This window comes from Lytechinus pictus, chromosome 4 (genome assembly GCF_037042905.1).
Source record: "Lytechinus pictus isolate F3 Inbred chromosome 4, Lp3.0, whole genome shotgun sequence".
Classification (NCBI taxonomy): Eukaryota; Metazoa; Echinodermata; class Echinoidea; order Temnopleuroida; family Toxopneustidae; genus Lytechinus; species Lytechinus pictus.
This window is the reverse complement of record NC_087248.1, coordinates 15,891,233-16,179,099: the sequence shown is the minus strand read 5'-3', so window position 1 is coordinate 16,179,099 and position 287,867 is coordinate 15,891,233. Positions and strand designations below refer to the sequence as shown.

General features: G+C 36.4%; 5 protein-coding genes and 1 pseudogene across 8 annotated transcripts; 5 read left to right on the top strand and 1 right to left on the bottom strand.

Annotated features, from left to right (window-relative positions):
- The first annotated feature begins 8,714 nt into the window (after positions 1-8,714).
- On the top strand, positions 8,715-17,079 carry LOC129259449 (monocarboxylate transporter 12-like; annotated as a pseudogene).
- A 16,822-nt stretch (positions 17,080-33,901) lies between these two features.
- Positions 33,902-42,154, top strand: LOC129258935 (monocarboxylate transporter 13-like). The gene is made up of 4 exons (XM_054897182.2): positions 33,902-34,182; positions 35,338-35,478; positions 38,624-39,526; positions 40,616-42,154. The coding sequence occupies exons 1-4, from the start codon at positions 34,011-34,013 to the stop codon at positions 40,777-40,779; spliced, it is 1,380 nt and encodes a 459-aa protein (XP_054753157.2). The 5' UTR covers positions 33,902-34,010; the 3' UTR covers positions 40,780-42,154.
- Positions 42,155-66,990: 24,836 nt separating this feature from the next.
- LOC129259451 (monocarboxylate transporter 12-like) lies at positions 66,991-74,877 on the top strand. Its single transcript, XM_064098955.1, has 4 exons — positions 66,991-67,359; positions 69,342-69,482; positions 70,923-71,786; positions 72,211-74,877. The coding sequence occupies exons 1-4, from the start codon at positions 67,155-67,157 to the stop codon at positions 72,333-72,335; spliced, it is 1,335 nt and encodes a 444-aa protein (XP_063955025.1). The 5' UTR covers positions 66,991-67,154; the 3' UTR covers positions 72,336-74,877.
- A 21,675-nt stretch (positions 74,878-96,552) lies between these two features.
- LOC129258936 (translocation protein SEC63 homolog) lies at positions 96,553-123,264 on the top strand. The gene is made up of 20 exons (XM_054897183.2): positions 96,553-97,368; positions 98,722-98,836; positions 99,383-99,498; positions 100,358-100,419; positions 101,486-101,544; positions 102,256-102,306; positions 103,619-103,727; positions 104,803-104,897; positions 105,495-105,633; positions 106,683-106,781; positions 107,732-107,874; positions 108,346-108,398; positions 110,538-110,632; positions 111,091-111,173; positions 111,795-111,878; positions 113,422-113,634; positions 114,864-114,931; positions 115,584-115,821; positions 116,735-116,836; positions 118,546-123,264. The coding sequence occupies exons 3-20, from the start codon at positions 99,467-99,469 to the stop codon at positions 118,681-118,683; spliced, it is 1,863 nt and encodes a 620-aa protein (XP_054753158.2). The 5' UTR covers positions 96,553-97,368; positions 98,722-98,836; positions 99,383-99,466; the 3' UTR covers positions 118,684-123,264.
- A 1,373-nt stretch (positions 123,265-124,637) lies between these two features.
- Positions 124,638-185,849, top strand: LOC129258937 (cilia- and flagella-associated protein 47-like). Of its 4 annotated transcripts, XM_064098494.1 has the most exons (53): positions 124,638-124,917; positions 126,946-127,100; positions 128,674-128,881; positions 129,311-129,357; positions 130,100-130,328; positions 130,887-131,196; positions 131,997-132,277; positions 132,737-132,896; positions 133,459-133,681; positions 134,697-134,849; positions 135,460-135,563; positions 135,957-136,139; positions 136,407-136,510; positions 138,951-139,063; positions 139,805-139,938; positions 140,597-140,707; positions 141,371-141,501; positions 142,173-142,295; positions 143,121-143,330; positions 143,824-143,974; positions 144,344-144,685; positions 145,469-145,702; positions 146,402-146,600; positions 147,174-147,395; positions 148,611-148,885; positions 149,504-149,753; positions 150,327-150,371; positions 151,491-151,721; positions 152,086-152,311; positions 152,474-152,666; positions 153,853-153,882; positions 156,285-156,382; positions 156,838-156,954; positions 157,974-158,108; positions 158,584-158,847; positions 159,393-159,666; positions 160,256-160,513; positions 161,032-161,496; positions 161,981-162,186; positions 163,621-163,764; positions 166,396-166,514; positions 171,934-172,140; positions 175,392-175,564; positions 176,109-176,334; positions 176,898-177,117; positions 178,012-178,116; positions 178,669-178,825; positions 179,221-179,479; positions 180,445-180,713; positions 181,202-181,373; positions 182,498-182,659; positions 183,161-183,329; positions 184,115-185,849. In XM_064098494.1, the coding sequence occupies exons 1-53, from the start codon at positions 124,768-124,770 to the stop codon at positions 184,331-184,333; spliced, it is 9,945 nt and encodes a 3,314-aa protein (XP_063954564.1). In that variant the 5' UTR covers positions 124,638-124,767; the 3' UTR covers positions 184,334-185,849. The 4 variants fall into 4 exon arrangements, with proteins under 4 accessions (XP_063954564.1, XP_063954566.1, XP_063954565.1 ...); XM_064098496.1 differs by lacking the exon at positions 150,327-150,371; XM_064098495.1 differs by lacking the exon at positions 153,853-153,882.
- Positions 185,743-197,075, bottom strand: LOC129258394 (transcription initiation protein SPT3 homolog). The gene is made up of 7 exons (XM_064098498.1): positions 196,991-197,075; positions 195,573-195,759; positions 194,788-194,994; positions 193,361-193,473; positions 192,446-192,814; positions 189,703-189,816; positions 185,743-188,693 (listed from the first exon to the last, which is right to left on the bottom strand). The coding sequence occupies exons 1-7, from the start codon at positions 197,000-197,002 to the stop codon at positions 188,652-188,654; spliced, it is 1,044 nt and encodes a 347-aa protein (XP_063954568.1). The 5' UTR covers positions 197,003-197,075; the 3' UTR covers positions 185,743-188,651.
- Positions 197,076-287,867: the final 90,792 nt, after the last annotated feature.

The following is a 287,867-nucleotide window of genomic DNA, read 5'->3' as shown; positions in this document are numbered from 1 at the left end:
GAAAATTCCTCGAAGGCTTGATTGCCTACATGGCGGCTCGGTTACAGCCAGTGTAATAATAATGATACCAAGTGTTAAGCGTAGTAGAGTATATCATATAGTAACTGCGCTATTTCTATCTGTCTTCTCCCAGTTTCACTCCTCGATCCCTGTGCAGTTGTGCGTATGTATTTATTCGTCTCTGGTGTGTGGGGATGTGCGCATGTGAGGGGGTGCACAACTGTGTGTGATCGTGCGTGTGCACTTTTCCCCTCATTTCTCCAATCACTCTTTCCCCATTTTTTCCTTTATATAACATGTGAATCAAAAGAGCCAAGAGGCGATAGACGGGAGTATGCCCCAACCCCCGTTTCTCAAAGATCTTAAAGTTTATCCTCTTGGTTGTTCTACTTCTCGCAAGAAAAAAAAGAAGCGTTTGGAAGTCGACAAACATGAAAAATGTTAACTATATTGCAATATTTCAAGCAAGAAATTAAAAAAGGGTTCCCTGTAGTTGGAGCCAGGGGACGCCCATTTCCCCCACTTCCTCATTCGCTTTGCTAGCTCGGTCTCTTCGTTCCCTTGCTGATGCCACCCCCCCCCCCCCACACACACACACACACGCACACATTTCAGAACAGCTTGAGCCCTTTCTCTGTTTGAGTCAGTTTGTTCTTCTGGGACATAGATAATTCGAAATCATATTCCAAGGTTCATCCATTGTCTCCTATATGCAATGCATTAGACATGTTCTCTCTTCATTATACAAGTCTTAACATGATATTTTTTTATCAAATATGCATGGAGACAGAATAATAAACTGTCATTCATTCACTGCAGGTTCAAAAACATGAAAATGAAAAGGCTACAATTTGAAACGTAGAAATAGAGACCCTCATTATTCGTTTAAGTAATGAACAATGGCAGAAGAAACGTGGAGACTGTCCGACACCATACGAACAGGAGAATATCATTTCCTGATCGGATCAAAAGATGACCACACTGTGGTTCTGAAGGAAGGTGGAACTAGTAATATGCCTATTTTTACCACTAACATTAAAAATAGAGAAACGGCTAGAGTGGTTAGCACGACAAGAGAAACAACGTCTCAGGCTGAGCTGAACATATTCCGTTGTGTTCCTCTGCCCCAGATAGGAAGAGATGAGATCGTTGCATGTGGCACCGTTGATGGCAAAGTCGTTATCATCAAAAATTTCAGGCAGTTTGAATGGGAAATCATCAAAACCATCCAATTGCCAAATGCTACGAAATCTATCTTCCTAACCGTGTTGACCTTGGACACCGATGACATGCTGATTGGAGCTGAGTATCAGTCATCTACTATCTATCGAATTGATCCAAGAGATTGGAGCCTTACCATGGTCACTGAGAGAATAGCTGATCCTCGCCCTGAACATGGAGCTGGACCTTTGGAAATCCACGATATGCATGCCATGAAAGATGGGCGCATCGCAATCATGACAAAGTGCAGTTCTGAAGGTAAAGACATTTGTATCTTCAGCCTATCAGAAGCTACAGTCAAAACCATACGACACCTTCACCCGCCTTACTTCAATGGCAGGGATGTACGAAGCATCTATGTCAACAAGGCCGATGATACCATTCTTGTCCTGTACAGTGATCAATGCCGTGATGACTATGCTGTGGATACCTTCAAATATGTCGAACCAACTTTAGAATTGTCGGCGGAGAGGATTCTGAGTTTCCGCAAGGCTGCAGTGACTCACCCAACCTTTGTTTGGTTGAACTCGAATCGCATCGTAATCCATGAAGACGCTGAAGGGGATGTCTACATATACAGCCCCGATGGACTGGACCTACTATGAACATGGTGAAACATTACAGAATATTCCATGGTCATGAAGTTAACTGTATAATTTTCATTTGACTTTATTTTTATTATTACATTTGTCCAAGTCCGATATGTTAGATGACTCAACCTGCCAAATGTCCACACGAAGGGTACTTTGTCTGGGCCATATGGTGATTTCAAGAACTTTGCAAGTAATATTTCATATTTAAAAAAAAGGGTTGTCAGAGCAGTCAGACATTATTAAGAAACAAAATCTTCATAATTGCCTGTACTATTTGGTGATTATATATTGAATAAGCGTAGAGGGAAAATGATGTTTATACTGTATATATCAAAATAAATTCTAAAAAAATAACATAGGATTTGTATAGCGCACGTATCCACCTTGCTAGGTGCTGAAGACGCTCCTATATTTCGGAAAGACATTTTCTGAAATGTTAATTAAACAACCCATTTGCAAACAAAAAATCGAATGAGCTTATTTGGTAAAACTGTCACAATTTGTATAAAATTCATCATATTCTATGTTAATATTCTATGTTCCATTTATTGTAAACCTCATATTTGTAGACATATATGAAAATAGTACGACCATTGGATTTTCCTCTTTTGTCTCATGATATTTTAGAGATACTTTTCATGCTTTTAGAATAATGTAGAACCACCAATTCGTCACGAGTAGATTAACAATGAAACAATGCGACACCAGGAGCTCCTAATTACTTTTGTGACAATATTTTCATCGTAGCCTGTTTTGTTATGTCTTTTTCTTTCGCACATGAATAATTGAGAAATCTTGACTGAAAGAGGGACAGATTAACGTGAAGAATTTCAGAAGGCGAGAGTGGCGGCTTTGACCATGCTTCTGCAAAGTGAGCTACGACGAAAAAACACTTTCTGAAACCAATGACGAGTTGTTGCTGTTGGTGGGTTTTGGACCTCCTTGGTCTATTATTTCCGAAACTATGACCTATCGTATAGACTTCTCTAAAAGCTATGGGGTTTTCTTTATTCTATTTCAGGATTAGTGTTTTTCTCTTCAGTACTATTACGCTGCTTGCAGATCAGAACAGGCTTCAGTATGCGATATGGAATAGAGATAGGGAAGATCACAAAAGACAACTCCCTCTCTTCTGGTTTTTTTTTTTTTTTTTTGGGGGGGGGTCTAAGTAAATGAAATATACATGATATAGGCTATATTAAAGTGATTGGCTAACATTGATTTGACTTTAAAAAATCTGAGCTAGAAGGTCACACTTGTCACCTGTGTCTGTGATATGTTACAAAAATGAAGCCCAGAAAAAATTGCGTTCGAAAATAATTATTTAGTGCTTCAAAAATTGAAATATAAAGTGACCGAAAACACCATCTTAATTTCATCCCATACACTTATGTGTACTATTTAGGCGTCTATTAGACGCCTATTTACAAAATCGGGGTTTGCCTTGTAGTTTTAGCTTTTCATTCTCAATAATGGTTGTTTTCAGGGTTTATTAGTTCTAATACATACATTTGTACACATGTTTCATCTTGCTTTGAGAATTTTTTAAATCGGCTGCTCACAAAGTTAAACAATACCTTTAAGAATAGACATGTAAAGACATGAATATGCTACTTAAACATAATTATCATAAACTATAATACAAAGATGATAAAGGAGTGCATATTTCATATCTTTTGTCAGATGTGAGTTTGAAACATCAGCTGGAAAAATATATCATCTAAAAGAAAATGTTTATGTTGACACCAGTTTTGGTATATTGACCATGTTGACTATTAGATAGTGTTCCTGATTTCATTGGCTGATATGATTAAACAATCATAATACATCATTGGTGTAATTCATTCGCTCCTGTATTATTCGCTTATACTTTTGATTTCTTTGTCTAGTAGGTCATTGGTCTAATGTTGACTTAAAGTATATACCTGTATATCACCAAGATCGGGTTTGAAATGAAATAGATACTGAATTAGTTGTATTCAAATATATTTTTTAAACTTGGCAAAATGTAATGTTAATAATCATGAACTGTCATGTCGTGTGACTATGTACAGAAGAGATGAAAATGATAAAAAAATGTTGGTACCGTTAATTTACAAATATATTTGTTAGATGTTTACATAATATTGTTGTGTTACGATGTAGTATGTACAATATACGGAATACCTACGGTTCAACGTGTCCAAACAAGATTTACTTAGAACTTGGTGATCAAAAGTTAAGCAAATATTTAAACAATTTGCAATCATCAACTTAAACAGCTGAATCAATTTCAAATCTAGAGTCATTAAAAATTGATAACGGACAATATTTTATATCGACGTGAATAAAAGTTTATTTGCTTTCCAAACTGGAAACAAGAAGAAGCTAGATTCGAAGAGCACATTATGGATTGTCGATGTCTGTGAAGTAATATTAAGGTCATAGATCCGGGGTTCAAAAGCTATAAGTCCTTCCAAGGACTTCGTTGATCATGTTTGCCATCATGTTCCAGTTGACCAATGCCAAATTTTTCATGATAACTTCGACATTGTCTCTCCACATTAGACTAACCAAGCCTGCATCACGACTAGTTGGACATATCATATATGAGTTCAATTTACTATACAACGTGTAGGCCTACACATTTCAGATGAAAGCCGAATCAAACTGAATGAAACGGGGTAGCAATTAAGCGAAATCGATATGAATTTTGACGGATGGTATAAAGGGTGACGAGTGACTGTGGTAATTGATAGTATGAGTCATAGTTCTTAGAACTTTTGTTCCTTGAAGTTAGATGACGTCACTGAGGGTTGGTCTTCATGGTCAGTGTTTTAAGTGTTAAATGGTAATCGGGAGGGGGTTACATTTTTAGACCCCGTTCTTATTACCTTCCTTAAACTAGCTCATATCAGTGAAAACTTGTTTAACGTGTAATGAGAACACTCGAAGCGGTCTTGGAAGCGATTGATCTTGCAAACCGGTTCAGAAAGGAGAAAAACATATCGCGAGGTAGATTTTAAGATCGCTTTGCCTCGTTTAACTGGGTTTAGCGTAAAGTGAGGACACAACCGTTCTCCAGGAAGAAATCTTCGCACATTTTGAGCGCGCTACTCCACACACTGTAGCTGTGTGTGGAATGTAGACATTGCAGTTGCGAAATTTCGCGCGAAACGTATCACCCCGTTGAAAGCGTTACCGTAGCAACAAGACCGCTTTAGGTGAAGTGGAATTGGAAACCACTTTCTGGCGATCAGGTGCATGCGACCGCTAGCAAAGTGATCTTCAAAGCTGCTTTAATTCCTGAACCGGATTCCAGTAACCAAGCTTTAGAAAGTATGAGAATGGTAAGATGACATTAGGGGATTTTGTAAACAAGTAGAGGGGAATGACTGAAAGTGTTACAGGAATTTAAATACATACTACATAAAATATTATAAAAAGTAATCAACAAACTCAGAGATTCACACGCTCGCATTTTTCGTAATTCGAATGATCATCAAGGTGCTTTCCAGTGACGATATTCCAGAATGACGGAGCGAAACAGCCGTATGAATGCTTTGACCTCCAAAACGTAATTCTGGGGCGGAGCTTACGGTGACCTTTCAACCACTTCCGCAGAAAACCCGCTATTTTCTGCTCTGTTGGCAAATTTTCGAAGCACCCATCATCGGTTTAATGCTTTTTCTCCTGCAACACAGGGCCAAGTTCACAGAGTTATCAAAGAATCTCGTTCAACTTCCACCCGACTTTACCCAATACCTACTTGGCTACAATGAGTTAACTCCTGTTATAACAGCTATTGTGAATGCTTCCCTCATCAATGGTCATTTTCCTGATTCACTCAAGCATGCTCATGTAACTCCACTCTTGAAGTCCACAAAAATGAGTTCTGATGATCTAAAGAGCTACAGACCTGTCTCCAATCTTCAGTTCATGGGAAAGACTGTAGAGAGACTTGTGTTAAAACAACTCCAGGAGTATTTGTCTGAGCATAATATATATTCTGAGAAGCAGTCAGGATACCGACCACATCATAGTTGTGAAACTGCCTTGCTTAGAGTTTCGAACGATATCCTTCTTTCCCTCGATAAAGGCGATGAAGCGATTCTGTTGCTGTTGGATAATTCTGCAGCCTTTGACACGGTGAGTCATGATGCCCTTCTAAGTCGTTACACGAAAGATTTGGACTTGACAACTCAGCCCTGGAATGGTTTCGTTCTTACCTCGCTAATAGAACCCAGTCTGTTTTTGTTAATGGCTCTGAATCGATTGTCAGCTCTTCTAACTTCGGAGTGCCTCAAGGGTCCGTCATCGGTCCGATAGCATTTACACTCTTCTCATCTCCATTAGAGGATGTCATCAAACACCATGGAATATAATGTATGACTTATGCAGATGACACTCAAATTTTATCTAGTGTTGAGGAAGGAGGACCACGCTGTGGCGCTACAAAGACTCAGTGCATGTTTTTACAGACATTAAGAATTGGTCCATACAGAATGGATTAAAGATAAATGAACGTAAAACAGAATGTTTACACTTTGTGAGCAGGCATAGGACTTGTAGTCCGATTCTTTTGATGGTACTGATATAGAATGCTCTGCGGCTGCTAGAAACCTAGGGGTCATGTTTGATAATGATATGTCTCTAAAGACCCATGTGAACAACGTATGCAGATCTCCCTCGTTTGCATTACATAAAATCGGTAGCATCCGTCAATTTCTTACAAAAAGACCATCCAGAGGCTTGTTCAGGCACTGGTCATGTCTCGCATTGACTTTGGCAACAGTCTTCTGTATGGTCTACCTGATACACAGATTAACAAACTGCAGAGAATACAAAATTCAGCAGCTAGGCTTATTGCTAAACGTCGTTCACGTGAGTCTGTCACTCCACTGCTAAGGGAGCTTCATATGCTAAGGGTTCGTGAACGAATTGATTTTTAGATCATCTTGCTTACTTTCCAATGTTTGATAAAATCAGCTCCAGTCTATCTTCAACAATTAATATCAGAATACTCACCCTCCCGCAACTTGCGCTCATGCAAAAAATCACTCTTAGAAGTTCCTGCCATCAACACCCAGTCTCATGGTTCCCGATCTTTTTGTTCAGCATCCCCTCAACTTTGGAACAACCTACCTCAGAGCATAAAACAAGCAGACTCAACTGACAAATTCAAATCTATGTTAAAAACTCATCTTTTCGTTAAATAGACCGTCCTTAGCATATGCTGCTTCAACTGTCTACTTTCAACTGTCAACATGTATAATTTGATTTTAGCTGAAATTTCTTGTCTTCCTATGTATTTTCCTTAAGCGCTTAGAGACATTCTTTGTGATAAGCGCTATATAAATGATGATAATTATTATTATCATTAAATTTCAACAATGCACGAGTGATTGACGGGGTACCAAAAAGAAGCCACACCATTTGTTATCGGTGCGAAACGTAATTCCGCAGAATTCCCGAATCCTCCTGAGCCGTGTGAATAGAAGATGATTCTGGCGTCATTACAATTTGGCATTCTAATTAATGCAAGCATTCAAATGGCGCAAAATGAGAGCGAGTGAAACCCATCTTAAACAAGTCAAAAATCTCTCCTCGATAATACTTGGACCTACTTCTATAAGTATATAATTGTTTCAAATTTCCTTTTTCGCCATAAATTAAACATTTTTAACTTTTTAGCAAAATTATTGCATATAGCTCTTTGGTTTCTTTTAAATTGTTTTGTTACCTATCACGTCTACACGTGGGTCGTTAGCACAGTTAACTACTGGATACTGTGATTCCCCTAGGCTATACATGAATCACCATGTTCAAGTAGGCAATGGGTTAAAATTCAGCATAATGATTAAAACTTTTGAACCACAAGGTTTACAATCACAATCATCTAATAAAAAAATTGCTCAAACGTCAAGAAAAGAAATATTTGTTATCATATATAATAGTATCAATCATCAAAACCCTTCTGTCGTCTGAAGAGGAAAGCAAATCATGGACCTACTATGAGCAAATCAACAGTGATTTGTGTATTATTTTTCAATAAAGTCTACTATGATTGCTTCCAAATGAATGGAAAGTTTTACCATTCCAGTATCTTCCGACAATATCCTCAAGATCTTTTGTGAAAACAGTTTCCTGTGAGAATATAAAATCTGCATAATTCTTCAAAAAATTACAGGGTAACCCTCTCTTTACTTTATTTCTTATGACACGAGCAGCATTTCATCACTAGCGCACGACTAGCCTACGACTATTCACGACTTGTTCACGACTAGCTCACGAATAGTTTACGCATAATTCCCGCAAGGCTCAGAATTGTTCGCCGAATTCACAACTCATCATCGAGTCCGAGTTTATGCAAAAATGAATTATGTAACAGTGCGTGAACTATTCGTAAATACTGCGTAAACATGTCGTGCCCATGCGTAAACCTTTCGTGAATATGACGTGAACATGTCGGGACCATGGCACGAATCACTGACATACTTCGTGCCCCGCATTGCCACGAGTTTGCACGATCGAAATGTGCCACTGCAGGAACCCAAAATCATAGAAGTGTCATACCAGCAAATTTAGGGGAAAGGTTGCCTCACCCGATTTTGGCAAATGGTAGCTGTGCAGTGAGCCTTTGGTGTTCAGTAGGTCTATTCATATTTTCTATATATATTCATTTTTTGTGTGTTTGTTTGTGTACAATGAAAAATGTGACCTATTCTTCTTTGGATCGTTGAACTAGGAATTGTTGGGATTCTTGAACTTGTGGTTCTCCACCGCCGCGCTCTCGTTATACACAGTCAAACGATTTTTGTAATAAAAATATGTTGAGTGTATAGTGATTCCCTGGAGGAAAAAAAAAACAGTTGAACGAAGAAAGTGATGCCAATTCAAGGAGACAAAGTGAGAAGAAATATGACCAAAAAAGTCTTTATCCTTATTGGTAATTGGTTGGTTCATTTTCTGGAGGTGGGAACATTGAAATCCTTTTCTGTCCTCCTCAATCATATCGCCAGAGATCTTGAATCCACAACGGGACGAGTAGGAATGTTCGTTGGCATGCACCATGCTGTCACTATGATGTCAGGTAATACTGAATAAATTTACAGTCCGATTATTCTTTTATAAGAACCTTAATAGTAATTGCATACATATATGTTGTTGTCTTTGAAATCTGTTGAAGTACTGTAATGTAATGTGCGGCCCAGTTTATTAAGTTCGGAATCAAATGAGTTTTATTTTTCATTTTCTCGAATAACCTTTAAGGTACTTTTATTTTTTTTAAAATCCTCGTGTAGCTTTCAAACAAAGATAAATCTATCATTGTGTAAATGTCAGGCGAAGATGAATTTATCCTTGTATCAGCATGCAAGATGAATTAATCCTAATGAATTGTAATTAATTTGTTCATTTGTATTTAACAATGCTGTTCCCATTTGTCTCATTCATTGTTTAAGAATTGTAAACATACATTGAATTCCCAAAATGAAATAAAGTGATCGGAGAGAATATGTAGACGAGGGAACAACTTAGATATGTTGTGAAATATTGTGGAATGATCTTGATGAAAATATAAAAAAATGAACGAATTCTAAAAACATTTATTGTTCATTAAAACACCATAAAGTAATTAGTGCAAGTGACATAGATACCCGAATTGTCACTTTGTTGTACAGGTATAGGAATAAATTTCGGCACACATCGAATAAACACAAATTCAAATTGAGAGATATCCCAAATTTTGCCTATGGGGGGCGTGGCCTGGGTGTCCTTGGTCACAATTGTGGCATTTTCAAAATAGAGATGGCCCATAAAAAACAGCAATCGACACAAAAAAATTAACATTGAACCCGTTTATTATGCAGCTTACAAGTGACTAATATTGGTGATTTTTTTTTATTACAAGCTTCAAAAAAATAAAAAAAGCAGATGAGCGCTCGCTCTACATTACCTGACATCATTTCAATTTATCTGTCAGTTAACCATAATATACACGTATGGTCTTCATAATTGTTGTTTAAATTGAAACGGTGTTTCCGTTATTAGTCAGACGGCGATGTGAATGGCCCGATTGCCTGGTTGATTGATCCGTGACATAATAAATACCAGGCTTGATATGTACTTTTATAAATACTATTGCAAAACAGTAAAAAAAAATAGCTCAGCGTGATATTCATCGACCGATTCAAGCGCCATTAAAATCGCTACTACAATTCTATGGATATAATAAAATATTTATTTACATGATATACTTTGTGACGTAGAGAAAGCAGTTTATATACGTGTCTGCCAGCCCTTCTTCCTGTTTGGAAGCGTCCGATCAGATCCTTCTGTTAGTATCCCATAATTAGTAACCATCTGAAATGAAATTATTGGAAATGGTTTTTTGACTGATTTGAGTAGGTATGAGTGTCAACAAGCAATTTTTGCAAGAAGATAAAAGGAAAAAAATAATCATAAAGAATAATGCTTCACCTTTGATATCCAAAGTCAAAGGTCAAAAGTTAATAAATATTTATATCCATGCATGATTCCCCCCAAAAAAAATTAATCCATTATATTCACATTTTATTTTTGAATGATATAAAGAAAGATAGCTATTTGTAATGAAAACTTTGATATTTAATAATTACACTCTGAAATAAGGATAAAATGGCCATTAAAAAATATATTTAGGGGTTAGAGGTCAATCAACTATGTCAATAACGTGAGGGAATTTAAGTAAATAGGTCGATTTAACGTGATTTAGGCATGTAGGTATAGTGATTCTGATGGGAAAAAGACTGACCTGCGTGGAAAATGAACACAAATTTAATAGTTGAATCCTTGACCAATGATGATGTCAAAATACAAGTTCGAGGTGAAATTGAGATCAAATAGCACTTTTTAATATGTTGTAGTAATGCATTGCCAAAAGTGTTAAAAAAATCATGTATGATATAATTTGAAATGGTGAAGTTGTCTAAAGTAGCAGCATTTAGATATGCATTTTATAAATCTAAATCAAGGTACTTATTTCTCTGTAGCCATAGGTCACTAACATCAAATGCTATACAATCAATACTATAAAACTATAGCTTAATCTGTAAATGGAAAGGATATGCCTAACTCTTATGGCAAGCATCATCCAAGAACATTTTCATATAGCCAGGGACAATGATGAATTAAAATAAGGCAATCATTAGAGCTGCAGCTTTTGTCATAGTAAATGAAGTTAAGTGTCTCAACTTCAGCAAAGAGTAATTAAACTCTTGAAAACCTTCTGACATTTTCAGGACTTTGATCTGGCCCATTCAATGAAAGCCTAACGTTCTGTCAAGGGATATCAGACCAGGATCTATGTTATTACTGATATGTTGCACAGCTGGAAGTGGTGCTGTAGGAGTTTTGTTAGGTCGATGAATGTGTACTTGTAAGCTATTATCTCCTTTTGAATTTCATTATTATATGCCTAATTTGTGCATGATAACAATCAGTTGTTCTGGACCAAATACATGATAATTGTACAAAGTGATACCTAGTAGAAATAGCATCATGGGTGATGTACGGCAGAGAGCAGATATGAAGTTTTGTCCTGCAGCATTAGCATCTCAAGAGATTCTGGCAGCTTGCATTGAAAGGTAATTAATAATAATACCGGAATTCATCTGTATTGAAGTTGATATACATGCCATTTACTACATGTATGACGGAAGCTGCAGCTCTAATGATGGCCTTCATTTCATTTTCATCATCATCCCTCCGCTGTTTGGAAATGCTCTCAGATGATGCTAGCTGTGACATGAGAGTTAGACCTATCCTATCCATTTTCAGAAGATTAAGCTAATATTCTATAGTATTTATTATAGCATTAAGGTGAGTGGCCTATCGCTGGTGAGAAAAAGACACAACCTTGATTTAGATATTATGATGCATTAAATGCTGCTACTTAAGATAAAAATCATTTCAAATTATATACTTGATTTCATTTATTATATTTATTGCTTTTGGCAACGCATCGCATTATATATGAAGAAGTGTTATTTGGTTATCAACTTTTTTTTCACTTAACTTCCACTGATATTTTGGAAAGGTTCATTGACCTCTGACCCCTAAATACATTCTCCATGACCTTCATTATTTCAGACTGAAATTATGAAACCTCCATGTTTTCATTACAAATTAGCCATCTTTATTTACATTATTCACAAGTAAAATATGAACACAAAGGATAAATTTTGGTTATTTTTATGTCATACAGATTATATTTCCTCTGATGTTGGATTTCAAGGGTGAAAGTATATTCTTTATACTTATTTTGGTGCTGTACAAATCTTTGCATTTTGACACCAAGATCACCAACCTGCGGTGTTGTATCTCAGAGATACCATTATTATTATCTAATGTTAAAAAGGACATTGACCTTTGTCCTTGAATTTACGGGTGAATGTGCATTCTTGATGCTTAATTTTACTTTTTTTAATTATTTAATCTTGCTGTAAGAATCTGTGTATTTTGACACCAAGCACACCAACCTGCGCCATTTTATCTTAGAGATACCATTATATAATATGGAATATAATGTATGAAAGGTCATTGACCTTTGGCCTTAAATTTTATGGGTGAATGTTCATTCTAGGTACTTAATTTCATTTTATTTGATCTTCTGGTAAGAATCTGTGCATTTTGACACCATGATCACCAACCTGTGCCTTTTCATCTCAGAGATACCATTATACAGTATGGTATATACCGTAATTTAAAAAGGTCATTGACCTTTGAAAAGCTTTGACCTTGAATTTTATTGGTGAATGTGCATTCTAGGTACTTAAATTTATTTTATTTGATCTTCTTGTAAGAATCTGTACATTTTGACACCATGATCACCAGCCAGTACATTATCATCTCAGAGATACCATTATACGGTATGGTATATAATATAAAAAGGTCATTGACCTTTGAAAGGCTTTGACCTTGAATTTTATCGGTGAATGTGCATTCTAGGTAATTAATTTTATCTTATTTGATATTCTGGTAAGAATTTGTGCATTTTGACACCATTACCACCAACCTGCGCCTTTCCATCTCAGAGATACCATTATACATTATATATGAAAAGGTCATTGACCTTTGACCTTGAAAAAAAAAACCACTTTCCTCAACCCGTTTTCCTCCTAACTTTTTTTGGTAAATGTTGACACCCATACCCACTCAAATCAGTTGAAAAACCATTTCCAATAATTTTTTTATTCCAGATTGGCTAGTTTGGGGTCTAATTTAGGGATACTATATAACAGTGGCTCCATTTCTTTCCGATTAATTATTCGGATAAAGAACATGAACATTTCTTACAAATAAAATAATTTCTTCCAGCAAATATACTTGGAATTTTGTACTATCGATATGACCGATAAGGTTTTATAGTCATATATATATATATATATATATATTTACAATCTCTAAGTTCCATACTCTTTTGACGAACCTTGGTCTTTAATTCCCGGAGAACTTGACCCTCCGCCTTCTGGGGAATAGTAATCTTTAAAAAAATATTTTTTTTAATGTACATGTTTATGTATAAAAATTCTGTAATTCTGATACAAGAAAAGTACCATGCCCTATCTAATCAGGCTTTTAAATGATAGATGAGTAACACAAATGGTGTTTCTATGAAGCTTAAACGTGCTACGTATTTCCCCAAATGAACTTATCTTATAATGTATTAATTACCCTTTTTATATCCATGTTGAATATTATCAATTTCCTATGTATGTTCAAGTAATTATATTTTCGTTATATTCCAAACACACAGATGAACGGAACAATGGCCAATTTTACCAATTATGCCTTTATCCTATTTTGTAACAATGCCCCATTTATTTTGAAACTTTAATAATAATTTGCTGAAAGATGGTTTTGTACCCCCCTTCCATATATCTTTATTCCCATTATGTTGAACCTTTTCGATTTTTTGTTCAGCAGGACCGTTTTTTCCTCTTTATGTTCTACTTGTAAACGCTTCCTTACACACACACTCAACTCATCATTTCTCTTATTTTGGAATCATTATTGTCCATTGAAATTATTATGGTTAATCGAAATTAGTATTGCAAATTAGAATCATTATTTTAGTAAATTTGAATTATCACTGTATATTTGAATTATTATGGTTAAATTGAATTAAGATTATTATTGTGATTGAGATTTTATTCATGTTTATGTGCAATTTATATGTTTTTATTGTAAATTCAGTGTCAATTCAGCCTTCGTAGCTGCTAAATTGAGTAAAATATATCTTGAATCTTGTATCTTGTAATTACTTGTTACATGTAAATTGAATAAAATTGAAATAAATCTAAGCAATGAGCAATCCAATATTGATTATAAAATAAATCTTTTAGCTGGATTTGAAGTGCAAGGAGATTTCAGAACAAAAGAAAATTCACTCGATGTGAGTATCCAAAATGTCACGGGGCATGACCTCATAATGACAATCTACAAACAGTATAAGGACTGTCTACAGACCATCCATAAAACTTTATAGACCTTTCTCTATGAGAATTATAGCTCTAATTTTCCGTATAAGATTGAGGATATCCTATTCTTAATTGCACACAGGTGTTATTGCAAAAGTGCTTCTCCGTCGCTATTCCCCTCGTTCCTTGGCTATTATTGGTGGAATTACAGGATCGTTAGGACTCATGGCAAGTTCCCAAGTCAATAACGATATTTACTTTGCGATCTGTCTTATTTTCTCAGGTAAGGAATGGAATCTTAGCATTAAGTCTAAGGGAGCCGGTCGGCAATTATCTCGTGTCAATTTCCCAGTTTTGCTTGCCTTAAGCGGTAAGGGGTGTAGGCCTACATGTCGTCATATACACTGACTTACACAAAGGTCCCCTATCATCAAACATGCCAAAGGCACGTCTCCGCAATGTCTCAGAGAGTAAAGTGGCGCGCCGTTTCCAACATAAGAGGGTTTTTCGTTCTTTGCCTAACAGTCGCGTGGACCAGTCTCCAAGTAGCCACTGCGACATCTCTGATACTGCTATCAGTTGCAGCAAGCTTAGACATGCTTCCGAGACATCGCAGCGACTACTTGGATAGTTTGCAGTAACAGCCCCGCGACAGTCGAGCAAAGTGCTTGTCTAGAGACAACTCTTTGGTTAGACCGAAGAAACTTTAATTTGAAGACGTCTCCTCGACGCTGAGACATCATAGATAGGGGCCTACCTCTAAGAGACGCAGGCCAAACACCAAGTTGACGTCTCAATTATGTCCCATGGGCTTTATGGTCTGTAGAGGTCTTCAGGCTCTTCAGGGGGGACATTAAAGGTCTTCAAGTTCGTCAGGGGGGGCAAAAAAGGTCTTTTAAGCTTGTCAGGGGGGGCAGGTATATGTCTTTTGTATGGGTTGTGGCTCGTCAGGGGGGGGCAGAGTGCCCCCTCTGCCCCCCCCCCCCCCCCGTAGGTACGCTAGTGCATAGGGTTGTACTCTGATGGAAACACGAGAACGATGCAAAGGAGCGGGACCACCAGAAGCCCCTCCCCACTCCCTAGTAGTTGATAAATTTTGAAAGGCAATGGTCGACTTGGCAGAACCATGCTTCCTCTCAACAAGAACCAATTTTTACAAGGCGAACCCGGCCCCTGCAAGAAATATGCTTGTACACGCCGGAGGAACCTGCCAGTTGGTTTAATTCATGAAAATAAATGTATGACTTATCTCCTCCATTTGTAACAAAATTTTAATTTGCCATCAATAACCAATTTTATGAAACAAGTTATCCGCATATCATACACCAAATTATAGATATGTAATAGTCTTGAAATCAACGCATTTGCATGAAATGGATAAGCTATTATATCCTTTTCTTTGCAGTACTGGGGATGTCCTTGACGTTCATCCCGAACGCGGTGTCATTGGTTTATGCCTATGAGGATCAATACATGTTGCCTTTCTCAGTTGGCTCAATGGGTGCCGGGATGGGTATGTTGATCCTACCATTGTTGACACAGAAACTTTTGGAGGCCTACAACTGGCGAGGTGGTGTTCTCATCCTCGGAGCATTAAATCTTCACACGGTTGTTTGTGGAACATGTCTGAACCCAAATACTTTGAACAGCGGTAAAACGTCACTGCCGACTCGGTATGATTCTTCGGCTAAGCGTGGCTCTATAAAGTGTCAGGAAGATGACGATCAGGTCCAAAACCATGCTTTACACAACGACGCAATGTTATTTCGGTGTTTCCACAGTGTTTTGGATTTGATCAGAACTGCTTGTCGTGAAGTGGGCCTGCATGTCTTCAGCGAGTACCCTCTAATCTTTTACGCATTACTAGCAGCATGTCTCGTATGGGATCTCGTATTCCGGTTGGACTGTGTTCGTCATCCCCAATGCAGAAGCGAAAGGCGTTGCTGAAGCAGTTGCTGACATGTCTTGCTCTCTATTGTAAGTGGAATAGCAAATACTGCAGGGCGACTAATGCCAGGACTCTTTAACTTTTTAAATGAGGATGTGTTTTCGTCAACGATCTTGTTCATCTTGTTTGGTATTATTGGTGCACTACCCCTTTGTTTGAATTGGATAGCAACTAGTTTCTCAACGTTATGCGTCTTTACTGCGATCAGTGGTTTTGCTTTGGGGGCAAAGACGGTCCTGAAGAGTACCAATGCAATACAGTATGTTCCACGATTTCTATCTCCCACGGCTCTCTCTGTCGCTTTGATAAGTGCAGGACTTGGTGAAATAGGAGGAGGGTGGATAACAGGTAGGCTTAATGGGAGTAACAAGAAAACATTGATATACTACTGGGTTTGGGCAGCTGCCCATGACCGCAAAATTTTCTACTTAATATCTAAAAAAAATTGAGATGAGTTTCACTCGCTTTTCACTACCATTTTCCTACTAGTAACGTCAATCAGTCAAGCTGGAGTGATTTCCGAGTGAAAGAAATTATAGGGATGAATCTTTCATACAAATTTCACTTATTTAAAGGGTTAAATTCACTCAACAACAAGTGAAAGCCTCTCTTAATCTGGTGAACTCCGAGTACATTATTTGCTGATATTTCTAACTAAAATTTTATGTTTGCATTAACACGACAATATTAAGATACGAAGTCTGTGTATATTTGACATTCTTCCATTTCATTTTTCGTGTTTCATACTTCAGGACTCATATTTGACGTCACAGGTTCCATGGACACGGCTTTTCTTTTCCTTGGATGTGCAGATATTTTCTGCGTCATTATCCTCGCCTTAGGCATACTACATAAAAAGATCCTATCGTCGAAATGAGTAACTTCGCCAATGGTATACCTAGCGTAATGTGAATTTTAAAGTTTAGCAATATGTCAGGTATAGACTTTTTGAAAATTGACTAATTTTCGAACGGAAACTGCAGATTTTCAACATCTCCCCAATAATATTCATACATGGATTTCTTTCATAGGATATGAATAAACAAGCAATACAATCACCGATGACAACTCAATAGCAACTCAATACATGAGACTGTTTCTGGTAGATGTTTACTTGTGAACATAGTGTCATTATTAAACAATCATGGTTTGCCGGGCTTCCAATTAAGTCTCTCCAAATGTCAGGTATACACTTCCTGAAAATTGACTAATTTTCGAACGGAATCTGCAGATTTTCAGCATCTCCCCAATAATATTCATACATTGATTTCTTTCATAGGATATGAATAAACAAGCAATACAATCACCGATGACTCAATAGCGACAGAGTTTAATTCATTTTTTTTTTTAAATAATGACAACAATCTGGAAAGAAAAGTCATTGTTACTCAAATCTTTCAACAGTTTTCTTGACAACCCAAGCCCAAACTCTATATTTTTCAATCCTACTAACACAAGAAAATTTATTAAAGGGATGCTCCGGGCTGAAAATATTTAAATATTCAACTAAATAAAGTAAAATTCACTGAGCAAAATTTTGAAATTTCATCAAAATAACGAAGTTATTGAATTTTAAAGTTTAGCAATATTTTGTGAAAATAGTTATATGCCCGTCATCATTGATATTCATTAGGTGGGCTGATGATGTCACATCACCACTTTCCATTTTCTTATGTTATTACATGAACTCATGGTTGTTTCATTTTTTGATAGTGTAAAAAATGTGCCTCCTTTATAATGAAATAAGTTACAGCAATGAATATCTAAGGCATTAAATCAGTTGTCAATCCAATTTGTTCAGTTCTTGGTATAATATATTTAAATAAATCTAATTTCTTATAATGAAATACAAAAGAACAAGTGGGGATATGAAATCATCAATATGCCCATTGAATATTCATGAAGACATGCCTGGAACTGTTTCACCGGAATAATGCAAATCTTTAAAATGCCAAAACATTGTTATTCCTTGTCCGATTTTGATTATTGGTTTAGTGTTTTGTTTATCTGATGTTTCTTTATCTTTTTATGTCATATTATTTTTAGCCCGGAGCATTCTTTTAATATTAAAAATCTACAGACCAAGAAGAGCCCATGTTTCGATGGTATTCCTAAATTTATACTTAAGATATTTTTTAGCTATAGTCGATCCTCTGGTGCACATATTTAATGTTTTAGCACAGGGAAGGTACCCGATTTCATGTTAATAGCTAAAGTCATCCCACTTTACCAAAAGGTGATAATCAAATTGTTTCTAACCACCGTCCTATTTCATTGCTTACCTCGTTATCTAACAATTTTGAAAAACTTGTACATACACGTACAATTAAGTACGTTCTTTGATAAACAATAGCGAGTTTTCGATTTGCACGTCGACTAGTGGACTGCGACGAAAGTGCGTCATAATAGTCTGCTTTGTGTTTAAGGTATACAGAACCGCTGGAGTTAATCACCACGTGGCTTCAATCAATGGGCAAGGATGTGATTGCTCGTTTACTACATTTCGAACGAGCGTGATCTGAGCGAAATCCACGGTCGTCATCATGAAGTTGACGTGTCAGGAATGGCTTGCACATATCATGTGCTCGACTGACTTTGTATACCATCAACACAATCAGACTATTATGACGTACTTTCGTCGCAGTCTACTAGTCGACATGCAAATCGAAAACTCCCTAATATCTTTTCGAATTTGCATTTGGGTTTTGTGAAAATCATAGCACTACGCATGCGATTCTGTCTTTTGTTATTAGAATCACTACTTCCATAGATAAAGGTTAATGACACCGATATTCTATTTAGTGATGACAATTTTAGCAACTTAAAGAAAACTATGAACGTTGAATTACAATATGTCTCACAATGGTTTAATTGTAATAAGTTATCACTTAACACATCGAAGTCCAGTTTCATTTACTTTGGTTATAAGCAAAATTTTTGAAATTGCATAAGAAGTTTGTTAGAATATGTTGCATGTCTGATTTTAGTGATCCCTCAAAACCACATAAAAAACCCTTTTATTTCCTTAATGTATATCAGTTGAATCAATATTGTATCGCATGAATGGTTTTTAAACATAAACAAACTGAAGTGCCATATAATCTTGCCTCTATGATCGAAAGTAAAATATTAATGCAGTTATAACACTAGAAATCCTTAAAAATTATTACGTTGTAAAAATACAGCATCTTCCTTTTCTTTTAAATTCAAAGGACCTTCCCCGTAACATCAAACAGAATTCATATTCAAATTCCTTTAAATCCAACCAGAAAAACTTTCTTTTTAATCATTCAACATCTTAATTTAATTTATCCCATCATATTTCCTAATTATTTGAATTTACAGTTAACTGCCCATTTGGACTGTCTGGACAGAACCTTTGCTTTGTTCTTTTGCACTTTTCCATTTCATGTTTATTTTCATGCATGGACTGTAAATAACCTTGTTCAATCTTAGCCTCTATTTTTTATCTTAATTGCATCTTACTATGTATCTTTGTTTCTTTTGTCATAATGTGTTTTTGTATTTTTTATACGCTCAATGTATTTTGATTGATTTGAATAAATCAGTAAATGAAAGAAATAAATCTTTAAAAAATGTTGGTATTTCCCTGGATTTCTTCAAGGCCTTCGACACCATTACCCACAAAATACTTCTTCATAAACTTTCTTTTTATGGTATTAGGGGGAAGGGCCTTGGAGTGGTTCAGGAGCTACATAACACACAGGTCTCAATTTGTATCAGTTGACAACGTTATATCATCTACTATATAAATTACATGTGGACTATCACAGGGTAGCTTACTTGGTCCTCTTCTTTTTATTACTTATAGTAATGCCATTTTAACATTCATACTGTTTGCTGACGATTCGAACATTTTCTTTTCCCATGAAAACGTAAACCAACTTATAAGAACTGTAAACTCCGAACGTATGTGGCTGATTGGATTAAGGCTAATTAAGTATCCCTTCACCTGCAAACGATGAATTTTATGTTTTTTAGTAACAAAATACCTAACTTGCCAGACAATCTCATTTTCGATAACACTGTTCTTGAAAACGTTTCTGAGACCAGAATCTTGGGTGTTACTCTTGACCATAAACTATAATGGAAACCACACATCGATGATATATGCAAGATAATTTCAAGAAACATAGGAATTATCAACACACTCAAATATTTTCTTCCATCTCACACTTTCCTTGCACTAAATCACACATCAATATTACCTTACATTAATTATGGTATTTTGGCATGGGGTTGTGCAATCAAAACGCATTACTGTTGTTGCAGAAGCAGGCCCTTGAGATCATTTTATTTTTCAAACTCAATTAAGGTTGCACACAGATAACCTATTTTTCAAATATGATATTCTTAAAGTGAATGGTTTACTTTTTTCCAACTCGCCCAATTTGTGTGTAAACTCAGTACAATTTGTTTTCATTTTTTTTATGTAAGAACTCCTCTAGACATGATTACCCAACGAGACAACGCAAATGTTATCACCTACCCCCAACTCGTATTATATTGCCCCAAAACACTCTTTTGTCTTTTTTGGACCAGTGTATTGGAAATCCCTGCCCAACGGCTTTGAAGAATCTTTCAAACAGGACCTTTTTGAAGAAAATTGGAGTGATATTTACAATGAAAATAATGTGCATATTGCTTATGAGAAATTTAACAATAAATTGCAATATTATTACGATAAATATTTTACACTTGTGAGGAAGCGTCAAAATTTCCGAGAGGCCAAAACCCGTGGATCACAAAAGGGATTCTAAAATCAATACATACTCGAAACAGTCTTTACAAATTACATTTAAAGAAACCATCACCCATAAACGTGCAAAAATATGGCTGATCTTCAGAGGTATCATTTAGTTTCCGTGAATTCGAGGCAACCTTGCCTCTTAACGAAGATATCCTTGATCTACGAGGATATTCTTCACATAAAGCGTTTTACAATAGCTGGATTTATTACCCTTTCTTTATCGCGAGTATATCAGAGAACATGATGATAGAGGGAGAAGAGTTTCAACATATGGGGGAAGATCCAAAATTAAGAAGGAAAATCGATGGAAAATCAAGGAGTTGCAAAGGAAGTAATTTGGGGAGATCACAAAGACATGCTGGACAGGTTTGAGGATTGTGTTCCATCGATGTCTATCTCAATCACATTGCAAGCACGAAGATTCCAGCAGCCTCCTTCTACGGAAATTCTATACAAAGGAACCATAAACGGGATCTTGCCTATAGTTGAAGTCGATTAATTTTCCATAGAATATGACTTGTACATATGTATAATAGTGCATCACTTAATCTTCATTGTTGTTGTTTCATCATGACTTTATTCAAGTTCAAAGACACTGATATACAATATATACATAAAGAGACCAGGTCCATCGTTTCCATTCCAAACAAATGGCAGGTCAGTACATGGATTACAAGACAAGTAATACGTATATATACCAATATAGAGAATTATTTAGAGTAACATAAATGCAGGAAAATAATTGGTTAAAGCTGTCGTTGATATCATGTTGGAAAAAAAACACTCAATCAGTCTTCTAAATCAGAGCTGGATATGTAAATGGAATTAATCAACTACTGCATACAACCTAAAATGTACAGACAACCTTACGAAAGGTGTTTTGTACCCAATTTCCACAACAGTATCGTCTTTATTATTATCATTATATACGGATGTGATCATTATAAGTTTTTGTGTATTCAAATTAATTTAATTAGCTACTGACATCACAAATTTATGTAAGTAAGTAAGACATGGGAAACAAACTAGGTTTTGCATGACAATGTTAATATGGACAATATTTTGGACGATCGACGCTCGAATGGAAATATTGAAAGGGTAAGTCAAACTTTGACATTTTTCCTTAAACTCCTGCCTTTTTCTACATTGTTAGTATTTTACCCAAAATCTACTTACTAACAATTACACTCTTTTAATCATTCCATTCAATTTTTTGTTTGTTGATTCGTTGCCAAAGAAACTGCGCGTCCCTTCCAACAGATAGTAACATTACTACGTCACTGCGCTCATTGTTATTTAAATGATCCCTATTCAATGGCCATCCTTCCAGACTACTCTTCCATTGTTATGCTAATCGACCTCCTATTCAATGGCTATCTTTCCAGACTATTCTTCCATTGTTATGCTAATTACCCATATTCAACTCTTCCATTGTTATGCTAATTTCCCCTATTCAACTCTTCATTGTTATTCTAATGATATTACGTAATATTCTTTTGCGCGCGCGTCACGCTTGAGTGAACCTTTAGAATGGCCATATCGCCGTCATTATTCTCTATCCATCAATCTAATCTGCTTGATGAGAACGTGGAATTGTTGATATTAAGGCTTGGAAACTGGACATTTTAAGCATTTTGTAATTATGAATAGGACGCATGGGTTAGTACATTTTTAACAATAATGCGAACGCAAATCGCGAGCCGATTTTATTTCATAAACTGTAATGAAAAGGTGATTTTAAGTAGCTTGTTGTAGAATATAAATACATGTATACATAAACCACCAATCAAAATGCGAGCGCGCAACGCTACTTGATAGGCCAACGTTTTTACAATCACATCTGAAAAGGAATGTTTTGAGAACTTTATGAAATACACGAAGACAATAGGAACTTGGCAAGTCCTTTAATTACCAATCAATCAAATTGCTTTATTGGCCACTTATAATAATTGTATATATTTTTATATTCGCTATTATTTTTGGCAACCATATACCAATTATGAATCACCTTATAATGAAATTAAAAGGCTTGGATGATAGAACACTACAATATGTATACAGAAAGTCTTTCAGATATAAATAAACTTACAAATGTGTTGTTGAAGTATACTTTATTACGTGTTATTTTCAAGTCGTCTAACTCAACTGGTATTCTACTTTTCAAATGGAAGATTGCAAAAGGTATAATCATCGACTGATATCCAACTCCGCAATGATTTATTTTTTTGTTTATAGGAGAATATCACAATAGGGGCTTTATTCGACTTAAGCAAAGATTTGACACCATGTGCATTTCAATACCGTCAGTCTTCATAATTATGGAATAAGAGCATTACCTATTCAGTGGTTCAAAAGATATTTGTATGACGGAATACAGTATGTTTCTTTTGTAAACGATTTTTCTGACATGATAGATGTTTCATGTGACGTAACCGAATGGTCAATTTTGGGCCACGTCTTTCCTACTGTATTCATCGAAGAAGAGAAACATTATGTTAATGCTCTGAATAGAATTTTAACATTCTCTTATTTAACTATTCAATTCTTAATGTTTGCATATTGTTCATAGTTTTTGTCTCACCTGCATAGCAGAATGAGACCATAATGTGCCGCTTTTCCGACGGCGGCGGGGCGTCGTTAACATCAAATCTTAACCTTAGGTTAAGTTTTTTTTAATGACACCATAACTTACAAAGTATATGAACCTAGTTCCTGAAACTTCAACATAAGGGAAATCGACTATTACGAAAGATCCTGCCTTAGTTTCAGGTCACATGACAAAGGTCAAACGTCACTTATGGTTAATGAACTCAGACCATAATGGGGGAATCAATATCGAAATCTTAACCTAAGGTTAAGTTTTTGAAATGTCATTGCAACTTAGAAAGTATTATATGGACCTAGTTCCTGAAACTTACACATAAGGGTAATGAAGCATCACTGAACATCCCGCCCGATTTTCAGGTCACATGACCAATGTCAAAGGTCATTTAGGGTTAATGAACTTTGGGCATGTGGGGGTATTTGTTGAATTTCCATCATAACTTTTAATGTTTTTTAAGCTAGTTCATAAAACGTGGGCATAAGAGTAATCAAGTATCTCTGAACATCCTGTGTAAATTTCAAGTCACATGACTAAGGTCAAAGGTCATTTAGGGACAATATCATTCGTATATATAAAATTCGAATTTCTCTTGTGCGTTTATATTTCAAATCCGATCTATGGACACTCATATTATGGTATATTGAACTCCTTAGCATGCACTATGTATAATATTAAACATGAAATATCTTAATATTCTCCTCATTGTCATGTGAAATAATGATTTATTCCTCCCTGAATTTTGAAAATTACCATTCTTTAAACATTTTGTGGTTTAGTCAAATTGGTCATTATTGTCAAATCTGTAAAAATTGAAATATTGTATAATTGAAAAAAATAGTAAGTGATGGACATATTTTACTCTCTCATTTGTATATCATTGAGTTGTGCATATAACTGCTTTGTGAAATATAAGCGAAACTTTAAAATGGCATAACTTTTTATTTTACATCCGATTTTGTTTTCAGTAATATGCTTGTTGGATTTTTCTCTGTTGAGTCAAGTCAACATTTTCTGGGGTGGACAAGACCTTTAAACAACTAAATATTTAGTAGGCATACTAATTAAATATATCTGTGTGTAATGCTTAGTAATTTTTCAAATATGTATTCACTAAACACGAATATATATTATAGGGATTATAGTGCAATCCGTGATTAAATTATATACATTATATACAAATTATGCATAGAGAGTGCATCGAGAGGGGAGTTTTGTAGAACAGTGGAATATTTCTAGAAGGTATCAGCATCATAGGTGAAATGTGCAAACAGAATTTGCTTTTTACTTTTCTGGTTATTCACCAATAGGTTTAGCTTTCCTTTCTCTTAATACAAATTTTATTTTTTAACAGTTTCAAGCGCCGATTAATGTGTTTTTTACAAGCACCTTACGTTTTGCTATGAGTACAGGCTAGAGGAGGCATGACCTTGTTTTTTTCATATATCTTTATACAATATTTTTTATTAGTTTCGTGTCAATTTGAAGGTGCTGATTCTAAATCTGAATGACGCCACTCGTGTAACCTTGAATATTTTCCGTAAATTTGCAAAATACAATATGGCCGCAAAAAATAAAAATTTTGTTAAAGAAAAATCATTTTTTCAAAGAGTATTTCACTCCTGCAAAACAATAAAACGTATTTCATATCAAATGTGCGGACAGTTTTATGATTTCCATGGATTTCCATGGGTATTACCCATCCAAGGAAATTTAAGCTTTTCTGTACCACCCTGAGGGGGGCACTTGCATTGATTAGTGGATACCATGCGCGACCAAAAAAACACGTAAAAATTATGTCTTTTTCAAAATACGGCACGTTACGTACGTATATAGTATATATATATAAATCATCTTTATTTCATAATCAAATAGAGAAGTTACAATAAACCCAGGTCCTCTGCCAGTGATGATGGGACAAACTCTCCTTCACTGGTAATAGGCAGGGTGATAATGGGGCCACTTACATTGACGAGTGGATACCATGCGCGACCAAAAAAACACGTAAAAAGGATGTCTTTTTCACGATAGGGCACGTTACGTACGTAACGTGATAAGTGTGTCAAAAACACAAAAATAATGAAAAAAGGGTATCTATTTTGCTAGGAAAATTACGTGTTTAGGGTCGAATTCGCGGGGATGATAAAACAAAATTAAAATGTTTTATAAAGGATGTCTTTTTTGCCCCAACACTTCGTGTTTAGAGTCCGATTTGCGCGAGATGTAGAAGGTGGGGTCGTACTAAACCTAAGGTAAAGCCGACGACCGAAGGACCAGTAACAATTGGGACCTTTCGCAATCCTCACGGACGCTAATATTAGGGTCCCCTAAGACAAAAGTTAACGCTTAATCATACACTTGATTTTAAGATTGATTGTGCATTATAGTCAATAGAATCAAACGTAGAAAACTGCTCTACAATCAATGCTAAACTTTGTGTTACAGGGGGGTTACAGGCCCTACAGATCTGCTTTTCGTGTGCAAAATCCTTTTCTGCGACACTCGCACCATACATGCATGTATATTACGACTGATGGCTTGAGATATTCGAAATGCAGACCTAAAATATATTATGACATGGATAAGAAAGTGGTTTTTCAAACAAATCGAGTACATATTGAGTGAGGAAAAACTTACTGAATGAAGGCTTAGATATAGATCATTACAGTCCATCGAATCGATATTACATTTAATGTGGATTATTGGTGTATCACTGGCAATTGATTTCATGGGTCAGATCAACCTCTCCAGCCGAACATTTCGCGTGAGTTGATATGTGCACACCATTATGTAATACGTTTGAACTCGTTTCTTTTTGTTTCTTTTGTTTATTCCTTCAACACAAACGATATGCCTCTCGCACACGATGTAATGGGCATTATGTTTTACTTCCCCCAGAAATGGGGATTAGATTCAAATTCCGGGGGGACCACTTCCATTAATGAGTGGATACCAGGCACGACCATGGGGTTTCGAAAAGTACCCTAAACAAGCTGGGAAGTAATTCTTTTCCAGATTATGAAAATGCATCTCTTAACAAGAATTTGGCTTGTGAAACCCTACAAGTATTGGATATCCCTTTTTTGTCAGCATTTTAAACATCGTTTTGACACCCTTATAACGTTACATAGGCCTATACGTAACGTACCTGCCCACTCTGTCCCCTTTTACGCGTGGTCGCTCCTGGTATCCACTAATCAATGGAAGTGGGCCCCCGGGCGACCTCTCGAGCTCTAGGAGGAGTCAAATGTGGCTTTGGAAAGTCGTCCTCAATGAGATATATCGCTGTTACCATAGTAGCAACCAAGATTTTGCACACGAAACGCATATTGAATGTTTCCGTCGCAGATGCGAAACGAAAAAAAAATCTCATGTCACACAATTTGCATTGCAGGACAAGTTTTACGACCATGATGACGGGCCCAAAAAGTCTCTTCCAAAATCAACTAACGTCGTAAATAAGCGTGCACGTCCTCAAACGAAAGGTCGAGAATAAAACATTTATGTACGTGTTTAGGGGTTCATTTCAGGGAACATTTGCCAAGAGTATCGTTTTGTTTCCAATACTTGTTAAGGGTAGGGTTTCACACGCCAATACTTGTTAAGGGGTGCATTTTCAGAATATGGAAATTACGTGTTTAGGGTGCTTTTCGAGACCCCATGGTCGCGCATGGTATCCACTCGTGAATGGAAGTGCCCCCCCCCCCGGGGTGATAATACGTGATATTGATTGAACAGGTACAATTCAAAAGGTACAATACATCAGAGTTTTAACACATAATTTACATAAGAAAACATAATATATACTTGACTAAATGGAATGACGTAGAGTATGCGTAAAGTGACAAACATATTAAATGAAAAAGAAAGGTGACTGTATCAATGAAAGAGAGAATACTAAAGTGAAACCATCACTTTGTGATGAAGATATATACATTCATAATACAAGTACGCGTCGCCATAACGAAAACAGTGTTTGTAACGTATTATATACTTTATTCATAGAATCTTGTTATGAGAAATATTTCCATTATGTTAACTATTGCAATTATGATATTTTAACTATGGCAAACTAATAAATGCGAAAACTAAAATATATACGAGTTAGCCTGATCAAGTTTAAGTCGTTTATCCTGGTTGACATTTGGAAGTTATACATATTACAGATAATCCATTTATTTAATTAAATATTGTTTGAATGATTCACATTATATGTATGTTATTATTAGGCGGTAAGTATATACATGTAATTGTTTCATCAACGTCTTAATATAGATTATAATTTAGAGATAAAAATACCTATATCTTGAGAAAAAATAAGTTGAGTTACTTTTCTTCATAAGGGTCAAAATCATCAAGCAAATAAAGTAGGCTAGCTTTGGTTGTTTTCCGGGACACCGAGCAATGGAGGCTCGGTCCAAGTTGGCTGGTCTTTTGCAAGGAACAAAGAATAGCTAGCCATAATGCTGAGCTTGCTTATCCTATTCAACATCATTTTGTTTTTCTTCCCTAGTTTAATCGTTTTGAGTAATGATTTGATTCTAACTATATTTTGCTTAGACACATAACCTCTTGAACCTACTTCTACACAGAAAAGTTTGCATGAATATCCCTGGTCAACAATGTTATTAATTGGAGGTGCATATTTATAGCATTTGCTCACATGACGTGAATCAATGTTCTGTTCGAAGGGAACTGTGAGCTCAACAACAATGACTTCTTTATTTTGGACAGATGAAAGAACAAGATCGGGTCGTAGAGGAGTCGGTAGAATGTTCATAGGAATCGTGGTACGTTGATTGGCTTTGTCAGGAAGATCTACTTGGAGAGTGTACAATCTCCAGATATTGATGACATGGAGACACTCGTATATCTACCTTGTTCTAACATGATTTTGCATCCATAGAACATGCAGGAAGGTCTGTTTATTTCCGCACAGTTTACAATTTGCCGAGAGTTTTTTACCACATCTTTGAAGGTTCCTTAGTAGGGAGACAGTCAACAGATGACCTGACTGCAAAACTAAGAACTTTGGATGTAGGTCGTATATAATACTTTTCCAGGTGAGATCTTCCTGCTCAAGCCTCATGAGCTCCAAGAATTTACCTTGGAGCAGCAATCCCTCAACCTTATCGGTCCATATATCTTGATATTTATTTTTAACAGCACATGTGATATTTGATTTCACTTTTGACCATTTTCTATGAGGCGTGGTATTCATTGCAACGTTTACCATATCTTTAGCATCAGTATTACCATACGATTTCCTAGAGTAAGATTCTTCTCTTGCTATACATGCCGTCATAGCGGCCTTCACTCTTTCATCGGAACGAATAAGGCATGTGCTACTGTCTGTGCATGACATTCGCTATAGACTTGGGAGATGGTAGGAATATCCATACCTTGTTGGCAGTGAACAATTGCAAGTGTTGCCCCTTGTGGCATATTCAGCCACTTCTTTAAGAATCTTGAGCTGCATTTGTCAAGAATGGATCTTTGCGTCTAAGTGAGGTCATGCACAGAAAGCAGGAATTTAACTGCTTTAAGAAAATATTTCGTGTATACTATGCATACTATGCATACATGCATACTACATACATAGATACTACATACATGCATACTACACCCATAAGGGTGCATACTACCATAGGCGGATCCAGGTGGGGGCCGAGGGCCCGCCCCCTATTAAAGGACCAAAAAAAGAAAAAAGGGAAAGAAAGAAAGAGGAAGGAAAAGAAAAGAGAAAAAAGAAGAGGAGGAAGACGAGTGAATAAAATTAAATGAGAGGAAGACTTGGAAAAAAAAATTTCATGTCACTATATAAAATTTTCGCTCGCGCTTCGCGCTCGCATTGCCTGTTCAGGGATTAACATATTTTGTTCGACATGGAGCTTGAATATCAAGTTTGGAAGTCAATATACAAAACATATTTCTTCTCGGAAATCGAACTTTCATTAATTTGTGTGGTATACAAATTGATTTTTCAAAAGTGTTCTGTAAAAATGTCAGTTTTATGGTTTGAATATTAACATTTTCCGCTGGCGCTGCGCGCTCGCGAATATTTATTTATCAGGTGCCTATTATTTTCATGTATTCCATAAAGTTTTCAAAATATCCCTTTCAGGTCTGATTGTCATAACGTATCAGCTAGCGCTGCCATGCTTGTATTTTGATTGGCGGGTTATGTATGTCTCAATATTGATTATATAACAAACTACTTAAAATCCCCTTTTCATGACAGTTTATCAAAAATTTCGGCTCGCGATTTGCGCTCGAATTAATGGTTAAAAATATATCAACTAATTACTGATGGATCCTATTCATAATAAAAAGTGCTTGAAATGTACAGTGTTCAGGCCATAATATGCATTAATGAATCGGAAGATATCTAGTCACCATATTCATATGATAACATGTCCTAAGGATATCACGGTCCTATGTCTCAAACTCAAAGTAATAATGAAAAATATCAGCTCTTTATCAAGTGCGATTTATATCCATCTTACAATTTTTCTGCAGTGTTTAATATATAAAACTGAAATTGACCCCCTTTTTCAGATCGGAATATCAAATATTTTAAGCTCGCACTTCGCGCTCGCTTTTATTTTTATGATAAAAAATGTATTTATAATGCCTAGATTCTAGGTCTAAATCTGAAACACGCGCGCGCATGTTCATTCAGTTATCCAGTTTCAGATCAGAATATCAACAATTTTCAGCTCGCCCTTTGTGCTCGAATTATTAATGTAGAAAGATCCCCCTTTCATGATTTACAAAACATGAATAGAGTGTCCCGTTCCAGGTCTAAATCTCGAATTTTTCCGCTCGCGCTTCGCGCTCGCATCATTTGTTTATTGAAATATGTAACGTCTTAATGGCTAAGTGCAAACAGTCCTTAAAAGGCACTTTTCGATCAGTTCAAAACGTATACAAACATTTTCTGCTCGCGCTTTGCGCTCGCATTATTAATGTAGGAAGATCCCCTCTTATCCTTTTCATGATTTACAAAACATGAATAGAGTGTCCCGATCTAGATCTAAAACTATATTTTTTCCGCTCGCGCTTCGCGCTCCCATCAATTGTTTATTTATATAGCTATCTTGTTCATGATTACAAAAAAAGATTAAAGTTTTCCATTCTTTATGTAGAAATGTCAAAAACTTTCAGCTCGCGCTTCGCACTCGCATTATTTGATTGTTGAAATATGTAACGTCTTCATGGCTAAGTGCAATCAGTCCTTAAAAGGCACTTTCCGATCAGTTCAAAACGTATACAAACATTTTCTGCTCGCATTATTAATGTAGGAAGATCCCCTCTTATCCTTTTCATGATTTACAAAACATGAATAGAGTGTCCCGTTCTAGGTCTAAAACTATAATTCTTCCGCTCGCGCTTCGCGCTCGCATCAGTTGTTTAGTTTTATAGCTATCATGTTCATGATTACAAAAATTGATTAAAGTTTTCCATTCTTTATGTAGATATGTCACAATTTTTCAGCTCGCGCTTCGCGCTCGCATTATTTGATTGTTGAAATATGTAACGTCTTCATGGCTAAGTGCAAGCAGTCCTTAAAAGGGACTTTTCGATCAGTTCAAAACGTGTATCAAAATTTTTTGCTCACGTTCGTAGTAATTATTGCACTTATTTTTTTCCAGAATGTTCAAATTTTTAGGAAAAAAATTACATACAATTTCAAAAAAAAATTGCTCGCGCTTCGCGCTCGCATGATAAAATAAGGATTATGATATTATACATTTATGTTGATTTAAAGAATAAAGCTAAGAAGTGATTTATAGGACTACCCCCTTCAAAGAAACAAGCAAAAAATCATCTTCGAGCGGCCGATCGGGGAAAATAAGGCTGAAAAAGAATTCCAGCCCCCCTCCCCCTATTGGCGAAGGATGGATCCGCCCCTGTACTACATACATAATAAGGGTGTCAAAAACACTAAAATAATGAAAAAAGGGTATCTATTTCGCTCGGAAAGCTACGTGTTAGCTACGTGTTAAGGGTCAAAATTTATAAATATTGGAATTGTGTAATAATTGGAGGAATCATTATTTTGGAGGATTGCCTGTCGGATTTCTTTACACGCATAAAGTCGGTAAGTAGAAATTGGATTCATTGTCATTCCATCAAAATAACCAACCTCCACTCCATCACAGAAACCAGTACCGTGCTTGTCATTTATGTGCAGTACGTATTTTTCTTTCATAATCGGCAGAGGAACGGAAATGGGCTGAGCTGAGACATATCGTCAAAAGCCGCACGTTTGAAAGTGGCCTGAACAAAGATCTGTCTTGGCTCAACGCATTCACATTCTATAGATAATCATATCTTTTTCCTCTTTGCCTTAATTTCCTTAATTCAGCTATCTTGTTTATTATGATCTCTCTGTGCAATGTGCAGCGTGCGCGGTCTCAGTTAGACACTCTTATTATTACGAAATATTTTTATTGTTACGAAACCTAAATCATACTCTTTTATTATAACGTAACTTACGTCATTAATGGTCTGTTACCCAAAAGCGCGCACTATACATTCATAACAGCATTTTGCGCAGCTAGCAGTGGTTACCCTAGTCCCGCTGAGATCGCGCACGCTTTAATAAAAACAACTGTCATTCAAACTTGTCACAATTCACGAATCTTCCCTGAAGAAGGTAGATGTCTACCGAAAATTTGGAGATTGAATAAAAGAACTTAACTGTTGGCACTTCAAAAACTGCATTACTCGTGAATTTGTTTCGCATTTCTGATGTCTTATTATTATTATTGCCAATACGTGGAAAACCAAGATGCTTATATGTATATATATATATATATATATATGTATATGATTCATGAGAAAGAGACACATATCTCACCAACAAATTAATATGCGAGCGCGAAGCGCGAGCTGAAATTTATTTATATTCTGACCTGAATTAAAGCTTGATATTCTAAGCGTTTTTGGTACCAATAATTAAGATTGGTATCTAAATGAACAATAGATGCGACCGCGAAGCGCGAGTTTAAAATTTTGACATTTCTATCTGAAAAAATGACAGTTTAATGGACGTTTTTGATAAAGAACAAGATATATATCCAACAAAAGATTGTTGCAAATCGAAGCAGGAGTTCTTTTGAGGTTTAGAACCGAAAAGGGGACAATTTCACCTTTTTAATAACGAAAAGTATGGGTTTTTGCTACAAAAATGATGCGAGCGCGAAGTGCAAGCTGAAAAATTTTATATTCTAATTTGAAAAACAGACATTTTGAGCACGATTTTAAAGGAGAATGAAAATCTTGGAGCAAGTTAGCTTTTGTGAAAGCAAAAAAAATCAAAGAATAAGATCAACAAAAGTTTGAGTAAAATAGGACTAGCAATAGAAGAGTTATGAGCATTTGAATGTCGAGATCACTAATGCTATGGAGATCCTCCGATTGGCAATGCGACCAAGATCAATGATGTCACTGATGAACAACTCTCCCCTTTTGGACACTGAAAATATACCCCAAAACATCTCTTTTTGCTCATTCTATCATATGACAAACGATTCATCAATGATATAATGTTGTGAAACCTCTGTACTTGTCCTCTCATAAAGAGAACACTTCACCTTGGGATAGACTCTATAAAAGTGAGAATTTAAGTGAAATAAGTACTAAAGTAATGAGGGAGTTGTACGTGTGTGACATCACAGATCTTGGTCGCATTGCCAATAGGAGGATCTACATGGCATTAGTGATCTCGATATTCAAATGCTCATAACTTTCTTATATTCATCCAATCTTCTTCAAACTTTCAACAATAAGTTTCTTTGATTTTTCTCTTTGATATGGATTCAGCTGGTTTCAAGGGTTTCCTTCTCCTTTAAATAAAGAACGAGTTGTGTATTTCAATTTCGCTTGCCGATTTCTGTGTAACATTATAATCTCATTATTTTATTTTTGCCGATGCGGAATTATTGGGGGGGGGGGGCAAAACGATATATTTGCCCCCCAATATTTTCATTGGTGGGGCGATCGCCCCACCCCCTGCCCACCCCCCCCCCCCCCCCCCCCCCCAGGATCGACGCCTCTGATTGCATTGTATATGATTTGTGATACTGGATTTTGAATTATTAATTTTACGAAAATATGCTACATAGCGTTTTCAACATCAATCTGACAAAGAAATTGTATGGGCCCATATGCACAAGCATAATAGAGTCGGTCATTGGCGGCGGAGCAGAGGATTATCTTTTGTGTTTGGGGGTGCACTATTGTTGGTCCCGTATTAACCACAGATAATATTTGGCCCACGTAATGCTCTGTCGGATCTGATGTGAGATACGCTCCTGTACATCCTCTATAAGCACAACTTGAACTGCAATGTGAGTGACTACATGGGAGAGAAATCAAATTTCGGACTGTTCAAAACAAGCAAAAAAATTGTGATGAAAGGATTAACATGGCTAACAAGGTCCTTATCTTAGTTGGAAATTGGTTGGTTCAGTTCCTCGAGTTGGGAACAATAAAGTCTTTTGCTGTTCTTCTTGTACATATCGTGAGAGACCTTGAATCCACCATCGGACGAATTGGGATGTTCGTTGGCATGTACCACGCCATTATTATGATGTCCGGTAAGTTTGGAAAGCTATGAAAAGGCTCAGTCAGCCTTTTTTCACAAGACATCACGGAAAAAATGGAATATCTCATATTATTATAAAATGCAAAAGAAATATTGAGTGTGTGATGTCATCAGTCGCCTCATTAGCATACCGATTAGGATGTGAATATAGAAAATGTTTTGTGAAATTGAGCGAAACTTTTAAATGTTATAACTTTCTTATTTTACACCCGATTTTGATGACATTATCAGTGTTATGCTTGTTAGATTTTTTTCTTTTTATTTAAATCAACTTTTTGTTGGGGGACTTGTCCTTTTAGAAGATGCAAAAAAATTCACGAGTTGTGACTTTGTACAAAAGTTGCTTAGAATGTCCAGTTTTAGGTCATAATGTTAAATATTTTCAGCTCGCGCTTCGCGATCGCATTATTTGATTGTTGATATATGGATCGTCTTCATGGGTCACTGCAAACAGTCATTAATTAGGCCATATAATAGGTCCCTTTTCGATTAAGCACAGAACGCACATTAAAAAATTATGCTCGCCTTGTCGCGCTCGTAGTAAGTATTTGTTACATATCACACGATCACGCGCATTGCTCAAAAATAAACGTTCAATTTTCAGGACAACATGAAATATGTGTGGGGGAGGTGCCCTTGCATGTGTGGGTGTGTATATATTATTAAAGAACAATGGAAAACTCAATTGCCCCCACACCTTTGTGGAGAGATTTCATTCCGTGTCAGCACCTCCAATGAAAAAAAATCGTTCCCAGTGCCCTGGTTATTTTAGCCCGCGTCATTCATAAACAAAACGTCTTCATGGCTAAGTGCAATCAGTCCTTAAAAGGCACTTTCCGATCAGTTCAAAACGTATACAAACATTTTCTGCTCGCGTTTTGCGCTCGCATTATTAATGTAGGAAGATCCCCTCTTATCCTTTTAATGATTTACAAAACATGAATAGTCTAAGAGTGTCCCGTTCTAGGTCTAAAACTATAATTTTTCCGCTCGCCATGCAGGGCCTAGTCTGGACCAGTCTGGACCAGCGATCGAGTTACTGAAAGCGGTATTACACAGTCCTCGTAAAATACTGAGTGAGACCAACATGAAATAAGTTTTCGCATCATTGATTTGTTGTCAATGTCTTTGATTTGCCTAATCCCAGGTGTCATTGTCAAAGTGCTTCTTCATCACTACTCCCCTCGTTCCGTGGCTATGATTGGTGGATTGCTCGGATCCTTAGGACTCGTGGCATGTTCTCAAGTCAATAAAGATACAATCTTTGCAATATGTCTTATTTTCTCAGGTGAGAAATGCTATCCTGTGGCTTTTTTAAATGTTAGAATCAAAGCACTAGCACTATCAGTGCTAAATCACCATACACATCCTCCCACACACACACCCATGTGTATAAATATATATGTAAACTATCGCATTCCACTGATTTCATTTACAAGTTTTTATTTGTAGGGGATTGTAAAATGCCCTTCATGTCTGACAAAGTCAAACCAAGAAGTCTTTGTCGTCCAGAGAAATGCAATCCTATAGTTTTTTGTCTCACCTGCATAGCAGAGTGAGACTATAGGCGCCGCTTTTCCGACGGCGCACAGTGGGCCAGAATGAGTTGAAAGTGCGCCAAAATTATATTCCGTGTTAGATTTTTACTTTAACATGTTGCTTAAGGGTAATTTGGGCCGTAGAATCGACTGAACATAATTTAAAGCCGATATGACGTCACCTTGATACCAAATTTTGATTGGCTACTTAAAACCTATCTGTGAAAAGACAAATTACGCTAAACAATGTGTAGTACATAAACTTTGTGTTATGTGCTACTTTAAGATTGACCAGAGTGAATAGTGGTTTATGATTCTCACATGCCTAAAAAGTGTGTATGAGATGCCGAAAATAATTTTATGGCATCAAAATGATCAATAATTAGATTTATAAAAAATAAAATAAGATCTGAAAAATATTAATCGTGCTTTATCAAGCTGTGTGGACTTATGTAAAACGCAGAGTATATATAACACCACGAATGTATCACTATGAGGAGGGGTTTTGGCTGAAATTATTCTACAAGTAAGTTTTATCTCTGGAAGAGTTGTGGGTATAGCCCTTATTCGCGTTAGCAACCTTTATTTTGTTTATATTATGCCCAGAATTCATGTCATGTCACAGTCATGGAATGGAAGGGGAATCGATCGTCCTCGCCGTGCAAAAGCGAACGGCAATGTACACCCATACGGTGCGCTACGATGACTGCGCGGTATAAAAATGACAGTTTTTAACAGGTTTTTGGGGTGTTGTGTCAAGTAAAATCGGCTCTAACATGAAAACGGGCAAAAACGGGCAGCTAAATTTGGTATCGACTTAAAGCTGAGACATCAGAGAAAATGATGCTTATAGAATTTAGACGGAAATCCACGGAAATCTAAACGTTTCTAATGTAAATGCAAAAAACATGGATTTTCAGTCTATTTCGAGGAATAATCATCCTATAAACCTCCCGAAAGGTGTCTTTTATCTACTTTGAACCCTTTCACACGAAAAAAGAATATATCAGGATTATGTGGGAGTCATTTCAGATTCCTACATGAAAAACCTCCTGTGAAATGGCCTGTTTTTCAACTAGGTTGTCATATACGCGACATTTCGCAAAATGTCACATTTTACGATTTGAGGTAGGAAATTAACCACCTTTATGCAAATTCCGGAATGAAATATTTTGCTGAAGTATTCTTCAAAGTGTTATCTGTCAGCTGGGCATGACAAAAATTAAAAATCTGAAATTGCCAAAAATGACTTTTGGCGCACTTTTGTTTCGCCCCGGCCCACTGTGCGGCGGCGGCGGCGGCGGCGGCGTCAACACCAAATCTTAACCTGAGGTTAAGTTTTTGAAATGACAGCATAACTTAGAAAGTATATGGACCTAGTTCATGAAACTTGGCCATAAGGTTAATCAAGTATTACTGAACATCCTGCCTGAGTTTCATGTCACATGACCATGGTCAATGGTCATTTAGGGTCAATGAACTTAGACCATGTTGGGGGAATCAACATCAAAATCTTAACCTAAGGTTAAGTTTTTGAAATGTCATCATAACTTAGAAAATATATGAACCTAGTTCATGAAACTTATACATAAGGTTAATCAAGTATCACTGAACATCCTGCATGAGTTTCACGTCACATGACCAAGGTCAATGGTCATTTAGGGTCAATGAACTTTGGCCGAATTGGGGGTATCTGTAGATTTACCATCATAACTTTAAAAGTTTATGGATCTGATTCATGAAACTTGGACATAATAGTAATCAAGTATTACTGAACATCCTGTGCAAGTTTCAGGTCACATGATCAAGGTCAAAGGTCATTTAGGGTCAATGAACTTTGGTCAAATTGGGGTATCTGTTGAATTACCATCATAACTTGGAAAGTTGATGGATCTTTCTCTTGAAACTTGGACATAAGAGTAATCAAGTATCACTGAACATCCTGTGCGAGTTTCAGGTCACATGATCAAGGTCAAAGGTCATGTAAGGTCAATGAACTTTGGCCACGTTGGGGGTATTTGTTGAATTACCATCATATCTCTATAAGTGTATGGGTGTAGTTCATAAAACGTGGAAATAAGAGTAACCAAGTATCACTGAACATCTTGTGCGAGTTATAGTAGTTTTCAAAATCAGCACTGCTGCTATATTGAATCGCGTGATGCAGGTGAGACGGCCAGAGGCATTCCACTTGTTTAATGTTAGAATCAAAGCACTAGCACTATCAGTGCTAAATCACCATACACATACCTTTTTTTTCAACAAACACTTTTTTTTGCACACCTAGTTACCAATAATGCATATAGCATTTCCATTTATTTGAAAGCAGGATAAATGAGCATCGAAGATTAAATACCTTGCTCACGGGCATAGGTGCCGCGGCCGGGGATCGAACCCCAGACTTTCCATGTATAGCCAGGCGCCTTAGACCACTCGGCCACGGCACCTCCACACATCCTCCCACACACAAACACACACACACCCATGTATATAAATATATATGTAAACTAACGCATTCCGCATTGCGACGCAGAACGCTTTGAAGAACATAATGTATTGTCCAATGCCCTTCATGTCTGACAAAGTCAAACCAAGAAGTCTTTGTCGTCCTGGACTCTGGGCCAACGACATATAACAATTTTTCGTTAGCACCGAAGCTTAGAAAAAAATCTCTTGTTCCGGTTCACATAATTTCGACAAAGGCCTACAAGCTGTTGATCATTGCGATTTGACCTGCATTTTTTACTTGCATTTTTAACACATTTTCTGTGTTATTGAATTTGTTCTGCGTCGTGGTTCAAAACTTCCTCATGCCATTTTGATGAAAAAAAGTCGATGTTACCATTTGGTGTGCTAACGCATTATTGACCTTTCTTCCCTTCTTATTTTATTCAGGGCTTGGATTATCGATGACGCTCATCCCCACCATGTTGTCATTGGTGTATGCCTTCAAGGATGAATATATGTTACCTTATTCAATCGCATCAATGGGTGCCGGGATGGGAATGATGATTCTTCCTCTGCTGACGCAGAAACTGTTGGATGCCTACGACTGGCGAGGTGCTCTGCTCATCCTTGGAGCAGTTAACCTCCACCTAGTCGTATGCGGGACATGGCTTCGTAAAACGTCATCTGAACAAGAATGTGATCCTCAAGAATCCTTGCTGAATCATGGCGAGTCGCACAATCTGGCCTCTTCCTCGGAAAATCTAAGGGATCTGGAAAATGCAGACACGGTTCAACAAAATGCCTCACATCGCGATTCAGCAGCAGTCCGATGTTTCCATGGTTCCTTGACACTGCTAAGAGCTACTTGTAAAAGAGTGGGTCTACATGTCTTCAGTGATCATCCTTTAATCATATACGCATTTCTTGCAGCATGTCTTCATGGGGTCTCCTATGTCGGTTGGACTGTGTTCGTCATTTCCAATGCAGAAGCGAAAGGTCTTCCGGAAGCCGTAGCTGTGTTGCTCTCTATAGCAGCTGGTATAGGAAACATTGCAGGGCGGTTGATGCCAGGACTCTTTAACTTCCTAAACAAAGATTTGTTTCCTTCAAGGACATTGTTTCTTCTATTCGGTACCATTGGTGCCTTGCCACTTTGTTTAAATCGGATAGCAACTCGTTTCTCAACGTTATGCGTCTTTGCTGCGATCAGTGGCTTGGCTTTGGGAGCAAAGACAGTTGTCAAAAATACCAGTGTGATAGACGCGGTTCCCCAGTCTCTATCCTCCACAGTTTTACCGTTCGTCTTAATCTTTACCGGACTTGGTGAAGTAATAGGAGGATGGGTGGCAGGTAGGTCTCTGCAAGCTGAATAAATCGTTTAAAGAAGGGACAAACTATCACTCCCGTGTCTCTTAAGGACGTTCCACAGTTAAAGTGAAATCCATGTCATTTTCACCAAACTTTGCACATAGATACTTTAGAACCTTAATATTCGAAATATGCAGAAATTAACATAGATCCATGTGCTTGATTTTTTGCTATAGAGCTTCAAAGTTCACCCAAATTGATGTTCTTAAGAATTGCGCATTCAAAAGAATTTGGCATTTTTAGACCGCCCAAGATTACTACAATGAGTTTAAGCCTCTATTACTCAGTCAAAATACATGAAAAAGTCATCAAATTTCGCAAGAGAGTTAATAATTGTATCGTTAGAATGGAGAATCTATTTATAGTGCTATTTGTTTGCAATTTTAAGTTTAACAGCACTGTCAGTTCTTAAAAATGGCGTAAAAGATAACAAAATCCCAATCTAAAAAATGTAAAATTTCAGTAACAAACTACAAACGTACAATAAATGCTGCACTTTATTCAAAATCCATGTCATTTTCACCAAAATTTGCAGAGTTGTAGAGGAAGGTATACCGAAGAGGTAACAACATTAAAAAATAGGGGTTCATGCGCTTGTTTTTAAACTATCAGCATTTTTATTAGAGCAAATGTGCTTTTTAAAACACCAAAAATGCGCCGAATGCTTAGTATCTATGTGAAGAAAAAAATCAAAACCACTCTACCATTTATTCAAACTCGGGGTAATATTCGTGATTCTTGGCAGCACTGCAGAGTAAAGTATTTTGAAATTGTAGAGAATATTTTTTTGAATGGTCCATGGAATAATCCAATTTTTTTAGCTTCATGAAATAACGCATCGGATCTGCAGTTAAAGTGCAGAAGATGAGAAAAATCAGCTCATACCCGCAGCTAATTAATCACCTGTTCATCCATTGTGATGTCAGCGCGCAGAGTGTAAACTATGCGCAGATCATAATGCGCACAAACATAACTGTGGAACGTCCTTAATTTATTTTTAGGGGGTGTTTTTTCCAGATCTTAACAGTGAATCACCTCCTCACATTCTACGTTCTTTTTTTCTATTTACAGGACGCATATTCGACCTAACGGGTTCAATGGACACAGCTTTTCTTTTCCTTGGATGCGTTGATATTTTCTCCGTCATAATCCTTTTCCTGAGCCTACTTCATGAAAAAATTGTTCATCTTCGATCATCTTATAATGACATGAGTAGAGCAATGAACTTAACATAAGGGCATCGACATTAAGTAAGAAAGGAGATGGGAAACCAGTTACAGTAATAACAATTTTATTACGCCAACTTTAGGGCAAACCTCATTTAACGTGCGCGGCCATCGTAAGGGGCGATAAGACATCATCCCTCGCAGAGGGCGACATTTTACAAGACACATCAAATACAATAACATATTGGCGCAACCACTTTTCTCTATCTTTCCATTGGAATTAAGTCAACCTCTAACCAATTGGCTCAGGGAACAATTACTTTCTAAACAACAAACCAATTCACTCCTTAAGAAGGTAAAACAAAACTATATCTGTAGATTTTGTGGATTCCGGAAAACATACCGGTAGACCTGCAAGGAAGGTATCACATATTAATCAAAGTATTGGCCATTACCATGGTTACTACATAACTAATTAAAAAGCATAATGTAACTTTAGCCTTTATGCAATAAGCGTACATAAATAAATAACCAACATCTTATCTACCTTTCTATCTCTAGGCAAAACACACACTAAAGAGCCTATCAACAGGTCCTATATCAAACCAACTAAAACGGGGGAAAACACTAATAACCGTCAAACATGTATGCTAAAAAGGCTACAACCTGTAAAACAGTCAAATTCATGTAGCAACATCAATATTGTCAACACACACTATGAAACAATAGGTTAAAACATGACTTAAGTATAAAAGCTAAAAAAGGCATCACTAGATAAAATACATCCATAAACACAATCATTGTGGACACTTATGAGCCCATCCACCAATACATACATAAATGTGCAAATACCGAAAATGTAAATAAAATGCAACTGACATATTTTTTGTTTCTAACGCGAAATAGAATGCAAATGAATAACATGGCTGCCTTGCATACTAAAGACAAACAATCCTATCATAGTAAGTACATAAACAAGATAATATACTGTCTAACAGTAAGAACGTGTAAGAAGATGGAGGCCCACAAATCCTGCTCAGAAGAAGGCAGTCTTTTCTCATACTAGTAATAGCAAGCACTAAACAAAATGTAAAACAAATAGACAAAGGGTCACATAAAGCAAATACATTCTGTAATGGGTAAAAGAGAAAAACATGAGAGTGTACAAATTGTTTCAGAAGTAAGGTACAATGGGCACTATCCAGCATCCACAGCTCAGCCATGAAACACGCAATGCCTAAAGGCAAACAAATAAAACATGACACCTAAGAGCGGATTACTGGACTACCATGAACTATGAAAAGTGAAAGATGTATTTATGGATTGCCAAAAGATTGCTAGCCTAAAATAGCTGATAAAAAGGGGCATTCAGACTCTCACTATACACCCTGATGCTAATATCTCACCATTTAATAAAAACCAGTATGACATGAATACATATAATTAAAAAAAACAATTATAAATATAGAATTACCAACCCATCAATGAGATGGAAATTACCAAAATAAACATGCAATCAATAACTTGTAGTCTTAATTTATATGCAAAAGCGAACAATCCATCTAACACCTAAATAACTGCATGGTACCCAATATAATCAAAGGGATACAATTTATTTAGCAATAATCAAACAATGATAACTTGGTCACTGGTATATTATATTGACAAATATCAGCAAAGGCTGAAAATATACAAATGAAAAACATGCACAAATCACATCACAAAAAGGCAAAGAGACAATGGTGTAACAGAAAAAGAAGAAAACAGAGGAGTCTGGAGTATATACTGTGATTACTGTCCATATCAGTATGATGAGCATCAGAACACCAGTTCATATACTGTCATAAATGAGTCCTCTGTATCAAAGTCCATAGATAGGTGTCATTCACAGAATGCGATGGAACATTAAAACAAAGTCTTTGCCCATCGACGTTCCTGAAAGGGTCTCTTGAAAAAGGGTCATATCAGTCGGTAATCTAGTAAGGGGTCCTGCGTGATTTAAAGTCAATATCCGGAGGACGACCTGGGGGGAGTCCAATGTGTTCTCCGATGGGGTGACATGGCCGACTCTGTGATATCATCATGAGGGCAGAAGTGAAGGGCACAATGGTGTCTGGCCACCTGAACCGAGGATCCAACATCTTACAGCACCGGGGATCACTGGTAGGACCTGAAGCATCACCGGGGACATCTGCAGGAGAATCCGGGGGTCGACCAGGAAGGTCATCGATCCATAGGATACAAGGATGAGGAGCCATATGATGATGCTCGGCGACGGTGATGTTGTGCATGAGAGGAACACAAGAAACCTTGACCCCAGGATTCGAAAGAGGAAGGGCATTCAGGTAGCACCTACTGTTATCATGCAATGCGTGATCCAATGACTGGCTACGATCTGGTTGAGATGCAGAAACAATATCAGATGAGGAGTCATGAGCTGCACAGTTACTATGGTGTAAAGATTCACGATCAGGAGCCGATGGCTGTTGAGGTGTTATAAGCTCACTGATGGGCTCTGTGGCTATAGGATGTCTGTCTGAGTTAACAGTAGGTTCCATGTCTCCAAGGACTTCACTCGTAGATGACTGGTCTGCAACGGCAAGATGGGCTCGTTCACGATTACGGGAGTCCAGAGTTGAAACAAGGTACGATCGGACAACGCCATCGGAAGCCGAATCAGGTAAGCCTGCAGCAAGCGCATCGGATAGCGGGATAGCCGAAGGACCGTACGGATATGATGGTCCATCACCGAATGATACTACACGCTTAGCCGGTCGCAGAAATACATCATGTAAATCCATGAATGGAATTCCAGCCTGTACAGCAACATCCAAAGACTCTACCACTAATCCTTTGAAGAGAAACTGTCTGTTGTCCCTTGTGAATGTGAGACAGGTCTCACCCACAATCGTAAGAGGGGAGGAATTGTCAGTAGGTTGAACTGATCGGGAAGTGGCGGTTATCACAGCCCCAAGATCTTGAACCGTAGAATGTAAAATCAAATTCTCCGTAGACCCACTGACAATGCTGACACGGACACACTGATCACCATGGAAAAGTTCCACAAAGGGAGTCACGGGGGCCTGATTAGGCACAACGATTGAACTAGCCACAGACCTATGTGGCATAATGTGAGAAACTTGGACCTCATCTGACTCTGAAGAAAGTCCATTGCACCAGTGAGGGTCTCCCTGAAAGGCTGACTCTGACTTCGAGTCATCAAAGCAACCAAGATGTAAATTGGGATCTACAGAGGAACGATCCAGGGCATACGATGAACAGTTAACATCTTCAGAAGGAATACAGCCTGGAACATGATCATAACCAGGGTCATGATCGACAATCAACTCATCGCAGGTATCACTACAAGTCTGGAAATTGGTGTAGCCGAGAATGCTAGCGGCCTTGCGAGCTCGAGTAATCATGCGCCTTTCATGGTCGGGCAAGAATGGACAGTCACCAATATGGTGGCGGTAACAATGCCGACTAGCATTAAGACAAAGTGGGCACACAACTTGGTTAACGTTAGGCCTATGATGAACTAAGGCGGGCCTAGGACTAGTCTGAATCGATGTATATAACTATCAGGAGCCTGGATGAGTTCAGGACTCGACATATACTGATAGTAAGGTACATTACACTGGGCATCACACTTGTGGTCATCATTCATGTCATAATAGACAGATTTATCAGACATCTCTTTACTAGACCTACTACCGATATCATCATCTCTCGATACATGCTCATCGTACATGGCTCGATGATCGTTGAGCTTTTGGCTTAAGTGTACATGTAAAACTCTAATCCGATTATGAGGATACGATTGGCTTTGTAGATCTAGATCTAGGCATGACTTTCGTTTGGAATCATTCAACTTATGACCAACTTGTTTACAATGAAAACTGTTATAATCTTCTGGTTCATTCTCATCAACATAATCATCTTCTGTGTCATTCTCATAATTATCTTCTGATTTATTCTCAACCTCATAATCAACTTCAGATTCTGGTTCATCATAATCAGTTTGTTCTTCATTCTCATCATCATAATCATGATAATCATTTTCATCACCATAATCAACTTCTAGTTCATTCTCCACATCATCACCGTCTGGTTTATTCTCATTATCACAATCACAAACTTTATGACCGGACCTGTCACCAAAAGGTTCACTATCTTCCACACAATTAAATCTACTAATTATTTGTGTACTTGTATGTCCGATTTCTTGATTTACTGAGTAATTTCCTGATTTACTGATTGTGTAATTACTTGATTTACTAAGTGCATGACTAGAAAAGTTAGAAAAGTCTGACAGAAAAGTACAAGAACCAACTTGACTTGGGCGGCCTCGCTCTCGGGCCTGGGGGCGAGGTCTTGACCTCGGTGAGGGAACAGCCATTCAAAGGACTGTATGTGGGACTACGGCACTGAGGTAGTAAAAAATTGTTACACCTATCACGACACATTTTTGCCGACCAACTGGTTGCTCGGGATAGCATGAATCTCATCGGTGTGCGGAGCAGGCAAGGTTCGAATCCCAGCTGTCACCACGACATTAAGTAAGAAAGGAGATGGGAAACCAGTTACAGTAATAACAATTTTATTACACCAACTTTAGGGCAAACCTCATTTGACGTGCGCGGCCATCGTAAGGGGCGATAAGACATCATCCCTCGCAGAGGGCGACATTTCACAAGACACATCAAATACAATAACATATTGGCGCATTTCAAGTGGTTCGTTGACTGGCATTCACACAATATGGAACGGCGTTCATGCGAATGTTTGGAATGTTTCGTTCCCACTGTTTTGCGGTTTGTTACTGTAGCGAACCAGTCCGCTACGGTTTTTGGTTATAATGCAGTAAACGTAGATGGCGCTATAGCTTTTGGTGCGTTAGAACTCAATGATCGACTTACGCAACGCACTGCGTAAGGCAGCTCTCGGAGACTATAAGTAGCGGAGTTTCGCAGTGATCTCGTCACTTCGACGGCGGCTGAGGTCGGAGTCGGACGACGAACTCCCTGCGCTCCTCTCCAACTGGGCTGAATCAAGAAAAGGTTTGGAAATGAACATTGCTCGCTTAATTTCTACTACTGCAAATACAATTCTGGATAATTGGTGACGGTGTTAATGGTGATAACCTGTACAAAATAATGCTGAACAATGATGTATAATTAAATTATGACCGTTGTCATATACCAAATGTATTCATCGTCTCCAACCTGTGTGATCTATGGAATCCGATTGACTTCTACAGTATAAGCCTTCCCATAGAGATTATACAGCCCCAATAGAAATCTTCTGTTCAGACAACCCCTCAACACTCCACCCCCATATATTTTGGGAAAACGGAACACGCCCGAGTCTCTACATAACGCCATATATACGGAAACCGCTCGCGTTAAGGATGGCTAGTAATTCATCTACAGATGAAGATGATAGAGGCAAGGGACAGGCCGGCCCCCCAGCATCCAGGACCCGTTCTAAGATGGAGGGCCGCCACACAAATGGTGTCAGAAGTGGGATGGAGAATGTGAGGACATCTGGAACAGATGGCAGCAATACTTCAGGGGATGAATCAGTTTCTACCCATTCCGGAATCAAGTTATCTACCAGTAGGAGGAGGAGGCAGAAGACCGAGGCTCTGATGGAGATCGCACAGATGATGAAAAATCAAGCCAAGCTAGCTCAGGACGAGATGATGAAACATCAATCTAAGGCTCAGGAAGAAATGATGAAACAGCAAGCCAATGCCCAGGTCGCGATGATGCAACAGGCACAATTTATGCAATCACAGATGGAGAAGCTGCTTCTATCATTCTCTAATGAACAGAGTAGGCCTACCAGACGGAGAAGAAGAAAACTGAGCACTCGGGGGAGCACAGATAGGTCTACACAAACAGCATCATCAACTGAGGAGGAGGAAGTCCAATCCAACACTACGTGGCGGAATAGTAGAGGTAATCCAATTAATTCGCCAATACAAAATGCTGCCAGGAAAACGGCATCACCAGCGGTGCAACCAACTGCTGTGCGAGACCCACCAATTGATGACAGTAGGCTCCAGGCTATAATCCATCAAGCATTGGAAGATACACTACAACACGGGCAGACGTCAAAACCAAGGTCATCACAGGACGCCCAACAGAAGCCTAGGGGTACCCACTTTATCAAGCCAGACAAATATGATGGATGTTCATCATGGATAGATTACAGCCAACATTTCGACTCATGCCGAGCAGTGAATGGCTGGGATGATGAAGAAGCAGGGAGGATCCTGGCATCATGCTTACGAGGTCAGGCACTAAGGCTGCTACGGGAACAAAGGCATATGGTAGGCTTCAATGATCTGAAGAGAATGCTGGCCAATCGGTTCTCAGACAACAAAGAGGCTGATAATCATCTACTAGAGCTGAAGCAAAGACAGATACAGGAGGGCGAGACACTCAAGGATCTTGCACAAAGCGTCAGGGAGCTCACTGCATTGGCCTACCCAGAACTGGATTTTGATGTCCGTGACCGATTGGCGAAGGGACACTTCATGGATGCCCTTGTGAAACCTAAGCTCAGAGAGGCAGTGTTCAACAACCAATGTAAGACATTGGATGATATGGTACATGCTGCAGTGGTAGCAAAGGCCTTCCATCATTCTGAGGACCAGCGGAGCAGCAGGAAACCCAAGTACAGCAGGGCAATGACAAAGGAGGATGAGGAAGATAAATCAACTTCCGAACCAATTTCAGAAGTGAAAGCTATGGTAGCTACCTTGAAGGAAGAACTCTCCAAGCGTAATGCTGAGATGACCAAATTGGAGGAAAAATTGGAGGCTATCAGGACTGCACTACAGCCACAACCTCAGACTGTGGTACCCAGTGAAAACCAGCAGCAGAAGCAGGGAAATCCAGGCAAGTTTGATGGTAGCTGCTACTACTGTGGAAAGAAAGGCCACATGAAGAGGAAGTGCAAAAAGAGGATGAGAGACGAGGCTCAGATTCATCAAGCCGAGCAACAATATCAGAGCTCAACAAACGAAGTAAGGTCGCCCCAGGGGGGCATGGCGCGGCCGTGGAACCTGGAAGCACCAGCCCCTCAATACCAAATGCCACACAGCCAATATTTACAACCAGGTACAATGGAGAAATCAACAAAGGAATTCTGAAGGGCATGTATGTGCCAGTCACTATCAGTGGGACACAGCTGAGTTTTCTGGTAGACACAGGAGCAACAGATACTTACATCTCCAAGTCAGGCTATAGGAAACTACAAGAGAAGCCTACAATTCAAACTTCTACAGAGAAGGTTATGCTTGCAGATGGCTCACAACTAGAGGTGGATGGAAAGATCCACACAGAAGTGATAATAGGCCAGGGGAAGGCAAGGATCCCCCTGATTGTCGCTGATATCTATAGCGATGAAGTCCTGGGCATGGATAATCTTCTACAGTTAGGAGCAAGGCTTAACTTGGAGACTGCTACAATGGAAACAAAGTGGGGTTCAGTTCAGTGTCGCCATGAAGACAACACTAGAACTTGCTTCCGCATCATAGCTACTGAGATGTACACTATACCAGCAGGCCGAGAAAGTATCATTACAGGAAAAGTACTAGACGGGGTTTCAGATGACGTTACAGGCATGGTCGAAGCATCAAATGATAGACGTCAACTTACACAGAAAGGCATCATTTTGGCCAGGACCCTCGTCAGAACTAGTAATGGAGCAGTTCCAGTTAGAGTGTACAACCCTACAGGATCACAACGTGTGATAAAGAAAGGGACAGAGCTAGGATATTTATCGGTAGTATCAGAAACAGATATCCAAGCATCTCAGGTTTCCAGTGAGGAGATTGATCTACCAGAGTACCTGACTGATTTGTACGAGCGGAGTATACAAGAGGTGCCAGAGCAGTACCATGCACCTATTGCTAAGCTTCTGACTACATACCAGGATGTCTTTTCCAAAGGAGACTATGATCTGGGGAAAACCAACCTGGTGAAGCATACAGTTGACACCGGACAGACCAGACCAATCAAACAGAGGCCACGGAAACATCCATTTGGACAGCGAGATGAAATCAGGAAGCATGTCAATGATCTTCTAGACAGGGAACTCACCGAGCCTTCAGACAGTCCGTGGGCAGCCAACATCGTCTTAGTTAAGAAGAAAGACGGCTCCCAACGCTTCTGTGTTGATTACAGGCAACTGAATAGTGTTACCATTAAGGATGCATATCCTCTCCCTCGTATCGACGAGACCCTTGATGCACTCTCTGGAGCCAAATGGTTTTCAACGTTGGACCTTGCTAGTGGGTACTGGCAGGTAGAGCTTGACTCAGATGCTAAGAAGAAATCAGCTTTCCTAGCAGATGGGGGACTGTATGTCTGGAAGGTCATGCCTTTTGGCATGTGCAACGCCCCGGCAACGTTTGAAAGACTCATGGACCAGGTACTGAGAGGACTGCACTGGGAGACTCTATTGGTCTACTTGGATGACGTGATCGTGTTCGGGAAATCCATTGATGAGGAGATGGCGAGGCTGCAGCAGGTGTTTGAACGTCTAAGACAGACAGGGCTGAAGCTGAAGCCAAAGAAGTGCAACTTGTTCAAGACTTCTGTTTCATAGCTCGGGCACGTTGTCTCTGCAGAAGGCATATCAACTGAGAAGGACAAAACCGAAACAATCAGGACATGGCCCAGACCTGAGTCAGTGAGGGAGGTCTGTGGATTCTTAGGACTTGCATCTTATTACCGTCGCTTCGTTGAAGGCTTTGCCAGAATTGCTAGACCTCTGCATCAACTAACAGAAAAAGGACGGAAGTTCGAGTGGAACCAGGACTGCCAAGAAGCCTTTGAGGAACTGAAGCACAGACTAGTCACGGCCCCAATACTGGTATACCCTACCGAGGAGGAAAGGTTCATTCTGGACACAGACGCCAGCAATGATGGTATTGGCGGTGTACTCTCCCAGATACAGAATGGCCAGGAACGGGTCATTGCCTATGGAAGCCGAGTCCTAAGCAAACCAGAAAGGAACTACTGTGTAACCCGCAAGGAACTACTAGCTGTAGTAGTGTACCTCAAACACTACAGGCAGTATCTTTATGGTCGCCACGTCCAGGTGAGGACTGATCATGGAGCTCTGAGATGGCTGATGAATTTCCGGCAACCTGAAGGTCAGCTGGCAAGATGGCTGGAAGTCATATCAAGCTACGACATTGAGATTATACATAGAGCTGGAAGGATTCACAGCAACGCTGACGCTCTATCACGAAGACCATGCAGGCAGTGTAAGCGAGAAGGAGGCTGCATCTATGGAGGAGACACTGGGAATATCAACATTATCACGTTGAGGAATGATAACCTAGCTGACATCCAAGAGGCCCAACAGGAAGATCCTAACATAAATCCAGTCAGGAATGCACTGGTGGAAGGGAGGAAGCCATCCCGGGAAGAGGCGACGGTATATCCTTTTAAGGTCAAGGTTCTCCTAGATCACTGGGACCAGCTAGAGGTCAAAGATGGTGTTCTCTACAGGAGGTGGGAATCAGGAGATGTCAGGTGGCGTTATGTACTACCTAAAGCTCTGATACCAGAGGTGCTACAGGACCTACACTCTTCTCCCATGGCAGGACATCTTGGTATGACAAAGACTCTACACAAGGTACAGGAACGTTTCTACTGGGTAGGAATGAAGGAAGATGTCAGATGCTTCATTAGGCAATGTCCAGACTGCGCTCGCCGACAGAAGGCAGGACCAGGGAAAAGAGCTCCGCTACAGCAGAGGCAGAGTGGATATCCGATGGAGAGGATCGCCCTGGACATTATGGGACCATTGCCAGTTACTGATGACGGGAACAAGTACATTCTTGTGGTAGCTGACTACTATACCAAGTATGTCGAGGCATATGCAATACCAGATGAAAGAGCTGAAACAGTGGCACGGAAGCTTGTGGACGAATTCATCTGCCGCTATGGAGTTCCTAATGAGATACATAGTGACCAGGGCAGGAACTTCGAGTCCAACATCTTCCAAGAAGTGTGTCAATTACTGGGTGTCAGAAAGACAAGGACGACACCGTACAACCCAAAGAGTGATGGGATGGTTGAAAGGTTCAACCGGACACTGATCAACATTCTTGCTACTCTACTGGATCCAGAAAAGCACCAGCGGGACTGGGACAGGTACATACCCTACGCCACAGCTGCATACAGAAGCTCCACGCACGACACAATCAAGGAGACTCCAAACATGATGATGTTTGGCCGAGAGGTTTCACTGCCTATCGATTTGCAGTTCTCCAAACAGGATGGAAGTGAGTGGACTGACTATGCTCAGCAGCTGAGGGAAAGAATGGAAGAGACGTACCAGAGGGCCCAGAAACGTAAGGGTGTTGAACTGCGACGCCAGAAGAGGAACTATGATCGGAAATCAGATGGGAAACTCTATGAAGCTGGACAGTTCGTATGGCTCCGCAACAATGCCAGGAAAAAGGGAGTCAGCCCCAAATTAGCACCTAAATGGGAAGGTCCATACCAGGTGGTGTCCAGACTGTCTGATGTGACCTATCGTATCCAGAGATCACCCAAGAGCAAACTAAGAGTGGTTCACTTTGATCGCCTGAAGCTCTACAACGGATCTGATATACCAGATGCCTGGAGGACTCAGCCAGCAGACAGAACAGACGAGGTGACTACCGATCGTGAACCAGATGTTGTGGATGATGGACAACCTACTCATGTTTCTACTGAGACTACAGTGGAACCAGGAATTCCATTAACTGATGATTCTAGTGACTCAGACGTCAATTCTTCACGCTATCCAAGAAGGCAGAGAAGACCTCCAGACTATTTCTATTGAACACTCATAACATTCAATCAGCAGATAGATGTGGAACTGTACTCTAGCTGTTAACTGTTAATATATATCGTTCTATGGATCTACTGCGTGGCATAACAGAAGACGCAAGGATTCTGACTGTTAAAGAATGAACTAATCAGATAGAAGCACTAATCCACACGAACTGTTGAACCAATGTGGAAAACAACTCAATTTCCACTGGACTTGTATATATAAATGTTTCGCCATATTTATGTCGTAGTGTAAGTCATTTATTTGTTTTGTGAAACACCACACCATTATCTTTTCGGATAAGATTGTTCGAGGAGGTGTCCTAGTTGTACAAATACTTATGAAAATGATTTAAAATAGAGGCACTCGCTGTAATGTTTATATTCAGAGTTAATGTCCACAGAATGAACACGTTCATACAGCTAATGAGAATGATGATAATGTTACTATCAATGAGAGCTTACAGAAATAAGTTATGGAAGATGCAGAGAGATTGATTGTACATAGTATCCATATAAGGAGTGTATATAAAGAGGACATAACTCTCAGTATGATTAATACAGCGATGCATATATAATTCAATACATTTTGGTTTCTTTGTCAAATTGTTTGGAATCCCTCTGTAAATGTGAGGATGAAACAAATGTGAGGACACATTCCTTGAAGAGGGGGCTGTGTAGCGAACCAGTCCGCTACGGTTTTTGGTTATAATGCAGTAAACGTAGATGGCGCTATAGCTTTTGGTGCGTTAGAACTCAATGATCGACTTACGCAACACACTGCGTAAGGCAGCTCTCGGAGACTATAAATAGCGGAGTTTCGCAGTGATCTCGTCACTTCGACGGCGGCTGAGGTCGGAGTCGGACGACGAACTCCCTGCGCTCCTCTCCAACTGGGCTGAATCAAGAAAAGGTTTGGAAATGAACATTGCTCGCTTAATTTCTACTACTGCAAATACAATTCTGGATAATTGGTGACGGTGTTAATGGTGATAACCTGTACAAATGCTGAACAATGATGTATAATTAAATTATGACCGTTGTCATATACCAAATGTATTCATCGTCTCCAACCTGTGTGATCTATGGAATCCGATTGACTTCTACAGTATAAGCCTTCCCATAGAGATTATACAGCCCCAATAGAAATCTTCTGTTCAGACAACCCCTCAACACTCCACCCCCATATATTTTGGGAAAACGGAACACGCCCGAGTCTCTACATAACGCCATATATACGGAAACCGCTCGCGTTAAGGATGGCTAGTAATTCATCTACAGATGAAGATGATAGAGGCAAGGGACAGGCCGGCCCCCCAGCATCCAGGACCCGTTCTAAGATGGAGTGCCGCCACATTACGATAGGCCTTTCGTAGCTGATCGCGACAGATATTGAGCCGTCCTATTTTGTTCTATAATAAAAAAAAAGATTGCCACAACTGACCTCAAGATCCGATGAGATCTGGGGCCCGTCTTACAAAGAGTTGCGATTGATCCGATCAATCGCAACTATATATGGACGGCCAGCAACATCTATTATGTATGCTTGTTCAAAATATTTTCTAGCTATGATGTATATTCATGCATTCATTGTTTTCTTGAAAATTCACTGTGCTTTTCTTGTTTACAATGGACATTTTGCAAATTTCCTGTAGAAAGGATTCTGACACTGATGGATTTCCATAGAGTTACGATTGATTGGATCAATCATAAATCTTTGTAAGACGGGGCCCTGGCCTGATCACTATGATTACCTCACAATTTAGACCACAGTTTCAATCGTAGCGCGAATCGTCACAGTGGAAAGGTATAATTCCAATTACACCGGCGGCAAAACGGAATCTTCGCTCCACGTCGCACGACGGATTCAAGAACATAGCAAATGTATTGTCAAATACCCTTCATGACAAAGCACCAAAAAAAATTATTTGGCACAAATTGGTAATCTAAAACTTAAAAAAAGCACTTTCGTCCTTGATTGTGAACAAACGACTAACAACCTAATGTGACATTGGATTATTCGTTTTTCACTAATTTCCCATGGTATTGCCCTCCTGCGACCCCCCCCCCCCCCCCTCCGACTCCCTGGCAGTATTAGTTAAAGATAGACTCAGTGGAACAGCATGACCCTGGAAAGCGGGGGTGCTAAAGCACCCCCAGCACCCCAGGGGGTGCTGCGTGTACTATTTTTCATAGACAGCACCCCCTGGAGTTCTGGTTGGTGAGTCACATAGGAGAAATGTATGGAAAATAACCAACAACTTGCGTTAAAACCCTTTTTGGGGCTTGTCAACATTTTCACCACCAAAACGACCTTCATTTTGCAGTAAACCTTTTTTCGTTGTCAATTTTACATTGGCTCCAAGACTTATTCTGAATTGAAACGTGTACACCAGGAATGTACACTCCTTCTCAAGATGTGTTTACCGAGTTAAAATGTTTACCATTTTTAACCAACGTGTTAAATATTTCAGATGTGTCTTCATGTATAAATGTATTTACAGTTTATCTGCTGACTAATTTGGCAAGTTTGTTTTCTCCAACTCGGTGAATTTCACCAAATCATCACCAGAGAATCAGCAAGAGGCGACCTAGTTCTCCCTAAATGTCGTACAGAATACTGTAAAAATGCAATATACTATGACAGCCCTTCTTATAACAACCTACCAACTGAAATAATATCTCAAATTAGTATTGCATCGCGCCCGGGGGCCACTTGCATTTACGAGAGGATACCATGCGCGTCCAAAAAACACGTAAAAAGGATGTCTGTTTCAAGATAGGGCACGTTACGTACGTAACGTAATAAAGGTGTCCAAAACACTAAAATAATGAAAAAAGGGTATCTATTTCACTAAGAAAGCTACGTGTCTAGGGTCAAATTTGCGAGGGTATAAAAAGATTAAAAATGCTTGCCCCCAATCACAGTCAACACTACGCGTTTAGAGTCCGATTTGCGGGAGGTGGGGCCGTATGAAATGATGTAGGGAAAGGTAAAGGCACACAAGGATGTAGTTTAAGGTAAAACCTTAATTGTTACCAACAAGAGGGTAGTTATCAACAATTCGACACCATATTGCATTCATGGAATACCCCTGGTGGAGACTGATAATGCAAAATAACTTGGTGTAAACTTCCAGGAAAACCTGAACTGGAATCACCATGTAGACAAAACAACTAAGTCTGCCAACTCAGTCAGCAGCTTCCTGCAGAGAAATATCAGGGACTGTCCTCTAAAGACGAAAGTGTTGTGCTACAAAGCACTTGTCCTTCTAGTACTGGAGTATGCTGATGTGGTATGGGACCCATTTACCCAGAGGAACATCTCAAAACTGGAAATGGTACAACGCCGATACGCCCGCTTTGCTTTAGGAGACTTTCGACGTACCAGCAGCGTATCAGATATGCTAAAGCAACTCCAGAGGCCTACGCTTCAGGAAATAAGGGCACAACAGTGAGATAACATGGTCTACTGCATCATCAACAAGCTTATTGACATCCCGGATAACCAGTTTATTCCATCAACTGGACCATGTACACTTGAAAAGTTCCTGATATTCCAAATCCCATATGCCAGAACACAAATATATCAAAAGACATTCTTTCCTGATGCTATCAGAATATGGAACTCACTCCCAGCAAAGATAGTTCACACCACCTCCCTCGCGTCTTTCAAGCAGGAGGTGCAGCAAAGGAGGCTTCGTTAAGGCCTCTTCTGTTTTTAGCCGCACATAGTTTTGTAGAGATTTTTACTCGCACTATACTTGACAAACACAACGAGTACGATAATATGCCAACGGCAGTCTGTACTTTACAGGAAGAAGAAGAACCGACGATCAAAGTCCATCTGTCCGTGACGTAAAACAATTAAAATATCGCTGACCAAAGGTATCGTGTTGTTTCCAATACTTGCTAAGGGTATGGTTTCACACGCCAGTACTTGGGGTGCATTTTCAGAACATGGAAAATACTTGTTTTTGGTGCTTTTCGAGACTCCATGGTCTCGCATGGTATCCACTCGTCAATGGAAGTGCCCCCCCCCCCGGTCCATCATTCAATTTAATTTAATCGAGCATTAGCTACTCATGACCCATAAGCGTTGCTCTTTTCAAATTGTACCTCAATCACTTATAATTATGATTAACATTTTGGCCCTCTATTTTGATATATTTGTTCGACTCACTTTCTTAATTTTTACGGATTTCGGCTAATTGTAATTGTAATAATACATGTCTTAATGATTTCACATCATTTGCTCTTTGTTTATATCATTGTACTTTTATTGTTAATTATATGTTTTACTTCCCACTTGAGCTTTAAAATTCCTTCGCATGTACTTACTAATTTATTTATGCCTCTGTTATCATGATGTTATGTAAATGACTTATGTACATTGTCACGGGGCCCCATGGGAGACCAACACATTGTCGAATTGGCTTTCCTGTTTTTAAACAAACATGAATAAAACCCAGACGAATACATATATTTAGGGGACCAGAACTGATGGGACCAAGACGAAAACGAGACCTCCAACCACCCATTTGGGCTTATTATAATCACTCGGGTCGCGTTCGCGTTCGAAATCACTCGGGTCGCGTTCGAAATCACTCGGGTTTTGGATTTTTTCTAACGGAGTCTTCAATGGGACAAACACGCTGGGAAAATAATATGAAATTGAAATTCTAGTTTCGTTTTAAGCCGGCAAGTGCCTCAAATAAAATGCACTCGCCTACTGCTTAACATAACAAACAAGCAAATCAGCCATGTGGCTCAACTATCCTAGAATAGATCCAGACCTCTACTGTTTTTATACGAGGACTCCGAGTCGGAACTTGCCATATCTGCCACATCGATATTACATCGTCATTCCCATGTGCGGACATGCATGCCTGCATGCAATGGCCCCAAGGCGGGACCCGGCCACGGTCGGACACGGCGTGCATCGGTAGCATGGAGCAAGGTAACGTGAGTCTAGCCGAGTTTATAGATCCCACGTTACAGTGCCAGTCAGTCCGCAGCTCGTCCGAAAGTATTTAATTCAGCGGTATCCATAGCCAGCCATCCGTGGTTTAATGTATATGTACGTAATTAGACCAAAAGCTTCGGTCTCTGTAATGTTCGTTGTTCCGCTGAACTCCGTTAGCTCCACTCACCAATACAGAGACCAAATTTCTAGCTCGATCTGTACAGGGACTCAATGGCCATATGTTTATTTTCCTTTTGGTGCATTTTATGACAAAATGGAATAATAATCTTTATTTGATACAGTTCTTTTCATATATTTTTATGAAATAAAGACAAAAATCGATGAGCGCCGTCTGTTTTTTTTTGCATTGTTAACCTCGTAATGATGGTTGCACCATAGCGAGCCGTCTGTGTACGAGGAGAAATAAAAATGTTAAAAATGTCTTTCTGTCTCTCCTACCTTTCCGAAATTAAAACGGTCCCTCGATCGGACATAGTTATTTAGACGCAGGACAAATAATGCTCTGACAACCAAACTAACTTTTCGTCAGCATCTAGATCTTAGATCGATTTTGAAATTGATTTTGGAAATCGATTTTAACCTCTAAATAGCTAGCACCTCAAAAAAAAAATCTTGAAATATGTTCTGAACGATCACGCACTGTAACTAGATCTACGCCGATATTTTATATCCGATTTTTCCTTCAAGGGGCATGATCGAAGATTGGCAGGTGATCGCCGATTGTGGTAAAATCGGGTAAAATCGGGAGCCGATTTTAACATCGGTTAATTTGAACAGGTACAATTACGATTTTAAAATAAATTTAAAATCGATTTCCAAAATCAATTTTAAAATCGATCTAAGATCAATTTTAGATAAGTTTTAGTATTAGTTTTTAAAAGCCCATTCACATTTTTACTGATGCTGACGAAAAGTTAGTTTGGTTGTCAGAGCAATATTTGTCCTGCGTCTAAATTACTATGTCCGATCGAGGGACCGTTTTAATTTCGGAAAGGTAGGAGAGACAGAGAGAGAGAAAATTAAGACTGATCCCCGTTCAGCTCAACGTATACGTTTGGCACGCGAGCACAAAGAAGATCAATTAAGCACATCACCTAATGCAATGTTTCGAGAATTTAGGTAGGGAATTTTTTAGGTCTCCAGTTACTTAAAACATGATATGGCCATTTTATCTATAGAATAAGACAAATTTTATGAGAAATGGACAATAATTAAGAGCAGAATTTTAAAACGCCTATCGGAAAGATCGTCCTCAAAGCTCATTACGTATTAGACAGCTGGCAGCCGTCTGTTTCGAGTTTTTTAACATTTTTATTTCTCCTCGTACACAGACGGCTCGCTATGGTGCAACCATCATTACGGGGTTAACAATGCAAAATCCCCCAGACGGCGCTCATCGATAGTTGTCTTTATTTCATAAAACTATATGAAAAGAACTGTATCAAATACAGATTATTATTCCGTTTTGTCCTAAAATGCACCAAAAAGGGAAAATACACATATGGCCATTGAGTCCCTGTACAGATCGAGCTAGAACTTCGGTCTCTGTATTGGTGAGTGGAGCTAACGGAGTTCAGCGGAACAACGAACATTGCAGAGACCGAAGCTTTTGGTCTAATTACGTATATATGCATTAAACCACGGATGGCTGGCTATGCATACCGCTGAATTAAATACTTTCGGACGAGCTGCGGACTGACTGGCACTGTAACGTGGGATCTAACTCGGCTAGACTCACGTTACCTTGCTCCATGCTACCGATGCACGCCGTGTCCGACCGTGGCCGGGTCCCGCCTTGGGGCCATTGCATGCAGGCATGCATGTCCGCACATGGGAATGACGATGTAATATCGATGTGGCAGATATGGCAAGTTCCGACTCGGAGTCCTCGTATAAAAACAGTAGAAGTCTGGATGTATTCTAGGATAGTTGAGCCACATGGCTGATTTGCTTGTTTGTTATGTTAAGCAGTAGGCGAGTGCATTTTATTTGAGGCACTTGCCGGCTTAAAACGAAACTAGAATTTCAATTTCATATTATTTTCCCAGCGTGTTTGTCCCATTGAAGACACCGTTAGAAAAAAAATCGCATCCAAATAAAAAAAATCGCCAAAAATCCAAAACCCGAGTGATTTCGAACGTGACCCGAGTGATTTCGAACGCGAACGCGACCCGAGTGATTATAATAAGCCCCCATTTGGGAACCCGGGTGCAAACGCTATATGGATCCCATCCGGGGTATATGGGATTCATTTGGGTCCCATTTGGGTTAGCCACCTGGGACACATCTTACATCCCAGATGACACCAGATCAAACCCAACTGGGCCTCAGTAAGTAATTCAAAGATGATGCATTTTTATGTCTTTAGGATAAATAATCATTGTTCCACACAGAGGCGGCGGAACGTAGGAAAAATGCCCTTTCAAAATGAACTTTGCCCTTTTTCAAAGTGAAATGCCCTTTTCAAAGTAAAACATAATACATTTTAGGTTAGAAAATCACAGTTTTGGGGGGCTCGCGCTTGCATCTATTATTGTTTATTATCAAGTATTTGTTATGTCTATGGTTATAAAAATGCATAGAAAGTTCAGATTGGAATATCACACATTTTTGGTTCGTATTCCGCGCTCGCACGTTAAGGTACTTATTCTGTTCTTGGTTGAAAAACAGTGCTTAGAATATCCAGTTTTCAGGTGAGAAAATCACAATTTTCTGGCTCGCGCTCGCATCAAACATTGTTTAGTAAGATATTCACCCTGTTCATATAAAAATGCTTAGAATGTCAAATTTTCACGTTGGAATATCACACATTTTCGCTCGTGTTTTGCGCTCACACCAATTACTGTTTATTTAGTCATTCTGTTCCTGGTTAAAATGCCTAAATTGTACAGTTTTCTGGTTAGAATATCACAAATTTTCAGCTCACGCTTCGCGCTCGCATCATCGATTGGTGAGATATGTAGCACGTATATCCTATTCATGAGCAATTAAATGAAGTTTTCTAAATGTTCCTTTTCAGGTCAGAATATCAAAATTTTCAGCTCGCGCTCGCGTTAATTCTGGAGTTAGATTCACATCCTTTCTTTCATGATTACAGGGTAAACAATTACAATGGTTTACAAATTATTTATCCAACAGGAAAATTAGAACTTGTATCAATAATGGAATAATTTACTCTGTGAAGAAAAGGCGATTATGAAAAGTGTACCACAAGGTTCTTTACTGGGACCGCTGTTGTTCATCATTTCATGGCATACATGAAAATTTTGCTTTAGATGAGTGCAAGATTCATCTTTATGCAGATGACACGGTAATTCATTATTGCATAAAAATCCTGAAGTTTTGGAAAATGTCCTAAATAAAGAGTTTAAAGGCCTCGTAACATGGATGAATAATAACGATCTAAAGATCAATTACGACAAAAATGTATGCATGTTACTTGGAACATGCTTAAAAGGCATTCTCTTTTGAATTATTTACATTACCCAATTTTTGCAAATGTTAGGTCAATACTTTTGTTCATTTTTGTTTGTAATTGTATTTATGTATTTGTAATTTTTATGTGAAAAAAGGAAAGAAATGAAATAAATCAATAAATCTATAAGAAAATAGCTCTAAATGATATCTTGGTATTCATGTAAATGACAAATTACGATGGGATGTTCACATCGAAAAGATTTGAACTAAGCAAGATTAGTAAAACGGTAAGTTATGTAGTTAGATTAAGACAGTATGTGAACATGTCTGAACTTAAATTGATGTATAGATCTATCTTATTACCCCATTTTGATTATAGAGATGTAATTTGGCAGTCTACCAGAAAAATTGTTTATCAAAACTGCAGAAAATCCAAAATGGGGCTAGACGGATAATAACCAATGTTAACCCATGCTCTCATACTTCTACGAACCAAATTCACAGCCGCCTTTACTAACAAACTCTATTTGACAGGCAAAAAAAAAACATCTCCTGCTCTTCACTTATATAAAGTATTACATAACTTGAGCCCAGATATACCAGAATATTTGAAAGATAGATTCGGTTTTAAATCTCTTATCATCTTTATGAACTTTACACACTATAAGTTCTTATTAATTTGTACCTGTTGCCCGGGGGGCCACTTCCATTGACGAATGGATACCATGCGCGACCACGGGGTCTTGAAAAGCACCCTTAACACGTATTTTCCATATTCTGAAAATGCACCCCTTAACAAGTATTGGCGTGTGAAACCCTACCCTTAACAAGTATTGGAAACAAATACTATTGGCAAGTATTCTCAGAACTGAGCCCGTAAGCAAGTACAGCGATGTATTTTCCATATTCTGAAAAGGCACCCCTTAACAAGTATTGGAAACAAAACGATACTCTTAGCAAGTATTCCCTGAAATGAACCCCTTTAAACAAGTACATAGATATTTTATTGTTATGTCACGCGTCCGTCGGTCGTCGGTTTTACCTTTAGACACCATTATTTTGGTTTATTACGGCCCCACTTTCCACACCTTTCGCAAATCGGACTCTAAGCACGTAGTGTTGGGGCAAAAAGGACATCCTTTATAAAATATTTTGATTTTGTTTTTTCATCCCCGCTTATTTGACCCTAAACACGTATATTTTCCGAGCGAAATAGATACCCTTTTTTCAATATTTGTTGTGTTTTTGACACCCTTATCACGTTACGTACGTAACGTGCCCTATCTTGAAAAAAATATCATTTTTACGTGTTTTTTGGTCGCGCATGGTATCCACTCGTCAATGTAAGTGCCCCCACCCCCGACCTGTTGTTTATGTTTATATATATATATATATATTGTTCTTTACATATATGTTTTATTTTAATTTTGTTCTGTAATTCGTTTTCTCATCAATAGATTTTATTTCATGTTATGGTTTGTCATTGTCTTGCATTGCACTGGCTCCATGAAAAACAGCAGCAACAATTATAGCTGCGGCTGAATTTGGGCTATCAGCCGCAATTTTATCTTGTTTGTATATACTGTACATTTTTTATTTGTAAAATTGTATATCTTTAATCTTACGGAAATAAAAACAACAACAACAAAAACTGCTCGGAATGTTTACTTAATTCATGTCTTATTACATACAATTTCCAAAGGTTTGAGCTCGTGATTTCTCGCAACTTCTCGCAATTCCCTTTTAATAGTAATTAGGTCCATAATCACTAGCGTACCTACGGGGAGGGCAGGGGGTAGTCTGCCCCCCCCCCTGACGAGCCACCACCCATGCATGTATCCCTGCCCCCCTGACGAGCTTGAAAGACCTTTTTGCCCCCCCCCCCCCTGACGAAAATCCTGGAAAATCCTAGGTACACCACTGACCATAATAATAACTAAAAAGCGAGTTTTACAACTTCAGATTTCAATTTTTTTGCCAAACCGCTCGCTCGCTACCCTCACTCGCAAAAAATAAAACCTGTATATATATATATATATATATATATATATATATATATATATTATCAATCTGAAATCACTACAAAAAAATTACTCAACAATTACTACAAAACACACAACTTCTTAACACAAGATAATCTCATGGTGAAAATATCCGTTTAATTCCTCTCTGAACATGTGATGTGGAATTAGCATTGTTTAACCCTAATTCTCCTGGGGGCCATAATGCCCCCCCTCAACAATTTTCGCGAAATATCTGTTGCGCAAAATTTTTTGACCTCGCCGCTCACTGACTTTTTGACTCTATACACTGGCCAATCTACATACATTCCTAGTAGGCTACACAGGCCTACTAACTTTACCTGATGTAGCCCTGCTAGCCATTAAATCCATTTTTTGCACCACTTGATGACTAAACATATTGATATCAGTGAGAAATTGTTTGCTACTGAAGAGTTTGGCCAGGTATTCCATCCACTACTAGGGATTTCCCATATTACTTACAGGTGTCACGCGCGTAAAACATTCCCCATAGACTTGTGTGTTAAAATGGCACATTTAAAAAATTCATACAAAATAAATGTGAAATTAGAGGGTGGAATGTTTACTACCAATGGATAGGATATATATCTGACATTCCAAATCTGACCAGGAAAGGGTACCGTAGCCAGCTCATTTTAAAAATAAATCGCCATTTATGAAGATAACTATGAATCGATCGAATTCATCAACTGAAACAGTAAAATAGCCCTAATTATTCCGCCAGTCAAAAAATAGTTCCAAGTCACTTATTTATCTTCCCAATTTGGGCGAAGTAAGTTCAATAGTTACCATTTCTAGAATCAGTGTTAGATTTTGAATCACATTCATACATTTTTGTCAATCAGCAATATAAAATTGACAAAAATTCGAATGGGTTGGGTCGAACGAATATCTTTAGCCCTCCTGATGTAATTAGGCTCGTGGGACCTCCAGGTGATACTTTCTTTGTGTATGCAACAGGCAACACAAGAGGGCATAGTCTGAAGCTCTCAAAACCCAGATGCTTGACGAAGATCAGACAAGATGTTTTCAGTCAGCGTATCATAAACGACTGGAATTCGCTGCCCGAAGAGGTAGTCACTGCTCAGACGGTGAACAGTTTCAAAATAAGGCTAGACAAGGTGTGGGCAGACCAGCGGTACTGCTCACCCTATGATGCATAAACCACACTAATATTGAGGACGGTGCAGATTTCCAAGCTAGAGTGCTATGAAGATACCTAACTAACGAGAAGGATGAAGGACTTGAACTGGAAGCACGACTGCTGGGATCATCAGCATTCTTCCAGAATCTCGGGTAAAGGTAAAGGTAAAACAAATTGTGTTTTTACCGATACCGAAATACATTTTGCCCGTATATACCATAGATTACGGCATGGGCGGAAATCCCAGGGGGGACAGGGGGGACGTGTCCCCCCTACTCAAAATAGTAGGGGGGACACAATATCAAATGTCCCCCCTACTATTTTTTTCTTTTATGAGGGTAAGAAATACAACATCATTCTAAATCGAAATAAAACATGTATCTTGGGACGAGTTGGGACGAGATGACCGTACTTTTGGGATGATAACCTTTTTTTTGCTTGTCAAATTTTCCCGCCCCTTGTCCGTTGTCCCCATAGGCGGATCCAGTGGGCCGAGGGCCCCCCCTATTGGCGGATTAGAAAAAGGAAAAAGGGAAAGAAAGAAGGAAAAGGAAAAAAGGGGGGAAAAGAGAGGAGAAAAAGAAAAGAAGGACGACGAGTGCATAAAATAAGATGAGAGGAAGACTTGGAAAATAAAAAGAATCTTTCGTGCCACTATATAAAATTTTCGCTCTCGCTTCGCGCTCGCATTGTCTGTTAGGTGATTTACATATCTTGTTCAATATGGAGCTCAAATATCAAGTTTGGAAGTCATTATACAAAACATATTTCACCTCGGAAATCGAACTTTCATTATTTTGTGTAATTTACAAATTGATTTTTTAAAAGAGCTCTGTAAAAATGTCAGTTTTATGGTCTGAATAATTTTATCAACATTTGCTGCTTGCGCTGCGTGCTCGCAAATTTTGATTTATCAGGTACCTATTATTTTCGTGTCTTCCATAAAGTTTTCAAAATATCCCTTTTCAGGTCTGATTGTCAAGACGTATCAGCTAGCGCTGCACGCTGGCATTTTGATTGGCGAGTTATGTATGATTCAATATTGATTATACAACAAACTACTTAAAATCCCCTTTTCATGACAGTTTATCAAAAATTTTAGCTCGCGATTTGGGCTCGCATCAATCGTTAAAAATATATTAACTGTTGCATCCTATTCATAGTTACGAAAGTGAAATGTCCAGTTTTTATGCCATAATATCATCAGATTTCGCGCCCTCATTAGGCATTAATAAATATGATATTAATTTGATAATTAAATTGTCCCTTTTGTTTCATCTCGCGCTTAGCAAGAGGAATAGGAAGATAGTCATCATTTTCATGACATGGCGTAAGGATGTCCCGGTCCTAATAATAAGTAATAATAATAAAAATTTTAGCTTTTTTTTTTAGTGCGATCCATATCCACCTTACAATTTTCTTACAAAGTGCTTGAAATATAAAGCTGTAATTGACTCTTTTTTCAGATCGGAATATCAAAGTTTCATGATTTTTATGATTAAAGATGTATTTAGAATGCCCAGATTCTATGTCTAAATATGAAACACGCGCGCATGTTTATTCAAATACTCAACTTGTTCTCTGTTTAAATCATTATCCAGTTTCAGATCACAATATCAAAATTTTTCTGCTCCCGCTTTGTGCTCGCATTATTAATGTAGGAAGACCCCCTATATTACTCATCCTTTTCATGATTTACAAAACATTGATTTTGATTGATTTATTTTATTTAAACACGATAAAAAGCCCTCGATCAGCCTATGGCTGTTTACAAAACATGAACAGAGTGGCCCATTTTAAGGTCTAAATCTCGAAAAAAAATTCTGCTTGCGCTTCGCGCTCGCATCAATTGTTGAATTATATAGCTATCCTGTTCACGATTACAAAAATTGATTAAAAATTTCCATTCTTTCTTTAGAAATTATCAAAAATGTAACGCCTTCATGGCTAAGTGCAAGCAGTCCTTAACAGGTACATTTTCAACAGGTACCATTTCAAAACGTATATAAAAATTTTCTGCTCGCGCTTTGCGCTCGCTTTATTAATACTCATCCTTTTCATGATTTACAAAACATGAATAGAGTGTCTCGTTCAGTAAATATTATAGGACTAAATCTCGAAATTTTCCGCTCGCGCTTCGCGCTCGCATCAATTGTCTACTTATATACCTATTCTGCTTGAGTTACAAAAAGTGCTTAGAATTTCCATTCTTTAGGTGAAAATGTCAAAAAAAAATCAGCTCGCGCTTCGCGCTCGCATTATTTGATTGTTAAATGCTAACTGCACGCAGTCTTTAACAGGTATCTTTTCCATCAGTTCATTTCTGCTCGCGCTTTGCGTTCGTAGTAATTATTAAGTTGCATACACATTTTTTCAGGATAACAAACATTGCCCAGAATGTTCAGATTTTAGGAAAAAATACATAAAATTTCCAAAAAGTAGCTCGCGCTTCGCGCTCGCATCATATAAACAAGGATTATGATATTATATTTGAATTTATAAGAATAAAGCTAAGAAGTGACTAATGAGGACTACCCCTTCAAAGAAACAAACACTAATCATCTTCGAGCTGCCGATCGGGGAAAATATGGCTGAAACAAATTTCCGCCCCCCCCCCCCCTATTGGCGAAGGCTGGATCCGCCCCTGTGTCCCCCCTACCTTTTGGGAGAGATTTCCGCCCCTGGATTACGGTGAGGCAGACTCACCAACAAAAGCGATACGAGAAGCCGATGTAAGCTATTGTGTTGGGATTGTGTTATCTCGAATGAAATACCATTGATCGCTTTATAGTCGGTTTCGTGAGTGTGACTGTGACATAGAGGTTTGTTTTGGTCTCGTTTTAGCGCAATATCACGTTCACATTTTGACATATTTTCCCTCTTTCTAAGCAGAGGCGATGGTCGGACAGCGCTCTGCGGCCGCTTTTCACCAAAATTGCGGATCATTGGAGCAGAACAATGCGACCGGAACGGCGTAACGGAAAATATGCGAAGCCTTGGAGCGAATTTATTTATTCTTTTTCTCGATAAGAAGAAAATGCTATGCTTTGGAGCGGCTTTCTTTGTTCTTTTTCTCAATAAGACAAAAATTATATGCCTTGGGGAATGATGTGACAGTGTGTGAACTATTCGTAAATAATGCGTAAACATGTCGTGCCTATGCATAAACATTTCGTGAATATGACGTGAACATGTCGGGACCATGGTACCAGCCCAGGGATCCATGATGGTACGAACCACTGACATACTTCGTGCCCCGCATTGTCACGAATGTGCATGATCGAATCGTGCCAATGCGGTGACCAAAAATAAGTGTCATGGATGCACGGGCCTAATCACTAGTGGCAGGCCATAGATATTCATTCGAGCCAACCCATTGCTATTTTTTTTTTTTTGATATGGCTGATTGACAAAGTGTATGCATATGGTTGTCCATCTAACACTGATTCTATTTTTGGTAATTACTGAACTTCCTTTTCCCAAATTGGGAAGAAATATCACCAATTTTGGACTATATTTTGACTGCATGGCGGAAGGATTAGGGCTATTTTGCTGTTTGAGGTGATGAATCTGCTCCCCCCGACGATGTCTTCAAACACGCCAATTTATTTTTAAAATGGGCCAGTCGAGGGACCCTTTTCTGGTTAGATATGGATTGCCAGATATAAATCCTATCCACTGGTAGTAAACATTCGACCCCCGAATTTCATCCTTATTTTTTATGAATTTTTTAAAGTGCCAATTTAACACACGAGTCTATGGGGAATGAATTAGGCCTGTGATGCCTCATACCCGCAAATTGAGGGCAGAGGTTACCACACCCGAGATTGGCAAAAGGTAGCTGTGCAGTGAGCCCTATTCTTGAACGTGCAAGTGGGCGGCATACAACATAACGCCATGGCGCCGCGCTCTCGTTATACACAGTCGAATGATGTTTGTAATTCTTGTATGTTGAGTGTATAGTGATTCCTGAAGGAAAAAATAACAGTTGAACGAAAAAGGTGATGCCAATTCAAGGAGACAATATGAGAAGAAATATGACCAACAGAGTCTTTATCCTTATTGGTAATTGGTTGTGTCATTTTCTGGAGGTGGGGACATTGAAATCCTTTTCTGTCCTCCTCAATCACATCACCAGAGATCTTGAATCCACAACGGGACGAGTTGGAATGTTCGTTGGCATGCACCATGCTGTCACTATGATGTCAGGTAATACTGAATAAATGTAGAGTCCGATTATTCTTCTATAATCGCATAAATGTGTTGTTGTCCTTGAAATCTGTTGAAGTACTGTAATGTAATGTGCGGCCCAGTTTATCAAGTTCGGAATCAGATGAATTTTTATCCGGGAGTTTTATTTTTCATTCCTTCGAATTACCTTTCAGGTACTTTTATTTAAAAAAAATCCTCGCGTAGCTTTCAACCAAAGATAAATTTATCAGTGTGTAACTGTCAAGTGAAGATGAATTTATCCTTGCATCAGCATGCAAGATTAATTAATCCTTATAATTGTAATTAATTTGTATATTTGTATGAAACAATGCTGTTCCCATTTGTTTCATTTATTGTTCAAGAATTGCAAACATAAATTGAATTCCCAAACGTCATTAAATAAAGTGATTGGAGAGAATATGTAGAAGAACAACTTAGATATGTTGTGAAATATTGTGGAATGATCTTGATGAAAATATGAAAAATTAACGAATTTTGAAAACATTTATTTTTCATTAAATTACCCTTAAGTAATTATAGTGCAAATGACATAGATACTCGAATCGTCACTTTGTTTTATAGGAATAAATTTCGGCACACATTTTATCGAATAAACACAAATTCAAATTGAGAGATATTCCAAATTTTGCCCATGGGGGCCGTTGCCTGGGTGTCATTCAAAGAATGACAGTCCTTGGTCGCAATCGTGGCATTGTCCAAATTTAGTTGGCCCAAGTAAAAATCAGCAATCGACAAAAAAGAAAAGATTTAACATTGGACCCGTTAATTATGCCGCTTACAAGGGAATAATATTGGTGATTTATTTTATTACAAGCTTTAAAAAAAAGCAGATGAGTGCTCGCTCTACATTACCTGACACCATTTCAATTTATCTGTCAGTTAACCATAACATACACGTATGGTCTTCATAATTGTTGTTTAAATTGAAACGGTGTTTCCGTTATTAGTCAGACGGCGATGTGAATGGCCCGATTGCCTGGTTGATTGATCCGTGACATAATAAATACCAGGCTTGATATGTACTTTTATAAATACTATTGCATTCTAGGTAATTAATTTTATTTTATTTTATATTCTGGTAAGAATTTGTGCATTTTGACACCATTACCACCAACCTGCGCCTTTCCATCTCAGAGATACCATTATACATTATATATGAAAAGGTCATTGACCTTTGACCTTGAAAAAAAACCACTTTCCTCAACCCGTTTTCCTCCTAACTTTTTTTGGTAAAATGTTGACACCCATACCCACTCAAATCAGTTGAAAAACCATTTCCAATATTTTTTTTATTCCAGATTGGCTAGTTTGGGGTCTAATTTAGGGATACTATATAACAGTGGCTCCATTTCTTTCCGATTAATTATTCGGATAAAGAACATGAACATTTCTTACAAATAAAATAATTTCTTCCAGCAAATATACTTGGAATTTTGTACTATCGATATGACCGATAAGGTTTTATAGTCATATATATATATATATATATATATATATATATATATATATATATATATACAATCTCTAAGTTCCATACTCTTTTGACGAACCTTGGTCTTTAATTCCCGGGGAACTTGACCCTCCGCCTTCTGGGGAATAGTAATCTTTAAAAAAATATGTTTTTGATGTACATGTTTATGTATCAAAATTCTGTAATTACTTGTTACATGTAAATTGAATAAAATTGAAATAAATCTAAGCAATAAGCATTCCAATATTGATTATAAAATAAATCTCTTAGCTGGATTTGAAGTGCAAGGAGATTTCAGAACAAAAGAAAATTCACTCGATGTGAGTATCCAAAATGTCACGGGGCATGACCTCATAATGACAATCTACAAACAGTATAAGGACTGTCTACAGACCATCCATAAAACTTTATAGACCTTTCTCTATGAGAATTATAGCTCTAATTTTCCGTATAAGATTGAGGATATCCTATTCTTAATTGCACACAGGTGTTATTGCAAAAGTGCTTCTCCGTCGCTATTCCCCTCGTTCCTTGGCTATTATTGGTGGAATTACAGGATCGTTAGGACTCATGGCAAGTTCCCAAGTCAATAACGATATTTACTTTGCGATCTGTCTTATTTTCTCAGGTAAGGAATGGAATCTTAGCATTAAGTCTAAGGGAGCCGGTCGGCAATTATCTCGTGTCAATTTCCCAGTTTTGCTTGCCTTAAGCGGTAAGGGGTGTAGGCCTACATGTCGTCATATACACTGACTTACACAAAGGTCCCCTATCATCAAACATGCCAAAGGCACGTCTCCGCAATGTCTCAGAGAGTAAAGTGGCGCGCCGTTTCCAACATAAGAGGGTTTTTCGTTCTTTGCCTAACAGTCGCGAGGACCAGTCTCCAAGTAGCCACTGCGACATCTCTGATACTGCTATTAGTTGCAGCAAGCTTAGACATGCTTCCGAGACATCGCAGCGACTACTTGGATAGTTTGCAGTAACAGCCCCGCGACAGTCGAGCAAAGTGCTTGTCTAGAGACAACTCTTTGGTTAGACCGAAGAAACTTTTATTTTGAAGACGTCTCCTCGACGCTGAGACATCATAGATAGGGGCCTACCTCTAAGAGACGCAGGCCAAACACCAAGTTGACGTCTCAATTATGTCCCATGGGCTTTCTGGTCTCCTGTAGGTCTCCGCGACGTCTCTGATATTTCGTAGAGACATCGCGGAGACGTCTCAAAGGTCGAGGATGTAATTAATCTCCGCGACTTTTCTGCTACTAAGGTGTGGTCTCGAAAACGTAGCGGAGACATCGCGAAGACTGGAAAAGGTATCCTAAACGACGTCTTCAAAGAAACAAACTTGTTTGATTTTCTCGCAAATCTTCAGACACTCGATAATTTTGGGGGGATATGTCGCATACGTCGCAGAGACGTCTCTGCAATTAAACTTAAAGTCGCAAACAGGTCTCGAAATAGTTAAAATCCAAGTGAGAAAAGGCGATGCACCGAAGAAACGATTATGTTGGAGACGTCCCCGCGACTGTAGTCTCTTAGACGTAGCAGAGACGTCTCATTCTGCGAGAAACTAGGCCTACGCTCCCTTAAGATCATCACCGCATTTTAGAACTTTGTATTCCTGCGACCGCGCACCTTTTCTTTTCAAGTATGACAGTACACTCCCATAGGGTTGTACTCTGATGGAAACACGAGAACGATGCAAAGGAGCGGGACCACCAGAAGCCCCTCCACACTCCCTAGTAGTTGATAAATTTTGAAAGGCAATGGTCGACTTGGCAGAACTATGCTTCCTCTCAACAAGAACCAATTTTTACAAGGCGAACCCGGCCCCTGCAAGAAATATGCTTGTACACGCCGGAGGAACCTACCAGTTGGTTTAAGTCATGAAAATAAATGTATGACTTATCTCCTCCATTTGTAACAAAATTTTAATTTGCCATCAATAACCAATTTTATGAAACAAGTTATCCGCATATCATACACCAAATTATAGATATGTAATAGTCTTGAAATCAACGCATTTGCATGAAATGGATAAGCTATTATATCATTTTCTTTGCAGGACTAGGGATGTCCTTGACGTTCATTCCGAACGCGGTGTCATTGGTTTATGCCTATGAGGATCAATACATGTTGCCTTTCTCAGTTGGCTCAATGGGTGCCGGGATGGGTATGTTGATCCTACCATTGTTAACACAGAAAATTTTGGAGGCCTACAACTGGCGATGTACTGTTCTCATCCTCGGGGCATTAAATCTTAACACGGTTGTCTGTGGATCATGTCTGGACCCAACTACTTTGAACAGCGGTAAAACATCACCGCCGACTCCTCATAACTCTTCGACCAAGCCAGGCTCTATAAAGTATCAGGAAGATGACAATGATAGCGACTCAATGTTATTTCGGTGTTTCCACAATGTTTTGGATTTGATTAGGACTGCTTGTCGTGAAGCAGGTCTGCATGTCTTCAGCGAGTACCCTCTAATCATTTACGCATTTCTAGCAGCATGTCTTAATGGGATCTCGTATTCCGGTTGGACTGTGTTCGTCATGCCCAATGCAGAAGCGAAAGGCGTTGCTGAAGCAGTTGCTGTCTTGCTCTCTCTTGTAAGTGGAATAGCAAATACTGCAGGGCGACTAACGCCAGGACTCTTTAACTTTCTAAATGAAGATGTGTTTTCGTCAACGATCTTGTTCATCTTGTTTGGTATTATCGGTGCACTACCCCTTTGTTTAAATTGGATAGCAACTAGTTTCTCAACGTTATGCGTCTTTGCTGCGATCAGTGGTTTTGCTTTGGGGGCAAAGACGGTCCTGAAGAGTACCAATGCAATACAGTATGTTCCACGATATCTATCTCCTACGGCTCTCTCTTTCGCTTTGATAAGTGCAGGACTTGGTGAAATAGGAGGAGGGTGGATAACAGGTAGGCTTAATGGGAGTAACAAGAAAACACTGATATACTACTGAGTTTGGGCAGCTGCCCATGACCGCGAAATGTTCTACTTATCTCTACAAAAAATGAGTTGAGTTTCACTCGTTTTTCACTACCATTTTCCTACTAGTAACGTCAATCAGTCAAGCTGGAGTGATTTCCGAGTGAAAGAAATTGTAAGGACGAATCTTTCACACAAATTTCACTTATTGAAAGGGTTAAATTCACTCAACAACAAGTGAAAGCCACTCTTAATCTGGTGAACTCTGATTATATATTTTGCTGATATTTTAAACTGAAATTGTATGTTTGCATTAACACGAAAATATTAAGATACGAAGTTGCATTTGAAACAAATACTTATCTGTGTATATATGACGTTCTTTCATTTCATTTTTCTTGTTTCATTCTTCAGGACTCATATTTGACATGACGGGTTCCATGGACACGGCTTTTCTTTTCCTTGGATGTGCAGATATTTTCTGCGTCATTATCCTCACCTTAGGCATACTACATGAAAAGATCCTTTTATCGAAATGAGTAACTTCGCCAATAGTATAATGTGTGGTGTTTAGTTTGTGTGTGTGTGTGTGTTGTAATACATGAGGCCTTTTCTGGTGGATGTTTACTTGCGAACATAGTGTCATTATTAAACAATCATGGTTTGCAGGGCTTCCAATTAAGTCTCTCCGAATGTCAGGTAGACTTCCTGAACATTGACTAATTTTCGAACGAAACTGCAGATTTTGAACATCTCCCCAATTATATTCATGCATGGATTTCTTTCATTGGATATGAATAAACAAACAATACAATCAAAAGAGTTTAGTTCATATTTTTCAAATGATTGCAACAATCTGGCAAGAAAAGTCCCTGTAACTCATAAATCTTTTAACAGTTTTCTCGACAACCAAAACCCAAACTCTATATTTACAATCCTACTAACACAAGATAAATTATTAAAGGGATACTCCGGGCTGAAAATATTTAAATATTCAACTAAATAGAGTAAAATTAACTGAGCAAAATGTTGAAAATTTCATCAAAATAACGAAGTTATTGAATTTCAAAGTTTTAGCAATATTTTGTGAAGAAAGTTATATGCCCGTCATCAATGATATTCATTATGTGGGCTGATGATGTCACATCCCCACTTTCCCTTTTCTTATGTTATTACATGAAATCATAATTGTTTAATTTTTTCATAGTGTGAACAATGTGCCTCCTTTATAATGAAATAAGTTACCGCAATGAATATCTAATGCATTAAATCAGTTGTCAATCCAATTTGTTCAGTTCTTGGTAGAAAATATTTTAATCAACCTAATTTCATATAATAAAATACAAAAGAACAAGTGGGGATATGACATCATCAATGTGCTCATTGAATATTCATAAAGACATGCCTAGAACTGTTTCACCGGAATAATGCAAATCTTTAAATTGCCATAACTTTATTATTCCTTGTCCAATTTTGATCATTTTTCTTTGTGTGTGTTTTGTTTGTCTGATTTTTAAAATCTATTTATATCATGTTATTTTTAGCCCGGTGCACCCCTTTAATATTAACAATCTACAGACCAAGAAGCGCCCATGTTTCGATGGTTTTCCTAACTTCCTACATACGAAAATTATTTAAACTATAGTTGATGCTCTGTTGCACATATTTAATATTTCTATGAACACAGGGAAGGTACCTAATTTCATGTAAATAGCTAAAGTCATCCCTCTTTACAAAAATGTGATAATCAACTTGTTTCTACCTACCGCCCTATTTCATTGCTCACCTCGTAATCTTAAAAGAAACTTATACATACAGGTACAAGTTCGTTCTTTAATAAACACAGTATCTTTTCGAACTCGCAATTTGGGTTTCGCGAAAATCATAGCACTACGCATGCAATTCGGTCTTTTGTTAATAGAATCGCTACTTCCATAGATAAAGGTTGGTGACACCAATATTCTATTTAGTGATGAAAATTTTAACGACTTAAAGAAAACTATGAACGATGAATTACAATATGTCTCACAATGGTTTAATTGTAATAAGTTATCACTTAACACATCGAAGTCTAGTTTCATTTACTTTAGTTATAAGCAAAGTTTGATTACAGATGACACATTTCATCATCAAAATGAATAATGTCGCCATAAAACGTGTGCAATCGACATATTTCCTAGGGGTTGTTATTGACCAACTTTTAACATGGAATGAACATATACGAGTCATATCAAATAGAATATCAAGGAATATTGCTGTCATCAGCAAACTGCGCCTTTTCTTATATACCACAGTATATTTTGATTTTACTTTACAACTCGATGATTTTTCTTTATTTAATGTATTATAACACTGTCTGGGAGAACACATACCCACCAGGCTCCTTGGATTGTTGAAATTGCAAAAGAAGATTGTTAGAATATGTTGCATGTCTGATTTTAGTGCTCCCTCAAAACCACTTTAAAAAAACTTAATTTCCTTAATGTATATCAGTTGAATCAATATTGTATCGCATTAATGGTTTTTAAACATAAACAAAATGCCGTATAATCTTGCCTCTATGATGAATGGTAAAATAATTAATGCACAGTTATAACACTAGAAATCCTGAAAATTATTACGTTGTTAAAATACAGCATCTTCCTTTTCTTTTAAATTCAAAGGACCTTCCATTTGGAATTCTCTTCCCCGTAACATCAAACAGATTTCATATTTAAATTCCTTTAAATCCAAGCTAAAAAACTTTCTTTTTAATCGTTCATCTTAATTTAATTTATCCCATCGTATTTCCTTATTATTTTAAGTTTATTTTATCAATACAAGTCTTGAATTTTAAAGTTTACTGTCCATTGGGACTGCCTCAACAGAACCTTTGCTTTGTTCTTTTGCAGTTTCCCATTTCATGTTCATTTTTATGCATGTACTGTAAATAGCCTTGTTCAATCTTAGCCTCTCTTTTTTTTTAAATCTTACTTGCATCTTACTTGCATCTTACTTTGTATCTTTGTTTCTTTTTTCTTAATGTGTTTTTGTTATTTTTATACGCTAAATGTATTTTAATGGACTTGAATAAATCAATAGAAAAAAAATGAAAAAACTGTTGGTATTTTCCTGGATTTCTTCAAGGCCTTCGACACCATTAAACACAAAATACTACTTCATAAATTTTCTTTTTATGGTATTAGGGGGAAAGGCCTTGGAGTGGTTCAGGAGCTACATAACAGACAGGTCTCAATTTGTATCAGTTAAAAACGTTATATCATCTACTATATAAATTACATGTGGAGTACCACAGGGTAGCCTACTTGGTCCTCTTCTTTTTATTACTTATATTAATGACATTAAGAGAGTTCAAATTTTACTAACATTCATACTGATTGCTGACGATTCGAACATTTTCTTTTCCCATGAAAACGTAAACTAACTTGTAAGAACTGTAAACTCCGAACGTATACATGTGACTGATTTGATTAAGGCTAATAAACTATCACTTAACCTGCAAAATATGAATTTTATGCTTTTTAGTAACAAAATACCTACCTTACCAGACAATCTCATTTTCGATAACACTGTTCTTGAAAACGTTTCTGAGACCAGAATCCTGGGTGTTACTATTGACAATAAACTATCATGGAAACCACACATCGACGATATATGCAAGATAATTTCAAGAAACATCAGAATTATCAACAAACTCAAATATTTTCTTTCATCTCACACTCTCCTTACACAAAATCATACATATATATTACCTTACATTAATTATGTTATTTTGGCATGGCGTTGTGCAATCAAAACACAATTGCTGTTGTTGCAGAAGAGAGCCCTTGCGATCATTTTTTAAACTCAATTTAGATCGCACACAGATAACCTATTTTTCAAATATGATATCCTTAAAGTGAATGGTTTACTTTTTTTCCAACTCGCCCAATTTGTGTGTAAACTAAGTACAATTTTTTTTTTCAAATATGTTCTGTAAGAACGCCTATATACATGATTACCCAATGAGACAATGCAACTGTTATCACCTACCCCCAACCCGTATTATATTGCAAAAAAACTCTTTGTCTTTTTTGGACCAGTGTATTGGAAATCCTCGCCCAACGACTTTAAAGAATCTCCGAGTATTAATGTTTTCAAACGTAAATTTCAAAGGATTCTAATTTGTCAATACTTTTGGCCATGGGCAGTAGCCCCAACAAGTCAAGCTAACTTATGCATTAACACACTGAAATAGACGAGTTCGGGATTTCTTTGAACCACTAACCTAACTTGGATAACAGAAAAATGACAAAATGTTCTGTAATAAAAGTAATTTTTCATATTTCAACATCATAATGGATCCGAATAGATATTGATATGATTCGTATATAGTTTAATGTAAATGATATAATAATAACAACTAGTGTTCATTTTTTCAGAGTTATACCTCATTGCAGCTAGTCCAAGTGGGTACCAGGTTCCTTAATTAGTTTATATGGTAACGGGTACCGCATGAATTTTGAAATGTGCAGCGAATCAGGGATTTAAATTCATAGGTGTTTCTTAGGTACCATTATATTGACCTGTTTTGAAGGGGAAATTCACCCTGACAAATGGTTTACTGTAAAAATAGCAGAAAAATGTATTGGTGAATGTTTGCGGAAAACCCATCAAAGATTAAGAAAGCTATTAGAAGTTTGAGTTTTTGATCTGTGACGTCATATACTAGTGACTATCGCGCATTTTATGCACCAAAATGTCTATTTTTCAATTTTTTAATCAGTGGTTCATGATTGCTAAAAAAAAATCTTTTAGGAGCGGATGTGAAATTATTTGTATGTTAATATACTTAAGGTACAATTAAAACCATTTTCCTTTTTTTTTTCTTTTTTTTGAAAATGGCATTTCACTGATGTGTTTTATTACACCATAAATATGGGGAAAACTGCTCGCAAATGACGTCCCCATTAACATGTAAAATTTTAGTAGCTTTTTAAATCTTTGATGGATTCCCTAAAACCCTCACCAATATCATTTTGATAAACTTTATGTCAATGTGAATTTCCCCTGTAATGAATTAAGTACAATATTTGGGATTTAAAGTGTTCTTCAAATTTAAATATTAGAAGAGCGATTTGACATGAGAAGGTCGTGCATGTAAGTCAAGAAAAAAAAAAGAAATACCAACTCAAGTATCATTTTTACCTCAGCCATTTTTACCTCTGCCATTATTACCGCTGCAATTTATTCCTCTGCCATTTTTACCTCTGCCATTTTTACCTCTGCCATTTTTACCTCTGCCGTTTTTACCTTTGCCATTTTTACCTCTGCCATTTTTACTTTTGCCATATTTACCTCTGCCATATTTACACTGAGCCAATTTGGCAGTCTACCAGCAAAAATTGTTTATCAAAACTGCAGAAAATCCCAAACGGGGCTGGACGGATAATAACCAATGTTAACCCATACCCGGGACCCATACTCTCATACTTCTATGCGAACCAAATTCACAGCCGCCTTGACTAGCAAACTCTATTTGACAGGCAAAAATACATCTCCTACTCTTCACTTATAAAGTATTAAATAACTTGACCCCAGACATGCCAGAATATTTGAAAGACAGATTCGGTTTTAACCAAATTCAGATTATTGTAAAAGAACATTCGTGTACAGAGCTTCCTCGGAATATAAGATATTTATATATATATATATCTTTTCATATATGTTTTACTTTGTTTTATTTAAGTTTTGTTCTGTAATTCGTTATTTTCAGGCTATGATTTGTCATATTAATTGTCTTACATTGCAATGGCTCCATGGAAGACCAGCAGCAACAATTATAGTTGCAGCTGAATATGGGCTACCAGTCGTAATTTTGTCTTGCTTGTATATACTGTACATTTTTTATTTGTACAATTGTATATTTTTTATCTTACGGAAATAAAAACAACAACAACTGCTCGGAATGTTTACTTTTCATGTCTTATTACATAAAATTTCCAAAGGTTTGAGCTCGTGATTCGCGCTCGCAACATCTCGCATACAAGGATGCCCTTTTAACAGTAATTACTACTTAGGTCCGTAATAATGACTAAAAAGCGAGTTTTACAACTTACGATTTGAATTTTTTCCGAACCGCTCGCTCGCTACCCTCGCTCGCGTAAAAAATTAAAACCTAAATACAATGTATATATATTATCAATCTGAAATCACTTCAAAAAAACTTGCTCAACTTAATAACTACAAAACTGACAACTTCTTCACACAGATGATAATCTCACGGTGAAAATATCCGTTTCCACCAAAATGCCCTTTTTGGCATATAAGTGCCCCTTTTGGCTCCCCCCGCCCCTAACGAAAATACCTTCCGCCGCCCCTGGTGCCACATTTTCGGACCTGTAAACGAATATTATGTTGATAAGAACATGTCCTGTATCTTGGCAAACGTATTAATAGAGAGGAGCGTGAGAATAAATTTTGATTTGTATCAAACAACTGAGAAAAATGAACAGGCATAAGCCGATAAATAAAAAAAATACATTGCTGGTAGGTTGTAATAAGTAAGTAAGCTACTTCTTCTTCTTCTTTTTCTTCTCCTTCTTCTTCCTCTTCCTCTTCCTCTACTACTTCCAGCAGTGGCGAAGCTAGGTTTTTTTCCTGGGGTCCTTGCTTTTTAATAAGGGGGGGAGAATTTCTGTGTGTGTATGTGTCACAGGGGCATTCGCCAATATCGGGTGGGGCCGATCGGCTGCTCAATGTTGATTTTTCTTTGTTTAAAGGGGTAGTCCTACATTCACTTCTTAGCTTTAATTATTTTTATAAAAAACAACAAAAATATGAAATAATTTCATACAAGCCCTATAAAAAAAAAGTGCGAAGCGCAAGCTATTTTTTCTTTTTTTTTAACTTACATGCATTTTTTGCTGTAAAAATAACATTCTGGGCAATGTTTGTGATCCTGAACAAGATCCGTATCGCGAACCCCAAGCGCGAGCAGAAATTTTTAATAAACGTTCTGGCCTGATCGAAAAGGGGCCTGTTGAGGACAGTTTGCAGTTACCCATGAAAAATATGATACATGTTTCAAAAATTTAATTATACGAGCGCGAAGCGCGAGCTGAACTTTTTTGACATTTCGACCTAAAAAATTGTCATTCAAAGCACTTTTCGTAATCATGAAAGGAATAGGTATGTAAACAATTCAAGTGCTTTGAATTGTCATTCAAAGCACTTTTCGTAATCATGAAAGGAATAGGTATGTAAACAATTAATGCGAGCGCGAAGCGCGCGGAAGAAAATTTAGATTTTAGACCTAAAATTTGTGTTTTGTAAATCATGAAAAGGATGGGTAATTGGGTATCTTCCTTTAATGCGAGCGTGCAGTGCAAGCAGAGAAGTTTTAAATAAAGAACAAGCTGCCTATATCAATAAACATGCGTGCGCCTGTTTTAGATTTAGACCTAGAATCTGGACATTTTGTATACATTTTTTACTCTTGAAGATCAATAATGCCAGCTCGAAGCACGAGCTGAAAAAGGGTCAATTTAAGCATTATTTCAAGCACTGTTTAGGAAAACTCTGAAGTGGATGTGAAGCGAAGCGCTAGCTGATGTTTTTTATTATCATTTTGACCTAGTACCGGGACAAGGACGCTTTGTCATCATATATAAAAAAAATTATGACTATAATTTTCCTATTTATTAGTCCTACGCGAAATGAAACTTGTCGATATTCCAATAGTGAAAAGGGTTGATTTAGTTATGACTATTCATGGAAAATGTTATTTTCTTATTTGTTAATCTAATATGCTTATATAATGAGATCGTGGAATTTGTTGATTATTCAGGCTTGAAAACTGGACATTTTAAGCATTTTGTAGTTATAAATAGAAGCATGGGTTAATACATTTTAACATTAATGCAAACGCTAATCGCGAGCCGATTTTTTTTTATTAACTGTAATGAAAATGGGATTTTAGGGAGCTTGTTATAGAATATACATAACTCACCGAGCAAATTTCGAGCGCACAGCGCTAGCTGATAGGCCTAGATTTTGAGAATCACATCTGAAAAGGGACTCATATTTTGAGATCTTTGTAATACAAGAAGACAATAGGAACTTTGCAAATCAAATAATGCCGACCCGGCGTGCAGCGTGAGCTGAAAATGTTAATATTTAGACCATAAAACATTTTACAGAGCACTTGAAAAAAAAATCAATTTGTAAATTGTATATAGTGCCATGAAAGATCTTTTTTGAAAGTCTTCCCCTCACCTTATTTTATTCACTCGTCTTCCTCTTATTTTCCTCTGCTTTTTTCTTCTATCTTTCCCTTTTTTTTCTTTCTTTCTCTCCCCCCCCCCTTTTTTGGGGGGGCTCAGCCAATTTTTTCAGGGGGGGCACCTGGTGGCACACTAAATCTCAGGGGGCATGTCCCCCCCCCCCCCCCCTTCGCCGTAGCTACGCGACAGACTACTTCTCCTTTTTCTATTTATTCTTTTCATATTCTTTTAATTCTTCGATCCTGACTAAATAAACCCTCGAAAAAATACGGCACGAGTTTTCGGTTCCTTTCGTATTTTCCTTTCGCCGTAGATGGCGTTATCAATTTAGAGAATATCAAGATGGCCAAGTTTGAGTACGACGAGTCGGGAGGAACTTCCCTTTATTTTCTGGTTTCTTTCTATGCACTGGTCCTTTTTCCATTGACGTATTACTTATGGCCTTCTAAGCACAAAAAGGGTGAGTATGTAATCTGTTAATTTGAGTTGTGCTTTGCAAATATAAATTAGTTATAGAGATTGCGACTGTGACTTGAGTGTGAATCTTCCGATTGCCGTATGGCGATGGCCTTTCATTCCCACGTTAAAAGACACGTAAACTTATCGTGAACCCTAAGCGCTAGCACAGTAGCAGTAGCATGCCATAGCGTAGGGACCTCATCCCCGGGCCGATGGCTATGGCAGCCGGCTGAGTGAGCTGTTGTGACCATGACTGTCTGCAGCTGTGACGTTGTGCCGCGCTCATCGAGTCTTTACTGTAGAAACTCTATATACACCAGTCGGTGGACTATACTTTAAGTTTATCAGAAGAAGAACTCACCTATGGTCTGGAGTCATTACATTTGTTGCGCACAGCCACAGGAAAGGTTTTTTGCCAAAAATCGGACGCAGTTCCCAAATAAAGTTGTGCACCACGTCCACGATCAATTTCGGCAATTCAAATCGCGCTCTAAGTCTAAACCCCATAATAATTGCGGCCATATTAGCTAATATGCCCAGCCGCCATTAATACCGCTCATCTAAGTTAGGTACGCTACTCTAGCGCGAGAGGGCGCGATTTTCGCGTCATCATTTTCGCGTACGAAAATGGCGACAAGCTGCTTCGGGAGCCGGTGCGAGCAATAACGGCAAGCCCTACTTGAGTCTCCTGTCTAGGATGGTAAACGTATATCAATGGGAATGAAAACGATGACATCATTTTCCCAATGCATTCAGCTATACTGCACGGTAAGCTCTTGCGACGGAGGGTCGAGATCGGAACAAAAATTGCACTAAAACAGTCTGTAAGTACAGTTTATGCATCAAATCATCATTATATGTTATTTTCATGGAATTATCAGACATATTACGCTAAAAATACATATGCTACTCGAAAATTGAAGTCGTAAGCTTTCATTTCTTACCTCATTCATGGCAGCATTTCTTGCCACCATTTGCCACGGACGAATGTTAAACGCCCTTGCTATTTGTTTCGTGGGATTTTCGTGGGCCTTTTGGCGACGCGTTTCGCGGGCTAATTTATGGCGGCTGCTAGGGTTTTTGGTTGCCCGCGGTGTGTAGTCCTGCGCATTGGAATTTGTGTAGCAGACCGTCTACCGTGATATGTCTGGTATTTCTTTGATTTAAAAAAACTTTTTCTCTTTTATAAATTAGGAATTGAAAACCAGACACAAATGTAGAAATCAGAAATACATCCCACACTGACACACATTCATTTTGATTGAATAAAATATTGGAAAAAAATGGCAAATGACGCAACAACTTTCTGAATCTTCTCGAACCTAATTTTAGCCTTTACTTTAGGTAATTTACTTTAGTCTTGATTTATTATTTGATGATTATATTCTGTTGAAAATTCATGTAACATGATTTCTTTTGGCCTAATCAAACTTAAATTTTTTATTATTTTAAAAATGAATGGCCTAGATCTAATTTAATTCATTATCATTTTAATTTTCTTTTGTTTTTATATTTTTATTTTCATTCAGATTAATTTCTTACCTCCATTTGAGCATGGCAATACTTACTGATCTGAAGTCGAGGGGCCCAACAATGAACAGACTTGGGCTGCATGAGCCGTCGAATATCTGTGGTTCCAAGAAAGCGTGATGGAAATGCCGCCTTAAAAAAACCAACCCCACCTCTGCCTCTGGGCTTTGTTCTTGGCGATCCTGCATTCCATTCAGACTGCAACTTTAAGCAGGAATTGTTCTACCAACTACTTAATTATTCACAAATGTGAATTGCAGCTTTTAAATTGACAAGAAAGAAACAATTGATTTATCTCACCCCCCCCCCAACTGTCTTCTAACATTTTCTATCACCCCAAACTAACACTTTTTTTCTTGTATGTCTGTTTAAATATTTTTATTTAGACTTTATGTAATTTTTTCATGATTTATTTAAGAAGTATGAGCAAAAAAACAAACAATTTGGCACATGCAGTAGAGAAGAGAAGGAACATATAGTGTTGAAAAAGGATACACATACAGATCTGAATATTAAAATAAATTTTAAAAAAAAATGACAAATCCACACTGACACATGAAAGTATTCATTTTATTTTTTTTCCTTGTTGGCATTGGTTACATTAATTAACTCCACATAAAAATATAAATTGGATATTTTAACAGTATTAATGAAGTTGCTCAATAAAATTTAAAATTAGGTATTCTCATTGGAGGTAATGGTTGATACAGATGGGTGGGTGGACCTGCAGCCACTAGCGTACCTATGGGGGGCAGACTGCCCCCCGACGAGTCACAACCCATGCAAGGGACGTATCCCTGCCCTCCCCCCCTGATGAGCCACCGGTGGCCCCCTCCTTTAAAGTTTAAGACCGAAAGTACGAAATCCTTTATTTGTGGTTGAAGACTTTTTTGCTTGTCAAATTTTTGGGCGGACGATTTTGCCCCCCCCCCCTGTGGAAAATCCTAGGTACGCTACTGCCTGCAGCTCTATTGTTTTATTAGATTTTCATTTTTTATTGCTTGGGGGGGGGGTATTATGTAGAGCTGAAGCCAAATGATCTTATGAGGCAAGATTCAGTGTACAGCTCAATATGATGCATGTAAAGTGATTTATTAAACTTTTGAAATATCAATTAAGAACTGGAATGATGAATGATATGAATATAAGAAATATATTAAATGCATGTAAAGTGATTTATTAAACTTTTGAAATATCAATTAAGAACTGGAATGATGAATGTTATGAATATAAGAAATCTATTATATGCTAGTTCATCACAACTTTAGCTGGATCTTGCTGCAGAAAGTGCATCGTGTAGTTCTACAAATATCTCGGGTGAGAGGCAGTTTGGCAGAGCGGATGCAATGCTTCATAGGGCCCCTAACATTTCTGTGGTAAGGTCGAATCCAAACTGATGTTTTCATCAAATGATACAGCCTCCTGGCTACAAAAATTTCCTGTAGATGAAAGAGAAAACAAAATAATGAATGCAATGAAATTGGGAAAAAAGTGAGGCTAGAGGAGCAAAAACAAAAGCAAATGGTTGTAAAGTTAGTACAGGAGAGGAACAAAATGAGAAGAAAGGAACTCACAGAAAAGGAAACAAAACAGAGAGACAAACTTGAGACTAGCTCCTTTAAAAAAAGTTCTGTATGGTGTACTATGGATCTGTAAAAATATTTTAAAATTATGTAAAGTTTCAAGGATTGAGCATGCATAGGAAATCACGTAAAGGCAAGGATATCAAGTCACGAATAAAAACAAAAAATGAGGGGGGGGGAATGGGAATTACATCACCCCCCCCCCCCCCCCCCGCCTCTCTCTCAAAAAAAAAAAACGACTTTAATAACTTGTCAAAACTCTATCTAGTATCAGCTTATGTTATTATCCTTTTTAATGTTATTGTTAGGGATCGAGAGAAAGGATGAACGCGGGGGGGGGGGTGCGTTTTTCGGATTCATACTTTCAGGCATCAGTGTACTGAAGGGGAACATTTAACATAGGACTACAAAAAATTGCGGTGGACAGACAAGAAATAAGAAATGATGATTAAAATGAAAGAAAAAATTCTCGATCTCAAAACAACTTGAAAAAAGAAAGATGCAAAACCAAATGTTATCAACTCACTTACATATTATATTTGAAATCCATCCCAATGGTCTTCCATGTCGTAATTGTGCACTGTAATTCAGATAATCTAGTTAAAACATGTGAAATTAACTTCAAGTCTCAAATCAATCGTCTTGCACACTGTGCCTTGCAAAACAACAAAATACTCCGATATATGCGTATCATGAACGCACATGCATATTTATGAGCGCCGCGAAAATGACCAATCTCATTCACAAATGATGCGCACTTACGCTTCGTCACCATGCCGCGAGAAGCGTTTATGCGCGATGTAAAATCTCCGCCCCGAATTGGCAATCCCCGAATGCGCATGCGCGGTGGTGATTGATACTCGATGGTCGACAATTCGTTCGGAATGGATAATACTTAGAAATCATTTCTTAAAAAAATCATAACTTGAGTTATTCTTCATCATATGTCTTAATCAATGCATCATCGTAATGGGTGACACATTTTCTTTATGTTGAGGTAAGTTTCAACAGATTTGGATGAAGATTTGAATTATCAGTGGCGTACCTATCTAAGTAAAAAATCCGGGACGGGCGCAAAACGCACACATATGAACACACACAGACAGTGCTTCGCTTCGCGAAGCACTGTACCCGTGTGTTCATATGTGTGCGTTTTGCGCCCGTCCCGGATTTTTTTTTGTTGGTAAAGCTTTACGCGGTATATATAAATCTTAATTTCACTACGACGAGTGAATAGGTGAGCGCGGCGCAGTGCATAATACGTAGGCATCTAAGCGTTTGTGGATCGAACCTCAACATGGTTTTTTTTTTTTTAGGGGATCGGGGATGTGAAGTATTTCGGTGCTATTTCTAAAGGTCGACATTCGATCGTTTTTATTGCGTATTTCATGAACTTCAACAACTTTTCTATATTGCTTAAATCCGTATTTTCAGGAAATTTGTCACTCTATACTAGCACCTTAATATGCCCAACAATTTTTATATATTGCTTTATTCCGTATTTTCATGAAATTTGTCACTCTATACTAGCACCTTAATATGCCCAAAAGAATTTTGAATAAAATATGCCTTTCCTACTTTTCTCTTTTCGCTCTATCCCCCCTCAGACATTTCAATCCCCCTGTCCGCTGCTTATATACCCCCAAAAGAAAACCCCTTTTCTCGCCCTCCGGGCCAACACGAATTATTAGAATCTTGGCTTGTTCATCACTCTATACTAGCACCTTAATATGCCCAACAACTTTTCAATATTGCTTTATTCCGTATTTTCATGAAGCTTGTCACTCTATACTAGCACCTTAATATGCCCAAAAGAATTTTGAATAAAATATGCCTTTCATACTTTTCTCTTTTCGCTCTATCCCCCCTCAGACATTTCAATCCCCCTGTCCGCTGCTTATATACCCCCAAAAGAAAACCCCTTTTCTCGCCCTCCGGGCCAACACGAATTATTAGAATCTTGGCTTGTTCATCACTCTATACTAGCACCTTAATATGCCCAACAACTTTTCAATATTGCTTTATTCCGTATTTTCATGAAGCTTGTCACTCTATACTAGCACCTTAATATGCCCAAAAGAATTTTGAATAAAATTTGCTTTTCCTACTTTTCTCTTTTCGCTCTATCCCCCCTCAGACATTTCAATCCCCCTGTCCGCTGCTTATATACCCCCAAAAGAAAACCCCTTTTCTCGCCCTCCGGGCCAACACGAATTATTAAAATCTTGGCTTGTTCATCACTCTATACTAGCACCTTAATATGCCCAACAACTTTTCAATATTGCTTTATTCCGTATTTTCATGAAGCTTGTCACTCTATACTAGCACCTTAATATGCCCAAAAGAATTTTGAATAAAATATGCCTTTCCTACTTTTCTCTTTTCGCTCTATCCCCCCTCAGACATTTCAATCCCCCTGTCCGCTGCTTATATACCCCCAAAAGAAAACCCCTTTTCTCGCCCTCCGGGCCAACACGAATTATGAGAATCTTGGCTTGTTCATCACTCTATACTAGCACCTTAATATGCCCAACAACTTTTCAATATTGCTTTATTCCGTATTTTCATGAAGCTTGTCACTCTATACTAGCACCTTAATATGCCCAAAAGAATTTTGAATAAAATTTGCTTTTCCTACTTTTCTCTTTTCGCTCTATCCCCCCTCAGACATTTCAATCCCCCTGTCCGCTGCTTATATACCCCCAAAAGAAAACCCCTTTTCTCGCCCTCCGGGCCAACACGAATTATGAGAATCTTGGCTTGTTCATCACTCTATACTAGCACCTTAATATGCCCAACAACTTTTCAATATTGCTTTATTCCGTATTTTCATGAAGCTTGTCACTCTATACTAGCACCTTAATATGCCCAAAAGAATTTTGAATAAAATTTGCTTTTCCTACTTTTCTCTTTTCGCTCTATCCCCCCTCAGACATTTCAATCCCCCTGTCCGCTGCTTATATACCCCCAAAAGAAAACCCCTTTTCTCGCCCTCCGGGCCAACACGAATTATTAGAATCTTGGCTTGTTCATCACTCTATACTAGCACCTTAATATGCCCAACAACTCTTCAATATTGCTTTATTCCGTATTTTCATGAAGCTTGTCACTCTATACTAGCACCTTAATATGCCCAACAACTTTTATATATTGCTTTATTCTGTATTTTCATGAAATTTGTCACTCTATACTAGCACCTTAATATGCCCAAAAGAATTTTGATTAAAATATGCTTTCCTACTTTTCTATTTTCGCTCTATCCCCCCTCAGACATTTCAATCCCCCTGTCCGCTGCTTATATACCCCCAAAAGAAAACCCCTTTTCTCGCCCTCCGGGCCAACACGAATTATTAGAATCTTTGCTTGTTCATCACTCTATACTAGCACCTTAATATGCCCAACAACTCTTCAATATCGCTTTATTCCGTATTTTCATGAAGCTTGTCACTCTATACTATCACCTTAATATGCCCAACAACTTTTCTATATTGCTTTATTCCGTGTATTTATGAAGTTTGTCACTCTATACTAGCACCTTAATATACCCACAGAATATTAAATTGTGTTCAAAATTTTATATATCGCTTTATTCTGTATTTTGATAAGTTTGTCACTTTATACCAGCACCTTAATATGCCAACATTTCTGTATTGCTTTATTCTGTATATTTTGTATGCACTCACTCTATACTGCATCAAATTAATACGGACTAAAGCAATAGAGAATTAAGAATCTTGGCTCGATCATCACTTAGTACTTTATGCCCACAAACTTTTCTTTATTCCGTATTTTGGTAAAGCTTGTCACTCTTTATTAGCACCTTAATAATTATGCCCCCCCCAAAAAAAAAAATATATAGATATATATTATTGCGTTTCAACTTTACTATATCGGTTTTTACGTATTTTGTTGAAGTTTTTATACTAACACCCTAATATGCCTCCCATTTTTGTTGCCTTACTTTTCCTTCGCTCTACCCCCCGCCCAGCCAGACATTTCAAACCCAAAACACCACTTTTCCCGCCCTCCGGTCAATAGTAATTATTAGAATCTCGGTTGATTCGTCCTTATGCTCACCAAGTTTTCTCTATAAGCTTTATCCCGTATTTAGTGAAGTTTGTCACTATACTAGCACCTTAATCAATTTGCCCATCAAAAAATTCAAATTGCGTTTTAACATATGTTTTTCCTTTATTCCGTATTTGTAGCTAATCACCTTTGGAATATACATCTGTACCATTAAAAGTTCGTCTTGCTCTTTCTTGAGGAAAATAAAAATAAGCTAACATTGACAAAATCCATTTATGATAGAGTGACGATGGAAGAGTAGAAAAGATACGCAAAAATGTTGGACATAATAAGATGCCCTATATAGAGTTTAACAATAACGGAATAAAGCAATATTGCGAAGGAGGAAAATTAAGAAACAACATAAAAATACAGCATAAAGTGAAAGTTCATGAATAAATAAAATCATGAACAGATGAAAAAAAGAAGAAAAAAAACACAGAGACACGTAATAAAGCAATATACACCATAAAGAATGAAGACTATAAACAAACGTAACAAATTTATTTATTTATTTAAATATCTTTATACAGGATAACAAGCTCAGATTCACTGTTTTTAAACATGGTCCTGTTAAAATGGAATAACAATATATACAAAAAGATAAAAGTGTAACTTAGGTTCTATACAAATAGTGAATGAATTCGATATCAATAACATTAAAATCAGAATCATCACTAGTAAAACAATTGTATAAAAATAACATATTCAATTTTTGAGGAATCAATGAAATGAGAACATTTCTCTCTTGCTTTATTCCATATTTCAAGAAATTTGGGCCTGCATGTATACTAGCAACTTAATATGCCCAACTTTTCTATATTGCTTTATTCCGTATATTTATGAAGTTTATCACTCTATACTATAGCACCTTAATATTCCCACAGAATATTAAATTGTGTTCAAAATTTTCTATATCGCTTTATTCCGTATTTTGATAAGTTTGTCACTGTCTTTATACCAGTACCTTAATATGCCAACATTTCTGTATTGCTTTATTTTATTTTTTTTATGCAGTCACTCTATACTGCATCAAATTGATACGGACTAAAGCAATAGAGAATTAAGAATCTTGGCTCGATCATCACTTAGTACTTTATGCCCACAAACTTTTCTTTATTACTTTATTCCGTATTTTGGTGAAGCTTAATTGTCACTCTTTATTAGCACCTAAATAATTATGCCCCCCCCCCAAAAAAAAAAAAAAAATCTATTATATTGCGTTTCAACTTTACTATATCGGTTTTTACGTATTTTGTTGAAGATTTTATACTAACACCCGAATATGCCTCCCATTTTTGTTGCCTTATATACTTTTCCTTCGCTCTACCCCCCGCCCAGCCAGACATTTCAAACCCAGAACACCACTTTTCCCGCCCTCCGGTCAATAGTAATTATTAGAATCTCGGTTGATTCGTCGCTATGCTCACCAAGTTTTCTTTATAAGCTTTATCCCGTATTTAGTGAAGTTTGTCACTATACTAACACCTTAATCAATTTGCCCATCAAAAAAATCAAATTGCGTTTTAACATGTGTTTTTCCTTTATTCCGTATATTTGCAGCTAATCACCTTTGAAATATACATCTGTACCATTAAAAGTTCGTCTTGCTCTTTCTTGAGGAAAATAAAAATAAGCTAACATTGACAAAATCCATTTATGATAGGGTGACGATGGAAGAGTAGAAAAGATACGCAAAAATGTTGGTCATAATAAAGTGCCCCATATAGAGTTTAACAATTACGGAATAAAGCAATATTGCGAAGGAGGAAAATTGAGAAACAACATAAAAATACAGCATAAAGTGAAAGTTCATGAATAAATAAAATCATGAACAGATGAAAAAAAGAAAAAAAAGACACAGAGACACGTAATAAAAGCAATATACACCATAAAGAATGAAGACTATAAACAAATATAACAAATTTATTTATTTATTTAAATATCTTTATACAGGATAACAAGCTCAGATTCACTGTTTTTAAACATGGTCCTGTTAAAATGAAATAACAATATATACAAAAAGATAAAAGTGTAACTTAGGTTCTATATACAAATAGTGAATAAATTCGATATCAATAACATTAAAATCAGAATCATCACTAGTAAAACAATTGTATAAAAATAACATATTCAATTTTTGAGGAATCAATTAAATGAGAACATTTCTCTCTTGCTTTATTCCATATTTCAAGAAATTTGGGCCTGTATACTAGCAACTTAAGATGCCCACCGACTTTTCTATATTGCTTTATTCCGTATATTTATGAAGTTTGTCACTCTATACTAGCACCTTAATATACCCACAGAAAATTAAATTGTGTTCAAAATTTTCTATATCGCTTTATTCCGTATTTTGATAAGTTTGTCACTTTATACCAGCACCTTAATATGCCAACATTTCTGTATTGCTTTATTCTGTATATTTTGTATGCAGTCACTCTATACTGCATCAAATTGATACGGACTAAAGCAATAGAGAATTAAGAATCTTGGCTCGATCATTCATTAGTACTTTATGCCCACAAACTTTTCTTTATTACTTTATTCCGTGTTTTGGTGAAGCTTAATTGTCACTCTTTATTAGCACCTAAATAATTATGCCCCCCCCCCCAAAAAAAAAATATATATATATATATTATTGCGTTTCAACTTTACTATATCGGTTTTTACGTATTTTGTTGAAGATTTTATACTCTCACCCGAATATGCCTCCCATTTTTGTTGCCTTATATACTTTTCCTTCGCTCTACCCCCCGCCCAGACAGACATTTCAAACCCAGAACACCACTTTTCCCGCCCTCCGGTCAATAGTAATTATTAGAATCTCGGTTGATTCGTCCCTATGCTCACCAAGTTTTCCGTTTTCTCTATAAGCTTTATCCCGTATTTAGTGAAGTTTGTCACTATACTAACACCTTAATCAATTTGCCCATCAAAAAAATCAAATTGCGTTTTAACATATGTTTTTCCTTTATTCCGTATTTGTAGCTAATCACCTTTGGAATATACATCTGTATCATTAATAGTCCGTCTTGCTCTTTCTTGAGGAAAATAAAAATAAGCTAACATTGACAAAATCCATTTATGATAGGGTGACGATGGAAGAGTAGAAAAGATACGCAAAAATGTTGGACATAATAAAATGCCCTATATAGAGTTTAACAATTACGGAATAAAGCAATAACGCGAAGGAGGAAAATTGAGAAACAACATAAAAATACAGCATAAAGTGAAAGTTCATGAATATATAAAATCATGCATAAAAGTTTATGCATTATGTGCGAGATGCGGCAAGACACATCTTGATGTCAGTGGGGCACGATTGACATGGAGGGCGCAACTTTTCGCAGAGGATTAGAGTGAGGATTGTTTGAGAGGATAAGAGTGAAGAAAGAAAGGTTTAATGAGAGAGATGATTGATGAGCTTGCCGGGCGAAAAAAAAATGAGGAAATTTGTTGACTTGGAATATTTTGGCGGAAGGAGTGAAGGAGGTTAAAATTCAATATAACGGGGCATTTATATATAACCAAGAAGGATAACGCAAAAGTGAGTATATGAAATTATTTACAATTTCTTGTGCATACTTTTTTTTTCAATTTTGCCGTGCCTACCAAAATGCCACATTTATTTGAAAATATCCGAGAAGATCGTATATTGGCGGACCGATAGCGACATGATGTTTGCTGTAGAGGGGATAACTTGGGAGTTTAGAATGAAAAAAAGGAAGCTATATATATGTTAAAATAAAGTTTTAGGCCTACACGCCGACTACGAACATCAAGTGCAAACTAGTTGCGTGAGTTTTTTGTTCCATGTTTAGGCCCCCTGTTGCCTAAACAGAGAAAAGTTCCGGGTGTTATTTCAGGTGACTCAATATATTCAATAGTAAACGCACATCGTGTTAAAATACATAGCGATAATATAAACGAAGTGAAAAAAATAACAAAATCCTGTTTGGAATTATTGGTACCATTATCTATAGCCCCTGGATCCTTAAATATATATATTTTCTAATTAATTAAATCACGGATCGTTGATTCCCTGGCCTGCTAACTGCCGCCGGGGAAACCTCCGTACGACTTGAGCGCTAAACCAGTTTCGGCTGTCAGCTCATCTCATGTGGCGTGCTGACTACGATGCTGGACTGCAGATCAAAAGGTTCGAGTTCGATTCCCATCAAGGACAGAAAAAATAAGGTTAGTAAAACAGTGTTATGTAATATGATATGAAATGAAATGTACAGTATGATGAATAAATTGGATGGAATGAATGAATGAGGAATAAATCCACCCACCATGTATCATACAGAAAACACAAAAAGAAAACAAAAATACGATGCACATAGTATTTTATTGAAAACCCGCCGATTTCATATATTTTAGTGCCCCTTCACCCCCCCCCCCCCCAATCCCTAATCCCCGCCCCTCTCTCGCACAGCTGAAATACCCATTAACACGCCACTTCACTGAACGCCGATATCCCGCTGACTGAGCTTTGTTATTGTGCGGTCATGTGTGACACCGGTCGCACATGCTCTTACGCACGTCTAGCGATAAGAATTTTCACTGGGCTGAGCAGTTTTAATGGCGCTTGGGCACAATAGCGAATTTGGCCATAATTGCTTGATTGTTGAGAAGTTATTTCTGCTGCGCAAATGCCCATTTTGATTCTTATATTATTACATTAATTTTGATATAGAAATCGGAAGGCCTAAATAATAATTATTTACTTACCAAACAGACCTCTTTCGGCTCTAAACAGACGTCTTCGCTTAGCTGTGCATGCGACTTTGTTCTGAAATATTATTTAACAAATAGTCAAATTTGAAACTTGATTTTTAAAGAGAAAATTGCCCAAATGTCTGACACTTAAGTATAATTGGACCAAAACAAAAATACAATGATTGAATCAAACAAAAATCATGTTTATATTTCCGTAGTACAAAATGTTGTTGAATGTCATTAAAAAAATAGAATTAAAAAGAATTATGATAAACGGAAATTATTTACTTACTACCAGAATCTTATTTTTGCCAATTCCATGGCATGGTAACGGAATTACAAATCAGAGAATTTTGGCTGTTAATTTTGCTCACAGCATCCAGATGTCTCAATATTTTCCCATTTTCTGAACTTAATACTATGCATGGCCTCTTGTGCTATATTCTGAACCAAGATTTTTAGAAAACCCCTCACACGTTCAGATGTGAATGACGGATATGTGCTATGGTAACGGAATTACCAGATAAATGAGTCACTTTGCAACCCAAAGTTTAGTCAAAGTTTCTCTGAAATCTACAACACACTAGCTCCAAGTTAATGTCTGATTCAATTCATTATAATGTCAACTTTATTTTGAAAGTAATTTATTCACAAATATCATCAACAAATTTTCATGATTGGTCTTTCTTTTTGGGAAGTACATGGTAACGGAATTACACATAAAGGTAACGGAATTATGCCTCTGACATTTGTGAAGGAAAATGTTATTTTTAGGCATTTATAATTGAAGAAATGCCTCAATAAAGCTTGTTTATATATTCTTCTCTAATACTTAACACAAAACAAGTACTTCACATAGATAATATCAAATAAAATACAAGTATATAGTATATAATAAGTGGCTCTACCATAAAAAAAACATAATTTTACAAAATACTAGGGATCAGTGGTGATTAAATTTTAGTTCATTTTCAACTTCAGGGGTATTAGGACTTACTAGCCAAATTTTGCCTCCTGTACTGATAAAAAGATTTATGCAAAGGCCAAAAATCATCACTAATACTCATGGTAACGGAATTACATGGACTACGGCCAAACGTGTACACATCAGGAATTTTACAAAAACTGAGGACAGCATGTGATCAGATCTGCATATTTAGTCAAAAAATTGTGTAGATGGTAGTTTAAGATATATTCTAAAGTCTTTGAATATTCAAAAGAAACATGCATGTAGCTTTACATACAATTGGCATCTTAAAACTGTTAAACTGAAAACTTTCTATTTGGTTGTTCAATAAATGTACTGAAAACGAGAAACAATGCTCAAACCACATGAAAATAGTGTTGACATTCACATTTTGAAAGAATATTGTGGACAGCTAAGCAATAAACTGGTTATTAATTAGTGCACCAATTGATCTAATTTTCTTTAAAGGTAAGGATTCATTTACTGTCTATATGTGGCTCACTGAGGACTGCAATTATAGCAGATCTGAGTATAAAGTCAATATCATCTTCCGGACAGATGTATTTCCCAGATGTGACACTAAGAAACTGCAGTGGTTTGATGTTCATATTCATTACCTGAGGTGGTTTTCTTAGGTCATGATTTTTTATTTGATCTCTATTAAAAAAAATTTATCTTTCATATAAAATATGAAAATTTATCCGAGATGAATCTTTATATTCCATATCGAAAGATATGTGACAAAGCAGTGCCTAGAATGTAGAAATATAAATCGCGTATCCAACCATTGCATCACTGATGATGTGCCCGCGCCAATGTTCCTTTGAAGAAAAAAAAGAACTTCAAATTGGGTGGAGGCTATTCTCTCTATCCATTTTCAATTTCAGCAATATTTCTAGGTCAATTTGCTCAAAACTTTGAAATAAAAATAATAAATTATTTTATCATGAGAGTACTACTCTAACATTCTTGTAGATAAAAGAAATATTTCAAATAATTTTATTGACTAATATTGTCTTTGAAATGAAATGAGGTGAAATTGACTTCTAAAATAAAGTATTGTTCATTTTTTCAATTAAATCCCTGTAAGCACAGAATTTGATTGATGCCATCTCACTTGTTTGCCAAAACTCATGGCAGAAAGGCTTTTCATTGGTTGAATGAGATAGGTGCTATAGAAAAAAAACAGCCTTTCTCTTTGGAAATTGCTTCATAAATAGGCATGTGTCACAGAGATAAAACGAAGACAAAATGGTTATTACAATACCATTTCGGATAGAACTTAAGGTTATTTTATTATATCGCTTTTAATATTTTGATAGAGATAAAATATTTTATTTTATCTCAGACAAATGTATCTCAGAATACTACCACTGTCTCTTTGAATTTCTTTCACAGCAGAATGCTGTACACTTCTACCCATTTCCAATTGAGTTTGTCTTCTGTTATGTTGCTGTTCTCAGATGTTTAATTATTGATGACACTGTTGGTCTCAACATTATCACCATCCTCTCCTTAGAGGAGTGTTCATTCTGTGTATCATCCTTACTTGAAGGGTCACCGTTGTTACTCACTTACTCCATCCCTGAAGCACTGATTATTGGATGATGCTGACTTTGCATGTTTCTGAACATCTATTGCATAGGGGTGGAGAACAGTATTGGTTTGGTGCTAATTAAGACATATTGAATATCTGTCAAAATCCACCATACTTTCGGAATGTCATCTGTATCAAGATTTAGTATGATGTTTTTGGATCTCACTTCAACCTTTTCCACTCATTACTTTTTACTGCTCGCTACACTGTTCGCCAATGCCAGAGTCTGGTCCCTCACCATGGCTTGTTGCCGATGCAAGGAGAGTTACACAGAAGATATCGCTTAAATTATTCGGCAGTACCGTCTGAAAAATATAGCCACTTCTTTGAAGTATAGAACTACTCCCAGCCATCCCAGATTTTTTTTTTTACTGAAAAGTTCACTACAGACTGTCGAGGGGGAGTTGATCAGAGGCACTTACAAAAGAATTAAATGCCATTCTTTTCCAAGACACACACAGTGCACATGGTCATGGTCACTTTCGTGATTGTGCGTCCAGTATTTTGGATCTCATTTGAACTGGTTCTTGGCAGTGCCATTTTTGGCAAAATCAATCTGGATTCAAGTTTGTTTAGATCATCCTGCATATTATAATCATTCTTCTACTCCCCAAGAAGTGATTGCCCATTTATCATTTGTAAGGCATTCACCTACATTGTATGCTCCATCAATATACTTTATTAATGCCAATTTACATTATCTTGCCTTTATTCTGAATGTTATACTGAATGAGAGCTTGCTGTCAAGTAATTGTATAATCTCATCCTGATTTGGAGTGTATTTTACTAATCAGAAGGCTTTTAATGTTCATAACTATGAACTACAGCTAAGATATCAACATGCTAATGGAACAAAATGGGCTAACGCACACCCCCTCAAAGATATGATAATGGTAATTCCGTTACCATGTAATTCTGTTACCAGAGTTACAGCAGAATTAGAAATGATATTATTAAAAAATGTTAAGTCTTTAGTAAGTCACATGAAATCAGAGAATTCAGAATTATATCAAATCCAAGTAAGGATTTAGTTCATAGGAAAAACTTTTCATTTGCTTCTGGTAATTATTACACCTTCACACATAAAATTAGATGATTTTGAACCGAACATGTAAAACATTTTTTGAGTTATCAAATTTATCCCAAATAATGTAAAATATATGTTCTCTAATTGAAAATGGCCATCAAATTCAAAAGATCGTTCAGCAAAAATCGTAATAGATATTTGAAAAAGGTTTTCAGTTCCTATAAGGTTTTGTGTAAAAAGGACACTCACATTCAGATCCATATCATTAATTTTGAAATGTACTGTTTTTACCCTCTCCCATGTGGAATTGCCCTACTACGTATCAGGCGCGTGTATAAAAAATGTCCAATGCTGATGCGCTTTTGTCACATTGCGCCAAATTGATGCCTGTTAGGTTAGATACACTATTTTATTCATGAGTCCACTGTTTGAAGAGTGGACTCATGAATAACATAGCGTGGATAACCACAGCAACAGGCCTCCATTTGGCGCACTGTGACAAAAGCGCGCATCAGCATTGGACATTTTTTATACACGCACCCAATGCGCGCTAAATTAAACATAATTTATACAGGAAATCTGCATAAACCATGGACTCAACCGTGGGTTTTCAAAACCACCTTTGTGAATTCGGGCCACTGAGTTTCGGCAAACATTACTTCTGTTATGAAGCAATGTTTACCGACTTCTCAAAAATCCACTGTGTAATCATGTTCATAGTGCGAGGTTAGTTAACCTCGCACTAGTGTGAGTGTTAGAAACTGAAAATCATTTTCTAGTAAAAGATGAATTGTGGACCCTAGTTGACTTTGCTAGTCATGACATGGCTGGGCGTCCAAAATTCATGAAATAAGCGCTCTTTACACAGTCACATTAATTTACTTTTTTCAGATCTGCCAAACTTAGTTTTAGATTCTAAAAATCGTAATGAGCAAAGAAAAAGTCAAGGAAGCAGCAAGATTCGGAACTTGACACATATTGCTCAACATGAAAATAAAGTAGATTTTGATCAAGGTGAAAGTGTTTGGTAGGTATCACGATCTGAACATTCCATGAGTGTGCGATGTGCTTGAAATTATACATGTACATGGATCTCGTCTTAATAGGTTGACCTTGTTTTGTGGACAAATATTTGTCAAAGTTCTAGAGGAGAGAAAAATTGAGATATTTGTATGAAATGAAAGTTTAAAAGACTACAAAAATGAAATATTCTCATTTATTGTGTTTTTATTCTTGCTCACCACAGATGACCCAGAGAAGGTCCGGAAAGCGTGTCACTGTGACCCGTGTGAATCTAAAAGGGCCCAGATCAAAGCCCCTACCACTTCAAGCACTGTCAAAAACTTTGTCAGGTATGAATCACTCACCTTCCATTAATGCTGTTTGTGAATACTCTTAAAGGACAAGTCCACCACCCTAACAAAAAGTTGATTTGAATAAAAGGAGAAAATTCCAAGAAGCATAACACTGAAAATTTCATCAAAATCGGATATAAAATAAGAAAGTTATGACATTTTTTAAGTTTTGCTTAATTTCACAAAATAGTTATTTAATATATGCACATCCTAGTCTGTATGCAAATGAGCCGACTGTTGACGTCACCCACTCACTATTTCTTTTGTATTTTATTATGTAAAATATGAGAAATTCTGATTTTCTCATTGTCAATGAAACCAAAATTTATTCCTCCCAAAAAATGTGGAATTACTGTACATGTATTTTAACAGTTTATGGTTGAGTCAAGTTGGTCACTATTGTCAAATCTGTAGATATTTAAAGATTGTATGATTCAAACAATAACAAAACAAAAGAGACAGTGAGGGACATCATCAACTCTCATTTGCATGTCACTGAATTGTGCATATATTGTTAAAAATAAGTGAAAATTAAAAATATCATAACTTTCTTATTTTACATCCGATTTTGATGATATTTCCGGTGTTATGCTTGTTTGATTTTTCTCTATTGATTCAAATTAACAATTTTCCAGGGGTGGACTTGACCTTTAACAATAATGGCTATAGTGGTTTTTTTCAGAGTCCATGTATCTTATTTATCCTGTGATCAGATTGAATTTTTATCTCTTTCAAATGTGAACATATTTACTTACTGGTATTTTTTTCTTGCAGTTACAGAACTGTCTGTATCTGAATTTTCATGTTCAATACTATGTTTATCTTTTGCACTCATTTGCTTATGAAAGACAGTGTTTTATACTGATTCTTTTTATACTTTAGTTTTAATTATGAATGAATTATAAAGCTCTATGTAAAAACAGTTAGGCTCCCTCAAAATGGCATATCAAAGTTGGAAGAGAAAGTATATTCAGATATATATTCAGATATTCAAAATTTATTGTCATGCTCAAAAAATAAAAATTACATTGGCACAAAAATCATATTCCGGCTGTTGGTATACAAAGAACAATATATAACATATAATAAATGAATGAATAAAGTGAATGAATGTAATAATGGAACAATGATATTTTAGCTTGTCTTTATTATGATACACATTCCATACATGTTCATGAAATGTTCTTTGTGTTTATTGAATTTAGAAGAAAAAAAAAGAAAATCAGAGTAAAGTATTGCTGTTTTGATTCCATTAGCTTTACAATATTTTTTTAATAAGTATACTTACTGACATTGCACTCAAGATTGTCTTTGTTTTTTTGCTATCTTCTTCCTCTCTCTTTTTATCAGGTGGCTATTTTTGTTTGTGGCATGGGTCATCTTTATTCTATTAGCATTGAAAGCCTCCCAGGTAGAAAGGGACCATATTGAATATGATCCATTTGAAATTTTACAAGTAGACAGGGTGAGTTGATATGGATGAATTCCAATGCAATGATTTTTATGCAATCATACAGTGTATATGGGGATGACAGTCAATTATGAAAGTCCACACATTGTCCCCCCCCCCCCCCCCCCTCTCTCTTTAATTTTCAGGAAAAAAAGGATTCTCTTTTTTGATTTACTAGTAAATGGAAAATCACTGTCCCTATTATTAAGACTTAAAATGTTGAACTGACCTTGATCACATGCTGGTGTGACATCACCGGATTATTAGCTCTTTTTTATTTGAATTATTTTTCTCTAGTTTTTAGTTCCCCCAAAGGAGGTTAGAAATGAATGGAAATTTAGTTAAGATCAACCCTAGTAAGATACTTATGTAAGTTTGGTACATTTTCAATAATGTAATGAATGATGAATTATCTTGAATGTTTCAGTCAAAACTAAATACTTGCAAAATGGTATGTTGATAATTTACTTTGTGTTAGGCATTAGAGATCTAATCAGTGGCCTTTTAAAAAGGACAAAGAATGAAAACACACATTTCTCCCTCTTGTTTCAATTGATTTAGGGAGCAACAGAGGCGGAGATCAAGCGTCAATACCGTAAACTTAGCAAGTTACACCATCCTGACAAAGAGGGCGGTGATGCTTCCATGTTCATGAAGATTGCTAAAGCTCACGCTGCGTAAGTAAAAAAAATTGGACTTTACCCACGTCTGGGTCCTGGTTCATTAAAGCTTACTATCAATATCAAGTGCAAAAGTTCATCGCAAATTTGTAAGCAGTCGATCCAATGCCCCAATTTCGGTATCTTTTGGTAGTTGGCGTACCTTTTGAGATTTGCCCTTTGAGAATTATAGCCATTATCACTCCTTCCAACATGTACATGTATATAGACAACATTTTATTTGATGACTGCTCATGGTTATGGTGATAGGAGGAGGATGACGAAGATGATGATGATGATGATGACGATGATGATGATGATGATGATGATATTCATGTAATGTAGGCACACATCAATCAAACATTGTATCTACATGTAGGTAATCTTCATATTAAATATTCAATAGAGTACCGTAGTGTGATGTCATCAATTTTTGCATTTTTCAGTGTTTTTATACCATATTTTGGTAGAGCATGATGAAAACCCCCCACAACCCAAATTCGATGAGAATCGGTCAGTGGGGGCCTGAAATATGACTTCATGAATACATAATTAACCCCATTGAAGTCAATGTATTCATTGACCGATTCTCACTGGGTCCCTGAAATATGACTTCATGAATACATAATTAACCCCATTGAAGTCAATGTATTCATTGACCGATTCTCACTAAATTAGGGTTTTGGATGGTTTTCATCATGCTCTACCAAAATATGGTATAAAAAACGCTGAAATGCATAAAAAAAATTGTGACATCACTTTGGTACTCTATATATACAATGTGTAACTTTTCCAAATTTTGCCAGTCTGATAGTGATTTATGTAGGTTAACAGACTTCTCTAAATTTTGCTGTAAATGTGATTGTGTTTTATGCAGGTTAACGGATGAAGAATCAAGAAGAAACTGGGAAGAGTATGGCAGCCCGGATGGTAGACAAGGTAATTCAGGAGACATCGGGGGAGCATTTCATGAAGCATTTTATCAGTGATTTTCAATGTCTAATTTGCTCTCAGCCAATCAGATGCAAGGATTTCCAGTAGTTTTGAAACACTGACAAAACCTTTGTGAAAAATGCTCTTCAGGAAAAAAAGTTTTCTTTGTGAAGAACCTCTAAGAGATTGTTGTATTCAGAACAAATGTGTGCAATGTAATATGGAAATTGATATACATGTACAGAGTGATACACAGAAGTTAAAACAATTCAATTATACATGAATGTGAAATGAAGATGATAAAATATGAATATATCATGGATGTGGAGATATCAATGTTACAGGCAATATAAAGATTATATTATACAACTCCCAAGAATGTTCTGTAATCTGATTGGTCCAAATTGGATCACATGATATTCAGCGAATCGCACTATTGCATCCAAAATGCACTATCCTGCACTCTGATACATTCCAAAAGTACTATCCTGCACTCTGACGTCAGAGTGCAGGATAATGCGAAGTCTGGAATTATCTAGAAATATCTAGAATTTAGATCAAATATAGCATTCGGGGCAACTCTGTAACATGGGGAAGGAGGGAGTTGTATAAAACAAACAATGCTCGCATTCTTGTGCATAGAGGACCTAAATAATGAACTCTGTGCTCGACTTGCCAAATGGATATACCGCACTCAGTCCTGCGGACCTCGGAGCGGTATATTCATTGGCTCTTCTCGCACATCGTTCATTATTTGGCCCTGCATGCACGCGCTTATGTGCATTAGTTGTATGCTATTGCATAAATTAGCATAATTAATTCAAATAAAATAAAATCTAATTTTCAGAAATATTATCCATACAGCCTTGTAAGTTGCATAGCATACTACTATCATGCCAATTTTCTTGGTGCTGGCACGATCAGCTGCCAATATTTCAAGGGGGATTGATTCACTCCCCCCCCCCCCCCCCCCCCGGCCTGCTAACACCCCCAAAAAAAGCTCTGTCTGGTTAGGGTTATTATGGGTTTGATTGTACATATTTATTTAGTCTATTTTATGTCTTTGATTCAGCCACAACGTTTGGTATTGCATTGCCAGCATGGATTGTGGATCAGAATAACTCTGTATGGGTAAGTCGAGACTTACAGATATTGAATACCTAACAATTTGTCAATATTGGGATAATTTTTTGGCAAGGTGAAGCAGAAATTATGGTTAAACATGGTAAACTTATTATCTTTTTGAAATTATGTTTCATTTTCCTTCATTGATTCTAGATATATCGTTTGTCCTTCAATTTTAGATTTTTTTTTTTTTTTTAATCCTTCCCAAAATTATTAAGTCTTGTGTTAAGGACAAGCAATTTTGATGAGGTACAGGTGTATCATTATTTTGATTTCAATGAGGAAAGAAATCCAGTGACATCAGAAATGAATTGCAGTTTGAATTTTTTTAAACTGATTGTTTCCTTCTCCAAATCCATTAGGGTTTTAACCCTATGGTTTCAACAAATATTCCATGTGCACTGTTGCAAAAAATAGATTCAGAGGTATTTGTAATTTGCTCTTTTTTACTTCTATTGTATGATATTGTGGGTAGGAATCATGTAATAGAAGTTGGGTTTTTTTCAGCCTTTAAGATAATTATCTTTACAGTTTTGCCTTTGATTTTGTGCTGCACTCAACCCAGGTGAGGTAAATGGGTACCGGTAGGAAGTAATTCCTCAAGAAGCTGTGTGCGCTGCGAACGCCTAGCTTAGCCGGGTAATATAGGAGCGCGCCTTGAGCACCTAACAAGGTGGATATGTGCGCAATATAAATACTGTATATTATTATTTCTAGGTGTTAGCTGCATATGGATTAGCATTCATGGTCTTCTTGCCTATTGCTGTGGTGAGTATATATAACAAGCCTTAAATTTCAATATTTTTAGGGCAAGATCTCCTTTAAAAAGGGCCCATTGTATATTTCAACATAAATGGATAAAAGAAGGGCTCAGCAATTCTCCAAGGCCAATCTAAAAGACATCCACAGGCATGGCCTTCGATGGCTTTTAAGCCCAGATATAACCAATCAGTAGACCTAACCACTATTGATGGAAGAAGGTTTCATGTTGTGATACCACATTTGGACAGCAATCCTTTCAAGTAGACCTAACCATTATTGATGGAAGAAGGTTTCATGTTGTGATACCACATTTGGACAGCAATCCTTTCAAGTAGATTTTTACCTATTTCCCCCCTCCCCCCCCCCCCCCCCCCGCTATTAAAAATGAATGTAAATGTGCACAAATTATTTTTTTATATCCAAGAACTAGATATGACTTTGAATATCACCAATAAAGCAACAACATTGCTGGTTTTCCCTCAGGTGCCAAAGACCCAGCTCCATTTATGTTGGTGATTATCTACACTAGCAACGAGTTCGATTTTGCTTTTATCAGGCATTCTCCAGTTACACTTTACACTCCATCCCTCTGAAATAGGAAAAAAAATTATCGGCCTGTAGTGCAAACTGAAGAAAAAGAAAACAATAGGTTGTGATTGATATATTTTTCTCATAAGGTAGAGAAGTTGGCCGAAAAGTGTCTAGGTTGATGGAATCGGTTATATGTAACCATTCTCCACGAAAAGAACTTTAATTCAGCAGGCCAGGTTTTCTGTACTTAGCTAAAATAGTAATATGGATTCCAAAAATTGAAAAAAAATGAAAATTTGCTGTAAGAGTTACTACATTATGATATTTTGTCATAATTTGAATTTACAAAGTTGAACCAAACATCAGATATGAACAGGGTTACTTTGACAACATTTTATCATTTTTATTTTTGACTGCTGGAAATATAACCCAATTTGCACAGTGCATGTTCCATGCTTGATTGAACCCAAACTTCAAATCACATTTTCTCCTTATTCTTTGAAGCTCTCACTGAAAAAAAAAAGTGAAATTATTCTTCATTAAATCAAATACATTTTGTGGGTAATTGTTAATCAAATTTGACATGCTGTTCATGTATATCAAGCTATATATCATTTTGAGACTTTGGATATGCTTATTTAACTCAATTAAAAAAAAGTCATTTTGGGGCAACTTTTACAGGTTTTGAGATTGATGGTTACATCTGTATGAATTAATGTACCAGTAAGAATTATAAGAATATTGAGTTCACTTGATTATAACTTGATTGTTTGTGTTTTCTTATCAGGGTACATGGTGGTACCGCTCCATCCGTTATACTGCAGTTGAGATCCTCATAGACACCACACAGCTATTCATGCACTTTCTTTACAAGACCCCCTGTATGAACCTCAAACGTGAGTAATAATAATGATAATAATATATGAATTCATAGGCCCATATTCTGAAGTCAGGTTTAACTTAGACCACGGTATAACTCTGCTAAAATTATGGGGAGCCAAAATTCAAACATTCTCTTTATATTGTATATTTCTTTTGTTTACTATTGTAATTCCTTTTGCTTTCATAATGAAGAAAAATACTTCAGTTATCATTCCCAGACAATTATGAACAATTTGGGTGTCATATGAGTTAATGAATGGAATGTGTACTGTTAGGGATTTGCACCCCAATTGGCTCTCCATAGTTAAAGCACAACTTTAAACTAGAGTTCAGAATACAGGCCATTGAGTGTAGAAACTATTCACTAAAGTATATATTCTACTGCACTTCTTATGACTCTTAAAATGCTTGTTATTAATTAAATAGATGTGTTTTGAGGATTGATTTAAAGTTGTTTATTGGTGGTGTTGTAACATGGTGCTAGGCCCTGTAACATAAAAATATATAATCAATTGTACGAGAGATGATGCTGCTCAGTGGATAAGTCTCCTGACTTTTAACCCCAAGGTCAGAGGTTCAAATCTCACCACAACACTTGCATACTTTGGCAAGGCATTTATGTACAAATGCGTCTCTCCACTTTTGCAATTTATAGTTTTAAATACTTGAGAGATTGTTTTATAGCTTTATCAATGAAAATTTGAAGTGCAATATGGTTGCCCTTACTGTTTTGAAACAGTCCATACAGTGGGTAACTTCTTAGAAATTGAAAATGCCGCTTTTAGTTGATAACACTCAGTGACACTTTCCCATTGTATTTCATACATGCTTGGAGAATGTCTTGGAATGAATGGAATGAAAATTCAAATCATAATTCATTTCCAATTCATAAAAAGTAATTAAATGTACAAACAAATTCATAATTGAATTGGAGTTGGCAAATAGTTATAACAATAATAGAGTTTTTTAAAAATGAATTGAAAAAGGGCAAGCAATGAAAAGGTAATGAGATGCCTTGTTAAAGTGAACATACCCAAATGTATAATTGGTATTAAAGTTAACAAGTGTTTCCATGTTGACCTATTACAGGTGCCTTGATGATTCTTTCTGGATCATTTGAGTTTGAGAAGAGTCATAACAGTCAGGTCGTTAACAGACCAAGCGATAACGAAGAGCTCCCTCCGGTGAGTAATATGTGCCAATCTCCTTTTTTTTTTAGTTTGATTCACTTTGATGCTCCCTTATTGCTTTTATCTATTTTGCTTAAACTGGAGAAAGGAACCTGTTAATCACTGGGGACAATGAATTAAAGCCCTTTTTGATCAGCTTTTATTCCTCAAATTGGCAACATTGATTATTTGAGATTTCATCCGTTACAGTATGTACAAAATTGTAGTCCCACATGTAGACTATCATGTTTGGTAGATTGAATGTGAAACTGAAAATAATCTGCCAGATAGAAGAAAGAAGGAATATTCTTCATTTTCTTGATAGTTTCCAACTAAATCAAAACAACTTAAAGGAAATTTGGATATTGATGGGCATTTCATGGATGTAAAGTTGTAAAATTTGAAATTTAAATAACTTTTGGGGACGGTTCCTCCTTCTGGTCAAACGGTTGGCAAATAGGAAAACATTTATTTTTTATAACGGTCGTTGGAATGATGTTTAGATGTTTTGCCTCTGCATGGATTAGATGTTCATATGGAACATAATTTATTTTGTATTTTTATAGTCTCCATTAAATCTAGAAATTTTCTTTCTGTCTATTTCCTTTTCAGCTTGTGAGGGAGTTTTCCAATGATATCGGTCTGAAGAACAAGGAGCGTCCATTCTGTTTTCCTTACAGTGTCAAGGTCAGGACATTGATATACGCTCACCTTGCTAGATCGGATCTACCTCCTAAAACTCTGGATGTAGGTGAGTATCATTGGGTGCGTTGAGGCTTCCTTTGTGAACGCAGAATGAGCATTATAAAATGCTTATTGTAAATGCACCTACTGTATAGTTTTCACCATTTTTTTTATGTACCCCCTAAAATGCTGGATGTCGGTTCATTTAGGCTTCATTTATGAACATTTTAAAAGTCTTATTGTAAATGCACCTTCTGTATTTCTCTGCTTTTATCGATCTACCCCCTACATGTAACTCTGTATGTAGGTGAGGTGAAGGCAGAATGAGTATTTTCAAATGTTCATGGAACACACATTTCTACAGTGAACTGTTAATGATTCTCATTAGAGGCAGATTCCGGCTAGCTGTACTTACAATGCTACATTGCCTGGGAAGAGAGGTCAAGTTGAAGCGGACGCTGTTTTGATAAGAGTAGTGGGGTTACATGTACATTGCGATCTCTATCAAACCAGGAAATGGTCTGATTTCATATATCTTAAATACAGGGGTGTGAGAGTTCAGATTTTTAGCTGATTTGAGATTTTTTTTTCAGCTTTATTTCAGCTTATTTTGGGCTTTCTTCTGTAGAAAAAGCATAAAAGCTCTTTCTATTTCAGACTTTCTCAACACTCTTCAGCTTTGTTCAGATCTTTATTTGCTACCACTCACACCCCTGTACATATTTTATTTATCAATTTAAATACACAAGACCCCGAAGAATTGGTGTGGGTTTTTTTTCCTACTTACTTTTTTGTCTTTGGTTACCTGCTTGTAGATGTAGCATGGATTGATTTTAGCTAATAAGACATATAATAAAAAAGTATTGCTTTCATTTTTTAACTATTCTTGACCTCACAATACCTTTCTTGCAATAAACCTCTTGTAGATCTTCCATTGATTGTTTGTTTTTAATCACAAGACCCTGAAATATTAACTATCCTTCCTTGTTCTTTATTATTTCTGATATTACAATTACTGATTTAATCTATCAAGAGTAATGTAAGCCAATTCGTTTTCATCAGCATTATACACATTTTCATCATATGATTGTTGTTAATTTCTCCATTTGTGTTTAGATCGTCTTTTTGTCGTGAAGAAATGCCCTCAGCTTATTCAAGAGATGGTCAACACAGCAGCACAGCTTATTTTCTGGCACAAAATAAACAAAGGAAATCGTAAGTTCTAAATACTGTCCCTACTTCTTTCCGGTTGAGAAAGTGAGGTCGTTTTTCATGAAACTAACGTTAATGCAAGTTTATTTGCCCACCCACCATTGTGCATTTATTCAACGAGATCTGGAGGGTGTTTCATAAAGCTGTTTGTCAGGTACAAGTGACTTTACGAATGGCTGGTGATTCTTTCTTAGGAGCTAAATCCACACCAATTTGGTGTGCATAATTCGCCTCAAGAAAGGATCACCAGCCTTTCGTAGAATCACTCGTAACTTACGAACGGCTTTATGAAACACCCACCAAGGGAGATCTATACTGAGGCTATTTTCCCTTGCTTCTATCCATCCTAAATTAGCTTTTATAATGCTTTCCATAGGAATGCATTTGGTGCTTATTTGAAATTAAGGTGTATTTTCACAAAGCCAAGGATCCTATCACACAAAGCTTATCAAGTGATTATGCATCTGATATGATCACACATATTGATCAATTATTACCTGGGGAAAAATCAGCCTAAACAATAATGACTACATTTTGTGTAAAGGGGCAATGTGATATAACCATGGAAAGCATGGTTCATGTGCTTTGTGACATGAAGGTATGTAATCAATCACAAATAGCAAAGGTTAAACAGGATCATTGTCCACATACAATTCATTCATAAGACGACGGTGTCTGGTGATTGTACCAGATAACATTGTAACAAACACATTAAATAAAAGAGCCATGGCACTGGTTACATAAAATACATATTCTCATTCATTTAATTTTTATTGTGGTTATAGCTTTCAAAGAGCCGAGGCTTGAAACGATAGAACATAATGAAGCTGAGTCCAATGATTTTTCAGTCTACACGAGATATCATTGAAACAGACCTAGTTGATACAAGAATAATCACACTGGTTAAAGCGAATGTATTCTCATTCATTTATTCTTTTTTATTGTTGTTTTAGCTTCTAAAGAGCCGCGTCTTGAAACGATAGAACATATAATGAAGCTCAGTCCTATGATTGTCCAATCTACATGGGATAAGAGTCCACTTATGCAGCTTCCACACTTCACAGAAGAGACACTTAGACTGTGCCAGTCAAAAAGGGTAAGGTTTCACAAAAAAAGAAATACGAAGTGCCAAAATGTATTATGCTTTGAAAAAGTGGGCCTAGTTTTGTAATATAATTCAAATTATGGCTTAAAATATTTCTTTCTAACAATAGGTGTTGATAGTATAAATGGTGAATTACATCATTGTGTTTCCTGTATGTAACCTATTAATAAGAAAAGTGATTGTGAAGTTGATTTGGTTTGTCATATTCCATTGGTGTGTAAAACTACTCTTGATTATATGAAACAATTTCTGAATCACATGCAGTTGAATAATGGACCCCAAGATATGGATTTTCTTGAGAGTTTGGGAGAGTGAGAAGAGGTGTTGATGTTTTGTTTTTGATACAAAGAATGAAAGGTGCCAAGATTAAATGGTGTGAGAAGAATGAAATGGAATTGTTTTTTTTTTCTTATTCATTTTATTTTGAACTTGCTGAAATTCATATTTTGTTTTCAATTTCAGAGAAATGTCAAGAGTATATCACAGTTCATCAAGCTTAAAGACAGTGACAAAAGGTGAGTTTCCCTTAATCATCCCCCACCCCCTCCCATAAAAAAACAGAGGAGGAGGAAAATAAATTAGAGAAAAAAGAGAAAGAGAATAGAAAGAAATCAAATAAGTATTAACTAATTTCAATGCGTTACATTTGTAATTCATAAAGTAAATCCTTGCATTCTATAGGAGTGTGCACTAAAACTGTAGGTTTTCTCTACTCTGTCCTTAATTACATATGAGAATACCATCACACAATCATGTTAATATACTCCAGATCTAGGCAGAAAAATCTACAAATGCTATTTTGTGGATGTAGTCTTTTCAATGGCATATATCAACAGGGGTCTGTAAATTTGCCACTGTTTTGCTTCCTCCTTTTTTAATGCTTATTTGGTGACTGTTTTGCAGCTGCATTTCGAATGAAAAATATGGGCACAATCGTTTAATTATTACGCAATCATTTCCTTTCTAACGTACTAGTAGTTTAATGAGGCTTTGCTTTCAGGGAGATGACAAGCATTTGCTATGTAGGTTATAACAATTTTACTCAACACTGCTCATGTACCACTCAGTACAAATACCACAATAGTGCAGTACACTGAGGTGTACATGTGTATGAATTGGGGGAGGGGTTGAAAATAACCTACCAAAGTGCATCAGTAATATTCCCAAAATATTCCGGTATTGGTGATGTGAAAAGGCATTTATTAAACAACAAAGATACAAAACGTTTGTAAGCTGCTTGCAGATTAGTAACTTTGAAAAGAACTTTGAAAAGAGTCCCATGATGTATTACTCATATCAATCTGAAAATCCAAGCTCGTCAAATTTATTAAAATTTCTACAAGATTTATACTCCTGTACACTCGTAGCTTCCGAAGGAGATCTAACAAACACACTTTAGAACATGTACTGTAGTGATCAGACATAGATAACTCAATAACATCACTTCTTAAACATTTTGGTTCATAGTTTGTTAAAATAAGATCTACATCGTGAGCAGAAGAAGAAAAAACCCTCGTCAGTTTTGTAAGAAGTGTCTACAATTGAAAGATTCTATTATATTTAACCATTTCTTTGTCTGCCATGATTTACATCCCTTTAGTAAGCATATCCCAATTCCAATTCATGTCTGAGTACAATATAATTGGTTTTTAAATTGTTGATATTGCTCATGACATTTTCAAATGCTGCAAACGATTCTGCATTAGAGTTAAGCGGGCGATACCAACACACTATCATTAAAGACTTCTGATTGGCTCATTGCAAATCTATTACAATAATCCCAAGGGAGGAGTTTTCCATCAAATTGTCTCTTCTAACATAAGGAAAGTGATTCCTATATACACTAAAACACCTCCCCCCCCCAAAAAAAAAAAAAAAAAAATATGTTGTGAGACCTGATCTCAGAACAACATAGCCAGGGATTTGGATTCCAGCGTCATTTATGGCTGTATTCAGATGCGTTTCACTTAGAGTGGCAATATCGAGCCCAATGTTTAAGGTTGTAGATTTGACTTCATCAAAGTTTTTAAACAAAGATAGGCAATTCAAATGAGATGTTATTAAACCCCTTGCACTCAGAAACTCATCTGGTGCTATTTGAACCATATCATTTGGGTATAAAACATTCATGCTGATCTTCCTGGAGGCATATGAAGTAGCTAACATGAATGTAAACTATCAAATAATAGGATAACTTAAGATGGGAAAAATTACAATAAATATAGGTAATTACAAGCAAACAAAAGAATTAATAATAACTATAAGAGAATATCTTAATTTTTGATATTCTTAACAGTTTTGTGTGAGATATCAGGAAATATGTATGCAGAAGGGAAAGTCAGTTAGATGGGGCCGTAACAAAACTGAGTTTTGTTGCATCTAAGTCTGTAAGGCAAAGTATCACTCTGTTTGTTGTTTTTCCATTGGTAGCTTTGATTTTCGCTATCACCATGCCATCACAGGACCACGCTGCATCCATGTTAATTTTTCATTGCATAATTTAGAAGTTTTTTATTTGCTTTAGTTTAGTCCTGAATGACGAAATGAGTTTCTGTCAGGGCACGCCTTTGGGGGATCAGAGCATGTTGCGTTCGGTATGGGACGAATTCAAACCCCTCGTCCCATTTCTATTTCAATCCTATCATATTTTGCAGGTATATTCTTCGTCACCTAGATGAAAGGCAGTACCAAGATGTACTCAATGTCTGTGCTAGTCTACCACTCATAGATGCAGACCTCAAATTAGAAGGTACAAAAGGATTTAATTACCTCCATTTACAAATCTTGTCATTGTACTAAAGCTCATCTTCTTTTAAAAACAAAAGGACAATTGGAATGAAAGAATGACTTAATGTATATTTAATAGCTCTCATGTTAATCTTTATGTCACTCATGATTTTCGGTGAAATTCCATGACTTAATGAGATGAGTGTTATGTCTCATTTGTTATAACCCCTGTCTTAACAACACCCCACATTGAAAATTATGTTGTGTTTAATACCCAAAACAGAACTCCCTTTAGTTGTACAGGTGCATATATGTAGACTGTGTGACCAGGATTGACATGTCTTTTAGCCATGTGAAACGATGGACTAGCAAAATGAGTCTTTACCTTATTTGTGTAGGATACTAGTCATGTAGCATAATATCCTTTTCATGAAATTTGACATTTTAAGATATATTCAAAATATCTATGGTCATTCGCAGTTGTTGATGATGATGACAAGGCAACTATAACAGCCGGAGCCTTTGTCACTGCTACAGTAACACTCAGAAGAGATACGTTTACAGTAAGTACCAGTATTGTGATAAGAGCAGTAATGATTATTACAGAAATTTGTAGATATTTGACAACATTTGAAATCATTTGAAAACATTGTAATGATTTGCTTAATTGCTTTCTTCTTCTTTTTTCTTAATTGATGAATGTTAATTTCTGGATGTGACACTGAAATTCATAATTTCATTCTAATTTTACTCAGTATGGAACCCTCCACGCCTGTATATTTTGATTGAGGCGTGGGCGGAGTGACGTCACATCCGCTTAATGACGGCACTGACCTTAGTGCGATGAAAACAAAGTATAAGAAACACAATGAAATAATGTCAGAAACAGCACTGAAAATTTCAGGAAGATTCGTAAACTTCCAGATAACGAAATGGGTAAACTCAATCATCACGACATTCAGCACAAAGTATGAATGAGATGTTTGTGTATTATGCATTGTAGGCATGCCAAAACGCCGCGCTGCTGTACGGGTCGCTAACTTCATTGTTTTCAGCGACTGGTCAGTTGCTAGGGTTCGAGATTAAGAATGCTCGGCTGTTCGCCCCGGCATATTAATCATCTACACACCATCCTGTATTTAAATATCATTCCAAGACAATATTTTCTATAATTTCTTGTACAGTTACAATCAGATGGTGATATAGGCAGTAGTAACCTCGCGTTAGAAGCGGGAGGTGACACGGAAGATTTAAAAACAGAAGAAAAGGTGAGTGGATTCTGAGAAAGAATCGTAGTTCTCTAACCTCTCCATTTAATGTATGCAGGCTGTAGAAATGCTTTCCTGTTTGATTGTTTGTTTTTGCTTGTTTGTTTGTTTGTTTGTTTTTATGGTACTCACGCTAGTTATATGTAGAAAAAAGATGTAACTCTATTGTGATGATTATGATGATGATGATGTTGATGATTTAAAAAAAATTAGATCAAAATAATTTATTTTCACATTTCTAATAAACAAGATACAGTACATAGAGATCAAATCAATCAAATGACTTCATAAAAATTGAATAAAGTAAAAAAATGTATATTGTAAAATTTTGAAAAAATAACAAAATAAAGGGTAATGAATGGGATGTGAGAGAGGAGCAAAATGCCAATATACCTATCTAGGCTACTCCCTGATTAAAGGAGTATCCAACCCAAATAAAAACTTGTTTTTATAAGAAAAAGAAAAATCAGACAAGTTGATAGGTGAAAGTTTGAACAATATTGGACAAACAACAAGAAAGTTATGAATTTTTAAAAGTTGTAAATATTGGTAATCACTATACCCATGGAGACTTCAAATTGGCCGCATATGGGATGTCATAGTGATATAAGGCAAGGACTACTCTTCCATGTACTCCAATACATATTATGGCTAAAATGTCATTTTTTCCAAAGGTTTTATTTCAAGTTATATTTTTCGTTCATGAGGACATAAAACAATATACTACCTGGATTATATTTAGATTACTGCCCAAGGGGAATGGGTACTTAGGAGAAAACCACAAATCCCTGATAATAAAGTACATGGCCTATTGGAAAGTTGTCCTTGCCCCTTGTCATAATTTACTTACCCAGTTGCCAATTTGAAATCTACATTGTATTAGTGATCTCAATTTTAAAGCAGCTATAACTTTCTTATTGCTTGTCCGATTTCTTTCAAACTATCACCATTCTGTTTAAATTATTTTTCTCCTTCCCAACACAACATTTTATGGCCAAGGCTGGATTCCCCTTTAACATTTATTACTGAACATTTTGCAATCAACTTATTAGATTGCAAGAAACAAAGATTTCAAAATCAACCAAATCAGCAAGCTAGTAAACAGATAATGGTTATTTTCACAATCACAATTTCTGTGAAGAAAAATGAAGATGATCATTTCAGTTGCTTCATTTATCTGTAGAACATACAATGGTGCCCAGCTCCTTAAAGTTGGTCAAGATATGTATAATCAACATGTCAGTTACATGTAATATAGGATGTATTTAATTGGATATACAATCAGCATTATATATATCTACCTTCCAGTTTATGCCAAAGGTTGTCTAATGGCTATCATTAAAGTTATCATAATTAATTAATATTTTTGTTGTTGCTGTTGATAGTTACATGTAATATAGGATGTATTTAATATAACCTTGTATTGGATATACAATCAGCATTATATATATCTACCTTCCAGTTTGTGCCAAAGGTTTTCTAATGGCTATCATTAAAGTTATCATAATTAATCAATTAATATTTTTGTCGTTGCTGTTGACAGGATTCTCCATCTGTTAACAAAAACAAGCCAAAGGTATGGGAGAAGCAGCAGAAAAAGAAGAAAGGAAAAGGGGGTGGAGGAGGTAACAAACCAAAACCCAAGAAGCAACAACCTCAACAACAAAAGAAACCTGCCACAAAGCCTGCCACTCTTACAGCTAACAGCACCCCATCTAAAACCAGCACTAATGATGATAATCTAGAAGTCATACCTGTGAGTATACCAGTTCTTGCTTATTTAGTTCTTATTTGATGTGTTGATTATCTTTAAAGGTCAAGTCCACCCCAGCAAAACGTTGATATGAATAAATAGAGAAAAATCAAACTAGCAAAACACTGAAAATTTCATCAAAATCGGATGTAAAATAAGAAAGTTATGGCATTTTAAAGTTTCGCTTATTTTTCACAAAACAGTGATATGCACAACTCAGTGACATGCAAATGAGTCACTATTCCTTTTGTTTTTTATTGTTTGTATTATGCAATATTTCATTTTTACAGATATGACCATAGGGACTGACTTGACTGAATCATATAGTATTAAGCAATGTTAATATCACATGTTCAGGGAGGAATTGATCACTGTTTCACTTGACAATGAGGAGAAAATTAGAATATTTCATATAATAAAATAAAAAAGAAATAGTGAGTGGATGACGTCATCAGTCTCCTCATTTGTATACCAACCAGGATGTGCATATAATGTTTTGTGAAATTAAGTAAAACTTTAAAATGTCATAACTTTCTTATTTTACATCCGATTTTGATGAAATTTTCATTGTTATGCTTGTTGGATTTTTTTCTTTTTAATCAAATAAATTTCTTGTTGGGGTGGACTTGTCCTTTAACTATTCCTCCTCGTGAGTGTCTGAAACTTTTATCTTACTTATTTGAACTAATGAACTAGGAAGTTAATTCATTTAACATTTTCATTTGACAAGATGTCACATCAGACAACTTTCCTTGTTTATGATTGAGTGAGAAGTACTGGGGAGCGTTTCATCAATATTTTTATCCGACAAGTTGTCAGATCTGACATCTTGCCCTGATTTTGATTGGTCGAGAGGCACTGTTCCCATGGTAACTGTTGGATAAAATGTCCGACAAGTCCTTTCATGAAACGCCCCCCAGGTGTCCGTCTGTTACCATGGTAAATGTCGGATAAGGACAGCTTGTCATTGCAGACAACTTCCATGAAATCATCCCCTGGGCCCTGTAGCCTTAGTGTAGATCATTGAGCTGATTTCGACATTTGATTGTATTGGATATGATCAGTTGTAAAAATCAACCCCAGGATAAATCGCTCGGCTTTATGTTAGGGAGCCCTGGGTAAGCAGAGGCAAGCCAGTTTCAGTCTGTTTTTATTATAGGATATCGTGTCACATTAAAACTGCCTAGGGATATTTTATATGCTTCTGTTTCTCATCTTACATTGTTGTTTAGGTGGACCAGGATGATGAGAATGGCAGTGGTGTTGATAGTGATGAGGAGATTAGCCAAAACTCAGCTAGGTAAGTTAAACCAAGGGAGGTTATCAATAATGTGGGTTTTCAGTCGCAGATTTGCTCTCAGCCAATCAGACACGGGGATTTCAGTAGCTTTTAACATTTATTAGTGATGATTGCTGACATGACACTTTATGAAATGCACTTTGATATGCTTTTCTTTTTTTCTTGACAAGACATAGGTTAATGTGCAATTCCACATTGGTAGTGTAATTGGCTGTTCTATAGATTGCCATCCTTCTTAATGAAATCAAATGTCAATAAATAAATACACAAATTCTATGTGGCCTTTCTGAAGAATTTTATTTCAATTTTTTGTTGGTTTCAGAGATTTTAAGAAATAAATATATAGCTATCCATGTACATATTTTAACTTGACTTTGATGTTTTTTAAAATCAAGCTCACAATATTAACCATATTTATTCACATTGTGCTACACTCAACCCAGATGTGGAAAAAGGGGCCCTGGCAAGATTCTATTCCGTGAACCACAGAAGCTTCTCTTGATAGTCGGAGCAATTGCTGCATTATTCTACAGCACTCAAGCGCTTTATCAGCAATTATTATGATCATGATCATCACCATCATGATGAGCATGATGATGAAGATTTTTTTTTTTTTTTTCATATTATTTTTGACCTGATGATTATTTTTCAGTGATGAAGAAGGAGTGGAGGATGCAGGGGAAGATGAGGAGGAGTGGGATGAACTCCAATCAACCTTGACGAGGAAAGAGAAAGTCCTAGAAGGCATCACTAAAGAATCTCATGAAGTTCATTCGCCTTATTTCCCCGAGGTGAAGCACGAGTGGTGGTGGGTGTATATAGCCGATAGGAAATCACACAAGCTCATTACATCAACCGCAATGGTCTATGATCTCAAAGATAAGAAAGAGGTGAATATATCTCGTGTCTTTTTATTTTCTGTGTCTAGTTGCATTTCTCGTTCACTTGCATTTTCCTGTCTCTTTTCTTCTTTTTGTCTCCCCTGAATAAAGTTTGGCAGAGAATTAGTAACACCTTTTCCTGTTGGTTTGTTAGTCTGTTGGTCTGTTTTAAAACTGTTAGAGTTTTCTTCACCTTGCTCATTGGGTAATACCACACATGTGTTCATGAGAATCATTAGGTCAAAGGTCATCTAGGCGTCAAAAAATCATATTGCATAGTTTATTGATCACGAAATCAGGCGAGACTCGTTCATGAACCACCTTGTTTTTCTTGCATTTATCTTTTTTCTTACATTTTCCTGTCTCTTTTTTATAATCTCATTCTTTGTCTTATATCCAGTTACCTCTGATTCACTTTTGTCCGATTCTCCTTAATTGTGTCTTGTTGTCTTTCCATTTTATGTTTTTCCTCGATATTTATTATCCCCAATATGACTAAGTTGAAAAGGCAGGTGACGCTGCCTACTTCGAACCTCTGACGACCACTTTAATCTAGGGAGTGTTTCATGAAAGGACTTGTCAGACATTTTATCTGACAGTTACCATAGTAACAATCCTCAGCCAATCAAAATGAAGGAAAGTTGTCAGCTCTGACAACTTGTCGGACAAAAATGTCAATGAAACGCTCCCCTGTTTGACTTCGATGATGTATAGATTTTTGCATATTCTGGTGTTGAAAATGTTTGGAATCGGGTGATTCTTCAGCTTATCGGGCAGTGCAATGGAAAATTAAAAATGCATGCAGCATAAAATTGGTCAAATATTGAACATCGAATATTGAATATTGAAAATTTAAGCATATTTGTGTGAGTTGTCTAATCACTTGTAACCCGTTTGATTTTCGTCTGTCTTGCATTGATAGGTTCAACTGCAATTTCGAGCCCCGTCCAAGGGTAACTACCAGTTCTCTCTGTGTGTTCGTTCTGACTCCTACTTGGACCTAGATTTCATAAAATCAATCAAGGTAGGCCAATTTAAAAAAAAAACAGTGGATTAAAGGACAAGTTCACCCCCACAAAATGTTGATTTGAATAAAAAAAGAAAAATCCAACAAGCATAACAATAAAAAGTTCATCAAAATTGGATGTAAAATAAGAAAGTTATGACCTTTTAAAGTTTCGCTTAATTTCACAAAACAGTTATATGCACATCCTGGTCAGTATGCAAATGAGGAGACTGATGACATCCACTCACTATTTCTTTTGAATTTTATTATATGAAATGTGAAATATTCTAATTTTCTCATTGTCAAGTGAAACAACGATTAAATCCTCCCGGGACATGTGGAATTAGCATTGTTTAATCCTGTATGGTTCAGTAAAGTTGGTCCTTATTGTCAAATCTCTAAAAAAATGAAATATTGTATAATTCAAACAATAAAAAACAAAAGAAATAGTGAGAGAGGGACATCATCGTCTGCCTCATTTGCATGTCACTGAGTTGTGCATATCACTCTTTTGTGAACAATAAGTGAAACTTTAAAATGTCATAACTTTCTTATTTTACACCCAATTTTGATGAAATTTTCAGCGTTATGCTAGTTTGATTATTCCCTTTTTATTGAAATCAACATTTTCCTGGGGTGGACTTGAGCTTTAACCCTTTGATTACTGAATTTTGTCATTTATGTTAGCTAGTTACAGGGATCACCAGTGTTAGAAGCAACTATTAGTCATGATCACTGCTACATTGTTTTTTCTTTTTCTCCTGTAATATATAGTACATGGTGTGTAATTTCTCCAATGAGGGAATTGCCTGGCTTTTGATGATACTTTGTTTATTTTTCGGGCCTCTTTGTACAGTTGAATCCCAAGCAGATTTACTGGACAATCTTTTGATAATTATTATTATTGGTGGTCATATATCATTATTGCTGCTAATAATACATATTTACACTTACAAATATGTGGTAGTCATTTTGTTGGATTCCCTTAAAGTCACTACAACTAGAATTTCATAATTAAAGGGGAATCCAGCCTTGGCCATAAAATGTTGTGTTGGGAAGGAGAAAAATAAATTAAACAGAATGGTGAAAGTTTGAAAAAATCAGACAAGCAATAAGAAAGTAATAGCTGCTTTAGAATTGAGATCACTAATACAATGTAGATCTCAAATTGGCAACTGGGTAAGTAAATTATGACAAGGGGCAAGGACAACTTTCCAATAGGCCATGTACTTTATTATGAGGGATTTGTGGTTTTCTCCTAAGTACCCATTCCCCTGGGACAGTAATTTAAATATAACCCAGGTAGTATATTATTTTATGTCCTCATGAAAGAAAAATATAATTTGAAATAAAACTTTTGGGAAAAATGACATTTTAGCCATATGTATTGGAGTACATGGAAGAGTAGTCCTTGCCTTACATCACTATGACATCACATATGCGGCCAATTTGAAGTCTCCGTGAGTATAGTGATTACCAATATTTACAACTTTTAAAAATTCATAACTTTCTTGTTGTTTGTCCAATATTGTTCAAACTTTCACCTATCAACTTGTCTGATTTTTCTTTTCCTTATAAAAACAAGTTTTTATTTGGGTTGGATTCCCCTTTAAAGAAACCATTTTCTCTGACTCTTTATTGTTGGTCATTTTGTTTGATTTTGTAGAATTACCACAATTAGAATTTTATATTTAAAAAAACAATCCCTCTGCCTCATTTTCCGCTAGGTCGATGTGAAGGAAGCTAAGAAGATTGAAGACCACCATCCTCAATGGGATATCACTGATGACGAGAAGGAGGACGAAGCGGAGGACAGCGCCGTCTCTGATTACACCACGGACGATGAAGAAAGCGATGACGAATAGACTCAAGGAACTCTCAACATGGTTTTTATGATCAGTCCTGAAGTGCCGCATTGCATTCTTCCTGATTGTAATCCTCTCCAAATGAAAGGTTTATTATCACTCCTGGGGTCCGTTGCAGAAAGAGTTGCGTTTAAACGCAAGTCAATAAATCAATCGCAAGTCTCAAATGCGCGCTGTTGATTGGTTGAAAATCAAGTTGTGCATGATTTTTAGAGTTGCGATTGATTGCAACTCTTTCTGCAACGGGCCCCTGGGGTCATTTTCATAAAGACGTACTATTACGGATTTGATTAGATTTTATTCATTTATTTATTCATGGTAGTAGCTCTATTTAGCTGCTAGACTGTTTTACAATGGAGCCATGGTAACATAGCCATTTTGGTAACTACCAGGAAATCTTGAGTTTTGATTGATGCCTAGCTTTCTCACCATGGTATTTACCATAATGGTAAGTCTTTTCTGAAATTGGCCCCAAGAAGCGACCTTGCATTCTGACTGATTTGGATTCTCTCTGAACTAAAGATAGTGTATTATTCCTAGAACTGTTTCATAAAGATGTACCGTTATGGTTTTGAGTGGATTTGATACATTTATTTATTCATGGTAGTACCCCTATTCAGCTATGAGGCTGTTTTACAATGGAGCCATGGTAACCGTGCTATATTGGTAACTTCCCAGGAAGCCATGATTTTGATTGGCTGCCGAGTTCTGTTACTATGGTTGTAACCACGATGGTAAGTCTTTACGAAATTAGTCTCCAAAATGTTCTATTATGCTCTATTATTCTTCCTGACTTGAATTCTCTCCGAACTAAAAAGGGTTAATTACTTCATAAAGACTTTGATCATGTCAACCTTGCCGTTGTGATAACCACCATGGAAGCCTTGATGTTGATTGGCTGCTGAGCCCTGTTACCATGGTAACTTTTCTTTCAAATTGGCCTCCAAGATGCCACCTTAGGTTTCCCTGATATAAATGCACTCCAAACTGATGAGGATGTATAATCACAGGGAATAATTTTCCTAGTATCGCATTGCAATTTGCTCCACATTTTTTAAAGACTGCTACACATAAATTCTTTTGTATAACATATTTTTACATAGGACTGTACATTACTTAGTTGAGAGCTTTTCTCTTGTGACCAAAAATGCTATTCAAATTTGCCAAACAAAATTATTACCTGAATCAGTTGTAAGATTGCACTGTTACATGTTTGTTGAGGATTGGGGCCAGTGCATAATTTTTACTATGTCCGCACTAGAGAGACGGTTTAATGTCGGTCAAAGGATGTCAAATTACCTATTGGTTTTAAAAGCTATTATGAATGAATTTTTTTGAACTTCGGATTCTTGCTGAACAAGAACTAAAATGCCCTCATTTTGGCCGAAGATTGTTATGAATAACATTTTCACCTCTCTGTCTCCCCCGACAAGATAGCGTTTATTTCAAGTCATAAGATGTGCTTACGATTCACAGTAAATAGGTTCTCTATCAAATATTTATGAAAGATGAACAACCATACACATGTTGTTCATTCTTCATATGGTTCAATGTCCCATACACTTCAGCCAAGGATCATTTGAAATTTGATTATTAAGTAAATTTTAACTATTGCTTCAATTTTTGGAACATAATGTGGAAAATGAAGAGTGAAAAGGTAAAAAAGAAAATCTATTTATGTGCAGCATTTTATTGAGCTTTCTTTAAAAAGTCCAATAAGTTAGTGATTGATTCACATTTTGTTTTTTATACCAAAATGGAGTTGCTAATACCTTGTTTAATTGATGATTTGAATGGAACACTTTGTTCTCGTGATTGCACTAGATTTGTGTCACTCATTTTTCCTCTTTTTGTTTTCCTTTGTTAATTCTTCTTGTATTTCAATATTTCAATGGATTATATATCACTTTATTGTTCATTTTTGTTTTTCAGTAATTAAGAATTTAAGTTATTGTTACTATGTCTCTACACTGAATAAATTTATTGATAGTATCGATAAGATGGTAACTCATTTATGAGAATTATGCATGCAAGGTTGCTTCCAAAATATTTCTACTCCTAAAAGTCAAATTCCAGAGAAATAGTTGTAATTTTAAGCTAAAGATTTTGTAGGTAAAGTTAAAGGATTTTTTTATCCTTATCTCTCAATCAGGGGGAGTAATGTTGTCATTATTTTGTTTGGTAGAGATTATCATACTTGCTACTTGTTTGCTTGATTTTAGTGATTTAACATATATGTAATCATTGTTGTGTAGGTGCATCTGAATGAAAGTGCATTATTTATGAGGTTTTTTTTTTGTGAAATCAAATCTTTTTATCCTGTTTATATTATGTGGGATCTTCCTACTCTAAAGATTTCTAAGGTCATAATGCTTATAGAGCTGGGCCTGTGATTTTTTGAGAGACATGGCAGTGGGCTTGTAAAGGGGTTTCAAGTCTTGTTTGGGAACTAGGCATGAATTATATTCTAAGGGACCACGAGCACAACATGCTTGAAGTGAAACACTAGATAATTAATAGATGAAATCTACTTCACTTGATGAATCAAGAATTTTATAGTTGATAAAATTATATTCACATTCGCACGGTTTCAACCTGAACTGCGAAACAAACTTTTGATTTCATAAAACAGAGACGAATCCCATGAAAGATTCATCCAGAAATGATATAATGAAAAATACAGATGAAATGTTTAAAGATTATATTTGAAATTATTGTCATATAAAATCAGATATTAAAGGGAATAGGCATCAGGGTCCCGCCTTACAAAGAGTTACGATTGATCAGATCATCTTAAACTTTATGGAAATCCAACAATGTCATCATTTTTTCTCCAGGAAATTTACATGTTGTCCTTTGTAAACAAAAAGAAGCACACTGAATTTTCAAGAAAACAATGAATGTATGATTTTACATCACATCTAGAAAATATTTTGAATAAAAAAACATGCATTATAGATGTTGACGTTGCTGGCTTTCCATAGTTGTGGTTGATCGGATCAATCATAACTCTTTGTAAGACAGGGTCCAGAGCATTAGAAGTTTTCCCTTCCATGTCCAAATATGTCCACAATAAAAATCGGTTTCAATATCCGCCAAGGACCATATCTGTTCAATAAATATGCAAACCAAATTAGTATTTGTCTTTTTGATATACAATGCTGTAGACATGTACAAATTATTCAAAGTATCCAAGTAAGGCCTACAAAAAGAAGAAGTGCAGTTGTGACCGTTGTTTATTAAGTATGTAAAACAAGCCCAGCTCTACAAGTATCCAGCATTCGATTATGAAGATGATATATACACTGTATATACATTGACATTGTACATAGTGCATTCTCTTATCTCAGAAAATTTATATCTCTGTTCAAGCAGTAATTATGTTTCATATTTTTTCTATGTCTGAAGGCATGTTTTGTTGCACCAACAGGGACTGTATCACAAAACTTAACCTTTGATCGTATTGTTGATTTGTATGATTGATTGTACACAATGATCAATGCAATCAAGTGTAAAATTGCCCTTAGAATCAATCCCTAAGCTTTGTGTAACAGGGCCCATGAAGAATTATCCACTGCATATATCACAAATGTTACTGTTTTGTGTTCAGTCACTACAATATATTACAGAGCTATTTTTCTTTGTGTTGTTGTCTCTCCATATCTTTCCTCTTGCATCTTATGGAATAGATCATAAAATGACAGCATGGTCATTGTGAGCATTTACATATATAATTTTTTTTTTCAGATGTTTCATGATCTATTTGATTCTATGCTATCATTATTAAATAGGTGATTTCTAATCATCATGTATCCTTTTTATGTTACTATGATCAAATTGATTGAACTGTGAATGAAAACATGGAAATAACTCCTTAAAGAATAATGTTTGATTATACAAACATGCACTAATAATATGTATTGTTTTTCAGAAATCTTTTTTTAAATCTAGTCTCTAGTTTTGGATTAGCAATGATATTCAATGTTAACATTATATTTTGTTTGCTTTGTTTTTGTTTCATGAATACTGGTCATTGTGCATTTGTATGACTTCCACAAATTTCAAAAAGTAAAATGTAAAGTATTACCTCAAAATTCATATTTATTGCTTGTTCAAATTTTCTTATATCTTGTTGAGTCTTATTTTGGCAAGTATGCTTTTGTTATGTTTTCTGGATTTCATTTAAAACTTTGGGGGATAAGAGAAGGAATTTCAAATGGCTGTATTAAGTTTTTTTTTTAATAACTGTATGCAATATCAACTAACCTCTATATGATTACATAAGTGTAATCACACTAGAAGTATGCATTATAAATTATCATAAACTTTTTCCCTCGGTTCTATGAGATGTACAATAAGGTAATGCACACATACAGATGTACCTCCAGACTATAAATTGGTAATAAATTTGCACCATTACAATTTATCCCCCTCCTATTTTCATGATTTTTCTGATGGCATTTACTTGTACCTGTCAGTTGGTATTGCTTTATTATCATGATGATTATGATATGTATTTGTGGACTGCCTACTCTATTTCTCTTTGTCTATCTGACTGATTAAATGTTATGAATGCATCGATCCACTTCACTTCAGTGTCTTATTATTTGTTATAAAACACGGGGCATGGATGGGGATGATGGTTGAAGTGGTAGTACAGTGATAATGGTTAACTGATGGTGATGATGGTGATGATGATGATAATGGATATGATGATGATGATGATGATGATGGTGATGATGATCATCATCACCACCACCACCATCTTAAATCATCATCATCACCATCATCATTGATGATGGTGATGATGATGATACATGATGATGGTGATGATGATTTAAGATGGTGGTGGTGGTGATAAAAATGGTGGATATTAATAAGAATGATGGTGGTGGTGATCATGGTTGATGGTGTTGGTGGTGATGATGATGATGAGAATGGGGATGCTGATGATGGTGGTGGCGGTGATTATTGATAACATTACGATAAATGAAAGACGTGAAAAAGTGATTGGGTTGTTTAGCTACATAATAATGGAATGGATCGGGAGAGGTCGATGAGAGCAAGAATGGGAATTCGATAAAAAAAAGCTGAGTACGTGATACCCCCCCCAAAAAAAAAAAAAAATAGAGAGGAATGTAGTTGAAGGGCGAATTAACCCTGACGAAAAGTTTTTTTGTAAGAATTAAGGCACGAGAAAAAATTATCAAAAATATCGGTGAAAGTTTGAGGAAAATCTATCAAAGATCAAGAAAGTAATTGGATTTTTTTTTTTTTTATTTGTGACGTCATTTACGAGCAGCTGACCTGTATAGAAATGTAATTAAGGCCCTCATAATTTAAAGGTTCATGCATCAGTCACGGTGGCGACTATAATTTTTTTTTTTTCAGGAGCGAGAGAAACTATTCGTTTGTCGATACTTTTATACTTAAAGTACAATCCCAAAACCATTTTATGTTATTGATATTTTCCTCGAACTTTCACCAACATTTTTTATTATTAATAGGCCTATATTCTGTTATATTCACAATAAGCTTATCATCAGGGAAAACTTACAAGCTCAGTCTGTGAAAGCCTTTCGTCTTTCATTTTGAATTGTAAATTGAGTCTGAGACTATGTTTTAAAAAATGCAAGTGAAGAAAAAAGACAAACATTGGCCAAGAGCTAGCATGGGAACATAAGGGGAACATTACGGGGGTTGTAATTACTGTTTAGCTCAAGGTTTAGCTAATATATACGGTACGCGCTTTCATATCTCGCCTACTGTCAAGTCGTTTATTATAATTTGTTTTTGAAAAAGTATATTTTATTCTTTTATCAGATTAAAGTAGCTTTTTAAACTTATAAAAAACAAAAATTATAAATGATTAAAGCAATGTGTAATTGAATTTTTGTAGTGCAATTAGTGATATTGATTACTTTCATATTTGATAAGAAATAAATAATAAAAACGGCTGTTTGAATTTACTTGGTTACGATTGGTAGCAACGAAAATGGCAGCGTACGGGACGAAGAAAAAGGAGTAAAACAAAGCTGTAAATACATTCCAAAAAACAATTATTTATATGAAGAAAGGTTGAAAATGGATGGAGATATAGCTGGTGTGAGGATCATACCTCCAGTTATTGAATTTTTGGATGCAGAAGCAAACACCGTGCATTGCCAGACTGTGACTGTTCAAAATATCAGCAAATGCAGCAGACAGATCAAGTTCCACGGACCCAGCACAAATGTAAGCCAGCGCCGTAGGCGTAGAAACGTACGATGAGCCGATGGCAGTGACGAGATGATGGGGCGGGGGTCTCTGGCTCTGCTCGGATTGAGCCGGATGTGAAGCCAAGAATCCTTTCTCCCACCCAAATTGGTCTTAAAATTAAACATGCATTTATTCATTATTCAATTTCATATGAACATTGATCTATAGTATAAATAATCTAGACTCAATAAAATTTTTAAGGAAAATCTGAATCATAGTCATAGACCAGTCAAGTCAAGTAAGTCATGACATGATCAGTCTGACTTTGCCTTTATTAATTAGATTTCTTACAAGTTAAGTTTTAATGTTGGCGCAGATCGACTACAGTATTGAGTTTGAAAAATTTTGTGCCAAATATTTCATTCTCAATTTTACTGGGTTTTAAGTTATTAATTTAAATAAGGCTTCCTTAGTTTAATTATGATGGGGTGACCATAATTTGCGCACATGATTTTAAAAATTATCATGAAGTTGATTTTCAATCAAAAATTTCTCAGTTCACACAAAATCATATTCATAAATACCAGACCGAAGGCAAGATCCCAAAGTCAAATTCGCTTGACAGAATTATAAATTAGGTCAAGGGTTTCGCTCGTATTGTGATCTCAAAATTCTTTGCCTTTGGCAATCGACTCATGCGCGCTCGGCTGAAAGAGTGTGACCTTAATTTGCGCACGATCGTTTTGCGAAGCAAGATGATTATATCAGATGGAGGTTAAAATGCCATAAATTTGGTTGGTAAACATTTTTTACTTACTTATTTGGAGACCTCTGCTTGCAAACTGGCAATTTCTTGATGCTTGTCGAGAAGATTGGATTTTCTCGGAGCGGAAGCTAAAGGTAAAAAACTCACTGATGTTTTGCCAAGTATTTTCACGATTTGAGACCTTACCTGCAAGAAAATTACCATACTGAGTAATTTTGGGTCGCTTTTTCTGTTGGTGATATCAGTTTTTTAAGATATTAATTAGATAAAGAGATATTTGACCGTGCGCAAAATTAGGTAAAGCGCGAATTAAGTTCACACCACCATACTAGGTTGTTGGCATGTTGCATGACATGACTGAAATTCAATATTTTTCTACCATTTTGACTTTGATTTTTCAATGAATATCTGTCCATGTATTGCACCTGAACTTCAATATTTTTCTTCCATTTTTTACTTGGATTTGTTAATGAATGTCTGTCCATGTGTTGCAGGTGTAAATCATTGCAGGTTTTCTTTATCAAATCGCACCCCTGTACACGTACAGTATGTGCAGACATGCATATTTTTAGCTTACATTGATCTAATCCTGTCAATAAAAAAGAAAGGTCTCTGTTGCATGTTGCAGAAGAGAGGTTCCATGTAATTTCATTATGAACAATTTGCCTAAAATTAGTAATAAAACACTTGGAAGTGCTTCTACATACATGTATGTACATCTATGGGAATTACAATACAAAGCAAGGCCTTCTTTGAGCTGTAACTTTCTTATTACATGTTGGTCTACATTGTACATGTGCTAGAAAGGGTGATGGTAGCTCATATAGGTCAGCATCAATTGGTGCTAGGTTATTTTCATACAGAGCATGTCCAAAAGGAATAATACTGTATGTTTGCTGTTCAGGGTGAAAGCGCTCTAGTTCCAATCAAAATGAACCAGGCCAACTTGTTTATTTTGATAATGATATTGTAAAAAGTAACCTTGTTTGGGTTTTACAGAGGAAATTATTCATAGTGAAATGTACAGTCCTTGGATTCTTCATTTTATATTTTAAAAAAAACGCATTACAGTATATACTAAACCAAAAATGCAATTGAAGTTGAAATTTCAACAATTTATCAGGGGGAGGGTGAAAACATTGATACCTTTAGATACCTTGAGACAGAAATGTAACCCTTTTCAATGCTATTTATGGGTTTGGTTCCTGAGGACTATCAGAGTTGATTGAAATGAATTAATTTGTCTTTTTATTGCTATTTGTATTATATTATGTTGTGTTCTGTTTATTAACTTTCAGAATTTCAAATTGATAGTGAGTAACCCTGGTAAACCGGTAGCACCAGGGTTAGAGGTCACAGCCACGGTCGAATACCAATCAAATAAAGTAGGAGATTACCAAGATAGGCTGATTCTCCTGGTAGACGAGGATGTGATTGAAGTCCCACTATCAGCGTAAGTACAGACAGACTCCACATTTTTATTATATCATGTAATTATTACTTATAAGAATAAAGGAATACTTGTAAAATGTATTGAGGGATTAAACCACATGTGGTCTATTATCTTCTATGTTTTAAAGGAATATTTTTTTTCAATACATTGGTGGGTAAAATCATCGCTTCTTAAAGAAAAGAAGCTTCCCCTGCCCTCCTCCCAGTGTTATCATTGAGTTTTCAAAACTGAGCTGAGATTTGGTTATTTGAAGCATACAAATTAACCCTAGCTATGCATAGATGCAAGAAAAGCTTCAGTTTAATTGTACTGTGTAAATGCCTTTTCTCATTTTGCTGTATTCTGTGTGAATATGTGTATACGTGTCTGTCACTTTGAAGATTATTTGGGGGGGGGGGGGTTTCTATGCCGAATGCATCCAATTTAAGTCAGGCTGTTTGTTATCCCCTTGATATTACTGATTAGATTGCTCTTTATAAATGTCTTTTTTTCTTAGTTAGCTTTCAGTATAAAATGTACAAGCGGAATAATGCTAACTTCAGTTCATGTACTTTGATGTAGATACATGTATACAAATGATGCATGGGTTAGAGTGGGTCAGTAGGAACTGTGTGCACAAGGTAACTTTGGCATGGTTTAACCCACGAGGCGCAGCCGAGTGGGTTTAGACCATAATGCCAAAGTTACCGCGTGCACACAGTTCCACTGACCCACGAAAGAAACCCATGCATCATCTGTTTTATAGAATGGAAAAATTTTATTGAATAAACCACAAAAATTAATGATTTACCGGATGCATGATAATTTCATGCGTCCAGTAAATTCAATTTACTGGACGCATGAAAATATTTACTGGACGCATGATTTTTTTTACCGGACGCATGATTTTTTACCGGTTGCATGAAAATTCCAAAATGTAATGCAGACCCTTTGATAACCCTGGAAAACATATATATGTATGCCTAACTTGATAATATGTTGGCACAAAGGCATCATTATACCCAAAATGCCAGATACAGCTTTGCATTGAATAGATCTAACGTTACATGTATGAGGCAGCATCAGACCTCCAATAGCTGTGTGTGTATGCCCGGGCAGCGCCGGTGGCCAGTGCCTACGGCTGCCTGGGCCCGCAGTGGAGATTTGGCTGTGCACAGCCAGCCCAGGGCAGTAGATCTATAAACGTTAGATCGTATGTCTGGACTTCTCAACTAACGAGTATGCAGGCAGTTTTAATCCCTATGACAATTACGGTAACGTATTTGTACTTACAGATCATTTTGCATCCTTTATTTGATTCATTCTGCCTTGATCGAAAATTCAAAATTTTGACGTAAACAAGCGTAACAGTACATGCGCGATGACATCACAATGACCTTTTCGGACGATAGCTTGTTTACAGTGGATATCGTTTTGATTATCGGGATATCGTTCATGCAGCCCAGTAAAAATTCTTGCATAGCTCTCAACCAATCAGATTGCAGGGATTTTCCCATCCATTCTATAATAGATATTGAATATGCATTCATCAGTGTCCTGTGTCAGAATTCATTGTCTCCAATTCAATTTTCAGATATGCACCCCAACCGGTGCTAGAACTTGAGAGCCCAGTTGACTTTGGCACTGTGGTTCGCAACAGCAAGGTGTTAAGCAAAGAGATATCTCTCTACAACCATGGCTCCTTGTCTGGCATGTTCAAGATCAAATACTCTGGCAGTGAACCGTTCACAATATTCCCATTGCAAGGCATCGTCAAACCCAAGTCTGTACAGACAATTAAGGTAAGTTAAACTTTGAGAGAGTTTCATGAAGCAAGTTTTGATGATTTTCACTGACAAATTTGTTCCGATTCAATCAGATACAAGGGGTTACAATAGATCTTCTCCATAGCTTGTATATTTTGATCTATTATTCTATACATGTATATTTCTTACAGTTTGCTTAAATTAGAGAGTATTGCTATGTGAAGTCATTATTCTATTTAAATCAGTAGCACATTAGCTGAATTTATCATACTGGGAATGATAATGAAGGAAAAAGTGGTTATTACAACTGTTCAGTATAACAGTTATGACATTGTGGACGTGTAGATCATGTAAAAATATGAATATCATATTCATCTTTTTATTTAAATGTTTTAATCTGCTCTGCGCTATAGCAGTGAAAGTCATCAATGATATTTCATTTATTTTCAAAATTGTTCTTTTCAGATTGAATTTGTTTCCAAGAAGAGTGGTAAATTGAATGAAGAAGCAGAGTAAGTATTTCCTTTGATAACTTCTAGTTCTATGACTTAGATAATTAAATCATTTTATGAAAATTGAAATCCTCACATTTCATAATACAACAAAACAGTGGGGCCGAGGGAAAGATGCAGCTTTTCCATAACCCCATTATCTTGTCGTAGAATTGTGTAGATTAGCGATGAAAAGACACTTTGCATGATTCATGTGGGGATAGATTGGCCTCCAACTTTGATAAGGTACACTGAAACACGATCTAGATGTTGATTTGATGTTCAATTAACTTTTATAGGTGTACGACTAACAACTCTTGCGTTCTGAAGTTTATAGAGACAGGACACCTCATTTTATTCAGTTGCCAAATTACTAATTTTGTTTTCAGTATATCCCCTAAATTGATGTACAATCTCCCTGGTTAGCTAGTCTAAGGGGGTGTTGCAAGAAAATATTTGCGATCAATTGCAAATATTCCGTTGCAATTTTACAACTGATAGATCAACGTTAGCTGTAGCAAATCAGATTAAACTTCTTGTTTCAAGGAGCAGATTAGCAATCAATCACTAATTTACAATTAACTACAAGACATGTGATTGATTTAGGGACCAAAATAGACTTGCAATTGATCGCAAGTTTCTTGCAACACCCCATTAGAGCCTTAAGACTGAGTCCATCGTATTCTGTCATATGTCGTCTTTTTTTAAAGTTTTTTTCTACAAAAGTCACAATTCCTTGAATCCCATTCCATCTTCTTTTCAGTGTGACCCTCGAAGCTCAAGATGCTACGACCCTCAAACTGAAAGCCAATGTTGTGGATAGATGCCTTGAGCTGATAGACCCCCGGTCTGGCGATAACATCCAATGTGTGCCCTTTGGATCCACTTACTATGGCACCGACAAGACAAGACTGGCCTATCTCTACAACAATGGTCCTGATCCTATCAACTTTGTGACAGTTCTGCAGGAAGATGCTCTGGGTACTGAAGCTGTAAGTTGAAAAAAATTTATGAAATATTTTGTATTATATTTTTTATTTTTCCACTATAATGCTATTTTTATTGGGTCATTGATTCTTTACATGTATTTCATTTGTTTTGTTTTTTGTCTCTTGTTCATTACTGTGCCTCTCTGTGTAATGAAATAAGAAAAGTGGATATATCTTGGAGCTGTATTAAATTTAATCAGATAGCAGTATGAATAGTTTTTTGTGAATTACAGATTCTTGTAATTGCCATGATTGTATGTCAATGTTGCCGTGTTTGCAGTTAGTAGCTAGAGAGGGACAAGGTGATGCATTTGGAAGTCTTTCCCTATAAGTTCATCTGTAAGTCATTCTACAACTACAGTACATCATGGCAAATGATTCCTCATATTGGTTAATCTTATGAAGAATCTTAATGGAAAACCCTTGAAATTTGAAGAAAATGTTGAAAGCATGGAATATAGCAGTACCATCAGTTACTTTGTCCTTTAAATGAGCATGTATTTTTCTGCATTTGTTTTCATCTGAAGTAAAGCATTCATCTATTCTGCATTGTATTCACAGGGGACTGACCTCACCAAGACCACTGTGGCCACCCTGGCCACCAAGGGTTTGGACAAGGTCAAGGCCAACACCTGCCCGGTCAGTACACTGGTCAAGACCCTACCCAACCAGGGGCAGCTAAGACCTTACGAGAAGTGCCCTCTCTACTTCCGGTTCAGCCCCCGCTATGACTCGTCTAGCCAAGGTTGGAAGGGAACGTCTAGCCCTCCACCGAGGCAGGACTTTGCCCTCTACATGAACATCACGGTTGTAGGAAGCAGTGGTGGCTTCGGAGACGGCGAGAAGAGCGATAATTGCAGAGAGAATGAAGGTATTATTCCAAATCTTATCCCTTTGAAATATTATTTCTTGATATGTCATTTGTAAAAAAAATCATTTAAGGTAAAATATCCAAATATCTAGATGTCTGAATGAAATTCCTGCTTTGGAAATGGTGTTCTTAAAATTGTTGAGTTACTGAAATTGCTGTTGTTCTGAAAAAATGGTAGGCCTAATTTTGCTGCAGTTGCATCATAGCAATGCATTGGTTGATTTTATCTTGCAAAATTTATTGATTCATAGTATAAAAGATATTTCCAATTGACTTTTTTAGACAAATTGTTTCAGCTGATTGTGTGATTTATGTAAAAGAAGAAATTTTGATTACTTCGAATTTGCCATCTTTCCATTGCAACCTTAAATGTAAAGAAAATTAGTTACAGCAAACAACTATCATAAGAAATTTTATAAAATCAAGGTTAAATGCCAATGATAGGTCTAGATCTAGATCCGGTACATTGAAATAAACCTATCTTTCTGAAATCATAAAATCGTAGCTGATAACTGATAATTCTGATGATCACTAACAAAAAAAGGCATATGTGGGACCGTGTGTCAATAGAGTTTGGAAAAATACTAGACATTTTATGGAATCTCATGCTTATTTTGCTAATTTCTCATCAATTACACATTTTTTTCCAGAACCATTTGACACATATTTTTTTATTTATACGTACAAACACTTTGTCATTTTATTTGATTCTGTTCGAACTCATTTTGAGATCGTTACTAGAACTGATATTTATCTTTAATACCATGTTTCGTTTGTATTTTTGTTTGACCCCTACATAGTAACCACATTGGAAGTCGCCATAACAGGCACAGCACTACCAGTCCTGCTTAGTCTATCTCCTCAGACCCATCTTGACTTTGGAGAATGTTCCCAAGGAGAACACATTGATACACTATGTAGTCTGAGCAATGAGTCTACCATCCTACCGGTCTCATTCGTCTTCCAGCCGGTGGCGCAGTTCTCCGTCGTTCCTTCCTTTGGCAAGCTCAAACCAGGAGAGGCGCAGGATATCATCTTCTCATTCAAACCAAACCAGTATGGCTCCTTCAAAAAGCAACAGGTACATGTATGCTATCAATTACAGTAATGTACATGTACACCTTTCTCTATCTACCTTTTCATTCACACTTGTCACTTATTAAAATTTATGTTTCATTATCATTGCATTATAATGTGGTTGTACAGGTTGTCTACAATGGAATAAGACAGATGCTAAGTTATACAATCAATTCTGTACCAACCATGTTTTTTCATAATCATTTAATTACATTTTTCCCCCTTTGCAAAGCTTATGTGAAGTATACAACAAAATGAAAATAAGCAAATTTGCTTTACTCTGTTGGCTAATTTTGCAATGGAAGTTATGTTACATCATCTGCATTTATGAATTCAACAATCCATTTTCCATCAGAAATATAAATTCAATTTTTTAGTCTTTATCTTTGGTGATCTTAACCAAATAAATGGCTCCAATTGAAAATGCTTTAAATCACCATCATTTAATGCCCTTTCATTTTAGATGATTGATGTATTAGGATCGCTAGCTGATGAAAGCGAAGGTGAAAATGGATGGATCCAACCCAGTAATACCATCCAGGCCTCCATTCACAATCTACATGTATCTCTCAAAGGAACATGCAATGCTGTATTCAAGAAGAAAGAACCGAAATTCAATCCAGGTATGATTGAGCAGTACCTGTTAATATGAATAGTACCAAATGAATGCTTATTCTTAAGACAAACTACAGGCTACTTGATCACAAATATCAACCAAGAGACAAAAACAAAACCTTTGCTGAAATATAAGTATTTAGAACATTCCCCTGGCAATCAGAAAATATAGTGAGTTATTTCTAGGAAAAAAAATGAATCACTTCATTTATATACTGTAATTTTATTTATGAACTTTTGAAAATGATAAAGCTTGTAATTTTTTTTTTTAAGTATTAATTTTTTTTTCCAAACTTCTATCATAACTTCCTTTGAAAACTGTAAAGTAATTGATGCGATATTGTATATCCATGTTCATTAAGGTGACTTTCAAATGCATTGATATTATGATTTTATCTCCAATTACACGGACATGAAATTCATTTGCAACACTTATTGTATATCACTTAAAAGTTGACAATATTTTTTAAGAGTTTGATATAGAAAATGTTAATTGAATTGAAAGTGTATTGTATTGAATTTTAATGCACATATCATTCAAATAAACTAATCTCACTTGAATCTTTCAAGGAATCACCCCACTTGTGGTAGGAGAAGTTGGTCAGTTCATTGACGTGAAGGTGAACGAGGCAGAGGCCTACGACCCAAGGGCAGCCATGTTAGGATCCACTAGAACTAAAGGTCTTCATGCTACCAAGTCTGCTGGTCATGTGAGAGACAGCGAGGCCCTCGTAGCCTATCCCAATGATAGGGCCAGGAGTGTGCGGCCGAGTTACAGGAGGGAACAGTACAAGTGAGCAAACCTGACTTTTGACAGTTGCATAATGTGGTGTTTATTTTTAGTCTTTTTATACCTCAGCCTTATTTGCTCTATTGTCAAATATGTTTATTGAGCTCATATTTTTTTTTATAGAGTAACAGGACTTAAATTAAGAATTCCTAGGGACAAGGGAAGGCAGTGCTCACTTTAGGGACATCTAAGGCATTCCAAAAGGGCATCAATATGAACATATAATTTTCAATGGAAAAATGCAGTGGATAACCACAGGGCATCAAGGCCATTTGAGCCCTGGAGTAGACATAGTAGGCATTACTTTTTGAGAGAAATGCTTTATAATCATCAGTAATTGTTATCATACCATTCTATATATAGATCTTGTAGGTTCTTATTGTTATTTTCAACCAAACACTGTGACAGCTACTTGTATGTAAGTTATTGTTTATTCAAGAGGATGTTTAGAATTTATTCTTCATTTATATTATGCCATCAATTTCTTTATTTAATGCCATCTCTTTTTCATTTATGTCAGGTGGGTAGTTTACAAATATCTACTGCGTGATTGTCAATAAATGACATGTGTACATTGTCACTTCAGCACAACTTTAAGTTGCACTTAATAGCATTGATTTTTTGTTCACGTTTAAAATATAAACTGGAGGGCCCAATTGTTACCTGTGTATATATTTGTAAAATCAGGCCCTTAAACAATTTTACCTGAAAATCATTATTTAGTGCTTAAAAAAAGGTGAAAATGGACAAAATGAACACGTGATCTGAAACACCATCTAAATTTTATTCCATATGCTACATAGATTACAATTATTCTCCCCAACAGAGAAATTATATTGTGTTTTTCAGTCATAGATATTTTGAAAGTGTCTTCAACAATTTCTTCCTATCTTTCTTCTTGGGTTCTGTTTATCCGTATGAACAATATTAAATACAACACACATCAAAGTTCAGAACTTTTTAACAAGACCTCTGTCATGATAACTAACCAATAAACTGTTTGTGTAACACCGTCCAGGACCATCTTTACTAAGACAGACAGACACACCTATGTGGATCCCGACTATGCCTACGATGAAGAGGAGCTGGCTGATGTCATGGCTCACAAGAACAAGTACAACGATTACTTGAAAGATAACAGAGAGAAGAGGGTCAACAAACTCAAAGCAAAGTAAGTTCCCGTTACATGTATACAAGCCATGTCTCACTATCAACGTAAGATATCCCAATGAGAAACCATTTGTTCTATTTTAGATTCATTTATTTGTTTTGCCATTTATTTCCTTATTCATAAAAAACAACCAGTCATTACAACTAATAGTGCTCATACATGTACATACCAGGAAAGTAAATCTGGAAAAGGGTTATGCAATAATATATGATACGTTTCAGTGAACAAAAATAAAGAAGTGGTAATGCATACCAAAAAATTATAGTTAAAATGGAAAAGAAGAAAAGAAAGTAATAAATCTGTTCCTGAAAGACATGCAACAAAAATTAAACATAACAATGGAAATATATCTGCCAGAGAATAAATTCAGCTCCCTTAGGCTTAAATGTTTATCTTGCAAGTATGGTTCTTTCATTGCACTTATGATTTAATTTCTTGCCTTGCTGCTGCATGAAGTCTTTAATTGGAAACTTGTGACTTCAGTAAAATGCATTTATTACCCAAAACTTTATGATGTTTTGGAATTTAGAAAACTGAAGAAAAAAATAAATGTCTTTTGTGAATAGTAGTATATACCCTGTAGTAAGAAACTTGTTTGTTTTCCCCACAGAGAATTCAAAGAACTGAACAACAAGACTGAGATTGGTATAAAGCCTGCTTCTGGTCTGCGTCCTCCTAAACTCAATGCTGATGAAGTTAATGAGAAACCAAAACGTAAGTTTGCATATATCCCTTTTGCTTATTATTTTTGTATTTATTTTATACTTGGGTTTGTAAAAAAAATCCACAAAACTTTGTTCTTACATCAATTACATGTAGGTATTATTGGGAAGTTAAGATATACTGCAGGAATGTCTTTCAAATATTATTTAGGCTTTTCAGATCCAAGTCAAACAAAGAAAGTAACAAAAGAATTATTATTTCATCTTTTTTTCCTTTTTTTTTTTAAGTTGTCTTTTTATTTGCTTTATGCATACATTTATACATGTTTTAGGCAAAACGATCTTCCAATGTATGTTGTTGTTTTTTGTCATTGTCATATTATAATAGAAATCTTTTAATTTCCAACAAAATCTTACAAGGACCATCATTTGTTTTTCCCCCTAGCTGCACCTTTTGAAGAGAATGGAGCTTATGACATGCTGAGCTCTAAGAAACTGAGTGAGAGAGAGACGACATCCATCAAACAACCTAGTACAGGTGGACTCAATGCTGTACCTATGACCTCGCAGGAGAAATCTGACTGCAAGAAGATCTTATCTCCGCAACAACTATACCAAGTAGTCATTGGTGAGTTGTGTCTTTGGTACATTATTTCATCAGGCACTGAATTACTGTTTCATACAGCCATTACACTGTGCATTTATGATAATGCAATTTCAAACTGAAGGTAGAAGAATAATAGTCATTTTAGATACATTTTTAATAATGATAAAGAATTCATGTGAGAGTTGGTTATTTCATTATCCATAACAGTCATAAATCATTGAATTAGTTCTTACAAATGTACTTGCATTTAGAATTTTAAACGGCATTTATTTGTTTGTATTACACCAGGACCACCAACCATTGATTTCAAAGAAGTATGCCTGAAATCCACCAGTGTTAAACAGATGAACATCGTCAATAATCTGGATCAGTTTGTTCATGTGGTTGTAGAGGTAAGTTCAATATGTTTAATATTTAATTCACATCTTTTATTTTATGTCTGAAGGGATAGAAAGTCATGAATGTCGTAGAAAGTTTTTTTCTTATCCCATACAGGGATGACTTATTGACTTCCCTACAAATTTAGATTATGTCAAATAGATTTACTTGTTTTATGACTGGATTTATGAATTTCCTTCATTTATGGGTGTAATATTTATAGTAAGCCTGAGTCGAATCGATTTTAAAATCGGTGTTCGATCGACGTCATTGAACGCCGATGCAGATTTTGCAAAATCGGTGCATCGAAAGAAAAAGAAAACTACGTCGGCCGGCCGATTCATTTGGTTCACACAATCAAACATCAAAATAAACAGTAATATCCAACTCGACTACTACTTACTTCATTTATATTGCCCCCAAAATGAAACCGATTGTGTAATTATGATGCCTATTCACCATTAATTTGAAGTTTATTTCGATCATTGTTCGAGTCTTACTCGTCTGCACGGCTCGTCTGCTCGAGCCGAGATAATTCATGCACGATGAATTTATGAATGGAAGTCGCCATTGATCGTGCATGCGCAGCAGTACTGTGCTTTAATCAAATCAGAAAATGGCCGGAAAATTGACGCGATTAACGTATAAAAGTAAAACTTGCTTTCATGAACAATATTAATATCATGACCATAGAACATGATTTAATCCTAATATTTAACAATAATTTGCATATGATAATCATTAATATGAATTTAGAGCTTGATGTGAAACGTTTGTATTTCGTTTCAATTTTCAATGGCGGACATCACATGACGATCGACTTGAGTGAGTAGAATCGCACTTGTCTAAAAAAAAATCACGTCAGGATTGATTATCGAACATTGTCAACATGTAGAAACTCTTTTGAAGATCGTAATATCACCATATAATAATATTTTACATGACAAAACAGAAAAATTACATTTGATATTTTTTTCCCATCAATTTGAAGCTTGTTTGTGCCCAACTTTGGGCTCTGATTTCATGAATGGAAAATATGTCAGACGTCATCGAATGCGCATGCGCATTGTGCTTCTTTTCTCGTAGCTCGGAGACGTCCAGAAATGGAATAAGAAATAAAAATGCCAGTATAATACTATTAATTCTTCCATATGAACATAACATACTTTGCTGACATCGTCAATATTTTTAGTATGGCCATAAAATCTTATTAAATTGTAATTATTTAACATCCAATAATAATTTATATGAATTTAGAGCTCGATCCGAGACATTCGTATTTATTTCGATCACAAGCTCTCGTGTCTAAATAAAAAAAAATGGATTATCATTCTAGGATTAAGTCTTGAACATCGTCAGAACTCATATTCCACAATCTTTCCTCACAATTGTTATATCAGCATTGAATACCAATTCAAATGACCATCCAGAGAAAATTACGTATTTATTTCCATCAATTTATTTGGAGCTAATTTTGGATTCAACTACACAATCTCAGGCAAGTTACAGCGCTCTCCCCGCTGTTTGCACTTGTTAGATGGCGCTGGCAAGTACGCCTGTCATTTCGGGAGCTAGAGAGTGAGTGAACGGGGCTGCGGACGGGGCTGGTGTGTGCGCGTCTGGACTGCGAATGCTAGTTGACCGAAAATCATTCGGATCGACTCTGCGTGATTCATGTCTTTAATATTGTTTCATTTTAAATTTATATGTTATCATCTGCAAATATCATTGTTGAAGATATTTTGGGAAGAATTCTGCATTGCTCCCCGGCCTTTTTTGTGTTTTGTGATCATGGAAAATACAAACGAACTTTGCTCTGTCATCTGCTTTTGCAACGCTCACCCGGCCAGCGCAGACCGTCAGTACAGTACAGTGCATGTAGTGCATGCATAGCGCATGCATCGACGGCCGGCCGGAGCAAAAAAATGACTCGATTTTCCCCGCCTTCAAATTTCGATGCATCAATGTTCGATCGAATTAAAGCTGTCGAACACCGGTTTTCAAAATAATCGATATGACTCAGGCTTGATTTATAGAATTGTTTGGTTTTCTACTCCATCCTTTTTTTCACACCATTTTATCTTTGAACCTCAAATACTTGTAATTTACTATTTTTGCGGCGCGAACAGCCTAGGCTACATATTCTGTGCAGCAAGGACAGCCCCCGGCTACATTTTTCCGGCCACGGCCTTGTCTGAGTCATGTGAGAAAGTCTATTGGAGAGAATTTTTTTTTTTTTTTAGAACTCTTAGCCTTGACTCTTGCTGTAATCTACTTGTGAAAATTATTTTTGAAGCTGCATATCAATTTCTTTATCCATCCAATTAGGAGCTTATATATACTAGTCTCAAACAATGTGCATGTCTGTAATAAAATATGTCTTTGGATCTTCTTTCATTTGTATATCAAAACAATGAAGCATTGATCTTTTTTTTACTTTTTTTATTTTTCTAGATTGACTGTCGTGAGCTGAGACAGACTAGCCCTCTCTCTCAGGTGGTACCACCAAACTGTAAGGCAGAACTTCCTCTCATCTTTGAGTCTAACAACAAAGGAAAGTTTACAAGGTAAGGTATCTACTTATGATTGATGGGTTTCATAATTCATGTGCGCAAGTTGTGCTCTTATTGTGACAACTTGTGTTAATCCTGAGAGATTGGTTGACAACTGTGTACTCAACACCATGCATTAATCAGTGATTCCCTTTCAAAATGATTACAAACCTCATTTAAACATGACTGTTTTCATGGGATCTTACCTGTAGTTCTACCGATAAATCTTTATTCTTTGTGCTTGAGATTTTTTTCAATTCTCAATATCAGCATGTACTATCTAGGAAAAGTTGTCATTCCATAATATTTTTAGGCCTCTTATAATAATGAGTGCTCATGTCTCGTGTTAATTATGAAACATGCGTAACAACATGTAATACTGATTTTAATTTGTCACGAAGTGTAACATTTATTTGTGTCTTGATAAACTTGCAAAATTTTATGGCTGCAGTTTCTGGTGTTAAAAATTTAATTTAAGTTTTCATCTGATTATACAGATTGTTCAGAAATGTAATAATCTATAAATCAATATCTATATTGTGCTTTTTACATCAGACAACATCTCCCAGTGCTGTACAGATATATATATATTATTACCCCAGTCGTTGGATTTTTGCTTGCCATCACACAATTCATGTTTCTCTACTACTAAATTTATATGTATGATCACTTCAGATTGTATTCATTTTTTTCTACGATAAATGCTCATGGAACATCAATAGCTAGATGTAACAATAATAATTTATTTTTGTATAGGAATGTGAAGTACACTATCAACGGCCACCACCGCGAACATGTGACTGTGTATGCTGATGTAGTACCTGTTGCGTTAGCGCTGTCCACTGACGTGCTGAAACTAACACCTACACCAGGAATGCCAGCTGAAGCAGGTAGGGCAATCAGTGGTTACTTGGGATAGTAGGAGGGGGAGAGCAGGGGCAGAGGGAGCAAAGAAGGGGAGGGTAGACTGACAGAGGGTGCAGGAGAATAGACATTGAAACAAAGTCTGACCTCTGGGACCTTTCACAATGTATCCAGAAAAATCTAGTCAGTCATTTTCACTCACTTATTCGTACATGAGCCAAGTTTGAAGTTGATCTGTCCAATGGCTGAATAGTTATCATGAGCACGAAAACGGTACGGGCGGACAGACAACCCCAGATCAGAATGCCTCTGGCAATACCCTTGTGGATGAAGGCATAAACAATTGACAGCTATTCTGAAGTAACATGTCCCCAAAATCTAATCGATCATTTTCACTCGCTTACCCATACATGAGCTAAGTTTGAAGTTGATAATGGCTCAATAGTTTTCATGAGAACGTAAACATTATAGGCCGACAGACGACTCCCCAAACATAATGCCTCCGACAACACCCTTGTGGGCAAAGGCATATAAATTGCAAGTAATTCAGTAAATCCACTCGAATTTGAAGTGATATAAAGATCGGATTTATGTGATATAATTATGAGATTTATGTGCCTGAATAAACCAAGACTTGGTTGTACATTCAGTTGTCCCTATTTGCAATGTGTACTCTTCTTTCAGGTTTGCGAGATGTGATCCGTCTAGAGAACAAGAGGAATTACCCTGCTGAGTTTACATGGCAACCTATCCTAGGGGAGAGGGGAACAGCATTCTCTATCAGGCCAGCTACAGGTATGGAACTGATTATGATTATTTTCATGATGTTGATTATTTTCCATGATTGCTCAGTAAGCTGGTAACCTGGGGGGTGTTTCACAAAGACTTAAATGCCGACGCGTACATGATATGCAACGCGCAATCTTATTGATCAATGCGCAGTAGTGCGCGTCCTTTTGGCATGATATGACCAAAATGCGGTGATGCCTTTTATACCGCACACAACTAGAAATTTAAGTGCGACTCTTAAGTCATACTTAAATCTTTGTGAAACGCCCCCCAGGTTACCAAAAGACGAAGGTCCTCTCCAAGGGACCTGGATGAGACAGCATTCTGTATCAGATCAGCTATACATGTATGTAATTGAAAATTATCCCATCTTGATGGACAATACCTAATTGGCAAGAAAGCACAAATCCTTCTGAATACTTGTAAGTAACCTGAGTTTCATCACGGAGGTACCCAAGAGTTACAACATTTTTTTTCTATTATACCAGCTACAAGTATGTAACTCGAAATTGTTTTTTGATGGTGGTTATTTCACCAGTTTTGGTAAGGAAGCATGAATGCTTGTTCATAAAGTTTTTTTTATTGCTGAAGTCAAATAAATGGAGATTTACATATTCTTTGGTGAATCAATTCTAAATCTCTTTGTGGTACCATTTGTTTCTGTTGTAGGTACCGTGGAAGCATTCAAGGATCTTGAATGTGAGGTAGTCTTTCATCCATCCTACCACGCCCCAGAAGAAGGTGTATTTGCTCTACAGGTTCACGGTGGTGAAACCAAGAAACTCAGCTGTCTAGCTGATGTAAGTCTGACTCTCATTTCCCAAACACATCCGTGTATTCATGAAGAAATGTCTTTTGTTTCCTTATATTTCAGACAATCTCTCCTATTCATCTTCGGCAAAATTATATAAAGTATGAAGATGCACTGACGTGATGCATACTTGAATCACTACAAACAGAACGTGAAAACTTATGTATTGATTTTGCTGTATAAAAGTAAAAGCCAACGCCTTAAAGACTGGATACCTGAAAGAAAAACTGTTGATATGTCATTGAATAATAAACATAAGAATACTCATTATAGATGCAAAACCTCTCACTTTAGAACATAGTGCCATAACCTACACGTCAGTCATTGACCTTATTATAAACAATCATTAAATTTTATAAACCTTGTATTTTCTCATTTCGCAGACTATTTTTATTTTGTATGTGATTTAAATGTTTTAATCTTGAAGTGACCCAAGTGATGTTTATGGAGAGGAGAGTGTTGTATAAACCTTGCATTTTCTAATTTTCAGACTATTTTTATATTGTATGTGATTTAAATGTTTTAATCTTGAAGTAACCCAAGTGATGTTTATGGAGAGTAGAGTGTTGTATAAACCTTGCATTTTTATATTTCAGTTAATTTTGTATATTTCACATGTATATGATCAAAATGTTTCATTTTCATTTGTGATACATTTAGCTTGGAGTGACTCAAGTGATGTTTATGGAAAGGAGAGTATTGTTTGGTCAAGTTCCCCTTCATCTTACTACTACTAGGACAGCTGTACTTCACAATAGCAGCATCAACCATGCATACTTTCAGGTCAGTACCACTAAACCAAATAATTTTGTTGAAGAAGAATGAATTTTTCAACCTCGTCTCCTAGAAATTCGGCCGAGGACAATTAGAAAATGACTTTAGTACGCGAGGCAATGTGTGGAATGTACAGCCCATCAAATGATATTTGTTTGTCATGATACTCTTTCCACTCTATGCGATGTACGACGGTACAAACACCCGAATGGTATTAAATTCCTTGTGAAGGCTAATGGTAGTATGGCTTCAAATAATATTTATCTGCTACTTCTTGACGAAAAGTCATAATGAAATCAGTATGTATTAACTTTTGGATTGCTTTAAGGCCACCGCATACCTTACGACCAGAGTGGTCTACGATTGGCTTGCGACTGAGTGAGGGGAGATGTGACGTCACAGCTCTTGTCAGCTTGAGAGTCGCAGACCGGTCAGAGACAAGTCGCAAGGAAAATCGTAAGGATTTGACATGTCAAATTCTTATGACTGGATTGCCAGCTCCTTCCAACTTCCAGCCAATCAGACAGAAGAGTTGCACGACGTGTATATGGTATACAACGTGCATAAGCAGTAGTAAGCGCCATTTTCTCAGTTGCTATGGCAAAAAGCATAAAGCACATGCGTGAGTCGCAGACAGCATGGTAGTCGGATCGCAAGGTGTGCGGTGTCGAGGCTTATGACTACCTTGCGATTCATCTCTACTCACTCAGTCACAAGCCAGTCGTTAGGTGTGCGGTGGCCTTTAGATACTTACTTATAAAGTGAAGACAGCCATTGACCTTGTATGTTTCAAACTCACCTTTACACTATTCATGTGGCACACTTCTCCATCAGGTTGTAGACCCCAACCCGGTCCCAGGCCTGAACGTATCCCCCATCCAGGGCGTGGTACCTGTGGGTGGGACCACCGAGCTCAAGATCCACCTCACGCCCAGCGCTGTGATGAAGTTTGATACCAGACTAGAGGTTGCTATCAGGGGATGGAAGACCATTGACCTTAGGATGGGTGGGACTGTTGAACCTCCTCTTGTTGATATCGACATGGTAAGCGTTTTCTTCTTCTGCTTTTAATGTAACCATGGCAGGTGTCAGCATTCCTACCTCCGTAAAAATAAATCAGGATTTAGTGAAAAATAAAGCTGTTCATGTTGTCCTTGCCTCTTACAATACATATACGTGTACCTAGCTTGAAAATATCATTTGTTGCGTCTGGGGTGTCTACACTCTTGAACTGAACGCTATTAGAAGTCTTTTTTTAGCAGATGAAAGACATGTTTAATATCATGTAACATTACTTGTAGAGTACATATCAAGCACAATTATATAAGCAACGTCAGTACATTGAAAAAAGCATCTATTCATAAACTTTTGAAAACTTTCCTAAGTATTTATGATTTTATGTTAATTTGGTAAGTTTGTCCTGTTGAAATATATTCTATTCATTAGGAAAGGGCATTTATTTCATGAGATTTGATTGATATGACACTGTATTGTTATCAAAATGGCATATTTACATTTTAATGAATTTCTCTCACAGCCATCTTTTCAGCTTGGGGGAGTATACTGTGGATCTAGTTTGACTGTTCCCTTTAAGATCGTGAATCGAGTGAGAACCAGAGCCAAGGTAGTCTTTGACCTGTCTCGCTTCAGGGATTTCTCACTCAGATTTGATGCCGACGTCATGGAAGGTACATTATAAAACATTCTTCTTTAAACAAAAAGACTGTTATCAACTCATTAACAAGTAAAAAATAACTAAAATACTTCATATTTCATCGTATATAATCTTTGGAGAATGTGTGAAAACTGAGGTAATAGACGCTTTGTGCCTTTATCACTCATTCTTGCTAAAACACATGGAATAGCCTCTTGATAAGGTGCCCAAAGTGCTATGAAGCGCTTGATGAGAAAATGTGTGCTACAATGTATCTTAATGAATTAATTGTACTGTTTTCTATGTACAGCCCATTATTCAAATGATGGAATGGTCATGCATATATGTAGCCTAAATCATTATTCGTTTATTCATGATTTTTACTCTCTTTTCTCCTCTGCAGAATCTGAAGACACCATGAACCCAGGTGTATTCAAGGTCACCGTCGGCGGCGAACAGAAAATCGACTGTGAGCTCCGGTTCAAACCCACCGAGGTGGCCTCCTATGACTTTGTCATGCCAGTCAGCATCAACCAGACGGAGGCTCCGACCCCAGACGGCACCCCCTTCCCACCCACCCCAGCCCCTTCCTCCAAGAGCATCCAGCACATCATTGCACCGCGTCCGGTGATAGTGGCGGTGTCCACACCCAAGAGAAGGATCATAGCCACAGCCCTGAGGCAGCCTCTGCAGGTGTCGACCACAGAGCTGTCCTTTACGCTACCTTCGGGTTACCTGGAAATGGGTATGTCATATATTCTTTCTTCCCACACTTGCGATCTTTAAACTGTTGGATGCTAAGTCCTGAGATTATCTAGGCTTCACACAAGGACCAAACGGTTACAGTAGGCAATGGGTTGATATTACCATGAGGGCTTCTGGAACTGGGTGATCCTGAACAAAGTATGTAGGAGTCGTGAGTTTCGGTAGTCAACGGGCGAAGATATTTAATATGTATGTGATTGATTAAAGATATACGGAATATGGTTTACCATAAACCTATGATAGATACATGTATCAATTGTATGTTTGTTACTGACAGTGTAATTTACAGTTTGTACAATGAAATGTTTTACATCTATTCACCATCAGTGATAATGATGCACCCTATTATAAGCTCACTCAATAATTTTCTATGACAGTTGCTGCATATCTTTCTGTGCAAAACCCACTTGAAATTATTATCAATATACAAAGTCTTCTCAGGGTCAGATATCCTCCTGTTCATTAAGTTTCAAAGTTTGTACTTTGTATGAAAATGTAACACAATTTGGATTTATCTCCTTATGGATTTGTATGATTGTACATAGCGCCATGGGCGTCATGACTTGCGGACATATGAGCTCTAGAAGAATCTACCATTATTGTTATTGTTGCCGTTGTTGTTGTCAATATTATCATGATTATTATTATTATGAATATTTACTTTAGTTTTCGTTTGGTATAATGATTGTAAAAAATAATAAATCAAGGCTTTGAAATCTGATAATCCAGTACCCACCCTTTCATCCTATTTCTAATATCACAGGTCTATCAGGAACTGTCCAACAAGGCCAGTCCATCATGTTGGTCAACAACAGCGCCAAGAGACTGGACTGGTCGCTGGACCTCCGGTCATGCGGCAAGGCCATGGAAGAGGGCATCTTCCGCTTCGTCCGATCCAACGGAGTACCCTTCCTGACCTTTGAGAAAGGTCGTCAGGAGGTCAAGGAGGGTCTGGATCCAGGAGAGGTTTACACCATGGGGTGCATGTTCTGCCCAGGTACGATGGTCATTTTTGTATTTCTTAAATCAAATTATCTCACAAATTTTATTCAATGACTCATTTATTTTCAAACTTAAAAAAAAACACAAGAAAATATACCATAACATAGTATGAGCATCAGCATATTCATTTGAGATGTTGTAAGGCATAAAAAGCCCTTGGCTTGTCAGAAATGATGACTAGACGTTCATTGTAAAGAGAACTTGGCATTTACACTACGTAGATAATATACAAAATGATATTAAACAAAGTAGAGAATAACGTAAGCTATGTATAGGACAGAGGAAATTATAGGAAGGAAATGGGGGCAGGTAATGCAAGTTTTTGAAATTACAAGATATTACATTGGTATTTAAGATGATAAATGTTTGAAATGTTGCAGAGATTTGCAATTTATCTTTGTTTGCAACAGGAAATGAAATGCAGGGTCTCAGGGTGAAATTACCCCCAAAATGTCCACCAAAGGCTTGTTAAAAACCTATATAAAAAAGGACCAGTGAAATTTCTATAGCATCTAATTTAGACTCTAATACAATGTAGAAAATTTGGCTGACAAGCCAAAAATGAATAAAAATACTATTATGATACCGATTGGAACCAGTTACATGTATGACCATTTAAATCAATTGGAACCAGTAACAACCAGTTAAAACCAAATTAAGATTTCAAATGATATTTTATTTTTCCCCTCTGCAGAGGAACCTGGTGAGTTCCAGGCCAAGATCCCTATCATCTTAGATGGAGCCACAGACAGACCGTACCAGTATATCAATCTACATGGTATCCTCAAATCACCTCAGTTGACCTTCGACCCCTTGGCCATCGTGCTGACCCCTGTACCACTCTCCACCAAGGTGTCTGCAGACTTCACCATCAGGGCGGCTGGATTTAGAAAGTAAGTCTGCCGTTCTTAGACTTAACATTATTTGAGTTCTAGTCCTGCAAAAGTGCAAGGGTTTATTTATTTGTATTGCTTCATGCACCAAGCGTTCGTTAGTAACTGAAATGTAATTTCTTTGAATGAATTGAATTTCTGCATGATTGTATTGGAAATAGGCTTGATGAAATGGAAAGCCTTGAAGCTATAAAGCCAAGGAATCAACAGCAAGGGTTGTGACATGTCAAGTTATGGTGAAGTATAATTTTCACAGAGATCCCAGGTATCTAAATTAACAAAACTTACAAAAATATCCTTATAAAATGAATCTATTTTTATCTTGTGTTCAGAAATTGTTTTATGCTTATATATTATATTTTAAATCTGCTGTGATTAATAAATGTTTTACTTAAAACATGTATCTCTAAAATACATTTAAACACTGTATGAAAAAATATATTTTCAAACTGCATTTGTTTGAAATTTTGTTAGTGTAGATTGTACAAAATTAAGCTTTGTAGCTGCAAAATGCAATGAAAACCTCTTCAATTCAAATTAAATCCTATTCAATCCAATTCATCCATGTTACAGGGAGACAGTCATCGATGTCGAACTGCCTGAGGTCGAAGTAGATGACGGCAGCAAGGTCTCCGTCTTGAGCGTGACCTTCCCGGACGGTCAAACCATTCAACCTTGTAGTGCTGACGAAGGTCATAAAGAACCCTATGTCCTCAAGTGCAAGGTGACCTTCTGTTCGCCCAAACCAGTATCCTTCACCATGCCTATCAAGTTTGTGGACTCTGTCGGTAGCAGGTAGGTGATGTCAAGTGCCATCGGGTCGATCTCGACTCCAGGGTCCCGTAACACAAAGCTTAGCGATTGTTCGTACGCTTGATTTTCATGATTGATTGTACATTGTAGTCAATGGAATCAATCGTAGAAAATGTTCTACAATCATTGCTAAGCTTTGTGTTACGGGCCCCTGGTGACCCCTTGGACAAACATTCTCCATGCTGTTCTATCCTCTAAAAGCATGCTCAGTTCTCTCAAAGATTTCCAGTTTCTTTTCCAGCCGTCTTTTCCTCCGTCTTCCTCTTCTCCTTCTGCCTTGTATCTTCCCAAGCATGGTGTCCTGTTCCATACCTATTGATCTGATAATGTGTCCAATATGTCTTAATCTCTGTTTAACAACGGTAGCCTAAAGGGAGTGGCTTGGTATTATTTCTTCAAGTATTGACTTGTTTGTTCTCTTGTCAGTCCATGAAATGAGCAGGAAGGTAAAATAGTAGTAATAGCAGCAGCAGCAGCATCAATCTGATTTTGTCCCCATTAAGCAGCAGTGGCCAAATTCAGCTCACACTCTCCACTTGCTTCTTCTGTGTCTCCTCTCCTCCATTCCTACCTTCTCAAGCCCCCCACCTCAAACTCAAAAGCCATTCTTACAGGGGGAGTGAACTGTGTGTGGTCTCTCATTGACTGTGTGTTATAAATACATATTCTTAGAATATACATTTTCAGATACCTACTATATACTTCAGAGAATTAATTGACGAATAATTGTATTTGTATAGAGAAAATGAAATGTTTTGAGAGGAAAAGTAATTGTTTTGCTACTTGGTAACATAATTATTGAGGTATAAATGTATTGAGTAGTTAATTAGCATGTTATCATTCAAGTGGGTCTATTTTACTAAACTACACTAGCATTATGGGTCAGGAAACTGGCCAGGTATGAGTAGTTGAGGACTCGAGATGGCGTTATCGGTTCGTATCTGCTTTAAAACATGCCTGTCATCCCTCTTCAGCACATGCCCATTACAATAGACCCTTGTGATTGGGAAGGGGATAGCGATCAAGGTCAGTAGTATTTCTAGTTTCATTTGATATGAGAAAGTGAAGTCACGTCCAGCTGATGACCGACCTTTTTACCTTTATTATATTCTTGAATAAGATGAAAAGAATTAAACTCGATGCTGATGTTTTACAGTTTCCTTTTCGTAACGTTCAACCCTTCTTTCTGTCTCCTAGATTCTCCATTCCTGTGACAGCCACGGCAGACAACTGCCTCCTGGTGGCTTACCCGTTCGTTGCCAAGCACCGGACCGACTTCCAGATCGTCACCGAGCAGGGGCACAGTCTTCGGGCTCACAAGACCGCCTCCAGGGATTCTCTCAATCAAATGGGTGAAGCCATGATCATGCCTGTAGAGTCGCCCAGTAGACCGTCGACACACACCAGTACCAGTACGAGCTCAAGGTTTGGCGCCACCACTTCGACTTACGAAGAGACTGACAGTGTGACAGGTAAAGCTCAAGTTGCTTGTGTAATGTTCTGCAACTGTGTGAATGATGTGTGGCATGCTGTGGGAGCCATTGCCTCTGAATGTTTTTGAAAGATACAGAAATTTTCATCTTCATGGTCATCATCATTCTTGTATTTCTGTCAGTTCTTGTGTCTGTAGGAGTTGTTTGCAAAGATTCAAGTCTGACTAAAAACTGTACTTATTTTACTATTTGCCTGTTTCACATCAAGGTATTATTCAAATCATGGTCAGAGGGCACATGCTACTGCGCAATCAGTGATACATGTTACATGTTAGATATCATTGCACTTAAGCATGCCTAGTCAGACTTAACCCTTGTGAAACACTGCCATGTCTGTTATGTAATGTAATTATTGAAGATCTTACTTTGACTCCTTCCTTAAAAAAAAACTAATAATTCAACTTATTAAATGTTAGATTATTTCCATCTTTCTTTGAGACCTATTTTACTTAATAGACTGGTACAAAACTGAAGCATACATTGTCTCCACATTGCTCTCTTAAACTGAAATATAACCCTCATGGCTATGAGTAAAAAAAAAATGCATGTATCTTTTTGTGTTGCTATCCAAGTTTGTTTATTTAATATCCATTATAGAATCAACTTACCGCAGCACGCCTCGAGATGGAGCTGTCAACAGGGTCAACTACAGCAGCTCGGCTCCAGCCTATGACGACTCCCGTATGGGCCTAGCCTCCCGCTCTCTTGGCTCTGCAGCGTTCCCCAACGAGGATTCCGAAGAGGGCATCTTCCATTCGGAGGTTCTGATGGCGGTACAGCGTTGGATCACACTCCATGGTTGGTCAGGGGGACCTTTCCCAGTGTCCATGCCAGAAGGACTCAGGAGGTATGTCTTTGACAAGATTTGCTCCTGCGACAATTGCTCCGGGCTTAATGTAGGGTTAGGGTTGCAATTGGGTTTTATGTAAGGTTTAGGGTAGAGTCTGAAACCCAGGGTTGAAGTTGGTCATTCGATGGGTGTGTAGAGTTTAGAGCGGAGCAATTGTCACCTGAGCAAATTTCATGGAACCCTTGGAGGATGGGTACATGTATATACTTTCAAAATCAGAATTGTTAATGAATTTAAATCAACTATTGCCATATTTAACGGCTACCTTTAAGAGATTTATCGTTCATTTGTTCCTCTATGAAAATGACTCCATTTGAATGCATTTAACCAAGACAACTAACTTTACTAGAAAGTAACTCTTAATTATGAAAAACTTGAATAGAAAGTGTTAATTTGTTTAAAGAGCCGGATTTTGATGGTATGCTTGGGATGTTATACTTTGTGGACCAGGATTTGCTGAAGGAGAAATCTATGCTGTAAAATAATACTTATTGTACAAACATGCATATGTGTATATGGTTAGAAAAAATATTTACAAACTATGCTTGTATTGCAATCGTTGCTCTCAAGAAATTTTCGGAAAGCAGATTCTAAGGACAAGAAGAAATTTGGAAGGTACAGTAAGGCTGTTATTCTCAGTATTGCTTGAAAATGGTCAAATGTGATGTGCGTGTATTGTCCTGTCGAATGTGAGTTGAAACTGCAGTGTAAGAGAAAACAAGTCATGCTCTCTGTAAGTAATGCTGTGATGCTTACATCAAAATGTCAGTTAGTATGCCACCGAAATTTGTAATCAAAGTGAGTTTTTCAGAAAAACTGTTATGGATCATATGCAGTTTGCATGGTGCTTTTAGGTTTTCAATAATTTTATTACTGAAAGTTAGATATTCAGTTTCCTTCAAAATTGTTTGATTTACATTGAATGTCATTTTATTAAGATTTTAAACTCAAATATGTTGTTAGCTAGTGGTTTGCAGTTGAAACATGAACAGGTTTATATGTGTATTTTGAATTAGTGTGAGTCGGGAAATTTATTATGTGGTACTTAAATGTAAATGTAAATGTATGTACGTCATGCAGCACATGCTTTTGTCTTAATAACGGAAGGCAGTTTGCTTTTATCGTGTAATAGAGGTTTAATGATTGGAATATGTATGGATTATTAATAGAAGTTGGATTACCATTAAGGTTACTGTCCTGTGGTGTGAATTAAAGTGTTTTTGATGAAGACATTTGGCAGTTGTTTGTAAAAGATATTCTAAGAAATAGTTGTCAACCTTGGGAATGATTGAAAGATTGAATCAAAGAGCCACTGAGCCAACAGTGATAATGTACTAGGGGATGCTTCACATCTGAAGGATTTGAGTGTGACTTAGAGTTGCACTTAAATTTTAGTTTTGTGCAGTATATAATACATCACTGAATTGGTCAGGGGCCCTTTGCAGAAAGAGTTGCGTTTAAACGCAAGTCAAAATATCAAGCGCAAGTCCCAAATGCACTCTTTTGAAAATCAAGTTGTGTACGATTTTTGGAGTTTCGTTTGATTGCAGCTCTTTCTGCAACGGGACCCTGATCATGGGCACACTACCGCGCATGGATCAATCAGACTAGGCGTTAAATGAAATGTGTGCACGTTGGTGTTGAAGCATGAACTCTGCGTAAAAGACCCCTCCCCTGTCTGTTCAGATTCATAATAATATTTACATCTGTTGTTTCTTTGCTGTGAATTTGTAGTGGTGTCTCCAAGGGGTCGGCAGCGGAAGCAGCCAGGGACAAGTCAAGCCAGAGCTCACCAGCCTCCAACAACCAGAAGAGAAGCTACACCAAGACCATCTATGACCTGATGGCACATCTGAGTGGACGATTGGTTCCTGGTATCCCTATCAACCAGGCCTTACCGGCGGACCCTACGGAGAGGGTTCTTCAGCTTCACTGGCAGCATTCTACTCTACTTACATTCCTCAGGTACGCTCACACTTTCATGTAACGGCATAATTTCTTAACTCTAAATTACGATTATAGGTATCGTGGTTATAATCTTGTATGGTTATCCTGATAGACAAAAGGTATGATTGTGAAACACTGTCTATGGTGTAATGGTCGGTTGATTCTTTTGACCATCAATCAAGTTTCTGATGGTTTTCAAGGCCTTGTATTTTGCATGTGTCTCTGTTTTCTAGTTCCTATGAAAATTGTTGATGTTCTCAAGTTGTCATGACTTACGTAGTTCAGAAAGGATGGAGCAAATTGGAGGTCAGATCTACAAAACTGATGATTATTTTATGGAATTGCCATAATCTTTATCTCGAACTCTCTCTTGGTGTCTCAGGAGTCAAGGAGCCGGTGTGGCCGGGATCAAACCGGAGTACCTGTTTGAGCCCCAGGATTACCAACGATGGATGAAGCTGCAAGAACAGGTCAGGGAGAAGAAGAAAGCCATGCAGGAAGGCAAATCAACCGTCGCTATCACCATAGAAGAAGAGCCACTGGATGAACCCCTCTTCGAGTCGGTCTCCAAGAGAGCCTGGACGGACCTTCTTCTGCAGACTATCAAGGTATGGGGATTAACCCTTCTTCCAATCTTCCATTTGAAATCTCTTACATATTTTATATTACAATGCATGTAAATGGATTCCTATTTGAATATTGCTTTTTGTTATATTACACTGATCTTGAGTGCCTTTACAAATAGAAGTTCATCCAAATCTTTCTTCCAGGTCTTGGTGTTGGCAAGGATCACACCTCGTCAGTTCCGCACCCTCCCCTGCCCTGGCCACGTGAGCCTTCCGTCTATCAACCATAATCCTCTGTGTAGTAACATTTACTCTGTAGGAGAGCGCATCCTTCTCTCCTGGCTTAACCATCATTATGAACATCAGAGACAAAAGATATGGAACAACAGCGATAAAGGTAAGAGTGTTGGTTAGGATTTCTCACAAGGAACCTAAAATTATTAACTCATAATCTTTGCTTTGCTAACTGAATATTTGAAATATTTGACTATTATCAGCAAATAGAATTTGTTTCATATTCAATTTCACAAACATGGTATTACTTTTTCGTTCATGTACAAGATGATTGATTTCTAATTATCATTTTTGCAAGGTAAAATCAAACAATGCATACATGTTGATACAAGGCTATTTGCTCGATGGTTTTGAAAAACCTGTAAATTGGATCGCCCAAGCATTATGTATGTTGTTATACTGCTTTTACTGGCGTTTATCCAAGCGGTGAACCTATTGTTCAGGAGGGTGAACTATTGTTTCATCCCCCCAATTGAATATTATGACGTTATGGATTTACGCCCATAATATGCTTGGAAAAAATGCATTTGTCTCTCTTATCATAAAATATCAATATGAGAATACAGATTTTTTTATATCTCTTTGCTACAATTGTAAAATTATAAACGAAATTGAAGGAAACTTTCAAGATCTTTTTCTCTTAAGCTTAGTGAAATTATCTTTTCATGTTTTCCACTAAAATTTCATCAGCATGGATCTTACATACTCGAGTATAAAGACTATTTTGCATGACATTTTCTTCTCATAGTGACGTTTGTTCTTACATTTTTCTCTCATTGATTCTATAAACCATTTGTAGCCTTTCTGACGTATGAAGTACGAAAAGAGTCTAGAATTAGTACTCTTTACCGTAACATTTACTTCTCTTAATGATGATTGTTCTTATATTTTCTCTCATTGATTCTATAAACCATTTTTTAGCTTTTCTGACGTATGAAGTACGAAAAGAGTCTAGTATTAGTACTCTTTACCGTAACATTTATTTCTTTTAATGACGTTTGTTCTCATATTTTTTCTTTCATTGATTCTATAAACCATTTTTTAGCTTTTCTGACGTATGAAGTACGAAAAGAGTCTAGAATTAGTACTCTTTTCCGTAACATTTACTTCTCTTAATGACGTTTGTCCTTATATTTTCTCTTATTGATTCTATAAACCATTTGTAGCCTTTCTGACATATGAAGTACGAAAAGAGTCTAGTATCAGTACTCTTTACCGTAACATTTATTTCTCTTAATGATGTTTGTTCTTATATTTTCTTTCATTGAATTTATAAACCATTTTTTTAGCTTTTCTGACGTTATACAATCCTCCTCCAGGTATTTGCATGATTCAGATAATTATTAAAAAATATACCTCCTGTTTTCTGAGTAACCCAGTCACCCAACCTGAGCTTTGAATCCTGAATCTATTTTAATATCTGCATAAACCTCTGTTCCCCCTTTTTTTTTTTTTTTTTTTTTTTTTTGTTCCCCAAGGTTATGGTTGGCTTGGCATGTAACTTGGATCCTCTCCCCAATAGGGCTGTCACCCTTGACATTTTAGCAAGCATATACCAAAGTACATATAGCAAGCTGTCTTTTCTTATTGTTGTTTTTCATCAAATTCTATCTTTTATATCAAAAATTCAATTTTATATATATCAAGAAATTAAATTCTTGTGACCAAGAATCATTTTCTTGATATTAATTTTGTGTTGTTAACAAATGGCCATCCGTGATATCAAAGAATGGGATTGAATGTAAAGTGGCTTGCCAAATGTACATTGACATAGGCTTGCTTATGTGTGATAGGTCCTTTGGTACCTTAACAAAATTTTGCTGTCACTTTTAGCACAAGAATATCCCACGGAGCCTCTTCCGTCCATTCCTCCATCTTTTGCGTTGATAAATTAATGTGAGAATTCTTGATAGCTTAGCCAGTGTGCTATCCCTCGTGCAATAAGAAATCGTGGATGTGATTTTTGTAAAGGTGCCTCTCCTACCTCCATCCAAAAGTACTAACTAACCCTGGGGCGACCATAACCCAAAATCCTGTAGTCATGCATAGAGAATTTTATTTTTATTTAATGTTATACTCTTACACGACCAATGCTAAATATTTCATTATTATCATTATTATTTTCCTGCTTTTATGAAATATACTTTTGGCTACAAAAGTTGTTTTTTTCGTGTAGACTATGATATGGTAATGGTGAAACTTAACATGATCTGTGGTAAATTTTATTAGGTGTTATAAATGGTTTCAGTCATGTCTAATGGGCTTTTAACACTTTACTCATATAATAATCAAACCAAGGAAATATTGAGGATTTCAGTTTTATTATTGTCTATCTGCTTGAATATAATTATTAGATTTTAATTTTCCTGGATCTATTTAGTACTATTAATACTATTTACTAGAATATAACATGGGTACTGTACTAGCATTAATATGGTGATGGTATGCTATTTCATCAAATTAGAAAAAAAATTGAATAGTTGTGTTCTCTATAGAAATACTGACATTATGATTTAACAAGTGATTAGAAAAATATAGAGAAAATTGATAGTAAAAAGAAGAAAAGGGAGAGATAGTCTGATAATATATTCTGGTACAACTAATGGTTGAATTCTTCAGTATTCTTCACCTTCGCATGTAGGCTTGAGTTGAAAAAAATAGTAATCATGATTATGATTTTATCCATATATTGTAGAGCACAGAAACTACTAGCTTGTAAAGGGCCTTATATGCTCATCTGCACATTATGATGCATGATATGTGTAATATGATCCTAAGATAAATGATGAGAATCGATTAAGATTATGCCTATATTTGCTATTTGATCCAATATGCTTTATTTATTTTTTATGTAAGTGTTCATTTATATGACAAAAGAAAATATTACCCTTGAAGTCCTAATGTCAACCTCCTGCATCTTATTTGTATTCAATATTGTTTGATAATTTGTATTTTTTTTTAAAGAAGAAATGCACCACTTGTTTTATTTAGCATGAAAGCCTTCAAATGAAATTCTGCTTGCAAGCTTTGAAATATGCCTGCATATTTATATTTTTATGGTGATAAAAATCCATTTTTATTTAATACTATTTCAAATATTCTTTGTATTAATCAGCAAAAAAATATTTTTTTGTATATTTTATACTAGCACAGAATAGGCAAGTTATTGTTTTGAAAAAAAAAGTTACATTGAGCCATAGATGTGCAATTTATTGCCATATACAATGAAGCATTATATTTCTTATTTTTAAGACTCCATTCTTGGAGAACATGACAAATTCATTTTCTGTAACAATCAAGTTGTAAAAGCATGCAGCATTCATTTGAGAAAAAAAGTATAAAACCTTCCCTGGTCATTCACATTACGTATTAATTCTTTAAAGTTACCAGTCATTTATTAATAATTTTACTTTCAAGACTAGCTGATGTTGACTCACAATGCTACTTTAAACATGCCAACTGTTAAGTGGTATCGATAAAAGTAATAATCCGGTTATTTATAAGGCACATAGCTTTTAAGTGCTTACAGACTTCTTACCTAGGACTTCAAATTCAATCAGTCTTGCCTGCATGTGATATATTTTTCCTTTCGACTCTACCTGTTCTGATATTGAACAAAAAGATGCATCAGGATTTTACAAGAGCAACTGGTCATATTTGGATAAGTGCTACTGCTTTTCTGGTGTCAAATTCTTATTGATTTATGTATGTTTGTTTTCAGGTGGAGTGCCCCCATCTCGCTGGGTAGTCAACTTTGATTATGATCTTTTGGATGGCCTAGTCTTAGCTGCAGTTCTTGCTGCACATGTCCCATTCCTGGTATGTATCATTCTTGATCAAATATTTCTCTATGAGTATGATCCAAATCATATGAATCCTGAATCTAAATGATAGGAACTCTTGATTTCATGATATGATCTTTGCGAAATAAACAAGTACATTTGACCTTTCCCCCTATATATATGGAATCTTTGTGAAATTAATGTCTATTATTTTAAATCGTATGAAAGGTTGTAATGCTATCAAATAATCATGGTTTGAGCAGTTTAAGATGTGAAGTAAGAATGGATGAAAATGGCTGTTGAATGTACAAAAAGGTGGGTTATTTTATGAGATCACCCATGTGGCAATTACATACCTGTATAGTACAGAATCTTTCAGTTTATTCTTGTCTATAGTCAGACTTTTCTGTTTCAATTCTGCCTATATTCCTCAATCCAATGGAGGCTCATCTAAATTCCATTTGACATGCTTGTCCTGTCTTTCACCTCCAGATTAAGACCCATCTTCAAGGAATGTACACCCATCCTTCAACAGCAGAACAGTGTCTTCATAATGCTCTCAAGGTCGTCACCGCCTTCCGGTTTATTGGTCTGGATTATGACATTCAGGTATAACAACAACAATAACAATAATAATAGTTAACAGTTTTTGTCTAGCTCATATCTCACAATGATTATAACGTCTCTGTGCTTCCAAAGGACTTGGATATTATAACCCCTGCTTTAGCTTGGCGGCCGTAACAGCCCACACACATTTCAAGGAATTCATTCCTACCATTTACCCATTTACCTCACCAGGGTTGAGTGCAGCATGATGTGATCAATTTCTTGCTGAAGGAAATTACCCCATGGCCGGGATTTGAACCCATGACCATCTGTTTTGAAGTCCAGAGACTAATCCACTGGGCCACAACTCTTGGTATTGATGTCAACCATGAATCAGTATTGTGAATTTAGGTTGATTGTATCTTTATGCATTGTTACCACCTCTTGATCTGGTATACTTGTGTATTCTCTACCGGTATACTTGATTTAGCTATTCATCAAGCAGTATTTGTAATTTGGATGTCCTCTTAAGGCCCTATCACATCCTTCCATGCAATTCCTTGCGTGTGACTTTTGGGTGACTATTTTGCTACCTGTAGGTCGTCCGCATCGACAGTATCTAGCTTGAAGTTGCCCGCAAGAGCTCATGCAAGTCTGATTTGCCCAAAGATAGGATTTGAACATGCTCAAAACTTTGTTGCGGGTGATTGCTGGCAACTCATTCGCAAGGCTCGATGGAGGAATGAAGGGGCCTAGCCTTCAGAAAAAAAGGGTCGCAAAATCTATCAATCCTTATTCAACCAAAGTTGTAATTTCAAGAAAAAAATGTAAAATTCTTATTTTATATGAATCTGTTCCGTGATATGTCTGTTTAGAATGAATCTCATTTATCTGCACCCAGAACTGAATAAATCATTCAAGATTTAAATTAATGCATACCTGCCTTGCTCATTATATCCATACCATTTATCAAAATCATGTGACAAAAATATTTGCTTCACAGCTAGGTACATATATCTGTATTGTAATATCAGGAGAATTATGTCTAATATTGAACCTATTGTTTTCTGTCCTACCCACAGGCCATTGATATCACCGATCCTAACCCAATCTCACTGATGCTACTCTGCCAGCATCTCTATCAGAGATTACCTCAGTATATGCCTAAGACTGCTGTAGAATTCACAACCTCCTTACATTCATCGGTTACAAGACAGGTGGGTAATAGCTGTAACAAGTTCAAAGGTCATTGGATCATGAACTCTCAATCTTTCATGTATTGTATTTTATTGCCCTGGTAGCTGTGTGCAAACTGTAGATCTAATGTGATATGGTCCAAAATTATGAGAATCTTTTATTTGTCTGAGGGTCTTAAGGTCTGTGTATAGCCAGCCAAAACAAAATTTATTTGGATCAAAATTGCAAAAGAGATCAAGTCAGTAATCCATTTATTTTCTATCTCGTCCATCTGTGACATTGAACATTTTTTTCATTGGCGTATAGTAATAGAAACTTAAAACCAAACTAAATTATTCCTCAGGAAAAGTGGCAATACCCTTCATAATAAACCCTTGGGGTATCAATATTCCTTTGTCACTTAATACATACATGTATGCCTTTAAATTTGAAAAAAATATGAAAATGTTGGTCTGTGACAAACTGATCACATTCTAAACCTCAACCTTTCCTCAGGTACGACTGACGAACCCCAGCAGCAAGCCTCTGATCTACCATGCCATGGTGGCTGGCCGCGATGCCAGGGACTTCAACCTCCCCCGAGGTAGTCAGGTCCAGATACAACCTAAAGGCAAGCAGGATCTTCCAGTCATCTTCACCAGTCGATTCCTGCGTCCTGCTGAAGCTGTCCTGGTCCTGGTTGGTAGGAGGGTCGGTGCTGCCTGTGGAACTACTCTAGTCTTCAATCTCAGGACTACTATTGATAATATCACACCTACGGTATGATTATTCAACTTTCTGTTGACATTTGTATTGTTTTATAGCTTATGATAAGGCACTCGACTTCTCATAAATTTAGTTTAAACACCATACAAGCAAGTATGATTATTATATTACTCATTAATATTGATGTGAATGTGTTCCTCATGCAGAGACAGAATGTGAATTTAATGCCTTTATTTTCTTTTGGGAATGATTAATGAACTGGGATCTTGATTCTTTATGACTTTATTATGCCTTTCTTTTGGAAATAGTTTTGTGTTAAAATGCTCCCTTGAATAAGAGTGCCAGCAAATATAACTGTACAAAACTAAAGCATCACATCAGACCATTGAAAAGAAGAGGCAACAAATAAAAAGATGGTGATGGTGGTGGTGGTGTTGTTGTTGTTGGTGGTGGATTGATGTCATGTTCTCAGTTGATAAATGTACCTTTGATTAAAGTTCTAACATTAATTTAAACTTTGCATAGTCTGTGTTGATCATTGTAGTTTGATATGTACTCTTTTCTATTCTAATTATTTGAATTTGTGTTTGCTTTTCTAGGCCACCATAAAGTGTGAGTCTCCATGCTTTGAGCTACAGAAGGTTGATGTTGCCATAGTCAACCCTTTCAATGAGGCTGGTGAGTTCCGCATTGTCCTGGTGGAGGCCAAGACACCCTTCCCTGGCAGCGACCCCAAGCAGAAGGGCCTCTTGAAGAACACCAAAGGCACCGTCAAGAAAGTCAGGTCCAAGACGGATCATGGTCAGAAGAAGGAGAGGACACCGACACCACCCAAGGTTGAAGAGCATAGCATCGACCGGGATATGTTTGAACGTAAGCAACCAAGAAATTGATTGACCAGCACTTCAGTCAATCAGTCATTCAAATGTCCTAAGTAGCAATTCCCTTCATAGTGCTTAGCATATCTCTGATATTTTTTTGTATTCTTGGTATTCTTCAGGCGTATGAAGCAGTGTTGCTGTGATTCTTCCACTGCACTGATTTTAAATTCACAACAATGGGGCCCATATTCTGAACTCTGGTTGGAGCTAAGCCAAGGCCTGACTGTTTGTTTCTTTACTCTGGAATTATTTCTCAAACCTTCATAGGGAAGAACTCTATTGTAGTTTCAATTCCACTTAGTTTTGAGTAATTTAAGTACCAAATATGTTGATTAAATGATCATGTACTTGTACATTAGTGCCATGTTTGGCTACCCTTAATAACAAACCAAAGATTTAAAAACTGTTCAACTTTAGCCTGAGCTCTGAATAAGACCTAAGGTTTTTGTCATACATGTAGCTGTTTTGTCTTTGACATCAAGCTTCATAGGGAACGCTGAAATCTCTGTAGATTGTAGGGGTTTATTGGAGAGAAGTTAGAAAGTCAAACTTACGAAGTAATTGACTTTTTTCTATTCCAGAGGATACCAGCGACACCGCTGGGTCCTTTTACTGCCCTGACCAAACCATCAAGCTCGACGGCAACGGACCTGGGATCGTAACCGTTGACTTCTTACCATTCTACACTGGGAAGCGTCAGTGCTCTGTGCTGTTCATCAGTGAGTCCGTGGGAGAGTTCCTCTACTCGGTGGAGGCTACCGCTACCCTGCCTCTCCCCTCGCACCTCCCCTTCGTGCCTACCAAACACAGTGTCCGGATCAGCAGCGCCGCAGCAGCAGGTGGGTCAAATGAATACACTATTAAGCAAGGTATCCTTTCAAAGCATATACTGTAAATTTTAGGTATGTCCACTTACCTGAATGTCAGTTCTTGTAGTATATGAATTCAATCTGCATACACCATTCTTGTTCCCATTTTAGGACAGCAACTGAATGATATTAGATAGTGTTTATTCGGAGGGGGGGGTAGTAAGTGCTGAAGGATTCTCAGATTTGAAATGACTGATTCAAAGTGATTGTATTATCAGATAGTTTCTATATTATCTTTTATAATGAAACCTGTATATTTTGACCACTCAAGAAAGACAAAAAAAATTAGTCTTTATGAACAGCTGGTCTATATGGACAGGTTCCTATAATTACTGTGTTAAGAGAATAAACGACTCAAGGGACACCAAATTTGTGGTTTTCCTCAAGCAGGTGGTCAACAAAACACGTTTGATTGTATAATTTTCTTGAAGAGGTTTTCTAGTAGACGTCTGCTGATGGGAATGTTCCTTTTGATCTTGTCCTTACAGGTAGCGGCAGAGGCCTGTACGGAGGAGACGATCGTATCATATACTGGCGTTGCGACAGTAACTCTATCCTTAACGAGGAACTGATGGTGCCTATCACCAACTCAGCCCGAGAGAGAGCGCTGGTCATCGCAGCCCAGCAGCGCATGACTGACACCGAGATCCGCCGACGTCAGATGACTCACACGCTAGCCTGTGGCTCGGTCACCGCTGCCATTGCTGCCTTGGGACTCTCTGACGATCATGTGATCAACGCCAACCAATCAACTGTCTCCTTCAATACAAAGCTAGAGAAGAAAGATGCTGAAGGCACTCGTTTTACCGTGGAAGTCAACTCCAAGTTCTTTGAGGTACAGCATCATTTCTTTGTGCCATCACCGCTCTCCAAGAAACCCAAATCAGCGGAGGATATTGTCAAGAATGGTCACAGGTTTGAACGGTCACCTGCTGGACTTGTTGGTAATTCAGGTGAGAAAGCAATACCTTTGCTGGTCATTTAATAGTTTTTCTCTCCTTGATTAATGTTGAAAAATTCTAGTGTTTTGTTATAATGTTCAAATTGGTAGAAAATTGTTCATCTTTGAATACTTAAAGGTGATTACTTCAAACTTATTATTTAAATTGTACTTCAGTAGCTATGCCTTCTTTCATTTTATATCAGATTGTTTGCAGTCACTAAACTTTCCTAGAAATATTTCCTAGTTCCAGTGTTCAATTTTCAGTTTTGATATTGTTGCCAATGTTTACATAATGTATTTTACTGCGCTCAATGCTTTTATGTTTTTTGTCTTAACCAATAAAACAGAATAATAATGGCTATTTATATAGCATGCAGGTCCACCATTCAGTATCCTGAACATAATATATTATGATCTCTGTAAACCAATATTTATGAACTGATTAATTGACTTCTCAACAAAGTTACTAACCAAATATCTCTTTTGTCTTATAGGTGTGATTATAGATGATGGTGTTGTACCCCTACCAATCCGGTTTGCACCCAAGGGGGCTGGTCATTACCCATGCCGTGTGGTATTAAGATCCCCTAATGATATCAGGGTATACCAGATAGAGTGTACCGTCAACCCTGAAGGGACCGTAGCTCAGATTGAATTCACTGCTCCCGTTCATCAGTCTGTATCGCAAAACATCCCAGTGGTAAGTTTCAGACAAAAAATGCAATATTTTTCAATTACATTTTCATTTTCTTTCTTTTATCAATACCAAAGTGTGTTTATTATCCATGTGTGTCAAAACATTAAGATTAAGCTAAAAACTTACCTCTAAACTTATTTTATCAATGATGATTTTATTTATTATTTGTTATGTTTTGCTCCCCCCTTCACTTGTGCGCCTTGAGCATCTCTTACGAGATAGATATGGCGCCTAATAAATTGCATTTATTATTGTTATTATTAATATTATTATATTCTGATAATTAATTGGTTGTCATTGGAGGCATCCACTCTTTATGTTTCTTCTTCTGAATCTGCTGTTGACTACATATTCCGTACTCTCTTTTTGGTTTCGATTTCAACTTTGTTGAATGATTTATCATCCAGCTATGATATTGTTCAAAGGTAGCTTCTTTTAAGGAGAGATGGTTTGATTCTATATTGAATGACTTGTCTGTATATTGTAGATAGACAAAACAACAAGTGATGCCCATTTAAATGTTCTTTTTTTTTCCCTGTATTAATTCTGTATTTAATAGATAAAAGGAGAAAATATAGAAAATTTCATATATGATATATGACTGGTAAAAAGGGAAAACTTTTCAGTCGGAGGGTAGTCGACCATACAACAAACTCCCTCAGTGTGCTATCGAGACAAACACTCCCATTCAAAATCAGATTGTCCCAATTTGGTTTCTCATGGGCGCCACACTCATCATCAAATACTTGCCATCACACATTTGTCATCATCATGGTGAAGTCGTACATGTGTACCATTTTGATTGTATATTTTACTGAGTTTATCAAAGAAAGAAAATGCTGTAGAAAAGACGATGTATCTTTCATAAATGCAGTATAACATTTTAATCATACAGTCTGCAGATATTTTTTTTTATTCTTGTTTCCATGATAATGGAATCAGATAGATGTAACTGCAGAGCTGCAAATTATTAAGAAAAAGTCATAATTATTATGATTTTCCTGTCAAATTATGCCATTATGCTTTTGACCTTAATTATTACTCTTTTGAGGGCAAATAAGTATGTTAACATGTAATACTATGTAGTAATACATTAGGCAGTGGTGAACTCATCTCAAGGTGGCCAATAATCATTGTCATTGTTCGCATGATCATATATCTTTGTCTACATCACTCTGAATGTTATCATCATATGCTTACATACTGACACAAAAGAGAGAGTGATTCTGAATCTGAGCCTTAAAAGAAAGAGGATTCATTTCTTTTTAAGGAATCTATTCATTATATGACCTCTTGAAAAAAATCATAATACTTCATGATGCATATGAAATTGTGATTTTTATGTCAAAATTATGACTTTTGAGCTTCTGGCTTACTACTTTGTACTCTTAAAGTTTGGCAGATCATTTTCTAGATATATATTTCTTCCTTTACCAGGTAAATCAAACAAGTGTTGACTGGCCTCTTAAGATCAGTATTGATGGTGTAGGGTTTCATGGACCTCCGTTCCTACTTGCTAAAGCTATGCAGATCACCTACTATCCACTCATGTTTAGGCCTACATTTGAGTCCTTCATAACGGTGAGACATCCTCTTCCATTTTTTATATCATTTTTGATCATTTTCATATCTTTCAACTGAAATTTGTGGGTATTTTGGTTATTTTTATTCCCATCTGGAAGGAAAAAAATATAGGATATCACTGTTAATGATAATGATAATAATATGGTCCATTTACCGGTATATAGTGCAATATACTCTACTGTGCTTGATATTTGGTATCATATTATTACTCCAGCTGTAGCTGAGCCGCCATATAGGCGCTAAAGCATTCAAGGAATAAATCCTACCGGGTACCCATTCACCTCACCTGGTTGAGTGCAGCACAGTGTGGGTAAATTTTTGGCTGAAAGAAACCACGCCATGGCTGGGATTCGAACCCACGTCTCTCTGATTGAAAGAAGAGAGTCGTAACCACTAGACCACAACGCCCCACTGTTCATAAAAATGAAATGCAATTAACAATATTTCATGCAATTTGTTTTACAGTGTTTTTCACCAATTTTTTTAAAGTCCTGAAGGCTACTGATTAAGAGACTTATAAGGGGGTGTTGCAAGAAAATATTTGCAATCAATCGCAAATATTCTGTTGCAATTTTACAGTTGATTGATCACTTTTAACTTTAGCAAGCAGATTGCAATCAATTGCAACTTTGCAATTAATTGCACAGCATGTACATGATTTCAGGAACAAATATAGACTTGCAATTGATAGCAAGTTTCTTGCATTACCCCATTAGAGTGTAGATTACTGCCCCAATAATTTGCAGAAATAGTATATTTGTAGAACATAATCCCTTAATGCAAAAGAAAGAAATACAAATATTTGAACATTCATGTATGATATTTATCTATTTGATTAAATGACTCAATGACCTGCCTCTTCAAAATTATTTTGTTATTTGTACATATTAATCTTCAAAATTATTTTGTTATTTGTACATATTAATCCTTCCATTGAGCATTTTGGTGATTACAAAGTGCTTCACAACTTGCTCCACTAGATAAGCATACATACATATATCACGAAAATGCATAGTTATTGTGGTGAACAAACTATCAACACTTATTGTATGGTTTTATTGAAGTTTCAAGGCTAGATGAAATCATTGAACTATGTTATTCATCCCACTTTTCCTCAAATATCACTGTAATTGTAACTTTCTTATGCTAACAATGTACTTCTTTTAGAAAAGAGGTGGCAGAGTAAAATTTCTGGCTTCGGTCATATACAGAGTAAGATAATATATCACTGTAACGTGGCATGTTAGAATGTAGATGATAGTAATATTAGTGAAAAATGCACTTGGATCTTGTCATCTGTCAACTTCGTTAATCATTTCTGAGTTATTATGAATAGCCAATTGCCCGTATTCTGAAGTCGGGTGTCACTTAAACTCAGGTTTAAAGTTGTGGTTTAAGTATGGATAGCCAATTGTTACATAAATCACTAACAGTAGAGATATTATATTTCAGCTCATTTGGCTCTCAAATCATTCTTCACCATCAATGAATCAGGAAAGAGCACAGTAAACATAAGAAACATACATCTTAATAAAAATTTCGACACTTTTGGCTTCCCATAATTTTAGTACAGAGTTAGACCATGGTCTAAGTTAAACCTGACTTCAGAATACGGGCCAATGGGTGGTATTCTGAAAATTAACACTGCCCTGTTTTCCATAGCATACATATAGATCTTACTCTTATGTACATGAGAACACTTGTTAAAGAGCAATGAATCTGCATTACAAATTTACACCTTCCATTACCACTTTTGTTCACACATCACAAATATGTAGTTATATCACATTTTTTATCCGTACATGCATGATCTGTAGTTGTTTGAATCGCTTGTAATAATGTAATATTGAATGGGTTTAGAGGGAAACTTTAATTTTCAGTTGTAGATTACCCACAATGCTGTTCCACCAATTCCATCACAGGGATATTCTGCATGGATTTGTAATTATTGTTTGATGTAGACATATTTTCCATTGTCATTTATATGCATGTAGTTGTATATTTTTGCTCACTTGTTAATGACATGTGGTCACACAAGAACTAAAAAGTATGGATATATGTTTGACTTATGTATGCATGTTACCTAGTATTGAAGAAACATAGTAAAAAAATAAACTACCGGTAATCCAACAAAAACTCCCATCTGATTATAAAATGCATTCCAAATGGGGTCCATTGATCAAAATGCCTCCGAAATTTTAAAAGTTCTGTGTTTGGAACAACTGATTGCACTGTCTTTATCAATGGTAAGTTTAATGCAAAAAAAATATATATATACTTCTTAAGAGCATTAGACAGCAAAAACTACTGTAACTATTCTAGATGATTGGAAGATTTCATATAAATAATCGATGATTGATCGTGACACATCACTTGTACAACTGATTCGGTGTCCAAACTTTGTTCTGTTTTGAGTATCATTCAAATTACTATGCCATTCTTAATAGAAATAGATTAATGATAAAAATAAAAAATGCAAGACAGGGTTAGAAAATACTTCAGTCAATATAATACTTGAGATGATAATTCAGGTGATGAAAGGATGAAATACATTTGCATGCATGTATGTATATCATTATGAGTGAATGGTTCTGTTTCCTTTTTCTCATGTTTGTCTGTGATTTACAGGGTAAGATGATGATGCTGAATACTGATGATGGTACAGAACATCACTTCAGTCTCCAAGGAGAAGGACAAAAACCTCTAGCTCTGGATCATGTAGAGGTGGAATGTGAAGCTAGACAAAAGTAAGTTCCTCATTGATTCCACATGATTATCATCATCACCGTCATTAACCGCAACATTATTATCATCATCATCATTATCATCATCATCATTTTCATCATCACAATCATCATCATTACCATCATCACTATCATCATCATCATCACTGTCATCAACAGCAACATCATCATTCATCATCATCATTACAATCATCATCACTGTCATCATCAACAGCAGGATCATCATCCATCAGCATCATCTCATCATCATCATCACTATCATCATTACCATCATCACTATCATCATCATCATCTCATCATCATCATCATCATCACTATCATCATTACCATCATCACTATCATCATCATCATCTCATCATCATCATCATCACTATCATCATTACCATCATCACTATCATCATCATCATCTCATCATCATCATCACTATCATCATTACCATCATCACTATCATCATCATCATCTCATCATCATCATCACTATCATCATTACCATCATCACTATCATCACCATCATCACTGTCATCAACAGCAGGATCATCATCCATCAGCATCATCTCATCATCATCATCACTATCATCATTACCATCATCACTATCATCATCATCATCTCATCATCATCATCACTATCATCATTACCATCATCACTATCATCATCATCATCTCATCATCATCATCATCATCACTATCATCATTACCATCATCACTATCATCATCATCATCTCATCATCATCATCATCACTATCATCATTACCATCATCACTATCATCATCATCATCTCATCATCATCATCACTATCATCATTACCATCATCACTATCATCATCATCATCTCATCATCATCATCACTATCATCATTACCATCATCACTATCATCACCATCATCACTGTCATCAACAGCAGGATCATCATCCATCAGCATCATCTCATCATCATCATCACTATCATCATTACCATCATCACTATCATCATCATCATCTCATCATCATCATCACTATCATCATTACCATCATCACTATCATCATCATCATCTCATCATCATCATCACTATCATCATTACCATCATCACTATCATCATCATCATCTCATCATCATCATCACTATCATCATTACCATCATCACTATCATCATCATCATCTCATCATCATCATCACTATCATCATTACCATCATCACTATCATCATCATCATCTCATCATCATCATCACTATCATCATTACCATCATCACTATCATCATCATCATCTCATCATCATCATCACTATCATCATTACCATCATCACTATCATCATCATCATCATCTCATCATCATCATCACTATCATCATCATTACCATCATCATTGTTATCATCATCATCATCACCATCATCACCATCATCACCATCATCCAATGGTGTCGATCCGTGATGTCATACTATTCAAGTGGTGGGATGAAACAATATCACCCCCCCCCCCCCTGAACAATAGATTCACAACACAAATCGACACCCATACCGCCATCATCATTATCATCTTCATTGCTATCATTATCATCAGCAGCAGCAGCAGCTCCGCCACCATCATCATCTTCATCCATGGGCGGAAATCCCAGGGGGGACAGGGGGGACGTGTCCCCCCTACTCAAAATAGTAGGGGGGACACAATATCAAATGTCCCCCCTACTATTTTTGGTCTTTTATGATGGTAAGAAATACATCATTCTAAATCGAAATAAAACATGTATTTTGGGACGAGATATGACCTTACTTTGGCGATGATAAATTTTTCTTTGCTTGTCAAATTTTCCCGCCCCTTGTCCCCATAGGCGGATCCAGGGGCCGAGGGGCCCGCCCCCCCCCCCCCCCTCTTGGCGGAGCAAAAAACGAAAAAAAGGTAAGAAAGAAGGAAAAAAGGAGGGAAAAGAGAGGAGAAAAAGAAGAGAAGGACGACGAGTGCATAAAATAAGATGAGGGGAAGACTTGGAAAATAAAAATAATCTTTCGTGCCACTATATAAAATTTTCGCTCGCGCTTCGCGCTCGCATTGCCTGTTAGGTGATTTACATATCTTGTTCAATATGGAGTTCGAATATCAAGTTTGGAAGTCAATATACAAAACATATTTCACTTTGGAAATCGAACTTTCATTATTTTGTGTAATTTACAAATTGGTTTTTAAAAAGTGCTCTGTAAAAACGTCAGTGTTATGGTCTGAATGTTAACATTTGCTGCTTGCGCTGCGCGCTCTCGCAAATTTTGATTTATCAGGTACCTATTATTTTCGTGTATTCCATAACGTTTTTAAAATATCCCTTTTCAGGTCTGATTGTCAAGACATATCAGCTAGCGCGCTGCACGCTCGCATTTTTTGGCGAGTTATATAAATGTTTCAATATTGATTATACAACAAACTACTTAAAATCCCCTTTTCATGATATATTAATATATTAACTGATGCATCCTATTCATAATCACAAAAGTGAAATGTCCAATTTTTATGCCATGATATCATCAGATTTCGCGCCCTCATAAGGCATTAATAAATATGATATTAATTTAATAACTAAATTGTCCCTTTTGTTTCATCTCGCGCTTAGCAATAGGAATAGGAAGATAATCATCATTTTCATATGATGACATGTCGTAAGAATGTCCCGGTCCTATGTCAAAACTCAAAGTAATAATAATATCAGCTCTTTTTTATAAAGTGCGATCCATATCCACCTTACAATTTTTCTACAAAGGGCTTGAAATATAAAGCTGAAATTGACTCTTTTTTCAGATCAGAATATCAAAGTTTCATGATTTTCATGATTAAAGTTGTATTTAGAATGCCTAGATTCTAGGTCTAAATATGAAACACGCTCGCGCATGTTTTTTCAGATACTCAACTTGTTCTCTAATTTAAAACATTATCCATTTTCAGATCACAATATCAAAAATTTTCTGCTCGCGCTTTGTGCTCGCATTATTATTGTAGGAAGACCCCATATTACTCATCCTTTTGATGATTTACAAAACATGAACAGATTGGCCCATTTTTAGGTCTAAATCTCGAAAAAAAATCTGCTCGCGCTTCGCGCACGCATCAATCGTTAAATTATATAGCTACCCTGTTCACGATTACAAAAACTGATTAAAATTTTCCAGTCTTTCTTCAGAAAGTTCAAAAATTTTCAGCTCGCGCTTCGCAATCGCATTTTTTGATTGTTGAAATAAATTATGTTAACGCCTTCATGGCTAAATGCAAGCAGTCCTTAACAGGTACCTTTTCAACAGGTACCAGTTCAAAACGTATATAAAAATTTTCTGCTCGCGGTTTGCGCTCGCATTAATTGTTTACTTATATACCTATTCTGTTTGAGTTACAAAAAGTGCTTAGAATTTCCATTCTTTAGGTGGAATGTAAAAAAAAATTCAGCTCACGCTTCGCGCTCGCATAATTTGATTGTTAAATGCTACTTTAACAGGTATCTTTTCCATCAGTTCATTTCTGCTCGCGCTTTGCGTTCGTAGTAATTATTAAGTTGCATACACATCTTTTTCAGGATAACAAACATTGCCCAGAATCAGTTCAAATTTTAGGAAAAAATACATAAAACTTCCAAAAAAATTAGCTCGCGCTTCGCGCTCGCATCATATAAATGAGGATTATGATATTATATATTAATTTAAAAGAATAAAGCTAAGAAGTGACTAATGAGGACTACCCCTTCAAAGAAACAAACAAAAATCATCTTCGAGCTGCCGATCGGGGAAAATAATTATGGCTGAAACAAATTTCCGCCCCCTCCCCTATTGGCGAAGGCTGGATCCGCCCCTGTGTCCCCCCTACCTTTTGGGAGAGATTTCCGCCCCTGTCTTCATCACTATCATCGTTATTGTTACCATCTTCATCATCATCATCTTCTTCATCAACATTATCATCATCATCGTTACCATCTTCATCATCATCATCCTCTTTGTCACTATTATCATCATCATCACTGTACAGATGGGTGGTTGGTAGAGCCATTGCAAATGTTGGGGCTGGAAATGAAGTGTACAGTACCTCTGCAAACTGACTCATCCTCATGAGACTTCATTGGCTCTCATTTTAGTCTTTGAATAAAGACACATTTTCTGAATATTAAGTGGGGAACTGATTGTCTATGGCAATGGCATGTGGTAATGAATCACCAAACCTGGTAACAACCTCGCCTGACCTAGCAACAGTCATGAGCCATGTATTCATCTTTATCTCAAAGGTATGCATGGCATGTGAAATTATCTAGCTATTATGTCATTGTCTGACCTAGCAATAATCATGAATCAGGCATTCATCGAGGTTTAGTGTCCCACTATTGTAAGACAAATTCCTGAAGGCGATTCACATATGTTGCATTTTTTGAAGGCTTAATGTTAGAATACCTTTTGTGAACTGGTCATTATGAATGCAAGTCTAGTTTGATGGAATGGATTTCTGATTTGTATTGATGAATGCGTGATAAAAGATTATCTCCTCTCTGCCTATTGGATGATTGCACTCGAGTCTATTATTAAACATCATGTTTATGCATGAGATTTTGGAAGTTAAAACCATGGCGCGGTGGTTTCTTCACTAACTGTCAAAAAGTTTGCTTATCATTTGCTGGAGTATATAAGAATCGCCTTGCTTGTCTGTAGATTGGAGGCAGTGAGCAAGCAAGGCCAGTGTGCAGTGACACATATAACAGAACATGTGACTAGTCATGTGATGATGATGTCATACATGATGATGTGATCACATCAACATAACAATGAACATGCACAACACAAGACTCTACAACATACCATAACCCGCAGCTAACCTTTATGCTGTATGCTGGCCTTGTTTATTATCTATTTATGTCAGCCTTTTTTCGGCTGACATGAATAGGTGATTGCTAGTGGGCTGCGTTTTCAACTCAAAAGTAATTTATGCTAATTAGATTTGAGTCAAAGATTCAACTGTACAGTGTAGGTTGATATAGGTAGGCTGTATTTGCTTCTCTTGCATTTTGTTTCCGTCAATATTTTCTTTCATTTACAAGTTTAGGTAGTTCTGTGAGTTTTTTGTCAATGTATCAGAATCATTATTGGTCAATGACACCCAGATGAGAATTTTGAATTTTGGGTGTCAATGTACAAGAATTTTGTTCATTATTTATGAAATAAATAAGTTTCTTCAAATTCAGAGGTCAACAAATTTAGGATATTGTTATCAAATGAATGCTTTTTCTCTCTTTAAGCCTAGGATATTGTTTCGTTTTGAAAAATTATTCATTTTAGTTGTCAAAATCGACACTACTACCATGTTTAATCAGAGGAGTTCCAATTGTTTTAAGATTAATTATTGGCAGAATTTCTAATTATAAATATTACTGCTGTATGCTTTACCACCTTACAACCATATAGCCTATTCACACTTTTAATAAAATTGACCAATTACAGAATAAAGCGTCTGATCCGTGTCCCCAATGTGACGGGAAGGAAGATGATGTATCACGTAGTATCGGACCTTCCTATCGTCACCGGTGCTCCAACCATCGTTGTACTGCCGAGTAAGGAGGAAGAGTATACCATTACCGTATCACCATGGAAACGAGGCAAATTTGAAGGCATCCTCTCCTTTATTGCTGGGAGCACTCAGAATTTGAGGTAAGGAAGGAGAATGGTAATTTATTGAGAAAAGAAAATAGTCATCATGAAATGGCAGTGTAATGTATAATTCTGATTCATATATTTTATTTGGATAGTTAGATATAATATATACCGAGTAGATGCTTTCAAGAATACTTAGATGAATTATTCATGTTATCTCTTTCTTTTGTAGATTTGTAGATGAATATCAGGGTCTATTAAAATTTTAGTTCTATCTGAGTATCTTCTACTGGTTAGGAGCTAGTTACAACATCCCTCCAGTCAACTCCGTCTCTTGCCTTCCTGGTACACCCTTGGTACACCCTTGCAGTTTTTGTCTACTCCAATTTTTGACATTCTCTTCATATTTCTTTCTAGGCCTCCTTGGTCTAGTTCCCTCAAATCTCCCTTTGTGCATATCTTAAAACAGGGCTCCACACTAACCCTTTTTTTCTACTGGTCCAACCTATTCATGTCGGACCAGTAGATACCCAGTTTTTCAATTTTTTACTGGTCCGAACCTAAAATCTACAGGTCCCAAAAAATAAAGAAAACATTAAAAAAAGGCGTGAGTTTATTTTGCTGTCCTTTCTTGTTACCCCCCCCCCCAAAAAAAAAAAAATGAAGGAATGAATGAATGAAAGACAAAAAGAAAGAAAGGAAGAAAGAATAAAAGAAAGGAAGGAAGGAAGAAAAAAGCAAAGGTAAAGAAAGGATAGATGTGAAGGAAGGAAAAAAAGAAAGAACTAAAGAAAGAAAGAAGGAAAGGAAGGAAAGAAAGAAAGAAAGAAAGAAAGAAAGAAAGAAAAAAAAAAGAAGGAAAGAAATGATGCAAGCAATAAAGAAAGAAAAAAGACAGAAAGTAATGAAAAAAGAAAAAGAAAGAAGGAAAGAAGCAATAAAACAAGAAAGAAAGGGTAAAAGGAGAGATGGAAAGAAGGAAAAAAGAAAGAATAAAAGAAACGAAGGAAGAAAAAAGTAAAGAAAAAATGTGAAGGAAGGAAAAAAAAAACCAAAGAAGGAAAGGAAGGAAAGAAAGAACAAAAGAAAAAAAGAATGAAAGAAAGAAGGAAAGAAATGAAGCAAGCAATATAGAAAGAAAGAACAAAAGACAAATTAATGAAAGAAAGAAGGAAAGAAGGAATAAAAAAAGAAAGAAAGGATAAAAGGAGAGATGGAAAGAAGGAAAACAGAAAGAAAGGATTGAAAGAAGGAAGAAATCAAGAAAAGGGAAAATGATAGAAGGAAAAAAGAATGTTGGGAAGGAATAAAGAAGGAAGGAAGCAAGCAAGCAATATAAAAAAAAGAAAGAAAATGTAAAAGAATAAATGAAAGGAAGAACAAAAAAGAAAGACAAAACTTCAAAGAAAGAAAGGAAAGGAAGCAAGCAGTAAATAAAAGGAAGAAAGAAAAGGTAAAAGGATCGATAGATGGAACAAAGGGGAAAAAGAAAGAACAAAAGACAAAGAAGAAAGGAAGGAATGAAAGAGAGAAAGGGCTGAAAGAAGGAATAAAAACAAGAAAGGGTAAAGAAAGGATGGAATGAGGAAAGAAAGAAATTAACAAAGAATGAAGGAAAGAAAGGGGAAAAGAAGGAAGGAAATGAAGAAAGAAAGAAGAGATAAATATAGGATGGATGGACTCAAGAATTAAAGAAAGAAGGAAATCAAAAAAGAAAGAAAAAGAAAGAGCATTAGAAATAGAGAAAAATATTAACAGGACAGAAAGAATGAAAGAACGAAAGACAAAGAAAAAGGGAAAATTAAAAAAGAAAGACAGTAAAAGAAGAGAGGGTAGAAACAAAGAAAGATTGAAAAGAAAGATTGAAAAGAAAGAAGGAAAGAAAGATTGAAAGAAAACAAAGGAAGAAAGCTAAAACTATCATCATAAATAAATTATCAGTTTCTTTTTGGCTCAATTAAAATATACTAGTACTAGCTACGAAAGAAACCAAGTGTATCAACACACACACAAATGCATATGTGGGGCTATCATGTATTCAGACGATATCACTCGAAACCCGATCTCTTTGAACTAAAACAGAAGTGAAAATTTCTCCTTTTACTGCTTACAAATGACAGAGTTACCCCAATTTTGGCAAATTTTTAGGAAATATGGACATTATAAGAGCTTTTCATTAATGTGAAATGTGAATTTTGACAGTTCTGTGAGAGATTTCTGCCAGAGGTTAGCCAAGCTTCGTTCGTGCAGCCAGTAGGAAATTTACCATGTGGGCTGTGTGGCTGGCTAGCCATGTGTACACTGTATGTTACCCTATTAAAAATTGCATGCGATTCATTCTGTGTGTGAATGCCAGAATTTAACGGGAGGAAAATGGTTCGCAATTTGAGTCATGGAATATTTTTCATGTTTATGTTGGACTAGCGAATTTGACCATTTCTGAAAAAGTTACTGGCCCAACAATAGTTTTTATTACTGTTTATGTCGGACCCATAAATCTTGCTATTTTTGGAAAAATTACTGGCCCGACAATGATATTTTTTACTGGTCATGTCGGACCAGTAAATCTTGCTATTTCTGAAAATCTACTGGCCCGACAGTGATTTTTACCGGTCTGGGACCGTCGTACCGGCGCTAGTGTCGAGCCCTGCTTAAAACAAAGTTTATTGATTATAATTATGTTATATATGGTCGATCTATCAGTATTTTTTTCCTGGTTAGGAGGCTCATTGCAACATCCCTCCACTACACTATATCTTTTGTTTGTCATCCTTGTACACTCTTACAGTTTCACTACACTCCATATTTTTACATTCTCTTCATAAGTCCAGGAAGGAACCCACCAGTCTTTCTTCATTATATAATTGATATATAATTCTGAAACAATAAGAATGTTTCAAATTTTTTCTCCCTCTAGTCTTCTTTCATTAAAGAAAAATTATTGATATATAATTCTGACACAATTAAAATGTTTCAAATTGTTTGCCAAATACATCATTGCTCCATGATCAAATTGTCTCTTCTTCAATTCCCATTCCTTTATATCTGTGATGATATTTATAGTGATAATAAAAACAATGATGATAGAAAATAATAATAAATGTTAATATTCAAAGGTTTATGTCTAGTTTTTTGTCCTAGTGAAAAGAAGACTTATTCCAGATATTCGCATAATGCTAGAAGGTAGTAAAACTGCCACATCCCTGCATAAACCCTATGCATTTAGAAATGTGATGCGTAGAATATTGATTCCAAGAAATAATATTCATTGTACTAAAAAAAAAAAGATCTTGTAACCTTTGCTACAGGGATGAGCCTGATGATAGTGATATCAGCTCTGATCAAGCCGAGCGTGACCTACGTCCTTACAGTGGCAAGTCATCTGTCAGCAGCTTAGCATCATCCTCACAGAACACCGGGGGTAGCAAGATTCGTGATGAGACGTCTGGATACCGTGTCTGGTTCTCACTGGCTGTCAAAGGTCAGTGAATTATATTTTTAAAATGGCGAATAGCTAAAAGTGTGATTGTACAAGATTTTGCATGAGATGAAAGATAGATGACCTATTCAACAAGGCTAGAGTGTTTCTTTCTTTCACCAAGTGTGAAATCTTGTACCATCACACTCATGCCTATTCGCAATTTTGTGTTGTACAATGCCTCGGAAGTTGGCAAAAATATGAACAATGATCAATTTCTTCCTACATTATTCTATGAAAATGAGGGAAAGGAAAGCAAACAGCAAATCCTTGCAGTGTACCTACTATCGACAGCAGCAGTGCGCTTTTAGCCAATAGACCGTACGTGTAATGCAGAAATTAAAAAATTATGTTTAGAATTGGATTTGTACGGGTACTTTCATTTTCTGCAAAAAATCGCAAAATCTATTTTTTTACCAAAATTGACTGATAGACGGTTCGGATAAACACGGATGATATGTTATAACTGAATATATAATGTGATGATAATACATGTATGTATGAAATGTACAATTGCTTAAATCATTGTATTTCATTGATTATACAGCCACACCCCCGCCACCGGAGCGCATCATCGGAATCACCTGCGCTGCTCAGTCCGCTTCACTGATGGAGGTTGAGATCTTCAACCCAACCAAGGATGAACTAACCTTTGATGTGTCCATCGAGGGGGAGGGGCTTCGTGGTGACCCCACAGTGACCTTGAAGCCTGCTCAGAAGAAGTACTACCAGCTAGTCTTTGCTCCAGCGATCATCGGTCAAACAACCGGAAGGTGAGTGGCAAGCTTTTAGTTCAATTATTGAAACTAGAAGTTCATTGCTTCAAGTCTAAACTATGCTTTACTGTTTCCTAGTCATAAGATCTGCATTTCTCATGTAATTGATATTACTTGAGCTGAAAAAGAATATCAAATTTTTGTCTTCAAGTCAAGATTAAAAGCTATATCCTATTCATTTGTTCACTTACACAACTTAAGTTAATAGTCACCAATGACATTAGAACAGAGAAAATCTATTTACCAGAAGATTGAAAACTTTATTAAAATCTATACAGTGCATCTCACTTTAGGAGTGATATGAGTATAAAGGTTTAATATATAAAATGGTAGGATACAGTGATTTGATGGCATTCTTGAATGATGATTTAAGTGTCTTCTACTGCAGCCCAATCTTCTAGAATACCACCAATACTGAGTTCTGGTATTCACTGAACCTGATAGCACAAACCCTAGCGGTTCGATTAATCAAATAGATACAATGCGTTCATTAGAAAGCATTGTTGGTTGATATTGCATAGGATACTATTAGTGTCTTCTACTGTCTTTGACCCCTGCAGCCTGATCTTCCAGAATGCAACCATCGGTGAATTCTGGTACTCACTGAACCTGACAGCCGAGACACCAGCGCCTACTACCCTACCACACATGGAGTGTGAGCTTGGTAAATGGAATCGTCAGTTCATCCCGTTGAGTAACCCGACCGAAGAGACCTTGGAGCTGACTCCTAGCTGCTCCAACCAGGAGAACTTCACCCTAGAAGTGGACCAGGAAAGAAAGGTGAGTTCATAACCTTCTTCTCTACTTAACCCACCTCCTTTACTCCTGATGGGTGCTTCATAAAAGCTATTTGTAAGTTATGAGCAACTTTACGAATGACTTGTGACCATTTATTAGGAACTTAATCAACACTGATGGAAATCTGGGGCCTGTTTCATAAAGGACTTGTAACTTTGCCATTATGGAAACCTTGATGATTGGCTGCTGAGCCCTGTTGCCATGGTAGTTGCCATTATGGCAAAGTTACAACAGTTGCAAGTCCTTTATGAATGGGCCCCTGGTGTATGTCATTTACCATGAGAAAGGGTCACCAGTCAGTCATGAAGTCACTCGTAACTTAAGAACAGTTGTGTGAAACACCCACCAGTGCCCCATTTCATAAGGACTAACTTTTATGGTAACTTTGTTATGGTACCTACAACAGAAACCTTGATTGCACTTTGCTGCTAAGCCCTGTTACCATGGTAGTTACCAGAATGAAAAAGTTACCATAATCACAAGTTATCTAGGAAGAAGGCCACTGGACATAGGAAACTGGGTATCCATCAGCATAAACTGTCTTTGATGGTATTAAAACTTCAACAGGAGCATGGCGGTGATTTGATTTCATGCGTCACCTTCAAAACAAGTATGTATAACCAGCTTCAATAGTACATCAGCAACATTGTAAAGGCCATGTAAGGATTTGGGAACGAAAGAGAGAAAATATGATTACTCGTGTCTTATTCTTGAAAATTATGTTAGAAAATGCGAACAATTCAAATATATATAACAGGTATTTTGGAGTCAAGCCGAGGCAATGTTTGAGTCATTTTCAGCCCATGAATTCGGTGAATGTGTTTGAACTCCTTTTAAAAACTTGTCTTAGTCCTCACTATTTGTTCTATTATTCAGATTGTCCTGGCTCCTCATTCAACGGAAGAAGTCCCTCTTCAATTCATGCCTTCAGCCCTTGGTCAGTCTACGCACACTGCAAAGATAACCTTCAAATGTGAACAGGTATCTACACCATTCATTCAACTGCATTTGCTTTTTTTTTTTTCCTTGTATTGGATTAACTGGTTTCAAAATAGTGAATTCAGATTCATTAGATCTAGAACCTTGGGGATATCTGTTATTTTTACTCCGTTATTAGTGATGCCTCGGTGTCTATGTTCTGATTTGAATCTACGGTAGACCTTACATGAGTCAAATAATTGCCAAAGTCAAAACAATATTTTAGAACAAAATATGCAAAACATGTCTAAATTACATGTTTTAAGTCAAATTTAGCCTTAAAGATGAACAGGTTTATGTGGTCCGAAGAGATTTAAATAAGGCAGAGGTCACCTAGTCAGCAGGCACAGACCCTGATTGAAACTTTGATCTACAAGTGCGTCTCCACGCAAAGACTAGCACATTCAGACCCTTAACTTCAGTGAAGGGTTTGCACAGCAGACTAGAGGTCTCCTGTAACACAACTCTCTCTAAGACAAGTTTCTGAACTGTATTTTGCATTTTGATTTCGCAAACTCTGCAACAATATTTTGCATTTGTACCTTCCCTATTCAGCTTGGTGACTGGGTGTTCATAGCATCTGGTACGGGTCTAACCCCGACACCCTTGGACCCAGTCAGTGTGAGTGCTACCCTGGGATCAAACACCTCTCTCATCATCCCATTCAGGAATCCCACTTCAGAAAATATCCTGGTTAATATTGTCCTTTCTGGTGAGTATCTCTGTAATGTTCTCATTTTCAACTTGTGTTTCCTGTTTAGCTCATATCGACACCACGGATTATCTTGTCTGTATCATGTTGTTGTTTAATTTTGTATATCTCTTCAGTTTGTAAGTATCTTGTTATGCAAATGAAAAGAAAGATGTTATTAAATTGCTATTTCTGAACTCGCATTCAAAAGTTTAATTGGGAGGGGGATCTAAAGCTTTTTTCACCATCAGTGGTGTCATGCATACCTTGTTTTCTATAGTATGTTTAACGTTAACAATAAACAACATTCTTAGATATTTGCTTCACGAGTCCTCAGTGGCGATTAAAACCAGTCATATAAACATTTGTCTATGGGGACCTATAATCCCTTGTCCACTGTTACCATCACCGTACAGACAACACGGAACTTGCCGAGTCCGCTCAAGGCCGTCTAGACCGCAACCGGATCAAGGCCGAATCGGCCTTCTGCCTGCTCCTGAAACGAACTGCCAGTATCCCTGTTGGACCGAAGGCCACTCTGGATATCCCCATCACCTTTGCCCCTGATCGTATGAACCTCCATGAAGCACTGTGTATTGTTTCTATCAAGAGAGAGAATGGAGAGCACTGGGATTACTTGCCCATGAAGGATCCTGACCATCCATCAGCCAGGAGGTAAGTTTGAAGTCATTTTGTCTTTAAAATGTTTGTACTTTAGAAAAGCATTCCGTTCCAGAATATTGTTTTTGGTGGGAAGGTGTAATTCATGTTTGAAATTTTTAGAAATTGTAAGTAATATATTGCTGTTTGTAGTTAATACTTACCAGATTTTTTTTAAGAAAGGAGAATATTATATGAAAATAGTGAAAACCAGAGCATGAATTTACCCAGGTCATCCATTGGCCAGGGGGTAAGCTGAAGGCAATTTGTCTTTTAAATCGTTATCTGCTTTAGAAAAGCATTTCATTCCAGAAGATTGTTTTAAGTGGTGCTAATTTTCAGTATTTAGTACAGGGGTCCATTTCATAAAACTTGTTACAATAACAAATTTACAATAATATTATAAGCCACTGAAATCCTTCGATCTGATTGGCTGATACTAAACTTGTTATAGAAATATTGCATTTGTTGTTATTATGAAACGGAGCCCTGAAGTTTTTCTCTTATCAGTCTCATGTGTTCTATGATAGTTCTTGTTCAGGTTGGCAGCTGTGGATGGTAGAATCAATGTTTAAAATCCTAGTAAATTGTAAGCAGTATATTTCCGTTTATACTTGTACCTACCAGAGTTTTTATTCAATTGAATATTCTATGAAAATAATGAAGACTATGAATTCATAATTCATTAATATCCCATTTAGATTCATATTTACTTCAAATGATTGAATGGTACCTAATCTGTCAGCAAGTAAATCTTTGTACTTTTGGTGTTGGTTGTTGTCAATGAGTTGGTTTGGAAGAAAATATAAATTGCACTTCTAATACCTACAACAAACTTGATGAGAATCACCCTCTGTGGACTGTAGATCTGCCTTTTTATAGTTCTAACTCATCAGTATAGTCTGGTGTAAAGTGGTGAGATACATGTTAATGTCTTCTTAAACAACTAATTACTTATTCTCAATCTGTTCCACCTCAAGGGACCATGACAGGCGTGAGAAGAGTGGTGGTCTTCGGGACATCCGCTGGCTCTACCCCATCAACGGGATCCCAGAATCCCAACCTAAGGTTGACCGTGGTGCGGTGATCAGCTGCCAGGCTAGAAGTAGGATAGAGGAGAGGTTGGAGGTCTCACTGACTGGTGCTGTACCTAGCTCAGCCAGTAGCAATCAGATGGTCAAGACTAGAGCAGTCACTCCCAAGGATCAGAATCGGACGATAGAGGAAGATGGCGTGGTGGCTGGAGAAGGTACAAAAATCTTTTCTACTATCAAAAGCTTAACCTTGTATTTATTTTGCTCTTTTCAAAATTGTTAATCATGGAAAGTATGTCTTTACCAAGTTTATATCAGATATCATCATTCATATTCAATGACAGTGATAAATTAATGAGATTTTGTTTCTCATTATATATTACTATTATCCGATTTGAAGGATGGTTTTCGATCTGATCTTTCTTAGCTAGATCAGGGAATAATGAAAATCAAAGTACAAATGCTCAAATTGATCCAATTTCATGTACTGAATTTTTTTTTTACCTCATTGCTGAGCACTTACTGCATGATTATTCATTTCTTTGAACTTAAATTAATCTCAAATTAATTTCAAATGGACACATGCCCAGTCAGTTGGAATTTATATAATGTTTTTGCTCTTTATTAATTTTGACTAGGTATGATGGTTCAGTATAAGAGCATCATATTCCTGTAACTCTATTTCGTCTCGTTTTTTTTTTAGGTAACACCTTAGCCAGTGAGTTCAACTACGAGCTTCTCTACCCCAATGATGAGGCCAAGGTACAGCTAGAGAATGCTGTCTCTCTTCAGCTCATTCGCAAACAGAGAGAGAAGCTTTCCGGCAACATGACACTCGTATTCAACGTCATCTATGCACCATTCAAGATCATGAGGTAGTCATTTCCAACCTTGTAAAAAAAACTTCTTAAATTGTAATACAACAGCCAAGCTTTGTGTGTTTTTTTTTGTTAATACCATGGACTTTATAAGTATGTCTATTATACATATCATATTCAGATAACCATATAGAATATTGACTTGTTAATACATTGAATTACTAGTAGCTTATATCATTCAGTGTAACACAATAAATTGTCCATTATTAATTTAACAAATGGAAAAAGAAGGGACATAAATGACAGTACTTTTGGTGGTGATTTTTACCTGATTGCTAAGAAAGCATGGATGCTTGTAAACAAGCAACCAGAGGACCAACGGCTTAAGGTCCTCTCTGAGGGACCTGGTATTGAGGATTAATGCACTACCAAAGGACACTCGCGCAACAAGTTGGAATTGAACCCAGTTCACTGAAATCCAAAACCCCTGCTCCACCAAAATCCGAAAACCCTGCTCCGACTTAGCTATTGTGCCTCCATGATGTGGTTGACCCACCTTGTATATGAATTTTTCAAATATAGATATTTATCATAATTATTAGAAATAGTTCTGGGGTCGGGGGGGGGGGGGGGTGTCACAAAGAGTTGAATGACATTTGACTTAGGAGTCGTGCTTAAATGTAGATGTACACATGACATCTAATGCGCAATCTTAATGATTAATACAAAGAGGTGAGCATCCTCTTAGCATGATTTGACCAATGCGGTCACACTGCACATAACTGGAATTTTCAAATTGAACTCTTTGCGGAATAAATCCCTGGTCTGAAAAATGCTTGATTTATTCAATTTATGGAAGGTTAGCTCCATTGTATTCCTCAACCATTTTTTTCCTTTTTGGTAATATGAAAAATTAGCTGCTTTGAGACATATAGGCCCGTATTCTCAAAAGAGGTTTCAATTGTATCATGGTACAACACCATAGACTAAGCAGGTTTTTGTACATAATTTCTAGTCACTAACAATTGTGCTTTTTTGTGTGTCCATTAAGAAAAGTTCTAATTATAAATGCTCGCTTTTGGCAAAAGGGGCTGAATTGAAGCGCGATGATACAATAAATCTGCACACACCATGGTCCAATTACATATTTGTAATCTCTCTTCCTTTCTATTTATATACAGACATGATGTTCAACTGTGTATTAAGGCAACCACCGGAGGAGTATGGCGATTCCCTCTTGGTTTCATCTCCACCGAGCCTACGGTTGATGATCTCATCACCATAGAATCAGTAGGACTCAACAAGCAAGCGATGGTTGGGTTTAGGCTTACCAGTCAAGCTAGGTAAGTTATTGGTGGTTTTGTAAAGACTCCTCACAGGTTGAAACTTTATGCCAAGGAACAGCTATTGCTCCTGTAATTGTCTTCCATAAAATTCATCTGACTTTATAATAAAGTCAGATGACGTTTATCAATCCTAAAAAAGTGTGATATCTTCCAAAAAGTAAATAAATGTTTCTTCAATACTGTATTAAAAAAAAAGAATTTGTATGCTGATAAGTTCAGTATAGAATATAAATTTGACATCGCAAATTTTCACTTCCCTGAGTAAAAATATATCTTCTATATTGAATTTTTGTGTGTGTTTTATTTTACAAATTACAGTATACAAATTAAAATATTCATTTGTTGAAAGCTTTCAATATCTTCACTTCCTACCTTCTGGAGCTGAGAAAGTGTATTTTTATATCTTTTTAACATTGAGTTTCAATCTTTTTAAGAGTTCCCATCTTGAGTTTGGCATAAAGCTCCCCATAATACAATTCATTTTGATTATTCTTGCAGACATCCTGTAGGCTTCCAGTCTTACTTTGTAGCCGAGAGTGATGTTGAGTTCTCAGTGAGTCCCCAGACGGGAGAACTCAAACCTCTGGGTACACCAGGAACTCTCATTACCGTGGGATTCACACCCAAGCTCTATGGAAAGACTTATCATGCCAAGCTCGTTGTACAGGTAAGAAGAACCTTATATTGCTTCTGTGTCTTCACTTATTGCTGTCTATGCCTTGACACTCTCCACCCAGGGTGGTCTTTTATGAAGCTATGCATGAACTTTGGACTGGTGATCCATTACCTGGCGAACTGATTTACTCATAATTTTCTTTTTTGTTTGAACATGATGGGAGCAAGCTATTGATAGAATATGCATATAATATGAATGGATAAGTAATATCATAGCCTTTGCTGTACATGTTAGGAATTTTAGTGGATAGGGTACATGTATGTGCTATTCAAAGGATATAACTTGCTTTAAAGTTCTTTCTGGAAAATCATTAATATGCATGGAGAAGTAATATCATAGCGTTTGCTGTATGTTAAGAATTTTAGTGGATAGGGTATGTGTGTGCTATTGAAAGGTTATGCTTTAAAGTTCTTTCTGGAAAATCATTAATATGCATGGATAAGTAATATAGCCATAAAGTATGTTAGGAATTTTAGTGGATAGGGTATGCGCTATTCAAAGGTTATTACTTGCTTTAAAGTTCTTCTTTTCTTGAAATTCATTAATGTGCAACCAGGGATTGACTTATCTTCTCTAAAATTAGATTATCTGTTCAAACCTGTATAAAAAGACCCACCCAACTGAGACAGGAAAATCAATTTTCAGAATTGAGCAAGTGGTCTTTATGAACACATTCCTTTGATTCATATTTCAATGGTGAAAATTAAGAGAGACCAACCTTCAGTCTTTCTGCTACAGGAAGTTTGACCATACTAGATGCTTCATTCTCCTTACAGACGGCTGACATGCAATGGACGTACCAGCTCAAGGGGGTTACACCTGAATACACCCCGCCCACAGGACAGTCCCAGAAACCTATCCAAGGACCCCACCCTAGTCCAATCAGACGAAACAAACCCAAGAACTTCATCCTTGACAACCTTAGCCTGACCACAACGGCAGTGTCGTCACCCATCAAAGGAGCTCCAGTACTCCTGAAAAGTAATGGTATTTAACTGTTGGATGGACACGAACCCAAGATTTTAAATAACCTTAGCCCAACTACAATGGCAGTGTCTTCACCCATCAAAGGAGCTCCAGTACTCCTGAAAAGTAATGGTATTTTACTGTTGGATGGACACGAACCCAAGATTTTAGATAACCTTAGCCCAACTACAATGGCAGTGTCTTCACCCATCAAAGGAGCTAAAGTAATGGTATTTAACTGTTGGATGGACACGAACCCAAGATTTTAGATAACCTTAGCCAAACTACAATGGCAGTGTCTTCACCCATCAAAGGAGCTCCAGTACTCCTGAAAAGTAATGGTATGTAACTGTTGGATGGACACGAACCCAAGATTTTAGATAACCATAGGTGATGTCGTCATCACCTATCAAAAGAGTTCCAGTACTCATGAAACCAACAGATATTAAATCAATAAATTCACTTTCTTTATCTGTCATGGGCACAACTTCAAGGAGCTGCCATGTTCCTAGAAAGATCATGGATGTTATTGTACAGGGCCCAATTCATAAAACCTGTTATGTTAACAGAACAGTATAAAACTACTGAAATCATTCAATTTCATTGGTTGATGATGAAATTGTACCTAGAGCAAGTATTTATGAAACTGGACCCAGATCAAGGAGTGTGTTGCCATGAAAGCAAGAAGGGGTGGGGGCATGTTATATCAGCTACTGGAAAGAAGTGAAGACTTGCTCACAGAGATAAATGAAATGATGCTGACCACAAGAGGCATATACATTTGCACTTTTACGGAGTAATCAATAAATTATCTCTGGCAATTCATTTGTACAGTTTTTTTTACTGCAGTAAATTTGATGAAGTTTTTGTTGTGGACTTCTTAGAAATTCCATATTGATACAAAAACACTTTTGATCTGTCCGTTATTTATTGTAGAATAGGTAAAGAATTGTTGTATATTTCTAAAAATGCTTTGTTTATATTTCAGTCATAAATTTGGAGTTACCTCCAGACTTCTATGCACCACCTTTAAGGAATGATATTTCTATGTGTATATATATTATGCAATACTCGTACATTGAAGCCTTGTTATCTGTCCAATGACTCTCCTATTGTATTGCCACATTCCGTCCAGCAATTTCCAAGTATTCCTACCAGATCACCATGGAGTTCAATTTCTTCTAAATGTTGTGAACCACCTTCAATAAAATAATTCCTTCAGTATTTTATGTATGCACTTTGGTATATTGCTATCATTTTTCTGGTACCAAAATACATGAATTCTAATGTACATATAATTGTGCTCTATGCCATTCAGTATGGTTTTGATAATATATCTGTAAGAGAATGCTGTGATTTATTTCAAGCAAATCAAATTCACCTTGAATACTATTAGCAGAACAAGAATCAACATAAATTCAATAATGACAGCAACATGTTCATATAATGTAAATATTTTTATTACAAAAGATTGCCTGTACATGTATGTTTGTCTTTATTGTAAAGGTCCAGAGCTTATTTGGAAATAAACAATCTTACCAAAATGTTCAAGATTTTCTACCTTTCATTTACTGTGTAATCATAGACTTGTGAACTAAATCTGATACCATGAAAATACATATATAACCCAAGTTTAATAATTAAAAAAATATGAAAATGGCAAGCATCGACAACAGTTGAAATGGGAGATCAGCAATATGGAATGAAAATCAAAGAACTGTTGACAGCATACAGATACACTATACCAATTTTATATGACTGAATGAAATGAGATCTAAATACTATGTAACAATTATACTAAAAACATTGACATGAGGAGTGTTCTTAATCAACGTCAGGCTTAGGCAGTATAACTTTTCAACAATTGATCAGAATAACTTCCAACAAGGATCAAACAAAAGAATTAAAGATAAATACAAGTTGTAACGATCTCAAAATAAATTCAAACAGCAACCAAATGACTCTGGAAGAAAATGTGTAATTGCTGAGAAATGAGCAAAATAAGCAAGGAATTCATCAAATGTTAGGTATTTTTTCCCACTATCAGTTTTGAGCTAAGATTTCATGATTTCACAAGCATAGATTTTTTAATATATCAGGGGGGTGTTTCACAAAGATTTAAATATGACTTCGGTCGCACTTAAATGTCGACGCGTACATGATATGCAACGCGCAATCTTATTGATCAATACGCAATAGTGCGCGTCCTCTTGGCATGATCTGACCTATGCTGTCATGCCTTTTATACAGCGCGCAACTAGACATTTAAGTGCGACTCTAAGTCATACTTAAATCTTTGTGAAACACCCCCCTGATCTAGATTGTGACAACCTTCATTTAGAAAACTTTCTCATGAAATAATTGGAAGTAGTGAGGAGGTGACTTCAATGCATACTGTTTTCTGATATTAGGTAAAACATAAAATGTCATTAATTTCTTACTTTTTAGCTGATCGTGTGAACAATTTGAAATTCACTTTGTTTTGAGGCAATTTTTTTCAGCCTAAAATTAGCTTGCACAAACATGTAAAACCAAAATCAACTAATATAGTTGTTACAATTGCAACAATCACTTTGCCACAAAACATATATACCCAAATTTTCTCACTATTTTGCCATCTTTGATAGATGTGTATATACAGAAATGGACCAACATTACGAGGCAGAGGTAAAAAAAAAAACAGATCACAATGCATGCAATATATCTACCCATGTCAAACAAAAAACAGATGTGCATTTTACAAATTCAAGCTTTGCAAGAGGTGGCAATGGGTTTTCTTTTTCTATTTTCAATAAAATGAGTTATAATAATGCAGCACTTTCAAAATACCCATCTCAAATTGTAGGCAGGAGGAATTCCTTTTATATGAAGATTGATGTTAAAACATCTAAAACATCCAATAGTGCAGCTATATTTTCAAACGAAAGAGCAAATTGAGTGTATACTCTGTCTTTTGCAGATCATGAGTAATGAATACAAAATGGTATTCTAATTTTCACACAATCAAATACTTCATCCCAATCCCCCCCCCCCAAATACATTTATACTTTCAATTGATTCACAGCCATACTTTGTCTACATTAAAGATACCATAAATGTAATAACTTGTGCACTACATTCCCAAATATGCATAAACTATAAATAAAAGTACTTTTTAACATGCATGTTCATCATCAAATTATTGTTCTCTTACTCAACTCCCTAATATGCATAAAGTACTTTTTAGCATGCATATTCATAAGCATATCAGAAAATACAAATATAAGAATGAAAGACCGTCTTCTTTTTTGAAAACCTTCCTTGTATTTGTTAAGTAAATGACAAAAACATAAGTTGTGTCATGAATAATTTATTCATGATATTCATAAAAGCAACAAAACAATTGTTGTTCTAATCTTCTAGCCTAATGAAATAACATCAGTTTTAAAACATATCAAATTGCATAAGTAAATAGGAATGCATTTCATTCAAGGTTTTCATAAAAACAGTGCATCAATCTCGTTTAAGTAGACATATATGGAAACTTGTATCATTTCAATTTTGATCAGGGGGGGAGGGTGCAAGGATATCTCAATCGGGGGGGGGGATGACCCAAAGGTGAGGCATCTTTTTTTTTCAATTAAATGATTATGAATTACCCAGCTTATACCACTTTTCTAATTCTTTTTTTTTCTTTTCACATTGGGTGATTTCAAGTACATATACGGTGTTGAAACGATGCTGGTGTTGGAATTGACCTTGAAAAATAAGACGTATTTCCAGCAGTTCGTGTTGGGCACTGGTGTCGAATGTCATCTGCTGACGGAGCATCACAGCTGGTGTTGACGATCTACGTGTAATTACCCCATTCACCAACACCAGCCCCCAGGGTTTGGGAAAATCATGATTTCAAGTTCGGTGTTGGTGTTGGTGATGTGAAGCCCATGTACAGGCGGCGAGCAGGAGAAAACATTCCCGTAAAATTAGATTTTTACAGATCTTAAGTCTTAAAAAATTTAATGGACAATGTTTACTCTTTCGGATCCTTAAGTAATTTTAGCCTTTGCAATATGTACGATGAGATATTACTGTAATTTCTCCCAAATTTCATTTTCTTTGTCGAGAAGTTCTCGCGTAAAGTTCAGGCAGAGGCGGGACATCAAAGGCTATCAATATTGGATCGGTATCGTTCCTCTACACCCAGCTCGGTGTTGGAGCTTGGTTCAGCAGGCGTTTCACACTCTCAACACCAACACTGAACTTGAAATCACCCATTGTGTATCTTGATCCAGAAATCGCTAAGTACGTGATGAATGATGATAGGAATGATGGCAGTAATCAATTCATAAGAGATGTCTCATCAAGCCATTACAAAACCAGTAACTTGGGTTTCATCCGCGTCACATATTTCTGTCATAAAGAAAAAAATAAAGCCATTGAATTTTAGTCAGTTTGATCAAATTTGACTTTGTAGATTCCGCAGTAATATAAAGCCCTCATTGATCACCTTTTAATTTTCAAAGTTGCAAATATTGAATTTCAGAACAATATGATAGATAATCTATTTCGTAAAATAAAAATTTAGCTTGAAAGCTGTGATTTTGATGTTTCGTTGTGTCATCAAAATAAAATTCATAGCATCAAACAATATATACAGTGTGTCCCAGAAAAATAGGAAACTGGGATTACCATGGCTTTTTTTCTTCAAACACAAATGAATTTATTTCATTTACACCATCATAACATTCAGTTATTCCTCTATATTTTGATACCTAATATGATTTGTACACTTCATGCCATAATGAGCAAGACAAGTTTGATATTTTAGTGTCAAAGCCAGGTTGCGCACAAAAAATTGGACAAGACTGGTTCCCGATACAATGATTTTTATAATTGGCTCATTAGCATTCTTTTGTATTCTTTGTTAAGTTTGTCTCAAGATCTGTGAAATGAGAGAGGATTCAGATTAACACATGAGATTCTTCGCAAGTCGTTTCTGATACGCCTCGATATTTATTGCTTGTAATCTACCGTGCGTGAACGATTTGCTAAGCTGTTGGTCTCAAATTAAAGACAAGATTCTACTTGTTGCAATATCTAACTCTGAAAACGCGTTTCCTTTTCTGTGGGATGCACCATAAAGGTACAGTATATATGTATACCAATTCTATTTTTGTTCAGGATTCAAAGGTTCTTACACCAGAACATAGGATGAGGTAAATTTGTTAAAGATCCCAGACCAATATTGCTCATATTCAATACCAAATTGATATAAATATATTCTTGTTATCAAGAATCTTGGTAAATCATATAAAAAATCAACTGTACGGACATCAAAGATTCCTTCTTTTTTTAATTTGAATTTAATCAAGAAATTAAGTTAACGTATGTGGCAGGGCCTGAGAGAGTCTGTACATACCGAAAAGTAAGCCATTGGTTGGATGACGTCTGAATATCTCCTCATAGCTTCCATTATGTGATGGGGTTGGATAGCAAGATACTGGCTCAACGCTGCTAAAGATGAACCACGGTCCTGTATGAGAAAATAATTTTTTTTAAATTACACAAAATATGGTGATTTCTTGATATGATAGAGGAAGCAATGACAGATCCAGGTAGTGGCACGTGAGAGGCGCCCTCTATATTTTGAGAATCACCCATTGAACATGCATCAATATAGCTAAATCTAAGAAACTTATATCATAAAACAACAAGTGGAGTGCCTTTGGCAGTCTCACCTGCATTACGCGATTCAATATAGCAGCAGTGCTGACTTTGAAAACTACTATAAAATAATTATTCACAAAAAAACACCACTCATATAATGATACAATACTACGTTCATTGACCCAAGACTTGTCAGTGATACTTGATCACCCCTACGTCCAAAATTCATAAACTTTGAAAGTAATGACAGCAATTTAATAATTACCTCCAACATGGCCAAAGTTCATTGACCTTAACAACCTTTAAACTTTGTCATGTGACCTGAAACTTGCACAGGATATTCAGTGATACTTGATTGCTCTTATGTCCAACTTTTATGAATCAGATCCATAAACTTTCAAAGTTATGAAGGTAATTCAACAAATACCCCCAACTTGGCCAAAGTTCATCTTAAAAAGTTAATCTTCAGTTAACATTTGATGTTAACGCAACCGCCGTCGGAAAAGCAGCGCCTATGGTCTCACTCTACACTTAGCACAGACAAAAGTGTAAAAATCTTAGATTTGCCACAGGGGAGTGAGACATAAGCGTAACTAAGATACATGTAGGTAAGGGCATGAATTTGTAAGATGGATGCTCAAATATAAATAATTACCAAACAAGGGCACGAGAAACATCATTTTTTTTTAAGGGGGGATTTTTCTTTTCCACATTCGGGCAATTGCAGAATTTGAGGAGCTACATGTACAATGTATCTCTTTCATTTGAAAGGTTACTTTTAGGGGTAAAAAGTAATTGTGCAGTAAAAGCAAATATTCTTCTGCCACAGTTCGAATATTGATTTTCTAAATAATCTTGAATATTGTTTGGAACAGATCTTGGGGCTACTCTATAAAGAATGGTCACCTCAAAATATGAATTTTAGGGGCAATTTGGGCTGTCGTGGGGGCGAAATTGCCCACCGTCCTCATGTTTTCTGTACGGAGGCCTACAGTGTATAGGCCTATGTATTTATTGCCTCTATGTAGGGGACAAACAAAGATAAGTGTGTATCTGTTTTAATCAATGTCTTTAATATGATTGTTCTATTCCCTTTCAATGTCATTGTGCAGGTTTGGACTGTAGTGACAAACTGAAAACCCAGAACAATGCAGTCAGTATAAGTATACAACTACAGCGTATCAACCATTGTGATGTATCTATGTAACAGGTTCACATGAAAAGAATACCTGTAACTTACAGAGCTATTCCAATTCATGAATTCTTCTTTCTGGGGACCTAGTTACGGAGTATTCCATTCATCTGTGATCAGATGAATGCAGTGACAAACTGAATACCCAGAATAATGCAGTCAATACAACTACAGCATATCAACCATTGTGATGTCTTTCTGGGGACAGGGTATTCCATTCATCTGTGATCAACAAACAGGCTTTCTGAATATGCATGTAAGTCTGAGAAATAACCCGACGGGTCAAGGGTCATATCCCATTAAAATAGCTAATAAATATTCATGGCCTGATGAGGATTCCCAAGACGTGATCAACTTTTACTAACCTTGAACAAAACCACCTAAACTCTTGACAGGTACATAAGGGTAGCTTCACCAAGGCCTAAGGTGTGAGCAGTCGAGCGCACAAGGCCAGTATACAGTGACACATGTAACCAACATTGTAACAACATCATCATACAGCCATGTACAACATAAGACCAAACAACAACATGCCTATAACCTCTAACCTTTTCACTGTATACTGGTCTTGTTATTATCTATTTATGCTGGCCGTTTTTCGCCAGCATGAATTGGTAATGCTAGTGGGGCTGCGTTTTCGACTCGATTTACATATACACTAATTATTTGGGCAGATGAAATCAAACCATGACCAATTTCTCTTTAAAGAGAAAGTCTAACCCATTTGAAAAAGGCTTAAAGCTGAAAATAGCAAAGTGTCACCTAATTCTACAAAACAGATATATGCATAATTGCACTGGGTGTTAAGGGATCGATGACATCTAAATTTAATTGAGATTTGCATATTCATGTAGAATCTGATTTTGATAAAATTTCAGCCTTATGCTTTTCTTTTCTTTTCTTTTCATTGGGCTTGACTTACAAAAACCCATCTGATTGTAGCAAATGATGGTTGCAATATATTTCATTATTAAACAATGCCATTCAATATATATAGAAGTGTTACTAAATTTCATTGTCCTCAAAGGTCACCGTACACCTTTTCCATTACTTGAATTTGAAAACATGTTGTTTTTTTTGTTTTTTTTTCCATTATAAACACAAAGAAAATGATCTTATTTCTGGTTCATAAACTGACCTCTATTTTAAATGTGTATTGTGAAATACATGTATTAAGAAACAAAATAATCTAATGTTTTGTAAAATCAGTTTACTCAAATGTAAACTCTAAGGATTTTGTATCATTTATCATTCAGAAATGAATGAATAGGAATTCTAAATTCAAAATATCTTGATCATGTACCTTCTTCTTTTTCTTTGACTTCGCCTTCGAAGTCCCTCCAGGCGTGAGAGGGGCCTTGGAGTCCCCCTGTGACTGCGATGAACTATCTGAGTTGTTGCTGTTATTCGACGCACTCAGGTTGCCTCCATTGCCATTGGTGGATGAGAGGAAGGGCGATACCATTTTGTCCGTGGGGGATTTGGGGGACGAAGGGACGGGGGATTGTGAGGGTGTTGAGGGCGGGGTGTTGGCTGCTTTGAGCTTGGCATGGTGGGGGTGGGTCGTTAAGGGGGAGAGGTTACTGAAGCAGATCGGGCTCATGGATTTCGAGATGGGGTCGCAGGGAGATGCGAGCATGTCACGCTGGACCAGCAGGGAGAGGTCCACGATCTGAAAATGCAATTAAATGCAAGAAAACATACAATTACTACAATACAGGTCACAAAAAGTCTTCCAAAACTCAACTTTCAATTCACTGTAACCAATGTCAGGGCAGGAGATTTAAGATACACCATTTGCCTTTTAGAACCAGGTGGTCAAAATGACAATGGAAATTACAGAATTCAATAGTCAGAGGTTTAAGATGATCATGATACAATTACTTGGTAAATGCTGCAAGAAACAAGAATAAACCTGTGACTTTCATGCACATATCAAGAACCAATTTCAAAGAATAAAAGTACCCGGTAGTTCAAAAGTATATACCATTTGTTGATTTCAAAGAAAAACTGTAGTTCAAAAGTCTATATTCATTCATTTGCAAAATTTACTTTGAAATACAAAGTTTGGAATCAGTAGTAGAATATCCAGTCCATTTGCCGAGACACGTATCTCATAAAAAATAATGATTTAAGAACCCTTAAAGGTGATGATCAGCCAGTTACCATTCAATTAATGGCAGAAAAGCATATTAACTATCTCAACAATTTCAAATACCTGTGCTACTGTTTCATGAGCAAGGAATCCTACAATCTCCATGGCAAAGGCATTAGGTTTGGGTTCTAGGTTACCAATGTCTAACCACTCCTTGAACTTGCTTGATTTCCTGACTGTAGGAAACAAAGGAACAAGAATACAACATAATTGACAAGTAATGCTCAAAGGTAACATGTATGGCATTGGTAAGCCCAGAGTCCCATTATTTTCTAACTTGGTAACTATGGTTACTCAATTGTGGCACGAATCTCAAATAGTGCAGGTTCAATTTATCAGTACCAGTCGCAGAGAAACATTGTTAGCGCTATTAACTGAGCGCATGTCAAACATAGATCCAGGAGATAAATAACGTGTTGTTGTGACATAAGGCATCCCTGCGGCATTACCGATGGTAACAGGACCACTGTTAGCTCATGGCTACCACTTACAACGTTTCTTGCAATCGATCCTGCTCATTTGACATTTAAATCATTCGTATCTGTCTGAGAATAATAATTAAAACAGTTTTCTTCACCATTAAACCAAGATGAAAGATAATGGAAGTTTTTTTATGGAAGACACCATGTAGGCTATGTAGTCCTGAACAAGACTGTTTGTTAATATTCTTTCTTGATTGTATGGTAGCTCTGAAAAGAACTGTTAATGACGTTACGACCAGCGTCACAGTGTTCTGGTCGTCATCAGGAAAATTAGATGATCCATCCAGAATAATCTTTTTCCCCCAGACCAGAACATGCTGGTCGAAACATCATTAACAGTTCTTTTCAGAGCTACCATACAATCGAGAAATAATAAAAACAAACAGTCCTTTTCATGATTACCTACATGGTGTCTACCGTAAAAAACTTCCATTATTCTCTCCACCATGGAAACCTTTAAAGATCATTGAGATGAAAGAGCAAGATATAATGTAAACAAAATTACAAAATTTGGATATCTTCAGCTTTCCACAATTTCAACATAGGTGCCAGGCCTGTGCTTTGCTGAGTTTTTTCCTTACAGATAGATATACATGTAATCTGGTATTACTACTTCATGTGCTAATTTTCCAAATTAGATGATACATCCATAATAATCTTTTATCCCCCAGAAATCGCATCTCGGCTTTCCTCATGAAATTTAACTACTTCGAACATCATACATTAAAAGCAGTGTAGCTCTAGTTCTTTTGTGCTTCTCAAGAAATGGACAACCACTTAGTTCATTTTTTATTCATCCGTTGGAACTCTTACAAGCTTCTTGGCAGCCCTAAGACATAACATTTGTTGTTCCTTGTTCATGTAAGAAATGTTGCAAAGTCACCTACAAAAATCTTATGCTACGATATCAAAATATCCTAGCATATAGAAGCTTATAGAAGTCTACAAAAACTCTACAGGGATTATTAAACTGAACATTGCGATGTAGACTAATATTGCTTAGCTTACTGAAGTTCATTCTCCTCGCCTCCGTGTATTCCTTGTAAGAATTCAAATCCATTCCCCGGGCCTTCTGGTCAGCCCTATCCTGTCTCTCCAGCTTGATGGGATCTACCTCATCGGATTCTAATAAACTGGACAGCTCCCCCGTGTGGTCGATACTGGACAGGAAGTCTTGGCATAACTTTCTTCTCTTGGCCTGTGTGGCCTTCAGCTCTGAAGAGTGAAATCGATATGAAATGTGGTTAGTCATTTCAAATATAAAAGCAACAACATAAAAACGTCATCATGCCTACTTTTATTGTTATTTTATTAATATTCTACCAAGTATAAAGTTTGTTAAACTATACATGATTGCTTCAAATCTTCATTTTCCTGTAAACTAATCTTTTTTAATTTATCCCATTTTTTATTTTACTATTTTGGTGGTGTTCTAAAGGAAAGCTCCCTCACTGTCTCCACCCCCTCCCTTCTACTCTTTCTCTTGTATACATCATCTATCCTCCAATCCATCTTTCTACTGATCTTTCTATCCATCTATCTCTGTATCTATCATATCTTTATATCTTCATATCTAACTCTCTGTCTACAAAATTATCTATCGATCCATCCACCCATCCATTCACGTATGTGTATCTATGTATCTTCCTACCTACATACATGTACATGTAAGTATGTATGTATGTATGTATGATCTATCTATCTACTAATTTATCTATCTACCTAGCTATCCAGCTATCTATCTGTCTTTCTGTCCTTTTGATTTTTTCCCATACTCCTATAACGATTCTTACCATCTGTGACATCATCTTCATCATCCATACTGATTTGTCGTGTTAGTTTCATTCCCATATCTTTGAAACTCAAGAATTGAAACAGTCTTTTCAGTTTATCATGATCATTCCTCATGAGAAATATGAAATCTTCAATACTGATAAACCTCGCTCCTCTCAGCATACAGACGTCTGCTGCCCTCTGTAGCTGGAAAATGAATAGCATCATCACCAAATGGTTTGTTAAAGGTCAAGTCCACCTCGGAAAAATGTTGATTTGAATCAATAGAGAAATATCAGACAAGCATAATGCTGAAAATTTCATCATAATCGGATGTAAAATAAGAAAGTTATGACACTTTAAAGTTTAGCTTATTTTTCACACAAAAAATATATATGCAGAATTTTGTCTTATGCAAATAAGAGAATCGATGATGTCCCTCACTCACTATTTCTTTTGTTTTTTATTGTTTGAATTATACAATATTCCAAATTTGACAATAAGGACCAAGTTGACTGAACCATAAAAGTTTAAACAATGGTAATTCCACATGTTCAGGGAGAAATAAAACTTTGTTTCACATGACAATGAGAAATTAGAATGTTTCATATTTCATATAATAAAATACAAAAGAAATACTGAGTGAGTGATGTCATCAGTTCCCTCATTTGCATACTGACCGGGATGTGCATATAACTATTTTGTGAATTTAAGCGAAACTTTAAAATATCATAACTTTCTTATTTTACATCCCATTTTGATGAAATTTTCAGTGCTGTGGCTGGAACATTTGCTCTATTATTATAAAGTGATTGATTTTTTTATGTACAACTTTCATTCTAAATCCATGTCAGCACGAGAGATGACAGGGATGCTATGATATGTAAAAAAAATTCTTCCTTTTTGAAATGAAAGCATTCCTTAATCTTTCAATTTATAATTTGAATATTTGGGCTATGTGCTAATTCTTTATTCTTCATCATGTATTGTCAATTCAATAACTTCAATTTGATTTCAAATCAGTGCAATGTCTTTATTTCCAAATCAGAAATGTTCGTATTTACTACAGATAAAGTATAAATGCATTTTCTGGTGATATGTCAGTAATACCTCATGTTTGAATCATAGCACCAGGAACGTCACTATAGCACAGCTTTGTGCAATTGTATTGAGACTGAGCTCAAAACGAGTTTGGATATATTGTATAATAAGCTCATGTGCATGTATAGTCATTATTTCTGGTGATATGTCAGTAATACCTCATGTTTGAATCATAGCACCAGTAACGTCACTATAGCACAGCTTTGTGCAATTGTATTGAGACTGAGCTCAAAACGAGTTTGGATATATTGTATAATAAGCTCATGAGCATGTATACCTTAGTCATTATTTCTGGTGATATGTCAGTGATACCTGACGGTTGTTTCATATTACTTACCAGTATAGTCATCTGATGGTGCACAATATCTTCAATCAGTGATGCAGACTCATACACAGGCTTCTTACAGTCCCCTAATGCGAACCTGATCAAAGAGAATGAAATAAATATGATCAAAATTAAATCATACATAATAACAATAATAATAATAGTTGGATTTATAAAGCGCTTTTTGCCAGAGGATACAAAGCGCTGCTATTATTACCCCGGCTTTAGCTCGAGCTACCATCACCGGCGCTCAGTGCATGCAAGGAATTACTCCTGCCGGGTACCCATTCACCTCACCTGGGTCGAGTGCAGCACAGTGTGGATAAATTTCTTGCTGAAGGAAAATACGCCATGGCTACGATTCGAACACACGACCCTCTGTTTCAAAGGCGAGAGTCAGAACCACTAGACCACGACGCACCCACCCATACACTGCTTCTATGTGATTACATTTGTCATAAGTTCCAATGATGATAATTCATTTGTACATGATAAGGGCCATGTTGCATAAATCACTTTTAAAGTTACTTTGCAATCCAATGATAACTTACATGGATTCGTTCATTTTGATTATCTGTTATATAGGAGCTGGTAGTCTGGTACTATAGTAATTACCATTGGATGACAATGTTAAATTGTTAATATAATGGTAATTTTTATGCAACAGGGCCTACATGTACCGTAGGTGATAAATTTTTCATGCTTGAAGACTATGTACTGTATCTGAAAATGAGTGATCCAGAGTATTGTATTGTCATGTTGAACACCAAAGCTGCCATAAAAGTTGGTATATCAGTGAGTGCAGGGTTTTGCTGTTTTAATTTTTTTTTAAGAAATACATTATCTACTGAATGAAACGGATTGAAAAAATATGTGTAATATTCAACATTTTCAATTTTCTTTTCCCTAATACCATTGTGAACATGTTTACCAAAAAAATGTTAAACTCTTTGACTGCATAGCTCTGTCTGAATAAATGGAATGCTGCCATCTTGTGGCCAAATCTATATATTTGAAACATAGAGTTGGATTTATCCACCTCTATGATTTGAAATCATCCTCCTCTTTCACAGTTAACCCCGTCCTCCATTTCTCAGATCAAAGAATATGAAATGAGGGCACGTCCCAGACTTCACTTCCAAGTACTCTCAATTAGATCAAACTAATAATATTAGAGCCTTTGAATTGAAAAGAATACCGGTATTGGTAATTCTCATGAAAGCTACATCCCCAAAAATGGTTTATTCACAGGAGGATACTGGGTAATCTTTATTGGAAATGCTTCTCTCCTTTTAGAATTAATGATGCAAATTTTGCAGTAAATACTGAAACAAATTCCATATCACTTTTTAAAAGATATACATACAAATGTATGATTGAAAGGTGTACAATGTATTACAACCGGTGACACGACATTTGCTCCTGCGACAATTGCTCCGGGTTTTATTTCGTCTAAAATATAGGGTTAAGGCTAGGGTTTCAATAAGGTTTTATTTTATGCTTAAGGTTAGGTTTAGGGTAGGGTATAGTGCTAAATTCAGGGTTGAAGTTGGTGATTCCATTAGTGTGTGGAATTCACAGTGGAACAATTGTTGCCAGAGCTAATGTAGTGGAACCATTAAAACCACCCCCCCCCCTTTATTTAAATTGTCATCCAAAATTTTAATTCCCATAATTCAATAAATACTGCCTAATTAGTTTCTGATAATCTTTCATCCTCTCTTGGACTCAATTTCAAATAGCCTTCAGATCAACAGGTAGGCCCAATTACATATTTGTCAGTATTATATTGGATTATATTCCATTATAGAGTTAATCCTTGATTAAGAATTTGTCAAAATGATGGCCAATTTTAACCACAAAATAATCCCCAGTATGCTGATATTAAAGAACATACAATTTTTGTGGCATAATTTCTTCAACTGAAAATATGATCACAAGAGGTAGCATTTGAAAAGTTAATAGTAAATGTAAAAAATCTTCAATTTTTGATCAAGTAGTGCATCTCATTATTATCATTTTTGTAAACCTCACGAATATTGTAATTGAATGTTTTCTGCTCATGATATATTGCCATGAAAGGAAAGAATGATCTGGGCCCCGTTGTACAAAGAGTTACGATTGATCCGATCAATCGTAACTATGGCAAGCCAGCAAAGTCAACATACGAAATGCATGTTTGTTCAAAAAAGATTCTAGATATGAATGCATATCCATAAATTCATTGATTTCTTGACAATTTGGGGTGTTCTCCTTTGATAACAAAGGACATTTTGCAAATTTCCTGTAGAAAAAATTATGACACTGATGGATTTCCATAGAGTTACAATTGATCAGTCATCAGATCAATCGTAACTCTTTGTACAACGGGGCCCAGGGCCCCGTCTTACACAGAGTTACGATTGATCCACCGATCCAATGATCAATCGTAACTCTATGGAAATCCATCAGTGTCATAATTTTTTCTACAGGAAATTTGTAAACAAAGGAAAACACACCAAATTGTCAAGAAATCAATGACTTTATGGATATAAATTCATTAACAAACATGCATTTCATATGTTGACTTTGCTGGCTTTCCATAGTTGCGATTGATCAGATCAATCGCAACTCTTTGTAAGACGGGCCCCTGGACCCAGTCTTACAAAGAGTTATGATTGATCCAATCGATAACAACTGTATGGAAATCCATCAATGCCATATTTCTTTTCTACAAGAAATTCACAAGATTTCCTTTTCAAACAAAGATTATCACACTGAATTGAATTTGCAAGAAATCAATGAGTGTATGAATAATACTGCATATCTAGAAATATTTTGAGCAAACATGCATTTTAGATGTTGATGTTGCTGGCTTTCCATGGTTGTGGTTGATCGGATCGATCGCAAGTCTTTGTAAGACGGGCCCTGGTCCTCTACTGAGACACAAATTTATTGTACATGGCTATATAACAAGAGATACTGTGCATGGATTCCTTTAATCATATTTCCAATGTTAAAACAAAAATACTGAAAATACTGAATGTTATGATGTTCTTTTCAGTTACATCCTCGAATTAGAATCAAATAAAATCATGATGCTACCTTCCAACAATACAGGCTTAAATAAGGAAATCGAGGATGACATGGAATGTGTTGAATTGGCATAGACAAGTGTTTTGGGGTATGTAACTAATAATGTGCACTTCTTGGTAATGACTTTAATCAAGTTTACCGAATGACCAGGGTTGTTGGTACTCTATTAGAGATTAAATGATCATGAGAGGGGATTACTAGGTATACGCTGAGGTCTGGAGTTGGGCCAGTTTACGCTCATTTTGGAATGCATTCTACTTTCCCTCTTCACCAATTCAACTTGAAGGGACTAATCACAATAAAAACACATACACAACGGCCACAACCACTACTACATCCACCACCACAACAACAAACAATATTCAGCAGCAGCAGCAGCAAAGTCAAAATAACTTGTCCATTCATGTGTTGCTATTTGAATTCAATTAACTATGGTAAAATGGTCAAAATGCCCGGGGGGGGCCACTTACATTGACGAGTGGATACCATGCGTGACAAAAAAACACGTAAAAAGGATGTCTTTTTCAAGATAGGGCACGTTACGTACATAACGTAATAAGGGTCTCAAAAACACTAAAATAATGAAAAAAGGGTATCTATTTCGCTAGGAAAGCTACATGTTTAGGGTCAAATTTGCGAGGGTAAAAAGACTAAAATGTTATAAGAAGGATGTACTTTTTGCCCCAACAGTCATCACTACGTGTTTAGAGTCCGATTTGCGCCAGGTCTGGGAGGTGGGCCGTACTAAACCCAATGATGTAGGTAAAGGTAAAACCGACGTCCGTGACATATAACAATTAAAATATCACTGTACTTGTTTAGGGGTTCAATTCAGGAAACACTTCCCAAGAATATTGTTTTGTTTCCAATACTTGTTAAGGGTAGGGTTTCACACGGCAATACTTGTTAAGGGGTGCATTTTCAGAATATGGAAAATACTTGTTTAGGGTGCTTTTCGAGACCCCATGGTCGCACATGGTATCCACTCGTCAATGGAAGTGCCCCCCCCCCCCTCGGGTCAAAATCGTAAGCGACAATGAATCGTATGTACCCATCTCATCCTTTGACAAGCCATCAATCTACAGTTGCCTCTCTCTACCCAGGTGTAGAAAAGTAGAATACACATTACAGAGAGCAGATTGACAAATGTAAAGATAGAACAGACGCAGGCATCTTCAGTAGACACCCTTTGGGAAAACATGTACATACCTGTATCATTTCAGTATCCACTAGGTAGATTATATTAAGTTATCAAACATAATAATTTTATATGGAAAATAAATACTAATATTAGGCAAAATCAAGAGTTCAGGTGACATAAGCTCCCCCTCGAAATAAAAATGATTGAAATTTCTTTCAAAAGTTACAAAGTATAGAGTACCCATTTAGATATATAAAGTACACATACATATTCAGAGAGCTATCTGCTATTTCTTGTACATATCTTCCTCAATAGTTGTTGATTTATTGACATTGAGATAGTTTCCCTGACCCCTTACTTAGAGTTTATTGCTCTAGATCTCTCTAACTTAATAACTTCACATTTCTTGGCGCAGGTAGTCATTATGACATTCAATTAATGAGAAGTAATAATGCTTCCAGGGACTTTCTGGCGAGGCGTCTGCTTCAAGGAAATCATTACCTCACTTTTCCACTCAACACTTTGAACTGAATGTTTACAACATGAACAAGGATTTGAGATTCAAGCTGGGACAACATAAAAATTGCACTTTTGTATCATAATATTAGCAATAATCAAGGGTATTTATATCTACAGGTGTTGTGGTTCGGTGTGTAAGTCTCCGCATTTTTAACCAAAATATTTTGGGTTCAAATCCCATCGCAGCACTCGAGTCCTTTGCCAAGGCATTTACCTAAATTTGCCACTCTCCACCCTGGAGTAGAAAATTGATACCCGGAAAGAAGGAATATCTTGAATGCTTGAGCACCTAATCAGATTAGCTGTGTTAAAGCCAGAGCAATAGTATGCAGCCCTTAGAAACATTGTATAATGTGCTATAGTAATGTTGCATATTATTATTATGGTAACTCCCGTAGAACTCGGCAGGACAGCGTTTTGCTGGTAAATGCCAAGCTTGTATATAACCAATTACCTAGGAAACATTTTAGGTCTAGGTTAATCAGTCATAATGGCTGACCTTATATAGATGACAGATATTACTCTCGGGCCTTTTTATCAAAGTGGAGACAATGGCAGAGTGGGGATTCCAACTCACAACCTTGCGATTATGAGTCCAATGCTCTAACCACTGGACCACACGACCCGTTATCATACAGTACAAAGCTACAGGCTATAGTTCTACGTGCTTACAGCTTTTTCAGGAATACCTTCCGCAGGTACCTTATTACCTCACCTAGGTCAGGTGATATCCTTGCTAAGGGAAATTAATGCCGTGGCTGAGATTTGAACCCACCACCCTCTGATTGCAAGATAAGCAAGTGGCAGAACCACTATACCACAACAGTACTAATTACCCATTCAAATGACAATTTAACCTAGTCTTCTCAGTCTTGAGAGGCAATTTGTTTAAAATCATTTCATCTCTGAGCATCAAACCAATCCAGAAACAAGCAAAAATCATTGCCTATTGAAAGTTCATAGGATGGCCCACATTACTTTTAGCAGTGCATTAATTAGGCAGAAACTGTAATCAGTCACTTCATGTTATACCAAATTGCCCTGAAAGAAAGCTACCATACAGCATTGGATAAGTGGAAAGAGAAACTGAATTGAACTCTCCCTTTTGCACCATACTTTCAGAAGCTCCAATCAAATGTAAATTTCCCAGAAAGCTAATGAATTATGAGCATAACAAGCATTTTATCGAGGAGCGTGGAGTAAGAATTGACCCTATTCCACCCATCTCCGATATCACACTTGAAGGTATTCTGTTTCCTTCACTCCATAGTTTGATAGTCCGTGTGGTTTTGACAGCTATGCTTCCCAAAGGTATACCCCCAAAGTTTCTTCTCTTAAAGCTAGAATCTGTTTGCTGCAGCGATCCAGCGGAATCCCAGAGATGCCAAGGTCAAAGACCAGCTACGCCAAGATTTTCTGTGACTCGGCATGAGATCACAGGACTTGTGTATAATGTATATGGGGATGATAATAATAATAATAACGGCATACTTAATAATAATAATAGGCATTTATATAGCGCCATCTATCTAGAAATATTATATTCCGAAACGCGTTGTTATTATTATTACCCCGGCTTTAGCTTGAGCTGCCTTTCAGCGCTCATGCATTCAAGGAATTAATCCTGCCGGGTACCCATTCACCTCACCTTGGTCGAGTGCAGCACAACGTGGATAAATTTCTTGCTGAAAGAAATTACGCCATGGCTGGGATTCGAACCCACGACCCTCTGTTTCAAAGTCAGAAGACTTATCCACTGCGCCACAACGCTCCACTATATTTACCCAGGGTAGCCACTTCAGTTCCGAAAACTGTTCTCCCAGCGGGCCCTGCTATTATTATTACCCCGGCTTTAGCAAGGCTACCTTGATCGGGCGCTCCAGCATTCAAGGAATTTCTTCCTACCGGGTACCCATTCACCTCACCTGGGTCGAGTGCAGCACAATGTGGATAAATTTCTTGCCGAAGGAAATTACGCCTTGGCCGGGATACGAACCCACGACCCTCTGTTTCAAAGTCCGGAGACTAATCCACTGGGCCACAAGGCTCCACAATACAGAGCAATGTTTTCCCAGCTTTTTGCCAGGGATTGGCTGTGATGCAGGCATGAGAAGGGGATGTTAGGGGATCCTGAGCAGGAGTCCCAAAGGCGGGAATCTCACACCCAAAGCGTGGGACTTGGCACGCTTGGAATCCTATTGAAGAAGGTCTAATGAAATGACCTCGTTAACTTGGATAAACCCATCACATGGTTTCAGTATCGTTTTTTTTTGTAACACAATCTTGTTTTCCTCATACTTCTTCCAATGTTATGTGTGATAACAAGTACTATTTGCACCAGTACTATCTGCAATCCAACGAGTACTATCTGCAATGCAATGGTTGAATGTTCAATTAGATGACCATGCATATACAAAGTTTTACAATTATTCCACTGCTTCTTCAAGACCTTATTATTGTTTTACAATGTGTACCTTGCTTTAAACCTCATGTCGGAATTTATCAAAATATGACTTTCAATATGATTTTCAACGGATTTCTCTAAAATTTATTCCTCACTGCGAATACTGGAATACTGCTTTAAAGCTAAATGAACGTAGTTGCAGTAAAACACTGATTTCGTTAGAAAGTCTGTAAAACCAAGGTAAAGTATTGATATATCATCGTGGATCTAGATCTGGTACAGTTACATAAACTTAACTTTGTGAAATCATAATATCTAGCTAAAAACGATCACACTGAAGATCGCCAACACAGATAGGCACACATGGGACAGTGTATTATTATTGCTGGAATAAAGACCCGACGGAAGTGACCGAATCCGCGCTTATTTTGCTTATTTCTCAGCAATTACACAATTTCTTCCAGAATCCTTTGGCACATATTTTTTATTCATACAAATTGACAGACACTTTGGTGATCATTATAATAAATTCTGTAAAAAGTCATTTTGAGATCGTTCCCACAGCTGGAATTTATCTTTAAACCTTCAACCAACTGCCCCAGTACAGAGCAAAGTTTGGTATAACCACACATAACTTACAATCCCACTCTCATCCGTGCCTTCCTTCAGTCTGCCAGTCATCATTAATCAACATGGACTCAAAATGATTTTTCTTTATCTTGATTTCTTTCATATTTTCTGCTGACATTATCTGAAATAAGCCTCAGACCTATCAACGGTTGGTGGTTTAGGTTCACTGACCAATTGATCTCTATTTATTTTTTTAAACCTTTTTTTGAGGGGATATCGTTGTTTTGATGAGCCAAGACCCACGATAATGTAGACCTACATGAGAAGCATTTATGAGGTCAACAAACTGAGATGAGGCATTTTCCAGGAACTAGATATGTATTGTTTCCTCTTTCTATCCCTTACTCTCGCTCTCTCTCTCCCTTTCCTGTTCTCTTTTCCTACCTGCAATTCATAAATTCTCATGGCCCTACGCCTATTCTTCTACAGAATACCTTCATTTGATGGTTCAAAGATCTACTCAAACAAAACTAACAAGGTACAAGACACAGATCTTTCTGTACTAAACAAATAAAAGAAATTGATGAGGATTAGTCGATCTGCTACCTGAAGATAAACCTTTAATGACTCCATTGCTTAATTTACAGCTATCAAATCACCATGAATAGATAGTATTTATTAGGCTGAATTGACCACCCACAAATTTTCTGTAATGAATGGATTGACTCAGTACTGAACAGGCAACCCCATCTTCTTCACCATGGCTTTCCTGTATAACAGGGGCAAGAGTTTCATCCCCATATCAGTAATTAAAGGAGAAATTAAATAATGGTAATCCTCGACCAATTGTGAATTGTGGTTGGATATTTAGCATTCAAATTTTTATTGATATTGTTGTGAAAAGATGAGAACATTCAGACAAAGTTGGCGATGTTTTTGTCTTCGATCCCAGTATCTCTTCAACATTAACAGAGAGAGGGGAGAGGGGGGAGGGGGGAGATAATAAAATGTTAGCAGAACTGCAGAAAAAAGAAAAAAAGTTGAAATTATCATTCTAAATATATGATTGGTTGTTGTAAAACAATGAGAATGTGCTTGTATTAGTTGAATGACCTAAATAATGGCAATGACCTTTTACATCCTAAAGACAATCATTCTACATGTACTTGGTTTGGTATTAGCTCATTATAGGAAAAGTGGTATTATCTTTCATTCACTCCTTACCTAAACAAATGAGTACACAAAGTTCAATGTCAAGCAACCAGGATATATATACTATATCAATCTTTACACAAATTCATCACTCTTTCATTCATACGGGACTTCTATAATGGTCTTCAATTAAGGACATATCATTTTGAGGAAAAAACAAACAAAAGTCACATGACTTTGTTGAGATGGATGTATTTAGATATACAATTACAAAAACAGACTGTTAGTACAAAGCTTGGAAAATTAGAAAATGATTTTTTTTTCTCATATCCCCATTTACTGATACCCCTTTCATAAACCCAATTATGCGGCTAATAGCAGCATAATTTGGTCATAAAATTGGAGGAGGACCAGAGTTATCCGCATTATTTTGATGCTGCAATTATCCGCATAATAGCGGCATCGGGACCAGATTTTTACTTTATGAACGCATTTCAAAAGTAATGCGGATAATTGCCATGGTGCGGTCACAAGGTCACCCTTTTCCAACACAACTGCATCGGAGGGGGTGTGTGCGGTTGCCATGATGATTATCCGCCTTTTTCAGGACGGGCGCTCGTAAAAATAGTGCGGATTATTTTCGGAGTTTGTGAATGCAATTTTTATTGAATTATCCGCATTACTCTTAGGCGGCTAATTGGAGGATGGGTTTATGAAAGGGGTATGATATAGCAAGGTCACAGTAATGACGTTGGTTAATATTTGACACAATTATTGGACACAATGATTATCTGTGTTTAATTGTTATGATCAAGTGCGTCAAAACACTAAATGATTATTGTTTGAATACAATGTCAAAACAAATATAACTTGAATTATCTATTTTTTTTATTCAAAGCTATAGACCATTATTATTGAGTCATGCATGGTATATTGTAGGAAAGAATTCAATGAACAGTAAATATTGGACACCTTTGATTCCCATAATTTGGTCAAAGGTACAAGAGTTGCGAGAACGTACAAGAGTTGCGAGAACATACAAGATGAGATACAGTATTTATATTTTCACTACAATATCAAAAAATCAAACCAAGGGTGGTAAAGACAACGACAAATCGCCAATAGCAATGGTGGTGATGATGATGAGGAGGATGGTGATGATGATGACGACGACGACGATGACGATGATGGCGATGATGGTGGTGGTGGTGGTGGTGGTGGTGGTGGTTATGGTGGTGATAACGATGATTATGGTGGTGATGATATTGATGACACTGCTGCTGATGATGCTGCTGCTGTCTGAGATTATGATGATCTCTTACAAGTTACAAGAAATTATAACATGATTTTCTATCACAAAGTATTTGAAGTTGAGTGACTGTTCTACAAGTGCAACCAATCAGTACTTTCAAGTCACTCAGAAAAATAGCCTGTGTTCTATAATTAACTCCCATTTGAGCTAAGACTAAAGCTAGTTTTGAACCACGTACTGAATAGTCCTAAGTCAACCAATATAACACTTCATTCTGATTCATTCTTAACAATGTATACCATAATAGATACTTTCAATATTTGAAATTGACTGTAAATTTTGGGGGTATGGTTAGTCTTAAAATTACAGTTATGCTGAAAGATACAATCTATCGCATCTTTTATGGAACAGGGCCAAGATATTATCTCTTCAGAGGTAAAACATTTTAATCATTTCCGATTGTTTCTGGTTCACCTTGACAGCTACTAGACCATGAAGAACCTTCAGAATAGGAAGAGCAGCTCAACTAGACGCCTAGTTTGCAAACATAAAATCATCAACAGCCACAACAATCCATGCGTGGCCAATTTAGAGAATAGCAGTGATCAATAAGCATGACAAAACCACACCTACCTGTGACTGCCGAGACGTGACCTGGAAATATTCCATTTATCATCATTTTTATTCTCTCTCTCTCTCTCTCTTTCCACCCCCCCCCCCCCCTAAATTGCATCATTGAATGTACTGATAGAAAATGATTTAAATTGTAAATTAATTTCCATAAAGCATTAATGCGTTATATTGTGTGATATTTGACGAGGTCAATGCGCTTCTTATACTTTAATCAAGCACCACAGAACAATTCATTAGTAGTATAACTGCAGCAAAGTAAAAAATTACTTCCATTTTGTGAAAAAAATTCAGGAATTATTTATTTCATTTTATTTCATTTTATTTCTGGCAAAAGGAAAAGAATTTTTTTTAAATGAAAGACCCGTTGATCAGAGGCCAGTGATGACCGAAATGTTACTGGTATTCTTGTCTATAGGCCCTATGTGCCCCTACTAGAAAATATCCAATACCTCCAATTCTATCAGAGCAGGCATTATATTTCTATATTTTTCATGGGGAACATTTCTATATACTAAAATAAAATAAAATACATATTCTATTGCTCGAAATAAAATCTGAAAATGTAGATACTCTGAAAATTCTACTTTCAACAAAGTTAAATCATCCCTTATTCCCTTTAAGTCTATCCGGCTGTGCAGAAGTTAGAAGTGAGCTGTCACTTGTGCTCTGTTATCCCACATCTCTGTGCTTTAAAATGTCTTTGGCACTTGTTCAAAGACACAAGTCTCCTTCTGAGAACTCCTCAAGGTTTCATCTAAACAATTTTTGGAAAGACTTGTAATTAAAGAAGGCCCATTTACCAGACATTTTCACATATCAATTTTCATCAATTTTCGGTGAAGCTTTAATGATCATGTTTAAAAGACTCGCCTCCCCTGCCATGAGCTGAAATTAAATTTGATCAAAATAGATCATGTATTTTTGCTATGACTGTTGCACTGTTTATGCCCGGGTTCCACGTCCCATTCCAAGAAAGCCAAGACAGTTAAATGAATTAGTGGGACTATGAACAGCTTCCTGCTATGATAGAAGTTTAAAGGTTAAGAAGGATGGAGATTGTCAAGTAAACAAACATTATTAAATCAATAACCTGAACATGTCATTGCAGATTTATTGGTCCACAAAATTATGATGACTTTAAAGGTGAAATTAATTATAACTGATTTAAGGATGATTACAACTAAATTAATTTGACATTGACAGACTAAAACTACAAATATTTCTTTTAATCCAAGTAAATGTTGATATGGTTTACTTGTAAGCATAATCCACAAAATTAGGATAGGAACAATGGCTATGGTAATTTTTTTCTACAATGTTTCGTGTTTGTTTTTCTTTTTGGTTTTCTTTATTTTGTTTTACAATATAGTTTTATCTCTCCCTTTAAGATGATGCCCGTTTATACTCCCATTTTGGCTGAAACACTTTTATTAAGATTATTCTGAAAGTGAACCATCTTTAATACTTTAATGTAAAACTACAGCTGTGCAAAAACACCCAGGGAGGCATCTAAAAAGACACCCATTCACAACACGACACAAAACCAACGACTCCTCTTCAATTAAATGCCTATGGAAGTATTAATGAAATAAATCACATACATGTGTGATTCTGTGAAGAAATAGATTGTTTTAATCATCATTGAACTCCTATTGTTTTCAACAAGTCTGATGGTTTCAATTATCATAAATACCATCGCATTTCTATTTCTTTTAAACACATTGCAAGTGCTTTTGCCTTCCCATTCTGAGAGGTTGTTTTTTTTATCGATGACTGTAGTTGAAAATATGATATTTGGCTACCTTTAAACCTTATTTTGGGATACTGATAAAAGTGACTTTACTCATACAATAAAAAAGTAAGAAAAAATACAATGCAATTAATTGTATTTCAATGAATAAGTTGGAAGAGTCTAATCAAAATTAATAAATATTTTATACATACTCCCAAACAATGAAAATAGTGTAACTCAATAGTACTTATTATGGCCAGGAAGTGGTCAGTAATTAATGAGACATTTAAAAACTCATGTAAAGAGAGATGGTAAAAAGCCCCTCGGGCCATGGAAATGAATACAACATAATTGATGTAAAGGCAAAAAGTATGAAATAATATCATTGGAAATGCTCAATTAAAACAGGTTGTTTCTATTATTTCATATCAATGTTTGGGAAATGATTTAAACAGTTTTTCACTTTTATTTCTTTAACTAGACAGAGAACCAAGTCAGTATACTTTAGATCAGGAGACTGTTTAAAGTGTGAAGTGTGACTTAATTTTGCAATCTTATTCTACTAATATCTGTATGAATGTTGGTCTAAGTCATAGGCCCAAAGATACCCCCCCCCCCCCCCCACCCCTTAAAAAGGTGATATCAATAATATTAATAATAATCAATCAATCAATAATAAATAAAAACAATACAATTAAATAAAAAACAAAATTAGATAAGATAAAAAAGAGAAAATTTTGATAAACATTATTATAGATATCTGTATATATGCAGTGCCCCCCTCTCTCTCTCTCCCTTTCTCTCTCCATGTCTCTCTCTGTACCAAGTTCACTTGTTCTTTGTTTTAATCTCATATTCATGCTTTTATTTTGAATTCAATTCAACCACATCCAATATGAGAAAGTAATTGGTGAGATTAGGAAATTCAACTCCCATTATCTGCGTGGTTGCTTCCAATCAAGTTAAAATCTCAAAAAGATGTGAAATTTAGATCAATGCATTCATTCCAACCAAGATTTGATTAACCAATCAAATTAAACTCATTCTGAAATTCGAATATTGCCACGTTTATTTCGATGCATTGTGTACTGGGTGCTACTTAGAATAATGGAAGTAGAACTTAGAATAATGGAAGTAGAAGGAAGATGCAGATTTTCATTCACTATCAATTTCAAAGATTTAAAATAAATCCAGGTCAGAAAAGGTTTCATACTACAGTACATTTTGGAATTACATGAATGATTTCACTTAAAATCTTGTTCCATTATCATGAATTGTACAAGCCAGAACCCAGGATGAAATAAGGAGTTACAATACAAGTAATAACAAGGTGACAAATTAGTTTTTCTTTGCTGTTCGATCCAGAACCATGATTGAAATCTATATGGACGTAGCATACAAATTACAATGAGTTAATTCCGTAAATCATGCACAGTAGTGACAAATTAGTTTTTCTTCCCTATTTTTTAGCTCATTAGAGGATGAATGAGAGCTGTTGTCATGGCCATTAGCGACTGAATGAGAGTTTGATGACATTCGTTGAAGGAGAGATAAGTGGAGAGGGAAGAGAAAATTAACCTCTTGGTTTCCTTTCAATGACAGATCACTTAGTTACGTCTTATTAGTTCCATCAAGAAATAGATGCTACATTTTTACAACAGAGTGCCTTTCTCAGTCTGTCCTGTTAAAATGTAATTGCCTTCCCTTCATTTTTTAAAAAACTTTTTATAGCGTCTATTCGGTTCCATGACACTTGCTCCGGCGACAATTGCTCTGATGGAAAATCTGCGCTTTAATCCAAACATAAAAACTAACCTCCAAAACTAAATAAACCCTAATCCTTGTCTTTACAGTATTCTGAACTAAAAACTCTATTACAAAATTACAATCCTAACTCTAACCCTATGCCGTCCGAGATAGTAAGACCAGAGCAAATCAACCGTCTTACAGTTTCTGACCCGAGACTATCCTTATACCCATACTATCTCTTTTTGAGTGTGTGTGTCTTTTTTTCTTACCCCAACACCATTCTGCCGGGCTTGCTTAGCCAGGATATAGACCAGTTCGTAGTTACTTCTGGGACAATTTTGGTCAAATGACCTTTCATTTCTTTCATTAAGATAGGTAGATTTCAAAGCAAGATATTACGTATGCATGCCTTACATAGCGGGATGAAGAAATTGAATAGACCAGGTGACTAGAATAGCACATCAATGAACACTCTATGAAGTTATTTGTTGCATTTTTACTTTGAATGCATACTAGAGGATGTTGTACAATGTACTTGGCAAACTGTGAAATATACCAGTCATTCGTGGACGCATTTTTTTGTGGATGTGAATGAAAAACACAATTCAAAAGAATATATGAATAATCAAGACATCGAATTTGGTGCCTATCTCATTAAATTTTAAACCACCATGTCACTTTAGTACAAATGACCTTCCTCTGATCATGCGCAGAGTGGAACTACGAACTGGCTTATTATTGACAATTTTGGCAATATTTCTCCTTAACCCGGTTTGGTTTCAGACTACATCTCTCAGCACCACAATAATATGGCAAACCATGATTTTTAGCAGGGCTATATAGTACTCTACTATTTGCCAATAAAATTTAGTCTGAAACAACTGAAGAGGGCTAGCTAACACTTAGCCCCCCCCCCCCTTCAACTTCTTAAGCCAACGAAAGACTTATTTGCATGTTATTCAAGCAAACTTTGGTAAACTCCCTTGATAGAATTTCTTGGAAATGTTTTTATTTTCCATCTGTTGGAAGCTAATGTAAAAGGAGTCTCCATAACACCTGTGGATTTGTTGATCTGAAGAAGCATCGAAAACATGAAATGAGACAACAGCAAGAAACTTGGCATCACAGACTAACATATGTGCTCCATCTCTCACATCGGGAGAGTTCACACTAGCCCAACAAAGATAAAAACCTCACATTTTTGTCACCGTGAAAGCAACATGTTACTATCTGATATATTTCCAAAAGAAAATTCCTAGATATTATAGTAATTACTAGGTATTTTAAATATTAATATTAAGACAACTTTGCATGGATTTCTCTGAAATTGAAGGTATCAATTATGAAAGCAAACAACAAAAATATTATACATAGGCATCAGGGGGCGAGAATAGACAAATCCAGGCCTACAATCATCTAAATCTTTTCAATGGAGGTGAGAACATCTGCAATAGTTACTTGCCCACAAACTATGAGAACTTTGTTTGTTTGCTTTATTTCTGCACTCAAGTATTGAATCTGTCATGTATAAATTACGATTAATATGCCATATACATGCATAAATAATACATAATAATAATATGTAATTATAGGATTTATGAGGTGCCAATTATCTACTTTTCAACAATGCTTCAAAAATACACATAGTGTATAAAAACAAATATGTAATAGAATTTTCATCTGGTTTCAGCCGGTGTGAACAAGCAGAATAATTCCTGCGTGCATGCAAGCATGAAGAAGTTATTGAAAATTACAGATATTTTTTCCTAGTCAGGCAGGTGTGAATGAGTCTATTGTTTTGTTTTGTTTATCATAGTATCAGAGTCACTCAGTCATGTGCTCATTACTGATCTAATCCCCACAGAACAACAATGCAGTCAGGGCGTTCGATTGGAGAGCCATCGACTCTATCAGTCTGGTATTGGACGTCAAGAATGACAGTTCCTCAGCAATGACAGTTCCTTGCTAATCCGAAACAAATACTAACATGATCCTTTTCACCCATACTCAAAGTGCAGCCAAAAAAAATCACGAACTGGCCAAAATGATAGACGTACATTTGGAAGTTGCCAAAAGCATGCTGGTTAATCCAGAATCATCAACACATCCAATGAGACTCTCAAATCCTCCCCAGCTCCCACAAAATATTGAATATTCATTTTTTCTATTGGTTCCAGGGGCCCGTAACACAAAGGTTAGCGATTAATCGTACACTCGATTTACACGATTGATTATCAATTGTAGTCAATGGAATCAATCGTAGAAAAATATTCTACGATCATTGCAAAGCTTTGTGTTACGGGCCCCCTGGAACCAATCAGATTGGTCCTTTCATTTAAATTCATTGCCAGGTGGGGGAGGGGGGCAGACCTGAAACAGGAATCCCCAGGTTCAGGGCTACAGCGAATGGATTGAACCACCTAACAATTTGGTTAGTAAGTTACCTGTCATTGTTTTTACTCAAAAGGAAGTAAGTGAAATAAAACAAAAATACTAGTGTTCATAAGCTGTGATTTTGTAAGATGTATGGTCCGGGGGGAGGGGGTACAAGATGATCGACCCTCTCCCGAAGGCTCCTGTACAAAATTTGAAAACTGAGGGGAACACACCGCCCCCTGGACATATCATTCTGTGCCAACTTGCTAAATATGTTCTAACTATGTAAATCCGTTTGATAAAACTTGTTTAAATATCAAAATAGCTAAAACAGTTTCGAGCGACTAAAATCATTCATTTAATTGGCTTATAATAATAAATAAATAAATAATATAGTATTTGTATAGCGCACGTATCCACCTTGCTAGGATTCGAACCCACGACCCTCTGCTTGAAAGGCGAGAGTCAGAACCACTAGACCACGATGCGCCCACAATAGTGAACTTGTTATAGAAATTCTGCATAACTATTAAAACAAGTCTTTCTGAAACAAGACCTCGTACAATAATCCATATGAGTCAATCATTGAGGCCTAAATGTATATTGTGTTATGATATCTGTGAAAGGCAAATTGGTGCAATTAGCCGAGGTATGTAAATAGGCCTACACATTTATCGAGCAAACTTCAAAATTATGAGTTATAATGAGAGGAAGGAAGAAATGGAAATGGGTGGAGGAGGAATTCAACATGACGAGCAGAAGGAATACAGTCAGACCGCAGGTCCCTATGCTAATGAGCAAAAAGGCCAGATTCATCCAAATCATCTCGTGGCTGAATCCTCCTCCTTGCAAAATCTCGTGATTCGTGAGATTTTCTTTCTCTAAGAATTTACCTGTTTTAACCTCAACTTAAATGAAATATTATTGCACCATCAGATAGAGTAAAAGTTACTCTTTCATATTGGTCATTTATTTTGTATACAATATTTTGTTAAATAAGTAAATTTCTGGCCTGAATATGTGCCTCAAAACTGAATTTTCTTCCTCTGTTTTCTTTTGCAAATTGTGCAAAACTTTTTATTTTGAGCCTCAATGATATCTATATCACCATAAAGCTGAACTTCTGTACTTTCTCACAATGCCACTCTTGATATGCGGCACCTTTTAATCGGGTCAAGATCACACTTTTCCCACCAAGGTACAAGACGAGATTTCTGAAATTTTGTACTTGCATGAAATCCAGAGTTCTGATTGGCTGGATAAGGTTCACAGAACAACAGGCGCGGGGTATTTGAGGAGATTACCACATGGGAAGTGTGATCTTCCCACGAACCCAGGCACTGGAACCGTTGGAACTTGCCATTGTGTGGTCTTTTTGACCAATCAGAGTGCAGTATTCTTGTTTTCAAGCTGCTTTATGTACATGGCAAATGAAAAGTGTGATCTTGACCCGATTAAACCAATTCTTATTTTGAAACCTATATCATTTTAAAGCATACATATTCAGCTTTATCATGATATAAAAATCATTTGGGCTCAAACAAAAACAAAGTGTGAAAATAGCAGCTTTTGCCAGGTGAAAATATTTGTTTTGTAGCATATTTTAGATCAAAATTTTAGTCTTTATTACAAAATCTTTGAATAAATCCAAACACATGACCTAAAAGAATGATTCTTCTTCTTTACAATGGTACCAAATTCATGAAATTCGATGCACAATTAGAGCAGCAATGACCGAATGAAAAGAGGTGTTTTGGTCCGCATCAAGCTCATTAAATATGCAAAACATCTCAAGTCATGAATATCACTTGGATGAAAGAAGCCACTTTCTTGGGACCTGCAGTCTGACTGGAATAGTAGATATGACACCAACAATCATGTAGTCATTGTAGCCCGTACCGGCGACGATGACAGACCGACCAACCACAAAAAATGTAGGCGCACCAGGAACACCTCTCTCATTCCTTGACCAGATGCAACGTGTAACGGGACGGCAGGATGCAATCTAGGACGATCTGAAAATCAGATTAAAGTTATTCCTCACGAAATTGTTAAATTGAATCTAATGTGTGTCATAGAGTTTGGAGGGGGGGCATGATGGGTGTAACGGCCGAGCTGCCAAGTGCTAATAGGGTGCTCGACCACAAAGGGGAACCAATGGATTTGGTTCATGGGGAGAATGTCAAGTGTTCAGCTTCTTGGGTAAATTGAAAAACAAGAAAACATTCACACTGGGAACTTAATCTTCCTGACATGTGTTCACGCCGTTTTTTTATGTCCATACAAAATTCTTCATCACTGTCTGCATCACTGTATGCAGAGGGATGCCAGACCCAGATCATTTTAAATATTTTGATAAAAATTTAAAAAATTAGATTCAGCTCCAGCGTACCCACTTCCACAGAATAAAGCATGTTGGTTGTTTGCACTAGTTGCTCGAACCATGAAGACACTGTTTGGTTCCATGTTCCACGTACATACCTTAGGTACGATAGAATGATTCTCTAAGGACATGTTCCATGGGCAATCACAGATATTGAAAAATAATTCAAAGGTGCATCCCTTGACCCTCTTCTTCCCTCTGTTCAATGAGAAATCAAATCTAAAAACACAATCCACGAAAATTTATCTGAAGTTTCTCTGAAACCAAGGGTGCATTTATGCGCCACTTTCTTACCCTGGAATCATCACTCGAATCATGATTCAAATCAAGATTCTGGAATCAGCCCGAATCCGAGTCTGAGATACAGCATTGGAATGAAGACCCCTTTCATAAACCCAATTATGCGGCTAATAGCAGCATAATTTGGTCGTAAAATCGGAGGAGGACCAGAGTTATCCGCATTATTTTGATGCTGCAATTATCCGCATAATAGCGGCATCGGGACCAGATTTTGACTTTATGAACGCATTTCCAAATAATGCGGATAATTGCCATGGTGCGGTCACAAGGTCACCCTTTTCCAACACAACCGCATCGGAGGGGGCGTGTGCAGTTGTCATGACGATTATCCGCCTTTTTCTGGACGGGCGCTCGTAAAAATAGTGCGGATTATTTTCGGAGTTTGTGAACGCAATTTTTATTAAATTATCCGCATTACTCTTAGGCGGCTAATTGGAGGATGGGTTTATGAAAGGGGTAAAAGTCGTCTAAACCCTGATTCTGTGGTATTGTGATTCATGTTTGTGTTTTGAATCACGATTCTGCGATTATGCGAACTTTGAGTTCGCATAAACGCAGCCCAAGAAAGAATATGTTTTTTTACTCAGTGGGGATACAGAGCATCTTTAGTAGCATAGATAAAGAAGTATACATCCCTAGAAACAACCAAGAAAGAAAAGAGCACGTTTTTTGCTCAGTGAAGCTACTAAGCATTTAGTAACACAGATAAAAAGATATAAATGACCCCAGGATCAACTCCCATTACAAACTGTTTGTGCGGGCTGTTTGGGTAACATACGTGCATCTTCACACTGCAAAAACTCTGGTGTTGATTTAACACCACCCCGGAATCTATATATAGAGAGAAGTATTGAAATAACACCAGTTTGGAATCAAACGGATGCTGTTTTAATATTAATTGGTGTTGTATAAACACATATCTGGTGTTAAACCAAAACCAAACTGGTGTTGTTTAACACTTCTCTGGTGTGGAGTCTGTGGACATAATTCCGGGCTGGTGTTAAATCAACACTGGAGTTTTTTCAGTGCATGGACAGACAGAGAGTTGGCCAAGGCATGCTGTTACTATGGTAACTTCTCCATTTTCATACCTGCCAACAATAAGAAATGCAAAATCTGAACAACCAATGGCCAGGGGTCCAGGGAGCTGGCTAAGCCCCCGGTGGAGACCAGGGGCAGTACCCCCTGAAGTTCCTAGACGTTACAACTTTAACCCAACAGGTAAAAGGACTGGGCTATTTGAGATGTCTTGAGGGTGACTGACTTTTGTTCCGGCGACAATTGCTTCAGGCTTAATTTCGTCTAAGATGTAGGGTTAGGGTTGGAATAGGGTTTTAGGTTAGGTTTAGGGTAGGGTATAGTGTTGAACCCAGGGTTGAAGGTGGTCATTTGATAATTGCGTGGAATTTACAGAGGAGCAATTGTCGCCAGAGCGAATGTCATGGAACCGTATTGAGGACTGGGGAGGCATAAATTGGTCGATGGCAATTTTTCCCACATTTTTTTTCTTCACATGAAATTTCAGAAATAAGGATACCCTAATTTTGGTCATTTTAAAAGTTAACAAATCAGGACAATCCTGATAAAGTCAGGACAGTTGGCAGGTCTGTATTTTGTGCATAAACTACAGATTCTGCATCTGCATTGGGTTTGTGAAAGTCATGTACTGAGCAGTGAAAGAGAGCGTGAGAGAGATTATACAAAGAATAAGAATGAGAGAGGGAGAGACCACTACTACCATCTTCCATTCAGAAAACTGATGACAATGTCGTCTGCAAACTTGACCTTTACAGAATTTCTCAAACTGTCGCGGAAAATGTGATGAAATGCGTTCATATCCAACTGGCATGCATCACTCTGTATGATCCAGTGGCCAAAATCACTTTTTATTTAGGACCAAAGCACTATTTCTTTCATAAATCTCTTCTATTTCATGACAAGACACCTTTGAATACAATTAAAAATGATTAATTTGAACGGCACATGTTGTTCCTAACCATATTTTCTATTTTAAAAAAGGGGGAAGAAAGATGACCTTTAAAGGTTAGGGGTAATATTCCTTTAAGATCCTTTCATCAAATCATATATTTTTCAACCTTTGACATAGGATATGGAAAATCACCTATTTTCAAATGTCAAGTTTTCTTAACTTTACATTTTCATTCATTTATCTTTCATCTATTAATAAAATTATATCTAGAATAAATAATGCAACTTCCAATTTCATAGATAAAATTTAAAGTAAATGGAAATCATTTGTAATAATTTACTATATATATGACTTGAAAAATCAAGAAGGGAATATGATAAAAATTTAATCAAATAAAAGCCACAACCTGTATCTGGCCTTGCTTGTGCAGGTAGACTTATATCACATTTGAGACTGTTTTGATTGGTGATTAATTACAGTCAGTCATTGCATGAACTATAATGAATTATTTCCAATTTTATTAATACAAGGTCCCCATCATGTAACATCCTGTTACAAAACTTGAACCAACAAAATTTCTCACCAAAATCAAAACAAACATTGTACAAGAAACAGCTGGAATTTGTGTTTCCAAACAAAAATACTCAGTAAAAACACTGTTTGAAATTTCAAACACGTTGTTTAAACCCATTACTATGACAAGTTGTTAAAACTTTTAAACAACTGTCTCTTACTTTTTTTGAAATGTTTAAAACTTTTTAAAACAATATATTTAAAACTTTAAATATCAGTTTTTAAAGTGACAGGCTTAAACATGCTTAAATTTTTAAACAGCATTTTTACATTGTACTTATTCAGGGGCACTATTTTCTTGATCAGTATCTGACATAGATTGGGTATGAAGGCAACGCTTAAGCAAACATCAAATTGCAGAATGTTTATTAGTTTTCTCATTATGATCCAGGAAGCTCTCATACAAGATGCATCTTCATTAAATAAATGTCAAAAAAATATAGATCAAAGAAAAACAAAACATGCTACAGTTTAATAATAATAATTATAGATTATACTTGCTTAGATAGTGCTTAACATTTACTTTATCAAAAGTCTGCAGTAATGCAGTTTAACACTGGAAAGCTCCAAACATATCGACAAAAAATTAATAGGGACCTATGCTCAAGAATTAAAGGGATGGTCCGGGTTAAAAATATTTATATCTTAATACATAGAGTAGAATTCACTGAGCAAAATGCCGAAAATTTCATCAAAATCGGATAACAAATAATAGAGTTATTGAAGTTTAAAGTTTAGCAATATTTTGTGAAAACAGTCGTCATGAATATTCATTAGGTGGGCTGATGATATCACATCTCCACTTTCCGTTTTCTTATGTTATTACATAAAATCATATTTTTTCATTATTTCATACTTGTGTGAATAATATGTCTCTCTTATAATGAAATAAGTTGCATCAATAAATATCCAATGCACTAAATCAATTGTCAATCCAATTTTTCTAGTTGTTGGAGGAAAAATTTGAATAAACCTAATTTCATATAATAAAATACAAAAGAACAAGTGGAGATGTGACATCATCAGCCCACCTAATGAATATTCATGACGACTATTTTCACAAAATATTGCTAAACTTTAATATTCAATAACTTTGTTATTTGCTATCCGATTTTGATGAAATTTTTGGCATTTTGCTCAGTGAATTCTACTCTATTTGTTAAACTATAAATACTTTCAGCCCGGACCATCCCTTTAAGATTTTGGAATGAACAGAATTATCAATGAGAGTAAGGTAGGTAAATTTCCATCAGTCTCTGAGGCAATTTCACAAATCACACTTTGTCTCTTCAGGGGGAAATTAATTCTATACTACTCTGCTACCTATCTCAAGTTCTGACAGCAAGTCTGTTGCTGCATTTCAGTCTGATTGATAAATAAACATTAAAAGTGCATAAATTTGCTAGAAAGGGGTAATAATTCCACAAAATGACACATATTACAAAACTATGTCAATATAGCTGGACTCTGAGTCTTTATTAACAATCATGGACAGGAGCCAAAGAATGGAAGATAAAATAAAGTGCACATAATGACCCACTAAATCCTTCCGATATAGAAGTCCAACCAAATTTCTGTCAATTTCCACAAAGCTCTCTATCCACTAGATATCAAATATAAAGAGAGGATTTGCGAGAGGATGATGTTGCATTTTTATGGCATTATTGGAATTATGAGATGAAGATATGGATATGAGGGCAGGAAGGGGGAGAGGGTTGCCACCCCCCCCCCCCCCCACCAGTCCCTTATAAAATAAACTGCTCCCTAAAAGGCAGACTTTGATTTGACTTTCAATTGTGAAAGACAGAGAACATAAGGTTTGTAATAAATATACAACAAATGGGAATGGTTATTAGCTATTTTTCAAATATATCATTATTTATTTATGGAAGATGCCAAATATGATCTAGGCAACAAGAAAGTGGCACTGTGATATTGGTTGGGGTGATAGCAATGATGACCGTGGCGGTTGTGGTGGTGGTGGTAATGTTAATGTTGATAATGGTTACGACGATGGCGATGATGATGAATAATGATGATGATGATAATGATAATGATGATGATGATGATGATGATGATGATATTGATGATGATGATGATGATGATGATATTGATGATAATGATGATAATGATGTGTTGATGATAATAATAAAGATGATGTTGATGACTTTGATAATGATAATGATGATGACAATGATGATGACTTTGATCATGATCATGATGATGGCGATGATGATGATGATGAGGACGAGGACGACGACGACGATGATAATGATCACGATGATGATATTGATGATGCTTGGGATGCCAATGATTCATTTCCATGCCCCAAAATGAAGAACATCAAGAATTTACTGGCTTTGAAATACACCACTACAACTTGTATCATTTTTATTCTTTGCCATGTAAATATCAACAACAAAAATAATATCTATTGAAGCCAAGTAAAGTTTGAAAATTGAAGTAACTTTATTGATTCTGACACAAAACATGGCAAACATGTGACTAAAGTGATAACTGACATATTGCATTCATTGGAATGCATCCTTCGGCAGATTCTTTCAAACTGTAAGAAAATTGATATTTCCTGCAAGTCCTTTCAGACCGAGAAAGAGGCATTTCTGATCAATATCAGATTCACAAGGCTCTCATTCCACTTTATACATCCAATAAAATTACATCCTAATCACGGAGAAAAGCAATTAGCGTTGTGGCACTAATCTAACATTTCCACTAACAACGTGAGAGAGATAAAACGGAACCCATGTTTTTTTCTTTATCCAGCTGTCAACTCAAAGACACCATACCTTTGTAGCAGCCAGAGGCTCAAGTCCTGAGGGAAACAAGACTGAAATTATTTCCATGTGAAGTTAATGATTAATAATATCAAACCTCACATCTCGTTAAGAGAAACATGAAAATGGAAGTCATCCTTAATCATCAGTATTCTTGAAGACTCCATCACGGTTACAAGATTCTTGGTAAAGTTTCAAGACTACTTCAAACGAGAGCGTTGCCCCTCCTTTCATCTAGATAACGGGGGTGGTGATGTGTCCACAAAGAATACTCTGCCCATACCACTTCAATTAATGCTATCTGGAAGTTGGTTTGAAGTTTCTTCATCTAAATTCAAGCTTGAAAAGATTTGTTTAATATCATTATTATCTTAATGCAGATTAAACTGCAAATGCTAAACGAGAAAAGTCTTGCTCTGGCACAAATAAAAGTCAGCAAAGATTTAATTTGAGCAATATCACTTCTGCCCCAAAACATACCAGTTGATCTAGGACAGGGTTGGGCTCAATCACAAGGTAATTGATCAATTACGTAATTAATTACATTTGTTTAGTAATCGTAATTGTAATTGTATTTAAAATTTTGAAAGGGAAAGTAATTGTAAATGAAAAAAATGTAATTGACTTCAAGTACTGTCAATTACTTTTAATTACAGTCAATTACTTTACAATAAACTTCCTTAATTTTATGATTTAATTTCATGACCTTTTTCATGTCAACTGCTTCAGCATCAAAGAGTAAAATACATGTAGGCAGAAGCCGTGCTCTTTATTTAGTTTACTAAACATAAACCTTCATCTTGTCAGGTTCTCTGTAACTTACATGTAGAATTATGTTGAAATAGGAGGTTCTAATACATACATATATACAGAATACAAATTAATTTCATTTATGACTTTTATAGAAAGTAATTGAAATTGTAATTGACAAAAGTAATTGGTAATTGTAATTGAAAAAATGTAATTTAAATGAAATGTAATTGTAATTGAACATTGTAATTGTAATTGTAATTGTAATTGAATAAAGTAATTGAGCCCAACCCTGATCTAGGAAGATCAATTTAATTCGACTATTGAAGGGGAAGTCCACTCAACAAAAAAACTTGATTTGAACAAAAAGAGAAAAAACCAACAAGCATAATGCTGGAAATATCATCAAAATTAGATAATCTTGTAAAATCCCTGAGCAAAAATATCTGCAAGTTAGAGTACTCATCAAAATTCTGAGAATTTTCATAATGCAATCATGTTCTAAACTAAACATGTATCCAAAGCCTATTCATTGTAATAAAGGGGAAATTCACCAAGGTGATAAATTGGTTTTAAGTAAAGCAGAACAAAATAGAGACAAATATTGGTGAAAATTGGTTGAAAATCCATCAAAGAATAAGATTTATGAATTTTAAAATTCATGACTCTGTTATTCTTCAATGGATTTGTGATGTCATAGATGAGCAGCTTGCCCATATCATGTCGTGTGATATAAATTCGCCAAAATGCCATTTTCTTAAAAAAAAAATTGAAAGTTGTTTCATTTGTACATGGGATATGTCATCTGACACAACATTCCATACCCCTTCTATACAGGAATTATTTATGTTCATCATGTTCCAGTAAAAGAACGAAATCTATGAAACTTATATTAGGAGCCTGTATGATAAATGGAAGAGCTGCTTTCATAATGTGATTTAAAACTTTTAAAAATTCATAACTCTTATTCCTTAATAGATTTTCATCAGAAATTCACCAATGTTTTTCTCAATTTTATCAGTTTTTATTAAAATCACATTTATCGCCAGGGTGAACGTCCCCTTCAAAATGGGAAGCATGAATTCACCAAAATTCAACTCCTGCCAGTACGGTCCTATCCTCATTACCAAATCATTGATAATACTCTCTCCCTTTCACCAGTAGCATCAGCTTTTAAACGTGAAGATCCCAGATTCATACTTGAAGTGCGGTGGTTAGCCTCCTAATTGCTCTCCAGACACCTCTCACCCCATTCACACAAGCTCGCTACGCAGTCGTAGGCAATGGGTCTAAATGGGTCTATGCAGGTGCAATGATTGACCATAACTTGGTCACAGAGCGGCTGATAATGTTTACAGTGTGAACACATACCCATCTAGGTACATGTCTTCACTCATGGAAAATAATGTCCTCTTTCACATGTAGCATTTATTATACACTTTTTGTTATTTGTTTGTTTGAGGCCTCACTGAGGAAAATAATCTCTGCTCTCTGCCTACATGTTTCTGTGTTTTTGTCTTTTTTCCTTTCAGAGGCATTTTAAATTTCACATTTTCAAAACTTTGAAGAAAGATGAAACTTGAGATAATTTCTTACTGTAAATTTAGTAGAAAATTGAGGGGCACTGAAATCATGATAAAAGTACCTGATACTCTCCCTGCAGATGATTTTGTGTGAGTGGACAAAGAAAATTTTTAAGTATGTATAGACGGTTTTTCAGATTACATACATTTTCCTCATATCTGATAAAATGTTAAGAGTGGAAACATAATGTCAAACAGAGTACTTTTGAGAGTATAAGAATGAAAAAAGATACACACCAGAATATTTGATACTAAAATTGCATAAGCTTTCTTTCCAATGACTTAATCTCTGATGTAATACTTTGTTAATGAAATTAAACTGCCAAGGATTCTTTTTCAGACAACCCTCCCCACTTCCCCTCTGCCAACTCTCGCTACCGAGTCTGAGAGCGTTACAAACCCATGGACGTATCAGAGGAAGGGTAGAGGTTTCCTGCCACTGAACAAAGCCAACTAATCTATCTGAAACAAAACTCCGGAAACACGTCGTTAATGGTCATTAGCCGGGAGCCAGCGCTTGCGCCGTCGATTGCCGCACCGCTAGACAGGATCCTATGCACTCGGAGGGTCAGTTCAGTTCGCAACGTCCGGCCAACTGTAACATAATAGCCTTTACTTTCGTCAAATTGTTTGCTTGTGGCCAGACGAGATTGGGCAGGGTGCCCAGGCGGAGGGGCTTTGGTGGCGATGCCAGGTGTGGGCTGAGGAGATTGTTATCGCCAGAGATGACGTGAAAGATGACGGGGGAATGGTTGTTTGTGCTCCGGAGGCTTGACTCTCGCAAACGAGAATTGCTTTCTTCTGCTATGATCAGAATTTCACCTCCCTAAAGAAAGGGTGGATTGAGTTTAAAAATAAATCATTATCTACTGTATAGTGCCTTGAGACTACTCATCTTCCTCCCATCGAATACTGTCCTACTTTTTACTGAAAATAGCACTAATCACTGTAAAAAATATTGGGTAAAATTTTTACCACCATGAGGGAAATTATGTGTCCAATCATTTTGGGCAGTATTTTACCCAATGCGGGAAGCATATTGCCCAGTAGGGTTTAAAAAATAAGCAGCAATTACTTTAGAATGGGCAAAGTTTTCATCACACTGGATAAATAAAAATGCCTAAAAGATATGTCCCAATGTTGGTTGGACACATACATGTAATTACCCTCATGGAGAACTTTTACTTCATATTTTTTTTAGAGTTTTATACCGTACTTTACACAATTTTATGAAGGCAATGTGTAGCATTGAGGATTCTATAACAATCAGTCATCTTGGAAGCATTTTGTACAATAGAATGTTGGTAGTGATTTTCACAATTTGCCCTCAGCCAATCAGAAGCATTGATTTCAGTAGCTTTTAACAATAGATGGTGAAATTCACTCCACATTTGTTTCATGGAATGCTTCTCAGAACTCAATATGGTGGAAATATATAAAGACATACATGCATCTTTCACCAGAGCTAATTAACTTTGTAATGGCACAGGAGAGCCACTTACATGTACTTTAAACTTGTTTAAAAAGTTGAACAATCATCTGGAATGGAACCTTTTATACACATTGTTTTCTATGGCCAGAAACATTTTGAAACATAAATTCCTATTTTTGTCTTTGAGTTCAGGAAAAGTGTTTACTATCACATCAATAAGAAAACGTAATTAAATCTTCAGCATATATCACTCAATTATCAAACAAAGCTCCTCAGAGTCTAATAATCATTTTCTACTATATTATGAAATCAGTGAAATAGTCATGATTGAGATGATCTTAATACATGATACATGTAAGAAGGCAATTAAAGCCTAGAATACAGTATGTAAAATCAGTGGGGGGGGGGGACAAAGTATTTTCAAGATATTATATCCCAAATTCAACCGATCATCAATGAATATTCAATGCGTAGACAATTCAAAGTTGTTTTGAAAGTGCTTTAAGAATTCACAATGAGTCTACATCTTCTGAAGATCTCCGCACTGAAAATCTTTTTTTTTGCGATCTTTCTCTTTTATCGCTGACATCTAACACTCAATTTGTTGCACACTTATGGAAAACTTTATCAATAACTGATAATTAACAAATAATAATAATTACACTTCCTTACATAGCGCATATATCACTTACTTTATCAGAATTCAAAATACTAATCTATGTTTGAAAATATCTGTAGAGATGTACAGACAGGGCATCCATTAAACTGCTCAAATTAATAAAGATGAAATGCTATAGGGGTATTTGAGAATTTGAGACTTCTTTTTCTACCTGTTAACCACCCCCCCCCTTTAGCATTTCACCATTTTAACCTCATTAAAATTCTTATTTCAAAATCAGTGCATAAAGGTACTCCTTTCTCTCAATATCCCACTTTATCCTGTCAAGACTTTATCCTTCTTTATCCTATATACCTCCGTTCTATCCATCCATCAATCCATCTCTCCTTCCCTCATCTATCGCATGCACTGAAGAACATGTTGTTACCATAGCAACCACTGTCATCCCTGGATGAGCGTACTATCATCCATCAAGTCATCGAAGCACACTGGAACCGGCTCTCAAACCAAGCAGGACAAGGCACACTTAAAACAAATCTGTTACACTTTCAAAAATGACAGGCCAAATGTGGATGAAGCGCTACAGTGGTCCTGTTTCATAAAACTTGCTTATAACAACAAATTTGCCATAACAGTTATAAGTTACTGAAATCCTTTAATTCGATTTGTTGATAGTAAATTTGCTGTAGAAATGGAGCATTTGTTATAACAATTCTTTATCATGAGACCCATATTTGTAATTTTTATTGCCAAGAGGAACATTATACATTACAGGTGCAAAGCTTATTTCGCTTCCACATGCTATATGTGGCCTGAATTTTAAGACTACTAGAACCGAATGGGAATTGTGTACTGTAAATTCTTTCAGTCTATTTCAGTCACTGTTTTTTATTTTGTTTTTGGTTAGTTTTTTGGGGGGAGGGCAGTTAAAAACTCATGAATGAAATTGTTTCAATTCTCTTAAGTTCATGAAGTTTCTTTAATTAGGAACTAGGGCTATTCTTAATCTATTCTTTATAGACATGGTTTTCAAAGCCTTTTAGAATTTTATGAGTGTGAACAGCCATTTGAAAGATTTAGCATGGTACATTATGAGCTTAGGAAGAAGAAAAAACAAGCACTCTATTTCTAGTCCATTTCACCAAAGTATACGTTAATCATTGTATCAATTAACAGAGAGGAACAAGGACTCTACCTAATATGTCAATAGGGTTTTTTCACACTGGTCGGATGACAAAATCCACCTTCTATTTTGTCAAAATAAATGGCAAATAATTTTTTATAAATATTTGTAATGGCAAATGGGTAAGCAGTAGAGATTGATTCTTTGCAAGCTTAAAAACATCTTCTTGGCAGCAATGCTAAAATCAGGGTAACAATATCCAGCACTTCGAACAAGCTAATATTAAGAAAAATGTAAATGTTTAATTTTATTTTTATCATATCCCCAAAACAATATGCTGTTAAATTAGGTATTTTCAAAACTTACAAGAAATTTGCAGGGACTTTTTCATGGTTGTCAAGATTTTATGCTTACAGTGTGAAATTGAAAGCAAAGATACAAGAAGAAAATGCATCCCATGCAAATATATTAAATGCATGTCTCTATGAAGGCTAAAAACAAAAAGAACTTCCTTTTTCAGGCAGGTGTGAATGCAAAAAATAAATTACGAAGTATATATGTATTTTGAGGCTAAAACAAGTTCACATAATTCATTAGGTTTTTCCTCTAAAAGAGGGTGTAAATATGTCCTATACATTTGTAAACCAGCCAAGCCAAATTTAAATAATTGTGACATTTTCTTTTGCAGCAGCTTACAATAACATTTATCTATTTTCCAATGAACTCCAACAAATAATTTACATCAAGCATTCCCAGTCAGTCCAACACTGGGATTTGATAGATTTTCTGCAACATTTGGCACTTTCAAATGAATATTGATTATAGGGTTGATTGTATGAATTTGATTGTAATTGTTCAATGGAAAATTGGGTGGGAGGTGAAAAGGGATAACAGAAAAAAGGGTTGAAACTTGAGAGTTAACTTTGAATTGAAAAATGTTTCTGATCTAATTCCCCCTTTTTTTTTTGGGGGGGGGAGTACACATAGAAATTCAGAAGCTTCCTTATGTTCATAAATCCCCTTCTACTAATGATTATACAAGGTCTGACTTTAAATTCTAAATCTTAATATTTTTGCTTTAACTTCTATATTCTCTGTTGTCATGGTAATCATTCAAATAAACCTCATTCATTTTCTCTTTTTACTCACTTTCTTTATTCTTTCTTGTTCACATCTATCCTTCCAAATATCTTCTGTCATTGCACCTCCTTTTTCTCATTTCTTTCTTTTACTACCCCCATATCCCTCCCCCCCCCCCTCTCTCTTCCCCTCTCTCCTTCCCTTTCTCTCTCCTTTTCCTTCACACCATTCAAACCTTCTTAAACATTCTTCAAGTGATAAGCCTCCATCCCACTCTTCATTCACTCAATTTCTTCTAAACCATGTTTTAGAAAACCTTTCCATTTTCGTTCATGGTTTCACTCCTTATTTCTTCCATCGTTAGACCACTCCATCTTAATTCTATTCCTCTCCTTCATCAATCCCTTTCCACTCCATCCAAACTCTCTCTCCCTCTCTCTTTCTCTCTTTCTTTCATTCTTTCTCTCCTTCTCTTTTTCTTTCTTTTTTTCTTTCTTTCTTTCTTTCTTGTTTTCTTGCTTTCTTGCTTTCTTTGTCTCTCTCTCCCTCTCTTTCTTTCTTTCTTTCTTTCTTTCATTCTTTCTCTCTTTCTCTCTTTCTCTCTTTCTCTCTTTCTTTCTTTCTTTCTTTCTTTCTTGCTTTCTTGTTTTCTTGCTTTCTTTCTCTCTCTCTTTCTTTCTTTCTTTCTACCTGCATGTGTACCCTTCTTCTCTGCTCCTCGTTCACTTCGTCTCACGGCACGGCCAACCAATTTCAAGCATCAATAGCTCCAAATCGTAGCTGAATGTTCCGCTCTGGATGCCAAACAATGCAACAAGCGAGAACGACACGTGTTGACATACCCAGTTAATGACGGTTTATTCTGTATAATGTCTTCTCATTTGGGCATCGATTGGAAACAGGTAAAACTCTTTTTGAGTTTCACAGCACAAAGGAAAAGTGCAAGGACTGGACACCCATGCATATTCCATATGCCTCCCACACAGAGCAGAATCTTGTTCCATACAAATAATACCATTATAACTACTTTGCTATTTATTGGTAATTACCATGGTAACAGTGCTCAATAGCCAATCAAAATCAATGCTTTCATATTGGTCCAGTGTATAGGAGAGTCACAACCTATTCATGTTAAAACCAATACGCCGTTACTCAAAGAGTAGGGTGTTCACCGAGTGTATTGCACCGCACCTGGCAAAAATCTTCAGGTCAAGTCAATCTTCAATCCAAAATAATCAATGCTATGATTTTGGGCATAGAAAGACAAAGACAACAAGATTATAAGTTTTATGCAAAAGGAACCAATTTGGAAAAAATATACCAGATCTCTTTCCATGTGATTTTAATGACTACGAAAGTAATGCTGATGAAAAAACATCTTTGATTTATAAACTTCTGTGCAAGATGTGAAGCTCATACCAAAACATCTTTAATTTTCCAAACTCACATCGAAATAAGGATAAATCACTGTTGTTAATTTAGATCTATGTTGATTTTATTCTTATATTACTAGACTTTTCGTCAGCTTTTGATACCATTAAACACGACATTCTACTGAAACGTTTAGAGTACAGATTTGGGATACGTGATCTGGCTCTGCAATGGTTTCATTCATATCTTTTAGGTCGAAGCCATCGTGTCGTCATTGGAAGTGAGAAATCAACTTTCCACTCTTTAACTCAAGGTGTTCCTCAGGGATCTGTACTGGGGCCGATCTTATTTACACTGTACACTTCCCCACTTGAGGCAATAATTGATAAGTTCAATATACAAAAAATGTTTTATGCGGATGATACACAACTGTATGTTACCCTTAATAAGTGTAAGGATTCTGACCCCACTGCTGAAATTACACAATGTATTCAAGAGATCAAAGAATGGTCACAGATGAATAGCCTCAAACTAAACGGTGAAAAAACAGAGTTTTTACACATTTCCTCACGTTTTCGAGAAACAGAATCAATCCAGATATTAAAACTTGGTGGAATGGACATACGCGCAAGTACTTCTTGTAGAAATCTAGGAGTTATATTTGATGATAAATTGACATTCGATGAATTTATATCCCAAAAATGTCGCTCTGCATCATATGCCTTATACAAAATTGGTAAACTTCGTGAATTCTTGGACAAACCCACCACTGAAAAATTGGTACATGCTTTTATTTTATGTCACATTGATTTCTGCAATAGTCTCCTTTCAGGATTACCTCTTAAACAAATTAAAAAACTGCAAACCATTCAAAATTCAGCTGCGAGATTAGTAACACGAACCCGCAAGTATGAAGCAATTACTCCAGTTCTCAGAGAATTACATTGGCTCCCTGTCCGTTCCCGCATTGTATTCAAGCTTTTAGTTTTTGCACACAACTGTTTTTATAAAATTGCCCCATCCTATTTACTCGATTTAGTATCCTATTACCAGCCATCCCGAAATCTTAGATCAAGCTCAAAAGCATTATTCATTGTTCCCTCTGTCTCTACAAAGTCATATGGTGAGCGTGCTTTTACTCATGTCTCTGCTGTCCTCTGGAATGCTTTACCTAATTCAATGAGATATCAGAGTGATTTATGCAGGTTCAGAAAATCCCTTAAAACATATCTATTCAATGCATAAAATACCAACTTTGAACTAATGGTCCAATATCAATATCTTGATTACTTTATTCTTACCTTACACTATTCCTTCTTTAAGCGCATAGGGACATGCTATGCTATGTGTGATGCGCTATACAAGAATTGAGCATTATTATTATTATTATTATTTACTTCATTTGATTGAAGTACATGTTCCTAATCACCCCTGCTGATAAATGACACTATCCATCATGACTGCTATATAACATAAGAAAGTGCTGTGAGGAACTGAGGATGGCATAGAATCACACCCAAATGGTGACATTTTTGTTTTGCTCTATTTTGCCAAGCAATTATTTTGGAACACTGAAAGTTCAAAATTTTAGTTCTTTTCCTCACATTATAAAAACAGATGGATTTAATACTCTCAAGTTAAACATTTTCAACTTTGTAGATCTATGGTTAGTAGGCAGATTTAACCTAAACACAAGCTTTACGGGTACGTCTAGCTCAAATACATGCTCAAATCAATATCAGGATAAAGTTGTAGTCAGATATTTCACCCAACAATTGCAAGACAACAGACTACATTATACATTTCATGTACTTTTGATCCTGGTATCAATTCTTTTTTTTTGGTCAAGATGATTTGTTATACCATGTGGCATGTATTGAAAATAGGAGTGCTATTGAAGCATGGAATTCACCGCCTGATGTTTACTCAAATGGGTTTATTTCATTCCCCTGTGCAAAAACTTCCATAGGGATCGGCTCTTCCCAAGAATTCTATATAGATCTACTGCATGAAAAGCGCTATGAGAAAAAAAGAGTTCTAAATCATTCTAGAAATGAAAATAAGAGAAACCACACAAGTAAGAACTTCTTAAATCATGCAGACTATAAACATCAGACAGAATGTAATCACAGTAAAACTTATTACTAGTTGAGATGATAATGAAGGGATGATGATCATGAGGATGGCAATGATAATGATCATGATGATCATGATGACAATACTGATTCTGATAGTGATGATTAATTATGATAATGATGATGTTGATACTAATGATGATGATGATGATGATGGTGATGATGATGATGATGGTGATGATGATGGTGATGATGATGATGATGATGACAATACTGATTTTGATAATACTGAATCTGATAGAGATGATTAATTATGATAATGATGATGTTGATACTAATGATGATGATGATGATGATGACAATACTGATTTTGATAATACTAATCCTGATAGAGATGATTAATTATGATAATGATGATGTTGATACTAAAGACGATGATGATGATGATGACGATGATGGTGGTGGTGGTGATGATGATGCTGCTGCTGCTGCTGCTGATGATGATGATGATGCTGCTGATGATGATGAGGAGAAGGATGCTGCTGATGATGATGATGATGATGATGATGGTAATGATGATGTTGATGTTGATGATGGTGATGATGATGATGTTGATATTGATGGTGATGTTGATATTGATGATGATGATGAAGGCAATGCTGATCTTAAGAGAAACTGACAAAGGTGAAAACAACGATAACTGACATTACAGCATACAAGTGGTGCAATTCGTCTCGAACACAGCCATCAGCTATCAGTTCAGAATCGAAGTTCATGAGCTTAAGTGAAATGCTTCAAATGCTCGGCAGAGTAGAATGACCAAGCAGTTAATTACTCCATAAGAACACTCCTGAACTTGAAGATAATCACTTCAATTGAGGGTTGTCATTTTCCCTTCCATTCTCACATTATCTCCACGATGCACTCTTCCAACATCAAATCCATGTCATTCCAGAAAACCCTCTCAAGCGAGCGTCTATTCTCGGCCTCTTCCCCATCTCTACAAGGGCTCTCACGCCATAACACTTTCTCACTGTTTTTCCAACACGCCAAACCACAAAACTCACAATCTCTGTCTAAATTTCAAGCCGATTTCAAGCAATTGCCTCCCTCGAAGTGACAGAAAAAAGCAAGGAAAACAAACATTGCCTACATCGGCAGGTGTTGATAAAACAGATAAATTATTTATTAGACTGTGTCCATATGTAATGTAATATTGTGGAGTAAAGTGGGCTTCGACGGACTTGCATGCAAGATTTCTCTACATTTCCATCAAAACTAAAGGTCAGTGCACTTCCTCTATTTCGCAAGACTTGTATTTCCATCTTTTACTGAGCTTTAGACAGAAAAACTTGTATCTTAAAGAAGTAAATATCATACTAACACAAACTTTGCCCAATTCAAAAAGGTTTCAATAAAGGAGTTTTGGTCTAATCACTTGACAGTGTTTCTTCCCTTACTGCATAATTTCTGTACAAAAAAATGAATGGGACTTTGTTGAACTCAGCACACATTTAAGGCTATTTTCATTCACCTATTTTTTTCATTCTCACGATACATTTTTTATGTCATATCCAAAATCAATTCTATCATTTTTGGCAATTTTTTCATAGTGTTTTCACTCAACCATGATATCAAAGTTATTTACAATTGTTTTCATACAACAATTGATAGCATTTTTTGGCAAGACATTCTCTCGTCACTATTTGCAAATCTAGAAAGATTGAACTATTCCAAACTTTTCAAGGCTGTACATCAGAAGTTCACCTAAATTTGTGTTTTACTACTTTACTGAACTTTGGAAGACACAATAAATTGCTTATCAATTATTGATTAACAACCACTTTAACTAACAAAATAAGATCTTAAAAATGACTCTTGTAACTTTTGAAAACAATATTAATTTGCCTATAATGTGTACTCATCCATGCATGACTTGACACATCAATTTTGTTTTCATACAAAAGTTATCAAATAGGTAGGAACTATTCTTCCAAATTATTTTGCTCAAATCCATTAATTGTTGAAAAATTTGTGCACCAGTCATGGGCCCAGACCAGGCTCAGGGGTGGGGCAGATAATTAGAAACCGTTCTCACTACCTTCCTAAAACAAGTTTACTGGAAACTAGTTTAGTGGAAACTAGTTTAACGTGTAGTGAGAATGGTCAAAGCGATCTTGGAAGCAATCTTCCAAACCGGTTCAGAAAACCACCTCGCGATGTAGTTTTCAAGATTGCTTTGCCTCATTAAACTGGTTTTAGCGTAAGTGAGGACATAACCGTTCATCAGGAAGCGATCTTCGCACATTCTACAGTTGTAGAATGCCTACGCTGCGGTTTCGAATTTCGCGTGAAACATGTCACCCCACTGAGAGCAACAAGATCGCTTTACGTGAAGTGATTTTGGAAACAAATTTTGTGTGATCAAGTGGGAACACAAGCATAGCGATCTTCCAAACTGGTTTCCTGAACCGGTTTCCAGTAAACTAGTTTTAGAAAGAGTAATGAGAACAGTGTCAAAGACTAGCACCAAAATCTGGCCAAAATTCCTCACAAGGTTGATCCATGTCGACTCTATCATACTGGATACCAAATTAGTCTTATCCATTCAGTTAGTCTTACAATAACATGGACAATATTTTGTCAATTAAGAAAATCAAAACTAAAGATAAATACCTACAACGATTATCTAGTTTTATGGCTTCAATAGATCCATCATGCCTATACTAACAACTCAACAAGAACAGATTTATAATAAATTTATGGAAGAACGGCTTTATACTCAAATATTGGCACACCTGAGTGACTGGGTTAAAGCGTTTAGAATACGAGGGGGATTATTAGTGCACCTGATCTTGGCCAATCTTTGCTTTCATCAAAAAGAGATCACAGGAAATCAAATTATTCACTACATTAATTTCACAGAATAGTAAACCCCCTCACATTGAAACACGTTTTGTATGATGGATGGAGATGAGGGTTGGAGCAGAATAGAGACGTAATTTTCTGTATCTAATTTCAGAGCACAGTCGGCCAACTTCTTTGTAAAGTTTTTTGACTGACTCATACGGCAATATGGGACATGATAAATGGCCTTTGTAATTCGGACTAGGTTATAGTCGCTTTATCTCCTCTTTATAGCCCTAGGAGGTTCGATTTTCTTCTTTATTATATGTAATAGCAAAATGGTGCAAATCAAATTTTCAAGTTCGCTATTCAAAGCAACGTTGAAAAAAAGGAAAGGTTAAAGAAAGAAAAAATATCATATTTATTTGTTGGCTTTGTGGACAATGTGGAGCAGTTTTGAAAGTTGGATTTATTCATTCTGTATCAACAGACTTCAAGGTTTCTTGAAGATAATTGTCTTGAAAAAAATTGTCTTGAAAATACGTCGTTGTGAGTTTCTTTCTGTGTATACTTAATTTCAACGTTATAACTTCAATAAGAACACATTCGTTTACCAGAAAAGATAACATATAATAGAAGTGATTGCAATTGAAGGTCTAATGCAAATCGCCTAGGCATAGGCCTACAATCTTTTACAATCAATTGCAAATATTGATTGTACCTCTGATGAACACAATGTCCCTTGCTGCATACAGATATCTTGATGAGGCCGTTCTCATTACGCTTTCTAAAACTAGTTTACTGGAAACCGATTCAGGAAACCAGTTTGGAAGATCGCTTTGCTAGCGTTCCCACTTGATCACACGAAAGTGGTTTTCAAAATCACTTCATGTAAAGCGATGTTGTCGCTATGGAAACGCTCAGTGGGGTGACACGTTTCGCGCGAAATTCAAAATCACAGCGAAGGCATTCTACACCTGTCGTGTGGAGTAGCGCTCAAAATGTGCAAAGATCGCTTTCCGAAAAATGGTTGTATCCTCACTTACGCTAAAACCAGTTTAACGAGGCAAAGCGATCTTGAAAACTACATCGCAAGGTGGTTTTCTGAACAGGCTTGGAAGATCGCTTCGACCTCACTACACGTTAAACTAGTTTCCACTAAACTAGTTTCCAGTAAACTAGTTTTAGAAAGGTAGTGAGAACGGTGTCAAAGTCTTCAAAGTTATGAAAGCACTCATTTCATGACTGCTTCACAAATTGACTTCAAGACAAAGTTCTCTATTACCCCACTATCAAAATACTTGTTTTCATCTTTTTCACAACGGAAGCTCCCTTTTAAAACACAAACGCCATCCAAGGTCAAGAAATAATGTCAAGGACACCCCGTCCCTAAAGAGATCTGAAATTAGTAATGTTGCGTCACTATTATCATTCTGAAAATGATGCACTTTTAAGATTTCAGATCACCTGTTCTCACATCAGAATCTCTTAGGGTGCTTCTACTTGATTTGGGCCCCGCAACACAAAACTTAGCATTTGATCGTGTGGCAGCTGTTTATGATTGATCATACACAATAATCAATGCAATCTATCATAAGAACTAGCCCCATGATCAATCACTAAGTTTTATGTAAAAGGGTCCCTACATGAGTTAGAATAACAAACATGAATCACAAATCAAAACACAAACACAATACAATATTATCCACACGAAAAAGTTGTTAAGATATTATCTCCTTTCCAAGCCCAACCACTACAAGTTGTAATATGAAGTTTAACCTAGGAAGTACATAGAAATGAAGGTCATCTTGGAAAGTATTTTAACATTTTCTCTAGAACCATGATTTTACAACATGTTGTTTTTAGATGTTCAATTCCCTCCTGAAAAAAAAATTAAATATATTAAGGGGGACAAAATCAATGTTTGTACTTGGTGTAAGTGTGTGTGGCGGAAACTATATCAATTATAATTATTGAAAATCTAAAGTAAATATCTTCATTATAGAAAAATAGCAGAGCAATTAAAGGTCACCATTTTTTGTTTGGAATATGGGTCAAAAACCCTCCTGCTATCCAGGTATAAATAGGTTGATTGAGGGGTTACCTATTATGACGCAGACTCAACGTAGATCGGGCGGGCAAACTAGCAACTATCCCTTCCAAATGAGGTATCCATAGGCCCCTTCATACCAATTTATAAAAACTATCACAAGAAATATCACAAAGGAATATCTTGAATCATATATTCGATCATATTTCTGGTAAAGCGCTATATATATTCAATACATCCAGGAGGGGAGAAAATGAAATATGATTAATAAATATAAATAAATTATATAAATTATTAATTATAAATTATAATATAAAGTAAATAATTACAAAAGAATCAATGAGTGTATAAGGTGTCATCAACCTTCTCAATCGCATATCCCCCATGTTATGCACAGTTTTGTGAAACATGCAAAACTTTGAAAATGTCAAAACTTTCTTATTTTACACAATTGACTTTGATGAAACCTCTGTGTTATACTGGCTTTCTTTTTATATATTCAAATCAAATTATTGTTAGTGGTTGAAAGTAACAGGTAGTGAGTGGTCTTTAGTGTTGGATACACATGTGAATTGAATCAAACTAAGTGTAAACCCACAAGCTTCCATTCTGTGGCTCCTGATGCCCCTACTCCTGGGGGGGGGGGAACTCACATATATTGGTGATACGGTGATGTGCCGCTTTGATGACCCCCTTTTTCATTTCTCTAGATACTCCGAATGACAAAACTTCAGTTCAGAAGCCAGTGAGCCCCGCTCAGAAGACCCCCGTTACGAGACATCTCAGTTACCCAGCCCTGCCAAAATGGTCAAGCGCAAGCACCGCATCATGTGAGAGATGCACGTACGGCTTCGCAACTCCCTACATACATAAACGAGTAGCCACTCCATGCATGGCTAGCGCATGCACAGTGATATACCTAAAAAGCTGCTAACCCGTTCCGTAGACCCTGTTTTTCATACACCGCTGTATATATTTAGTTCCCAAGACACCGTACTCTACCTTTTTAGTCAGTTCATTAGACCCCCATTTCGTGAGGCACACCCCCCACCAAATAATAATTTGAGTGCCCCCCCCAGGCTACTCCCATCCACCTGTTAACCTTATCTACTATGCTATTTCACATGAATTTGAAATGCATTTATAATCTATGTGTTGTACGTGTTAATGTTCAATGTTTCTAAAAATGACATTGACTTGACTTGCATTGAATAGCACTGAATTGAACTCGATTGTTTGAATTCTAATTATACTGTGGGTATTCCTATACGGAGGCGCGATAGCTCAGTCAGTAGAGCGCGGGATTAGAATTTCGCTGACCCGGGCTCGATTCCCACTTGGTGCGCTTGTGCCCTTTGGTAAGGCATTAATCCTCATTACCAGGTCCCTCGGAGAGGACCTTAAGCTGTCGGTCCTCTGGTTGCTTGCTTACAAGCATTCATGCTTTCTTAGCATTGCTAATAGAAATTGGTAAAAAATCACCACCATCACCATAATCAGTTTATGATATGAACAAGGCCTCGAGACTAACCATCAGCTGATCATCCCTCCCAGACGCTAACCTGAGATGACACCTCGCATTCGGAGCTCCAAAAACTCACCGAAAACACACCAGGATTACCCACGTCAAGCCCAATCATCCCGCCCTGCAATAAACCCATGACATAGACCTGAACTCATAATGAGCAACGGAGGTGACGACCTCGGACGTCTGAAGGTTGTCGGACTAAAAGCGTCCGTCTTGTCCCGTCTTCTTGGGCATGGAACTGAAACGCTGGAGCCTATAGATGGATGAATATGAAACTGACGAGTCATGTGATGTCCTTGAGAAATCTTTTTCTTTTGACTGAGAATGTTGAGGGGAAAAAAGTACAGACCAATAGCAAGTGAACTGAGGTGCAATGCTGCCATCTCTATGTTGTTGTCATCACAATGAAATCTGTGCGGGCTGTTTCTTGTCTTATTGTCTCTTTGAATTATATCATCATCTGTTTCATTCTGTCTCTTTGTCTCTATCTGTTTCTCCCTGTCTCTCTCTCTCTTTCTATCTCTCTCTCTCTATGTGCTTATTTACCACTTTTGTTCATGTGTTTGTAACAATATAACTGATAATAAACAAATTAATAAACTGATAATTCTTAAAAATCATTTCATATCAGACTATTCAATGCATCTTCTTCCTTATTCTCGAATTGTTTTGGGGTCCAAATCCAAGCTGCTACGTACGCAACCCCTTTTCTTCGTCATTCTCACTTATCCATTTAAGAACGGTCTATATGGTGTCCTCTATAGTGCAGGACCTGATATAAAATGACAATCGCAATTCACTTTTTTACCACAGAGTCACCACATAAGCCAAATTGTTATAGAGATACCTTGATACAGCATTCTCAATCTGTGTCCTGAATTTGATGACCCTTCTAACATCTGTGTAGTTTTCATGACACCTTGCAATCAATCAATCAATAGAAATATAAAAATTCCACCAAATTCCAAGTTAATACCAATGGATTAGTTAAGAGTAAGCTAACATTATTCAATTCAACCACTGTTTCTGGGACATTCGAAAGGTTTAAAAAAGAGGTTTGAAGAAATCCTTTAATCTACAGGAAGTCTGCCTGGGGTTTCCAGCAGACTTGGACCCAAGCATGGAGCAAATTTTGAAGAAAAAAAGAATCAGAGACGAGCTCATTTTCTGCAACATATGTGCGATGAGGATTATGTTTGTCACAATGCGGGAACGGTCGAATCCGACACGCTCATGTTGCCATCATTACCGGCAACCTCCCACAGGCATCATCCCTACGCCGTCAAATTAACCCTAGCATCCTGGCCGCCACCGGTCCTTCAATATCCCGGGACCGTGAGGGTTAATTGCTTGGGAGCAACGTGGGTATGTAGCAGGTGATTGTAGCAAGTGTATGATGGGATTGCAATTTTTTCTGCACTTTCCGTGTCAGCTGTTACACCTACACCTACTGAAGCCCTCTTAATACAAAATCTTGTTCTCGCTCTTTTCTCTTCCTTGACTCACATATCAACATGATTTCAGAAACAATCTCCCCTTGAGCAACTTGTGGTTTATATCATTGCAAACATTGGAAGGACAAGAAACATATTTACATTAGATTTTACATCCATTAGGAAAACATAAGATATAAGAGGATCTCTGGGGAAAGAATTGAGAAAGGAAAATTTGTAAGATATCTCTAGGTGGTTTCAGACCGCCTCAAAGTTCGTCAGTTCCAGGTATTCTCTGATCGGGAAGTAAACCCCGATCAGAAAATACCAGGTATTTTGGTAATGTGAAAGCAAACTACGTGTAATTTCCCCGAAAGAAAATACCCGCTAAATAGTAGGTACTTGGCGAAATTACGAGAACTTTCGCGGGGATTTTTCCAAGGTCGCAGGTATTTTGGCAATGCGAAAGCAATTTACGGGAACTTTTAGCCCTGCGTGTCGTTGGGCGTGGGCGCCGTGGGTGGCTGCTGAGCTAGTGATTTTGAATCTCGCGCCTTGCCTGCTTATCAGACCATACTGCGCATGCTCGTAACTTCAGGAACTTATCTGGAAGGGTATGTTTCGGGGCGGTGTGAATGCAGGAATAATTAATGGGTATTTTTTTGCCTAAAAAAGTTCTTGTAATTTAACAGGGATTCTTATGATCGAGGCGGTTTGAAACCACCTTATATCCCTTGGTGAAATATGCTGGAAATCATTAAAGATGAGGCAAGGAACTTGCTGAATACAGAAAATAATTTTTTTTTTGCGATTGTTTTCTTCTGTTATATCGAATACAAATATGGTAAAAAGATTTAGTTTTGTCGACTTGACTTATGATTTATAAAGAACAGTGTAACATGAAAACACATGTATGTTGAACATGCTTGCAAGTGAGTTTTCAAAAGCAATTTTTTTTTAAGTGCTACTATTTGAGTCCATGGAGTATCCGTTGGCTGACTATTCAATTATCATTTAATTAGCATAAATGATATAAAGTGGTGGTGATTTTTTACCTAATCGCTAAGAAAGCATGCATGAATGCTTGTGTAAAACAAGCAGCCAGAGGACCGACAGCTTAATTACTTCTCTGAAGGACCTGGTAGTGAGGATTGAATGCCTTACCAAAGGGCAATAGCGCGCAAAGTGGCAATCGTACCCAGGTCACCGGAATACAAAACCCCGCTCTACCAATTTCTCCTTTAATCTTAATATGATTGTCAATCAAATATTTTTTAACATTCACTTCTTGTTTCACTGGAAAACCCCTCCAAAATAACAGTACTTACCACTGGCTGTATTCTATATTTTAGCATGCAATTATTTCAATATAAATGGACTATATACTTTATTCACTGTATTAAAAGAATCCAAATAAATCAGACTGTAACACTTTTCTCAGTAAAATATACCCCGAAAATTTGCATTATTAGATGCTTATGTGTACTTGAGGTTCAAGATATCGAACTGCATTTCCCTAATATCAGCGATGTGCCTCTATTTTATTTGCAATAATCATCTTTTACTTTTCTATTAAATTGCAAAAAAATAATGCATGACAACAACAATTATGCAAACTTTCTGATGTAAATATCACTCTAGGGCTTTAACAGAGTATCAGTACCAAATATTCTCCACTTGGCTTTACAAGATTACCTTCTAAAACTCCTTTATTTTTTATTCAAAAGAAACATCGGAAAGGAGATTAATGTCGATGTTTGATGCCATTATACAGCTTGAAACAACTGTCATCAATTTCCTTTCAAAGGAAGCACTTGATTGATTTTCTCGCTGTGACATTTACTTATTTTGCATTCCTACTCCATTATCTGGCAAAAAAGCTTGCATAACAACCTCTCGTCCAGTGAAGGGGGATTTCCTTGCTTCGACGAGTCTATATATAGGGTATGATGTCATTATACATCAATGCCTCTCCTTCTTTCTCGCTGAGCTCGCGCTGATGGACGATTGTCCTTGGGCTAGAATTAGCAGGTTATTAGGTTTCAAATGAGAGTCTAATATACGAGTACGCCTCAAGAAGAAGGTTGTTGGATGCCCCGCTAAAGTTTCTTACAGAGAGGAAGAAGGCATTTCCGTACCTCTTTCATCTACACCCGCTTGAAGATGAAGTACGTCATTGGCTTCAATTCAACATGTCCTATGGAACATGATGAAATGATCATAAACTGTGATCATCACGCAAACTATCACATGGTTACATTCTCTAGTCAAACACTCATGAGTACTCTCCAAATTTTCTAAAAGATCATCATGTAAACTGATCACCCGACAAAGTTAAGGTTCATAAAGAAAGCTCAACTAATCCATTCACTCAGCAATGTATCAAATCATATCGTGGTCTAGTGGTTCTGACTCTCGCCTTTCAAACAGAGGGTCGTGAGTTCGAATCCTAGCCATGGCGTGTTTGCCTTTAATAAAAAATTTATCCACACTGCACTGCACTCGACCCAGGTGAGGTAAATGGGTACCCGGCAGGAGTAATTCCTTGCATGCACCGAGCGCCGGTGATGGTAGCTCGAGCTAATGACGGGGTAATAATAGCAGCACTTTGTATCTTCTGGCGAAAAGTGCTTTATAAATCCAGCTATTATTATCATTATATCTTTCATTTTGATCACATTGCTTTCTATGTCAATTGGTGTGTTTAGTTTTATCCTGACTTATGTCATTTTGTTATGTAATTTTTATATCGTTATGTTTTTGTTTTTTTTAGCATTGTCATTTGGGGATTAACCTTGACATGCTAATTAAAAGCTTTGTTAATTCCCTGCATCCCCCTTCCTCCATTTTTCTTTTATCTTTTATATAATACCAACCCATTTGTCATTTTAATAGATCTGTTTTAAAAAATCATGATACGTTTTTGAGAAATGTGAGATAGCATTGAATAGAATTAAAATGAAATGCATATTAAAACTTGATCAGCCACTAGAAAATTGAGTAATACACAAATTCATTTTTAGTTCTAAAACTTTCTTTTGACACTGCAAACATCCTTGCAATCTTAGAGGAATCTTTGAACAATACCTATTGAATTGTAGGGATTTTCTTTCATGGCTATATTAAAAGTATTTTGCCTTCATCACACTGATAAAATACCATTACCAAGTTTTTTTTTCCTTTTCAGGAAGGTGTCAATGCACCTCATATGAAGTGAGAAATAGACACCACGTTGACACACAGTGTAAACCCTGCTGTTCCTTGGTCAACAACCAAATCACCTGTGGGCGAGACTTGGCCCGGCATCTATCCCTGAAGTATATATGGCCGTGTTGTGATACGCTGCCCCCATCTTCAAGCTATGATTCACGCATCGCACCGCACCGTCATGAATTCACGAGGGCTCGTTGATGAGGAGGGGAAAATTAAGATCAGGAAGGGGCACAAATGTTTGAGAGACATTACATCATACCTTAAGATAGAGAGATCTGTAATTGCTTTGTAGCTTGTCCACGATGACGTATGCTGATTATCTCCAAACCCTCGGTGGCCAATGACGAACTATCTTGCCAAGGTTAATACTCTCATTTGACAAACATTTGTGACCCTTTTGAAAAGCAGTCAAGATTCGCTTTATTTGCTTGAAATGCCAGAATGCTGACGATACTTAAAAGTTAAAATGGTAAAAAAAATAAGGAAAGCATCACAAGCAGATTTTTCAAGCTCATTAGATAATGCATACATTTCAATGTTCATGGATTGTAATGCAGTATCAAACATTACTGATCTGTGAAAAAGCTGAATTATGTTATGAAACAATAAACAAAGAGACTTTGGTCTTCCCTATCATAATTCAAGGGTGAGCTCCAGCTTATGCTACTATTAACTGGTTTTATATGAAATGACAGAATTTAAGCAAAATAATGTTGTGGGCAGTCATCAGACATTGGAATCAGTTGGTCTGAGATCAAACAAGTTTGTAGAGTATCAAACAGAAAAGTAGCAGTCAGATTCTATTATACCTGGCAAAAGTGCCACATTATCTATTGGTTTGGAGGAGTTATTTTATATATTTTTTTTTTTTTGCTTTCACGGTATAGAAATAATAATTATAATGCTAGGACATAATTTTGCATTAAAAAGACATGTTTCCCATTGATACGTGTACTGCAGCATGTGTCAGTTTTGATAAACAAACTCAAATTCTTCTTTTCTTAAAGGTAATATATCTTCCATTACAGCCAATGTCAAAGAAAGAAAAAGCTGCAGGAGATGAATGCAATGTCTCATGGCAGAAGCCGTTTGTCTTTAAACACTTCGTCAAGAAGTATATTTTAAAGAAAAAGACCAGGGCCCAGTCTTACAAAGAGTTACGATTGATCCAATCAATCGTAACTCTATGGAAATCCATCAGTGTCATAATTTTTTCTACATAAAATTTTCAAAATGTCCTTTGTAATCAAAGGCGAACACACCAAATTGTCAAGAAAATAATGAATTTATGTAATTTAAATCATAGCTAGAAAATATTTTGAACAAACATGCATAATAGATGTTGACGTTGCTGGCCTTCCATAGTTGCAATTAATCGGATCAATCGCAACTCTTTGTAAGACGGTGCCCAGAAGTTGAGAGTGGCATTGAATAGAATGATGTGAGTGGGAGTGTATGATGACAATCCTGTCACAGATATGTCAAAATAAACGCCTTGTAAAATGATGTGATTCATGTTCACTCATTCACATGACAGATTGATACATGTGGGAGGGTTTAGAACTTTAGTTTTACTTAACAAGTGTCCCTCTATATTTATCACCTGTTGACAAAAATATGCTGTAAAGTATACATGAAAATGTGGACTCAAACTTGCTACATGTCAGTCCAATCCTAGCCCCCCCCCCAAAAAAAAAAAAAAAAACAAGAATACCCAAGTTGCAATTTGTTAAACCATTGATACCATTCAACTTCAAGATTTTCTATAAAAAATTCTTGAATATATATGGCTAATTTTATGTTTTTAAATGTCAAATATGAAATCTATACAGGCAGAATCAATAATATTTTCAATCCACTGACCACAGTCTATTTCCAGTATACTACACATTTTCAAAAGACATGCGGGACAATGGGTTAGATAAAAATGTCGATTTTGATTTTTTTTTTTGGGGGGGGTTAAAGTACACCATCTACAAGACACGCCCCCCTCAAAATTGGAATGTACTGTACAAATATAAAGGCCTATTATAGATAGATCACACTTATTAAAACAATTTTTTAGAAATACCATCACTTTGTACTTAGCCAGCACTTGTACCAAAAGTACAAAGGCCATTAACTTCTAGAATATTCAACTGTCCTATTTCGAGCAGTTGCTAGTCTGCGATAAATGGGAAATAATTGTGTGGTTTTTACAGTCTTCTCCATAAGCACAACATTGACATTGCAATGACTGAATGAATACATACACAAGAAGATCGAATTCAAGGTCATCAACTAATATTGGATCAACTCATCAGACCATTTTCGAGGACAAAAACAGTTATTTATTAGTCATCATTTTGGGTTCTTTGTGCCCAAGTTAGCATATATAGAACACATTGAGACACTCTTCCATGAAAAAGTTACTTTCATTTTGAACAATACTTCTTAAGTTAAGGATGGGATTGACTAAGCAAGGCCCTTTTTTTCTTTAGGAGGGGTCACAGAGGAGTATGAAGTACATTGAAGCCTTTTTCACATTTCCAATACCCAGCTTGCTTGCTTTCTGTCTGTCTTTTTACTGAAGTGAAGTTACATGAAATGGTTACACTTCGTAATTCCGAACGTTCGTAATTCCGAAGGTTCTTTATTCCGAAGGTTCGTAATTCCGAAACACGCAAATTGCCTATACCTCGATGTTCGTTAATCCGAAAACGTAAAAGGGTTCGTTAAACCGAACATTTGTGGCGTTATTCCGAAGGTTCGATAATCCGAAAACGAAATAAGGTTCGATGTTCCGAAGGTTCGTTAATCCGAAAATGAAATAAGGTTCATTGTTCCGAAGGTTCGTTTATCCGAAAACGAAATAAGGTTCATTGTTCCGAAGGTTCGTAAGTCCGAAAACGAAATAAGGTTAGTTAATCATTTAGTTTTCGGACAAACGAACCTTCGGAATTACGAACCTCATTTCTTTTTCGGATTAACGAACCTTCGGAATTACGAACCTCACTTTGTTTTCGGACTAACGAACCTTCGGAATTACGAACCTCATTTCGTTTTCGGACTAACGAACCTTCGGAATTACGAACCTTCGGAATATTCGAACCTTCGGAATACCGAAGCTTCGGAATTACGAATGTATGCGACATGAAATAACCCAAATGTTAAAGATAAATACCAGTTGTGGTAACGATCTCGAAATGAGTTCGAACAGAATCCAATGAAATTACCACCAAAGTGTTTGTATGTGTAAATAAAAAATATGTGCCAAATAGCTCTGGAAGAAAATGCGTAATTGCTGAGAAATGAGCAAGTGTCTGGTATTTTTCGAAGCAATATTAATACACTTTCCCACATATGCTTTTCTGTGTTAGTGATCATCAGAATTATCGATTTTGAGCTCAGATTTCATGATTTTCATAAGTTTACACTAATGTACAAGATCTATATGTATGATAATATTTTGACAATCAACCATTTATTTAAAAGACTTTCTCCTGAAATAATTGTTTGCTGCAACTACTGTCTTTTACCTTTAATTGTGCAAAAATCACCAAATACACAAGATAAGTTAAAAACAAATTCTTCCCTTCTTGACTATACAAGCTTCTTTGATCATTTGTTGGAATAAACTTTCAAGGGTTTATTTCATTCTTTCTTTCTTGTTACTTCTTGATCTTTTTGTTTTGTTTTGTTTTCTTGTGGGGTACTTTTGCAGTTTTGGCACCCGCTGAAAATGGCTCTAAAAAGGCAAATGCCTACTTGCCCCCCTCCCCCCCCCCCCCATGCCACTGGCCACTTCTTCCATTCATATTATCTGATCATTTACAGGTCATTTGCAGCCTCAACAAAAAATTGACTTCATGACTTTTCAAGAATGCCCAATGAAAGATGCATTTTCTTTTAAAAAGAACAATTTTTTAATTGGTAATAATCAAGATGCTAATAGGTTATTTGGGTCAATAACCAATTAATGGTACACCACAAAGCAGGTCTGCCACAAAGCCTCCAGTTGTTCCACCACAAAGGCTTGAGTTATTCTAACACAGTTTCGGTGGTATTTAATCCAGGTACTTTCAAGTTAGGACTAAAACATCGCTCTGAGCTAGAATCATTAAAAATTAATATGCTATCTGATTTGGATCAAAAGCGTAACATGTTTATCAAAACTTCAATAAATAAAAGCAATTTGAAAAATAGAGATGTATTTACATTCAAATCTTTCTGTTTGATTTCTTACTAGTGCATGCCACTTTTTTTAATTGTGAAGAATGCAGAATTAGTGAGGTTTTTATTATTCATTCTATACACAGAAAAGTTTATCCCAAGGGGGTGTTTCACAAAGATTTGAGTTTGACTAAGAATCTCACTGAAATGCAGATGCATAACGAACATAATATGCAACATGCAAGCTTATTGACCAATATGCAGTAGTGCACATCCTCTTCACATGATCTGACCAGTGAGGTCTTGCCTTTTATACCGCACCTATCTAGGCATTTAAGTGAGACTCTTAGTACTTAACGCTTTGTGAAACTCCCCCCCACGTCGATAACTTGTACGTGTTTCATAAAATTTGAAGTGGAAATTTGTCTAGTTTCAGGCAGCTTTTTTAATTTTCCACCAATGCTTCCATTCAACTGCTTCAACCTTGATATTTCCTTTGAAAGACACATGGCTGTAAGTCTTACTGTCTTAAAGAATATGACTCAAATTCTACAAATGATCAAAGGTAGGGATGATATTTTCTTTGATAATATAGTAGAACTGTACTTGTGGATGTTACTTCCTAAATTCAAAAGAGCTTATCTGGTCCCACTCCTCTAAAATAATACCAGGGACCCATCCTTTGGAGTGAATTGTAAATCCTTTGAGTGCATTATAGCTTCTTCTGGAGTTAACTGTGCATATTGAGACACTTTGACTCAAAAAAGAAGTGAAATAAATTCTTAAAGATGCAACGCTCACTCTAAAAGGACTGGTCTCTCATCTCACTGCAACAGGAGTGCCGTAAGGGACCTGATTAACTCTTCTGCAGAGTAAGGAAAATAAATCACATTCTGCTAATGAAAATGAAAACCAAGACTCGTTATGAAACATAGGCTTCCAAGAAAGGTAATATCCACTGATTTCATATCCTATTAGGAATTGTTTCAATTTAATTTTCAAACTAAAAATGTGAACGAGGGAAAGATTTTTTTTAAATCTTACTATCAATTGAAAGTAAGACCAGTTCAGGTTCTGGTTTTAGGAACGGACCATTCCCCACTACAAAATTAAAGGTGTGTTCATAGTAAGGTTCCATTGAATCATGACTTTTTTTAACATGGTTTTCACTGACACTTAATAAGAACAGCTGCATTTAGCAATTTTTCATCGTTCATAAAAATAACCATCCAAAATGCAAACATGAAACGAAGTAGAAAGGCATTTTGAAAGGTGATTCCGCAGTGCATACTTTATGTATATAAAGATACATTTAAAATAGACTGAATGCAAAAAATACTTAAGTTACATGTGATTCTACGATGGATCTCAATCCACACTTCACCTCATTTTTTAATTCATGAGCATGAGTAAAACAAAACAAAAACAAAAAATAGGTGGACTATTTCTGAATTCATGAACACAATTTTTCATTGCGAGCAGTGGCGTAATGTCTAAAAATGATATGACGTATCAGGCAAAAGTTATAAGAAGTTGTGAGCGAGCAAATATTTCAACATTTTAATCACAAAAATCCAATTTTGTGATAGATTTTTACAAATAGAAATTATATTTTAACTTTCTCTCTTTCCTTTTTTATTTTTTCTAGGTCGAAAAAAATCTGTATGCCACTGCTACAGAGCTGCATCCAATACACAGTACTGACCACATGTATTTGAGAGTGAATTTCATAAAAGGGGTACAGGTGTTCTATACTTCCTTGGACAAGCTGCTGTGGGTGGTCTTTAAATAAGGGAGAATCAGCTTTCGATGGGAAAAAAAAACTTTTCTTGAAAGCTGACCTGCACTGACTATCTTTCATGTGTAAGTTCTGATTTGTGATTCCAGCTTAAGAAGATCAACTGAACGCACCCTAAACCAGGCACACACCACGATCCAGGTGCTCCAGATGTGTTCACACACGAGAGAAACAGGATTAGGTCTGCCACAAGGATATTTGTGGTGAATTCTACACACACATTAATATGCATACATATCAAGAACAGGACATAACTACATGGTCATCTTTTTCTTTCCTTTTGATTCATTATTTTCACATGAATCCCGTCGTGACCAACGATGAAGTACATGTAGTTCTATTACAGAAATGTGCCTTGCTTCCTTTTACAGGTGTTTGCGGATAATGAATGGGAAAATAATACGGAATATCGCCGCACTTGCAAAACCACTTTTTCAAGCGAAACGCGAGTCATACATGTAGGGTGAGATCAGTATGCGGACAAAAATAATGCCGAACATTGCTGCACATACGAAACCACTTATTTCAGTGATATGGGTGAGGTGACTGTGCGGATAATGAATGGGAAAATAATGCGGAACATTGCTGCGCATGCAAAACCACTTGTTTCAGCGAAACACGACTCATAGGTGAGCTGAGTATGCGGACAGCGAATAGGAAAATAATGCGGAACAATGTTGCACAAACATAACTTTTTTTCTGCCAAAAAATGGCTCATACAAGAGATGAGTTTGCATAAAGCAAGAGGGGAATAATGCACATCATGCACAAATATATTTCCGCATATTACCAGTCACAGAACGAGTTAGCTATCAGCTTTTGAAAAATATTCTAGCAAATAAATGGTGCTGTTGATGATGATTATGATTATGATAATGAGGATAATTACAGTGATAATGATAGTGATGCATTCAATATCCTGGTGTGTATTACATTACTGACTTATTTTAGCTATTGTTGTGTTGTTAAAGCTTTACTATCTTAAGTATTATTAAATCCCCCTTAAGTGCATATTATCACTATCCCAATTAATTACTAGATTATATGAATGGGTATGCCCTGAAACCGTGTGCATGTGACTGATATATGAGATGAAAATGTGTCTTACGAGATACATTTTGCAATATTTTCAGGAAATTATATTTTCATCAAGATATATAAAACCTATTCCTAATCATGGAATTAGCTGAAAAAAATAAATCTTTGTGTGAAGCTTTTTGATATTTAAGCACTAAAAATAAATTAAGATAATTGCTCAAATAACCTATTTTACAGAAAAATAAAAACATTGCCGAGAGAGAGCACTAGATGCTAAACAATCCCAAATTTGAATTGTAATGACTGAAAGAAAAAGATACAATGGCCACTAAACTTTTGTTTGATTGGAGGGTTAGATGATACACTCTAAATTCCAAGGATTTAAAATAAATCCAGATCGGCTGTGAATCGTGACCAGCCAAATTTTTGATTTATTTTTAATCTTTAGGATTAACTTTTAAATCTCAAATGATTTAAATTCAAATCTTTTAGCTTTCTTTTTAATCCTAATGATTTGAATCTTAAGCTAATATTTGGCTGGTTACTATTCACAGCCGATATGGATTTATTTTAAATCTTTGGAAATTAGAGTGTAGTCGAGTTTTTTTCCCATGACCCTTTGCCAAAGTTTTACATGGGCTCTACGAACCGGTAACTGAATTAAACTTTTTTCTACTTCTTGATCCATGTTCACTATTACATCACATTTATACTAGGACATTTTATTCAGGCATTCCTACGCACGCTTGTGGACTCTCTCCCATGCACAGTATACATATTTTCTTTTGAATAGAGTAGGAATCATATTCATCATAACCACAGACACACTTCACAGACGTTAGTTTCCTTCATGCGGTAAGACATATTCATACTTACCACACCTCCCTAGGATTTTCACATTTTTCTCATCAAACGACATCTATGTTTTTAACCAAAATATCAGTTAGTTGGGTTTTTTTTTACATATCAGTCTACTTTTTTTTTCAAATGCCTTGGATAAACTATAAGATGTGCAGAAAAATATTCAAAGCAAGAAATTGAAAATAAAGAAAACTTAACAAAGTGAAGACACATAAATTGTGAACCAATAGAAGAGAGAATCTGAAGATCTCCCAACTCACATTCCGCAAAGTCTTGATATCATCAGCAAAAAGACGCAAAAGTACTTTTGGCAAATAACAATTAAAATATTGTTGTACAGTTTCTTACAAAATTTGAGGCTGTCATTATTTCTATAATAATTATGTTATTTTTTAAGTCTCTAACCCCCAAATATTTTGCTATGTTTAAGTGTCAGATGGCAAGCAGGTACATGTAAGGGCAAGATGAAATAAAAATGTCATCATTTTTTTTTCAGTAGAATATGGTATTACATGGATAGAGTTACACAACATAGACCTCTCTTTTTATACTCTCTTTCTTCATTTTTTCTCCTTTTCCACTACTTCAAAATATCACAAGGGGGCGGTTGCCCCTGCCCCCTCCTTACCCCGTGATGACACCCTGACTGCGAAGGAAAATTAATTACATTTTAGGTCCTTGTGATTTAATTATCTCATGATACGCAGTAGAAGCTTCCATGAATCTGATAAAGCTAACAAATCTAGAGATTTTGTGCACTTGGAAGTTTTCTGTTTATAACATTACTCATTTCAGAAAATATCAACATTTATGCGGTATCCAACTCTCTCAATCCCATGGCTTCTTCATAACCCTTTGGCCCAATTACAGTAGGTCACATTTGTGATTTTCTAAACTTGTAATTTAATGATATTTCTATTTTTAAAAATCTTGGTATCTGATTAGCTGATCGCAATGACGCTTTGCAGGATTGCGGCTAGTTTATAGCCGCTGCATCAGGCCACTCCATGAACAACAAACACTATCATTTTTTTTTAAGCTAACATTTCATGATAAATGATATAATTGAAATCTGGCAGTAATGTTTGAAAGTCCAAACTTCTGAAATCAAAATGAACATAATAAAAATTTAAAACGAGCAGCCAACCTGGTACGAATTGAAGTGTTTTGGCCTATGAGAAACTAAAATTCAATGAAGAAAACATGATATGGGGGAAAAACAGTAGAGGACAATTTGTACACTTGTCTCATGATGATTTTGTCAAAATGTATGTTTTTTTTTTGTCTATAAGACTGACTTTTACTTTTAATGTTGTTTGTTGATTGACTCAATACAAGTAGAGATGACTTGCAATGTGGCAATCCTGCCATTCGCAAATGTTTCCAAATCTGTATTAATAACAGTCTCATAACAATTTCTTCAAAGAATTGCAATAAAACAATACTCCAATTATTACAAAAACAATAATCTAATATCCCGAAAAAACAATTGGTACACTCCGCTTCTTTGAGGAATCCAGAAACGAATTATCTGTAGGAGTAGGCGTTAAAAGATGCGCTTTGTAAAGCCGGGCTGGAGGTTCCATTAGCCAAGAGGGAGAGAAGGTTTGATGAAAGATCAACCCAGTTCCATATAGCATTGATTGATGAGAGTTCCAATAACAGACCTCATAATCACTGACTAAATTTATTCATTTACAAAGGACAATGATAAATGATTATTGAAGCTCAAATTTGTCCCGACGAGTCAATGAACTTGAATGCTCCATTATCTTCAGATTCTGCTCTGTTGAACATCGCAGTCTACATACACTCAAGATTAAAGGACTTCAACATCATATAACAAAAAATATACTCTTCTCAGCGAAAGAAATACATGCAGGCTAAGGGCAAATCATCCCTTGAAATTAAAGTTTATAATAAAAAGTTTTAAAAATGTTAACAGGTAGAGAAAAAATAGGCCCTGTAATTGGCAAAATAGCTCCCCCAGAAATTAAAAAATTAAAAATGAAATTAAAATGAATTCTAAATAAGAATTACCAGTGAGTTAATTTGGAATGTATTCACAGCTTCCCTACATGTGCAAAAAGCAGAGATTTTGTTAGCACAAATTCAATGTCCTACATTCGACATTCATGCACTGCAGGAAAATTCTCTGGGTGTTATGGGCAGCCCAAATCATTGAGAGGTTCTTGGTAGCCAATGGGGGGAAAAGATACGCATTGGGCCAAACTCCTTAGAGAACATTTCATGAAAGAAGTAGTGATTTTCACTGACAATTTATTGTTACAAGCTACTGTGAATCCTTACATCCGATTGGCTCAGAGCAAAATTAGTAGGTGAAAACCACCAACTATCTGCTTCATGAAACACTCCCCTGATGAGAGAGGGATATTAAACAAATTAACATCAAATGTGTTGTGGCTGAGTGGATAAGTCTCCAGACTTTGAACCACAAGGTCTGAGGTTCAAATCCACCACAGCGCTCACATGCTGTGGCAAGGTGTTTATCTGCATTTGCCACTCTCCACCAATGTGTAGTGAATCGGTACCAGGGGGTGTTTCACAAAGATTTAAGTATGACTTAGAGTCGCACTTAAATGCCTTGTTGCGTGCATTATATAAGGCATAACCGCATTGGTCAGATCATGCAAAGAGGATGCGCACAACTGTGTATTGATCAGCTAGATTGCGTGTTATATTTCAGATACACGTCAGCATTTAAGTGCGATTTAAGTCCTACTTAAATCTTTGTGAAACACCCCCCCTGGTAGGAAGAAATTCCTTGATTGCTTGAGCATCCTCCCGGCCTGGCTAATGCCGGGGTAATAATATTAACATTATCATGTTAACACTGGGAGAAGGCCTACCGTTTTCGGCACTCCAGTGGCTCCACTAGCTAAATATAACATTGTTATTAAACACATAGACCTGCTTTCACTAAACAAATCTTTCTTTACGGGTCATGCATTATATTAGGTGGAAGCGTTATGGTGTAGTGGTTCCGACTCTTGCCTTGAAATCAGAGGGTCGTGTGTTTAAATCCCACCATGGCCTAGCGTCCTTTGGCAAGGCGTCAATCCAAAATTTGCCACTCTCCACCCAGGTGTTAAATGGGTACCCGGTAGAATGCGAAAGCCTACCGGTATATGTAATATGCCTAGCAATTGAGTCTTGGAACTCTTGTTGGAATGCTCCCCAGGGAATGGAGAAGGTGCATACATTGTATGCGGGCATGCCAGGATCCGATGACTGGGGTAATAATATCTCTGTAAAGCACTTAGAGACGTGGTTCCGATGTGTTAAGCGCTATATGAATGCGGAATATTATTATTATTTATTATTCTTTTTAGTCCTTAGACAAGAGTTATAAACATCATCCATGTTGGTATTAAGATGGAGAGGTCGGAGAATCATTAAGAAAGCAATCAAACTTTCATTAACTTCTCAGAGAAATCAGAAATGTTCTTGAGATTATTTTCAAAGACTAATAATTGATGCACAAAATGAAAGCTTGTGGTAAGACAAAACATACTCATACTTCAAAATCAAATATCAGGAAATTAAAAATGCTACTCCTTGCGAATGTTGAGCTTCTACTTTAAAGTTGTCAAGCTATAATTTTTGTTACTCTGATGTGAAAAAAATAATCAGGAATCAATTAGTCTCAATCATGTACTTACTACATAAGTGCTACCAAATAAACAATTTACCATATCATGATCTAAAATAGAAAGTGGTGGTTTTTATACGAGTGTTAGATTTCAAAAAATATATTCTTGGGGTGCAATTATTTCCTTGTGAATATAATATCTCTACCTCCAGGTTGAACAATTCAAGCTTTTCAAGGTATATGGAGCATTGTGGTCAGGTGGTGACTCTGGACTTCGAAACAGGGTCTTGAGTTTGAATCTCAGCCCTAGGTCCTGACACACAGGTTAGCGATTGATCGTACGCTTGATTTTCACGATTGATTGTACATTGAAGTCAATGTAATCGATCATAGAAAAGTGTTTTACGATCATTGCTAAGCTTTGTGTTATGGGCCCCTGGTGTGTATTCCTTCAGCAAGAAATTGATCTACTTCATGTTGCCCTCAACCCTGGTGTGGTGAATTGGTACCTGACAGGATTTGGTCCTTGAATGCATCAAGCACCTTTAAACAGCAGCCGGAGTAAAAACCGGGGTTATATACAGTATAGTTTGCCATTGAAACATAGGCAACTCGATAATCAGCGCTTTACAAATGCTTCATAATTATTATTATTATATTCCTTACAATACAATATCTATTAGATATATCATTTATCTTATGCACCCAAATATTTATCTTTCACAAAAAATAATCTGACAAATCAATTTGAATTATCGTTTGAAACATATATTTTTTAAGGTTTTCTTTCAACGTTACGCCAGTCAAGTCTAAGAGATGAAGTACATGGATAATGGCACTTACAAGGTCATTGCCTTAATTGCTTAATTACTACATACTCCAGTTTATAACATTAGGTATTTAATACCTTTGTTGGGATTTCAAAAAGGCTATCAAAACCAGCCACTCAAGCACTTCAGAAAAAAAAAATACAAGTGCTTTGTATACAGGTTCAATAAATTGCTTTGTTTCCAAAATTTTAAATCAATACTTACACCTTTGCACAATGAATTTATGTGTTACAAAATTAATGATAATTGTCTTATGAAGTCTTCTGTACGTTACACATATTAAAGGGATACTCCAGGCTGAAGATATTTATATCTTAATAGAATAAAATTTACAGAGCAAAAAGCTGAAAGTTTGATCAAAATCGGATAGAAATAACAAATTTATTGGATTTCAAAGTTTAGCAATATTTTGTGAAAACAGTTATATGCACGTTATCATGAATATTCATGTGGGCTGATGATGTCACATGCCCACTTTCCTTTTCATTATGTTATTACAAGAAATCATAATTGTTTCATTTCTTTATAAATGTCCAAATGATGTGTCTCCATTATGATGAAATAAGTTGCAGCAATAAATAGCTAATGCATCTAATCAGTTGTCAATCCTATCACTTTAGTTCTTGGAAAAAAATATAATAAAATACAAAATAACAAGACGGAATGTGACATCATAAGCCCACCTAATGAATATCCTAGAACTGTTTCACTGGAATAATGCAAATCCTTAAAATTCAATATTAACTTCGTTATTTGTTATCTATTTTTTATCAAATTTTCAACATTTTGCTATGTGAATTTCACTCTATTTATTGAGATATAAATATCTTCAGCCTGGAGTATTCATTTAAGACCAATAGAAAACATAATGCTAATTTATGATTTGATTGATTGGTTGGGATTTTTTACCTGATTGCTAAGAAAGCATGAATGCTTGTAAGCAAGCAACCAGAGGACCGACGGCTTAAGGTCCTCTCCGAAGGACCTGGTAATGAGGATTAATGCCTTACCAAAGGGCAATAGCGCACCAAGTGTGAATCGAACCCGGGTCACCGGAATACGAATCCCCCGCTCTACCGACTGAGCTATCGCGCCTCCTCTTTAAAAATTTTAATTGTATAAAGTTTTTATTAAATGATATAAATAAATGCCATTGAATATACAATTTGAACTAAGTTTATGACAGATCAGAAAGCCGCGTAGAGAATAATTTGCTTTACTAATTATCTAATATCAAAATTTGATTGGCATTTTTGGTCATAAGAAAAAATCTCTCAACTAAGTTCTGTATGTACAGTCCTTTGTTCTCTGCTACTTAGCGACTTTTTTGTATACCAGTCTTTTAAAAACGAAAAACAAGTTATGCTGCGATACCAGGAAAGTTATCCCTTGCCAAGCATTCAAGATTCCCAGGTTTCAAGAAATATGAATTATGAAAATGACTTTATTAAACTTCATAGTATAGTAGTATAAATACTCTAAAATTTTCTAAGCATAGCCATCAATTCGATTGTTTATCATTGTCAATCATTTAATTGATGCCTGTTCTTATATTCATTATGCATTGTAAAATTGCAATTATTAAAGAACGATACACATTGCAACTTTTTAGTGAAAATCAGTGGGAAACCTCACTCATAAACATGATATTTGAACTGTATATATTTTTTTGAAAAATCACAAAGTACATTTGTATCAAGTTACATACAGGATTTTGCACATACAAATTTTGCCCTTGAACAAGCAGAAGAGTTTTGCTCAATATAAAATATGGATTTTTATTCAAAGTAAGATTCTATTCATATCAACAATTCAGGATTACTCTAAATATCAGACATTCATGCAATCCTCTGGTGATGTTTAATAGAGAAAACAGGTTTGTCTAGACGGACTGATGACCAAAAAATCGTTCTCTTGAAAATTTATTTGAAATGAACTTGAATGAAGAGAGCATCCTTTTGGTTCTCAGAACCAACCACAGACTGCGGAGACCACTTTTCACAAACTCCATGACCTTGACCAAGGCAATGTATTGATTTTACTGCACCAAACAATGAGGAAGCTGATTGAAATGATAGATGGATTTATCACATTCAATTGGATGTAATCCAACATATCTCCTGTGAGCATTTTTCAAGTTTCAAGGGCATGCTTCTTCTCAATGCTATTACAAAGTTCATTGGTCTGAAAAAAACTGCCGTGGAAACAGAATTACTCTATCTCAAACAAGAAAACAAGACAACAAATTTTACTTCACTGGGAGTAATCCTTTAAAAGATACAAATATATTACTGTTAAGCCAAAGAGGAACTTTGTAAACAATTTACAAAGAAACTAGAATTCAATGGACAATTATCATCAATCACGTACTTGAAGCGTCGTCGCAATCAAGTGATTGATTCTGTTAATCTTTCCAGGTAGTTAGTGATAACAAAGAGGATGTTTTCACCTGTTTTTGCTGCTTTTGATACAATCTAGGGTTTGGCCTTATTAACAACTTAGAACACAACATGACCTCAATTAATAGGTCAACTATCTATTTTGCTCTCCGCTAATTTGGGAGGGTTTTTCTTTTCATTTGTTATCTTACATTTTAGTTTTTTTTTTTCAGTTCTGTTTATTTGACCCTTCCTCTCTATCATTGTCATTTCATCAACAAATCCCTCTCTCTCTCTCTCACATCCCCTTTCCTCGGTTTCTACCCCCCCCCATCTCCCTCCCCCCCCCCCCCTCTCTCTCTCTCTTGTCTCCCCTTCTTTCTCTATCTCTCTCTCTTTCTCTTGTTTCTTTCTCTCTCATTTTTTTAAGATTGTCCAGACTCACCAGTTATCAAGAAGATTTTTTCCCTACCTTCATATTTATATACTTCAAGAGAATTTAGTAAAATTGGTAAAATTTGATGATTATGTATTATTCAAGACCATTGTACATGTATAGTTCTTCTACAATGTCATCCAAGAACTAACAGTAATGGCTGATTCCCAACTACTGTGTTCTTAAAAGCAAAATCATGCAACATTCATATGCTTTTCACACTGCATTTCCTTAACCCCATACGACTATCCTTAAACACATACTATTTTTTTTTATTCACACTGTCTTTCTTAGCCCCATACAATTTGCTTAGCTGGGTTTAACGCCATAACACCGGACTATCACACAGCTCATGAATATTGATGATTTACCATACAGAGCACGATTAATGCGCAATTTTGACTTCTGTGATTGGCTAATGCTTAGCCCCACTTTTCCTCAGACCAGTTTCGTTTCACATTGTATCTCTTAGCACCGCAAGCAAGACCCCCCCCCCCCCTTAGCCCCACCAATTTCCCAGGGTTAAGGAAAAAAGTGCAGTGTGAAAAGCATATCAGATTCTTTAATCAATAACTAAATATTCAAAGGAAATCTGATTCTTAGAAAGACCCAAATAGAGGTTGAAGAAAACATGTTTGAATGTGACATCACATAAATAAGTCTGTTTGGGAGTATTTATCACAATCATTTCTCGAGTCACTCTTATGCTTTTCACATTGCATTTCCTTAACCCCATACTATCCTTAACCCCGGACTATCCTTAACCCCATACTATCTTTTTTTTCGATTCACACTGTCTTTCTTAACCCCATACTATTTGCTTAGCCCGCCTTAACCCCGGGCAATCACACAGCTCATTAATATTGATGATTTTACCATACAGAGCGCGATTAACGTGCAATTTCGACTTCTGTGATTGGCTAATGCTTAGCCCCACTTTTCCTTAGCCCGGTTTCGATTCACACTGCATCTCTTAGCACCACAATTGTGGTGCTAAGAGATGCAATTGTGGTGCTAGCACCGCAATATGCCGGCTAACCCTGCTTTTTTGCAGGGCCACATAGTACCGTACTATTTACCGTGCTAGCCCACTTTGCTAAAGTGTAGTGTGAAAACGAAGTGGGCTATGCTTAACCCCGGGAAATTGGTGGGGCTAAGACCCCCCCCCCCTTAGCCCCACCAATTTAGGACAAAAAGTGCAGTGTGAAAAGCATATATGAAAACAAGACAAAGGTAGTCTAACGTAATCATGACTCAGCTTCATAATGATAAATGTTTCAGTTATTTGTTCGGAAAGTTAAACAAGCCATAATTGTGATCTTGAGCTTTGTGATATCATGGTATTGAATAATTTTTTTGCACATGTGTATTTTCCCTGTTATGGATGGCCTTAATGTTCAGAACCTACTGTGTATCCGATGAAATAGCCAGGATTTCATAATACAGGGAATGAAAGGCAGAATATCATAACTTTTTTTTAAGGTGAAGTCAAACTATGTGCACAAAAAGTTTATTTGAACAAAGAAAACTCAAACAAGCCAAACATGGTAAATTGCATTGGAATTGGATATTAAAAAAAATAAAGTTATTGCATGGTAAAGGCAATATGCAAATGAGAAAGCCAATCTCAAAATCATTATGTCTTTTGTTATTCATTGTATGAATTGTTTAAATCCTCATGGAAAATGTAAATCATTTAATCAAAGTGTGATTGCAATTATGATTTGATCGGGATCTTCTCTATCATCAAATTAATAACATTTAAAAGGTAAATATTCTATATGATAAAATCTAGAATTCAGAAACAGTGAGTGTATGACATCATAGATTCCCTCATTCGCATACTGACCTGGATGTTAGTATAACCATGGACCCTACCATGGTATAACTGTTGAGTGGAAATAAAAAAAATTAGGAATGCCTCAACTTTTTCTTTTAAATCCGATTTTGATGAAATTTTCAGTGCTGTGATTGTCTGAATTTGCTCTTTTTTTTTTGTTTAAATCAACTTGTTGTTGGAATGGTGTTGGCATTTAAAGAACAGGTCAGCTATGGTCCTTTACATAACAACATTCTCAGGGAGTGTGGATGGGGAATGGGGGGGGGCAAATGTTGTATCCATCCTCGGCTAAGCCACTGCCTCCCGCCCTATTCATTGAAGAGATAGCGTGCGATTGCTTAGTACCAAAACAAGATAGTGAATCAAACAACCAGTGCCATGTTCGTCAAAACAGGATTTGAATGGGACAATGTACTGAGACAGGGGCGTGACCACACTGTTGCTTCAATAGTAGATTACAGTTACATGTACAACAATAACACTGACAAATAGATGCCTCTGAGCATGATCTGAGGTTCAATGACCTTCAGACCTGTTTACACTGAAGGATTTTGGGAGTGAGTCACAATGTAGCAGTGTATGCTACCGTATCTTGGGTGTAAACAGGGCCGTATTTGGAATATGAGTTCTGATGTTGGAATTTGGGGAGACTCTATATCTGACTCACTGGAGACAGAGAGGTGTATAAAAAACCATAAAAATGTTTGTTTATTGTTTTACTCATAAAGATATGATACATGATGACAGAAACAAACAAAGTGGCATAGACTCCTGGGCTACCCATATTCATTCAATAAGAATTTGTTTTGAAAATATACATAAATATACAATTTACATAAAGCGTGCCTCATTTCTTCCTCCCTTTCTTTCATTCTCTCTCCTGCTCTCTCTCTATATATATCTCTCTCTTATACATGAGTCATATTTCAATTGACCGTAATGGTATAATGAAAGGCAACTAATTTTTACTCATTTATAGAGCAACAATAATAAAAAAAAAATGTCCCTCTGCTTTTTATCAGGGAGAGGGATTGTGCAATCCCACCAGTGTTTACGTTGAACAAAGAGCAAGGCGACTTAAATGTGAAGTTGTTTTATTGTTCGGTTTAATATTTCATTTTATAATGCATTTATTATTCATTTATTCTCACCTCCAATTAAGATGATAACAAACATGACAAAGACAATAGAAAAACATTAGAAATATAGCATGGAATTGAGAACCAACCAATGCCTGGGGATCACCTAAACAAATTGAAAATTCTGTCCAGAGGTTCTCCACATTGGCTGGTGTCTAAAGTGAAATATACATCAATGTAAACGTGAAATTATAAATCAAACTTAGATATAAACCTTCATTGTATTACACAAGACGAACAACGGGTTTCAAATTGAAAACAAGATAGAATGCAAATGGAATAAAACCAGCAATTTCTTTATCAAATTTGAAAAAGAGTGGAAAGTCAATTAGTTGAATTTTGATAGTGTGAAAGGGAATTGTAATGACATTTATTAAAAGTATGCGGGTTTAAGAGAAAAATGACAGTATAATTAGAAAATCATATAATTAAGATTCATGCCAAAAGTATGTTCTGTGAAAAGGCTTCTTAGATATGGATTGAATTCTAAGCTTCTGCATGGAATTGGGAATGGTAATTACTTAGTTACATTTATGTAGGTGTGACAGACAATTTCAGTAGACATGAATAACAAAAGACAGGAGAAATTAAGAATGAAATAGCATAAACCTCTCGTCTTCATGTTTTATATTCTTTTTTCTTCCTTATTTCCCCTTTTTCCTTCTTGAAAAATCACAGGAAGCAGTGGCCAACACCTGCCCGCCTCCCCTCCCCCTCCCCCTTCCCCCATTCAAGCCACTCCCCCCCCCCCCCATCACCCCTTATGTTAAAATAATTTCTCTGAGAACCAAGAGCAGTCTTCTGAAGTTCAACTTTACCCCGGATGACGATGAGAAATATAATCATGAAAGGGGGGATCGACATACCAGGTTAATAACATTTCGAGGTTCTTCACATTCATTGCACCCACCATGTGCCATATTCAGTCCAGGTCCCAGGTACCCCAGCGGGCGAGCCACTTCTCTATTTTTATCCCAATTTAAACGCTGGAAAGCCGCAAGTGCAACTCATGTGTTAGTGATTGATACTGATATTCTTGTTGTCGCCTGGCTGAAGTAGCAGTCAATGTAGCATTTAACATCAGCCAGCGTGATTGGTTAGGCTTGTAACACTTATCCGATGGTTAACCAATTCCGGTTATCAGTTTACTTTACCGCTCATCATCCTATTTTGCCTTGGTTATATAAAAACAACATGAAGTGCGAACTAGGGACTTCATTCATGTTGGCATTTTCAACCAGTCCTGTACTATTCAAAGAGCTCACGGATGTCTCATTAGCCCAACAACTGATAGAACTGCATGGACAATCCTCCACCAACTTCCTGTAAATCCTGACGGCCCTCGACTTATTTTTGCAAGTCTAGCCCTGCCAATAGTTATGAGCTGGACCTGCAAAATGGCAGGGCTATTGATCATCATTATTCTTTTGCTCAGCCCAAAAGAATCCAGCTAGTTAGAAGTTTATGTAAAGCAATATAGATAGTCTTGGATTAAGGATAGTCCGGGTGTAGGTTAAAGAGCATACTAGATTAGCTCCCGCAAAACAAAATGTAAAATTACTTCCAAATGGCACGCCAAGTAGGTCCATCTTAAATTCTTCGGAAAATTTTATACAGAATAGATGACCGAATCAACCAATCCTCAAATGACAGACTGTACAGTGCAAGGGAGGGGGGCTTTGGGCAACTGAAGAGTTCCTCTGCCTGAGCTGTGCTTCTTCTAAAAATGTGCCTTTGAAATATTACCTCTTTAAAACCATGAAAACATCTCAGAACCAGCAACAAGATAAAGGTTGCCATTGCAGTTAACATGGCATGGTTCTTAAAAAATCAATAACTTGACTTGCAACTGTTCAAACACTGTGCAACAGCCAAATTAATAAAATACATTCAAGTAAATAATTCAGTTTGCTTTCCCTCCCCCTCCCCCATCTACAGTTTTTCATCTTGACCCCCCCCCCCCCACCCCTCCCTGCATGTCAGCGTGGCACTGTCCATCTTTCACCATCCATCCTGAACATTAATGTCTGCTCTCTTCATCATGTTCATAATGAATGTTTGCTCAACATTAATACATCATTCCATCCAACTGTCCTCACATGCCGATGTATTTTCTATCCGGCCCGCGAGACTCTGCTGTTCAACTTTTAAGTCACAATATGAAACATAGCTCAATATGATTACATTGTGTATCTATGAAACCGTAATAAAAGTAATGGCAGTCAAATTAATTTGACTTTTAAACAAAGTTTAGTGGAGTCTTTTCTGTCCGGGTCTGTTCTACTTTCTTCGGCGCTACATTGAAAAAAAAGTAGCTTCACGTCAAACGTTGATAACACGTTGCATTTCAGTTTAGCGGATTTTCTCAGGGTAGTCATCATTAATTGATGCAAATTTCTGCAAAGAAAAGAAAGGTGGATACTGAAAATCGTGTTTTCCATGAAGAATGGACAAAGAAGTATGCATTCATTTTGCCGCAATCGAGCACAAGGCCAATGTGTTGGCCAATCTACTTTGACTACAAAAAATATTGATAGGCCTACTACAAAACATTATCTGTCTCTTCAATTCCAGGTATGTGTTAAAATTGACATAGGTATAATCTACATTCCGTTTAACAAAGTACTACAATTTTGTTGTCAAGTATTGACTCGCTGTATTTTGAAATCTTTTCTAAGTTTGCCCGTGTTCTATATGAAACTGTTATAAATTTGTTGGATTAAATTCTCCCAAAATAAGGGCCAGATTGCACAAGAGAGCATCTAGGACCCCGGCCGGCGGCCGCAAGGTCTTCGTCCTTCGCGCACATTTTTTTCCCTAAGTATCCACTTCACCCTGGCCCTTTCAGGTTTATTTCGAGTCTCATCTGGCCCTTCAAAGAAAAAGTTTGAGAACCCCTGTTCTATGTGTTCACATGTGTGTTTTGCATCATGTTGGGGTCACAGAGTGTATATTGACCGCATGAACTTGCCTGGAATAGATCGAACTTCATCAGGTTTTAATGTGAAGCTACATGAATGCCACTTTTGTTCGTCTCTCAAAGAATTTAATCTTGACCTTTGGCGAATGGAGTGTTGCAAGAAACTTGCAACTGCAAATCAATTTGGGGTGAAAAACATCAATTATAAGTCTTTCAACTAATTGAAAATTGGCGTTAGATGGCTGATCTGCTTCCTACAACAAAAATCTATTGGTTATTGTTTGAATTGACAAATCAGTTGTAAATTGGCATCAGAAATGTGCAATTTTTGCACAATTTTATTGCAACACCCCCTAAGTTTAAACAGTCAGATAGATTTTTGGTTCCTTTTAACAATTTTTAACCACCCCCCCCCCCCCCCCCCGCCTACATTAAGCCCCCTCACTTGTGATAAAGACTACACAAATCTCCACTTGATTTTTGTATTGCTTGCATCTCTAGAAAGCATACTTGTTCATAGCTCCATGATTAAACTTTTGCAAGCTTTCTTCACAGCCCCAACTCATCATGAACGATATTTTGACAGTGCACTCTGTGGTTTTCATAAAAGGATCAATTCTTCACATAAACATCATATGATTAGCTCATATAGGGCACTTCACACTATTATTGTCACCACACCAACACAATATAAAATAAGCGATGAAATTTGTCTCATCTACCCACTCCTGTCGCAACTCTGGTGCCAAGAAATTACTCAATGAACATAAGTGAAGTTCACACAAGATTGTCCAACATCAGTGATAAACACTTAATAAAAAACACAATTTTAGTGGCCTTTTTACGTATTCAAAAATAACACAAGTAAAATTGAGAAAAAACCCTTTTTATCAATAACTACACATTCAAAGACTTTTTCACTGGGATCACACATTACATAAACTCTTACTTATAACAAGTGGAATGCCTCTGGCCGTCTCACCTGCATCACGCGATTCAATATAGCAGCAGTGCTGATTTTGAAAACTACTATAACTCGCACAAGATGTTCAGTGATACTTGGTTACTCTTATTTCCACGTTTTATGAACTAGACCAATACACTTATAGAGATATGATGGCAATTCAACAAATACCCCCAACGTGGCCAAAGTTCTTTGACCTTACATGACCTTTGACCTTGATCATATGACCTGAAACTCGCACAGGATGTTCAGTGATACTTGATTACTATTATGTCCAAGTTTTATGAACTAGACCAACACACTTTCAAATTTATGGCTGTAATTCAACAAATACCCCAATTTGGCCAAAGTTCATTGACCCTAAATGACCTTTGACCTTGATCATGTGACCTGAAACTTGCACAGGATGTTCAGTAATACTTGATTACTATTATGTCCAAGTTTCATGAATCAGATCCATAAACTTTCAAAGTTATGATGGTAATTCAACAGATACCCCCAATTCGGCCAAAGTTCATTGACCCTAAATGACCTTTGACCTTGGTCATGTGATGTGAAACTCATGCAGGATGTTCAGTGATACTTGATTAACCTTATGTATAAGTTTCATGAACTAGGTCCATATATTTTCTAAGTTATGATGACATTTCAAAAACTTAACCTCAGGTTAAGATTTGGTGTTGACGCCGCCGCCGCCGTCGCCGTCGGAAAAGCGGCGCCTATAGTCTCACTCTGCTATGCAGGTGAGACAAAAACCATCCCATCCCCTCCCCTAGATTGATGTGTGCTGAAGTCAGTAAAATCAATCCTGTTGACAGGCCCACTTCAGTTTGGAGTTCAAACCACAACTTAAACTTAATCTGACATGGTTGTCATGTGAACATAACTATAATATATCTTTATAACCACTGAGGGGTCTCTTCTGACAAGAAATTCTTGGAAATCTTGTGAATATGGCACCCATCCACAGGAAATTCACTTCCATAACTATTTGCTCACTTTGACATTGGATTATTCAGACAATGTAGCTGTAGTCTGAGAAAACAGACATTTTGATAATTTACAAGCTGAAGAAGCAATATTAAATTATAGTGAAGTTTATGACCATGAAGAAGAATCCTAGAAAAGTTTTCCATCAACAGATTTTGAAAAACTTGTATAGCTACAGAAAGACATCACCATGTAAGCTAATTACCAATATTTCCAAGACTGGTTCATTTCATAGTATGGGGTAGGAAATGCCTGTAGAATATCGGCTATGGTTCATATTGTTTTGTGAGACCATTTCATGTCATCTCACAATCACAGAACTACACACACTCCTTTTGATGACATTCAATAAGCCTGTTCACGGTTGTAAACTGCGCACGAGCAGAAAAAGGTCATTGGAGACAACCATGAAGGTGGCTTTCAAATTCACTGACATAGGCATTTGTGATTTGATGATTATTCATGTATTCCTTTCAAAATATTTATCACATCCAAGCTGAAGAGTAATAAATAGAGCCTTCATAATCACTGGTATTTGACAGTAGCCTAAACAATAGTCAAATGTGCTAAAGGCAGATAATAAAACAGATTTCCAAACTGTATCCCTGATGTACTATTCTAGTCACCTGGTCTATACAATGCCTTTTGTTTTTAGAATTTGAATACTCTACCGGTAAAGCTTACGCAACATCTACATTTGAAAATGATAGTGCTTATCCTAATGAAAAATCACAAAGGTCATTTGAGAAAAGTTGATCATGAGCTAACCGTGAACTGGCTTATTGTTTAAAGGTAAAGACAGTAGTTGCAGCAAACAATTATTTTATGAGAAAGCCTTTAAAATCAAGGTTAATTGCCACAATATTATCATAGATCTAGATCTGGTACATTGATATAAACCTATCTTTGTGAATTCTTGATATTTTAGCTGAAAACCGATTATTCTGATGATCACTAACACAGGAAAGCATATGTGGGACAGTGTAAGTCGACAGTGTTTTAATATTGCTCAGAAAAATACCTGACATTTGATGGAATTCCGTGCTTATTTTGCTAATTTCTCAGCAATTACGCATTTTCTTCCAGAGTCACTTGGCACATATTTTTATTCATACATACATGTACAAATACTTTGGTGGTAATTTTATTGGATTCTGTTCGAACTCATTTTGAGATCGTTACCAAAACTTGTATTTATCTTTAAGACTTCTAGGCTTCCTTCTTTCTGTTTTTATGCTATTATCATACTTTCATTGTTTTATAATTTATTATTCACATAAAGACATTCCTGGATTTACAGATTTGCAGCTGAATCAACACCTGAATAAGAAAGACTAATATTTCACCCATTAACACCATACAGACTTTTGATTGGTCAGTTCTCAATTGCAACAAACAGAAGTCACATACTTTTTGCAGTTCTGTGGAAAAGTTTGTTGAACTTGAAACTGCTGGGACAGCAAACTTCTAAAGAAAAAAAAAAGAAATTGCAGAATGCACAAAGATGACAAAACTATGTTCAGGAATGATGATAAAAAGAAAATATTTTTTTCCTGTTATAAGTGTGATTTTTCTATTACCTTGGAGAAGGTCTTTCTTGCTTCAAAAGACAATTGTGACTCATCTTTAACAGAGGACTTTTTTCTTGGTGAAAATTTGTTTAAACAATAGAATTAATTGGGAGGTGTGATGGAACATTTAAAGTGGTCATCATGCATGCATCATCGTCAGCAGTAAGCGTTTAGGCCAAGGGCTAAAGTCACGCTCAGAGACAAACACACATAGAGGTTCTGTGGATTGGTTCCCAGACCATGCACAATCAGGTCCGGGGTTCAATCTCCCATTGCACTAATGTCATTTGGCAAGACATCGATCTCCAATTGCCACTTTCAACCCAAAGTGTACATGGGCACTTTCAGGAAGATATTCTTTGTTGAATGCTGTGACCACTCAATGCCCACCTTGATTTATTTATGCCTTATAACAAGAAGAAATATTACTGGAGTGACGTAAGCAAGCACCTTGTTCAGTGAATCTTGGACTACACATGGATAGGACAAATGAAGAATTTCAACAATTATATCAATCTGTGTGCCATTAAAAACCTTCTGACATTAAAAAGAAAGTTCTGCTGACAACCAGTGCAGGCCGCACAGAAACGTTGTTAGCCTAACAGAATGCTAATAGTAAGCCCAGTCACATCTTTCGGAGTTTGAAGTCAAAACATTTATTTCAATGTGTAAGTAATGTGTTGTTGTAACATTAGGCATCGCTGCCACATTACCGATTGTGATAGGGCCTCTGTTAATAGGGCAATGTTTGCACTAAAAACGTTTCTGTGCGGTCAGTACAGGATAGAAGGGCAAGAAGAAAGACCACGCAAACATAGGTTGGAGAAGGTAATGAGAAAGTCAAGTGGATGTAACCAGACGAACATCTGCATGATCTGTAGAAATAGAATAAACTTCTGATTAAAGCAAAATTACAGTAGTTGCAGTAAAACACTAATTTCGTGAGAAAGTCTGTAAAACCAAGGTTAAGTATGACTATATCATCGTGGATCTAGATCTGGTACAGTTACATCAACTGAACTTTGTGAAATCATAAAATCTAAGCTGAAATACGATCACACTGAAGATCGCCAACACAGATAGGCACAAGTGGGACAGTGTATTATTATTGCTGGAATAAAGACCCGACGGAAGTGACCGAGTCCGCGCTTATTTTGCTTATTTCTCCGCAATTACACAATTTCTTCCAGAATCCTTTGGCACATATTTTTTATTCATACAAACAGACACTTGGGTGGTCATTATATTAGATTCTGTACAAAGTCATTTTGAGATCGTTACCAGAACTGGAATTTACCTTTAAACTTAAGAGAAAACATATCTATATGCACTGAAAAGGCCAGAAAGTACAACATCAGAGGTGACACGTGGATCTCTTAAACTTGTCACCTGTCCCATTAACACAAAGAAATTCCTTTTATTTGAGACATCAAAGTAGCTCCAAAATAGCTTGATGACTCACCTGAGCTCTCTACATGTGTCTTCATGCACCTACTAATGTAGGACAGATGACCCATTGTGTCTGGAAGAACCGAACTCTGGGTCACAGTTATACTTCACAGTTATGTTGCTAATCACATTTGTTAATCCTATATCCAGTCTGTCCTTTGGGTGACCATTTTAATCCCCTTGTTCCACTGATAATCACTTCTGTTAATCCAATTGGGAGTGGTTGTTTGTAGTTCAGAAGGAGTAGGTATTTTAGCAAGGGGAATGGCGATCTAAAGGATGTAATGCACGCAAGCACTTAGCAGTCATTACTCACAGATTATTTCCCAAAAAAAATTGCAAAAGAGACAGAGACATTTTAAAGTTCAGAAACAGTACATACATGTAAGTCTCTACAGAGCAAAAAAATAAGAAGTTTGTTGTTACTTTTAGCAAAAAATGACCAAAATATCAACCATACAAAAAATCAGTCAAAATTAAGTTAAGAGCTGGAGTTTGACCAGGAAAGGACGTTGTGCCAACCATATTACTTTTCTTTCTTTTTAACCTAAAGCAAAATTTTGCTGCGACTTAATGAGCCTCAATGATTCCTAAGTATACAAGGATACCAAAATAAGTAACATAATACAGTGGTTTATTTTCAGTTGGTCTGAAAGTAATGCCAATTTGTCCAATTACCAACTTGTCAGTCTACTATCAATTGGTCTACCATCAGTTCATCCACTATCCACATGGTCTAATTGCAATTTCGTCCGCTCACCATTTCGTCTAATAACCAGTTGGTCCGATAGCTATTTAGTCCATATACCATTTGGTCTAATTGGACTAAGTGTAATAGGGCGAAATGAATGAAAATGGAATGGATAATAGACCAACTGGTAATGAGACGAAATGGTGATAGACGAACAGGTGATTAAACAAAGTGACAATAGGACCAAATGGTTATTAGACCAACTGGTTGTTAAACGAAATGTTGGACGGAATGGCATTAAACTAAATGGAGCTAGACCATGTGATGGGTAGACGAGTTGGCAATAAACGAATTGGCAATTTACGAATATATATAGTATAATGTCATGCAATATTGCTTTCATGATTCATCAGATTTTCAAATACATTTTTTTCTTAAAAATGCATAAATCTTATTGGGCCTGGACATGGATATTAATGTTTATGGAATTGAAACTGTAAATTTCTCACTCTATCTCTTTATTCTGATTTTCAAAAAAATCTCACTCATTGGTGGAATCCTTCACAATAAAAAATAAAAGAATTCTATGAACAACCATTGAAGGTTTGGGCAACATTCCATGGATGTATCAAGGACAACAAATACTGTACTCTACATAAAGAAAATCAATTTTCTATTTGCTCCTAGAGTGTTTTAATGGACTAATTCATTAACCCCCTTTTGGACAGATCAATACAAAAAGAATGTCAAGATTTATGAACCATTAAACTGTGAAAAGTAAATGGCATTCCATAGCAAGTGTCCTTGACCATGGCATTCCATACCATTCTTCTTCATTTCTTTTCATTGCATGAATAGTTACAGGTAAATCTGAATCTGAATCATTTCAAGGATTAAAGAAGTAGAGCAAAACCTACACAATTCTCATTACCATGGTACCTAGCATAGAACATTATCATTGGATGAAATGTACAATATGTGGGACAAGGATGCTTGACTACAAATGTTCACCAAACAGCGATTCTACATGATACAATCGACAGGTTTTGAAAGTCATGTCAGGGAAAATCTATTTAAAAACCCCACTTTCAATATTCATGTAATTTCACAAAATGTATGGGGTTTTTTTTTGGGGGGGGGAAGAAATGTATCATTAATAACATACAAGCCTACATACTGTAACTACATGTACATATACAATAAAGTGCTTTGAGCAACATGAAAACTTGGACATGACACTCAAGTTGAAAAATTCAAATAAGCATAAGGGCTATTCCACGGTTACTCACGTTACATTTGGAGACACCTTGACTCATACTTGGAGCTGTAACTCCATTATTATTGATAGGAAATAAACATCTCCTTATCACAACAAAGTACACAGTCTGACTATCCTTTGTATAAAAACAAAACTTGGGAAATATTATTATGCTCCTGGCAAATCTTTGGAATGTGTCGGTTACTCACGTTACATGATTTGGACATGCATAAAATGAAAAGTCGACATAAGTGAAAAGTCTCCTCATACAAGGCTTTTATGAAAGTTGATTATATCCATTTCAAATAAGTATATTAGGGAGACAAACTTTGTACATAATTAAAAAAATAAAGAACACATGGTTTTTACTTGGGGTGCAGATAATATGGTTACTCACGTTACGGTTACTCACGTTACATTTTGTCCATGTATAGTTAACAACACAAATGTCATTAAAAATTCAATGTGTGTAAAATTCATTGCTAGGAACATCAAAAAGAGAGATTTTATACAAAAAATTGGAACAATTGGAGCTTTATTAGGAAGTAAGAGGGAAAAGTATGATTCTGCTTACTAATTATGCATAAATTAGCATAATTGCTTAATACCAATTTGAATGAAATAAATTACTGTATAGTATTGTAGATTATGTCCAAGACAACCTGCGTGCAAATTTTCGGCGTGATCGTGCAGCCAATGGCCGAGATCTCCAGGGGGGCCTGGGAGGCCCCACCCACCCCCCCCCCCCGGGCCATATTAACTCCCAAAATACCCCAGCCTAGATAGGGTTACAGGTAAGGACATTCAATGTGTTGTTCGAACACTCTTTAAAGTTTGGTTAATCGAAACCAAGTCTTACTAATGCACTCTCGCATTGTGAATACTTCTACTAATATTCAATTTTTTGTGTGATTGTATGACCACTGATATTTTGATGAACAAAGAGTCACATTAAAGAGGTGTACCCTCATTTTGCTTTTAATTAATCAAAAATAACTTCACAACTCACCATGAGACTTAAAACTTGACATCCCACAGAAAATGTTACCTAACTGCATAATTTTTACTGGTTACTCACATTACATGATGGTTACTCACGTTACAAAGTTACTCACGTTACAGTTTTTCTTCATCATTTTTATAAAAAATTGTACTTTTTAATGATTTTGATAGTCATCACTGTGTCAAAGATTGTTTGAAGGAAGAGAATTTAAAATCCCACCAATTAACTGTGAAGAATTTTTCTCTCAGAAAACAAAGTCAGTTTTTTCGGTTACTCACGTTACATCACCTGACCAGGTTGCAATATTCATTTTTGAATGAGTACTACAAATTTACTTGAAAAGCTGTTGTGTATTTTAGGTAATTTGACTCTTCTAAACTTCAGAAATATATAAAGTGGTATGTTGTTACAATAACAAAATGGTAATAAGGCATATTTCATTTTTCACTATTTTTCTTGTATTTTGGTACAGAATGGAAGACACAACTTTTGACCATTTTTTTCCAAAGTATAGATATGAAAATAAACTTTTTATTTTTTGTTCCTGAAACTATCATGTATGAAGGACTTAAAGTATTAAACAATTCAAGAAAATATTGAATTTGAATTTTTAAGCTCATGTCCACCAACCTGTGGAATTGCCCATAACTACATGTATGACAATCTATACTATGTACATATTTGTACACACACACACGATTTTAGTTTGCCTGACCTAGCAACCAATATTGGTATAAAATTTGCACACACCTGTTTATAGTGGCAGGTAAAAAAAAAAACACAAATGCAATTTTTACACATGGGTGCTCAAGAAAGTGAAGCACTTGAGCATATAACTGTTATTCTCAAGAAAAAACACTCTTGATCATCTCGAAAGAGTTACAGATGAGGTAACTTATCATCTACAGGTTCTTGACCTTAAGTTCCAAACCATTAACCTCCCTAACCCCGGCTTTACACACATTGTGTCAATAAGTTGCTATTTAGGGGACTCTTTATACCACCCCGGTGTAAATCCTACCCCTATTCAAGTATTGATTCTTCCTAACCACAGTCCAATGTTCTGAGAATCGGTGCGATTATCTTCACATTTGATTGTGAGGAAGTTTACTGGGAGGAAGGACCTGTCTACGCCAATTCAATCAGTAATCTTCGGCAAAAAATCATTTTGATCGGGCGGCGGCACGTTCCCAAAGGATATTTAGAGTAAAAGGAAATAAGGGGCTTTTGACATGAAAATCAACAATTGCATTAGTAGCATTCCAATGCCACTAAAATTCACTTCTTAGAAACTGTCATTACATTGTTGAATTGAGTGAATGTAAAGAGAAATAGAGACAAGGAGAGTGGTGCTAATTTGGTAAGAATGGACTCTCTTTCTCCCCGAACAACAATTGAATTATGATCATTTCCCTTCGAGGCATAGTACTTGTCACGGAACAAGAATCTTATATCTATTCATCTTAACTATGGTGCCAAATATGTCATTGATATTACCCCCTACAAGGGTTTAGAAAGGAAGTTGTTTATTCATTGTAATGAATTAGTTACAATATGAAAATGAAAACAAATACAATATGTATCTCATAACTTGATAATTCACTCTTGATGTGATTACATGTACAGTCCAGAAGTGTTCCAGAAGAACGGAGTAAAATCCATTCATAAATAAAGTATGTATCAAAATATCAATTATATCAGAACAGATAATGGCAAAGTATTACTATGGCAAAGTCAAATATATTCCTAGTCTAGTATTCATCACTTTCCAACAGGAAAATAATTAACAAAGTCATAAAACATACAAGTGGTTTGAACTTTGTAATTGAGCTTATACATGTACAAAGAAAGTGTACAAATCAGCCTACTGATTAAACAAAGATATATTTTATTAAATTAACATTGATACAGGTTTTTGCACAGGTGTCTCAATAGAGTACATAATATAATTCAGATACTGAAGACAAAATAACTCAATGGGATTTTTCTTCTTTTCTCTTTTTTTTTTTTGTCTCCTTTTTTTTTTCTTTTTTTCTTTTTTTCTTCTTTTTTTTCCTTTTTTTTTTCTTTTTTATCATTTTTTTCATTTTTTTTCTCTTTTCTTTTCTTTATTTTATTCTTTTCTTCTTTTTTATATTTCTTTCTTTTTTTTTCCTCTCACTTTTTTTTTTCTTTTTTTTTCTTCTTTTTTTTTCTCCTTTTCTTTTTTTCTTTATAATCTTTTTTATTTCATCTTTTTCTTTTCTTTTTTTCTCATATCAATTGTTTCTCTTTCATCTTCTTTTTTTTCATCTTCTTTTTCTTTTTTTACCCATTATTTATAATTGTTCTTCCATTTTAACAATGTATCTGTTACAACATAAATTCTAGAGTGCACGTATCTACTTTGATCATTAAACATCAAGGGCATAGGTATCCAATGCTAGTCCGTTAATGGGCCATTGGTCTGTCTCAATCCTCAATTGGAGTAGGCTTCTCAGCAAAGAATATACTATTACTATTACAGCTGATGAATCATTGGAGCTACTGTAGCCCTGCTGTCCAATTCGTTAAACAGTTAATCCAGGAGAGTGTTCCATCAGCATTTCATTGTCCACCATGTTGTCGGATCTGACGATTTTCCTTGATGTTGAGATTTTGCTTGACTGAGAAGCACAGTTCCACATATCTGACAAGTCCATCAAGAAATGTTCCCCTGCAGAACAACATCCTCAGCCTTGGTCTCGGATGGAACAGCATCCGCACTTGTCTTATCCTACCCACGCAATGTTCCTTTTTTCATCAGATGCACCACCAACTGGTCGATGTACGTACATGTACGTACCTTTGCCACAGTTCTTTTCTACATTTCTAGAGAGCTACAATTTATGTGTATTTGCTTTAATGAATCTGATGCTGTTTCTCCAAACATAAGCGATAGGTCTGATGCTGCGACACTACAAACAGTAGCTGTGGAGAGAACAACTACTAAAGCACAACAAGAGGGTAGGCGGTGGTCGCTATGCACCGACCGTAGTCCTGCCGCATCAGACAGATCACTGCTCACTGCAGCATAGATAAAGCTGGAGCCTCCGCCTAGGCTATAGGATAAGAAGAGGCTGGATACATGTATGTCCAAATGGATATCATGTACATATCATGTATGTAAAACAAAATACAAATAATTGTTTAAGAATTGTTCCGTGGTGATAAAAAAGAATCATCAGAATTCTACAAACACTGATCACTGGGAGCAATTCATATTTTTAAGAGAAACAAATGGACAACTAGATCAAGGCATCGACTTGTCGTCTTATACATGTACTCGAACTTGGGCATAGATCTATTTCTCATTCCATTTATTTGACCTAAAAATGACAAGTCACTCAATTATGATCATTGATTTGATTTTCTGGTATTTCTTTAAAATCACCACAAAACAATTCGTCATCAATTATTTGTAAAAAAACAAGAAGATAAATAGGTCCTAATGAAAAATAAAAGAGAAAAATTCATACAAATTGGCAGAGAAAATGACTAGTTACAAGCACAGTCCATTCAAGAACCTGGCTGCATGTAGGGCAACACTGATATCATATCATATAGAGTAGAATACAAATAATTGATTAAGAGTTGTTCTGTGGTGATAACAAAGAATCATCAGAATTCTGCAATCACTGATCACTGGGAGCAACTCATAATTTTAAGAGAAACAAATGGAAAACTAGATCAAGACATCAATTTACATGTGCCATCTTATACTCGAACTTGGGCATAGATCTATTTTTCATTCCATTTATTTGACCTAAAAAATGACAAATCACTCAATTATGATCATTGGTTTGATTTTCTGGTATTTCTTTAAAATAACCACAAAACAATTTGTCATCAATTATTTGTAAATAAAAAAAAGATAAATATGCCCTAATGTAAATAAAGGAAAACATTTCTTACAAAATGGCATAGAAAAGGGCAGAGAAAATGACAATTTACAAGCACAGTCCATTCAAGAACCTGGCTGCATGTAGTAGAATACAAATAATTGATAAAAAAATCATTCTGTGGTGATAAAAAAGAATCATCAGACTTCTACAATCATTGATCACTGGGAGCAACTCATATTTTAAGAGAAACAAATGGAAAACTAGATCAAGGCATTGTCATCTTCGAACTTGGGCATAGATAGATCTATTTTACATTCCATTTATTTGACCTAAAAATGACAAGTCACTCAATTATGATCATTGATTTGATTTTCTGGTATTTCTTTAAAATCACCACAAAACAATTTGTCATCAATTATTTGCATTAAAAAAGATAAATAGGCCCTGATTAAACAAAATTTCTTCAATAATAATATCTAGATGTCAATTATATCATAAACCTAATTACATATTTAATCATTCCAAATACACCATAGATGGGTGAGAGAGACTGCATTCTACTTCTTCAATTCACAACACTAAAATAATACAATGTACATATACTGTACAAACAATGATGTACTGGAATTATTCTGAGAAGTCCAACGGAGTGAACAGACTACACTGTTTCATCAATTATTTGTAATTTGGTATTAAACCTTAGAAATGTACTCCAAATATTCTCATTTCCGACAGGGAAATTGCACATGGACAACAGCTGAAAACAAAATGAGTAAAACAAACACTGGCGGATTTCTGAAAACGAGCAGAAACCACAATCGCATTGTGATCATCTACATTTTAACACATTTGATCGGGTATAAAAAGATGAACATGAAATTGAATCCCGGAGTACGTTGACTGCTGCATACTGCATAGCCACTGTCTACTCGTAGCACGACGTTAGCCTCATTCAAGCCAATGTTTGTATTACTTTAAATAGTAATTATATGGAACCACACACACTACAAGTCTAAAAGATGTACATACTACATATATTTAAACCAATCTTACAATATTAATCTTTATTTCTTAAATGGCAATATCAAGTCATCTTCAATGACATCAAACACAAGATTTGTGCACCAAAGTGTTGTTGTTCTTGTTTGACATAAATTATTTATGCAGTAACATATTTCAATCACTATGATTCTTAATCCTTACAAAGAAATCTTTACAAAGAAATTATTTATTGCCATTGAATACGATTTTGTCTATAGTGTTTTGCTTTTCTTTGTTTCTTTTCTTTTTAGGAGTGTAATCTCTAATTCACTGAACCAAGTAGTAAGGCCACAAAGACCTTCTTGTCAGACAGGCGCTGAATGTTGCGCACTCTTGTCTATCAGCCAATATTTTTAGCCTAGACAGCTCTGGTAAAAGATTTCACCCTTATATATAAGAGTGAATCTTGAGACTCTCCACCATTCAGGAAAGCTATTAAATTGTAAATAAATGAATGAAAGAGCAACATTTATGAGCAAATTCTAACATGCAGTGCAAAAAAGTGCCTGAGAAGCTAGACTAGTTGAATGAAAGTGAATGTCAATGCCCATTAGGTCATTCACCTCATTTCTTGAGTAGCTTGACTCTGACTGGGATGCATGATTAATGAAAGAAGGCGGCTGTATTACATGGTCCTTCTAAGAGATGATAAGCTATCTTCTCATCCCTTATGAATGACCAGCTCAGGGGGTATTAAACTACAAGGTGCTTCAACAAAAGTTGTGCTTGACCATTAAAGTAGAACACAACTTTCAGTTGTGTAAACAGGGGAGCGTGTCATAAAAGGATGACGAAAGGTGGTTTCAAACCGCCTCGATTACAAGAATCCCCGCTAAATTACAAGAACTTTTACAGGCTAAAAATTACCTGTTAATTATTCCCACATTCACACCGCCCCGAAACATACCCTTCGGGATAAGTTCCTGAAGTTACGAGCATGCGCAGTATACGTTCTGATAAGCAAGCAAGGCATGAAATTCAAAATCACTAGCTCAGCAGCCACCCACGGCGCCTGCGCCCAACTGCACACTGGGCTAAACGTTAATGTAATTTGCTTTCACACTGCCAAAATACCAGCGACCTTGGAAAAAAAATCCCGCGAAAGTTATCATAATTTTGACAAGTACCTACTATTTAGCGGGTATTTTCTTTCGGGAGATTATGCGTAATTTTCTTTCACACTACCAAAATACCTTGAAGTGACGCACTTCGAGGCGATCTGACACCACCTAAAGTCTTACTTAATCCTACAATTTACCATATAGTAATAGTCAATAGTCAGAGCTATTCCTCCAATTAAAATCAAGGAGAGTTAATATATATGATCTAAAAACTTTTCACATGATAATTTTTTATCAAATCCTCTCTAGGGCATCCATGAATTTGAGCAAAAAGGGATGAATGTAAATGACTTTAATCAAATTATTCCTTATTATTTTGTCAATATTAATGATGTTTTATGCAGGGATATCCTACAGCTGTACATGTACTGTATGAATACCTCAAGGATCACTCTTATAATAAAAAGTACATATCCATGTATTGGAAATTATTCCTAAAAATTCCTAAATCTCCCTATTAATGTTTTTTTTTTATTGTTAAAGCAATTCTAAATCACTTTCATTCATACTGATCATGACTGTATAAACAAACAGATGGATTTATCAATTGAATTATGACTTCTGAGCAAATAATATAAAAACTACGCGTATTAATAATTGAAACTTGTTATGACCGATAAGACATGAGGGAAGTACCCTGTGAAGAAAATGACGTCAACAAAAGTGACATCATCTCTCGCTCAAATAAACAAAACGCATACTTGTACATTTGTAACTGCACATAAAGACTCGTACAAGGTTTTCCATAAAAAATATATATGCAATTCTGCATGCACAACCAGTTTGGCACCGTCATTACAACAAACAAAATGGCTTAATTTACAAGACAAAATGTCTAAATCTTGATTTCTTCTAAACCGTCCTTGCTAAAAACAATACCTTGTCAGAAGACTTGAAGGGAACCCTTTATCCTATAGGACAAAATAGCTACACTGACAAAAATATTCTTATGATACATGTAATTCAATATTTAAAAAACTTGACAATTGCTTTCACCTACATATTCAGCACATCTACAGTAGAATACTTGAGATTTATTTTTTCTTGTTTTTCTACATCATGACCTTGACAGTTAATGTGCTGCTTGGAAGTGCTTAATTCATCTTCATTGCAAGGAAGTCAATACAGGCTTTATATTACCTGGTTCTAATGAAAAAAAAACTTACTATCAAGTGCATTGTGATCTAGATTCCTGCAAAAAAATCCAGGCCTATATTTAAAGAGTGAGATTCTACCAATGGTTCATAAATTTCTTTCCAAATGTAACAGACCAGACCAAACTCTGTTCTTAAAATGATGCTGCTTTGGGCACTCATGACTGTTTCTGTTTTACCATACCGGCACTAAAAAAAATACTTTTTTTTCTATTGGGACACTGTGTAGTGAAGACATTATTGAATGCAGACCCAAGTTCATACTTGTAATCATTAGTATAAATCAGTCTAGACAAGATGGAGGGGTTTCTCTGATCACTATCCTTTGAGACTTATACACATTTCATAAAGCATCTTGTCCGTGGTTTTCACTGGAAACTGTTGAGAAGCTACTGAAATACTTGCATCTGATTGGCTAAGATGGGATTGTCTGTGAAAAATCACTGACAGTGACATTTTGTGAAACCTTCCACGTGAGTAGGTCTCGTCCTCCCATCTACCTATTCTCCAGGCAACTATGATTGTCATCCAACCAAAACATCTTTACCACATTCATAATGAAGGTTTCATGTGTGGGTCAGGTCGTACATCCTGACTGGGAGCAAGTCTGAGAGATGCCCAGGTTCTCAAACTGGTGCAATGAACCTGTGTTTAAAGACCATTTAAGGGGATGGGGAAATACATAGTGGTCTTTAAGCTGATGGCCTCATTCATAATGAATACTTCACGTGGGTCATGTCGTTTGTTCTGATTGGGGACGAGTCTGAGTCTGACAGATAGGCTCTAAAGACTGGTATGATGAACGTGTCTTTAAAGAGCATTCAAGGGGATGAGGCAAAGTGGTCTTTGAGCTAGTGGCCTCATTTATAATGAAGGTGTTGTGTTGGTCTTGTTGAAGATGTACATTTTGATTGGGATAGAGAGTGAGAGAGAGTTAGGTTCTGAAAATGGGTACATGTATGATGAACCAGTCTTCAAAGGTTGTTCAAGGTCATGAGGAAAGTGATCTTTGAGCTGATGACATCACTCTTCAATAAGGTTTCATATATAGGCCTTCTGACAGAGGGCAGGTCTGAAAGACAGTCAGGCTCTAAAAACTGGTACAAGGGGATGGGGAAAGGGGTATTTGAGCCGGTGGCATCATTCATACACATTGCCGATTTATATGAGTCAGGTTGTAGAAATGTACATTCTGAGGCCATTCTAATTAAAGCGATCTTGTTGCTATGGAAACGCTCTCAGTGGGGTGACACGTTTCGCGCGAAATTCGAAACCGCAGCGTAGGCATTCTACACCTGTCGTGTGGAGTACTGTGCTCAACATGTGCGAAGAACGGTTGTGTCCTCACTTGCGCTAAACCATTTTATCGAGGGGAAGCGATCTTGAAAACTACATCGGGAGGTGGTTTAAGAACTTGTTTGGAAGATTGCTCCAAGATTGCTTCGACTGTTCTCACTACGCGTTAAACTAGTTTTAGTACGTAGTGAAAACGGTGTCTCTGACTAGAAGACTCTAGTCTGACAGACAGATAGGTTCTGGAAACGGTTATAATGAACCTGTCTTTAAAGACCATTCAAGGGGATGATGCAATGTGGTCTTTGAGCCAGTAGGTTTCAGGTCGGTCACGTTGTACATACATATTCTGACAAGCAGAAAGTCTGAGAGGTAGCTAAGTTCTGAATATATGGTTACAATGTTCCTGTCTTTAAAAGGCCATTCAAGAAAAGGCATTGGGGAAATGGTCTTCGAGTCTGCGCCATGCTTACTTCAAAATTGATTTTTAGAAGGTGCTCCAAATGAGAACCACGTTCCAAGAAATCAGACAACTGTGATTCTACATAATAAATTATGTTTGGCTAAAATGTGCATGTAAAGCAGCTCATAATGGCATCTCAAGAACATTCATGGTTTGAATATATGAAGAAACATGAAAACATGCTTGGTTTGAATACTGGAGCAGAAGAACGTCAGCATGAAACTACTAGTAGGAATCTTCAATCCTCATAAATATACAGGCTAAAACATTCACTCGGGCAAAGAGCGATTTCCAAAAAGACCGTCTTTAAACAGCCATTATGGTCACAAATACCTTTACGAACACAGCATGTACAATTTCTTACCATTTATCGCTATGCATAAAAACTGTTCATACTGGGATTGTAAAGCTATTTGTTTCCATAGCAAGATAGTCTTATAAATTGACCCTGGTTCAAGTGATACAGAATGTCAATCGCCACAAATAAAGGGAACTGGTTAAAGGTACATGTAAAAGAAAGTAGTTGCAGCAAACAATTATTTCATGAGAAAGTCTTTAAAATCAAGGTTAATTATCACTATAAACCTAGATCTGGTACATTAATGTAAACTTATCTTTGTGAAATCATGAAATCTTGGCTCAAAACCGTTATATCTGATGATCACTATTAAACACAGAAAAGCATATATGTGAGACAGTTTCCTTGGGAAAATATCCAAAAATATCCAAAAATATTTCATGGAATTCTGTGCTTATTTTGCTAATTTCTCAGCATTTACAGACTTTCTTTCAAAGCCATTTGACATATTTTTCATACACAGGAACACATGGGTGGTAATATTGGTAATTTTATTGGAATCTGTTTGAACTCATTTTGAGATCATTACCACAACTGGTATTTAACTTTAGGAAAATATTCCCCCCCCCCCCCCCCTCCCCCTTACATGACTAGTTTACATCAATGCTTTTGTATATAAATTTGGACAATAAACTTTAGTTATATACAATACATAAATAATCATTGTACCTCCAAGTAAATGACTGTATGCAGACAATATAAAGTAGACTTGAATATGGCACTTGTGAAATTCATAGAAAATGTTTTATTGGCTATAATAATAATATCAATGTATTTTGAGCCAGATTCTATAAGAGCCAGGACTTCTCCTGGTACTACTAAGATAAAGGAAAAGGATGAGTCTTTTCTCCAAGTTGTTACATCCTGAAATTTTATACAGGTGTATATTATGTTTAATGAATGCTTCATATTACTTGTAAGAAAACCATGCCTGTAGCCAATAGGGGATAAAAAAAGAAAGAAAAAAAATTAAAACATAATTACAGAAATTGGTTGGAAAACCATACTGATTATTGAAGTTTTGTTTTCCAACCTACATTAAGATGAAAACTATTGAAAACTTTGAATTCATATTGTTTTATTGACCAACGTATTGTAAATCATTTGAAATTGAAATTATTTTGAATTTATTCAATCATGACTTCATGTTGAAGCAAAAATCAATTCAATTTTGAATGAATTATAGTTTATATTTCCTTGGTATGTAGGCTGCGAGAACCGCCTATTAAAAAGTTACTTTAATGTTACTAATACATGTAACTATCAACTTCGGTATCATCCACCTACAATTTGGGTCTGATTTATTAGATTTCTTTATCGACAGGAAGCTAAATTCCCAAGCATAGCAGCGCATGTACATGTATCAACGAGATTCAGTGTTTCTCCATTCATATACCAATGGAACAGTTGCCATGACAACCAAACATGTTTGTTGCTCACACATGATACATCACATCACTGGCAGACTAGATTACAGCTTTCTGAGGAAGATGTAACACATGTGAAATGAGTGTGTCTACCTCACACTGTATGTAGCATGCTGTGCAACGAAAAAAAAAATTCCCGAAGTCTAATAGTAACTCATCATACATACTCTATGTAAAGTGTTGTGCAGTGAATCTGCAGTGCAATGCCTAAGAAAATAGGTCTTAACATGTAGCAATTCCAGCTACAAACTGCAACAGTTGGTCCTGTTTTTAGAAAACTTGTTATCATAACAAAATTACAATCAGTTGAAAGCAACTGAAATTATGTCATTTGATCGGCTGATGATAAATTTGTCATCGAAATTTGGTATTTATTACTGATTCTTTATAAAAACAGGGCCAAGTGTTGGCTGAGGAAGGTATCAGAAGACTCCATTAAGATACATCAGAGGCGAACAAACTTTGAAAGCAAACAAAAACACAAAATATTACCAAGTCATAGAAAGGTCACTTCTCAATGAAAGGTGAAAACTTCTCAGCACACAAATATTTCCTCCCATTTGTCATCGAGCGACACACAGGGTGACTCAAGGGTCTGACTATGTCACGAACTCCAGTGTAGATTTCTTAGAATTGTTCTGTATTTTCTTCTTTATCTCCATTCGTTTGCTTTCGCACAAACAGAGCACCTATGTTATTGAAAATGAATTGCATATTTGTGAGACGCAAAGGTAGTAAATTGTTGTCTGACCACAAAGAGCTTTGGGATGAGCCTGGGTAAAGGTTACGGGATGAAAGGAGGGTTAGGACCAGGAGGGGCCAATGGTGGCTCCGAATCCCTCCCCCTTCCCCCCACAAAAAAGAAGGGCTGACCAAGCGGGGATAAAGTAAGCCACTCCAGCGCTCTCTCCCTCAAAAGCCCAAATGCCCCCTTAAAGAATATCAAAAATATAAAATAGAAGGGATCATCACCATGGAAGTTGGAGAGATGTACATGTAGGATGGTTGACTGCAGAGAGGCTATCAATGACACTATCCCTGAAAAGCACTACTCCCTCCACCCCCACCAGACGAAAATGAAAAAGAAGGGATCATGGACATATCAGTTAAATGGATGGAGAATCGTTGATTGCAGCAAGGCTTTTAAAGCAAACTGCTCCCTCCCATAAAAACCTTACCCCCCCCCCCTAAAAAAAATAATAAAAATTGAAAGAAACATGAACAAGAATGAAAAAGAAACGATCATGGAAGCTCAAATTGAAGGGATGAGGGATAATTGACTGCAACAAGTCTAATGTTAGCCACTCTCCCTTTCAACCCCTCCCCCCCCCCCCCTCCCTCCCCACCAAAAAACACCTTGTAGGCCTCATATATGAACATGGACATTTCAGTGTATAACATATATGGTTATACTGCCAGCACCAGCTCCAAGTGTTGATTGAATGATTTCATTTTGAAACTTTGTCTACTATGCAGGTTCTATACACTTTGGAATAAATAAAACAAACAACTTGTTGCTTTAAAGGACAATTCCACCCCAACTAATAGTTGATTTGAATAAAAAGAGAAAAATCAAAGAAGCATGACACTGAAAATTTCATCAAATTTGGATGTAAATTAAGAAAGTTATGTCATTTTAAAGTTACCCTTAATTTCACAAAACAGTTCACATCCTGATCAGTATGCAAATGAGGGGACTGATGACATCGCACACTCGCTATTTCTCAAGTATTTTAATATATGAAATATGATATATTTACATTTTCTCCTTATTGTCATGAGAAAAAAATATTCTATTTCTCCCTGAACATGTGGAATTACCATTGTTTGAACATTGTGTGGTTCAAACAAGGACCTTATTGTCAAATCTGTGAAAATTTAAATATTCTACAATTCAAACAATGAAATACAAAAAAAACAGTGTGTGACATCATCAATTCTCTCATTAGCATATCACTGAGTTGTGCATGTAACTGTTTTTTTTAAAATAAGCGAAAATTTAAAATGTTGTAACTTTCTTATTCTACATACACCGATTTTGATGGATTTCAGCGTTATGCTTGTTATGCTAGTTTTTCTCTATTGATTCAAATCATCTTATTTCTGGGGTGGACTTGCCCTTTAAAGCTGATTTGGTTCTCTCTGGACGTTACACAGCCATACTTCACACTACTCCTGCACCTCATCACAGCTACTGTAACTTGTAACTATAAAAAGAATGTTTTACTATTTCACTTTCTTCAAAAATTCTGCATTCACCTTTCACCTAGAAGCCATGAAAAGTCAGAAGAAGAAAGAAGGACAATAAATTTGTATTGGAATGTATTGGAGTGGCAATGATAATACAGAAAGAAGGGCATAGAATTAAAGAGAAAGAACAGACAGAGAGTTCTTTTTTTCAATATGTACTTATATTTTGTAGTAACAAGACCCAATAACTGCATTCAAACTTTTAATGGTGTTTTGTTTCAAGCTACCCATACAGACAATATGACTGATCGAAATGCAAAGTGGAGAACCAAAAAGAAATGATTTACAGAGAACCTGTAAAATGTTATGTAATAAGTGATAGTACAAATGAAAGAGAGAGAGAGAGATCTGTACAAGATAATTTTTTTCTAAATAACGTTCTGACTACAATTTACATCCTACAAGCTACGATTAGCTTAAAGATACTTCTGGACTCTTTATTTTTACAGATAAGATTACAGAGTAGACTTGAAGGAGAACATGAGAGAAGCCTCAAACACCCTTGAACTTGAAATGACAAATTTAGATCCAGGCAGCGACAAACCAATATCAAAGATATTAGATACAATACCAAGTAAACCACACTACAACACCATACCACCACAATCTCAGATCAGACACATAATACCCCTATCTTGCTGACCACGACTATGACAACATTCCACTTGCCACACATACCACAAGTCCACTCATGAATACTAAAGAGATTTGCTCTTTGTGGATACCTTCTGGACAAACGAAGAAGAAAAAGAACAGTCTGGTATAGTTGATCATCAGCCATCACACTTCAACTTCAGGACGGGATAAAACACGCTGTCTGACAGAGCTTAATTTGTAAATTTTATACTTTGAAGAACTGCTCTGGTGAGTCTAACTTCTAACAAATAACAATGGCTTTTACATATTGAAGGTTACTGGACAATTAAGAAGCTTCATAATGCAGTTTAATAGGAATCATCATGAAACTGCTACAAACCTTCTAAATCTTACATGTATGTCCTCTGTCCTCTATTCCCATTTTCATTTCATTTATATCTTCTCTATATATTCCTCCCCTCCTCATCCCCCTACTGCCCCCACCCTCATTCTCCCCCTCCATCTTCCCTGCCTCTTCCCCCTCCCCATCCCTCATCCCCTCTTTTTCCCCTCCCCTTCTCATCCTTGCCCCTCCCTTTCTCTCTCTATCTCCTACCATCTCATTTCCATCCTTCCAGGAAATGTAATTTTGGTATTTCTCTTTCCTTACGAGTCGTAAATGGCCGTTTTAACATTTTTTTGTACCAGCTACATATGGGTGGTTTTAATCAAATTAAATAAAACAGCTGTTTTTTACTGTGACTGCAGCATAAAGGACAGTTTGGATGTTTGTTTTTTTCTGCACAATGTAATAGTAGATTGTCTTAATATCACACAAATACACATACACAAAAAAACACCAGCTGAAAAACATGATTAACAATGAGAAACTTGTACGATAAACTTTATAACTTACATCATACTCTGTATTTCTGGAATGAAGCTGACTCTATTGGCTGCTTTAGCTGGATGAGGTGGGGGAGACATGGGGTTGGAATCAGCAGGGCTCATCACCTGCGAAGAAGTACTCTGTAAAGAACAAAGAGACAACATTTTTCTTCACAGGAGAGCTATGTAAAAGTATCTGAATGGCAAAAACTTATCATTCCATCATGGAATGCTTTTTGAATCTAAAAGAAATGGTATTGAATACTGTAATCTTTATAAGTGATGTAGACGTACGTGTTCACAAATTTTACCCTATTAAAGATCTCAAAATGAGTTCGAACAGAATCAAATAAAATGATCACCCAAGTGTTTGTATGCATTTAAAATATATGTGCCAAATGGGAAAAATGGGGAAAAAATTTGTATGCATTTAAAATATATGTGCCAAATGGGAAAAATGGGGAAAAAAATTGTATTTGCTGAGAAATTAGTAAAATAAGCATGGAATTACATAAAATATCAGGTATTTTTCAAAGAAATATTAGTACACGGTCCCACATATGCCTATTTGTATTAGTCACTTAGTGATCATCAGAATTATCGATTTTCTGCTAAGATTTCATGATTTCACACTGTAAAAAATGAAGTGCTAATAGTGACTGCACTACCAGTGCTGATTTTCTAGTTCAAATTTAAACTAGTAAATCAGCACTCGAAGTGCAGTCACTATACAAGCTCACTGTAAGTGCTAAATTAGCACTTCTTTTTTACAGTGCACAAAGATGAGTTTATTTCAATGTACCAGATCTAGATCTATATTAAATATGGTGGCAATTAACCTTTATTTTAAAGACTTTCTCATGAAATAATTGTAATTTACTGCAACTTCTTTATTTTACCTTTTATAGTTTAAGTAGCAGACATACATGTAGAACCTGAAAGGTACAAATAGGTCAATAGGCCTACAATTCAGCTCACCTGTTTACTAAATGACAGATTTTGTACATGAATGTTACAAATATTTATTCACAGAACCATGACTGAACAGTGAAATGAGAACAATGCATGTTTATTTCATTACATTGACACAATGTATCTTTTTTCTCCTGCAATGTTATTTTTATACATACAAACTCTTGGGTGGGTATTTTTTTTTTATTCTGTTCGACCCGGGGAGGGGGGGCGGCACTCAGTATATAATGCGTGGTGGGTATGTGCCACGGAGGGGACCCCCATTTTTACACTCAAATTTCTGTTCCAAGGCATAGCATTTTTATCATTTTGAGATCGTTACCACAACTGGTATTAATCTTTAAACAAGAATGTTATTCATCGTTTATTCGCTTTTAGCAGGCCCGGTGTCTTAGTTGCATTATTACTTGGAACACTAATGGGCAAGTCCAAGAAAAGGTCACCATAGAAGACAAAATTTAATCTGTATATTTATCTTCGGTGGGATAAGAAAGCCCAAATGTTGAATTTTTAAAATTTCATAAAGAACAATTTGATACTATGCAAATTTATGCTAATTTGGGGCACCTAATTTGCATAATTGGTAAAATGGGCATTACATATTGGACAATTATAAAAACTCATAGAAAATCAAAACAAAACTTGTGAGATTTAATCATAGGTGGGACATGGACCCCAACATCTTTAATTTGGATATAAAAAGTGGTGTCACCTAATTTTGTATGCAAATAAGGTAAAGATTGTCGAATGATAGAATGTCACATATGTAACATCTTGAGGATGTTTTTAAAGTTATTTTCAAGTTATTGTGTGCCATACGTAAAATGGCATTAATTCATTTAATCAGAGTCTGTAATTAGACGG

Bases quoted from the DNA above. Each gene is read 5' to 3' on its own strand.
- LOC129258935 (XM_054897182.2), top strand. From the start codon at position 34,011: ATGGCTAACAAGGTCCTTATCTTAGTTGGAAATTGGTTGGTTCAGTTC. The intron at 34,183-35,337 runs GTAAGTTTGGAA...GCCTAATCCCAG, and splicing joins CGCCATTATTATGATGTCCG to GTGTCATTGTCAAAGTGCTT. The intron at 39,527-40,615 runs GTAGGTCTCTGC...TTCTATTTACAG, and splicing joins AATAGGAGGATGGGTGGCAG to GACGCATATTCGACCTAACG.
- LOC129259451 (XM_064098955.1), top strand. From the start codon at position 67,155: ATGCCAATTCAAGGAGACAATATGAGAAGAAATATGACCAACAGAGTC. The intron at 67,360-69,341 runs GTAATACTGAAT...AATTGCACACAG, and splicing joins TGCTGTCACTATGATGTCAG to GTGTTATTGCAAAAGTGCTT. The intron at 69,483-70,922 runs GTAAGGAATGGA...TTTTCTTTGCAG, and splicing joins GATCTGTCTTATTTTCTCAG to GACTAGGGATGTCCTTGACG.
- LOC129258936 (XM_054897183.2), top strand. From the start codon at position 99,467: ATGTTCATGAAGATTGCTAAAGCTCACGCTGC. The intron at 104,898-105,494 runs GTGAGTAATATG...TTTCCTTTTCAG, and splicing joins ATAACGAAGAGCTCCCTCCG to CTTGTGAGGGAGTTTTCCAA. The intron at 108,399-110,537 runs GTGAGTTTCCCT...CATATTTTGCAG, and splicing joins CTTAAAGACAGTGACAAAAG to GTATATTCTTCGTCACCTAG.
- LOC129258937 (XM_064098494.1), top strand. From the start codon at position 124,768: ATGGATGGAGATATAGCTGGTGTGAGGATCATACCTCCAGTTATTGAA. The intron at 160,514-161,031 runs GTGGGTCAAATG...TTGTCCTTACAG, and splicing joins CAGCAGCGCCGCAGCAGCAG to GTAGCGGCAGAGGCCTGTAC. The intron at 172,141-175,391 runs GTAAGGAAGGAG...CCTTTGCTACAG, and splicing joins GGGAGCACTCAGAATTTGAG to GGATGAGCCTGATGATAGTG.
- LOC129258394 (XM_064098498.1), bottom strand. The intron at 192,815-193,360 runs GTATTTGAAATT...TTGCATTTTCAG, and splicing joins CTCATGAAACAGTAGCACAG to ATCGTGGACCTCTCCCTGCT. The intron at 188,694-189,702 runs GTATGTACAGAC...TCTTTATGACAG, and splicing joins AACCAATGGCTTACTTTTCG to AAATATGTGACGCGGATGAA.